The following is a 288,358-nucleotide window of genomic DNA, read 5'->3' as shown; positions in this document are numbered from 1 at the left end:
TCAGTACTGTGGGGTTGGGGGGGTTAATTTTAAGTTTTAAAATTAATAATATATATCTCTGTGCATCTTATCTTTAAGATCAATCATTTCAACTTATATAGAATTCATGTATTATTTCAAAGTTGCTTTCTTTTTCTTCTCTTCTAATAAACTATCTTCTACTTCTGTTTTTAATGAATTGCAAATCTGTCATTTTCCTTTGCAGAACCTTCTTTTCCCCTCTGAATCTCCATTAAATGCTTTAAGTTGTCTATGCTTATCTTAGTGATTTTGAAAGCTCTTATTTCTGATCTAATTACCATCCAAATACCTTCATTCAGATGTTTTGTTTTTCTTTTGAATCATTCTGGGGTTTCTCACTGTTGTTTTAGTATCTCTGTTGAATCATAATCTTCTCTATTCCATTGGAGGTCTTTGATTCATCTTCTTTTATGATATAAGACTTAAAATTTAGACTAGATCTCTTACCTTATGTCTATTAGCTTTACACACTAGTCATGCTTCACCTCAATATCTCATTAATTCATCTAGCCATCTGGGCATCTACTTCAGGTCATTTACCATCTGCCTGCAACATGGATAACTACTCATTTCTCACCCTAACCTCTTTCCACCTCTTTCCCTGGATATCACTTGCCTATAAATGTTATCTTTCTTTGTAAGAATATAAAGCAGGAACTGTCTCCCTTTTCATATATGTTTACAGGACTAAGCAAAATGTGTGACACATAGTAAGTCCTTCCTAAATACTTTTGCATTCATCCATTCATTCTTTCCTTCATACCTTTTTAATATTTCTTTCTTCCTTTTTGTGGGGCAATTGGGGTTAAGTGACTTGCCCAGGGTCACACAGCTAGTAAGTGTTAAGTGTCTGAGGTCAGATTTGAATTCAGGTCTTCTTGAATCCAGGGTCAGTGCTCTATCCACTGCACCACCTAGCTGCCCCTCCTTCATACCTTTCTGACCTTGTTCAACTTATGCAATTATGTTCATCTGAGTCTTGCTCCTGGCTTCTCCTATTTTGACCTATTACCTTATTGCCAGTTTTAACTTATCATTGATGCCATAAGGTACTATATGTCTCATTGAGAGTCCTTAATTCTATAGATGATGTAGTGCTTGCCAAAAGATAGCAAAGCAATTGCATGGCATATTTTAGATGATGTTTTATTGCATATACACCAGAATAAAAATCATCTGAAAGTGTCATGTAAGAAGTCAAAAACTTACAAGCATATTAACAACTTATGTTAATTTCCCAGATGAAAGAGAAGCACAGAAATGGTTCTTATTAGAAGACTTGATAGTGTAGAAATATAACAGTATGAAATGTGTAATGTTTTAGACATATTCCCCAAAATGTAAATATCACAGTACAGTGTGTTAGGCATCTATAAGCCACCAGTTAGTCAGGATCTTTCCCCTTCAACTTTGGATATACTTTATGTATTATAATTATTTAGTCTATTCCACTTCTAGAAAGTTCAAATTATCAAGAAGCATCTCTGCTTTCACCCAACACATCAAGATTAAATTTTCCTCTTCATTAATCACTTACTATGTACTAGGCACTATGCTAAGGGTAGGAAATATCAAAAGAAATGCAAAACCAAAACAAATCCTAGTCCTTGTTCTCAAGGATCTTCTAAATGAAGTGCACAGGTATGTATTATTGCATTACCCTCTAGGTTTGTACACCTTCAAACCTTCTCTGTTGTTCCCACCATAGGAATCATTTATATAGGAAGAATTATACTGATATAGACTAGGGATTCTTAAATGCATAAAACACATAGGATCACAAAGGAAACCAACTATATTGAAAATACAGTTAATAAGTATTCTTTAAATCAAGTTCATGGGCCCCAGTTTAAGAACTGATTTATACACTGGAGTCACTGGACAAAATAGACCCTTCACATAGTTTCTTCAAGGCAACTTTGACTTCCTTGTTTCTCAGGCTGTAGATGATGGGATTTAACATGGGGGTAACAACACAGAAGAGGACAGAGACCAAAATGTCCCAATCTAGGGAGTAGCCTGAGCTGGGCTGGTCATAGTTGATGTTGGCAGTTCCGAAGAAGATGACCACCACAGTGAGGTGAGAGGCACAGGTGGAGAAGGCTTTGCCCCGCCCTTGAGCAGACTGGATCTTCAAGATGGCAGAGATAATGAGGACATAGGACACAGCAGTGAAGAGGCAGGGGCTCAGACCAATGGTGGCACTGGACACATAGAGCATGAACTCATTGACTGAAGTGTCTGAGCAGGAGAGCTTCAGGAGTAGGGGGATGTCACAGAGAAAATGGCTGATCTCATTGGAACTACACAGAGTGAGGGCTGTCGTGAGCACAGTGTGTATCAGAGAATTCACTAACCCACACAACCAGGACCCAGCTGCTAGGTATGCACAGACCCTCTTGCTCATGAGAACTGGGTAGCGTAATGGATGGCAGATGGCTATAAACCTGTCATAAGCCATAGCGGCCAACAGGACACCTTCAGTACCAGCACAGGTAACAAGGAAGAAGAGCTGGGACAGGCAGCCTTCATAGGTAATGGTCTTCTTCTCTCTAAAAAAGTTCTCCAGCATGATGGGGACAGTGGTGGAGGTGTAGCAGATGTCCAGGAAGGACAAGTTGCTGAGGAAATAATACATAGGAGTATGAAGAGCAGGATTGATTCTGATGGCTGTTAATATGAGAAGGTTACCCAGAAGGGTTACCAGGTATACAACCAAAAATATCAGGAAGAACAATCCCTGCAGTTCAGGGTGGTTGGAAAACCCCAGGAAGAGGAATTCAGTGACAACTGTCTGGTTTCTCTTTTCTTCAATGTCCTTCATAGCTGAAAAAAACATAGAAGATATCATTGTTTGGGGGAAAAGAGAGTTAACCCCTTCCTCTACTTCACCCCACTTTACTACACTATTGACTACAGGCATCAACGAGAAACCAGAAAAGAGTGAGCACAGGAAGGACAAAGATGGACAACCACATGCTTATATAAATGGTTATTGTCCTTAGGATCAAAATGACTTTACCATGTTAGTCAAGTTATAGTATGTCTGACTGTGGCTGATGAGACCAATATGAGTTCGGAATTTTCAACCACCGGTTGGCCACAAATAGTTCATGTGAATGTTAGGGGTGGGTTCTCTAAATTTGGGGCATCTTGTGTTTCTTTTGAGCTGCTGCAATTCTGTTTTGTTCATAGAGCACATCGATTTCTTTGCTGAGGGCACACTGTCTGGGGCAGTTCTTTGCTAAGGTCTTCTATGTCATACAATGGATTCCAAAGTTGTTCAGAGAGACCTTGAGAGTGGGAGAGTCATATGAAAATCCAAGTACAGCCATTCAGGGAAGGAACCTTGCTTTGAACTGGAATCCTTATCTCATGGATGTAGAGTTCTCTCATTCTACTGCTCCACCACTATTTACTGACCCCTCTGTACTGAGCTAAGTGATGGACTGATTGCTATTTTATACAAAGACTCTGTGGGTGTGGCATTCAGTCAGTCAGTCAAGAAACACTTATTAAGTGCCTACTATGTGCCAGGCACTGTGCTAAGTATTAAGGATATAAATACTGAAAAAGAAACACAGTCCAATCCTCCTCCTTTCTTTCTTGACCCCTTTCTGTGACCCCATGGTCAGAGAGATAATAAGTATATGAATTTAAATTTGAGGTAGACTCAGTTCTACCTGAGTTCAGGCTCAGGCCACATTAGGCCACATAGCTGCCTCAGACAGGTCACAATCTCCCAGGGTCCAATTGCTGGGACTGTCATAGTGGGGCTCTTTTTTTTTTCTGTATGGCTTGTACAAGGCAGTCACCGAGGTCCCTTCTAACTCAAATTCTGCAATTCTGCCTCCTTCTTCACTAAGATTGAGGACATCAGACATCAACTCATCCTTCAGCCAAGAGTCCTCTCCCTTTCCTTACCACTTCTCAACATCTTCACTCATTGTTTTCTACTTCCCTCTTCTCTCAGAATAAGAGGCACCTCTTCTCCTAACAAAGTCTAATTCTTCTCCCTGTGCCTTTGAACCCATTATCCACCCCCTCCTTCAGGAACTTACTATAGTAATAACTCTTCATGCACCATCAATCTTTCCTTCCTCTCTGTGTGTAGACATTTCAGGTCTTCCCAATTCTAAAACTTAAAAACAAGCAAAAACCCCCCCCAAAGTTGCTTAATCTAATCAAGCTGAACCTTTTCTCTTCCTATTGCTAAACTTCTTATAAAAGTCTCCCCCAAATCCTTCCACTTCCTCACAAACCCATCCTCTCCTTAATCCCTCATATCGGGCTTCTATCCCCATCACTCCATTGAGACCATCTCCTCAAGGATCACTGGGATCTATAGCTTTCAGATGATCTGGACTTTTGTTCTGTCCTCATCCTCTTTGATTTCCCCATGGCTATTAACTCCCTTCCTCCTACTGGATACCATTGGGTATACTTCTTTGGTTTTATGGGGCAGCTAGGTTGGACAGTGGATAAAGTACTGGTCCTGAAGATGGGAAGACCTGCTTTCAAATCTCATCTCAGACACTTACAAGCTGTGTGACTTTGGGCAAGTCACTTAACCCCAATCGCCTTAAACATCTAGGACTATCTCCAGTTGTCTTGATAAATATCTTCCACTGGACCCAGATGGCTCTGAAGGAGAGCGTGAGATTGGTGACCTTGCACAGCCCTCCCTCACTTGAATCCAATTCACTGCAAGTCATAACATCAACCTGATGTTATGGTTCAAAGAAAATTTGGCTTTATAGCCAAGGCAGCCAGGTGTCATGGTGGATAGTATGCCAATCCTGAAGTCAAGAAGACCTGGGTTCAAATCCAGCCTCAGACACTTATTAGCTGGGTGACCCTGGGCAAGTTGCTAACCCTTTGCTTGCCTCAGTTTCCTCAAGTGTAAAATGACTGTGAGGACAAAATGAGATAATAATTGTAAAGTGCTTAGAACAGTGCCTGGTGCCTAAGAGGTGCTATATAAATGTTAGCTATTATGATTATCTTGGCTATCACATTCCCTTAGTTCTCCTTCTTTTCTAACCATTCCTTCTGTATTCTTCAGAGACCTTGGAAGAAGGGTATTCTTGAAGTCCTGTTCTTGGTCCACTTCTCTGTCTCTTGAAAATATCATTCAGGGGGCAACTAGGTGGCACAGTGGATAAAGCACCGGCCCTGGATTCAGGAGGACCTGAGTTCAAATCTGGCCTCAGACACTTGACACTTGCTAGCTGTGTGACCCTGGGCAAGTCACTTAACCCTCATTACCCCACCAAAAAAAAAAAAAGAAAAGAAAAGAAAAAAGAAAATATCATTCAATCCTCTGGCTTGAATTATGCCTCTGCAAGTGACTCTGAAACCTTTATCTGCAAGGTAGCACCACACACAAAAACATGTTCACTAACAAATATATTGCTATAGTTTGTAGTTTAATGGAATTATTGGCTCAAGAGGTAGACAAATGGGGTAAATTTATTTGTTTAATCTTGTATCTCTCCCAGCTTGATTGGGAAAGAAATCCTGTCCATTCCCCTCTAAAACATCTCTCACCTATGTCCTTTGCCATTCTTCCTACTGTTCCCCACTGCTCCCATTGGCCATCATCACCAGCTTCCTGCCTGCACTTTTGTAGCAACCCCAAAGCAGGTCTTCCTTTGTCTGTTCTCTGCTCTCTCCAAAGCAGCCTTCATGGTGCCACAGCCTCATCTTTCTAATGCCCTGACCTGGTGATACCATCATTCTCCAGGCAAATAGGGTTAAGTGACTTGGCCACGGTTAAGCTAGTAAGTGTCTGAGGCCAGATTTGAACTCATTGAGATGAGTCTTTATGACTTCAGGCCTGGTGCTCTGTCCACAGCACTTATACACAGGTAGAGACTTATGTATGAGTTGTTCAGGAGGATCCTCGTCTCTGGTGTGAGGGCTTGCTGAGCCCTTTTCAGAGCTGCTTGGCCACATTTGATGTCACCCAATTCTTACCTCTGACTCCAAGAAGCTGTAATATTGGCAGGGGCTACATCCAGGCAAATTCACTCAGCTAACAGACTAAACGAAGTTGAGAGTAACCAACTGGCCTTAAACCCATTGGTGAGTTAGGAGGGTGTCTGCTCTAAGTATGTGAAGACTTCCCCTGGTAGAATGGGCCAATGAGAACAGTTTGTTCCACTGGCAATGAAAACAGCCGAAGCAGGCCCTGTGGAGCACTTAGAGCTTGGTCAGACACAGGAAATGCCAAAGTCATACACTTCATCCCAGGCCCTCTCCAGGCATCCTGATTTTTGTCTTGCCATTGGACATCAATGACTCTGGAAGAAAGAGTGAAAGTGATGATTTTGTGAAACTCTGCCTCACTTAAATTCAATTCACAGTAAGTCAAACCATCATCCATGATGTCATTGGGCCTCTTCAAAAATGAAATACAAATAACAAATAACAAAATCTATCATTCTGCTCCACCATTTATAATGGCTCCCAGGAGCAACTAGGTGGCATAGTGGATATAGCACTGCCCCTGGAGTCAGGAGGACCTGAGTTCAAATCTCACCTCAGACAATTATTATCTGTGTAACCTTGGGCAAGTCACTTAACCCCAATTGCCTTAAACATCCAGGGCTATCTGCAGCTGTCCTGATACATATCTCACAACTCTGGAGGAGAGAATGAGGTCGGTGACCTTGTACAGCCCTCCCTCACTTAAATCCAATTCATTGCAAGCCATGACATCACCCTGATGTCATAGTCCTCTTTGAGAACGAAGGACAAACAACAACTTTCTCATATCCATGGCTTTGCTCACATTGTTACCTATGCCTAAAGAGTTCTCTTTGCCTATTGCATTTCTACCTATGCTTTAAAGACAGCTAAAATTCCACCTCCTCCATGAAGCCACCCTGATCCCCCAGTTGGTATTCACCCCATTGGAGCTCACATACCTATTTTTTTGTGCTTTGATAATACACTTAACTATTACTGTATATTAAGTTACCTCTTGATGTTTCTTATCCCTCTATTAAATTATAAACTCCAAGTGGACAGGAGCCAATGTCTCACCTAATCTTTGTACCTCCCTGTCTCTGCTCACCTGCTACAGTGCTTTGCATACAGTAGGAACTTATAAATACCAGTTGAGTTGAATTGAAATGTATGCCACCCTCAGCTACTAGGGCAAGAAAACACTCCTCCCATAGAGACAAAAGAAAAATTCTCCTTTCTTGATGTCAGTATGTGGAAGATACATCTCTCAGGGCAACCTGTGACATGAAATTAGAAGAATGGGCTCTTTGTGTGACTGTAGCACCAACTTGTAGGAAATATCGTTTGAAAGCAAGATACACAAAGATGAAACTGTGGGTGATTCATGTTAACAAAAATCCAGTGAAGATTGAAGAACCAGTTATTTGGCTGACATCTTACCAAAGGTTAAAGATGACTGAATTTGTATATGGCTGAAATGACTGGGTTTTTTTCCAATTAAGTTGATCAGATGTTTTTACCTTGAATAAATTCTACTGAAAATAAATGTGATTGCCCTCTTTACTCCTGGGTTTCACCTGTAGTGAGAACATTCTTTTGGCCCACCGATTCCCTAGGATAAAGAATTAAATTATTTTAGGAAGCTCAGAAAACTTTAAGAAATGTCATATTAATTAAAGAAATATGACTTACCTCTTGCTTTGGAATTTTCTCCTTTAAAAAAAAAAGACCGTGTGACCCTGAGTAAGTCACTTAACCCTCATTGCCCTGCAAGAACAAAAAGCAAACAAACAAAAAAGGGAAAAGAAAAGAAAAGAAAATGGGTGAATGAGACTAGGTGTAAAACTCAAAGGAGAAGTTGTGGTTTCTTGAATGGGAAAAAACTTCATTTCATGAGCAAAACCCCAAAAGCTCCTGCTTTAGTCTTGAGAACAGAGGTGGAATTAGCCTCTGGCAGTGAGCTGCTGCCCCAGTGCCTGCAATGAGAGACTTGGGCTTCTCAGGTCCTCTGCTGGCTGCTCTAACTTCTTGCCTCACCTGGGGGTTACTAACACCTGTTGTGTGAGATGAGGGACATCAGTTTGAGGAGTTCCAAGTTATAAACCAGGTTATTTCCTCTTACCCTGGTCAATCCCCAGAGGCCAGAGCAGGCTTTAGTCTCTGAGGTTATTCTCTTGAGTCTCTGGCCTAGCTCATTTCTAGTGCCTCAAGCAATGAGGCTTTCCTTTTCCCCAGGGTCAGAGGCTCATAGAAGGATTCAGTGCAGAGGGACCCTGAGAATCATCTCTTTGAAGTCTTTCCAATTTTACTTCTTTATCAAGATTTCTGAGCACCACTTCCTGTACAATTCTGGTGTTTTATTTTGTTTTTCTAGGGTGTAGGGTATGTTCAGGGAAGACTAGTACATCTGGTATGAGGACTGCTGAGCCCTTTCCAGGGCTGCTTTTTACCTTTGGTGTCCCCCTGATTCATCCAACTCTCACCTATGGCTCCAGGAAGCTGTAGCATGCACAGGGTCGCACCTTGGCAAACTAATTTAGCAGACGGACTAAACAAAGATGAGGGTAACTAAGGCATCCCAAGCCCTTCAGTGAGTTGAAGAGTGTCTACCCCAAGAATGTGAAGACTTCCCTTGGTGAATGGGTCAATGATAACAATTTGTTCCAATAGCCAGGAAGGCAGCTGAAGCAGGCACTATGGAGTACTTAGAGCTTAGTTGGACATTGGAGATGCCAAGGTCATCCACTGTATCCCCAGCCATCATCAGTCATCTGGACTTTGATGACTGGAAGAGAGTGAGGCCAACAACTTTAGCAACTCTGCCTCCCTCAGATCCAATTTATATGCAAATCAAAAGACCTCACCCATACCATTTTACCATTTGTACCTATCTGAAAGTCCTGTGGCAACAGGCAAGTGATGATGCAGCAGAAGGTACAGACACACTGCAAGCTGCAGTCACAACTCTGCCCACAGGTGGCCCAGGCCACAGAGTTGTCTTCTCACTGGAAGCAACAGTGGGATTCAGCAGCCCTCTGGATATCTGAGCAGTCTTTTGGGGGGAGGGAGAGAGGATTCTACTTTATTTATTATATAATGTATATATTACTATACATACATATATGTATATATACATATATATTATACACACATAATTTTCTCCCTAATCACATGTTAAAAACAATTTTTAAACATTTGGGTTTTTTTTAAATTTTGAGTTCCAAATTGTATCGCTCCTTCCCACCTTCCTCCCTGAGACGGTAAGCAATCAGATATAGATTATACATGCACAATCATGTAAAACATTTCCATATAAGTCATTTTGTACAAAAAGACTTGAATAAAAGAAAAAGAATAAAAGAAAGTGAAAATAGCATATTTCAGCCTCTATTTAAACAATATCAGTTCTTTCTCTGGAGGCAGATAGTATGCTTCATCATTAGTCCTTTGGGATTGTCTTGGATCATTGTTTTGCTGAGAATGGCTAAGTCATTCACTGTTTTTCATCCTACAATATTGCTGTTACTATGTATAATGTTTCTGTTCACTTTGCATCAGTTCATGTAAGTCTTTCTAGGTTTTTCTGAAATCATCCTGCTTATCATTTCTTCTAGCATAATAATATTCCATTGCAATCATACACACAGCTTGTTTTGCCATTCCCCAATAGATGGGCATCCCTTTGCTTTTCCAATTCTTGGCCACCACAAAAAGAACTGCTATATATATTTTTGTACAAATAGGTACTTTTTTGATGTTTTAGGGATATAGAACTAGCATTGGTGTTGCTGGATCAAAGAATATGCAGTTTTATAACCCTTTGGGCATAGTTCCAAATTGCTCTCTGAACAGCCTTTTAAGGACTGCCCTGCTCACCTCCTGGCATGAAGAAGGATCTAGAAAAGGAGCCCTAAAATCATCTGCTTCACTCAACCCTGGACTGCCCACCATGGCAGTTGGGGATTCCATACTGCAGTGGAAATACACACAAAAACTTCTGCAAAGATAATTCTACTAATTATCAATACATAGAATATGCATACACTTATGGAGAATACAAAATCTAGTAAGGCTGAAAGATGAAGCTGGAGTAGGTTTTGCAATCAGAACTAATCTATTCAACAGGCTTGTATGCCTACCAAAAGGAGTGGATGACAGACTTGTGACAATGCAATTGCCATTGGCAGAAAAGTACCATGCCACCAGCATAAGTGCATATGTTCCCATCATGATAAACACTGATGAGGTAAAAAAAAATGTATGAAGACCTGGAGACCCTCATCATCAATGTGATGAAAGATGGCAAGTTTATAATTCTGGGTGACTTTAGTGCAAGAGTAGCTAGATTATCAAACATGGCAGGTAGTCCTTGGGAGGAATAGAGTCAGAAATGGCAACAGCAATGGTCAGTTACTATTGAAGTCTTGTTCATCTCATGACTTTCTTATCAACAACACTGTCTTCCATTTACCCAAAGGCAATAGAACTTTGTGGATTCACCCTCATAGCAAATATTGGCATTTGATAGACTATGTCATTGCAAGGAGAAAAGACAGATAGGATGTGAAAGTGATGATTATGAGGCACAAAGTGCTGGACTGATCATAGACTTATCCTCTCCAAGGAACTATTCTCATTCAAGAAAAGCAAGGGCCCTGAGGCAAGATGACTACCAAAAGAAGTAATGTCATCATATTAGTGGGCTTCTCTGAGGGTGAACAGTTCATTGCTGACTTGGAGTGAAAGCTGAGCCAACACATGATTGGCAACAGTACAGCAGAAAAGGAAAGGGCAGCATTCAGAGATTTGATATACAGCATTTCATTTGCTCATCTGAATCAGCACACTCTCAAACATCAAGATTGGTTTGACCAAAATGATGGGGAAATTTAGAAGCTACTAAATGGAAAATGAGAACTCCATGGAGTTTACCGTCAAGATAATTCATCCGTCTCTAAAAAGGTAGTGTTTAACTCCACCAAAAGCAAAGTGCAAGGGAAGCTTAGAGAGATGCAAGATTCTTGACTCAGTAAAAAGGCCAATGAAATTCAATTTTATGCTGACAATAACAATACAAAAATGCTTTTATGATGTCCTGAAGGCTATTTATGGGCTAAAGACCAATGGTGCATTTCAACTACTCATTACTGATGCAGCCTCATTGATTAGTGATAAGGACAGGTTCCTGGAGAGAAGGGCTTAACATTTTCATAGCATTCTCAACAGATTGTCATCAATCAATGCTGAAGATTTACCCTTTGCCTCAGGTTGAAGTCAATCCCTCTCTAGTTGAATTTCCAACTGAAGAAGAGGTTTTGAATGCCATTAGACTCCTCTCATGTGGCAAAACTCTTGGTGCTGATTTTATTCTAGCTGAGATTTAGAAGGCAGGAAGTATACTTCTCTTACAAAATCTAACTGAAATTTTCCAGGTTATAGGGCAAGAGGAGGTCTTCTCTCACAAGTTCAATGATACCTCCATTCTCCATATCTATAAAGGTATAGGAAATAGATTATCCAGTGATAATCTCCAAGGCTGGGGGTGGAGAAGTGTTTCTCTTAGTCATTACTGCCAAAATTCTTGCCACAATCCTCCTTAATAGTCTGATCCTTCACCTGGAAGATAGTCATCTACCTGCGAGCCAGTGTAGCTTCAGAAAGGGCCAAGGAACAGTCAATATTATATTTGCTGCCTGACAACTTCAGCAGAAATGCCAGGAGCAGAACAGATGTCTGTACACAACATCTGTCAATCTAACTAAAGCCTTTGATACTGTCATTCATGACAGCTGATGGAAAATTATGCCAAAATTTGGTTGGCTGGAATGGATGATCAATATTGTATGTCAATTTCATGACAGCATGGATGCTGCTCTTGTGCTTTCCCAGGTACCAATGGAGTGAAGCAGGGCTGTGTGCTTCCTTCCATGCTTTTCAGCATGATATTTTCAGCAATGTGTCAGATGGCTTCAATGAAGATGAAGACATCTACTACATTCATAGTAAATTATTTTACTCAAAAAGGCTACAAGCCAAGACTAAAGTGGAAAGAGAGTTGGGGTATGATTTTTTTGTTTACAGATAATTGTGCACTTAGTGCAATGAAGCTGAGATGCAACAAAGTATAGATCAATTCTTGGCTGCTTGTGTTCATTTTGACCTAACAATCAACACCAAGAAAACAAAGGTTCTCCAACAGCCAGTCCCATACCATCCATATGTGGAACCACTGGTTGTAGCAAATGGAAAAATTTTGAATACTGTGGAGAAGTTCACTTACCTTGGCAATATACTTTCCAGGAATAGCCACATCGATGATGAGGTAGCTCTTCAGCTAGCTCTGAAGGAAAGTGTGGGAAAGAAGAGATACTAGACTGCCTACCAAACTTGAAGGTTTATACTGACTTCATTGTTGTTTGCCTGTGAAACCTGGATAGTATACCAATGCCATGCCATGAAACTGAATCATTTCCATTCAAATTGTCTTAGGAAGATTCTGAAGATCACTTGGTAAGATGAGGTACCAGACACTGAGGTCCTTTCTCAAGCTGAACTGCCAAGCATTAAAACTCTACTGTGCCTGAGCGCAACTGATGGGCACATTGTTCAAATGCCAAATGTATATTTTCCTAAAACGCTGTTTTATAGAGAACTCACACAAAGCAGGCACTCACATGGAGGCCAGAAGAAGTGATACAGGGACACTCTGAAGTTGCTCTGAAGAACTTTGGAATCAATTGTGTGACATGGGAGACTCTGGCAAAGAACCACCCATCATGGTGTGCCAGCATCAAAGAAGGTACTATGCTCTGTGAATGAAGCATAAATGCAGTAACTAAAAAGAAATTTGAGATGCACAAATTTAGAGACACTTCTGCTCCAGATGTACACATAGACTATTTGTGCCTGGCCTGTGGTAGAACCTTCTGAGCTCATATTGGTCTGGTTAGCCACAGCGAGACACACCAACATAGTGACTCCAACATAGTGATGTCATTTTGGTCCTCTTCAAGAACAAATGAAAACAATAACCAACCACCCAACCAATTCTGGTGTTTTAAACTTCACTTCAATAAAGATCTATATCACACTGCACTGGGCATGGACAGAGGTCCCCGCCCTAACGAAGCTTACAATTTAGTCAAGACATGTAGTTGTAGCACCTGAGACTCTCCTCCTGTGATCATCCAGGACTGCTAACCCCAGGTTGAAGGTATATTGTGAGAGTGGGTCAACATCCACTCAGAATCAGAGTTCATGATCCTTTCTTGGTGTCTTTCTTTTACCAGTGAATCAAAGGAAACATTAGTTCAAAGCAAAGGATATGTCATTCAATAGCACAGCAAAATAAGTGACCAAAGAGTCTGCCCAGAGAGATCAGGGAACATTCTCCCACAGGTAACCAGATTATCAGTGGGAAAGAGGGCATACACAGGAGCAGGAATGGAGGGGCCTGTAGCTAAGGCACAGACATGGGCAGAGAAGACACATGGGGAGCATTCATGGGTGGAGCAGACAGGGCAAGGACACATGGTGCACCTGAGCCTGCTGTTTGCTCCTGGCATATGCCCCTGATGGCCTCTGATGGTGTCTCTGCTTTGTTCCCTGAGCTGGGGGCCTCAGCTGCTCAGTTTGAGGAGGTCTCTTCAGGGCCTCTGCTGCTCTCTCTTAGGGTCTTTTGGAGGGCCTGTGCTTCCTCTTCCTGCTTGGAGAGAGTTATTCCTTGGAGCCCTAGCCCCACAGGCTATGGAGTCCAAAGTCTATCCAGGAGCCAGCAGACCCCCTCAGGCTCAGGCTGTTGGTCTTTTAACTTCATTGTTTCTGCCTCAGGCTGCCTCTCTGTGGCTTCAGTCTGCTTTCTCACTTGGAATGAGAAAGTTCCTTTCAACTCCTTTCTACCCTCATGATGGTGCTTATTCTCCATGCATATCTCATGAGAGCAAACCTGAAAAGAGCCTGGCTGCAACTGGCTTTGCCCTATCTGTCCCCTTCCCATCGCCCCCCACTCACCCTGAGTAATTAAATCACCATACTCTCCACACACAGACTAATATAATACTGCGCAACAAATGTTAAGTGTATCAGAGAGGTGTAAAACAAAGTGCCATTTGAGGTCTAAGGAGAAAGGGTTATCAGTGACTAGGGAGATGAGGGGAGGCTTCCTAGAGCAGTTGGCATTAGAATTGAGTTTAAAGGTTGGGTAAGAATTGAAACAGGCAGAGATGGAGAAAAAGACAATCCAGCCATGGAGGACAATGTGAGCACATTTTGAGTGGCAAAGAATAGCCAGGACATTCAGAATAGTTCAATAGAAATGATAATAACAATTAGGGTTTATATAGCACTTTGAAGGTCTGCAAGGTGCTATGCAATTATCTCATTTTATCCTCAGAACAAGTCTGAGAGGTGGGTGTAATTACTATTCCCATTTTACAGATGAGGGCATTGAGGAAGACAAATGATAAATGACATGCTTGATCTCATGCCTTATTGAAGAGCTTGTGCTACCTCTTCTCTACAGGGAGAAAGCTAGGGAGTACTTGAGTCTGAATTTGAACTCAGGTCCTGTGCATTGTAGACTAGGCCACATACTTCCTTCAATGATAATAATAAATAGATCAAAAGAGAGTCCAATAGAGGGTCGGAGGGGAATAACTTTATTCCCTTTTGTCAGAGAAATTTCTTGGAATTGTATAGAAGAGTGAAGAATAGTTGGGGGGCAGGAAGAGTTGTGTATTAGGAACAAGTCTATTTCATATAGAGAGAGAGATCCAGCTGACAAAATGTCTCTTTGGTTAAGAGAATATGGGGTAGCTAGGTGGCATGGTGGATAAAGCACCAGCCTTGGATTCAGGAGGACCTGAGTTCAAATGTGACCTCAGACACTTGACACTAGCTATCAAGTCAACAAGCTCTTATCTAGACAACTTTATTGATATATAGCTATTTTTAACAGTAGTTATCATTGTGTGTTTCTATAACTTTTTCCATTGAAAGGTACCTCATATTCTCTCTCTCTCTCTCTCTCTCTCTCTCTCTCTCTCTCTTTGCAGGGCAATGAGGATTAAGTGATTTGCCCAGGGTCACACAGCTAGTGATTGTCAAGTGTTTGAGACCGAATTTGAACTCAGGTCTTCCTGAATCTAGGGCCAGTGCTTTATCCACTGCACTACCTAGCTTCCCCCCAGTCCAGTCACTTTAATGAAGACGTAGCACCGTCTTGATAAGAAGAAGCTTGCTTGCCTTTGCCTGTGTTGAGGTAGAGCTTGCAAATTTGGTTATTGCAATGTAGCAGTCTCTTAGGGATATAGGCAGATCTAAGATGTCATCTAGCACTGTTAATCCTGAAAGAGCTAAAAAGGTTTACTCATGATAGCTTCAAAGGATGTAAGCTTTAATGTTCCAGGAGATGTGTTTTCTCATATGTAATGCTACTCAAGCAAGTGCTTCAGGCCAACTAAGTCTTGTTTTTGCTCACACCTTGGCCACTCTACCTACCTACCTACCCACCTACCTACTTAGCTACCTACCAACCTACTTACCCCTATCCATCCATCCATCCATCCATCCATCCATCCATCCATCCATCCATCCATCCATCTATCATCTTGGTTGGTTCTCTCTACTTTGCCACTTCTCTATGATGATATGAGCTATGAAGCTTTTGGGGGATACCTGGAGTGGCACAAACCTTTTGGAGGATTTAACCTGTCACTATCTTTTTAAGCAAATCCAAAGCATGGGACGGCCCCACAAAGCAGATTCTTGGCCACAGTAACGACAATAATCTTTCTAGTATGGCAGTATTTCAAGCCACCCACCAAACATGCAGATCATAAGCAGTGCAAGTTTATATCCCTGAGATTAGGGCAGAGAAATAAAACAAAACTTTGGAGAAAGACCAAGTACCCTTGTGTATAAAGCAGGATTCCATGAGAATAGGGTTTTCAGGGTTATTTTGGTGGTAGATGTAAGAAGCAAAGCAGATTTTTGTTGTGAGTGAGAAGCCTAGGGAAAACCCAAAACTCCTTAAAGTTATTGAGCATACCCCACCTTTAGGGCATATTTCTGAGCATTCCCTCTTGGTATATCTCAAAACTGAGTGAGAAAAAAAAACTCCTAAAGAGGGAAGGGGTAAACAAGGTCATCAGATGACCATCAGAGCATTTTCAGATGATATCTCTGAGTGATGTACAGTGTCCTCCTTGGACAAAATCTTTTTCTCACCTTCATGCATGAGAGAGTCTAGAAAGGAGGAGAGAGTTGGCAAGGAGGTCAATTAAGAAGTCTGAACCAAAAAAAGATTAAAGCGTCAGAGGTAGTGGCAGCTTCCACTGAAGTATCAGCAGTCATGACCTCTTTGGCACCTATGGTATGGACTTTGTACCAAGTGATTGAAATGGCAGAAGACAAGAGAAGGGCAGCAAATAATTCATTTATCAGAGAACGATAGAAGAGAGACCTCCTTACAGATGTAAGAAACCCTTTGTGGCTCCAGGTTAAAGCGAATATGTTACAGATATCATAGTCATAATACCTGTCAGCATACACTGTGACAGATTGACCAGGGTACAAGCATGGTGAGCACAAAAAATTCTATTGCTGGGAATGCAATAAGAGTCAGATAATATATGGGGAACAAAAGCATAGACAGTGATCAGGTTCCCAAACAGGTCATGGTTGCAAGACTTGTTGATGAAAACTAATAACAAAAAAGGGCAGGGTTAGCAAGGGTGTTATCTATTAAACGAAAATATTGATATCTACAACGTCTGTCCTTATGAAAGTCAAATGACATAATTAAAGTGCTTTGCCAATCTTAAGGTGCTATATTAATGTTAAAATTATTGGCAAAAAAATTATTCTCTGTTGTATTTCCTTTCCGATGAAATAGTATTGGCTTTGCTTAGTTGTTTTACTTTGTTAAAAAAAAAGGAGACCTCTTACAGATTAGGAATAATCTGTAAATGTTTATAATATGAAACGAAAAAAACAATAACTTTTTTAAAAGAAGAAAAATCATTTTCATCTTGTTTAATGAAGTTCAGGTCTTGGGTGCGGGTTAACAACCAGCTCTCCAGGGGGGAAACATGTAAACAAATTTTAAATTTTTAATCTGCTTTATTAACATTTTCTCCATCACTTTATTAAGGTTAGATAGTCAACAAAACAATAAATCAAGATCTGATTTGTAGCATTTGCTGATTTCTGAGATGTAAGTACTCAGTGAAAATTTAATAATCAATTCTCATAAGTTATTACAAGTTGACTCCAGCACACTCCTGGTCCCAGGACTAGTCATTTTCCTGCTCTTATTGGTTTATATTTAAAGTTCTGTGGACTATTATGCAGGTGACCAAGTAAACGCATTTTGTAGTTGAATAAAACTATGTGGATTTAAGCTCATCTTCTATAAGGCCACTAAGAGTATTTTCCATATAATTCCAGTAGCAGATAGGATGATAGAGATGCTATGTATCTCATCCTCTTCCCATAGGAATTTGATTTATTCTAAGTTTCAGTATTTTAAAAGCTTTCCTGTCCACACAGCTGAGAGATTATGGGTATTTGGTATGGAGACATCAATTTAAAATGTTCTTAAGTTTTTATGGATCAACGTTATGACTGGGAAATTGTGGGCAACAGCTTGGTCTGTGATCAAATGGCCCAATTCTAGTACAGTTTATTGGTTGAGTTCTCCAGGGTATTTTGAGATCTGTATTTTTATATAAGGATTTGTCATCTGTCAGTCCTAGAAAGACAGAAAGCTTCTGATGTATAATTCTAGCTATCAGGCTATGTCTTGTTAGATATTCTGTGTTACTGTTCAGTCATTTTTCAGTTGTGTCTGACTCTTCATGGCCCCATTTGGGGTTTTCTTGGCAAAGATGCTGGAGTGGTTTGCCATTTCCTTTTCCAGATCATTTTACAGATGAGTAAACTGAGGCAAACAGAGTTAAGTGACTTGTCCAGTATCACACAGTGTTGCTGAGGCTGGATTTGAACTCAGGAAGAGGTGTCTTCATGACTGGAGATCCAGAATTCTATCCACTGTGTCACCTTGCTGCCCTTAGATATTCTGTGGATGCTAGTTTTTGTAGCCTGTAGTGATGTTAGATAGTTTTTATTTCTCTGCATAATATTCATTGACCAAAAGGCCTGTGCTTCATAAGGATGGCCATTCAATAATTTTGTGTGACAATAACCTAATCCCAAATTGATATTATGCACTCCTTATTTTCCACAAACAAATCTACATCAGCCATTTGTTCTGTACTTCTCTGTCTAAATGTCATTGACTGAATTTATGTAAATATTGCCCAAGGAGGGCAACTTATACTTCTAAGTTTTTAGCTGCAGATTTACAACTGTGAAATGAATTTTGATGATGCTAAACTAAAATTTAGGAAAGAATTATAAACATTTTGTATATGTCAGTCCTCTCTCTAAGGCCAAGTTCTCTTTTAATTACAAATAAATTAATGGATACACAACTAAAGCAAACAACTTCTACACAGTACAAAAAGAGGTCAGAGTTTCCTTCTCATAAACATTTTTTAAAATAAAATTATTTTATTATTTTCCAGTTACATGTAGAAATAATTTTCAACATTTGTTTATATAAAATTTCCAATTTCCAATTTTTCTCTCTCCCTCCCTTCCCCCCCTTCCCTAGACAGCAGGCGATCTGATATAAGTTATATATACATAATAACATTAAACATATTTCTGTATTAGTCATGTTATATGAGAAGGATCAGAGCACAAAGGAAAAATCTCAAATCAGAAAACCAACAGCACCAAAACCAAAAGAAATAGTGTGGTTCGATCAGCATCCATATTCCACAGTTCCTTTTTTTTTTCTAGATTTGGAGAGCCTTTTCCATCATGAGTCCTTTGGAACTTTCTTGTTCCGTTGGATTGGTGAGAAGAATCTAGTCTATCACCGTTGATCAACACATAATGTTGATGATACTGTGTATAATGTTCTTCTGGTTCTGCTCATCTCACTCATCATCAGTTCATTCAAGTCCTTCCAGGTTTTTCTGAACTCCACCTGCTCATCATTTCTTATAGCACAATAGAATTCCATTACATTTATATACCACAACTTGTTCAGCCATTCCCCAATTGATGGACATCCCCTCAATTTCCAATTCCTTGCCACCACAAAAAGAGCAGCTATAAATATTTTTGTACATGTGGGTCCTTTTCCCCTTTTTATGATCTCTTTGGGAAAAAGATCCAAGAGTGACATTGCTGGGTCAAAGGGTATGCACAGCTCTATAGCCCTTTGGGCATAATTCCAAATTGCTCTCCAGAATGGTTGGATCAGTTCACAGCTCCACCAACAATGCATTAGTGTTCCAATTTTTCCTCAGCTTCTCCAACATTTATTATTTTCCTTTTTTGTAATTTTAGCCAATCTGATAGGTGTCAGGTGGTATCTCAGAGTTGTTTTAATTTGTATCTCTCTAATCAATAGTGATTTAGAGCATTTTTTCATATGGCAATAAATAGCTTTGATTTCTTCATCAGAAAACTGCCTGTTCATATCCTTTGACCATTTCTCAATTGGGGAATGACTTGGATTCTTATAAATTTGATTTAGTTCCCCATATATTTTAGAAATGAGGCCTTTATCAGAGGTACTGGTCATAAAAATTGTTTCCCAGCTTTCTGCATCCCTTCTAATTTTGGATGCATTGCTTCTGTTTGTACAAAATCTTTTTAATTTAATGTAATCAAAGTCATCCATTTTGCATTTCATAATATTCTCTATCTCTTGTTTGGTCATAAAACTGCTCTCCTTTACTAAAATCTGAAAGGTAGACTATTCCTTTCTCTCCTAATTTACCTATGGTATCACCTCTTATGTCTACATCATGTACCCATCTTGACCTTATTTTATCATAAGGTGTCAGATGTTGGTCTATGCCTAATTTCTGCCATACTATCTTCCAGTTTTCCCAGCAGTTTTTGTCAAATACTGAATTCCTATCCCAGAAGCTGGGATCTTTGGGTTTACCAAACATTACATTACTAATGTCATTTACTACTGTGTCTCCTGTGCCTAGCCTATTCCATTGGTCCTCCACTCTATTTCTTAGCCAGTACCCCATAGTTTTGATGATTGCCACTTTATAGTAGAGCTCCAGATTTGGTATAGCTAACCCACCTTCCTGTGCATTTTTTTTCATTATTTCCCTTGATATTTTTGACTTTTTGTTTTTCCAGATGAATTTTGTTATTATTTTTTCTATCTCTATAAAATAATTTTTAGGTCGTCTGATTGGTGTGGCATTGAATAAGTACATTCATTTAGGTAGAATTGTCATTTTTATTATATTAGCTCAGCCTATCCATGAACAATTGACATCTTTCCAATTATTTAGATCTGATTTGATTTGTGTGAAGAGTGTTTGGTAGTTGTGTTCATAGAGTTCTTGGGTTTGTCTTGGCAAGTAGACTCCCAAGTATTTTATATTATCTACCATTACTTTAAATGGAATTTCTCTTTCTATCTCTTGCTGCTGGACTTTGTTGGTCATGTATAGAAATGCTGATGATTTATGTGGATTTATTTTATATCCTGCTACTTTGCTAAAGTTGTTAATTGTTTCAAGTAATTTTTGAGTTCATTTTCTAGGATCCTCTACATATACCATCATATCATCTGCAAAGATTGATAGTTTTGTTTCCTCCCTGCCTATTCTAATTCCTTTAATTCCCTTTTCTTCTCTGATTGCTATAGCTAACATTTCTAGTACAATATTAAATAATAGAGGTGATAATGGACATCCCTGTTTCACCCCTGATCTTATTGGGAAGGCTTCTAACTTATCTCCATTACATATAATGCTTGCTGATGGTTTTAGGTAGATACTGCTTATTATTTTAAGGAAAGCTCCACCTATTCCTAAACTCTCTAGTGTTTTTATTAGGAATGGGTGCTGCATTTTGTCAAAAGCTTTCTCTGCATCTATTGAGATAATCATATGATTTTGGTTAGTTTTCTTATTGATGTGGTTGATTATGTTAATAGTTTTCCTAATGTTGAACCATCCCTGCATTCCTGGTATAAATCCCACCTGGTCATAGTGTATTATGCTGTAATCTCCTTGCTAATATCTTATTTAAGATTTTAGCATCAATATTCATTAGGGAAATTGGTCTATAATTTTATTTCTCTGTTTTTTCTCTGCCTGGTTTTGGTATCACCACCATACTTGTGTCCCATAAACATTTTTTTTTAGTGAGGCAATTGGGGTTAAGTGACTTGCCTAGGGTCACACAGCTAGTAAGTGTTAAGTGTCTGAGGCCAGATTTGAACTCAGGTACTCCTGACTCCAGGGCCGGTGCTCTATCCACTGTGCCATCTAGCTGCCCCCCCATAAACATTTTTAAGAAAGGTAGTGTTGTCCCTGGCAGCCTATGCTGTTGGTGCAGTCAACGAATACCAGTTACCTTCAGTACGTCTATGCTTTCTATGCCCCTCCCTGTCTAGCCTTAGAGTTGATCCCTGCTTGGCACCCACTTTGAGCCTACATCTTCATTTTTTTCCATTTCAGGTCCCCATTCATAGTATGAGTCCTCCTATTGGACAATTGCCTGCCTACCCACTCTTCTTCCCCTTAGGTTCTCTTTTCCTCGGGTGCCTCCATTAGCTCTCTTTCCTTACTGATACTCTTTAGTAGTATATCTCTGTCTCACTGGCTAGGCTTGGCACAGACAATAAGCCTGCCTCAGCTGGAGATCTAGCAGCATTCCACCACCAGCCCTATGGGCAGTGGCTTTTATGTGGACTTGGATGAGAGTACAGATTTGGAAGAATAAATCAATTTCATTTTGTGACAAGATTGCTAAATTGATGGATAAGGGGAATGCTGTAGATAACATTTATCTAGATTACAGCCAAGCTTTTGATAAAGTATCTAGTGAACAAGATAGAAAGATATAGATTAAATAATACAAGTGAACTTAACCTCAAAAGCCCAGGAAGAGATAGTGAAGGGCCTTGAGTCCATGACATATGAGGATAGATGGGAGGAACTCAACATATTTGACCTGAAGAACAGAAGACTCATGGAGGACAAGACAGGTATCTTCAAATATTTTAAACTAGTTGTCACAAGGAGGAGGAATTCGATTTAACCTCTTTAGGCCTCTTTTCCTCATCTATGAAATGAAGTGTTTAGATTATATAGCCTCTAGCATCTCTTTCAGCTCTAAATCTATGATGGGTTTGGTTTTGGATGTGTTCAGTTTGGTGTGATGGTGGGGTATTCAGAAGAATAGGAATTTATGCCAAAATGTAGAAAAATGGTTTAAGAAATTGTCTAGAACAATGGAAAACAGTATCATGGGCATAATTAGAAAGTCTTAATTGTCTGGGTTGATTGTATAAAATAGCACTGAAGCACTGACCCTGGATTCAGGAAGACCTGAGTTCAAATCTGGTCTCAGACACTTGACACTTTACTAGCTATGTGACCCTGGGCGAGTCACTTAACCCTCATTGCCCCCACAAAAAAATAAAAGAAAAGAAAGAAAAGTAAAATAGCACTGTAAAAAGAAGACTATACAGACATAGATAATGGAGAGTGTGGGGTTTTTCAAAATTGTCCAGTTTTCAGGGGGAAAAAACCCACCGAGGCAGAGCTCTGAGCCAATGGCACTTTATTAAAGTGCTCATGTCCCCCTCCAGTGAAGTAGACCTTTGGTCTTCCTTATGATTCCTTATGATGCCCCCACCTTCCTCCAAGGTCTTAGTTTTACAGTGTCTGATAGCCAGACAACACAGATGGAGCAGACCAAAAATACAGTCCTCTCGGTGGATAGACCTTGCTCTTGACCCTCTAGGAGGGTATATACAAATTGCATTGGTTGATAAACAGACATCAGCAAACCTATCTTGACTTTTTTATTTTTGTTTTGGTTTTGTTTTGGTTTTGCAGGGCAATGAGGGTTAAGTGACTTGCCCAGGGTCACACAGCTAGTTAAGTGCCAAGTGTCTGAGGCTAGATTTGAACTCAGGTCCTCCTGAATCCAAGGCCAGTGCTCAATCTACTGCGCCACCCAGCTGCCCCGCCATCTTGACTTTTTGGGAGGTCCTACCAAGCTGATGAGCATACCAATTAAGGTGGTAGAAAGGCAGGCTACAGGCTGACAACCAGACCCATTCATTGGTTACGTCCTCATGGTCATCTCCCCATGTTGTACAACAGGGGTATGAGAAGGGATGGAGGGGCAACAAAAATAGCTGGGGGGATTTCCATGTAACTGACTCCCATGCACCACACTGGGCTTAGTCACCATAACAGAAAAATAAAGGCAGAGGTTCTCTAGTTAACTTCCTATGATTAAGCAAGTGAATTTACAATCTGTAGTTCACAGCTCTGAGGCCCAGTATCAGAACTTATAATCACTACCCCTATGGAATCATATCAAACTGGTTAATGCCAATTGGAATAAAATAGGGATCCAATTAATCATCTTTCACAAGAGTTATGGATAATGGTAATTTGGGGGCCTTGATAATTACCAAAATAGAAAACCCCTTTAATGGCATTTCATAGGCTAATCCCTGATCATACTCTCATGAAACAAACCTTTGAACCTAATTAGGGCTCTGAGGCTGTATCCTATTGGGGAAGAGGGATGTGTCCTGCTGGGCTGTGATGGTGCCATGACCAGACTGAGTCATTAAAGTAAATGCATCCATTCACTTCAGTAGCCAAATCCTCCAGTTGCTTCCTGGATCCTCCAATCATTGGTTAGTATATGACATTTGTACCAGAGTTTTAAGTTTGAACTGGAAATCATACAAGTTTTGCCACAGGAGAGGGAGACCAAAGTCTGGAAAATTGTCTAGGTAAGGCAATCTGGATACCAGAAAACTTGGGACTACCACCAAGGAGGAGGAGTGGGATCTTGCCAGAGAAAGGTAGTTCATATAAATTTATTATGAGACCCCAACTATTTCCTGGAAGCAAAGGGAAGCAGGGCACAGAGACCCCACACTGAATAGAAAGTTTAGAGTTAAAGATGAAAGTCAATTGTCAACAGTTTTAAAGCACTACTCTGTGCTAGGCACTGAAAACTGGAAAAAAACACTTCCTGCTCTGAAACTAATGAGAGAGATAACTTAAAAACAATTATGTACAAATAAGATATAGACATGAGCAATTGGATGTAATCGCCATAGGGAAGGCACTAGCATTAAGGGGGATTGGAAAAGGTTTCTTGCAGAAGCTGGGATTTTAGGATGAACTTGAAGGAAGCTGAGACATCCAGGAGATAGAGATGAGGAAAAAGACAATTCTAGACATTGACCGGCAACCAATAAAAATGTGTAGAGTTGGAAGATGGAGGGTCTTGTGAAAAGAATGGCAAGGAGACCAGCATAGCTGCATCATATGGTCCTTGGAGGTGAGTAAAGTGTAAGAAGGCTGGAAGTGTAGAAAGGAACATGGTAATAAAGGGATTTAAAAGTCAAACGGGCGGGCAGCTAGGTGGCACAGTAGATAAAGCATTGACCTTGGATTCAGGAGGACCTGAGTTCAAATCCAGCCTCAGACACTTGATACTAGCTGTGTGACCCTGGGCAAGCCACTTAACCCTCATTGCCCCGCAAAAACCAAAAACCAAAACAAAAGTCAAACAGAGGATTTTATATTTGATCCTAGAGGTTAACAAGGAGACACTAGAGTTGATTGAATGGGGGGATGATAGTGACACGGCCAGACCTGAACTTTGGGAAGATCAATTTGATAGCTGTAAATTGAGGGTGGACTCAAGTTGGGGGAGGCTTGAGGCAGGGAAACCAACCAGCAAGCTATTGAAATACTCCTATCATGAAGTGATGAGGGCCTGCAATTGGGTGGTCACAGTGTCAGAGAAGAGAAGGATGCACATACAGAAGATGTTACAAAAGCAGAATTGGCAGAACTTGACAACTGATTGGATATGGGAAGTGAGAATCAGTGAGGAGTTGAGGAGGAAGCTTGGGTCTCAAGGCTGGGTGACTAGGGAGATTGTAGTGCCCTCACCATTAATAGGGAAGTTGAGAGGAGGGAAAAATTTAGGGGAAAGACAATGAGACCAGCATAGCTGCATTATACAGTTCCTGGGAATGAGTAAGGCATTCTGTTTTATACATGTTGGATTTAAGACATCTATGGGACATCCAATTTATAGCTACCTAAATCTGACTAAATTGGTGACTATTACCAAGGAGAGGTGGGGATGCAAGTGAGGTCTTGCTGTTTAGAGATATGACTGGAAGTCAAGAAAGAGGTCAGAGCTGGATAAATCATTTTTGGGAACTCAGAACATGAAATGAACTGCCCAATCTTGTCAGGGAGTGGACACTATAGAATCAGAAGGGTCTTCAGAAGACACTTAGTCCAACCTGTTCCTGAATCACCTCAGGAAGAGAAAACCATTTAGGCAAAGAAGGAACTATCTCTCACTCTCGCTCTGTACAAGGTGCTAGCTAATTACACCACTGGAACACAGAAAGCTTCCTGTTTCTTGGAGCCCTTAAAGCAGAAGCAGGAAGACCACTTCTGGGTGCTATTGTGGAAAAAATTCTTGTTCAAGTTTGGATTGGGTTGAATTGATTGAATTAAGTTTAAAAAAAATTAAAACACTTAACACCTAAATAAACTCAATGAGAGTGTTGGCTTGAGTGCAGTCAACATTTTTTCCAGACTAGTTTGTGAGTAGACACTTGGTTAGCTACAGAAAGAAATATATCCAAGACTTTTCTAGAACTAATTCCAATTATCTGGTAAGACAATTTGCAGCGTGAACATTTACAACTCAGAAACCGGCAAACTACAAATCAAGGTTTGATGTATTGTTTTGTTGAGTAGAGTTAATAAAGTAGTGGAGAAAATGTTAATAATGTATATTAAACTTAAAAGTGTGTCCCAGGTACAATTTTTCTTCAGAGAATGGGTTGTTATATATTTACCCAGCACATCCCTTCAGTACACCTCTTGTATAGCTCTCACTCAAACCAGATCTTAGAGTCTTGTGGAACTTAAAGTATTTCAAATTCAGTTGAGCCTCTGTAATGAAGTTATCTGAAAAATAATTTTTAAAATAAATAAATAAATGTAAATTCAAACTGGAAAATCAACAGCCTAAAGGTCTTCAGAGAGACAAGAATAATTTGCATTAAGAAAATGGGAAATTTTTGTTGACTAACCTTAAGGGGTTTCCTTTCTCAAAGGCAATAACAAAATGGGAATAAATCAGTGTAATTGCTTTGACTGTGTAAACCCTTGGAGCATAGATGGAGAAAAATATCTCTTCCTATCTGATTTCAGTAAAGTAATTTCGCTAAGCAAAGTATCAAATTTGGACAAATTTTTAAACAGCATTTTCATCTTTCTACTTCAATGATTTATGCCTTTCCCCACCTGTCAGGTATATGGTGACACTATAACTTAGTACATAGGTTCTCAAACTTTTTGGTCTCTGGACCCCTTTAAAAATTATTGATGACCCTCCCCAAGAGCTTTTGGTTTTTGTACTGTGATATATCTATCAACATTTAATGTATTAAAAATTAGGATGTATTAGTATTATTATGAAAATAGTTTTGACCTCAGGAATCTCCTGAAAGAATCTTAAAACCGTCTAGTTCTGGACCACATTTTGAGAACCACTGATTTAGTAGGTTGTTTTAGAGAATTGCCTGAAGTTCATAAAGGCCAAGGGGCATGCCCATTGTCAGTCACTATGCTAGTTAAATATTGAAGGGGGAATTCAAATTCAGATCGTTTAACCCCAAGTCCAGTATTCTAACCATTATGAAGGTTTCCTAAGGAGTATTATGGGTTTTTTTAAACTTTAAGGATCCCTAAAACTAACACTGTAGGCAATTAGTCAAAAGAAAGTAACAAAAATAAAGAGTCACAGTGACCAAGTTAATTTACTATAATTACATAGGGAAGAAGGATTTTTGCTTTGACTCAGAATTCCCAATATAAATTTCTCAATAGTGTGGAAATATAAACCCGGATCAGGATTAAGAGTATATATGGAGAGACATACACTGAAAACATTTAATGAGTAGGAAAGAATTGGGAACAAAATAGATGCCCATTCACAGAAGAATTTGTGGCATATGGATGTAATGAAATATTATTGTGCTATAAGAAATAACAAATATGATAGATACAGAGAAACATATGAAGATTTGTATGAACTGATACAGAATGAAATAAGCAGAGCCAGGAGTATGTGATGACAATAATAAAATGAAGAAAAACAGCTTTGAAAGACTTCAAAAATCTCATCCAAGAGTAAACAAAAATAATCTAAAAAAACTAATGATCTACTCTTTTTTTTTTGTGGGGCAATGAGTGTTAAGTGACTTGCCCAGAGTCGCACAGCTAGTAAGTGGCAAGTGTCTGAGGCCAGATTTGAACTCAGGTCCTTCTGAACCCAGGGCCAGTGCTCTATCCACTGCATCCCCTAGCTGCCCCAATGACCTACTCTTGATGGAGAATTGATAGACTAGACATGCATTCTCTGACATGGTCATTTTTTCCCCCTCTCAAAACAAATTTCAACTCCAGCCTCACATATTTACTAGTTATGTGACCCGGAGGAAGTCACTTAACCTCTTTCTGCCTCACTTTCCTCAGTTGTAAAATAAGGATAATAATAGCACCTCCCTCCCTCCCTCCCAGGGTTGTTGTGAAATTTGTATTTGTATAGCATTTGCATACCTTAAAGCACCATATAAATGCTAGCCATTACTACTACTACTACTATACATATTAGTTACAAGAGAGGGCTTCTACTGGGTGGCGGTGGTTTTAGGTTCATCAGAAGTGATAAATTAACAAAAAAAAATAATAAAACATTTAAAACTTCACAGAACAAAACAAAAAGTAAAGAAGGAAGCAAAAAAAAAAAAGATTTTGTTACTACTTTGCTAAGTTTTATATATAACATATGTAGCTCCTAAAAACTACACAATAAAGTTTCAGTGTTTGGATACTTTCTTATTCTTTTTACACTTAAATGTTTATGTTTGTTTATGATTACCGAGTTTGTAACTTAATTTCTAAGAAATAGGATATATTCTGTGATCAGCACTTCAGGGTCTAGCTATGGATAAGTAAAGATCAAATTCCAAGGGATGTCCAATAATGAAGTTTGTCTATGGTCCCCGAGAGTACACCTTCTCTCACTGAGGGATTCATTTCTATATAAAGGCAGCAGGACAAAGCTCTATTACATTCATATATTTCATAGTTAAAAAAAAAAAAAAAGATGAGCAGAGGAGACTGAGGAGGGTTAGGGAAATCCAAAACAGCATCAGTGCGCTAGACTGCCCTTTTCTAACCAGTTGGAAATCCTTCAGCTGTTCTAATCATGTTACTCCCCCAGCTTAAAAGCCTTTGGTTCATCACTATGTTCTAGTTATTTGTATCTCTCTTGCACATATGGCAACAAAGAGGCACTGAGGATTCTGTATGTATCATTTTCTCTGCAGGACTATGGGCTCCTCATGAGTCGAGATTCAGTCTTTTATTTTTGCAGCCCCCTAAGTATCTAGCGTGGTGCCTCATACACAGTAGACACTCATAGATGCTTGTTAAGATGAATCAAAATGCTTAACAGATGCTTGAGTGTGGCTCTATAAATTCATCCCAGAAGAGCTCTTCCTGCCAACTCTTTATGCCTAATTGGCATCTCACCTACTGAATACACAATTCTATGTCTGCCACTGTTCTTTGGGTCTACAAAGACACAACTTAAGAACTAACAAGTTACAGGGGACATCAGACCTACAAAACAAAATTATTTATATTATCCTTCCCAATAATGTTACAGTGGGGTTCTGTGACTTTCTGAAGGGGTTTGGTTATCATGGGTTAAATCCTTATCATATATTTAAAATATTTTTGTGAAACAAAGTTTAAAGTATTTTTCTGTTTTATTTTTCAAGGCAGTCCTGAGGAGGGAAATCGAGGGCAGTTTTGGGACCCTGATAGGTGGCAAGCTCCTTGAGATTAGGGATTGTTTCATTTTTGTGCCTGGCAAATAATAAAATAATAACTAGCATTTATATACCACATTAAGTTTTTTTGTTTGTTTTGTTTTTTTGTTTTGTTTTGTGGGGCAATGAGGGTTAAGTGACTTGCCCAGGGTCACATAGCTAGTGTCAAGTGTCTGAGGCTGGATTTGAACTCAGGTCCTCCTGAATCCAAGGCCAGTGCTTTATCCGCTGCGCCACCTAGCTGCCCCTACATGAAGTTTTATAAAACACTTTACTTATATGATACTGATGACAACCCTGTGATGTTTAAAAATTTTGAAAGACATAATTTCTGGGTAATTTAGTAATTTTATTAATAAGGCTATTAATTAAGGTTTTATTAATAAAAAGAGGTCAGTGGCATTCTTGAATGTCAAAGATCTCCTGTGGTGGTGGGCTCACAGTTTATATGTCCTTGGAAGATCAGGTGTTCCTGAGGGTGGCAATCAACTCTTGGTTGATAAGTAATGAGAAAATGAATATTTTAATGAGATTTGGGCTCATTCTAATGAGAGTCTTGGGGGTAAGTGACTTGGATCACCCAAGCCTTGGTCAGAGATTTATCAATATACATATCACAGAGGGAATCTGCTTCTACCCCAGATTTGTCTGACCCAACACAATGAACAGGAATTCACCAATTCTCTCAGTCTGGTTGGTAAGTCTTTGCCCAAGATTTCCCATACTGGTTGATTTCTGGATGATGAAGTAGAAAAGGGAGAAAACCTTGGTCTTAATTCAATAATTAGTTATTAATACAAGAGCGAAATACCCATTTCTCTCAACCCTATAAAGTAGGTGCAACTATTACTGATAGCTAGCATTTATATAGTGCTTTAAGGTTTTCAAAACACCTTACCTCCTTATCCCATTTAATCTGCACAATATGCCACTCTATATGTGGCTATTATTACCCCCATTTTGCAAATGGAAAAATCGAGGCTAAGACATTAAGCAATTTCCATTTAGTGGGGAAGCTAGGTGGCACAGTGGATAGAGCACTGGCCCTGGACTCAGGAGGACCTGAGTTCAAATCCAGCCTCAGACACTTAACACTTACTGGCTGTGTGACCCTGGGCAAGTCACTTAACCCCAATTGCCTCACCAAAAGAAAAAACAAAAACAAAAAGCAAAGGACTAAAAAAAAAAAGTCACAGGTTAGTGTCTAAGGCAGGATTTTAACTCAGGTCTTTCTCATTTCAGAACTTCTAGGTGAAATAAAAGCTCAATGAAGAGTAGAAACTTTTTTTTTTTTTTTAGTGAGGCAATTGGGGCTAAGTGACTTGCCCAGGGTCACACAGCTAGTAAGTATTAAGTGTCTGAGGCCGGATTTGAACTCAGGTACTCCTGACTCCAAGGCCGATGCTCTATCCACTGTGCCACCTAGCTGCCCCCAGAAGAGCAGATACTTAATAAATACTTGCCAATAAATTGATTGAAAAGACATTTATTATATCATCATAGAAAGTCAATGATCGGGGGCAGCTAGGTGGCACCGTGGATAAAGCACTAGCCCTGGATTCAGGAGGACCTGAGTTCAAATCTGGCCTCAGACACTTGACACTTACTAGCTGTGTGACCCTGGGTAAGTCACTTAACCCTCATTGGCCTGCAAAAAAGAAGAAGAAGAAGAAGAAGAAGAAGAAGAAGAAGAAGAAGAAGAAAGTCAATGATCATCTTTGCATGAATCCTCGATTTGACAGGATGGTTGAGCCAGCTGCACGCCTGGCACATCCTGCTTTTAACTATGTTGGCAAAAGAGCTTGGAGCCTAAGATTAGGGATGGAGTTGGGTAGGGAACTCCAGAGACAGACAGCTATGGGCAGAAGCTAGAAGCAGAGAATCTCCACAGCCTAAGAATATCAGAGCACCATTTGAGAATCAGAAACTGTCCAGTGGGGAGGGGTGCAGGGAAGCAAAATCCAACTATACCAATTTGTCTGTATTTGCTGTCATCCTCATTAGCATGTAAGCTCCTTCAAGTAGGATGGTTTTCATTTGTTGTATTTGTATCCCCTACACCTAGCACAGCAGCTGGCACATAGTAGGTGTTAAATAAATATTGGTTGATTGGCTGAGATCAGTGGGAAAGAGACCTGGAAGGAGAAACACAATGATATCACAAGGAGACATCAGCAGTTTAGCAGTGCGGGAATGAGCATAAGTTTCCCCTCCACACATGCACTTTGGCTAGATATGTTCCCTAGCCATATTTGTTCCCTATTTGAGCGCACTTTCCCAGCTGGTAAATGGCAGAATCAGGGCAGGAATCTAAATCTCCTGATTCCTGGTCCAGTGAGTGCTCTTGTAATCACAACACACCTTCCATCCTGCCAAACTTTCCTTTCTGGATTAGAGGTTTTGTTTTTCTTCCATAATCATTTAGTAATGTGTACATGGACCCATAGCAATGTCTCACTGAAACTAAATAAGCATTTACCTAGAATCCATTGCCTCTCATTAGCCTAACATGTGAAACCTATGTTGAATTCTTATTTTTATTTCACTGAGAGATATAAATGTTATCACAGTCTTTTTTGAGATAGACTTCAAAAGGGGCAGCTAGGTGGCGCAGTGGATAAAGCACCAGCCCTGGATTCAGGAGGACCTGAGTTCAAATCCGGCCTCAGACACTTGCCACTTTACTAACTGTGTGACCCTGGGCAAGTCGCTTAACCCCCATTGCCCTGCCCCCCCCCAAAAAAAGAAATAGACTTCAAAAATTCAGAATCAACCACAATGAGGCAGTGGAGGAAGATCTGCATTCACAGGTCATGTGTCAGGCACTTTAAAAAAAATTAAACAGTCCCTGCTCTCAAGGAATTCATATTCTATTGGGCCACTGAAGGACATAAATAAATGTTGAATTGAAGAAGAAATCTAATCACGTCAACCCAGGTTCCCTGGCTGTCTCTGTGCCTAAAAGACCTAACAACCTTGAGTACAAACACAGAATCACAGAATTTCAGACTTGGAAGGGATTTCAGTAGTGGTGAAGTCCAACCTATAAGAGCATAGTGACATCATCTAGACTTGACTTGAAGATTCCTGTTGAGGGGAAAGCCATTCCTTTCTGAGGACATATATCACACTTATGGCGAATTGAAATCATTAGGAATATTATCTTTACATCAAAGCAGAATCTTCTCTAGAATTTCCACCTATTGCTCAAGTTTTATCAGAACAAGTCCTTCTTGACCCCCACCCCCACTCCAAGCCTTCTCTTTTCCTGACTAAGCATCTGCAATTCCCTCAACTGATCCTTATGATATGATCTCTAGGTCCTTCACTATGCCATATACAACTGATATTTACAAATTTAATGGTTCAGCGAGGTTATAGAATCATGGAGTCTCAGAACTACAAGAGCCTTAAAAGGTAGCCCAACCCATGTAAATTCAATTAAAAACCACTTATAACTAGCTACTCCTTTTACTAAATGAAGCTACTTCATCATCTCAAGTATGTGCCTCATCTAATTGAGAAATAAAGACTGTCGAGTGTACTGGATATAAAATATGACACATTCTAAGCCCCTGGCACTACATAGCATATTTCTGGACTTAGATGAATTTTACATAAAAAAGCAATAATAGTGATGACAAGTGTGACTTTTTCTAAGACACTGCATATAGTTGAACCTAATGTTTAGGCAGGATTTTCCTAAATTGCTAAATGCTTGAAATACCTACCACAGTGTATACACGGCTCTCTCTAGAGTATTAATATAGCCTTCCTTGACCTCCATGTCATAAGAACACTAGTACACTGTTGGTGGAACCATGAATTGATCCTTGACTCTGGAAAGTAATTTAAAACTGTGCCCAGGAAGTAACTAAACTGTACATACCCTTTGGCCCAGCTATACCACTATTATGTCTATTTCTCAAAGAAAGAAAAGGGAAAGGATCTCTATGTACAAAAATAGGCATAGTGGCTCTTTTGTAGTAGTCAAGAATTGGAAATTAAGGAGGTATCCTATTGGGGAATGGCTCAACAAATTGTTATCTATGAATGCTATAAGAAATGACAAAATGGACAGTTTTAGAGAAAACTGGGAAGACCTTTATTAACTGATACAGAGCTAAGGGAACAGAACCAGGAAACTAATTTATGCAATGATAACATTATAGAGAAAAAAACACTTTGAAATACTTCATCACTCTGAGTGAGTCAATGATAAACAATGAGTCCACAAGAATGGAGATGAAACACACCACTCCCTTCCTATCACAGAGGAGATGAACTTTAAATGAAGAAAGATATACATATTTTTGGACATGGATAATGTGGGAATTTGTTTTGCTAGACTTTGCAGTTATGGTTTAAAGGATTTGGTTTTTTAAAATTGTTCTGTTGGGAAGGTGGGTAATAAGGAGGACAAGTTAATTTCAAAATATATACTTGTTACCTTGAAAAACAAAAGTAATAAGCTATTTTTAACTGAAGGTTAAATAGTTTTTTCTGCTTTCCACTGTCACTATAGGGAGGAATGTGTGGGGACCAATTTTTAATTGGGGAGTGCTAGCTAAGTGGCTCGCCGCAATATTGGGGCAAGGAAGGAAACCGGTAGCCTCCCTCAAAACAGAACAAGATTCATTTTAACAAGAACAAACAAACAAAAAAAACCACAAACAGGATCAGTAGGATCAAGGGAAAGGAAATAAAAATGGGGAAAGGGAAATTATAATACCTGAAAAATACCACCACCCAGGAATCAGCTGAAAATATGCAGCAGAACGCCTGTCGCTTTCCAGCTTCCACCTCGAATGCCCAATTCTCCTCCCCCAAACCTAGAAACACCCCACACAGTCCCAGCCAATGGGATGGCCGCTCTGACAGTCACATGACTGCCCTCACTAGGCTTCCAATCATTATAATTTTGCCATGTAGGCATCTGCAAGTAGTGATGACATGAGGTGCCAGAGCCCCGGCAACAGCTACAACCAGTGGGTGGAGCACCGTGTGGTTTGCGGAGCCCCAGGCCAGTGCTTGCTGAGGCATAAAACCCTCAAATAACAATTAATTCTTTACAAATGTATGATCTATGGTGATATCCTGAAGCTGAATATCACTAGAATGTGAGCTCATTAAAGGCTGGTGACATGTTTTTGCCTTTTTTTTTTATCCCCAGCTCTTAGCGCAGTGCCTAACACATCTCAATTGTTTAATAAATGTTTGTTGACTGACTTCTAATACTGAGGGGGTAGACCCTGGCAATCAGTCACCTAGGGAGAACATATTAACTGTTCTCAGAGGGAGATAGTGTCTTTCAGTCTAATTCTACATGAACCATATTGTTCACTCTTTTTTCAGTCATGTTCTCTTCATGACCCCTTTTGGGGTTTTCTTTTTCTTTTTTCTTTTTTTTGGTGGGGCAATGAGGGTTAAGTGACTTGCCCAGGTTCACACAGCTAATAAGTGTCAAGTGTTTGAGGCCAGATTTGAACTCAGGTCCTCCTGAATCCAGGGCCGGTGCTTTATCCACTGCCCCACCTAGCTGCCCCTGGGGTTTTCTTGATAAAGATACTGGAGTGTGTTGCCATATCCTTCTCCATCTCACTTGACAGATGAGGAAACTGAGGCAAACAGGATTAAGTGCCTTACTCAGGGACATACAGCTAGTAAGTGTCTGAGGTCAGATTTGAACTCAGGAAGATGAGTCTTCCTGTCCTCAGGGTGGACACTCTATCCACTTCACCACCTAGCTGCTGAATGGAATCTTATGTTGTATTTTAAAAGGTAGTATTCTAGAATCACTGTGCTCTGCCTTGGAAAGACCACATTTGAAACAGCATCTAGTTCTTAGTGGCTCATTTTAGAAAGACCATAAATAAACTATAATATCCAGAGGATGACAACTTGGATGTTCTTAGGGACTCCAATTTATGCCACAGGAGGATGGGCTAAAGGAATTAGGGACATTCAGCTTAGAGAGTGAAGCCTGGAGGGACACAATATCTACTTTCAGGGGTATGAAGAGCTATCATGCCTAAAAGTATAGATTTGTTTTGTTTGGCACCAGAATACAAAATTGGAAGCAAAGGATATGAGGAAACAGGTATATTAATGAACTGTTGGTGGAACTGTGAACTGATCCAACTAATTTAGAAAGCAATTTGGAACTATACCCTAAAAATCGTATATACCATTTGAATTAGCTATACCACTCCTAAGCCTATACTCCAAAGGATTCAAAGAAAGAAGCAAAAATGCTTATAGTACCTCTTTTTGTGGCAGCAAAGAACCAGAATTGGGGGGGGGGAGTTATGCCAATAAATTGGAGAATGGTTGAAAAAGTGGCATATGAATGTGATGGAATACTATTATAGTATAAGAAAGGATAAAGGGGATGATTTCAGAGAAACACAGGAAGATTTGTATGAACTGATACAAAATGAAGTGAGCAGAACCAAGAGGACAGTTTATATAATAACAATAATATTATAAAGACAAACAACTTTGAAAGACATTAAAATATGATCAATATAATGACCAGCCATAATCTGAGAGGATTCACAATGACAGAATGACTAGGTCCTGATAATGAGGCGATGGACACAGAGTTCAGATTAAAACATGTATTTTTTCTTATTATTCCAATGCAGGAATTTGTTTTGCTTGACTATTCATGTTCATTGCAAGGTTTGTGTTTTTCTTTCTTTTGCAATGGAGGAGGAGGAGGAGGTAAGAAAAGGAGAAGGTAGATTTTTTGTAAATTAAAAAATTAATTAAAAAAAGGTATTTGGTAAATATTTAAAAACAAAAAAAGAATCAAGGGGTGTTTGTGACAGGTGGGAAGACTGAGGAATCGTATTAGGGAAAAGGTCCTAACAATTAGAACTATCCCAAAACGGAATGAGTAACCTTAGGAGGTAATGAACGAGTTCCACCCCTCTGGAGATCAATGAAAAGCTAAATGATAACTGGTCAGACACAATGTAGAGAAGATTCTTGTTGAAGTATGGATGGCCTCTAGGGAGACTCTAGGGTCTCTCCCAATTTTGTGATTTTCTTAGTCTGAATAGATGGATGGATGGATCCATGATCAACAAAAGACCTCAACAATGCAAGATCATTGTATCACCTAGCTGCCCCATAAGTGGATTATATCTATTGATATTTACTGTATTTGAAATTAAAATGTCAGTGTTATTGTGAAAATAGTTTTGACTCTTCAAATCCCACAATAGGGTCTCTGGGATGGCCAGGGGTCCCTGGACCACACTTTTAAAACCGTTGGACTATACAGTCTTTGATACAGTGAAGGATTGTACAATGACAGTGTCTTTGGAGTCGGGAAGCCTGTAGTAAAATCCTGCCTTCGATGCTTACTCTCTGTGAGATCTTTGGTAAGCCACCTAACCTCAGTTTCATCATCCATAAAATGAGAGCATTGAGCTAGATGGCCTCCAATATGCCTTCCAATTCTAGATCTACCATCCTATGGTTCTCCCCAGTCTAATAATCTACAAACCTACTTCTTTCAAACCAGTGCATGAAGCAGATGGCTCCTCCCCTAACATCCATAGTCATGCTCCAGTTGTACTGCTGTGTGGACCTGCCTGCCCATACTGGATCCTGATGCACTGGTTCCTAAGCTCTCTCCAGAAACTGCCCCCTGTTGTTCCCCTGTGTCTAGTACAAACCCTGTATTGCCAACTATTACCTACCTATGGACCACACTCCTGCTCAGAGTTCTGTACAAGTCTTGCAAAGACTTTTAATTTGGTCTGAGTACCCAGACTCTCATCTGAATTGACCTCCCAAATTTACAGTATGCCATATAGGACCTTCCATTTCCTCTTTACAAATCTATGTACCCTTTTTTTACATACTTGTTCTCTCCTACATTAGAACATAAGATCCTTGAAGGCAGAGACTGTTTTTGTCTTTCTCTGTATCTCTAGTGCCTGGCACGTAGTGACTACTTCATATATGCTTGCTGATTGATTCATGGATCAATGGTATCTGCATGTCACCACTTTCCATATTTAATGGACTCACTGTTTGTAACCTGCAAACTATTTTCTGCCTTGCCCTTCTTGCTCTCCCAGTTCCTGCTCCTGGACTCTCTTGCTTTGACCTGTCCACTGCTCTTTCTGCCCCTTGATAACCAAATGTCAATGTCATAGGATACTGGAGACAGTCCATAGATCTAGAGAGCAACTGTGCCTATCTCCCAAGTGGAAAGAAGACAAGTATGTGGCATGTTTCTGTGATATTTTATTGAGTCTAAACTGGGATAAAAATAATCTGAAAATGTCATATAAGGAGTCAAAATCTTGGAAGCCCATTAACAACTTATGTTAATTTAAGAGACTAAAGAAAAGTACAGAAATGGTGCTCATTAGAAGGCTTGGAACTGAAGGGCTAGAGGAGTGTGAAATGTGTGAGATTTTAGACACATTCATGTAAATTGTAATTATCACAGCAGACAAGAGTGGGTGAGACATTGTGTGCCTCCAGTTTGTGATAACCTTCCCTCCTGGGACCACAGGTAGCACTTTTCTTGTGCCTTTTTCATGAACCAAAAATGTATTGATGGATATTATACTAATTAGTGCATGGGTCTTATCAATCTCTACTCCCTAGCCCAAACTTTACTATAAATCTTATAAGAACTACAGGATTGGTGTCATCACATGGTTTGAGACCAGGAAGGGACCACAAAGGTCGTGTTAACACAACCCATGCCTGAATAGGAATCTCTCTATGACATCCCAAACAAATGGCTATCTGGCCTTCCCCTGAAACTCTCCTGTGACAGGGAGTTCATTACGACTGAGACAACCCCTTCCACTTTTAGTCAGTTCTGATAAGTTTTTCCCTACAGGCTTAAAGTGGACTCTCTATAACTTTTACCTCTTACTCCTGGCTCTGTGTGTTGGAACCAAATAGAATAAACCCAATCCTTCCACCACACCACAGCCTTGAAATATTTTGATTAATTATTTGTGTACACCAAGCCTCCTCTTCCACAAGCTAACTAGTCCCTGTTCCTTTGACCCATGTTCCCATGAATGCCCATGGTTTCCAGTGTTCTTACTATGTTGGCTGTCCTCCTTTGGACTTGCTCCAGTTTGTCAATGTCCTTCCTAAAATATGGGACAAAAGGGTGGAAAATAATATTTGGGCTGTCATGAAATCAATAGAACCATTACCTCTCTTGTTCTGGAAATCGGGCTTTTATTATTACAGCCTCAGATCGCTTTTGCTTTCCGTGGTTTTCCCCATCACACTGTGGGCTCATGTTGAGTTTGCAGTCAGCTCTTAGCTATCTCTTTCTGTGCTCTGTACAAAGTAGACTTTCGATAAATGTACTGCATTGAACTGAACTAAATCAACTGGCTTTCCCTTGAGGTTATTCTACATAATGTGACCAAAGAAACAATTCTTTTCAGTAAGTTCAGACAAATACTTGGCATTTCAGTGAATGAAATAACCTCTACATGTTACTGCTTCTACAGGAAGGCTCACTCCAACTTCTAGCTCAGGAATCGGTACTTCTCTGGGAATGGGATTTGTCTCCCACTCCTGGGCTAGTCACAAGAGTGGGAGTGGGATTTCTGAGATTATGGAAGCAGAGGGAGGAGAGTGGGAAGCGGGAAGTTATCTTGGCATAGTCAGCATTCTCCCGGAGGGTCCCAAATATCCCCCACAACTAAGGGAATGGCCAGGCATCCTAGCTATCCACAGAAACATCATGAAAAGGAGAGTGCAGTGATCAAGGGAGATAGGTAAACTACCAGTCAAATTGCTGTTCATATATATGGTATTCATAGGATAGATGGTTACCTATATTTAAGATACACCTGTACAGAAGACCACTAAAATTGTTAACAAGGACACCAGTGCATAGTGATTAGTAACTTGATTGTAAAAAAACAATTTTTAAAACTGTAGACAGAAAGTATAGTGAAACATACATGTATGTCTGTATTACATGTAACACACATGCCAATATTACATGTATTATTTCTGTCCTTTCTAATGACCTATTTTATAACTTCTCTTTTATTCCTACCATTGCGTCATCTCTACAGGATGAAACATGTTGACCTAAACACTTGAACTACTGGGTAACATATACCCTTCAAAAAGTTTCCTCAGAGTATCCTTGACTTCCTTGTTCCTCAAGCTGTAGATGATGGGATTTAACATGGGGGTAACAATACAGAAGAGGACAGAGGCCAGAATGTCCACATCCAGGGAGTAGCCTGAGCTGGGACGGTCATAGTTGAAGTTTATAGTTCCATAGTAGATGACCACCACAGTGAGGTGAGAGGCACAGGTGGAGAAGGCTTTGCCCCGTCCTTGAGCAGACTGGATCTTCAAGATGGCAGAGATAATGAGTATGTAGGACACAGCCATGAACAGGCAGGGGCTCAGACCAAAAGTGGCACTAGATACATAGAGTGCAACCTCATTGATTGAAGTATCTGAGCAGGAGAGCTTCAGGAGTAGAGGGATATCACAGAGAAAATGGCTGATCTGGTTGGGACCACACAAAGTGAGAGATGCTGTGAGCCCTGTGTGTGTCAGAGAATTCACTAACCCACACAACCAGGACCCGGCTGCTAAATATGTACAAACTCTCTTGCTCATGAGGACTGGGTAGCGCAATGGATGGCAAATGGCTACAAACCTATCATAAGCCATAACAGCCAATAGGAAACACTCACAGCCTGCACAGGTAACAAGGAAAAAGATCTGAGAGAGGCAACCTTCATAGGAAACGGTCTTCTTCTCTCGGAAGAAGTTCACCAGAATGATGGGGACAGTGGTGGAGGTGTAGCAGATGTCCAGGAAAGACAAGTTGCTGAGGAAATAATACATAGGGGTGTGAAGAACAGGATTGACTCTAATTGCAACTAATATGAAGGTGTTTCCCAGGATTGTTGTCAAATAAATAACTAAGAACAGCAGAAAAAACAATCCCTGAAGATCAGGGTGGTTTGAAAATCCCAGGAAGATGAATTCCATGACAACTGTTTGGTTTTCCCTTTCTTTGAATTCCTTAATGGCTGAAAAGAAAAGTAGGAGAGACAACAGTTGGACAATAGAAACTGAGACCAAACACAAGATGAAAACTACCCTGACTGTAGCCAAAGTAACAGCAGTTAGAATTGACATTGAGCCCCAGGACTGCACTCATACTTTCTCCTTTCCAGGGGCCCATCTAGACAAAGTCCACAGTGAATAATATGAGACTCTAAGTGCTACACTGGACCTCAGAAGGCATCTGTTCCCCTTATCTGACCAATAATACTGAAGATGCAAATGATTCAATTATAATGAAAAAGAAAAGTTGGAACCATCAAAAGAGAATGATGTGGATGGTTGCCAAGGCAATTCTTCAACCTATTGATATTTTTTAAATGTAGAAATAGACAACCGAAACAAAGGCAAATATATATGTATGTGTATGTGTATATATATATGAATGTCCAAAGAAATTGTGGTATACATGATGAATACAAAGAAGTATAGAAAGACTTACATGAACTGATGCTGAGTGAAGTAAGCACAGCCAAGAAAACAAGATACACAATGCCCACCATAGTGGCAATGAAAGAACAACCATAGTTGGTTGGTTGTTGTCCTTCATTCTTGAAGAAGACCAAAATGACATCACTATATTGGAGTCAAGGCACAGTGTGTCTGACTGTGACTGATCAGACCAATACAAGATCAGATACATGCCATACTTCCGGCATGAATAGTTCATACAAACATTTGGAGAGAAGATGTCTCTAAATTTGTGCATCTTACATTTCTTTTGAGCGACTACAATTCTATTTCACTCATGAAACACAGCACCTTCTTAAATGTAGTCACACTATGCTGGGTGACCATTTGCCAGTGTCTTCCCAGTCACACAATTTAAAAGTTCTTCAGAAAGACCATGCGAATGTCCTTGCCATCACTTCTTCTGACCACTATGTGAGCATTTGTGTTGTGTGAGTTCTCCATAGAATAGTTTTTTAGGCAAATATATATTTGGCATTTGAACACTGTGGCCGGGCCATAAGAGTTGCACTCTTTGCAGTATAGTTTGCATGCATAGTAGATTAGCTCAAGAAAGGACCTGCGTCTTAGTACCTTATCTTGCCAGGTGACCTTCAGAATCTTCCTCAGACAACTCAAATGGAAGTGATTCAATTTCCTGGCATTGTGAAATTGATCTACAATAGTGATAAACTTCTCTTGGGAACCAAATTTTGAGATAATTTTCCACAAACTTTCACAACAGACAATATCAGAGGCCTTGGTCAGATCAACAAACATTGCATACAGAGCTCTGTTCTATTGTTTGCATTTCTTCTGGAGTTGTTTGGCAGAAAACATCATATTGACCATTCCTTGGCCCTTCTGAAGTCACATTCCCTCTCAGGTAGATGACTATCTTCCAGGTGGGGAACCAGCCTATTAAGGAAGACTCTGGCAAGAATTTTGCCAACAATTACTGAGAGAGAGAAACACACGCACCCCTCCATGATTGTAATGGAACAGTCTCTTTCTTAACCTTTACAGCGATGTATCCTTGAACTTTGGGGTGATAACCTCCTCTTGTCACATAACCTGGAAAATTTCAGTCAGATTTTGTATGAACAGTGGACCCTCTCCCTTCTAAATCTCAGCTGGAATAGAATCAGCAGCAGGAACTTTGCCACATGAGAGGAACCTAATGGCATTCAAAACCTCTTATTTGGGGGCAGCTAGGTGGCACAGTGGATAAAGCACCGGCCCTGGATTCAGGAGTTCCTGAGTTCAAATCTGGCCTCAGACACTTGACACTTACTAGCTGTGTGACCTTGGGCAAGTCACTTAACCCCCACTGCCCCGCAAAAATGAACAAACAAAAAAACAAAAAAACCTCTTCTTCAGTTGGAAATACAGTTAGAGAGGGATTGATTTCAACCTGAGGTATACAATCTGTAGTTTCAGCATTGATTAATAATGGTCTTTTGAGAATGCGATAGAAGTGTTTAGCTATCTCTCCAGGATCATATCCTCATTACTAATCAAAGCGGTTCCATCAGCACTGAGTAGTTGAGATGTACCTTTGGTCTTTGGCCCATAAATAGTCTTCAGGGCATCATAAAAGCACTTTGGATTATTACTGTCAGTATAAAACTAAGTTTCATCTGCCTTCTTCCTCAGCCAAGAATCCTGAAACTCTCTGAGCTTCCCTTACACTTTACTTTTGATGAGGTTAAACACTGCTTTCTTAGAGATGGATGAAGTATCCTACTGGTAAACCCTGTAGAGCTCTCATTTTTCCATTTAGCAGTTGCTGAATTTCCCCATCATTTTTGTCAAAGCAATCTTGATGTTTGAGAATGTTCTGGACCATATGAGTAAATGTAGTACTGTACACCAAATCTCTTAAAGCTCTTTTTTCTGCTCCACCATGGCCACCCAATGGATTCATTCAACTTTTCTTCTAAGTCAGCAATGAACTTTTCCTGCTCAGAGAAGCCTTCTAATATATTGACATTAAATCTTTTGGTAGTCTTGCCTTTGAGCCTCTGCTTTTCTTGAATGAGAATATTTAGTTGGAGAGGATAAGTCTATGATCAGTCAAGCACTTTGCACTACACATCACCTTCGTAACTGTCATATCTTGTTTTTTCTCCTTACAATGACAAAGTCTATTAAATGCCAATGTTTGCTATGAGGACGAATTCATGAAGTTTTATTGTGTTTAAATAAATGAAAGAGTGTTGGTGATGAGAAGGTCATGAGACACAATTCTTCAGTAGTAACTAATCATTGCTGTTGCTGTTTCTGACTCCATTCCTCCCAAGAACTCCTTGCCATGTCTGATAGTCTGTGTATACTCTTTTTTTGTTTTGTTTTGTTTTGTTTATGGGGCAACAGGGGTTAAGTGACTTGCCCAGGGTCATGCAGCTAGTAAGTGTCAAGTGTCTGAGGCTGGATTTGAACTCAGGTCCTCCTGAATCCAGGGCCAGTGTTTTATCCACTGTGCCACCTAGCTGCCCCAACTAGATTAGTTTTCATTGCAAAACCTACTCCACCTTCATGGTGTTCCCCTTGACAATAGCCACTCCATAGAAACATGTATCCAGCTGCAACTTCACCAAGCTGGCCTTCATTTGTTTCACTCAGGGCTGCTATTTGGATCCAATACTTACTGAGTTCTCTTGTAGCAAGATCAGTTCTTCTTTCAGGTCTACTGGATTTTGTGTTCTCCATAAGTGGGTGCACATTCTATGTGTAGATGATGAGTAGAATCATCTGTACAGAAGTTTTTGTACATTTTTTACATGTGCAGGGTGGGATCCCCATCTGCCATGGTAAACAGGCCAGGTTTGGGTGAAGCAGAAAATTTTTAGGATACCTTTTCTGGCCCCTTCCTCACACCAGGAGGTTAGCAATGTGGTTCTTCCAAAAGGCTACCCAAACAACCAGGGGGCTGTGGGATCTCACGCTACTTCCGAAAAAGATGGCCCTATGGCTTGGGTTGCCTGGGGGCAGGGTTGTGACTAAAGGTCCCAATGTATCCACACCTGCTGTTTGGTCACTTGCTCGTTACCACAGGACTTTGAGGTAGGTAAAAAAAGGTAAAATGATATGGGTGGTATCTTTTCATTTGTGCATAAATTGGATTTGAGTGAGGCAGAGTTGCTGAAATTGTTGGCTTCATTCTCTCTTCCAATCATCAAAGTCCAATGGCAAGACAAAGTCAAGATGACTGATAATGGATTGGGATGCAGTAGATGACCATGGCATCTTCATTGTCTAACCAAGCTTTAGGCACTCCATGGCACCTGCTTCAGCTGCCTTCATGGCTATTGGAACAAATTGTTCTCAGCCTTCCATTCCACTGGGGGAAGTCTCCATATCCTTGGGGTAGGCACCCTCCCTCACTCTTTGAAAGGTTTAAGATGCCTTGTTTCCCTTCAGCCTGGCTTAGTCCATCTGCCCAAAGAGCTTACCAGGGTGTGGCCACTAGGTATGCTATAGCTTCTTGGGCCACAGATGAGAGTTGGGAGTTATAAGATGGATTCCAAAGATAGATGAGCAACCCTGAAAAGGGCATGACAGCCCTCACACAAGATGTACTAGTCTTCCCTAAGTATATCATACACCCAATAACAAAAAATTGAAATTGAATGCTATGAAATTATGACAACCAAACTTCACCCCCAAAATAGATATGAGAAATCAACTCCTTTGCAGAACTGGGAGTCCATGGACATGAAATAATGCACTGAATATCAGGGGTTTTCAGTTTATTAATTGGTTTGTTTGAATTTTTTCTCTACCTTTTTTAGAATTCTCTATTATAAGGAGTGTTATATACTATAAAAAGTGGCTATCTGGAAGGGGTTAAAGAGAGGGCTACATGAGGAAATAGTGATGTGAAAGCAAAAAATATCAATAGAATCTATTCTTTTTTGTTGGTTTTTGTTTTTGTTTTTTAGTGAGGCAATTGGGGTTAAGTGACTTGCCCAGGGTCACACAGCTAATATGTGTCAAGTGTCTGAGGCCGAATTTGAACTCAGGTCCTCCTGAATCCAGGGCCAGTGCTCTATCCACTGCGCCACCTAGCTGCCTCAATAGAACCTATTCTTTAAACAAGGTCAAGAATAAAGTATTCATAATGTGCTCAAACTGGTATGGAAAATTAAGGAAAATACATTTTTCAGGCTACCTTTGGGAAATGAGGGGCATCAGAGAAGAGATTCACAACTGTATGAAACAACTTTAAGAGATTGTAGAAAGAAAGAAGGCAGAGATACTGAGCTCCTTTTGCTTTTCTCTTTGCCAAGGAGAAAGATCTTTAGACTGGAAAGGATGGAATAAAAATGGTTAATAACAGCTGATTACTGCAACCCAAACTTCAGACAGATCTTTCAGAATTGTTAGAGAAGGCTAACCTGTGTCCATTGTTCAGATTAGATCATCCACTGCTGGGAACAAATTTGTCTTCATCCCATCTGGATCTGAAATGAGAGTCCAAGAGATCAAGAAAAGATGCTTAGGAAGGCACTGATGTCCTGCCTCATTCATGGAGCAGGACAGAAGCTGTGCTGTGAATATGGCATGGGAATAGAGAAATATGAGAACTGACACGTTAGGTATGATCCACGGTCTCCCACACACAGCACTCAGTTGCCAACAGAGTACTTAATGGTAATGCCACTGTAGAGCCTTTTTTGTCAACTGGGAGTTCAATTTTAGAGTTAGGCCTGCATGTTTTCCCTCACTTCTGCCCCATAGAATTCTCTTTCTTCAGGACCCAGTTCAAGAACCACCTTGTACATGAAGGCTCTCCTGATCACCCCCAACTCCTAACTGCTTTGAATTTAACTACTTTGCATTTATGCGTATTCATTATCTTTATATTTATCATACATACATATATATATATATATATATATATATATATATATATATATATATATATATATATATATATATATATATATATACACACACCCTAGCACAGTGCCTGACACTTAATAACTGTTTATTCATTGATTGCTTGGTTAACTAAATCTCAGCTACATCTGAGTATCAGAGGGGTAATAGTCCCTCTCTGCTCTGCCCTGGTGAGACATCCAATATATTTTGCTCAGTGCTGGGCCCCAGATTTTAGAAAGGATCACTGGAACATTGATTTGGACCTGGAAAGGACCTTAGAGATCAGCCAGTCTAATCCCCTCATTTTATCCATAAGGAAGTGAAGCCTAAAGCAGTGAAATGACAACAACAACAACAACAATAAGCATTTACACTGTGCTTTAATGTCTCATTTTATCCTCAAAATAGTGCCTTGAAATAGGTGCTATTATTATCTTTCCCATTTTATAGATAAGGAAACAGGCAAGCAGAGGTTAAGTGATTTGCCCAGTGTCACACAGCTAGTATATATTTGCCTAGGGTAGGATTGGAACTCAAGTCTTCCTGACTCCAAGTCTAAGATGCTCTGAGTGGCTCTACATAGATAACCTCTAGATATGATTTGACCAAGGTTACCCATTGGTGACAGAGACGAGATTCAAACCCAGACCCTGATTCAAGAGTCTGCTCTACCATGTTCCTTCTGAAGCTCATTCAAAGGAAAAGGACTAGTGAGGTCAATTTGAAATCTTGCCAAATGGGAACTGTGTGAAGGAACCAGACATCTTTAGCCCAAAGGAGGAAACATGGCATCTGTCTTCCAATAATGTATCTGAAGGGTTAGCATGCAGAAGACTTGTTCTTCTTGGCTCTGCAGAATGGATTTTATCATTTGGGTGAAACTTCCAGGAAGGCAGATTTCTGCTCAGTCAGGAAATCAAAAAGAAGGACTTCAAAGTACAACAGAATGCACTGGGGGACAGCCAGTTCCTTGGCACTAGAGATCTCCCAGCAGAGACAAGATGAACCCCCTTGGCAAGGATGGCAGAGACAGGATTCAGACTTTAGGTAGAGGGGGATGGGGGATCCCTTTCAATTCTATATTTCTATGACTCATCATTGATTGCAGCTTTTAGAAACTTAAAATATTTCATAAAGTACATCATTCAAACCTATTTACCCAACAGCTGGATTAAGTAGGATTGAAAGATCATAGACCCAGCTATCTGAGGACCAGGGTTTAATCAAATCCTACCCCTGACCCTTCCAACCTGTGTGACCTTGGACAATTCACTTACATTCCCTGGGATTCAGTTTCCTCATATGTAAAATAAGGGGTTTGAACCAGATGGCCTCTGAGGTTCCTTTCAGCTCAAGGCTATTATCCAATAATACTACCAACCAGGTATGCATTCTGTTGGGTGAGATCAACTTTCAGACAATCTACTTTCTGCTGTAGGAGTTCAGGGGCATCTATGTGATACAGCAGAGGGAGTGCTGGACTTAGAGTCAACAAGACTTGAATTTAAATCATGCTTCAGAGTCTCTGATGTGTGATCCTGGGCAAGTCACTTCACTTCTCCCTGCCTTGATTTTTCATCTGTAAAATTGGGACAATAATATCTGCCTCACAGGGTTGTCGTATGGAGCAAATGAGATGAAATTTGTAAAAAGATGTGCTATATAAATTTATTTAATTTATATATAAATTTAAGCTACATATAAATAGATAGCTTAAAGAGCTATATAATGCCAGCTATTATAGATTTAGTTTTTTTAGGAGCAAAGGATCCCAGACTAGCTCCTTCCAAAATTTTGTCAATCCCACTCCCCTCTAGATCCATTCCTACCTGGGTTATCTGAGTCCCCTGGAACTCAACTCCTTTGTCAACAAACTCTCCTACTTCTTCCCATTTTTCCAACCGAAATTCCTTCCCTCTCCTTTCTTTACCCAAAGCTTGGTTCTCATCTGAAGAGACTACATTCCTTATACTACTCTCCATTAGAGGCCATTCCCCCCTTCCAGACTCACATAGGTTTGCCTCTATTACTTTCATTCCATTCCTCTGCCTCAATCTTAGTGATTTTCCATCTATGTAAGTGCATGTGTCTAGGCAACGCTGGTACATGGTGGAAAAAGGAATGAACTGGAGGTAAGAGAGCTGGGTTTGAAGCCTACCTCTGACACTTAGTATTTGTATGGCCATGGGCATGGCACTTAATTTCAATGAACCTCCATTTTCTTGTTAAAAAAGGAGTATAATGAACCCCATAGCACCTAGCTCGCTGGATTTTTTTGTGATCCAGATCTGTGACTTCATCAGTTAAGAGAATTCCCAGTATGGGAACTACCTTCACCAATGAAACTGAGAAATTTATTTGTAATTTTCAGTCTTAAAGAGTCATCTGGGGGCAGCTAGGTGGTGCAGTGAATAGAGCACCGGCCCTGGAGTCAGGAGGACTTGAGTTTGGGTCTGGCCTCAGATACTTGGCAATTGCTAGCTGTGTGACCACGGGCAAGTCACTTAACCTCAATTGCCTCACCAAAAAAAAAAAAAGTCATCTGGAACAATGGGAGGTTAATTCACTTGCCCGTGGTCACAGCCCATATGTGTCAGGGACAAGACTGGAATCCAGGTCTTCCTGACTCTAAGGCACATCCTCCATCTCCTAGTATGAGCCAGGCTGCCTCTTACCTAGAGCTGTTATGAGGATCACATGAGATAAGCAAAGTACTTCATAATCTCTATATAAATAAATGGTTACCACACCACTCACTTCATGGTTGCTGACTTCTGTCAGTCTCCAGAACATCTCCTGATTTTTCTATGACTTAAATAACTGACTCATGGGCTTTGTCTCCATCTTCTCCCCTCCCACCATCCTGGGGGTTTCAGCATTCTTATCAATGATGCCTATGTGAAACTGACTTTAATTCCATACCCTCTCTTTAGGCACAGACCACTGGGGTCTCACACAAGTCATGCATTTTTATTGCATCTGCCACCTGTAGCTTTGAAATTCTACTCTATGCCTACTTTCTCCTACCTTTCCATCTCTGCCACTCCCATTTAACATGCTCTTCAGCCTTATGGTAATTACTAGTTCCCTGACCCAGCCTTATTTTCCCAGTCCATTCAATTCAAGAAACATTCATTGCAGGGGTGGCTAGGTGGCTAGGTGGCGCAGTGGATAAAGCACCAGCCCTGGATTCAGGAGTACCTGAGTTCAAATCCGGCCTCAGACACTTAACACTTACAAGCTGTGTGACCCTGGGCAAGTCACTTAACCCCAATTGCCTCACTAAAAAAACCAACCAAACAAAAAAAAGAAACATTCATTCAGTACTTACTATATGGTTATACCACTGTTCTAGGCACTGGGAATACAGAAGCAAAAACCAAACAGTCCTTCCTCTTGGAGAGCTTACTTCTACTTAGGTTCTTATATTTTACAGTTCATTTTATGACCTTTGGCTTTGTTTGCCTACACAACATATAATTATTGATTAGTTAATTAAATATAATAAGGAATAGCCCATTCTCACATTTGTGAGTTCTTTCAATAACCATTTTGAGGAAGGGTACAGATCAGTCATCCTTCATTCTCCTCATGGATTTTGGCTCCATTTTCCTCAGTGGGTATTTCCCCCTTTCCCTTTTCAGCTATGCTTTTATGGATTTTCTTCCTCCATTAGAATGTTAGTTTCTTGAGAGCAGGGAATGTAATTTTTTCCATTTATTTATTTATCTGTTTGTTTGTTTAGGTGAGGCAATTGGGGTTAAGTGACTTGCCCAGGGTCACACAGCTAGTAAGTGTTAAGTGTCTGAGGCCAGATTTGAACTCAGGTCCTCCTGACTTCAGGGCCAGTGCTTTATCCACTGCACCACCTAGCTGCCCCTTTTCCCTTTATTTATGTTGCTATTTTGTAGCACCGTGTATCACATAGTAAATGCTTAATAAATACTTGTTGACCATTGACTGACTGAATTGACTATACCAAACCTGTGAATCTTTATGCCTATGTGACCCTCCTTTCACCTACCTCAGTCCCCATTTGATTTGTCTGCTCTTTCTCCAGAGCCTCTGAGTATCAATGTAAACAAAATAATGAAACCCAACTAACTTCACTTCTTGTTGTACAACCTAATCTCAAAGAAGTATCACAAGGTAGATGGAGGGAAGAGCTTGGATTCCGGGACTCTGGATGGTTGTTTTTGCAAGCACAGAATAGAAACTACCATGCCTTGTTGTGGGGAGGGTCATGGATAGATCATTGGTGGGATAAAAGAAGGTGGGGTACCTCCCCAATGTCAGTTTGTTGGAGCTGCCTAACAGTATAAGACATTTCTTTATGTTTCCATAGAATTCTATAATTTAAAGTGGCCTCATCATCCTTGACCTCTTTGTTCCTTTTGACAACCAATCAAAAAACATTTATCAAGTGTTTTCTATGTGCCAGGCATTGTGCTAAGCAAAGGGGATAAAAATAAAGGAAAATGCAACCCCTGCCTTCAAAAAGTATACATTCTAATGAAGGAGACATTTATAAATAGGTTAAAATGAGATCTATGGAGGGTATAGAGGAAGGGAAGACATTAATAGCTAGGGGACAGGACCAAGAAAAGCCTCCTGTATAAAGTGGGATTTGAGCTGAGTCTTAAAGGAATCCAGGGAAACTAGGAGGCAGAGGTGAGGGGGCAGAGTATTCCAGACATGGAGATCAGTCAGCACCAAGGTATGGAGACTGGAGATGATGTGATGTGTCTGAGGAAGTGCAAGTCACTGAATCTTAGCACATGTGGAAGGGAGAAAAGGGTAAAGAGACTGGAAAGAGAGGAAGAGGCCAGATTATGAAGAATTTTAAATGCCAAGCAGAAAAATTTCTATTTGACCATAGTGGATCACTCCATTTGACTGGTTACTCTCTCCTCCATGCCACCATACTCTTCCTGGTCCTTCCATTTCTCTAATCACTTCTTTATCCTTTGAAGACTTCCAAGTTCTTCTTCCAGACTTCTCATTGTGAGTATTCCTTAAGTGTTAGTCTTTGGCCTAATTAACTTTCTCTATACTCTTTCCCTTAGCAGTATCTCCTCTGTGGTTTCAATTACAGTGTCCATATAGATGACTCCTACATCTCTACCTGCAGCCCTGACAACCTTTCTGAGCTCAAGATTCACATCGCCATCTGTGTCTAAGATACTGCACTGGTACCTCAAATACAGCACACTCAAAAATAAGCATATCCTGAGCCACAGAGAGGAGATGTGAGAAGGCAGCTCCCACCATGTATTTCCAGAGATTGGAGACTATTTGGTATGGAACATTGAACATATCTGTCTTTCTTAATATATATATTTGTTAGTTTTGCCAAACTGATTCCCCTTCTCTTTCGTTATTCTTAGTTATAAGATATTGCCCTCAGGGGTAGAGGGAATGGGAAATGTGGGTTATGGAGTAAAAACAAAAGTGATCAATAAATTTTTTAAATCACCTTATTGTCTTTCTCCCTAAACTTATTCTCCCTTTTTCTTTTAATATTTCTGCCTGTGACATCAATGTATAAATTCATACTTGTTACATTCAGAAAGGGGAAAGTACTTGTCAAAGATGGCTTTTAGCTGTCTGTAGTAATTTATTTGTGTCTTCACCTATGCACCTATATTATAAAGGAGTCATAGATTCCAAACCATATAGGACCTCAGAGATCATTTAGTCTAACCCCATCCTATTAGAGATGAGAAAACCCCAGGCTGGAGAGGATGAATACGTTGTCTAAACCCACACATCACTGCTCTTTTCATTGAACTATGCTTCCCTCCCTAAAGTATCATTAGCTCTACTTTGAAGATGAGGACTTGGAGGCTCAAGAAAGTCATATGATTTGGCCATGATCCCATACCTACTCATCAAGGCAAGACTCACACTTGGATTTATATTCACTGTGCCACAATGTTTCTCTGGTAATCAGTGGAGGAGCAACAGTTGAGTTATCATCTTCATGAAGGTGACTCCCATATCTCTATATTCAGCCCTATGCTCTGCTGAGCCCTAGTCTCACATCACCAAATACCTTTTGCTGATCTTCAACTGGATGTCCTGAAGTCATCTCAAACTCAATATACCCCCCAAAGGAGCTCATCTTTCCTTCTAGATCCATCCCACTTTCAAACTTACCTATTTCTAATGCCTTCACATATCCATCCCCTTCTCACCACAACATTCCATCTCTTGTCTCCCTGTCTTGGCCAAGGTCTAGAATGTATTCCCTCCTCACTTCTGGCTCTCAGAATCCCTAAACTTCATTCTAAACTCAGTTCAGCCCCGCCCTCCCCTCCCTCGCCCCGGTACTGGAAGGATGATGAAGTTAGGAAGATGAATAGAGTTGTGGGGAAAAGAAGGAAACAAGCATTCATTAAGTACCTGCTTAATTAAGTACCTACTTAGCACTGTGTGAAGTGATACCCCTTTGAGTAAGGTTCTGTTATTATCATCCCTGTTTTATGGATGAGAATATCTTCCTGGCTCCAAGTTTGGCATTCTGTCTATTAGGTGCCATCCATCTGCCTCAACCTAGCTGTTTTAGGATGACTGAGGAAGCTGATTCAGATTCTAGCTCCTGTTCTGCCATTCATTAACATGGGATCTCAAGCAAATCATCTTCACCCCTTGGAGCTATTTCCTCATTTAGGAAATGAGGAAGAAATTGACATATGGATGATTTCTAAGGCTCCTTCAAGGTCTAATAGTTCTGATTCTTTGATGTGTTTTTTCTAGGTCAAGTTCTCTTTCTGAAAGGTCATCCCTGGGCTCTACATTGTCTTCTAGGGACATAAATTGCCACCTTTTCTTTTCAGGAGGTCAGGGAAGCAGTGGGGTGTCTCCATTAACATCCTTGTCCATGAGGGACCAGAATGAGAGAGAGATGGTTTCATGCTCAGCTCTCAGTGAGAGTCGATTTATGGAAGCAGACTATGGGACATGGAATAAGCATCCTCCATATTTAAACATCTTGCCAGAGCTGCTAGTTTAATGGCAGAATTTTCTCTTCTAAGAGTCAGATTAAAGGGAATAATGGCCAGAAGTAGGATTTCTGTAGCTTTGTTCTCCCACAAAATCCTGTCAATACCCCCTTGGAAATCTCTCATATCCATCCCTTTCTCTCTTCCCACTGCCACTGCTCTGAAATGGGCTTCATGCTGTAGTATTCATAGACAGTACATGCAGTGCTCACATTACACAAAATTCTAACCAAATCTTGGGGCAGCTCAGTGGCTCCATAGTGCATAAGGTGCCTCCCCTGGAATCAGGAGGACCTGGTTTCAAATATAGCCTTAGACACTTGCTAGTTCTGTGATGGGCAAGACACTTCCCCCTGTTTGCCTCATCTTCCTCATCTGCAAAAGGAGCTGGAGAAGGAAATGGCAAACCACTCCAGTATCTTTGCCAAGAAAACCCCAAAGAGGATCACAGAGAATCAGACACAACTCAACAACTAATAAATCTTGCTTCCTCTGCTCTCTCCTCCTGCCAATTCAGACTTCATATGTGACTGATATTCCTTAAGTATAGGTTTGGCCATATCACCCTTCAACTCAAAATTCTTTAATGCGTTTACTGCCTAATGAATAAAAATTAAAGTCCTTTGTGTTGTGTTTGAAGCCCTACACAGTCTGGTGGCATGATATTTTTTTTCACTCTTCTCCTATTATTCCTTTCTAAGTGCCTCACACTGCTACCAAACTGGACTCTTCTGTTGCCCAAACATGTCCTACACTTAAATGCATCCATAGATTTCTGCACAGTGTTATCTATGCCTGTTACTTCTCTGCCTATTTCATTTCTTCATATGGTGAAATCCCAATTAAAATGCTACCTCCTCCAAGAAGCTTTCCTGATCCCCCAGGTGGTATTGACCTTGTGCCTAGGACCACAGCTAGCTATTTGTTTTGTATATCTCCAATGCAGACATTCATTACTGCATATTAAATGATCAAAAATGTGTCTTATCCCTCTAGTAGATTTTCAGTACTGAGGTGGGACAGGGACTGATGTCTTATCTAAGCTTTGCACCTATCTCCCTGTCTCTGTTCACCTAACACAAGGCTCTGTACATAGTAGGTGCTTATAAATAGTTGAATTAAAGCATATGCTGGGGCAGCTAGGTGGCACAGTGGATAGAGCACGGGCTCTGGAGTCAGTAATACCTGAGTTCAAATCCGGCCTCAGACACTTAACACTTAACTAGTTGTGTGACCCTGGGCAAGTCACTTAACCCCAATTGCCTCACTAAAAAAAAAAAAAAAAAAGCATATGCCACCCCCAGGCCCTGGGACATGAAAATGCTGTTCCTAGAGAAACAAAAGAAAAAGTCCTCCCACCTCCATGACAATGCATAGAAACACTTCTCCAACAGCAACCTCTGGTATAAGTTCAAAGAAAAGGGCTGATTGTGTGACTCTGTGGCTCCAACAAGGATGAGACTTTTTAAAGTAAAGGAAAATGATGAAAATTTAAGGACCAAGGCTGTGGCTCGTGTTGCTGAAAATTTAGTGAAGACTGAAAAGCTCAAGTCAGTCACTGACTGTTGGGCCAACCCTCAACCAAATTATTAGCTTAACTGACTTTTTAAAAAATTTAATTGATCAAATGTTTTGACTTTCCATAGACTCTTCTATAAAAACAAAAACAAAAAAACTATTACCCTGGTCATTCCTAAGTTTCACCTGTGATGAGAACATCCTTTCAACCATATAATCCTTAGGATAAAGAATTAAATGACTTTAGAAAACTCAGAAAAAAAAATTAAGAAATTTCATATCAATTGACAAATTTCACTTACCTCCTTCTTTGTATTCTTTTCTTTAAAAAAAATAGAGCGAATGAAAATGAATGTAAAGCACAGTGGAGGGGTTGTGGTTTCTTGGGTGGAAAGGAAATTAATTTCACGAGCAAAAGTAAAAAGCTCCTGCCTTAGTGTGAGGCCAGGAGGGGAGCCAGGCTCTGACAAGTCCTGGCCCTGCACCGAGAATGGGGTGACTCAGGTTTTCAGTCATTCCTCCTCTGCCTGCTCTAACTTCTCATCTCATATGAGGGGCTATAATTCTGTGAGATGAGGGACACCAGCCTAGAGACTTCCAAGTTATAAACCAGGCTATTTCCTGTTGATTGGGTTAAACCTTAGAGGCCTAAACAGGCTTTATTCCCTATAGAATCATTCCTTCTTGGGCCTCTGGATTAGCTCATCTTTAGGACCTCACATAATGAGGCTTTAAACTTTCCCTTAGGCACATAGGATGTTTCCACTGGCACACAACATAGGAATCAGCTCTTTGAAGCTCAATCTCAGAATCAACTAATATTTCTGGGCTTCACTTACTATATTATTTAACTTTTATTCATTAAAAATGTAGTAAGGGGGTAGTTAGGTGGCACAGTGGATAGAGCACCGGCCCTGGATTCAGAAGGACCTGAGTTCAAATCCGGACTCAGACCCTTGACACTTACTAGCTGTGTGACCCTGGGCAAGTCACTTAACCCCAATTGCCTCCCCGTCCCCTAAATGTAGCAAGTACCTACTCTGTGTACCATACCTTCAGGGAGCTTACAGGCTATCAATTAATCATCAATAAACATATATTAAGTGAGGTGGTAATTAAATTCATGGGAACTGCTGAAATCACCAAGTGAAGAAGTATAGAGGGGCAAGAGAAGATGGCCTAGGACCAAACCCTCAGAGACACCTATGGGTAGAGGGTGTGATCTGATGGACAATCCAGCCAGAGAAAAAGAGATGAAGCAGTCAGACAGGTAGAAGAAGAACCAGGAGAGAGGGTGTCTTGAAAACCTAGAGGAAAGAGAGTAGCAGGGAGAAGAGAGTGATCCAAGGTGCCAAAGACCACAGGGAGATCAAGGAGAAAGAGGACTGAGAAAAGAGCATTGTATTGGCAACTAAGAGATCACTGGTAACTTTGGAGAGGGTAGTTTCAGTGGAATGATTAGGTTGGAAGCCAGATAAAGACAAGAATGAAAAGAAGCAGCAGACACATTTATTGTAGATGACCTTTCCAAGGAGTTTAGCTATGAAGGACAGAATAGTTACAGTTCCATAGTAGGGATGGAAGGATCCAGTGAGAGTTTTTTCAGGATAGGGGAGAGATGGGCATGATTGCTGGCAGTAAAAAAAAATCAGCCAATTGGGAAGAAGAGATAAAAAGTAAGTTAAAGATTTAGGACCAAAGTAGTTATAGAGAGCATTATGAAATTTGAAATAGATAATTTTGATTATATAAAAATTTTTAAAAAAAACTTTTCCACAAACAAAACCAATGCAACCAAGAATATAAGGAAAGCAGAAAACAGAAAGAATTTTTGAAACAAGTATCTCTGATAAAAGCCTCATTTCTCAATTATATAGAGAACTGAGTGACATTTATAAAAATAGGTGTCATTCCTCAAGTGATAAATGGTCCAAGGATATGAACAGGCAGTTCTATAATCAGGCTATCTATAATAATATGAAAAAATGCTCTAGGTTACTATTGATCAGAGAAATGGAAATTAAAACAGTTCTGAATTATCACTGCACACCAATTAGAGTGGCAAATATACAAAAAAAAAGGAAAACATTGGACTTTGGAGGGGATGTGGGAAAACTGGTACACAAATCCACTGTTGGTGGAGTTGTGAATGGATCTAATCATTCAGGAGAGCAATTTGGAACTATGCTGAAAGGGCTATTGAACTGTATATACTTCTCATCCAGAAATACCATTGCTAGGTTTATATCCCAAAGACATCCCCAAAAGTACAAAAAGACCAATTTGTACAAAAATATTAATAGCAGCTCTTTTTGTAATGGCTAAAATTTGGAAATCAAAGGAATGCCCATCAATTGGGGAATGACTAAACAAGTTGTGGTATATGATTGTGATGGAATATTATTTGCTATAAGAAATGACAAACAGGATGATTTCAGAAAGGCCTGAAAAGACATACATGCAATGATTTATAGTGAAGTGAGCAGAGCCAGGAGACTTGTGTACTATGACACCACTACTGTTCAATGAAGAACTTTAAATAATTTAACTATTCTCAGCAATACAATGATCCAAGACAATCTCAAAGTACTAATGATGAAATATACTATCCACCTCCAAAGAAAGAACTGAAATTGATTGAACACAGACTGAAACATGCTATTTTTCATTTTCCTTCATTTTTTCTTTTATTCAAGTTTTCTTATACAAAATTACTAATGTGTTAATGTTTTACATAATTGCACATATATAACCTATATCTGATCACTTATGACCTAAGGGAGAAGAAAAGGGAGGGAAGGAAGGATAGAATTTGGAATTTAAAACATTAAATAAAAATGTTTATTATTATTTTAGAAAAAAGAAAATAAGTAAAAGAGTGGGAATAACAGAGGGGGCAATATGTTGGAGGAGATGGATGAAACAGGCAGAAGTAAGGAGTAACACCACTTTATCACATGAGACAAGGGTGAAGGAGGAGAAAGGGACAGAAGGTACCTACCTGAGTGATGGGAGATGAAGAAGAGGGTATTTGTAGGATAGATGGTTACCTATATTTAAAATAAGTAACCTGCTCTTGTAGAAAATATGGCAGACCTGGGAAGAAAACGGAAATTCTTTTTTTTTTTTGGACCACTAAAATTCTTAATAAGGATAACAGTGCATAGTGTTTAGTGACTTGATTGTAAAGAACAATTTTAAAAACTGTAGACAGAAAGTATAGTGAAATATACATGTATGTCCGTATTACATGTAACACATGTGGCAATATTACATGTATTGTTTCTGTCCTTTCTAATGACCTACTTTATATCTTCTCATTTATTCCCACCATTGGGCCATCTCTACAGGATGAAACATGTTGACCTAAACACTTGAACTACTGTGTAACATATACCCTTTAAACAGTTTTCTCAGAGTATCCTTGACTTCCTTGTTCCTCAAGCTGTAGATGATGGGATTTAACATGGGGGTAACAATACAGAAGAGGACAGAGGCCAGAATGTCCACATCCAGGGAGTAGCCTGAGCTGGGACGGTCATAGTTGAAGTTTATAGTTCCATAGTAGATGACCACCACAGTGAGGTGAGAGGCACATGTGGAGAAGGCTTTGTGCCGCCCTTGAGCAGATTGGATCTTCAAGATGGCAGAGATAATGAGGATGTAAGACACAGCAGTAAACAGGCAGGGGCTCAGACCAAAGGTGGCACTAGAAACATAGAGTGCAACCTCATTGATTGAAGTATCTGAGCAGGAGAGCTTCAGGAGTAGAGGGATATCACAGAGAAAATGGCTGATCTGGTTGGGACCACACAAAGTGAGAGATGCTGTGAGCCCTGTGTGTGTCAGAGAATTCACCAACCCACACAACCAGGACCCGGCTGCTAGGTATGCACAGACTCTCTTGCTCATGAGGACTGGGTAGCGCAATGGATGGCAAATGGCTACAAACCTATCATAAGCCATAACAGACAACAGGACACACTCACAGCCTGCAAAGGTAACAAGGAAGAAGAGCTGGGACAGGCAACCTTCATAGGTAATGGTCTTCTTCTCTTGGAAGAAGTTCACCAGAATGATGGGGACAGTGGTGGAGGTGTAGCAGATGTCCAGGAAAGACAAATTGCTGAGGAAATAATACATAGGGGTGTGAAGAACAGGACTGACTCTTATTGCAAATAATATAAAGGTGTTTCCAAGGATTGTTATCAAATAAATAACTAAAAACAGCAGAAAAAACAGTCCCTGTAGGTCAGGGTGGTTTGAAAATCCCAGGAAGATGAATTCCATGACAACTGTTTGGTTTTCCCTTTCTTTGAATTCCTTAATAGCTGAAAAGAAAAGTAGGAGAGACAATAGTTGGATAATAGAAATTGAGACCAAATACAAGAAGAATCCCCAAGATGAAAAATGCCCCCACCCTAGCCAAAGTAACAGCAGTTAGTAGAACTGACCTTGGGCCCCAGCACTACATTCATACATTCTCCTTTCTAGGGACCCATCAGGACAAAATCCACAGTGAAGAATCTGAGGCTCTAAATACTACACTAGACTACAGAGGGCATCTGTTCTCCTTATCTGACCAATAATACTGAAGATGCAAATCATTCAATTTTAATGAAAAAGAAAAGTGGGTGCCATCAAAAGACAATTACAATGGATGGGTGCAAATGCATTTTTTCAACCTATTCATATTTTTTAAATGTAGTAATAGAATATTCAATTGAAACAAAGGCAAACAATGGAATATATATATGTCTATGAATTGAGGAATGTCAAAATAAATTGAGGTATACATGATGAATACAAAGAATTATGGAAAGACTTACATGAACTGATGCTGAGTGAAGTAAACACAGCTAAGAAAACAAGATACACAATTCCTACCATAGTAGCAATGGAAAGAACAACCACTGTTAGTTTGTTGTTGTCCTTCATTCTTGAAGAAGACCAAAATGACATTACTATGTTGAAGTCAAGGTACAGTGTATCCAACTGTGGCTGATCAGACCAATACTAGCTTGGAAGGCTCCACCACAGGTTGGGTATGAATAGTTCATACAAACATTTGGAGTGAAGATGTCTCTAAATTTGTGTATCTCCCATTTCTTTTGAGCAACTGCAATTCTACTTCACTCATAAAATACAAGAGCTTCTTTGATGCAGACACACTATCCTGGATGATCCTTTGCCAGTGTATTCCCAGTCACACAATCAATTCCAAAGTTCTTCAGAAAGATCATGGGAATATCCTTGCCATCACTTCTTCTGACCACCATGTGAGCATTTGTGTTCTGTTAGTTCTCCACAGAATAGTCTTTTAGGCAAATGTACATTTGGCATTTGAACATTGTGGCCTAGCCATCAGAGTTGCACTCTCTGAAGTATAGATTTAATACTTGGTAGTTCAGCTCAAGAAAGTACCTGTGTCTTAGTACCTTATCTTGCCAGGTGATCTTCAGAATCTTTCTAAGACAATTCAAATGAAAGCAATTCACTTTCTTGACATGGTGATGGTATACAGTCCAGGTTTCCCAAGCATTCAACAATGAGGTTAGCACAATGGCTCTGGAGATCTTCAGTTTGGTTGGCAGCATAATACCTTTTCTCTCTCACACTTATTCTTGGAGCTTCCCAAACACTGAGCTAGCTCTAGCAATGCATGAATTAACCTCATCATCTCTGTATGCATCCCTGCAAAGAATACTACCAAGGTAAGTGAACTTATCCATAGCATTCAAAATTTCTCCTTTTGCTGTAACTGATGGTTCCATATGAATGGTGTGGTCCTGGCTGCTGGAGAACCTCTATTTTCTTGGTTTTAATAAGCCAAAATTAGTGCAAGCAACCAAGGATTGATCCATACTCTGTTGCATCTCAGCCTCAGAGATTGCATTGAGTGCACAATCATCTTAGAACATAAATTCTGTTTCTACTTTAGTCTTGGCTTGTAGTTTTTTCAAGTTAAATACTTTACCACCAATGCAGTAGCTGACCTTGATACCATTTTCATCCTCATTGAAGGCATCGACAACATTACTGAAAAAATTATGGTAAAAAGCATGGGGGGAAACACATAGCCTTGTTTCACTCCTCTAGTGCCTGGGAAAGGGCAAGAGCATTGTCCATCATCCAGAACCCAGGCAAGCATGCCATCATGAAATTGGTGTACAATAGTGATGAACTTCTCTAAGGAACCAAATTTTGACATAATTTTCCACAAACCTTCACAACTGATAGGATCAAAAGCCTTGGTCAGATCAACAAAAATTGCATACAGAGCTCTGTTCTGCTGTTTGCATTTCTCCTGGAATTGTCAGGCAGCAAACATCATATTGACCATTACTTGGCACTTTCTGAAGCCACATTGGTTCTCAGTAGATAACCATCTTCCAGGTGAATAATCAGCCTTTTAAGGAAGACTCTGGCAAAAATGTTGCCAGCAATAACTAACAGAGAGACACCTCCCACGCCATGATTATCATGGGACAATCTATTTCTTTTACCTTTATAGTGATAGACAATGGAGGTATCCTTGAACTCCTGGGGGATAACCTCCTTTTGCCACATAACCTGGAAAATATCAGTCAGATTTTGTATGAGCATTGGAGTCCCTGCCTTCTAAATCTCAGCTGGAATAAAATCAGAAGCAGGAGCTTTGCCACATAAGAGGAGCCTCACAGCATTCAAAACCTCTGCTTCAGTAGGAAATTCAGCTAGAGAGGGATTGACTTCAATGTGAAGTTTCAGCATTGATTAATGATGATCTGTTGGGAGTGTTCTGTTGGGAGTACTATGGAAGCATTCAGCCCATCTCTCCAGGATCATATCCTCCTCACTAATCAAAGTGGTTTCATCAGCACTGAGTAGTTGAGAAGCACCATTGGTCTTTGGCCCATAAGTAGCCTTCAGGGTATCATAAAAGCACTTTGGATTATTAACATCAGCATAAAACTAAATTTCATCTGCCTTTTTACTGAGCCAAGCATCCTGAATCTCTCTAAGTTTCCCTTGCACTTTACTTTTTATGAGTTTAAACACTGCTTTCTTAGAGATGGATGGACTATTCTTCTGGTAAACCCTGTAGAGCTCTTGTTTTTCCATTTAGAGTTTCTGAATTTCTCTATCATTTTTGTCAAATCAATCTTGATGTTTGAGGGTGTTCTGACCCAAATGAGTAAATGCAGTGCTGTACACTAAGTCTCTAAAAATTTCCTTTTCTGTTCCACTGCTGCCAACCACCTGTTGGCTCAGCTTTTCCTGCAAGTCAGCAATGAACTGTTCCTACTCAGAGAAGCCTTCTAATATATTGACATTAAGTCTTTCGGTAGTCTTCTTGATTTTGGCAAGCTGCCCTTCATTTGCCAGCCTTGCAGTAAGAGTGGTTCATATTTTAGGCGAATTGGATTTTGTGTTCTCCATAAGCAGGTGCACATTCTGTGTCAATGATGAGCAGAATCATCTGTACAGAAGTTTTTATATATATTTTCTGCATGTTTCCACTTCAGGGTGGATTGCCCACATGCCATGGCAAACAGGTTAGGGTTGGGTGAAGCAGAAATTTTTTAGGATATCTTTTCCAACCCCTTCCCCACACCAGGAGGTGAGAAATGTGGTTCTTCAAAAAGACTGCCCAGACAGCCAAGGGGCTATAGAATTCCACTGCTACTTCCAAGAAAGACGACCCTGTGGCCTGGACTGCCTGTGTGCAGGGTTGTGACTATAGGTCCCTGTGTATCCGCACCTGCTGTTTTGTCACTTGTCTGTTACCACAGGACTTTGAGGTAGGTAAAAATGGTAAAATAGTATGAGTAAAGTCTTTTTATTTATGCATAGATTCGATTTGAGTAAGGCAGAGTTGCTAAATTTGTCGGCCTCACTTTCTCTTCCAGGCATCAAAGTTTAACGGCAAGACAAAGTCAAGATGACTGGTGATGGCTTGGAATACACTGGATGACCTTGGCATCTTCAAAATCTAACCAAGCTCTAAGCACTCCATAACAACACCTGCTTCAGTTGCCTTAATGGTTGTTGAACCAAATTGTTCTCATCCTCCCATTACACTGGGGGAACTCTTCACATCTTTGGAGTAGACACCCTCCTTAACTCACTGAAGGGTTTGATACCCCTAGTTTCCCTTTAACCTGGTTTAGCCCATCTACCCAGAGTTTACCAGGGTGTGGCCATTAGGTGTGCTATAGCTTCTTGGAGCCACAGATGCCTATTGGGTATTATCAGGTGGACATCAAAGATAGATGACCAACCCTGAAAAGGGCATGACTGCCCTCGCATCAGATGTATTAGTCTTCCCTAAATATATCATATATCCCATAATAAAACAATTGAAATTGAATGTTATGAAATTGTGATAACCAAACTTGGCCCCAAAGAATAGATATGAGAAATCAACTCCTGTGCAGAACTGGGAGCCCATGGACATGAAATAATGCACTGAATGTCAGGAATTTTCAGTTTATTAATTGATTTGGTTGAATTTTTCTCTACCTTTTTTAGAATTTTCTGTTATAAGGGGTGTTGCATACTATAAAGACTGGCTATCTGGAAGGGGTTAAAGAGAGGGCTACATAAGGAAATAGTGATGTGAAAGCAAATGATATCAATAGGATCTTTTCTTTAAAAAAGGTCAAGAATAAAGTATTCATAATGTACTCAAGCTAGTATGGAAAATTAAGGAAAATACTTTTTTTTCAGGCTACCTTTGGGAAATGAGAGGCATCAGAAAAGAGATCCAGTGATTATAACTGTGTGGAACAACTTTAAGTGAGTACGGAAAGAAAGAGGGCAGAGATACTGAGCTCCTTTTGCTTTTCTCTTTGCCAAGGAGAATAATCTTTGGACTAGAAAGTATGGAATAAAAACGATTAATAACAGTTTATTACTGCAAACCAAACTTTAGACTGATCTTTCAGAATTGTTAGAGAAGGCTGACCTGTGTCCATTGTTCAGATTAGATCATCCACTGCTGAGAACATCTTCATCCCATCTGGATCTGAAATGAGAGTCCAAGGGATCAAAAAAAGATGCTTAGCACACACCCAGTTGGGTGGAGTAATCTATTTAAGATAGGCAGTAAATGAGCCTAACGCTCATCAGAATTGGTTCTAAGACCTTAATCTCATCAGAATTGGCTCAAGGAGGGAATAACATACACACTTAATTGGGTGGAGGTAGCACAGTGTGTCACATAGTAAATGCTTAATAAATACTTGTTGACCTTTGACTGACTGAATCAAGGCTATGACTAGACTTGATCACATGGTCTCCAATTTTAATGTTTCACTATTTACTATTTTCCATTCTTATACTCCCTTGACTTTGACTATGCCAAACCTGTGAATCTTTATGCCTATGTGACCCTCCTTCCACCCCTCCAACCTACATTTGATTTCTCTGCTTCTTCTTCAAGGCCTCTGAGTATCAATGAAAATAAGATCATGATACCCAACTAACTTCACTTCTCTTTTTTTTCTAGTGGGGTTAAGTGACTTGCCCATGGTTACACAGCTAGTAAGTGTCAAGTGTCTGAGGCTGGATTTGAACTCAGGTCCTCCTGAATCCAGGGTCAGTGCTTTATCCACTGCACCACCTAGCTGCCCCTCCACTTCACTTCTTGTTGCACAACCTAATCCCAAAGAAGAATCCCGTGGTATATGGAGGTCAGACCTTGGATTCAGGGACTCTGGGTGGTTATTTTTGCAAGCACAGAATAAAAACCATTATGCCTCATTGTTGGGAGGGTCATGGATAGATCAGTGGTGGGATAAAAGAAGGTAGAGGTACCTCCCCATTGTGAGTTTCTTGGAGCTGTCTAACAGTAGAAAACATTTCTTTACGTTTCCATAGAATTCATTGTCCTTGACCTCTTTGCTCCTTTGGACAGCCAATCAATAAGCATTTATCAGGTGTTTACTATGTGCCAGGCATTGTGCTAAGCACAGGGGATAAAAATAAGGAAAATGCAACCTTTGTCTTCAGAGAGTATACATTCTAACGGAGGAGACATTCATAAATAGGTTAAAACAACATCTACAGTGGGTATAGAGGAAAGAGAAGTTATTAACAGCTGGGGGGACAGGACCAAGAAAAGTCTCCTGTATAAAGTGGGATTTGAGCTGAGCCTTAAAGGAATCCAGGGGGCAGCTAGGTGGCACAGTGGATAGAGCACCGGCCCTGGATTCAGAAGGACCTGAGTTCAAATCCGGCCTTAGACACTTGACACTTACTAGCTGTGTGACCATGGGCAAGTCACTTAACCCTCATTGCCCTGAAAAAAAAAAAAAAAGAAAGGAGTCCAGGGAAACCAGGAGGCAGAGGTGAGGGGGCAGAGTATTCCAGACATGAGGATCAGTCAGCACTAAGATATGGAGACTGGAGATGATGTGATGTGTTCATGGAAGTGCAAGGCACTGAATCATAGCATTGTAGAAGGGAGAAAAGGGTAAGGAGACTTGAAAGAGAGGAAGGGGCCAGAGTATGAAGAGTTTTAAACACCAAGCAGAGATATTTCTATTTGACCTCAAGTGATCACTACATCTGACGTCTCTCCTCTATGCCACCATGTTCTTCCTGGTCCTTCCATTTCTCTAATCACTTCTTTGTCCTTCAAAGACTTCCAAGTTCTTCTCCCAGAATTCTCAATGTGGCACCTAGCCACATCCTTAAAGGTTAGTCCTTGGGGCAGCTAGGTGCCACAGTGGGTAAAGCACCGGCCCTGGATTCAGAAGTACCTGAATTCAAATCTGGCCTCAGACACTTGACACTTACTAGTTGTGTGACCCTGGGCAAGTCACTTAACCCTCATTGCCCCGCGCAAAAAAAAAAAAAAAAAAAAGGTTAGTCCTTGGCCTGATTCATTCTATCTACACACTTTCCCTTTCACAATATCATTCTCCCTCCTGGTTTCAATTACAGTGACCTTAGAGATAACTCCTAAATCTCTATCTGTAGCCTTGACATCCTTTCTGATTCACATCACCATCAGTGTCTAAGGCAGATACGGCACAGGTATCTCCAACTCAGCACACTTAAAAATAAGTGTATTTTTTTTTGTAGGGCAATGGGGGTTAAGTGACTTGTCCAGGGTCACACAGCTAGTAAGTGTCAAGTGTCTGAGCCCAGATTTGAACTCAGGTCCTCCTGAATCCATAACCGGTGCTTTATCCACTGCACCACCTAGCTGTCCCCCCAAAATTATTATTCTTAACAACAGAGAGGAGATAGGAGAAGGCAGATCCCACCATTTATTTCCAGAGTTTGGAGACTATTGGTATGGAACACATCAGACTTTTTTGAAATATTGGTTAGTCTTGCCAAACTGATTTTCTCTCTCTCTCTCTCTTTTTTATTCTTCATTATAAGATATTGTTATTGTCCTCTGGGGGTGGTGGAATTGGGAAATGTAGGTGAAAAAGTAAATACAAAAGCTATCAATAATTCTGTAAAAAAATCAAATTCTTGTCTTTCTCCCTAAACTTATTTTCCCCTTTTCCTTCAATATTTCTGCCTGTGACATCAGTGTATAAACACATATTTGTTATATTCAGAAAGGGGAAAGTACTTGTCAGAGATGGCTTTCAGCTGGCTATAGTAATTGATTTGAATCCCTACCTAACCACCTATATTATAAAGGAGTCACAGATTCCAAGCCATACAGGACTTCAGAGATCATTTAGCCCAACCCCCTCCCATTAGAGATGAGAAAACTCCAGGCTGGAGAGAATGAATACATTGTCTAAACTCACACAGGTAGTGAAGAACAGAGCTGGGATTTGAACCCAAGGTCTCCAACTCCAATCTCACTGCTCTTTTCATTGAACCATGCTCCCTCACTAAAATATCATTAGCTCCACTTTGCAGGTGAGGACATGGATGCTCAGAAAAGTCATATGATTTAGCTATGATCCCATACCTAGTCGTCAAGGCAAGACTTACACTAGGATCTCCATTCACTGTGCCACACTGTTTCTCTGGTAATCAGTGGAAAAGAAGGGTTGAATTATCATCTTCATGAAGGTGACTCCCATATCCATATATCCAGCCCTAGCCTCTGCTGAGCCCTAGTCCCACATTGCTAACTACCTTTGAGTTCATCTTCAATTAGATGGCCTGTAGTCATCTCAAACCCAAGACATCCTCAGAAGGAGCTCATTTTTCCTTCCAGATCCATCCCACTTTTAAACTTACCCTTTTCTATCCCCTTCACATACCATATGGGGCCTTCTCAATGCAACATTCCATCTCTTGTCTCCCTGTCTTGGCCAAGGTCTGGAATGCATTTCGTCTTCACTTCTACCCCTTCAGAATCACTAGGCTTCCTTCTAGACTCAGTTCAGCCTCCCCCTGGTATCATCATCCTGGAAGGATGATGAAGTTAGGAAGATGAATAGAGTTGTGGGAAAAAGAAGGAAACAAGTCTTTATTAAGTATCTGCTTAATTAAGATCCTACTTATCACTGTGTGAAGTGATACCCCTTTGAGTTAGGTTTTGTTATTATCATCTCTATTTTACAGATGAGAATACTGGTCCAGGCTACACAGTTAAGTAAATTATCTAAGGCAGGATTTGAATTCAGATCTTCCTGGCTCTAAGTTTGGCATTCAGTCTATTAGGTGCCATCCATTCTGCCATTCATTAACCATGGGATCTCAAGCAAGTCATCTTCACCGCTTGGAGCTATTTCCTCATTTAGGAAATGAGGAAGAAATTGACATATGGATGATTTCTAAGGCTCCTTCAAGGTCTAATAGTTTTCTGGTTCTTTGATGGGGTTTTTTTCTAGGTCAAGTTCTCTTTCTGAAAGGTTATCTCTGGGCCCCACATTGTCTTCTAGGGACAGACAATTGCTACCTTTTCTTTTCAAGAGGTCAGGGAATCATCCTTGTCCATGAGGGTCCAGGCTGAGAGAGAGATGGTTTCATGCTCAGCTCTCAGTGAGAGTTGATTTATGGAAATAGACAGGGAATAAGCGTCTTCCATAACAAATCTTGCTTCCTCTGCTCTCTCCTTCTGCTAATTTAGACTTCACATGTGACTGATATTCCTTATGTATAGGTCTGGTCATTTCACCCTTGGACTCAAAATTCTTTAGTGCCTTTACTGCCTACTGAATAAAATTTAAAGTCCTTTGTATTGTGTTTGAAGCCCTACACAGTCTGGTGGCATGATATTTTTTTTCACCCTTCCTTCTCCTGTTATTCCTTTCTAAGTGCCTCACACTCCCACCAAACTGGACTCTTCTGTTGCCCAAACATGTCCTGCACTTAAATGCATCCATAGATTTCTGCACAGTGTTATCTATGCCTGTTACTTCTCTGCCTGTTTCATTACTTCCTAGGCTTTAAATCCCAATTAAAATGCTACCTCCTCCAAGAAGCTTTCCTGATCCCCCAGGTGGTATTGACCTTCCTGCCTAGGACCTCAGCTAGCTATTTGTTTTGTTTGTCTCCAATGAAGACATCCATTACTGCATATTAAATGATCAAAAATGTGTCTTATCCCTCAAGTAGATTTTCAGTACTGAGGTGGGGCAGGGACTGATGTCTTATCTAAGCTTTACACCTTTACACCTATCTCCCTGTCTCTGTTTACCTAAAACAATGCTCTGCACATAGTAGGTGCTTATAAATATTTGTTGAGTTGAATTAAAGCATATTCCACCCCCGGGCACTGGGGAATGAAAATGCTGTTCCTAGAGAAACAAAAGAAAAAGTCCTCCCACCTCCATGACAACGCATAGAAACACTTCTCCAACAGCAACCTCTGGCATAAGTTTAAAGAAATGGGCTGATTGTGTGACTCTGTAGCTCCAACAAGGATGAGAGTTTTTAAAGTAAAGGAAAATGATGAAAATTTAAGGACCAAGGCTGTGGCTCGTGTTGCTGAAAATTTAGTGAAGACTGGAAAACTCAAGCCAGTCACTCACTGTTGGGCCAACCCTCAACCAAATTATTAGCTTCACTGATTTTTAAAAAAATTTAATTGACCTAATGTTTTGACTTTCCATAGACTCTGCTATAAAGAAACTATTACCCTGGTCATTCCTAAGTTTCACCTGTGAATGAGAACAGCCTTTCACCCATATAATCCTGAGGATGAATAATTAAATGACTTTAGAAAATTCAGATAAAAATTATGAAATTTCATATCAATTAAACAAATTTCACTTACCTCCTCCTTTGTAATTTTTTCTTTAAAAAAACAAAACAAAAGAGAGTGAATGAAAATGAATGTAAAGCACGTTGGAAGAGCTGTGGTTCCTTGGGTAGAAAGAAAATGAATTTCATGAGCAAAAGCAAAAAGCAAAAAGCTCCTGCCTTAGTGTGAGGCCAGGAGGGGAGCCAGCCTCTAACAGGTCCTGTCCCTCTGCCTAAAATGGGGTGACTCAAGCTTTTCAATCATCCCCCCTCTGCCTGCTCTAACTTCTCATCTCATATGAGGGGCTATAATTCTGTGAGATGAGGGACACCAGCCTAGAGACTTCCACGTTATAAACCAAGCTAGTTCCTGTTAATTTAGTTAAACCTTAGAGGCCTAAGCAGGCTTTATTCCCTATAGAATCATTCCTTCTTGGGCCTCTGGATTAGCTCATCTTTAGGACCTCACATAATGAGGTGGTTTTTTTTGTTTTGTTTTGTTTTGTTTTTTTTAGTGAGGCAATTGGGGTTAAGTGACTTGCCCACAGTCACACAGCTAGTAAGTGTCAAGCGTCTGAGGTCGCATTTGAACTCAGGTCCTCCTGACTCCAGGGCTGGTGCTCTATCCACTGTGCCACCTAGCTGCCCCACATAATGAGGTTTTAAACTTTCTCTTAGGCACATAGGATGTTTCCACTGGCACTCATCATAGGAATCATCTCTTTGGAGCTCAGTCTCAGAATCAGTAAGGTTTCTGGGACTCACTTACCATATTATTTAACTTTTATTCATTAAAAATGTAGTAAATACCTACTGTGTGTACCATACCTTCATAGAGCTTACAGGCTATCAATTAATCTTCAGTAAACATATATTAAGTGAGGTGGTAATGAAATCCATGGGAGCTGATGAGATCACCAGTGAAGAAATATAGAGAGGTTGGAATCCAGATTAGGAAAGGAATGAAAAGGAAAAGTGGAGGCACCTATTATAGATGACCTTTCCAAGGAGTTTAGCTATAAAATAGGTAGTAAAGAATCAGCCATTTGAGAGGAAGAGATTGAAAATAAGTTAACAATTTAGCACCAAAGAAGGTATAGAGAGCAGTGTAAAATAGACAATTTTGATTATATAAAATTAAAAGCGGTAGCTAGGTGGCACAGTGGATAGAGCACTCGTCCTGGATTCAGGAGGACCTGAGTTCAAATCTGGCCTCAGACACTTGACACTTACTAACTGTGTGACCTTGGGCAAGTCACTTAACCCCAATTGCTTCACACACACACAAAAACATTTTAACTTTTGCACAAACAAAACCAATGCAACCAGGATTATAAGGAAAGCAGAAAACAGAAAGAATTTTTGAAACAAGTATCTCTGATAAAGGCCTCATTTCTCAATTATATAGAAAACAGAGTGACATTTATAAAAATACAAGTCATCCCCCAAGTGATAAATAGTTCAAGAATATGAACAGGTAGTTTACTGACAAAGAAATCAAAGCCATCTGTAATCATATGAAAAAAAAAATATGTTCTAGATTACTATTGATCAGAGAAATGGAAATTAAAACATCTCTGAGATATCACCTCATACCTATCAGAGTGGCAAATATAACAAAAAAGGAAACTATTAAACTTTGGAGGGGATGTGGGAAAACTCGTACACCAATCCACAGTTGGTGGAGTTGTGAATGGATCTAATCATTCTGGAGAGTAATTTGGAGCTATGTTGAAAGGGCTATCAAACTGTGCATACCCTTTCATCCAGCAATACCGTTGCTAGCTTTACATCCCAGAGAAAAAGACTTATTTGTACAAAAATATTTATGGTAGCTCTTTTTGTAGTGGCTTAAAATTGGAAATCAAAGGAATGCCCATCGACTGAGGAATGGCCACACAAGCTGAGGTATATGATTGTGATGGAAAATTAATGTGCTATAAGGAATGACAAACAGGTTGATTTCAGAAAGTCCTGTAAAGACATACATGAAATGATGTATAGTGAAGTGAGCAGAACCAGGAGAATGTTGTGTACTGTGACCGCACTACTGTTCATTGAAGAAATGTGAATGACTTAACTATTCTCAGTAATACAATGATCCAAGACAATCCCAAAGGACTACTGATGAAGCATGCTATTCACTTACAAAGAAAGAACTGATATTGACTGAACACAGACTGAAACATGCTATCTTTCACGTTCTTTCATTTTTTTTCTTTTATTCAGGTTTTCTTATACAAACTTACTAATATAGCAATGTTTTACTTAATTGCACAGGAATAACCTATATCTGATTGCTTACCACCTGAGAAAGGGGAGGGAGGGAAGGAGAAATAGAATTTAAATTTAAAATGTTTATTATTATTTTAAAAAAGAAAATAAGTTAAAGAGTGGGAATGACAGAGTGGGCAATCTGTTGGAGGAGATGGGATGGAATAAGATCTCTTGAACAGGCAGAGGTAGGGAGTAACACCACTTCATCATGTGAGACAAGGGTGAAGGAAGAGAAGGGGGCAGAAGACACCTGAGTGATGGGAGAAGATGAAGAGGGTATTTGTAGGATAGATGGTTACCTATACTTAAAATAAGCAACCTGCTCTTGTAGAGATTATGGTTGACCTGGGAAGAAAACTAAAATTGTTAATAAGGACACCAATGCATAGTGTTTAGTGACTTGATCGTAAAGAACAATTTTAAAAACTGTAGACAGAAAGTATAGTGAAATATACATGTATGTCCATATTACATGTAACACATGTGGCAATATTACATGTATTGTTTCTGTCCTTTCTAATGACCTACTTTATATCTTCTCATTTATTCCCACCATTGGGTCATCTCTACAGGATGAAACATGTTGACCTAAACACTTGAACTACTGTGTAACATATACCCTTTAAACAGTTTTCTCAGAGTATCCTTGACTTCCTTGTTCCTCAAGCTGTAGATGATGGGATTTAACATGGGGGTAACAATACAGAAGAGGACAGAGGCCAGAATGTCCACATCCAGGGAGTAGCCTGAGCTGGGACGGTCATAGTTGAAGTTTATAGTTCCATAGTAGATGACCACCACAGTGAGGTGAGAGGCACATGTGGAGAAGGCTTTGTGCCGCCCTTGAGCAGATTGGATCTTCAAGATGGCAGAGATAATGAGGATGTAAGACACAGCAGTAAACAGGCAGGGGCTCAGACCAAAGGCAGCACTAGAAACATAGAGTGCAACCTCATTGATTGAAGTATCTGAGCAGGAGAGCTTCAGGAGTACGGGGATATCACAGAGAAAATGGCTGATCTGGTTGGGACCACACAAAGTGAGAGATGCTGTGAGCCCTGAATGGATCAGAGAATCCACAACACTGTACAACCAGGTCCCAGCTGCTAAATACGCACAAACTCTCTTGCTCATGAGGACTGGGTAGCGCAATGGATGGCAAATGGCTACAAACCTATCGTAAGCCATAACAGACAACAGGACACACTCACAACCTGCAAAGGTAACAAGGAAAAAGATCTGAGAGATGCAACCTTCATAGGAAATGGTCTTCTTCTCTCGGAAGAAGTTCACCAGAATGATGGGAACAGTGGTGGAGGTGTAGCAGATGTCCAGGAAAGACAAATTGCTGAGGAAATAATACATAGGGGTGTGAAGAACAGGATTAACTTTGATTGCAGCTAATATGAGAGTATTTCCCAGGATGGTTATCAAATAAGTAACAAAAAACAGCAGAAAAAACAATCCCTGAAGGTCAGGGTGGTTTGAAAATCCCAGGAAGATGAATTCCATGACAACTGTTTGGTTTTTCCTTTCTTTGAATTCCTTAATGGCTGGAAAGAAGAGCAGGAGAAATAACAGTTAGACAATAAAAAGAAACTGAGAACTGTCCCCATCCTAGCCATCATAACAGCAGTTAGTAGAATTGGGCCCCAGCACTACATTCATACTTTCTCCTTTCCAGGGGCCCATCAGGACAAAGTCCACAGTGAAGAATCTGAGACTCTAAGTGTTACACTGGAACCTCAGAGGGCATCTGTTCCCTTTATCTGACCAATAATACTGAGATGCTAATCATTCAATTATAATGAAAAAGAAAAGTGGGAGCCATCAAAAGAGAATGATGTGGATGGATGCCAAGGCAATTCTTCAACTTATTCATATTTTTAAAATTTTTTAAAGAGATGATTGAAACAAATGCAAACAAAGAAGAATAAATGTATAAAATAAATGTATAAAAAGATGCCTATGAATTGAGGAATGTCCAAAAAATTGTGGTACATATGATGAATACAAAGAAGTATGAAAAGACCTCTCTGCCTTGGACTGATGCTGAGTGAAGTAAACATAGCAAAGAAAATAATATATACAATGCCTACAGTAGCAGCAATGGAAAAAACAACCATGATTGGTTGTTGTCCTTTGTTCTCAAAGAGGATCAAAATGACATCACTATGTTGGAGCCAAAGTACAGTTTGTCTAACTGTGGCTGATCAGACCAATAAAAGCTTGGAAGTCTTTACCACAGGTTGGACACCAATATAGTTCATATAAACATTTGGAGTGGAGATGTCTATAAATTGGTGCACATCACTTTTTTTTTTTTAAGATACTGCAATTCTGCTTTGCTCATAGAGCACAGCACCTTCTATAATTCGGGCATATCATGCTGGCTAGTCCTTTGACAGTGATTCCCATGTCCTACAGTTGATTCTAAAGTTCTTCAGACAGACCTTGAAAGTGTCTTTGTATCGCTTCTTCTGACCACCATGTGATGAGTGCCTGCCTTGCGTGAATTCTCTGGAAAATAGTCTTTTAGGCAAATGTACTTTTGACATCCAAACTACATGGCCAGGCCAACAGAGTTGCACTCTCTACTGTAGAGTTTGAACGCTTGGCAGTTTGGCTCCAGAAAGGACACCAGGGTCCCGTCCCTTACCTTGCGATCTTCAGAATCTTCTGAAGACAATTCAAATATAAGTGACTCTGTTTCCTGGCATGGCACTAGTAGTGTCCAGGTTTTTCAGACATACAACAATGAGGTCAGCACAAGGGCTCTGTAGACCTTCAGTTTGGAAGTCAGTCTAATATCTCTTCTTTCCAACATTTTGCTTCAGAGCCTTCCAAAGACTGAGCTAATTCTGGCAATACTTGTATCAGTATTAGCATCTATGTGTATATCCCTGGAAAGAATACTTACAAGGTAAGTGAACTTATCCCTAGCATTCAAAATGTTTCCATTTGCTATAACCAATGGTTCCACATATGGATGGTGTGGTGCTGACTGATAGAGAACCTCTATTTTCTTGGTGTTAATTGTTAGGCCAAAATTACCATAAACAGCAGAGAATTGATTCTTACTCTGTTGCATCTCAGCTTCAGAGGTTACATTAAGAACACAATCATGTGGAAACAAAAAATTAGGCACCAACTTTCTCTCCACTTTAGTATTGGCTTATTGTCTTTTCAAGTTAAATAATTTACCATCAGTGCAGTGGTAGACCTTGATACAGTTTTCATCCTTGTTGAAGGCATCTGACAACATTGCTGAAGACATCATGAAAAAGCATGGGAGCAAATGCATAGCCTTGCTTCACTCCATTTTTGCATGAGAAAGTGTGAGAGCATTACACATTGTCCAGAACCCGTGCAAGCACACCATCATGAAACTGACATACAATGCTGATGAACTTCTTTGGGCAGCCAAATTTTCCCATGATCTTACACAAACCCTCATGACTGACAGTATCAAAGGCCTTGTTCAGATCAACAAATGTCGTGTACAGACCTCTGTTCTACTCCTGGCATTTGTTATGCAGCAAATACCATATTGACCATTCTGTGGCCCTTTCTGAAGCCACACTGACTCCTGTGACATTCTTCCAGTGAAGGATCAGCCTACTAAGGAGGACTCTGGCAAGTATCTTCTCAGCAATGACTAAGCGAGAGAGCACTCCCTCCTCTCCACCCCACCCCCTATGATTGTCACAGGACAATCACTTTCCTTCACCTTTATAGAGACGGACGATGGAGACATCCTGAGGCACAACTTCCTCTTTCCATATAACCTGGAAAATTTTGGTCAGCTATTGTATGTAGACCCCCTGCCTTGTAAATCTCAGGTGGAATGGAATCATTACCAGGAGCTTTGCCACATGAGAGGAGTCTAATGGCATTCAAAACCTCTTCTTCAGTTGGAAATTCAGTTACAGAGAGATTGACTTCCACCTGAGGTATATAGTCAATGACTTCAACATTGATTGATGATGATCTATTGAGAACACTATGGCCCATCTGTCCAGGATCCTTAATGTAAATCCATCACCACTGAGTAGTTGAGATGCACCATAGGTCTTTGGCCAATAAATATGCTGCAGAGAATCTAAAAAGCACTTTACTATCAGCATAAAACTGAATTTCATCTGCCTTCTTACTGAGCCAGAATCCTGCATCTCTCTAAGCTTCACTTGTACCGTATTTTTGATGGAATTAAACACTGCCTTCTTAGAGACAAATGAACTATCCTGCAGCTAAACCCTGTGGTGTTCTTGTTTTTGATTTAGAAGCTTCTGAATTTCCCCATCATTTTTGTCAAACCAATCTTGATGTTTGAGGGTGTTCTGACTCAGATGAGTAAATGCAGTGCTGTACCCCAAATCTCTGAAAATTGCCCACTCCTTTTCTGTTCCACTGTTGCCAACCATGTGTTGGCTCAACTTTCCCTCCAAATTAGCATCAAACTGTTATTGTCCAGAGAAATGCTCTAATCTGTGGACGTTGTCTTCTGGTAATAATTTTGGCTTGGGGCTGCTGCTTCTGTTGAATGTGAATGTTTAGCTTGGAAAGGATAAGTCTATAATCAGTCCAGCATTCTGTGCCACACATTGCCTCCATCACTCTCACACCTTGTGTGTTTCTTCTCCTTAAAATAACATAGTCTGTTAAGTGCCAATGTTTTCTGTGAGGGTGCATCCACAAAGTTTCATTGCATTTAGGTAAATGGAAAATGGTGTTGGTGATGAGAAGGTCATGAGATACACAGGTCTTCCATAGAAAGTTACTGTTGCTGTTTCCAACTCTATTCCTCCAAAGGACTCTTTGCCATATGAAACTCTTTACCTACTCTTGCATTAAAGTCAACCAGAGTTATAAACTTCTCTTCCTTCAGCACCTTGATGATAATGGTCTCCAGATCTTCATAAAATTTTTCACGGTTGTTGGAACAAATTGTTCTCATCCACCCATTGCATGAGGGGAAGCCTTCACATGCTTAGGGTAGATACCCCCCCCCACTCACTGAAGGGTTTGAAACCCATTGGTTACACTCAAACTTGATTAGCCCATCTGTTGAAATGATTTGCTGGGGCATGATCACTGTGTATGCTACAGATTCTTGGAGGCATGGGTGAGAGCTCTGTGTTATCAATTGGACACCAAAGGTAGATAAGCAGCCCTGAAAAGGGCTTGCTTGGTATCCCTCACACCAGAGGTACTACTCTTCCCTCAATACATTTTATGCTCCATAACAAAACAACTGAATTTCAATGTTATGAAATGATAATAACCAAACTTGACCCTAATGAATAGATGTGAGAAATCAACTCCTTTGCAGAACTGGGAATCCATGGATATGAAATGATGCACTGAGTGCCAGGCTTCTTCATTTTATTGAATGATTTGGTTGGATTTTTTTTCTCTTCCTTTTTTTTAGAATTCTCTATTATAAGGGGTGTTGTGTACTACAAGGAGTGGCCATCTGGGAAGGCTGAAAGAAAGGGCTACATGAGGAAATGTCAGTGATGTAAAAGCAAAAGCTATCAATAGAATCTATTCTGAGCTCATAATGTGCTCAAGCTGGTATGGAAAGCTGAGGAAAATACATTTTTCAGGCTACCTTTGGAAAAGGAGGAGCATCAGAGAAGAGATTCACAACTTTGTGGAACAACTTTAAGTGAGTTCAGAAAGAAAGAAGGCAGAGGTACTGAGCTCTTTTTTCTTTTCTCTTTGCCAAGGAGAATGATCTTTAGACTGGAAAGGATGGAATAAAATGGTTAATAACAGCTGATTACTGCAACCCAAACTTCAGACAGATCTACCAGAATCGTTAGAGAAGGCTTACCTGTGTCCATTGTTCAGATTAGGTCATCCACTGAAGGGAGCAAATTTGTCTTCATCCCATCTGGATCTGAAATGAGAGTCCAAGGGATCAAGAAAAGATGCTTTAAGAAGGCATTGATGTCCTGCCTCAATGACAAAGCAGGACAGAAGCTGTTCTGTGAATATAAAGGTGGTTCTCAAACTTTTAAAAATTGTAACCTCAGGGCAGCTAGATGGAGCAGTGGATAAAGCACCTGCCCTGGATTCAGGAGGGCCTGAGTTCAAAGCTGGCCTCAAATACTTGATTTGTCCAAGGTCACACAGGCTGGAAGTAAATATTTTGCCTAGGGTGGGATTGGAACTCAAGTCTTCCTGACTCCAAGTCTAAGATGCTCTGAGTGGCTCTACATAGATAACCTCTAGATATGATTTGACCAAGGTTACCCATTGGTGACAGAGACGAGATTCAAACCCAGACCCTGATTCAAGAGTCTGCTCTACCATGTTCCTTCTGAAGCTCATTCAAAGGAAAAGGACTAGTGAGGTCAATTTGAAATTTTGCCAAATGGGAACTGTGTGAAGGAACCAGACATCTTTAGCCCGAAGGAAGAAACATGGCATCTGTCTTCCAATAATGTATCTGAGGGTTAGCATGCAGAAGACTTGTTCTTCTTGGCTCTGCAGAATGGATTTTATCATTGGGTGAAACTTCCAGGAAGGCAGATTTCTGCTCAGTCAGGAAATCAAAAAGAAGGACTTCAAAGTACAACAGAATGCACTGGGGGACAGCCAGTTCCTTGGCACTAGAGATCTCCCAGCAGAGACGAGATGAACCCCCTTGGCAAGGATGGCAGAGACAGGATTCAGACTTTAGGTAGAGGGGGATGGGGGATCCCTTTCAATTCTATATTTCTATGACTCATCATTGATTGCAGCTTTTAGAAACTTAAAATATTTCATAAAGTACATCATTCAAACCTATTTACCCAACAGCTGGATTAAGTAGGATTGAAAGATCATAGACCCAGCTATCTGAGGACCAGGGTTTAATCAAATCCTACCCCTGACCCTTCCAACCTGTGTGACCTTGGACAATTCACTTACATTCCCTGGGATTCAGTTTCCTCATATGTAAAATAAGAGGTTTGAATCACATGGCCTCTGAGGTTCCTTTCAGCTCAAGGCTATTATCCAAAAATACTACCAACCAGGTATGCATTCTGTTGGGTGAGATCAACTTTCAAACTACCTTCTGCTGCAGGAGTTCAGGGGCAGCTAAGTGACACAGTGGATCAAGTGCTGGACTCAGAGTCAGCAAGACTTGAATTTAAATCGTGCTTCAGAGCCTTCAATGTATGATCCTGGGAAGTCAATTCACTTCTCTCAACCTCATGGACAAAATGGGGATAAGCATATCTGCCTCATAGGGTTGTTGTATGGAGCACGAGTTAGTGTATGTCAACAGATGTACAAACTTTAAAGAGCTATATAATGCTAGCTATTACTAATGGCTCCCAGCTAAGGATATCTAGACAGCATTTTTGGAGTAAAGAACCCCAGACTACCTCCTTCCAAAATTTCATCAGTCCATTCCCTTCTAGGTCCATTCCTACCTGAGTCATCTGAGAACCCTGGAATGCAACTCCTTTGTCAACAAGCTCCCCTACTTCTTACATCTTTCCAACCAATATTCCTTCCCTCTCCTCCCTTTCCCCAAAGCTTGGTTCTTATCTAAAGGGACCGCATCCCTTATACTACTCTCCACAGAGGTCATTCCCCATCTCCCCTCTTCCAGACTCACATAGGCTTGCCCCTATTCAATTTCATTCCTCTGCCTCAATCTCTCAGTAATCTTCCATCTATATAAATCCATGTGTCTAGGCAGTGCTGGTATATGGTAGAAAAGGGGCTGAATTGAAGGTAAGAGAACTGGGTTAGAATCCTACCTCTAACACTTGCTATCTGGATGACCACGGGCATGGCACTTAATTTCAGTGAACCTCCATTTTCTTGTTTAAAAAGGAGGATAATGAGTACCATAGCACCTATCTCACTGGGCTCTTTTTGTGGTCCAGATCCATGACTTCATCAGTTTAGAGAATTCCCAGTGTGGAAACTACCTGAGAACTGAGAAATTTATTTATGATTTTCAGTCTTAGAGAGTTGTCGAGTTGTCTGGAATAATGGGGGTGGGGAGGGCGGTAATTAACTTGCTTATGGTCAGAGCCGGTATCTGTCAGAGACAAGGCTTGAATCCAGGTCTTCCTGACTCTAAGGCAGGTCCTCTGTCTCCTAGTATGATCCAGGCTGCCTCTTACCCAGAGCTGCTGTGAGGATCACATGAGATGAATATAAGCAACGTGCTTCATAATCTCTGTACCTAAATGATAATGAATTATGGTTACCACACCTCTCACTTCATGGTTGCTGACTTCTGTCAGTCTCCAGATCACTCTCCCGATTTTGCTATGACTTACATTTTTTCCCTTCCCATAATCCTGGGGCTTCAATACTCTTATCAATGACACCTATATTAAACTGACTTCAATTCCATAACCTCTTTTCAGGCACAGATCACTGGGGTCTCACACAAGTCATACACTTTATTGCATCTGCCACCTGTGGCTTTGAAATTCTGCTTTATGACTACTTTCTTCTACCTTTCCATCTCTGCCATTCCTATTTATATTAAACCTGCTCTTCAGCCTTATGGTAATTATCAGCCCCCTGCACTCAGCCCTATTCTACCAGTCCATTCAACTCAACAAACATTTCTTGAGTAACTAGTATGTGTTTATACCACTGTTCTAGGCACTGGGAATACAAAAGCAAAAACCAAGCAGTCCCTGCCTTTGGAGAGCTTCTTTCTACTTAGGACCTTATATTTTACAATCCATTTTATCACCTTTGACCTTGCCTGCCTCCACAACATATAATTATTGATTAGTCAATTAAATATAATAAGGAATGGCCCATTCTCCCATTGGTGAGTTCTTTCCATAACCACCATTTTGAGGAAGGGTCCAAATCAGCCATCCTTCATTCTCCTTATACATTTTGGCTCCATAACCCTCAGTAGGTACTTCCCCACTTCCTTTTCAGCTATGTTTTTATGGATTTTCTTCCTCCATTAGAATATTAGTGTCTTAAAAGCAGGGACTGTCATTTTTTCTTTTACTTATGTATGTCACATAATAAATGCTTAATAAATATTTGTTGAGGGGGCAGCTAGGTGGCACAGTGGATAAAGCACCAGCCCTGAATTCAGGAGGACCTGAGTTCAAATCCAGCCTCAGACACTTGACACTGGCTGTGTGACCCAGGGCAAGTCACTTAACCTTCATTGCCCCACAAAAAAAAAATTGTTGGTCATTGACTGACTGAATCAAGACTATGACTAGCCTTGATCAAATGGTCTTCTATTTTAATGTTTCATTATTTACTATTTTCCATTCCTATACTCCCTTGAATTTGACTATGCCAAACCTGCAAATCTTTTTTTGTTTGTTTGGTGGGTTGTTTTGGGGGTTTTTTGTGTGGGGCAATGAGGGTTAAGTGACTTGCGCAGGGTCACACAGTAAGTGTCAAGCAAGTGTCTGAGGCTGGATTTGAGCTCAGGTACTCCTGTATCCAAGGTCAGTGCTTTATCCACTGCACCACTTAGCTACCCCCCAAACCTGCAAATCTTTATGCCTATGTGACCCTCCTTCCACCAACCCCACCCCACCCCACATTTGATTTCTATGCTCCTCCAGGGCCTCTGAGTATCAATGAAAAAAAAAATCACAAAATCCAACTAACTTCATTTCTTGCTACACAACCTAATCCCAAAAAAGTATCATATTGTAGATGGAGGGCAGACCTTGGATTGGGGGACTCTAGGTATATATATGTTCTAATGGTTATTTTTGCATGCATAGAATAGAATCTATTATATATTATGTATTGTGCCTTGTTGGGGGAGGGTCACGGATAGATCAATTGTGGGATAAATGATGGTGGGGGTACCTACCTATTGTGAGTTTGTTGGAGCTGCCTAATAGTCTCAGACATTTCTTTAAGTTTCCATAGAATGGGGCAGCTAGGTGGCACAGTAGATAGAGCACCGGCCCTGAAGTCAGGAGGACCTGAGTTCAAATGCGGCCTCAGACACTTAACACTTACTAGCTGTGTGACCCTGGGCAAGTCACTTAACCCCAATTGCCTCACCAAAATAAAGTTTCCATAGAATTCATAATTCAAAGTGGATAAATCATAATACATTTAAATTGGAGGGGAGGTGGATAAAGCAAATAAGCCCCTGTCCCACAGCCCATTGGTATGGAATTCTCTCCTTATTGATGATGAGGAGGAGAGGGGAGGTAGAGCTGGTGAGAGACATTCTAGGCCAGTCCCCTTTTGGGATTCTTCGAGCACCAGTGCCCTTTGGGATTCATCAAGCTTCCAGTTGAGTCACTCAGGGCACTTCTGGCTTCCAGCTTTGAGAAAGAAGGATGGACGAGGCCAACTTCAGGTTGCTGAAGGAAAAGACTCTGGGAAGACATGAGAGAAGCTGACAATCTCCATCACGTTGCTATTCTTAGCTCCCAACTTTGAAGACTGGGGAGTTTCCCCTTGGTTGAGATATCAGGTCCTTTCTCTTGCTTGAGCTGAATTATCTTGCTCCCAATGAGAGAGTTACCTTCACTTTCCATTGTCTACATGTTCTCACCCTCTCTGATATCTGCCTTACTACAATTTGGATAAATGGGCTTTTTTTTTTGGCTATTCTCTATGTAGGTTCATCGTGGAACTGATATTTTGTAGGAAAGGCATCAAACGGTGGATATAGCGCTTAGGGTCCTCCCCACACATATAGTTTACAAAGAGATCAGAAGTTAGATGCAACCCAATCATAGCCCCCTGGATGGGCAACCTTTAAAGAAACAGATTGATATACTTCTATCCTAGAACTCCTTCTTTCTGAAGACAGCAGAGTGGCCTCCAGTCCCAACTTCCTTTTTCCCCTTTTGGAAGGAGTGAATGTGTCCCTTAGAGAAGGGTAGGGGAAGAAAATGCTGGAAATGTCTATCCATCTCCCTTTGAGTCACTCATAAGCCCTTTTGGCACACAGGACTCCATTTCATTACACTAACGAGACCTGCTTCTTACCCTTTCTAGTGGCAGGTAAATAAGTTTGCAGCAGCAAAGGGAATTTCTTTACTGAGAGATGATGATGATGACGAAGACAACAACAATGATGACTAGCATTTATATAATGGTTTAAGGTTTTCAAAGCTTACATATATTATGTCATTGATCCCTATAAAAACCAGGCAAGGCAAGTGCTACTATTATTAACCCCATTTTATAGATGAGGACACTGAGACTGAGAGAGGTTAGTTGACTTGCCCAAGGTCACACAGCTAGTAAGCAGCTGAGGTAGGATCCCTGTCTTTAAATCTAGCACTCTAACCACTGTGTAACCTAGTCGCCCACCTAGCACAAATCACACATCCAGATCACTCTTCTATACCCCCTCAAAAGCTTTCAGATGGGCATTCATTGTTATTGAGGATCTATCTGCTCTTCCCCCTTTGAATCTTCATGTAATACTCAAGAATGTCAACTCCAAACCTTTTCTCTTCTTTTCCCAATAAACCCACAGTCCACTATCATTGATAGGAAATGAACTCACTTCTTAATTTACTGAGAATACTGAGCTCCCTCAGCCTCACTCTCCCTTAATTTCTCAGCAGCAGTATCTTCTTGTTTTGTTTTGTTTTGTTTTTGCAGGGCAATGAGGGTTAAGTGACTTGCCCAGGGTCACACAGCTAGTAAGTGCCAAGTATCTGAGGCCGGGTTTGAACTCAGGTCCTCCTGAATCCAGGGCTGGTACTTTATCCACTGCACCACCTAGCTGCCCCAGCAGTATCTTCTTTCTCCTACATTTATTTCACTGGTCTAAGAAGAAGCATTTCCATTCCTTTTTTTTTTTTTTGTGAGGCAATTGGGGTTAAGTGACTTGCCTAGGGTCACACAGCTAGTAAGTGTTAAGTGTCTGAGGCCAGATTTGAACTCAAGTCCTCCTGACTCCAGGGCCGGTGCTCTATCTACTGCACCACCTAGATGCCCCTTTCTAAGGTTAGTCCTTTTAGAGGAGCTAGGTGGCACAGGGGATAGAGTACTGATCCTGAAGTCAGGAGGACCTGAGTTTAAATCTGGCTTCACACACTTGACACTTACTAGCTGTGTGACACTAGGCAAGTCACTTAACCCGGATTGCCTCAAACATCCAGGGCCACCCTCCAGTTGTCCTGATAACATATCCTGCCACTGGACCCAGATGGCTCTGGAGGAAAAAGTGAGGCTGGTGACTTTTCACAGCCCTCCCTCACTTAAATCCAATTCAGTGCAAGTCATGACATTTGCCATGGTCCTCTTTGGGAATGAAGGACAAACAACAACAACATTCTGTCTCTCCTTCACTGCTTAACCTTTTGAAAAATTTGTCTCCTGAGGAGGAACTGGATGAATCTGAGTACTGTGAGTTTGAGAGAAATATATTCTCAAAAGACAAAGTAATCTTAGAGACCAAAGAAGACCAAAAGGATTATGGAAATAGAGACCCTCAGAATGTATGTTATTCCCTTCCTTATTGGCAACAAGAAGATAAGCCTAATTCTTTCTCTCTCTTTGAAGGAGGCCTCCTCCATCTTAGAAATTTACTGCCAATACAGACTGTTCTGATAAGACTACCCACCAAGACATGCATTTTCCTGTAGGAAGAAACCTGACTTTTAACAACTCCTGTGACCCCAAGGCTCACAAACTCCCCCCATTTCCATTTTGCCCAAAATGCCTCTCAGTAGCTTTGTAATCTAAGTGGGCCCTAAAAAGCTACAAAAGCCCAATCTGTATCCTAAGAAACCATGTTTTCTATTCATGAGCATTGCTCCATGGTGCTTTGATAAATTTATTTTCATTTCAGTCAAGCCACTCACTTTTTGGACTCCCAGTCTTACAGACTTTCTGGTAAATGAGAATCTCCCTGAGATCTCATAAAACCCCAGCTGAGAAGTTCCTACACCACCACCCAATACTACTTTTCCTCACAATATGCCCCCTCCTCAAACCCTTGCTATCAGGGATCTGTCCCACCTCTCTGCTGAAACCATTCTCAAAAAGGTTAACAACAACCTACTTATTTGCCAGATATATTGACATGTTTCCAAGTCTCATCCTCCTTGACCTCTTTGCTGCTTTTGAGAGCTGATCAACAAGCATTTGCCAAGTGTTTGCTACCTGCCAGGCATTGTGCTAAGCAAAGAGGATAAAAATAAGGGGAAAAAAATCGAAATCCTTGTCTTCATCGAGTATGCATTCTAATGGAGGAGACAACATTTAAATAACTAGGTACCTACAAGGTCTGTAGAAGGTATAGAAGAAGGGAAGACATTAACAGCTGGGGAAAGGGGAGGAGATAACCAAGAATGGCCTCCTGTGTAAAGTGGGATTTGGGCTGAGTCTTAAAGGAATCCAGGGAAACTGGGAGGCAGAGGTGAGGGGGCAGAGTATTCCAGACATGGAGATCAGCTAGCACTAAGGTATGGAGACTAGAGATGATGCGATGTGTTCAAGGAAGTGCAAGTCACAGAATCATAGCATGTGTTGAAGAGAGAAAAAGGTAAGGAGACTAGAAAGAGAGGAAGGGGCCGGATTATGAAGAATTTATATGCCAAGCAGAGATATTTCTATTTGACCACAATGGATCTCTCCATTTGATTGAATACTCTCTCCTCCATACCACCATGTTCTTCCTGGTCCTTCCATTTCTCTAATCACTTCTTTATCCTTCAAAGACTACCAAGTTATTCTCCCAGACTTCTCATTGTGAGCATTCCTTAAATGTTAGTCTTTGGCCTTATTGACTCTCTCTACACTCTTTCCCTTAGCAGTATCTCCCTTGTGGTTTCAATTACAGTGTCCACAGAGATGACTCCTAAATCTCTACCTGCAGCCCTAACATCCCTTCTGAGCCCAAGATTCACATCACCATCTGTTTCTAAGGCAGATATAGGATTGGTACCTCAAACACAGCACACTTAAAAAATAAGCATATTCTTAGCTATGGAGAGGAGATATGAGAAGGCAGCTCCCACCATTTATTTCCAGATTGGAGACTATTGGTATGGAACATTGAACATGTCTAACTGTTGTTTTGATATATTGGTTAGTTTTGCCAAACTGGTTTTTCTCCCTCTTTTTAAAAATTCTTAGTTATAAAATATTGCCCTCTGGGGGTAGAAGGAATGGTAGATGTGCGTGAAAGAGTAAAAACAAGAGCTATCAATAATTTTTAAAAATCGGCCTATTGTCTTTCTCCCTAAACATATTCTCCCTTTTTCCTTCAATATTTCTGCCTGTGGCATCAGTGTAGAAACACACACCTGTTACATTTAGAAAAGGAAAAGTCTTTGTCAGGGATGTCTTTCAGCTATCTGGAGTTATTGATTTGTGTCACCACCTATATTATAAAGGAGTTACAGATTCCAAGCCATACAGGACCTCAGAGATAATTGAGTCCAACCCCCTCCCATTAGAGAGGAGAAAATCAAAGATTAAAGAGGACGAATACTTTGTCTAAGTTCACACAGGTAGTAAAGAACAGAGCTGGGATTTGAACCCAAGGTCTCCAACTCTAATCTCACCACTATGAGAAAACAATGGGATGTGGCAGATACTCAAAGGCCCACCTGGAGATTAATCTAAACTGAATTAAGTGAGAGTGATTGACTTTGCTGATTAGCCTACTTAAAGTTAATTAGATTGTAACCTCACCTGGCTAGCACTTAAGAAGGTATTGTTCTCAGAAGCTAAGGACTTTGAACTCAACATAAGACCACCTTCAAGTCCAGTGAACCAATGCATTTGGATGACGCTAACCAATCAGCTTGAAGCAGTGTGTAAGGACCACCTCTGCTCCAGACCTATAAAAAGCTTCCACACTCAGTTTTCTGGGCAGTTTGTGGTTGAAGCAGGCTCGAGGTGGAGGACTTGAGGAAGAACCAGATCAGGCTAGAACTCTAGGCTAGATAGGCCTTTTCTTAACTTTCTGAATTCCACATGATTTCCTTTTTTACTAATATCTAGTATGCTTTAATAACTGCTTAATGCCCAAAGACTGGTGCTAAAGCTTCTAATTTAAGGTGACCACACATTTAGATTTTAAACATCACACCACTCTTTTCATTGAACCATGCTTACTTCCCTAAAATGTCATTAGCTCCACTTTGCAGATGAGAACATGGAGGCTCAGGAAAGTCATGTGATTTGGCCATGATCCCATACCTAGTCATCAAGGCAAGATTCACACTTGGATCTCCATTCACTGTGCCACACTGTTTCTCTGGTAATTAGTGGAAAAGAAGGGTTGAATTATCTTCACAAAGGTGATTCCCATATCTATATATCCAGCCCTAGCCTCTGCTAAGCCCTAGTCCCATATAGCCAACTACCTTTGTGGTTCATCTTCAACTAGATGGCCTGTAGTCATCTTAAACCCAACATATCCCCCAAAGAAGTTCATCTTACCTTCCAGTTCCAGCCCACTTTTAAACCCTTCTAGTTCTGTCAAAGGTACCACAAACTTTGTGATCATCTGGTTTGAAACCATGACATCATCCTCAGCTTTTCATTCTCACCTACCCTCCATACACACTCAGCTTTCAGATTTTGCCATTTCTACCACCACATCTTTTAAATGTTCCCTTCTCTACATCCACATAACTACCACCCCAGTTCAGGTACTCATTGCTTCTCGCCTGTGCTATTGAAAATCCCACCAATTGATCTCCCTTCTGCACATCTCTCCTCTCTCCAATTCATCCTCCACTAAGCTACAAAAGCAATTTCTCCAAAACACAATCCTGACCAGTTCACTTCTCTGCTCCATAAAGCCCAGTAGCTCCCTAGTACCTCCTAAGTAGGGGTTCTTAACCTTTTTTGTACCATGGCAATCTGGCGAAGACTCAGAATAATGCTTTATTAAATGCATATAATATGATACATACATAAAGTATAATAAATCAAATATATTACAAAAGAAACCAATTATATTGAAATGCAGCTATCTAAATTTATAAACAAGTACATGAAGCCCAGGTGGCATTTTAAGGCTTTCAGAGCTGGATTCCAATCTAACTCCTTTTTAGCCTGTATCACACATTACTCCCCCTCAAATACCATATGGGGATCTTCTCACCACAACATTTCATCTCCTGTCTCCCTGTCTTGACAAAGGTCTGGAATGCATTTCCTCCTCATTTCTGCCCCTCAGAATCACTAGGTTTCCTTCTAGACTGAAGTCAGCCTCCCCCTGGTATCATTATCCTTGGAAGAATGATGAAGTTAGGAAGATGAATGGAGTTGAGGGGAAAGGAAGGAAACAAGCATTTATTAAGTACCTGTTTAATTAAGTACCTACTTAGCATTGTGTGAAGTGATATCCTTTTAAGGTAGATGCTGTTACTATCATCCCTGTTTTCTAGATGAAAATACTGGTCCAGGCTACACAGCTAAGTAAAGTGTCTCAGGCAAGATTTGATTCCTGTCTCCAAATCTGGCCTTCTATTAGGTGCCATCCATCTGCCTCAATCTAGCTACCTCAACCTAGGATGACTGAGGAAGCCGATTCAGTTTCTAGCTGCTGTTCTGCCATTCATTAACATGGGATCTCAAGGAAGTCATCTTCACCCCTTGGAGCTATTTCCTCATTTAGGAAATGAGGAAGAAATTGACATATGGATGATTTCTAAGGCTCCTTCAAGGTCTAATAGTTCTCTGATTCTTTGATGTGTGTTTTTTTTCTAGATCAAATTCTCTTTCTGAAAGGTCATCCCTGGGCTCTACATTGTCTTCTAGGGACAAACAATTGCCACCTTTTCCTTTCAAGAGGTCAGGGAAACAGTGGGGTGTTCCCATTAACATCCTTGTCCATGTGGGTCCAGAATGAGAGAGAGATGGTTTCATGCTCAGCTCTCAGTGAGAGTTGATTTATGGAAGTAGACTAAGGGACAGGGAATAAGCATCCTCCATATTTAAACATCTTGCCAGAGCTGCTGCTTTCATGGGAGGATATTCTTTTCTAAGAGACAGATTAAAGGGAATAGCAACCAGGAGTAGGATTTGTGTAGCTTTGTTCTCCCACAAAACCCTGTCAATGCCCCCTTGGAAATCTCTCACATCTATTCCTTTCTCTTTTCCCACTGTCACTGTTCTGAAATGGGCTTCATGCTGTAGTATTCATACACAGCATGTGCAGTGCTCACATTACAGAAGCCTTTAAACAGATCTCAGGGTGGGGAGGTGGTGTAGTGTGTAGAGTGCCCACCCTGGAGTCAAGAGAACTTGAGTTCAAATCCAACCTTAGACACCAGCTGTGTGACCCTGGGCAAGTCACTTACTCCTGTTTGCCTCAGTTTCCTCATCTGTAAAATGATCTGGAGAAGGAAATGGAAAACTACTCCAGTATCTTTGCCAAGACACAATTCAACAACAACTAACAAATTGTGCTTCCTCTGCTCTCTCCTCCTGACAATTCAGCCTTCATATGTGACTGATATTCCTTAATGTATAGGTCTGGTCATGTCACCATTCAACTCAAAATTCTTTAGTGACTCTTTACTGTCTGCTGAGTAAAATTTAATGTCCTTCGTCTTCCATTTAAAGCCCTCTGGTGGGCATGCTATTTTTTCAGCCTTACTTCTCCTATTATTACTTTCTAAGTGCCTTATACTCTCACCAAACTGGACTTTTTTACTACTGTAGCAAGGAGAAAGGTGAAAAATACTGCTCCTTGCAAGGTTTTTATTCAGCACAAAGGATTTGGCTGGAGGAAAGTCTAGAACTTTAACCTCCCCAAACCAGATGAAGGACAACACTTTTATAGCGGGTAGATGGTGTGACCACCTGAAAATGGAAATTTCTCTTTTAGGGTGGGGTAGCAAAAGTCAATACTTCTCATATTCCTGAGAGTCGAGGGGGATTTTTTTTTTAAATGATCGTCCTGACCTCTGCAGTTATCTCTGTCTCCTAGCTCTGGTCAGGTAACAGCCATGCCTAATTGACTTTCCTGCTATAGAATTTTATCTCCCCTTACTTTTTAGGTATGTCTGTCCTGAAATCTAGTTGGTCATCCTAAACTTTAATAGTCCCTTGATTTCTTTCTTTCTTTCTTTCTTTCTTTCTTTCTTTCTTTCTTTCTTTCTTTCTTTCTTTCTTTTTTCTTTTGGTGAGGCAATTGGCGTTAAGTGACTTGCCCAGGGTCACACAGCTAGTAAGTGTCAAGTGTCTAAGGCTGGATTTGAATTCAGGTTCTCCTGACTCCAGGGCTGGTGCTCTACCTACTGCGCCACCTAGCTGCCCCTCTTGATTTATCAATATGTCTGTCCTATTATCTGGTCATCTTTGGTTTTGCTACTCACAGGAGAAATTTCTGATTTATCCTAAGTCCCATGTCAGTACCTCTGTCCTGCACTTAATGCATCCTTTGATTTGCTCACAGTATTACCTAAGCCTAGATTTGCCTGTTGCTTCTCTGCCTGTTTCATTTCTTCCTAGGCTTTAAAACCCACCTAAAATGCTACCTCCTCCAAGAAGCTTTCCTGATCCTCCAGGTAGTATTGACCTGTGTGACATTTAAAAAGTTCAAGATATAATTTTTGGGTAATTAATAATTGTATTAACAATTATTATCTTATTGATAATATATTATATTAATAATATTATATATAATAATAATCTAATTATCTTATTAATAAAAGAGTCAGTGACACTCTCAAATACCAAATACCCTCATGGTGGAAGATTCACAACTGATGTGCCCTTGGAAAAGTGGATATGCCTGAGGATGGCAATTAATTCTAATTGGATGACAATTAATGAGAAAAGGAATATTATAATGAGATATGGACTAATTCTAATGAGGGTCTTGGGGGTATGTGACTTGGATCACCAAAGTCTTGGCAAAAGACACTTATCAATATATATCAAAGAGGGAATCCCACTTCTACCCCAGACCAGTCTGAACAAACACAATGAACAGGAATTCATCAATTCTTTCAGTGTGGTTGGGTAAGTTTTTCCCAAGTGTCCTACCATAGTTGATTTTTGGATAAGGAAGAGGAAAACCACTTAATCATAATTCAATAATTAGTTATTAATATGAGAAAGAAATAATAATTTCTCATCTTTTTCCCTAGGCCCCCTCGAAGCTATTTGTTTTGTATATCTCCAATGCATTCATTTATTACTGTACATTAAATTATCAAAAATGTGTCTTTTATCTCTACTAAATTGTAAGCACCAGAGTGGGACAGGGATTTATCTAAGCTTTGTTCCTGCCTGTCTCTGTTCTCCTAATATGGTACTCTGCATACAGTAGGTGCTTATAAATATTTGCGGAGTTGAATTGAAGCCAATGCCTCCTCCAGCCACTGGAGCGAGAAAATTCTGTTCCTAGAGAAATAAAAGAAAAAATCTCCCACCTCTATGCCAATGCATAGAAAACATTTCTCCAAGGGCAACCTTTGACATAAATTCAGAGAAATGAGCTGACTGTGTGACTCTGTGGCTCCAACAAGGAGGAGACATCTTTTTAAAGTAAATAGAAATCATGACAATTTAAGTACCAAGGCTGTGGCTCAATGTGTGAAAAATCCCAATGAAGGGTGAAGAACTCAAGTCAACCACTGACTGTTCAGCCAACCCCCAACCAAATAATTGGTTTAACTGATTTTTTCTAAAAATTAAACTGACCTGATGTTTTGATCTTACATAGACTCTGCTACAAAGAAATATTATGCTAATCATTCCTAAGTTTCACCTGTGACGAGGGCATCATTTTTGTCCATGTAATGCTTAAGATAAAGAATTAAATGATTTTAGAAAACTCAGGAAAAAATTAAGAAATTTCTTATCAAATAAACAAATTTCACTTACCTCCTTCTTTGTAATTTTTTCTTTAAAAAACAAAAACAAAAGAGAGTGAATGAAAATAAATGTAGGGGCTGTGGTTTCTTGGGTGGAAAGGAAGTGAATTTCACAAGCAAAAGCAAAAAGCTCCTGCCTTAGTGTGAGGTCAGGAGGGGAGCCAGCCTCTAACTGGTCCTGTCCCTGTGCCTAGAATGGGGTGACCCAGGTTTTCAGTCATCCCTGCCTCTGCCTGCTCCAACTTCTCACCTCATCTGAGGGATTACATCTGTGTGAGATGAGGGACACCAGCCCAGAGACTTCCAAGTTATAAACCAGGCTATTTCCTGTTGATTGGGTTAAACCTTAGAGGACTAAACAGGCTTTATTCCCAATAGAATTATTCCCTCTTGGGCCTCTGGATTAGCTCATCTTTAGGACCTCACATAATGAGGCTTTAAACTTTCCCTTAGGCACATAGGATGTTTCCACTGGCACACAACATAGGAATCAGCTCTTTGAAGCTCAGTCTCAGCATCAGTAACATTTCTGGGCCTCACCATATTACTTAACTTTTATTCATTAAAAATCTAGTAAATACCCACAGTGTGTACCAGGCCTTCAAGGAGCTTACAGGCTATCAATTAATCATTAATAAACATATATTAAGTGAGGTGGTAATTAAATTCATGGGAACTGATGAAATCACCAAGTGAAGAAGTATAGAGGGGCAAGAGAAGATGGCCTAGGACCAAACCCTCAGAGACACCTATGGGTAGAGGGTGTGATCTGGTGGACAATCCAGCCAAAGAAGGAGAGATGAAGCAGTCAGACAGGTAGAAGAAGAACCAGGAGAGAGGGTGTCTTGAAAACCTAGAGGAAAGAGAGTAGCAGGGAGAAGAGAGTGATCCAAGGTGCCAAAGACCACAGGGAGATCAAGGAGAAAGAGGACTGAGAAAAGAGCATTGTATTTGGCAACTAAGAGATCACTTTGGAGAGGGCAGTTTCAGTGGAATGATTAGGTTGGAAGCCAGATAAAGACAAGAATGAAAAGAAGCAGCAGACACATTTATTGTAGATGACCTTTCTAAGGAGTTTAGCTACAAAGGGCAGAACAGATAGAGGACCATAGTGGGGATGGAAGGATCCAGTGAGAGCTTTTTCAGGATAGGGGAGACAGGGGCATGTTTGTAGGCAGTAAAGAATCAGCCGATGGAGAGGAAGAGATTGAAAGTAAGTTAAAGGGCAGCTAGGTGGCGCAGTGGATAGAGCACGGCCCTGGAGTCAGGAGGACCTGAGTTCAAATCCGGCCTCAGACACTTAACACTTACTAGCTGTGTGACCCTGGGCAAGTCACTTAACCCCAATTGCCTCACTTAAAAAAAAAAAAAGAAAGTAAGTTAAAGTGTGGGGATGACAGAGGGGGCGATCTGTTGGAGGAGATGGGATGGAATGGGATGTAGAGGTAAGGAGTAAGGCCATTTCATCATGTGAGACAAGGGTGTAGGAGGAGAAAGGGGCAGGAGGCACCTGAGTAGTGGGAGATGGAGAAGAGGGATAGGGAGTTGATAAGGGAGGTATGGTAGGATCGCTGGGCAGCAGTGAGGGCCCAGTTGAGATGATAAAACATAATTTTGTGGTGGATCAGTCAGATTCAGCAGCACATATGTAAGCTCAACAAGTGGCGGGAGTGACCCAAGCCTGAGGCTCAGTTGGGTGTCATTGGAGATGTGATAAGAGGTCTAGGAATTCAAGAGAGGAGAATAGTGGAGAGCTGGAATCAAGATAGAAAGAAGAGAGAGTGACGAGTGAAGGGAAGATGGCCCGGGAGGTCAAAGATCAAAGGATTGGAGGTCAAAGATCAAAGGATTGGAGGTCAAAATATGGATGATGAGTAGGGTTTTGTAAGGAAAGTCAGAGGGAGAGGTGAAAAGCCAATAGATTATGACCAGATAAAGGGATTTCAGAATTCTTGAACATAGAGGTGACACATCTGTGGGTGATGGAAAGATCAAGGGTATGACAATCTTTGTGTATGGCTGAGGTTGGAGGAAGTGGTTCATGGGAGGTGAATGGGTTGAGGAACTGGGTGGTTAGGGTATTTGAGGGAGAATCAAGAGGTATGTTGAAGTCCCCCAGAAAGAGGATAGGATTGAGGAGGAAAGAAAAATTGTGAGCCAAGTATGGAATTCATTAAGAAAGAAAGGGAGGGGCAGCCAGGTGGCACAGTGGATGGAGTACCGGTCTTGGAGTCAGGAGTACCTGAGTTCAAATCCGGTCTCAGACACTTAACACTTACTAGCTTACTACCTGGGCAAGTCACTTAACCCCAATTGCCTCACTAAAAAAACGAAAGGAAGGAAGGAAGGAAGGAAGGAAGGAAGGAAGGAAGGAAGGAAGGAAGGAAGGAAGGAAGGAAGGAAGGAAGGAAGGAAGGAAGGAAGAAAGGAAGGAAGGAAGGAAGGAAGGAAGGAAGGAAGAAAGGAAGAAAGGAAGAAAGGAAGAAAGGAAGAAAGGAAGAAAGGAAGAAAGGAAGAAAGGAAGAAAGGAAGAAAGGAAGAAAGAAAGAAAGAAAGAAAGAAAGAAAGAAAGAAAGAAAGAAAGAAAGAAAGAAAGAAAGAAAGAAAGAAAGAAAGAAAGAAAGAGAAGTGACCTGGGGAGTCACAGTTACCAGGATTTTGATTGGGTGATAGCTTTGAATAACATGAACATCAAAGGAAGAAATGTTCCTTAGTGATGGAGGAAGGGGAAAAACCTGGAAGTGGCAATGAGAAGCAAAGAGTATTTCAACTCCCCTGCCTCAACCGGAGAACCAAGGGGAATGAGTGAAAGTACAGCTAGTACTGGAAAGGGTAGTCAGGGAGGCATCAGGTTTCAGTGAGAGCTGGTCAGTGGAAGGAGTGGGAGAGGAAAAGATTTAAGATGAAGGAAAGTTTGTTGCCTATGGAACAGGCATTCCAGAGGGCACAGTAAAAGGGCTAGATGGAGATAGGGTGAAACTTAGGGGTGGGAGAGTTGAAAGGAAGAGGAAGGAAGAATCTGGAATGGAGTTTGGATGATGATCTATAGGAGTACAGAGTCACTGGGATGTGACAGGTATGACCAGGTAAGAGACTGCTCATTACTGAGCGGAGGGTACGTCTTCTCTACCCTCCCGGGGAGACACAGAAGGATATGGGATGCTTGAAGTCAAAGGGAGGGCTATTCTTCCTTGTACCAGAGGTTCCCAGTTGGGAGATTGGGCTGGCAGCAGGAGGTATTAGTTGTCCTGTTCTGGTACAGATGGAAGTAGTTGCTTAGGAGCAAATGAAATGTCTGACTGAGCTTCTAGTAGTCTTTCCTTAGGAGACACTGAACTAAGCAGGAGGTGCAATTCAATTCAATTCAATAAACATTTATTAGACACCTACTATGTACAAGGCACAGTGCTAAGGCTTTCTATGAGGTGGCAACAGGAAATCATAGACTCTCTATACAGATGGAAGACACCCAGTCTGGCTCCTAACAGCCTTTCCTTAGGGAACACACTGCACCCAGAAGGAGATGGAAAACCCAAGGTCCTAATGCACCCTAGTAAGATATATAACATATACAAATATAGCACCTGAGGTTCTCTCCTCCTGTTTGAATGATACCTATGGTTCAAAGCAAATTGTGAGGTTTAGTCAACATATACTCAAAATTCATAGTTCATGTGCCCCTATTGTTGTGTTCTTTCACCAACCAACCAGATGACACATTTCAAAACAAAAGAAATGTAATTATACAGCATAACAAAATAAGTTAAAGAAAGAATTTCCCCATACCCTCCAACAAGTTACCAGAACCAGTAAGAAAGACACACCCAATGAACAGACAGGTAGGAAATATATATATATATATATATATATATATATATATATATATATATGGCCAGGGAACCCACATGAAAGAAATACATTTGGCCAAGAAAGTTCATGCTTTTGCTATTATTTATTTCCCTGAAGGGGGCAGCTAGGTGGCACAGAAGATAGTGAGGTAGGACTGGAGTCAGGAAGATCTGAATTCAAATCTGGCCTCGGACACTTACTTAGCTGTGTGACCCTGGGCAAGTCACTTAACCTTGTTTGCCTTAGTTTCCTCATCTGTAAAATGGGCTGGAGAGAGAAATGGCAAACCAAGAAAACCCCCAAAAAAGGGTCATGAAGATTTGGACATGATTGAACAACAACCACGACTCAAAGAGTGATCAGAGTCCTCTGATGATTCACCGTCTTGGGGTTCTCTGATGCCCTGTTCTATGTGAGTCATTTGGGGGTTCTACTGGTTGTTTCCTGAATTGCACCTTCTATTTTACCTCTTTCCAGCAAACGTAGGGTTCTATACTTATAGATAGAGATAACCCTAGGGGCTAGTGCCACCTACAGATAACCAGGTAGCTAGCAAAAGCTAGCCCCAAACCCTCTGATTAAGACTGAACCAGTTAAGAAAAATTTCATCTGATTAAGATTGAATGAACCTCAGTGTTCCCCAGGATACTGGTCTGTGAGTTTTCTTTTAAATTCCTATGGGAGGGGCAGCTAGGTGGTGCAGTGGATAAAGGACTGGCCCTGGATTCAGGAGGAGCTGAATTCAAATCTGGCCTCAGACACTTGATACTTACTAGCTGTGTGACCCTGGACAACTCACTTAACCCTCATTGACCTGCAAAAAAATAAAAACAAACCAAAAAAACAAAAAAAAAGTGCTATATAAATGTTCTTCTGCCCCCCTCCAATTCTAGCAGCTTCTTTAAAAAAATAGTTATTTATTTTAATATTTTTTCTTTTAAAACTTTGAGTTCCAAATTGTCTCCACCCCTCCCCCACTCACCAATAAAGCAAGCAATAGGATATCAATTATATATGTGAAATCATGCAAAACATATTTTGTGTTACCCATATTCTTTAAAAAAGCAAGAAAAATGTTAAAGTGAGAAAATTATACTTCAATCTGAACTCAGAGCTCATCAGTTCTCTCTCTCTAGAGATGGATAGCATTTTTTCCATCATGAGTCCTTTGGAATTGTCTTGGATTGTTGAATTGATCAAAGTAGCCAAGTCTTTCAATTACTCATCATTACAGCATTGCTGTTACTGTACACAATGGTCTCCTGGATAGGTCTTGCCATTATTTTTCTAAGATCACCCCTCTTGTCACTTCTCATAACACAATAGTATTCCCTCACAATCATGTGCCACACCTTGTTCAGCCATTCCCCAATCGATGGGCATCCCCTCAAACTTCAATTCTTTGCCACCACAAAAAGAACAATTAGCTCCTTTCCAATCCCATGATGCCAATTTTGTTTCATGTGAATGACCTAGGGAGCAAAATTGAGAGGGGCTGAGCAGAGATAGTGAAGCTAGCTTTGCCTTCCTTCCACTCCCTGTCCCCCGTCAACCAAATGATTGTACTCATTATACCAAGGTAAGTATAATTTAGCAAATGAAAGCGGCGAAAAACTCAGTGTGATGTGAAGTTCAAGGAGGAAAGATGATTACCTATTGGGGGAAACACAAGTCTTCATGCAGGATGTGACATTTCAGTTAGGTTTTAAATGCCAGATAGGAATTGAATTGGCAGAAAGGCAGAAGTAAGACAGTCCAGGCAAAGGGAACAATGTGAGTGAAGTTTAGAAAGAAGGGGATAGGCAGGACATATTATTAATCATGATCTAATAGACAGATTCTAAAGAGTCCTATGAAACAACTCCATTCCTTTGCAGGGTCAGCATTTGTCCTCTTGTTACTGCCTCGGCTCTGCCCTTGGCTCACTGAGCTATCGTTGACAAGGTCTGTACAAGTGTTTATTCCATTTGCTCTACCAACTGGGGGCAGGAATGGGGAAAGAAGCAGGGGAAGTCCATTGTGCCATATTTATGTGACACCAGTGGGTAGCCAGCCATTCCACAAGTGATTTCACTTAGGAGTCCCTGAGTCAATTTTCTTCCCTCTTCCCAGTAAGTGTGGGCTATGAGAAAACTATGCTGTGTCCCTCCTCCAGAAAGGGTGATAATCCAGAGAACCCTTTCTATACAGTCAACACTGATGAACAGAAGTCTGACATAGTAAAAGAGAGCAGGTATAGAGAATAAACAACAATCCTGGAGAAACAATTAAGAGCTCTGGCTTCTATTCCCAGCTTTCCTATTCACTGGCTGTGTGACTTTGGAAAAGTTACTTCACCTTCTTTCGAGTCCTCACTTTCTTCCTTTGTAAAATACGGAGCTTGCTATACTCACTGGAAAACTCTTTGAAAAGCTGATGCCGGGGGCAGCTAGGTGGTTTAGTGGATAGAGCACCAGTCCTGGATTCAGGAGGACCTGAGTTCAAATCCAGACACTCAACACTTACTAGCTGTGTGACCCTGGGCAAGTCACTTAACCCTCATTACCCTGCCAAAAAAAAAAAAAAAGCTGAAGCCAATATATCATATTGCCCTTTTTTTATACAATTGTGTCTTTGACTCCTGTTATGCAGGGCAGAATACCTATGTATTTGGTAGAATGTAAGCTCCTTCAGGCATAGGACAATCTCATTTTAAAATTTTTAAATGATTTTTTTTGGAGGGGTGAGGCAATTGGGGTTAAGTGACTTGCCCAGGGTCACACGGCTAGTGTAAAGTGTCTGAGGCCAGATTTGAACTCAGGTCCTCCTGACTCCAGGGCCAGCGCTCTATCCACTGTGCCACCTAGCTGCTCTCTCATTTTAAAATTTTTATTCCTACCTCTTAGCATAGCTCCTGCCATCCAGGAAGTGCTTAATAAATAATAATTAAAACAGCACTTTAAGGTTTGCAAAGCACTTAACTTATGTTATCTCATCTGATCCTCACGACACCCTTGTTGTGCTATTATCTTCATTTTACAAATTTGGAAACTGAGGCTGGAAGAAATTAATAACTTGTCCAGAGTCACATAGGCAGTAAATATTTAATTCAGGATTTGAACTCAGGTCTTTCCCATTCCAAATCCAGGGTTCTATCATTATACTAATTAGCTGACTGGATGCTTGACGGATTGATTAATCAACAAATAAAAAAAAATATCTTAACCTACATCCCCTTGTGTGAAATTTATTCTAGTGCAGGAGTTCCATATCAGGCAGCCACATGAAGTTATGGCATGGCTGGATTTACTTGTGGGCAGTGAAAGAAGTACACACAGATGAACATTTTGTCAGATACTTGGACTCCACTGCTCACCCAGACTCAATTTAAACCCAGTTTGACTAGATAACAGAACACTTTGTAAAGCATTGGTGATCTCTCACCCAAGCTGGGTGATCTCTCAAATTGAGCCAAGAATGTGGAAGGATGGAAGAAGAGACAGCACTGAGCTCATCTATTCACTGTTGAGCTCTTCAGAGCCACTTGAAAATTGTTGTGATTGACTATACATAATAGCACTATAACCCATTGGTGCTGTGAAGGGAGCCGTCCAAGGGAGACTGATTACCTTCCTTTTACTCTCCATGGCCACAGATCCACTCTATTCTGCAATAGCCAGACCACATCTCTTGTGTCCCATTTTGAGTACACTGTAAAAGGCATGCTGATGAACTGGAAGAGCAAATAGAGTATAGAATTCAAAGAGCTGGAAAGAGCCTAACACACCAGCTCTTCGAAACCCCTCGTTTTTATAGATATCTATACATCAATAGATGTAGATTTTATAGGTTTTTATAGCCTCCCAGAGATGTTGCCTTTGACCAGAAGTCAAAGGAGAGTGGCCGAAATGGTGAATGGCCTAAAAGCTAAGTCTATTTAGTAAGGGCTAAAGCGACTGAGCGTGTTTGGTATGGAGAAAAGAACACTAAGCAGAAAGATGAGAGATGTTTGCAAACATATGAAATCTTGTCAGTCATCTCATTCAATCAACATAGATATGTGTGTACATATATATGGAGAGAGAAACAGAAACAAAAGAGAGAGAGAAAGAGATGGAGACAGACAGAAAGAGACAGAGAACAGGAGAAAGGGAGGAGGGACAAGAAGAGGAAGAAAAGGGAGAAAGTTAAGGGAGAGAGGGAGTAGGAGAGGGGGAGAGAAAGAGCAGAGAGGAAGAAGAGGGAAAGAAAGAGGAAGGAGGAAGAAGAGAGGAATAAGGAAAGAGGGGGAGGAGAAGGAGAGAGGTGCAGTGGTAGATACAAACACACACACAAAGATACTCTTGCCCTCACACAGATTATAATCTAGTAAGAGAGAAAATATACTCAGTAAATATTATATAAAATAACATGGTAATTGGCACAAGTGCTATAGAAAATAAATTAAAGATCAGGATAATCTTCATAGACTGGGTGGCATTTGAACTGGGCTTTCAAGGAGGTCTAAAACCACAATGTCTAAACTAAATAATTTGGTACAAAAATTTCCTCTAAAAGTCTGTTTCTAGTCCCTTGGTTTAAATGAATTATATTACAGGATATTGAAAGAAGTGGTAGATATGAATCCTGAGCCACTGGGTGATTTTGGAACCACTCTAGGAAAAATGGAAGAGGTGCTGCAGGACTTGGGAAGGGCAAATGTCCTGGGGTTTTTTTTTTTTTTAAGAAGGAGAATAGATTCTGCCAACTATAGACCACTGAATTAAATCATTTTACATCCCCTAAATCCACACTTCATTGAAAATTCAGTATTTCTACTAAGGGCAACTTCTAGTCACAGTATCTCAAAATCACAGAATTTTAGACTTGAAAGAAATTCTTGCAGTCAGCTGATCCACTTCCTTCCCAAAAAGAGATCCCTACTACAACATACCAGACAAATGGTCGCCTAGCCTCTACTTGAAAAGTTTTTCATACTATCTCATGTGGTAGAACATATTTCATTCTTAAATAGCTCTATTAGGAGTTTGTCCTGATATCCATTCTAAATTTGCTTCTTTGCCTTCTCTACCCATTCCTCAAGATTTTGCCTTCTGGGGCAAACACAGTAGGTCTAAACCCTCTTCCAAAGGACAGTCTTTCAGATTCTTATAGATAATTATACCTCTCTCCAAACCTTCTCTTCTCCAGGCTGAATATCCCATATTCCTTAGTCATATCCTCATATGATGTGATCTCAAGGCCCTTCACTATCGTGGTCAAATACCTCTGGATGTTCTCCAGTTTGCCATTTTCCTTCAGCAGCTGTGGCATTCAGAATTGATTGTGATCTTCCAAATATACAGGGTATAACAAGATGATGACTTCATTATTCCTGGTAGTTATGCCTCTCTTAGCAGCTAAGTGCACAGTGGATAGAGTGCCAGGCCTAGAATCAGAAAGACTCATTTTCCTGAGTTCAAATCTGGCCTCAGATTTCACCTTGGGCAAGTCACTTAACCCTGTTTGCCTCAGTTTCCTCATCTATAAAATGAACTGGAAAAGGAAATAGCAAACCACTCCAGTATCTTTGTCAAGAAAACTCCAAAAGGGGTCACAAAGAGTTGAACATGATTGAAACAATTGAACAACAACATGACTCTCTTTATTAAGCCAAAGACTACATTAGATATTTTGGCAGCCATATTATACTTCTGACTCATATTGAGCCTGCAATCTACCAAAACCTCAAAAAAAAAAAAAAACATGCTTACTCCATTTAATCATGCTTACTCCATTTTGTACTTCTGAAGTTGATTTTTCAAGCCAAAATATAGGACTTTACATTTATGCCTATAAAATTGTATGTTATTAAATTCAAATTTATACTCTACCCTGTCAAGATTTTTGGCTCCTGGGTCTGCCATCAAGTATTTTGGTCATCCCACCCAATTTTTTTTTGTTGTTGTTATTTGCAAATTGAAAAATCCTTTATCCAAATGTAAGGTAGTATCTTATCTACCCTTTCAGATGAAGAGTTTGAATGCTAAAAGGGACCAAAAAAAAGAACGTTTGCATAAATAAAAATAATCAACTCTGCTAAAGGATGTAAGGTATTGTTTCTTTTATAAGAACAGTTTGATGCCTAGAAGAAATTCAAAAAAGAACTTGGGTTGAATAAAAACTACTAAAATCAGTGTGTAAAAATGTTTTCATGTAGGCTATGAACAGTTAACTTACAGAAAGGAACAGAAATTAATTTTGGCATAAATACAAAAGCTTGTAAAATGTGTAAATCCTGCTTCCTTTCCTAAATGTTCATTAATCATCTCTTTAATGATCTATTCTATAATTTCCCAAGTTAGAGAAGTCAGTTCAGTGGCCCATAGTTGGCAGAATCTATTCTCTAACTTGAAAAAAGAAATAAGGACATTTGCCCTTTCCTAGTCCTGCAGTATCTCTTCCATTTTTCATACAGTGGTTCCAGTATTATACAGTGATTCAGGAATACCATGTGCCATTTCTTTCAATATGCTGTAATGTAATTCATCTAAGCCAAGGGACTAGAAACAGACTTTTAGAGGAAATTTTTGTACCCAATTTTCTTATTCTACCATTTTATTAAATTCTCCTTTCTAAAAGTTAATTGAGGGCAGCTAGGTGGCATAGTAGATAAAGCACTGGACCTGGATTCAGGAGTACCTGAGTTCAAATCTGACCTCAGACACTTGACACTTACTAGCTGTGTGACCCTGGTCAAGTCACTTAACCCTCATTGCCCTGGAAAAAAAAAGTTAATTGAATCTGGCTAAGTGTGTTATCTAACAATCATGCTAGGAAACATACTGGTGGGGGCTCTTGTGCTATATAGCATTAGAAATGCAACCCTAAACCCTATAATCCTGTAGGGGAGATGGAATGGTTCCATTCTGGGCACTTGACTCACCTTCTTGGGGCTACGCTTGATCCCTTCAGTCATTGCTGCTCTCTCTCTCTCCTCAAATTTTATTTTATTTACTTATCTGTTTACAGTAGAGTGTAAACTCTCAAGATAAGGATTGTTTTATTTAGTATCACCAGTACTAAGGACAGAACCTAGTACATAATTGTGTATTAGCAACAATCAAGGTGCTAATTGTGGGAAAGAGAGGTAGCCAGACTCTGTTTCTTTTTTTGCCAATTAGTGCCAAAAGCTTCCAAAATGGGTGGTTTTGTGATGTCAGTAGTCATATCGGACAAAATCAAAGTCAATACACATAACTGATGTCCCCCAAGAGGTTTATTGAGAACTAAAGCATGGCTGGCTGGGAACAATAATGATACAGAAAGGAATATGGCAAACAACTGCTTTCTTTTTTTTTTAATGGCATTTAATTTTATTTTTCCAGTTACATGTAAAGATAGTTTTCAGCACTCATTTTTGTAAATTTGAGTTGCAAATTTTTCTCCCTCCCTCCATTCCCTTCCCCCTCCCAAAGCCAGCAAGCAATCTGATATGTTATACAGTACAATCATATTGAACATATTTCCAAATTAGTCATGTTGTGAGAAAAGAATCAGAACAAAAGGGGAAAACCACAAGAAAGAAGAAACAAACAAAAAATAGCAATAACAAAAATGAAAATAGTATGCTTTGATCTGCATTCAGACTCCATAGTTCTTTTTCTGGATGTGGAGAGATTTTCCATCATGAGTCTTTTGGAATTATCTTGGATCATTGTATTGCTGAGAAGAGCTAATCTTATCACAGTTGATCATCACACAATATTGCTATTACTAAGTACAATGTTCTCCTGGTTCTGCTCACTTCATTCAGCATCAGTTCATGTAAGTCTTTCCAGGTTTTTCTGAAATCTGCCTGCTCATTATTTCTTCTAGCACAATAGTATTCCATTACATTCATAAACCACAACTTGTTCAACCATCCTCCAATTGATGTGCATCCCCTCAATTTCTAGTTCTTTGCCACCACAAAAAGAGCTGCTATAAATATTTTTCTACATGTGGGTCCTTTTCCCCTTTTTTGTAATCTCTTTGGGATACAGACCTTGTAGTGGTATTGTTGGGTCAAAGGGTATGCACATTTTTATAGCCTTTTGGGAATAGTTCTAAATTGTTCTACAGAATGGTTGGATCAGTTCACAACTCCACCAACAATGCATTAGTGTTCCAGTTTTCCCACATCTTCTCCAACATTTATCATTTTCCTTTGTTGTCATATTAGCCAATCTGATAGATATGAGGTGGTACCTTAGAGTAGTTTTAATTTGCATTTCTCTAATCAATAATGCCACAACTGCTTCTAATGAGACTCAGAGGCCTGTGACAAATCTTTACATCTACACCTCAGGAATGACCTCCAGGGTGAGTCAGGGTACTCAGCATGTTTGATGGTCCAGGTTCTGGTCTTTTAAAACTTAGCATACCTGATTTCTGAAGTAGCAATCTATTTCCTAGCTTTTAAAAATCTTGCTTTGGACTTTAGAGCATTTTAATTGGTGAGTATATATGGTGTTACCTATTGTCTCTATGCTTTAGAATCTTTGTACATTCCAGATGGTTGAAGGTTGAAGAAGAGTTAAAAATATATTATTTTTAAAAGGAAAGGGTATTCACTTATTAACATGCCCATAATTCTTGGTAATAGGACCTTGTTAGGAGGGCTCTTACAAGTAAGGAATGCAAGCAATAAGTAGATAGCCAAAAAGACCTAGGTGCCATTAGGTCTGTCCATGGCCCAAGAACACAATTTAATTCTTATCTTTCCCAAGCCAGCCTCCAAATTTTAAAGAATTTGTTACAAATACAATAAAGACATTAACATTCACTTAGGGTTTTTGTTCAGTATTTCGGGGATTTGCATTTATAGGATGGGCCCAAACAGGCTCTAGACAGGAATCCAGAGGAAATCCATAGAAAATTGGCTTCCTCTTATCTGTTGTTGTCTTCCCCCCTTAGAAAGCAAGCGACATCAGGCCTGGGGTTGTCTCTCTTTTTTCTCGTATGTATTCCCAGCTCTTCGCATGGTGCCTGGCATACTTAATGAATGCTTGCTGACTTGCTTGTTGAATTTGTTGTTAAATTATTGTTAGAGGAAAATATAGACATTGCCACTTACATGGGAAGATTTCCTATATCACCCCTCTTCTTGCTGTAGGGAGTAGTTGCAAAAGGGAATGAATAATTAGAACCCCCTGATGTAAATAGGCAGCGGTCTTCAGTTTGTGGCTTTGGGATGGCTGAAAGACAGCCTAGGTATTTCAACTTTAGTAGGGAGGGGAGGTAGCATTGACTGTGTGTGTATTTTTTTGTTGTTGTCAGAGGAGGTAATGGCTGTGGCAAAGTGCTAGCTTTGAGAGCCTGTGTTACAGAAAGTGTTTGTGACCCAGTTGCTGGTATTTCTCCTACAGGATAACCATCAGTAGGGTGCAAACCAATAATGAGAGCTGTGAGATGTTGTTCAACATGTCTGAAATATGAGTGGCTGCAATTTCCTTTGGATTTTCAGGCAAAGTTTCTGCTGAGCAACTTAACAGGTCTACCAAGAATGTCATGGAGGTGGTCTCCTGTTGCCATCTTGGACAATTTAGTCGGATGATGGAGAGCTCAAAGAAATAGTTTCAGAAGCTTCAGGACTTTTGCAGATAAGAATGAGGTTTAACAAGATCATCTGGTAAAAATAACATTTACTGCTCTTTGGGACTAAGGGATTATATCCTCTTGACACTAGCCCTCAGCCCCCATTCTTCAGAGAATCAGAAGAAGACCATCTTAGCCTTTCTGGTGTTTTGTTAACTTGTCTTTAGGTGTGACACTTGATGGAAGAGGAAGGCACAATACTAGGGAACAATTAGAGCTCTGAGATGTAGTTTCATTAATGTTTTATTACCCATGGATAACAAATGAAGTTGCAGGTATAAGGCTGAGAACTGGGATGAGGGAGAGACTGTCTTAATGACATAAACAACATAAATGCATCTCACTAGTTCAGAACCAGAGCGACAGTATAGCATAATGGATATTGTGCTAGACTTGTAATCAAGAAGGACTGGATTAAAATCCCCCACCTCTCACACTTCTGATGCTGCAGGATTGCTAATGCCTTGCTGTGATGCTATCACTCAACTCCAGTTGATCTCCACTAAATATAAGATCTCTGCCCTGTGGGGCTTGGCTGTATCCCACTCCATTGGACATGTAGTCCCTATATAGTTGGAGAGCTTCTCTCTCCAGCTTCTGGATCAACTGAAATTGTTGGCTATCTCTTTTTTTTATACAAGTATTTTATTATTTTCCAGTTACATGTAGAGATAGTTATCAACATTTGTTTTTATAAGATTTCTAGTTTCAAATTTTTCTCCCTCCCCAAGACAGGAAGCAATCTGATATAGGTTATATATGTACAATCACATTAAACATATTTCTGCATTAGTCATGCTGTGAAAGAAGAATCAGAGTAAAAAGAAAAAACCTCAAAAAAGAAAAACAAACAAACAAAAAATAGAAATAGTATGGTTCAATCTGCATCTAGATTTCACAGTTCTTTTTTTTTCTGGATTTAGAGAGCATTTTCCATCATGAGTCCTTTGGAGCTATCTTGGACCATTGTATTTCTGAGAAGAGTCGAGTCTATCACAGTTGATCAACACACAATGTTGTTAATACTGTGTACAATGTTCTCCTGGTTCTGCTCATCTCATTCAGCATCAGTTCATGTAAGTCCTTCCAGGTTTCTCTGAAATCTGCCTGCTCGTCTTTTCTTACAGCACAATAGTATTCCATTACATTCATATACTACAACTTGTTCATTGGCTATCTCTTTCTGATGAGAAGAGGAGGTTCAAGAGAATCAACCATAGTGTAGTGGATAATGTACTAGCCTTGGCTCAAGCCCCACTTCCTATATATGCTGGTTGTGTGACCCCAGGCAATTCATTGAACCTCTCTCATCTCAGGTCATTCTCTGTAAGACTATAGGTTGTAATTCGGCAGCTGGATGGCATAGTAGATAGAGCACCAGCCCTGGAGTCAGAAGAACCTGCATTTAAATCTAGCCTCAGACACTTTTTGGCTGTATGACTATAAATAAGTCACTTAACCCTGATTGCCTCCAACCCGACCCCCCCCCCCGACAAAACACAACTATAAGTTGTATAAGACTATAAGTCCATAAGAATATCAGTGGTGGGAGTTCTTTACATGGATGCAATCACTGATCTAATTTATTTTTAAACAACAACAGGAGACTCAGCATTTTTTTTTCAGTTCAAAAGCCAGAGGCTGTTCCCTCTAGAAAAGCAAACTCCCCAATCAGAATGTGCACATCCTCACCTCAATGGGGAAGAAAGGGGAGATGAGAACTGGAACTCTCTTGACTTCTTTTTTTCCTTTACCAAATTGCTTGTCTGTCCCTTTCCAGTCTTTTTTTCCCCCTTTTCTTTCTTTTTTCTTTTTTTCTTTTCTTTTTTTTTTTTTTTGTGAGGCAATTGGGGTTAAGGGACTTGGCCAGGGTCACAGAGCTAGTATCAAGTATCTGAGGTCAGATTTGAACCTAGGTCCTCCTTGATTACAGGGCTGGTGCTCTATCCACTGTGCCACTTAGTTGCCCCTCCATAGAGTCTTGACCAGAAGGCATTTATGTTCAATACATTCTTTGCACAGATCAGAGTTCTTCCAATTAATAAATGCCCTTAGGTTTGATGTTGGGGGTTTTTTTGGTGGGGGGAGGGAACCTTAAATTTCTTGGTCTCTAGGTAGGTGTCTCCATAGGCAACCTCACCCTGGTTCACTGTAAGCATTCCATATACCTCCTGATTTTGATCTCTGAAGGTCACATCATAAGTCATACAAGGGATCTTTGTAGAATAACCAAGTTCTCTAGTTCCAAACTTCTTCCGTTCTCCCATGTAGATGTGTGGTCAAGGGAAAGGCCCTGAGAGAACTCTAAGACCAGGGCGAGGTTATTGTCTTTCCTCTCAGTCACCATCTTGGCGTTTCACATGCAGAGATACAGCCAGTAAAATATGCATATTGTGCATATATTGCCACAAAGATTTTTTTTTTAACCAACTAAGTCTTTCTCATTCAGTGACAAAGAATTTTTTTCAAACCAGTTAACTCTTTTTCTTCCAGTGTCATAGTGGGATAAAATGCTATACTCAGGAAGACCTGAGTTCAAATCTGAAATTCTTCATTCTAAGTCCAGAATTCTATCTTGTATCACACTGCCTTCACATCTGTATGTACTAGTTGTGTGACTCTGGGCAAATCTCTTAATTTCTCTCAGCCTCAGTTTCTTCATCTGTAAAATGAAGAAAATAATGGTACCCACTTCACAGGATGGATGTGAGGATCAAATGAGATGATGGTGTAAAGTGCTTTACAAACCTGAAGACACTATATAAATGTTAAGTGTTCGTTCTAGCTGCATTGATGCTGTTTCTGTAGAAGCTTTTCCATTTTATTATGTGTTCTTCCCATGGCAGCATAACATCTATACAACAAACTGTGCATAAATTTGTGTTTGACACAACCTCTAAAAGTTAATCAACTGAAGGGGCAGCTAGGTGGTGCAGAGGATAGAGCACCAGCCCTGGAGTCAGGAGGAGCTGAGTTCAAATGTGACTTTAGACACTTGACATTTACTAGCTGTGTGACCCTGGCCAAGTCACTTAACCCCAATTACCTCATAGTGGTGGGGAAAAAGTTGATCAACTGAAAAGATTCCATTTGGTGTCCAAGTATAGAATACATCAAAGCTTTTCTAAATCAGACCCAACCTTCTAGAATCTTCTTTCTTTCTTCTCTATTTCACCTGTTGGCCACTTACTTTTCTCCCTCCTCAAATGAGTCCTACTATATTTCTGCAATCATATACTTAGATTCCCTGCTTCTTCCTCAGTTTTTCCCTTTTAAATTTAAAAAGACTTGTGCCAAACTCCTTCTCCAATGGTTTGTTGTCACATGGAGGTGACCCCGGATTTTCAAAGGCTAGGCCAAAAGAGTGTCCTATTCCATCAAGCTGGAAAAACTGGGTATGAATGTAATGATGCTCTACATTATCTGTTGTCTGTCTTTTAAATTATTGTGCTAAACTGTGTTTTCTAAATTAATTGCTACTTATATATTAATGGCTATTGCACCTGTTTTGGCAGTAAGCATTTATCATTAATTAATATCACATATACTAGTAAAGAATTGACTGTATGTCTCCCTAACTTCAGGCCTACATACCTACACACACCCAGAGACAGAATTCTGAGCCAAGGGAGCAGATCCAAGAAGCCAAGAGAGCCAAAAAAGCACACCAAGATGGTGTGTAACCCTCATTGCCCCACGAAAGAAAGAAAGAAAGAAAGAAAGAAAGAAAGAAAGAAAGAAAGAAAGAAAGAAAGGAAGGAAGGAAGGAAGGAAGGAAGGAAGGAAGGAAGGAAGAAAGAAAGAAAGAAAGAAAGAAAGAAAGAAAGAAAGAAAGAAAGAAAGAAAGAAAGAAAGAAAGAAAGAAAGAAAGAAAGAAAGAAAGAAAGAAAAATGTATCCAGATTCCACAATTCTTCTCTCTGGATGTAGAAAGCATTTTCCATCATGAATCCTTTAGAATTATCTTGGATCATTGTATTGCTAAGAAGAGTTAAGTCTATCATAGTTGATCATCACACATTGTTGTTGGTACTGTGTACAATGTTCTCCTGGTTCTGCTCATTTCACCCAGCATCAGTTCATATAAGTCCAGGTTTTTCTGAAATCTGCCTGTTCATCATTTCTTACAGCACAATAATACTTATTCCATTACATTCATATACCACAACTTGTTCAGCCATTCCCCAATTGATGGGCACCCCCTCAATTTGCAATTCTTTGCTACCACAAAAAGAGCAGCTATAATTTTTGTACATGTGGGTCCTTTTCCATGAAGAGGGAATTCTTGCTCAGGTATGAGTTGGATTAGATTACCTCTGATGCTTCTTCCATCTCTCACAATATGTGATCCATTGAGGATACCTGGGTTTTATTATTTCTATTCTTTCTTTTCTACCCCATTTACATTCCCCATAATTCCACTGATTGTAGCCTGTTATAAACCATAAACTCATAAAAATGATATACAAATATTGCAAATATTTAATTTAAATACAAATATGTATGATATACAAATATTGTCAGTTCTTACCAATCCAGCTGAGATTTCCAGGTCAGTAGAAGCCCTGAGATAAATGACGGGTAAGGCAGTGGGGCTAACAAGACTCAGGCAAAAGGAAGCTAAGTATTTTTCTAATCCCAGATATTGAATTATGCTTCTGTGAAAAACTTGAATATTATTTGCTTTCTTAATTTGCTTTACCGTCTGCTACTAGTCATCTAAAAGAAGACAGAACCAAACAACTCAATCTATTAATGGGGCTTGTCTCAAAAAACAAAAATCCAAATCATAATGGAATTTTAAAGCTTAAGAGAAGACAAAGTGTAGGGCAGGGCAGAGAGTTGGGGGAGATTACAAAAGATACAAAAATTCTATTTTTCACTTGATCTCCATTTGAGATCTATGTGATTCTTTGTAGAATGGAGCCCTGTCCCCTGGTAGCTTGCCTCTGGATGCCAAATGCTAATCAATGGCAATTAAAAGTTTCATGGGGCACTATTAAAACTTTCAAAGTCAATGAGTAGGAGTCGCTGAGGCAAATGAGTGGCAATGGGGATTGTTAAGGCCTCACTCTTTGCAAGATACCTCCGCGGCAGCAGTGTGCAAATTAAATGATTTCTCCAGTGACAGCAAGTCACCGAGAAACTCATTTAATCACATCCCTACATAATTAGAAGCTCCGAGTCTTCATTAAGGACCAAAAATAAGTGCTTGTACCATGTGCAGGTAAATGACAGCAGGGACAAGAAAAGTTGTTTGCCAGTTCTGACTCTCAGAGAATGTGTCATTTTTTTTTTTTATTGGGTGCAAAAAAAAAAAAATCCTTGGAATCATCTTGTGATTACACTCTAGTTATTGGCCACAGGAGAGCCTAGGAGGCCCAGAACTCTCATAAAGCATCTTGTTATTTCAGTCTCTTCCATAACAGCTTTATGGTAAAAACCAACATAATGATGCTTGGTACAATTTAGTCCTTTTGCCTGGGGACCCTCGGTGACTTTGTAGACATTAGGCTAATGTCCCTTTGTTGAAGTCCTACTTCAATGTCTGCTCATGGTGAAAGTGACCCTGGAGCTCTTCAAGTGGAGCGCAAGCTCAGGAAATTCATACTAAGCTGGAAAGGTTATGAGTGTGGTCAAAGGCCAGCTGAGGTCATTTAATTCAATTCAAAACATGTTTATTAAGCACTTACTATGTCAGAGAAATTGTTCTAGGGTAGAACATCTTGGTGGTGCAGTGGATAGAGTGCTGGGTCTAGAGTCAGGAAAACTCATCTTCCAGACTTCAAATCCAGCCTCAGGCACTTACTAGCTGTGTGGCCCTAGACAAGTCACTTAACCCTGTTTGCCTCAGTTTTCTCATCTGTAAAATGGGCTGGAGAAGGAAATGGCAAACCACTCCAGTATCTCTGCCAAGAAAACCCCAAAAGGGGTCACAAAGAGTTGGACGTGAGTGAATCAACAACAAAACTGAAACAACGGAACAAAAATGGAAATGCAAAAAAAAAAAAAAAACCCAGAAACAAGCAGAATTTGCCATCAGGTTGCTTACATTCTACTAAGGAAATATGACATGTACACAAGCAAATATAAGATGTATACCAAGGAGTAGAAAATAACTTCAAGAAGGAGAGTGCTAATAACTTCAAGAAGGAGAGTGCTAATAACTAGAAAGACCAGGAAAGGTCTTTTGTAGGCTATAGTACCTGAGCCTCACTTTGGGGAAAACTAGGAATTCTATGAAATAGAGAGAAAGAGGAAGAACATTCCAGACAGAGAGCGAGGCAGGAGATGGAATGTCATATGTGGGAAACACTTAGAAGGCCAGTTTGGCTGGAACAAAGTGTACACCAAGGGAAATGAAATGACTACAAAGAGAAAAGGGAAGTGAAAAAAAGAAATGAAATTAAAAGACTAATAAATGAACAACTAATTATGATGGGATTGTAATTATAAACTGAGGGATTTCTATTTTATCTTAGAGGATGTAGGGAAGCTATTATAAGATTTTTCTTTTAGTGAAAGGGGGTGATTAAATTCAGAGAAATGATTTACCAGGTAATGAATTTTTTCATGAAACTCTACACTAAGACAGGATATCATCTACATCACTGGAGGTAGTGCCCACACAGAGGGTAGTCTTAAAGAGGATTAAGAAAGATTTCTTATAGAAGGTGGAATTTTATTGGAGATTCAAAGGGAGCCAAGGAAGCCAGAAGGCAGATGAGGAGGGAGAAAATTCCAGGCATGAGGGACAGTCACTGAAAATGCTGTGAATGCAAAGATCGATTATTCTGTTTGAGAAACAGCAAGGAATGGGGTAGCTAGGTGGCACAGTGGATAGAGCACCGACCATGGATTCAGGAGGACATGAGTTCAAATTCGGCCTCAGACACTTGACACTTACTAGCTGTGTGACCCTGGGCAAGTCACTTAACCCCAATTGCCTTACCAAAAAAAAAAAAAAGAAAGAAAGAAAGAAAAGAAAAGAATGAAATGGCAAGGAAACCAGTGTCACAGGATCAAAGAATATGTGACAGGAAGCAAGATGTAAAGAGAGTTACAAAGGGCCTCGAATGCCAAACAAGGATTTTATATTTGATCCTAGAGGTGGTAGGGAACCAAAGAAATGTATTGAGTAGGGAGATGATATGGTCAGACCTTTGCTTTAGGAAGGTCACCTTGACAGTTGAGTGGAGGATGGACTATAGTGGGGAGAAGTTTATGGCAGGCAGAGCAACCCTGGTGTCCTGGTGTGAGGTGATAGAAGCTTGTACCAACATGGCAGCAATGTCAAAGGAGAGGAGGCAAAAACCTAGAAATTCCCTCAGCAGGATGGCTCTTGAAGAGATTCCCCCACACGGCCCCTAACACTGGAAGGACTAAAGCCACATATAGGGGACAAAAGACCTGGTTGTTCACACAGGCTATGCCCCCTAACCATGGATGTCCCCCAAGTCTTTATCCAAGAAAGGTTTTCTTCTCTTCTCCCTCTCTAATATTTTGTTTGATGATCATGGATTCCATTATCATTTCTATAAAGATGATTCTCAGAACTATTTTTTGGGGGTGGGGCAATGAGGGTTAAGTGACTTGCCCAGGGTCACACAGCTAGTAAGTGTCAAGTGTCTGAAGCCGGATTTAAACTCAGGTACTCCTGAGTCCAGGGTCGGTGCTTTATCCACTGTGCCACCTAGCTGTCCTTCTTCTCATAACTATTTGTCCAGCCCTAACCTGCAGGCTTGCATCTCTAACTGAATGTCCCATAGACATCTTTAACCCATTGTATCCAAAACTGAATTGATTGTCTTTCTCCCTGAAATCTCCCATCTTCCTAATTCCCCTATTACTCTGCAGGTTACCACCACCTTCCAGACACCCTTATTTGTAATCTAGATTTCATTGTCTGATCCTCATTGCAATAATTAGTCTTCCTACCTCAAGTCGCTCCCTACTACAATCCATCCTCCATTCAGTTGTCAAATGAATCTTCCTACAGTGCAAATCTGACCATGTCACCTCCCTATCAATCAATAAATTGCTCCCTTTTACTTCCAGGATCAAATGTAATATTCTCTCTCTAACATTTATAAAGTTGTCCCTTCCCACCTTTCTGGTTTTGTTACACTTCACTCTCCATGATCTGGTGATGATGATGTTTAAAAACTTTTAGAGACATAATTTCTGAGTAATTAATCATCTTGTCAATAATGCTAGCATGTTATTAATAAAAGAGGTCAGTGACACTTTCAAATACCCAAGACTCCTCATGGCAGTGGGCTCATATTGTATATGTACTTGGAAGCACGAGTGTTCCATATGGTGGCAATCCACTATGATTGGTTAACTATTAATGAGAATGAATATTACAATGAGGAATGGGCTCATTCCAGTGAGGGACCAAGAGAATGACATCATGTCATTCTTGAACAAAGAAACTATCTCTACACCCAGACCACCACCAAACTCCAGAGCTTCTTAAACTTTTTCCACCTGTGACACTTTTTTGCCTGAAAAATTTTTACTTGACCCGGATATATAGGTATGTAAAATAGGTGTATATAACCTCTTATTGCTTCCTAATTCTTTTCAACCCCCACATTCAATTACCTGACCCCATATGGGGTCCCGACCCATAGTTTAAGAAGCTTTGATCTAGACAAAGGATCTACCTCCACCCAAACTTGTTTTTTCACTGGCTGTTCCAAATGCCTAGAACTCCTTCCCTTACCTCCACCTCATGACTTTCATGATTTCCTTCAAGTTTCAGCTAAAATTCCACCTTCCGCAAGAGCCCTCTCCCAATCTTCCACAGTCTTAATGCCTTCCTTCGGAGGTTATCTACAAATTATCATCTATCTCTATCTCAATCTACCTCTCTCTATCTCTATTTCTATCTCCCTCTATCTCCATTTTTATCTATCTCTATCTCTATCCCTAGCCCTCTCTTTCTATCTCTCTCTATCCCTATCTCTCTATCTCTATCTGATTTCTATCTCCCTCTACCTCTATCTCTGTCTCTATCTCTATATCTATCTCTTTCCCTATCCCTATTTCGATCTTGATCTCTCTCTCTCTACCTCTATCTCTAGCCCTAGCCCTTTCTCTCTTTCTATCTCCCTCTATCTCTATCTGATTTCTATCTACCTCTACCTCTATCTCTATCTCCATCTCCATCTCTATTCCTATCCCTATCTCTCTCTATCTCTACCTCTATCTCTATCTCTAGCCCTCTCTTTTCCTATCTCTCTATCCCTATCTATCTCTATCTGATTTCTATCTCTACCTCTGTCTCCCTCTCTATCTCCATCTTTATCTATCTCTATCTCTCTATCTCTACCCCTATCTCTATCCCTAGCCCTCTCTCTTTCTCTCTCTGATCTCTATCTACCTCTACCTCTATTTCTGTCTCCATCTCTATCTCTATTCCTATTCCTATCCCTATCCCTATCTCTATCTCTACCCCTAGCCCTCTCTCTTTCAATCTCTCTCTATCTGATTTCCATCTGCCTCTACCTCTATCTCTGTCTCTATCTCTGTCTCCAACTCTGTCTCTATCCCCGTCTCTATCCCTATCCCTATATATGTTATATATTCAGTCATTTTCATGTTGTCTCTTTCATCAGACCGTGAGCTCCTGGAGATCAAGGATTGCCCCAGCTTTCCTTTTTATCCTCAGTGCTTAGTACAGCAGCTGGTTGCTGTTCAGTCCTTTCAGTCACATCCAACCCTTCATGACCCCTTTCCGTGGTTTTCTTGGCAAAGATGCTGGAGAGGTTTTGCCATTTCCTTCCCCAACTAATTTTACAGATGAAGAAACTGAAGCAAACAGGGTTTGGTGACTTGCCCATGGTCACATGGCCAGTAAGCTAGTGTCTGAGGCATTTGTTTGTGAGGTTTCTATATAGCAATATGATGGTCAATTCTGATACAGGTGCCACACACAATTGAGAATATGTATTTTTAAAAATTCTCATTTAATAATCACCATAGACTTGTGATGTCTAGCCTTTCTAAAATTCTATTCAAATCCTTAACTTCTTTAATTTGTTGTTACATCTATATAAAGATAAAAGGGGTACAATAAGATGCCCCACTCTTATAGTTTAACTATCTATTTCTTCTTGTAACAGGCCTTCCTGACACTAGGCCCAGTGCTCTATCTACTGCACCACCCAGCTGCCTGGCATATATACAAGGTGGGCCAAAAATCATAAGGGTTTCAATATTTAATAACTCCTTTGTTTTTTGTTTTTAATTTAGAATACCATATCATTATATACAATGTCTGTAGGAAATGAATTTATATTACACGTGAAAAATCAAATCTCATAAATGGAAAAAATAAAGAAAAAATAATTTCCAAAAAGTTTTTAACACATTGTGACTTTTGGCCCACCTTGTAGTAAGTGCTTAATAAATGCTTGTTGGCTTGACTTGACTTTGTTCTCAGCTATTTTGTTTGTTTGTTTGTTTGTTTTTGGCAGGGAAATGGGGGTTAAGTGACTTGCCCAAGGTCACACAGCTAGTAAGTGTCAAGTGTCTGAGGCCGGATTTGAACTCGGGTACTCCTGAATCCAAGGCCGGTGTTTTATCCACTGCGCCATCTAGCTGCCCCTATTTTTTTTAATTTTTATTTTCAACATTCATTTTTATAAGATTTAGAATTCCAAATTTCTCTCCCTCCCTCCCTCCCTTTCCTCCCCACTCCACAAGACAGCAACCAATCTGATATAGGTTATATATGTACAATCCACAAGTACTCTTTTTTTTTGGTCTGTGTTCTATCAATATCAGTTCTTTCTCTAGAGATGGATAGTATGCTTCATCTTTAGCCCTTTGGGATTGTCTTGGATCAATGTATTGCTGAGAGTAGTTAAGTCATTCACAATTGCTCATATAACAATACTGCTGTCACTGTGCACAATGTCCTCCTGGTTCTGGTCACTTCACTATACATCAGTTCATATGAGTCTTTCCAGGTTTTTCTGAAATCATCCTGCTTGTCATTTCTTATAGCACAATAATATTCCATTACAATCACATACCATAGCTTCTTCAGTCAATCCCCAATTGATGGACATTCCTTTCATGTCCAATTCTTAGCTACCACAAAGAGTTGCTGTCTCTCTCTCTCTCCTTTCCCTCTCCTCTCCCTCTTCTCCTCCCTCCCTCTCTCTCTCTCTCTCTCCTTTCTCTCCTCTCTCTCTCCTCTCTCTCTCCTCTCTCTCTCTCTCTCTCTCCTCTCTCTCTCCTCTCTCTCCCCTCTCTCTCCCCTTTCTCTCCCCTCTCTCTCCCCTCTCTCTCCCCTCTCTCCCTCCTCTCTCCCCTCTCTCCCTCCTCTCTCCCTCCTCTCCCCCACCCTCCTCTCTCATCTAGCAATAAAAAAGATTCTTGCTTTTAACATCATCTTCAAGCCTTTATGGTCTTTCAAATAGACATCTGAAGCCTCTCTGAGGCGGAAGTATCGGCAGAATAGCTCACGACAACTGGCGTTAGTGGCAGAACCCATCCCAGCTTCAGAATAGCTACTTTCCAGAGTCAAACCACGTGGTTCTTACTGTTGCACAGCCTGGGATGGATCCTGGGTAACTACTGTGCAGTTACTGTCAGATTTGGTAAGCCACATTTTCCATCACTTTCAAAGATCGTGCCTTTAATGCCAAGCATCAGGCTCTCTGGGCTCCCATGTGGCCGAGCAGCCTCGTGTGTAGTCCCCAGGTCCTCTGTAGACTGAGCACATGAGAAAACTGTTGTTGGAGGGGCTGCTGGGGATGAGGAAATGCTCAATAGGCCCCCCACCCTCACCCCTCTCCATGCAGGCAATGTTTACAGTAAGATGCCCAGTTGCTCAGTTCTCTGAGATATAAATTCATTCTGCCTGGGCTTTCGGTCTTGTTTTTGCTTCATTTACTCCATCCTATGAGCTGGAATGCTAGCAGTTTGAGAAGGAGATGGGGAGGGAGAAAGGGGAATGGTGAGAAGAACAAGGAGTGCTGGGAACCTCCCAATTATTTCCAGTTGCAAGGGAAGAAGAAAGGGAATTCTAAGAGTTTGAGATAAATGGAGTTGTGTGCTCTGGAGAGGGCTAATTTAGAAAGAGCAAAGATTTCTAGAGCTACAAGGAACCTTAGTGATTACCAAGTGTGACCCTCCCATTTTATAGATGAATAAACTAAGGCCAGAGGAATCTTGTAGCCTTTCCAGCTCTGATTCTATGATCTTGTGACTGATAGATTGAGCCTTTAAAGTTTCCTTTAGTTATTCTATCCTACTGATTACATACCCCCTCTAGGGCACTGTAGTAAACCTTCTAAAATATGGAGAAGGGTGATTTTGGGGGTAGGGGAGAACAAAACCTGTGGAAAGCAGTTGTGTCCCTTCCCATGGCCAGCTTATAATGAGGCCCCTAAGAATTCTACAAATGTAGTCGCTTTTAGTGAAGAGGGCACCGAATTTGGAGTCAAGAAGACCTGGGTTCATATCCTACCCGAGACGTTGAATGAATCACCCTATTTCTTAAATGAAGGAGTTGGATTAGGTCATTTCTAAAGTCCCCTCCAGTTCTAAATCTATGATCCTATAAAATCAAGGACAGGGAGTAGCAATTTTTAGGATGGATAATTTTCAGTGGATAGAGCACCAGGCCTGGAAATCAAGAACACTTAAGTTCAAATCTGGCCCCAGACACTTCCTAGCTGTGTGACCCTGGGCAAGTCACTTCACCCGGTTTGCCTCAGTTTCCTCATCTGTCAAATGAGCTAGAAAAAGAAATGCCAAACCAGTCCAGTATCTGTGCCAAGAAAACCCCAAATGGGGTCATGAAGATCGGACATAACTGGAACAACTCAGCAATAACAACAATAGAAAGTGACGATTCTTAACCTGAAGTGGCCTGGGTTTGCAGGTACATAAACATTGGATTTATGGGATATATCATGGAGCATGTGGTCACTTCTTGGGGAGCCTGTTACTGTCTCCAGCCCTGTCCCTGGTCCACAAGAAACCTTTATTCAAAAGGATTGAACCATGTTTTCCCCAGTGCTCTTCCCTAAATTTACAGACAAATACTGCATTTTCCTGGTCTTTGCATGTGATTAGCTTTTAGCGCTTAGCCAGCATTTGCTCTCTCTGTTTGTTACACTGTGGTGTCATGAGTATTATATTAGTGGTATAAGTCTGGCTGTCTTCCAGCGCTTCATTAAGTTCCATCAAGTTAACAAGCAGAAAGTATTTATTAAGCACCAACTGTATGACAGGTACTGTTCAGAACCCTAGGATATAAATAAAGACAAAAACGCACCCCTGGACTCAAGAAACTGTCTAATGGGAGAAAAAACAAACAGACCACTATGCACAAACAAGGTACAGACAGTATAGACTGGAGATCATCTCAGAGGGAAGGCACTAGCTAAGGCAGGAAGTGGAAGGGCTTCTTGCAGAAGGTGGGATTTTAGGTGTCATGTGAAAGAGGTCAAGGTGAGGAAGGAGAACATTCTAGGCATGGCAGCAGCCAGGGAAAATGCATGGAATTCTGACACCTGGGATGAAGGATTTGGGGTGGGAAGTGTGTTGAAGGTTTGGTCACTGTTCTTGGTTAGATCGAGGTTGTTTTTGTTGTTTGTCCTTTGTTCTCAAAGAGAATCATGACATCTGGAGGCGATGTCATGACTTGCAGTGAATTGGATTTAAGTGAGGGAGGGCTGTGCAAAGGCACCAGCCTCACACTCTCTTCCAGAGTCATCTGGGTCCAGTGGCAATAGATACATCAGGATGACTTTGTAGGTGGTAGACAAGAGATAAAGGTCATGGGAGGTAAGGAGGTTGAGGAAGGCAGCAGCTACTGCTTAACAAGAACATTAGTTCAACCCTTGGGTCTATCTGATCTGGGTAATATCACTTCTAGTGGGGAGTGGGGTGCAGAAGAATTGCTGATATGGGCCCAGTCCTTAGAGCATGTTCAATGAACCCGTGGGGGCTTGGTGTGACTCCTTCTGGAAATGTATGGTGGAGGGGTCCTTCCCCTCCCTGCGGGAGGGCGCACACAGCCATCTTGTTTTTTGTCTGCTTGGTGACAAAAAAAAAAACATTTTAACTGGCTCTTGTATGCCATATTTCCAGTCACAAACAAGACCTCACTAAGTCTCCATGGTACCCATGAGCTCATAACTACCCTCTTATTTTAAAATTTCAAGTTCACTTTGCTTACCACCCATACTCCCTAACTGGGTATTGAAACATGTGAGGCCATAAATATTATTCCTGACATCCTCTGTGATTTCTTCTTTTGGATTACTGGACATCATATCCACTGCTGTTCTTTTTTTTTTTTTTTTTGGTGAGGCAATTGGGGTTAAGTGACTTGCCCAGGGTCACACAGCTAGTAAGTGGTAAGTGTCTGAGGTCAGATTTGAACTCAAGTCCTCCTGACTCCAGGGCCAGTGCTCTATCCACTGTGCCACCTAGCTGCCCCTGTTCTTTTTTTCTAATGTCATGCCTAATAACTGCAATACCTTCCAGTTCTGCATTTTCTGCTGGAGTTTTCCGCTCTTCCCCACTACTGTCAATTTAAATTTCTTGCTTTGTGCCCCTCAAGAATGTGGTTACCAGCATAGAGTAGTTTCTAATGGCTAGCTAAACGGATTTGTGATGTTGCCTTTAACTATTTCTTCCAGATAAATATGAAAAAGCATCAAATTTAAAACTGATGTTGCCCATTAATCCACAATTAAGTATTTACAAGGGGCAGCTAGGTGGCTCAATGGATAGAGCACCAGTCCTGGAGTCAGGAGTACCTGAGTTCAAATCCTGCCTCAGACACTTAACACTTACTAGCTGTGTGACCCCAATTGCCTCATTTAAAAAAAAAAAGTATTTACAGACACCCTAGCTTGTATTCAGTGATACAACTCAGTTTCAGTGAAAACTCTCCAGTTTATCAATATCTTTCATAAGATGTGATTCCCAGAATTCAACACAGTCAATACTCCAGATGTGACAGGAGCAGAACAACATATAATATCACTTCCCTAGTCTTAATGCAACTAGGTGGTGCAGTGGGTAGAGCTCTGAACCTAGGAAGACCTGAGTTCAAATCTTGAATCAGACACTTAGCAGCTGTGTGACCCTGGGCAAGTGACTACACCTCTGCCTGCCTCAGTTTTTTTCATTTGTAAAATGGGGATTATAATAGTACTTACCTCCTATGGTTATTGTGAAGATTAAATGAAGTGCTATTCGTAAAGTGTTTTTCAAACCTCAAAGTACTACTATATAAGTAGTAGCTGTTACTATTGTTATTAATGTAAATTAAAATTGCATTAACTTTTTTTTTTTTGGCCAGGCAATTGGGGTTAAGTGACTTGCCCAGGGTCACACAGCTAGTAATTGTTAAGTGTCTGAGGTCGGATTTGAACTCAGGTCCTCCTGAATCCAGGGCCGGTGCTCTAACCACTGTACCACCCAGCTGCCCCTCTACATTAACTTTTTGACTCCTATATTACACTATTAACTTACAGTAAGCTTGATGTCCACTAAAACCCTCAGATCTTTTTATTTGTTTATTTATTGTTTTTCTTTGTTTGCGGGGCAATGAGGGTTAAGTGACTTGCCCAGGATCACACAACTAGAAAGTGTCAAGGATTTGAGGCCACATTTGAACTCAGGTCCTCCTGAATTCAGGGCTGGTGCTTTATCCACTGCGCCACCTGGCTGCCCCCATCCTCAGATCTTTTTTAGGCAAATCAGCACCAGCAGAGGTTACCTCCAACTAAGGGATATTCCTATTGATCACACAAGGGATAAATATTGACGAGATGTTTTAAAGAATACAAGTGTTAAAAGGGACTCATTATTTACAGCTGACAGAGTGAAATGATAGTTTCTTTTCTTTTCTTCCTTTAAATACTCTTGTTCAGCCTGTGACGCCTACACAGAAAACAATACTGAGAAGACAGAGACCAAGAGTATTTTCTGTTCTCAAAGTGTAATTGTTTGCTCATCAGGCTGGTAATGCTCAAGTCAGGCCAGATGGTAAAGTATAAATGTCTTGTTCAGTGGCAGGAGATGGAAGTCACTTGAATTTCATTACCCACCATGATAAGTAGTCGGTAACCTCCAAGTAGAGAGTAAACAGTCTTCGACGCTGGTTTTTATTCAGAATTCCTTGGTGCCATTTTTAACCCACTCCAACATTAACTTCTCTTCCAAGTCAGAGTCCATTTGCCCCTTCAGCAACGGTTAGTCACTGAGACTGATGTATGTATATCGTTATCTGCGTGTCATCTTCCCATTATGAAAGCAAGAACCATATTTTTGCCTTTTTCTTTTATCCCCAGCCATTGGTACAATGCCTGGAACACAGTAAGTACTTAATAAATGCTTGATTGATTGACTGACTGATGGAATTCTCTCACAATTTGCCACACTCAGTTTTCTATGAATATGTACTTGCTGTTATGTCTGTGTTCATAAGGCTAGTCTGCCTTTCTATTTCCCTCAAGCAAACCAGGTTGGCCACATGCTGGCAGCATTACGCTAAAACATTATGCTGACTCTAAACACTATTTAGGTAATGGTGGGTTATTTGAATAAAGGCAAACTTCAAGCAGAAAGAAATATGGGAAATGAGCACAGGTGAAAGGCTAGAACTGACCATGGAGAAGTGACTCATGTTCCAAAAGCCCCTTCTACAAAAGCTATATTATTACTATTTCTTTAAGAAGGAGAGAAGGGATCAGTGTAGAGAGTTGGAGCAGGATCTATTATGCTTCAGCTGGAGCAAGGAAAGCAGGATAGCAATTACAATTTCAGAAAGAACAGAGGCAAAAATAGATATAGTTGGGGGAGATGGGGAGGGAAACTATATTTTGCTGAAGGGCACCATGGACAATGAAGTCATATCAATACTTAACATGTATATGCCAAATGGTATAGCAATCTGGGTTTTGGAAGAAGTTGAATGAGTTGAAAAATCTCTAGGACCAGATGGATTCACAAGTGAATTTCTACCAAACTTTTAAAGAACAATGAATCCCAATACTATATAAATTATTTGAAAAAAATAAGAGCTTCAAAAAAGCTTGGAAATACATGTATGAAATGTTGTATTGGGAAGTGAGCAGAACCAAGAGAATACTCTACACAGAGACAGCAATGTTGTTTGATGACGAACTGTGAATGACTTGACTATTATCAGCAATGCAATGATCCAAGTCAATCCCCAAGGAATATTGATGAAACATACTATTCACCTTCAGGGAAAGAACTGATATTGATGGAACAGATTGGGGCATGCTATTTTTCACATTTTTTCATTAAGTGACAAATATGTTGATGTTTTCCATGATCATATATGTATAAGTCATATCAGATTATTTACAGCCTCAGGGAGGGGGTAGGGGAGGGGGCAAGGGAGGAATAGAGATTGGAATAGAAAAATAGAAATAAAAATGTTTGATCTGGAAAGGTGGGGAAGGGATGTACTGGGAAGAGTATAGGAGATATGTATGTATTTATACACACACACATATATGTTGTACATTTATGAGTTATTTAGGTATTATTTATATAGTAATTACATTTAAAGAAATTTGTCTTATAAATTATTTATATAAATTGATATATATTTGTTATTTAAGGAATTAAAATACTAAGTTATATGTATGAAATATAAGTAGGTAAATCTAAATGTAATAATGTAGAAAATTTACATTATATATGTCATATGTGTCTGTGTATATTATATCTATGTTTGATATATGTCTAAAATATAATTATATATCACAAATAAAATTAAAATAAAAAATAAAAGGAGGAGAGAAGCCAAGAAAACTACAGTTGTAACTGTTATTTTATAGTGTGCTTCTTCCTATGGAGGCAAGGAAACTGTGAATTTAACTTTACAAGGATCTATAAGATAAAGTGGAAAAGAGGAAGGAAGGAAGGAAGGAAGGAAGGAAGGAAGGAAGGAAGGAAGGAAGGAAGGAGAGGAGAGGAGAGGAGAGGAGAGGAGAGGAGAGGAGAGGAGAGGAGGAAGAGAAGTTTCTACTTACTAGAAACTTCTTATTAAAACTGTCTAATTTGATCTTTTATGAAGAAACATTATATAGAAAATTGTATGAGGACTGAGTCTGAAAGACTTCTGAGGCTAAAGAGATTATTTTCCTATCATAGCTGAGATAAGCCAGAGGACATAGAGGGGAAAAATGATGGACCCATATTATTTCTTTATGGAACTGTGATGTTTAAAATCTAAATTGTGTAGGCGCCTTAAATTAGAAGCTTTAGCACCAGTCTTTGGGCATTAAGCATTTATTAAAGCATACCAGGTATTCACGTGGAGTTCAGAAAGTTAAGAAAAGGCCTATCTAGCCTAGAGTTCCAGCCTGGTTGGGTTCTTCCTCAAGTCCTCCACCATAAGCCTGCTTCAATCACAAACTGCCTCAAACTGAATGTGGAAGCTTTTTATAGGTCTGGAGCAGAGGCGGTCCTTACACACTGTTTCAAGCTGATTGGTAGGCGTCATCCAGATCCATTGGTTCACTGGACTTGAAGGTAGTCTCGAGTTCAGTTCAAAGTCTTTAGTTTCTGAGAACACTACCTTCTTAAAGGCTAGCCAGGTGTGCTTACAATCTAGTTAACTTGAAATAGACTAATCAGCAGTCAATCACTCTCACTTAATTCAATCAGTTTAGATTAATCTCCAGGTGGGCCTTTGAGTATCTGCTAAATCCCATTATTTTATCACAGAACCATTATAACCTTTATCTTCCAAAAAGGATGAAGAGGATTCATGCAGAGATTTGACTTGTTATTCCAAGTGAACTTAATGGTGTGAAACTATGTTCTCAGAAATGAAGAGAGGTCTTTTGAGGTCCAGTGAGGATTTGGGGTGATTCTGGCTGTTATCTTCCTCATAGTAAAATATTATAAATGAATATCTATTTTTAATTGATTTCACTGCAAATACATTATAAATGTGTATCTAATACAAGGAAATTAATGGATTCAATATGATGAGGAGATATGAATAAAGTAGAAATCATGAGAAAATCCAGTTTTGTCCCTTATACAAAGGCGTCATGCTTCTTAATCACAAATGCTTTCTTTAAAAAAAAAAAAAAAAGAATTGGTAGGTGCTGGATATGGTAAGCACCAAATAACACCACTAAGAATAAAACTGACAACATTTTAACAGATAGGAAAAGACTTATTGATCTAAAACTTCTTCCTGAGTCAGCTGGCTGTATGTTGTCAGATCACTGACTCATCAGAGCAAAGAACTGAATGTGTAAAAAAAGCCAAGAAGAAAGAATATGACTAGACAAAGAAATGGTATGCAACTAAAAAGATTTAACCTTGGCATATTTAACAAATTATTGAAAATAAAAAATGAAAATGGACAATAGAAGTAATATCAATAATTATATTTGAAAATTAAACCAATCTAGGTGAATTGCCACAATAAGGAAACTCAAAGAGCCCAGGTGACTCCATAGTTAAAAAATATCTGACTTGGAGGCAGCTAGGTGGCACAGTGGATAAAGCACCAGCCCTGGATTCAGAAGTACCTGAGTTCAAATCTGACCTCAGACACTTGACACTTACTAGCTGTGTGACCCTGGGCAAGTCACTTAACCCCCCATTGCCCTGCAAAAAAAAATCTGACCTATTTGCCAAATGGAGGGAAATGGCTGTCAAAGGCACACTGGGTTAGAATATGAATTCATCTGTAAAATCTTATGAAGAAAGCTGATTATCTATTATAGATTAGATGCCATCCATTATGGATTATCTATCAGCTTTTTTCATAAGATTTTATGAATGAATTAAAATGAGTTAATGAACAGTGTTATAGAACAGGGAGAAGCAGTGGAAGGTAAAACCAGAGAAAGCTTGGCAAGATAAGCAACTAAGCCAAGTCATCCCAAAGATAAAAATGGAAGGAGGCCTATAAACAGAAGGAAGATGGAAACAGCTTTCAAAATCCTTTTTATGAAGTGTTTTCTCCATCAAAGAGAGTCCGTTTGTACCCTAATATCACAGTCCCTGAGGCATTTATAGAAGAGGGAGAAATAGCAGTATGGAGAACAAAGATGAAGAAATCAGACAAATTGGACCAAATATATATAAAGAAGCTCCATTCTGGGAATAATAAAATTGTGAGGGGGCAGCTAGGTGGCGCAGTGGATAAAGCACCAGCCCTGGATTCAGGAGTAACTGAGTTCAAATCCAGCCTCAGACACTTGACACTTACTAGCTGTGTGACCCTGGGCAAGTCACTTAACTCCCATTGCCCCGCAAAAAAAAAGAAAAAGAAAAAGAAAAAGAAATTGTGAGGGCATTAGGAGACCCGCATACCAAGTATCTACAATAAGAGATAACATCACAGACATGGAAAAATTCTCAGACCATAATAATATTGGGAAAAAGTAACTAGGAGAATATGAATAAATATTGACCTCCATGACTACTCTCTCGTCTATATAAAATCTTTATGAGAGTCACTTATACATGACTTAAGGAAACTCTCACTGAGGTCATTAGTAGAGAAGAAGCAGGCTTTTGCAATTAATATTCAACAATGAAACAAATCTTTGCCCTCTCTGCAGTAGAATTTGAATGCTTGTCAGTTCAGCTTGAGAAAGGATCTCAGTACCTCATCTTGCAAATTGATCTTCAGAATCTTCCTAAGACAATTCAAATGGAAGTGATTCCATTTCCTGCATATAGCACTGCATGTCCAGAGTTCACAGGTATACAACAAAAGGGCTCTGTAGACCTTCAGGTTGGTAAGCAGCCTAATACCTCTTCTCTCCCCTATCTTCCTTCAGAGCCTCTCAAACATTAAGCTAGCTCTGACCATGCATATGTCAACCTTATCATCTATGTGGAAGCATACTTCCAAGGTAAATTAACTTGTCCACAGCATTCAAAATTTTTCCATTTGCTGTAACTAATGGTTCCATATATAAATGGTGTGGTGCTGGCTAGTGGAGACATTCTATTTTCTTAGTGTTAATAGGCCAAAATTAGAACAAGCAGCTGAGAAATGATCCATACTCTGTTGCATCTAGCCTCAGGTTGTACTGAGTACACAATCATCTGTGAATGAGTCATGCACCGACTCTTCCTCTACTTTAGTATTGGCTTGTAGCCTTTTCAAGTTAAATAATTTACTATTAGGTAGGTAACCTTGATGCCATTTTCATCTTTGTCTAAGGTATCTAACAATATCACTGAAAACATCATGCTAAAAAGCATAGGGGGAAAAAGCATGGGAGGAAGAACACACCCTGTGTGACCCTTTGCTGGTGACTGGCAAAGTGTAAGAGCATTGTCAATTAACCAAAACCTATGGAAATATGACATAGTGGAACTAATATTTGGGACACCACTACCTCCAAGGAAGTAAAGGTGAAAATCACACCAAGGGCAATGAAGATGAATTGGGTGAATATGAATAGGTTGTAATATGCAAATAATCAATGAGGAATGCTAAAGAATATCCAGGAATTGTGTAACCAAAAGGCAAGATGGGCTGATCATGTGGGAAGAGCAATCAGTGCATGGCTAGAAGGTTGAACCTTTATGATGTTAAAAGAAAGCAAAGGGGGAAGCTAGGTGGTACAGTGGATAAAGCACTGTCCCTGGATTCAGGAGGACCTGAGTTCAAATCCAGCTTCAGACATTTGACACTTACTAGCTGTGTGACCCTGGCAAGTCACTTAACCCTCATTGCCCTGTGAGAGAGAGAGAGAGAGAGAGAGGGAGGGAGGGAGAGGAAGGCAGGAAGGCAGGAAGGCAGGAAGACAGAAAGACAGAAAGACAGAAAGAAAAGGAGGCTTTTGGCATATTCAGGGACCTCCTCCAGGGCAGACTTTTGAGAGAACATGGTCAAGAATCATGCAGGATGGCTAGCCATGGAGGAGTTTTAATTAGCATCATTAGTCAAAACTCATGAATTAAGGAGATGATAAATATATTTGAGAATGAGTAACTGCTATTGGGAAAGGAAGTTTCTCTAGTTTACTAAATAAATAACATTTTACAAACTGTGGTGGGGACTCTAGGTTTAGTTAGCAATAACACCACCACCACCACCACCACTACTACTACTACTACTACTACTACTAATAATAATAATAATAATAATAGTTAGCATTTATATAGCACTTTAAAGTTTGCAAAGCACTTTACAAATATCATCTCATTTGATCCACACAACAATTGTGGGAGGTAAATGCCATTATTATCCCCATTTTACAGATGAAGAAACTGAGAAAAAAGTTTAAGTGATTGACCATGGATTACACAGCCAGTAAGTATCCAAGTCCAGATTTGAACTCAGGTCTTTTTGACTCCATTTCCAGTGTTCTATCAATTGTACCACCTAGTTGCCACAGTTAATTGAGAGAGATGTTTAAAAAATGTGATAAGGTATAAGCCAAGTAACAGACTGAAAGATGACTTCTAAGTTGACCCTGGACTCCATGTAAGATTTGGAAGTTGACTAAGTAGAAATAGAAGTAATAGTTGAAGCCAAGGAAATGAGAGAGGAAGGGAGGAAAGGGGAGGGGAGGCGAGAGGAGGGGAGGGAAGAGTTTAGACAGTAAGTAGTTGGAGCAGGAGAATCAGATGAAGGGTTTTTTGTTTTGTTTTTGTTTTTTAAAGGTTAAGGAATTGAAGCAGTCTCAGCAGCAGCTTACATTTCAGGGGTTCGCAAAATACCTTGCATAATATTTTAGGCATAATAGATGTTTGATAAATACTTATGAAATAAATGAATAAATGAAATCCATTTCCACTTTATATTCTAGTTGATTCAAGAAACAAGCTCTTGATGATCTGCATTCTAATTGGCTATTTAAGCCTAAATGCTTACCAGCATCAACCTGTTGCATCCAACTGTGCTGGCACTAGATAGCATTAGCTCAGCCTGCCAGAAGGTGCAAAATGAGGCACCCCAGGAAGAAGATGTGCAGAGTTTATCTTGATTTGCTTTTTTGGGTGGGAGACCTGACTGCTGAAATTGCTGCTAGGAATATTCTCACTTTAAGAAATGGTATTAGCATTAAGTCTCCTGCTGCTAACAGGGGAAATCATGCCTTACATTTTTCCTGGTGTATGTGAGAGAGAGTATGTGTGTGTCTGATGTGATAGGGGAGGAGGAAGTGTGTGCATGCATGAGAGGTGAGGGAAGGGGAGGGGAGTAAAGGAGAGGAGAGGAGAGGAGAGGGGAGGGGAGAGGATGGGAGGAGAGGAAGGGGGAGACAGAGAGAGAAGGGGGAGAAAGAGGGGGGAGAGAGAGACAGAGACAGAAAGAGTCAGAAAGAAACAGAGACAAAGAGGAGAGAGGCCAAGAGAAAATGACAAACAAAATCCAAAAAAGAATGCAATTCAACCCAGTAAACAAGTGGTTACTATGTGCAAAATAGGGAGCTAGGTGGCAAAGTGGATAGAGTGCTGGACCTGGAGTCAGGAAGACTCATCTTCCTTATTCAGACTTCTGGGAGCCAAGATGTAGGAGTAAGCAGTAAATCACCAAGACTCTCCCATATTTACTTCCAAATAACCATAAAATATCACCCCAAACGAATCCTAGAACAACAGAACCAGTAAAAAGTTGGGGTGAAAGAATAGCCCAAGAAATTTGGAAGATCTGAAGGAAAGGTGTCTGTCTCTCTGTCTGTCTCTCTGTCTGTCTCTCTGTCTGTCTCTCTCTCTCTCTCTCGATTAAAAGGGGAGCCTATCCCACAATAGGAAATATCTTGGCAAACCAGCAGTAAGCCCCATCTCAGCAAACCAGCAGGAAATGCTGAGACCCAGTGTAGTGGAGCAGACAAATGCTAACACCAAGACTCCACCATGTGACTCAGCATAGCCAGGGGTTGGGCAGACTCTAGCTCTGAGCACTGCCACATACTTCAGTATAGCCCTGGGCAAACAGTCAGCCTCCAGTGGCCAGATCATCGTGTATTTCAGTTTAGCCCCAGGAAAACACAGAAACACCCCACCAGCCTCAGCACATGCCAGACACCAGCACTAAGACCATGGTTCACCACTAGGTAAGCCGCCAGACACCTACAGCCTCCAGCAATGTCAGCTATCCCCCACCCCCTCAGCACCAGACATGAGGGTCCCCCACAGGCCTCAGGGCAACATCAGTGTAACACCAGGTAAACAGCCAGTGCCTGAAACCCTTGGAACAAGAAGCCTGAACAACAGTTCCACTACCACCCTGGAAGCGCAGTTCAAATTTAAGAGAAAGGGGGGAAAAGGCCAAAAAAGATTAGCAACAAACAACAAAAAAATTGACCACAAAAGGTTATTATGATGACAGGGAAGAGCAATTCACAAACACAGAAGAGGACAACAATATCAAAACACCTATGGACATATCTTTTCCCCAAAATTGGAGATGGTCTCAAGTTCAGAAAGAATATATGAAAGCTCAAAAAGGAGCTTAAAAAACACTTAAGAGAGGTAGAAGAAAAATTGGGAAAAGAAATGAGAATGATGCAAGAGAATTATGAAAAAAGAATCAACAGCTTGGAAAAAGAAAACAATTGCTTAAAAAGTAGAATTAGCCAAATAGAAAAGAAAGTATAAAAACTGAGGAAAACAACTTGTTGAAAGTTAGAATTGGGCAAGTGGAAGCTAAGGACTCTATGAGACATTGAGAATCAATCAAACAAATTCAAAAGAATTAAAAAATAGAAGAAAATGTAAAATACCTTATTGTAAAAACAACTGACCTGAAAAATAGATCCAGGAAAGACAATGTAGGAACCATTGGACTACCTGAAAGCCATAATCAGAAGAAGGACATGGGCAGCATCTTTCAAGAAATTATCCAGGAAAACTTCCCTGATATCCTGGGGCCACAAGCAGGATTACACAGGACTTAGACACTGCAATATTAAAGAATCACAGGTCACGGAACATGATATTCCTGAAGGCAAAGGGGCTAGGACTACAACTAAGAATCACCTACCTGGGAAAATGGTCATTCATTGAAAGAGAAGGATTTCAAGCATTCATAAGGAGAAGACCAGAATTGAGCAAAAATTTTGAACCACAATATCAAGACCCAAGAGAAGTCTAAAAAGGGAAAAAAGGAAAAGAAAACATAAGGGATTCAGTGAAGCTCAACTGTTTACATTACTACATGAGGAGATGATACTTGTAATTATTTTCCCTTTTTTTTTTTTTGGTGGGGCAATGAGGGTTAAGTGACTTGCCCAAGGTCAACTAGTAAGTGTCAAGTGTCTGAAGCCAGATTTGAACTCAGGTCCTCCTGAATCCAGGGCCAGTGCTTTATCCACTGTGCCACCTGGCTGCCCCCAATTGTAATTCTTAAAAATTGTGCCACTAATAGTACAGCTAGAAGGAATATAGAGAGAGAGATAGGGGTAGGGGTATAAGGTGAATTTGGAGGAATGACATAAAAAATTAAGGAGTGAGAAAGAGGAGTACACTGGGTGCAGAAGAAAGGAAGAGGCAGAATGGGGTAAATTATTTCACAGGAAGAGGTGCAAGAAACTTATTACAGTGGAAGGAAAGATAGAAGGGTGGGCAAGGACATTGCTTGAACCTTACTCCCATCAATATTGGTTCAAAGAAGGAATAAAATATAGAACCAGTTGAATATAGAAATCTACCTCACCTGACAGGAAAGTAGGAGGGGAGAAGATTAAATAAAGGGGTGGGGGGGGAAAGAATGGACAAGAGAGGGCAGACTGGGGGAGGTGGTAGATAGAAGCAAAACACTGTCAAGGAGGCAAAGGGTAAAAGGAGAGAGAAAGCAAACAAGAGGAAAAATATAATGGAGGAATACACAGTTAGTAATCATAGCTGTGAGTGTGAATGGGATGAACTCTTCTATAAAATGGAAGTGGATAGCAGAAAAAAAACAGAATCCTACAATATGTTGTTTACAAGAAACTTACTTGAAGTAGAGGGACACACAGAGTAAAGGTAAGGGGCTATAGCAAAATCTATTATGCTTCACTTCAAGTGAAAAAAAAAAACAACGGTAGCAATCCTGATCTCAGACAAAAGAAAGGGAAAAATAGATCTAATTAAAAGAGACAAGGAAGGAAACTATCTTGCTAAAAGGCACCATAAACAATGAAGTAATATCAATACTAAACATATAAGCACTAAGTGGTATAGCATCCAAATTCTTAGAGAAGTCAAGTGAATTTACTAGAAGAAATAGAGAGCAAAAATATAATAGTAAATATAAATCCAGGGGCAGCTAGGTGGCACAGTGGATAAAGTGCCAGCCCTCAATTCAGGAGGACCTGAGTTCAAATCTGGCCTCAGACACTTAATACTTACTAGCTGTGTGACCCTGGGCAAATCACTCAACCCCAATTACCTTACCAAAAAAAAAAAAAAAAGAACTTTATAACTCCAACAAGAAAGAAATTAAGGAGGTGAATAGAATATTAGGAAAGTTAAATATGACAGACCTTTGGAGAAAACTGAATGGGAACAGAAAAAAATATACCTTTTTCTCAGCAGTATATAGCACCTACACAAAAAATTTAGCATGTATTGGGGTATAAAATCCTCAAAATCAAATGTAGGCACAAAACAGTACATTGTTCTTTTCAGATAATAATGCAATAAAAATTATATTCAGCAAAGGGCAGTGCAAAGATAGATTTAAAATTAATTGGAAACCAAATAATCTAATCCTAAAGAATAAGTGGGTCAAAGAACAAATCATAGAACTGATCAATAATTTCATTAAAGATAATGAAACAACATCCCAGAATTTATGGGAAGTAGCCAAAGCAGTACTTAGAGTAAATTTTATTTTTCTAAATGCTTACATCAACAAAATAGAGAAAGAGGAGTCAATGAATTGGGTATGCAACTAAAACAAACTAAATAAAGAACAAATTTTCAATCCCCAATTGTGCACTAAATTGGAAATCCTGAAAATAAAAGGTGAGATTAATAAAAATGAAAGTAAAAAAAACACTATTAATCTAATAAATAAAATTAGGACCTGGTTTTACAGAAAAAAAGATAATAAGCCATTGGTTAATTTGATTTTTTTAAAAAAGAGAGAAGAAAACCAAATATCCAGTATCAAAAATGAAAGGGTGAACTCACCAATTAAGAAGAAATTGAAGCGGGGCAGCTAGATGGCAGAGTGGATAAGCACCAGCCCTGGATTCAGGAGTACCTGAGTTCAAATCCAGCCTTAGACACTTACTAGCTGTGTGGGCAAGTCACTTAACCCCAATTGCCTCACCAAAAAAAAAAAAAAAAGAAGAAGAAGAAATTGAAGCAATCATTAGGTAATACTTTGCCCAATTATCTGCCAATAAATCTGACTATCTGAGCAAAATTTATGAAAATTTATGAAAACATAAATTACCTAGCTTAATAGATCAGAAAATAGAATGCTTAAATAACCCCATCTTAGAAAAAAGAAATTCAACAAGTCATTAATGAACTCCTAAGAAAAAATCCACAGGGCCAGATGTGTTTCACAAGTGAATTCTACCAAACATTTAAAGAACAAAATTCCAATACTATAGGAACTATTTGGAAAAATAGGCAAAGAATGAATCCTACCAAACTCCTTTTTGACACAAATATGATGCTGATACATAAACCAGGAAGAGCTAAAACAAAGAAAGAGAATTACAGACTAATTTCCTTAGTGAATATTGATAAAAAATTTTGAACAAAATACTAGCAAGGCAATTTCAGCAATATATAATAAGGATTATACACTATGATCAGGTAGGATTTGCACCAGGAATGCAGGGTTGTGTCAGTATTAGAAAAGCTATCAGGGCTGCTAGATGGTGGAAACAGTGCCCTACTTTAAGGAGATAAAAGTCTAATAAAAGAAAGGCAAGATGAGCCGACAGAGAAAGGTGAGGACCATAGAAAGTTTCTTCAGTAACAAGGAAGACCAAAGGGCACCCTCAGAGAAAGATGTCAACATCAGGACCCCTATATCTAAAGCTTCCAAGAAAAATATGAATTGGTCTCAGGCCATAGAGATGCTCAAAAAGGACTTTGAAGATAAAGTTAGAGAGGTAGAGGAAAAAATGGAAAGAGAAATGAGGGTGATGCAGGAAAGACATGAGAAAAAAGTCAACTGCTTAAAAAGTCATTGGAAAAGGAGGTACAAAAGCTCTCTGATGAAAATAATTGCCTAAGAATTAGGATTGAACAAATGGAAGCCAGTGACTTTATGAGAAACCAAGACACAATAAAGCAAATCCAAATGAATAAAAAAATAGAGGGCAATGTGAAATATCTTCTGGGAAAAACTGCTGACCTGGAAAATAGGTCCAGGAGAGATCATTTGAAAATTATTGGTCTACCTGAAAACCATGATCAAGGAAAGAACTTAGACGTCATCATCCAAGATATTCTCAGGGAAAATTGCCCTGAAATTCTAGAAGAAGAAGCTAAAATAGAAATTGAAAGAATCCACCGATCACCTCCAGAAAGAGATCCCCAAAAGAAAACTCCTAGGAATATTATAGCCAAATTCCAGAGCTCTCAGGTCAAGGGGAAAATATTGCAAGCTGCCAAAAATAAAGAATTCAAGTACTTTGGAGCCCCAGTCAAGATAGCACAAGATCTAGCAGCTTCTACATTAAAGGACCAGAGGGCATGGAATATGATATTCCAAGAGGCAAAGGAAATTGGATTACAACCAGGAATCACCTACCCAGCAAAACTCAGCATTATCTTTCAGCGGAAAAAAATGGGACTTTAATGAAAAAGAAGACTTTCAGATATTTGTGATGAAAAGAACTGAAATGAATGGCAAATTTGACTTTCAAATACAAGACCCTAGAGAACCATAAAAAAATTGGAGCTGGGGGACATACCTGGGGTCATACAGTGGGTGACTGTCTTGTGTCTGAGGCCGGGTTTTGGCTGGGACCCCCCTGGGTCCAGGGGTGATGATTTGTCCACCGTGTCACTTAGCTAGGTGATGACATCTTTATGGTTAAATTGAGGGGTGAAGGGAATTCACTGGGGGAGGGGGAAGGGAAGAAGTGAAATCCTACATGAAAGTAACAGGAAAAGGCTTATAGAATGGGGGAAGAGATGGCAGGGCAGTAAATGAATTTTACACTCATAAGAAAAGGCTCAAAGACCTTAAACTCATCAGAGCTGCCTCAAGGAGGGACTAACAGACACACCCAACTGGGTGGAGTAATCTATTTAATCTGGGCAGTAAACGAGCCTAACACTCATCAAAATTGGCTCAAAGACCTCAATCTCATTAGAATTGGCTCCAGGAAGGAACAATGTACACACTCAATTGAGTGGAGTAATCTCTCTAACCCTGCAGGAAAATAGGAGGGGAAGGGGATAAAGAGAGAAGGGCAAAAGAAGGAAGGGCAGAGTAGGGGAGGGGACAGATAGAAGCAAATCCCTTTTGAAGAGTGATAGGATGAAAGAAGATGGATAATAGAATAAATATCATGGGGAAGGGAATAGGATGGAAGGGAAACAGTTAACAATAGTAATCATGAAAAATAGAAAAGGGGGAAAAATTGTACAAAAAATATTTATAGTAACTCTTGGTGGAGGCTAAGAATTGAGAATCAAGGGAATGTCCATCAATTGAGGAATGATGGAAAAAGCTGTGTTATACGATTGTAGTGGAATGGTCTTGTGCTACAGGAAATGACAAACAGGATGATCCCCAAAAAACCTTGAAAGACTAATGAACATCAATTTATAGTGAAATGAGCAGAGCTGAGAGGACATAGTGACAGCAGTATTGTTCAATGAGCAATTGTGAATGACTTAACTACTCTCAGCAGTGCAATGATCCAAGACAATCCCAAGGAACTAATGAGAAAGCTTACTATGCACCCCTATAGAAAGAACTGATAAAAAGAACACTTGTGGATTGCACATATATAACCTGATTGCAATCTTGTGGAGGGGGGAGGAAAGGGAGGGAGGGAGGGAGAAAAATTTGGAACTCTAAATCTTATGAAAATGAATGTTGAAAACTACCCTTACATGTAAATGGAAAATAAAATAAATGTTTGTTGCTAAACAAACAAACAAAAAGAAACAACAACTTTAGCAAAGTTGCAGGATGCAAAATAAACCCACATAAATCATCAGTTTTTCTTTATATGACCAACAAAGCCTAGCACTAAGAAATAGAAAGAGAAATTCCATTTAAAATAATTGTAAACAATATAAAATATTTGGAAGTCTACCTGCCAAGACACACCAGGGGACTATATGAACACAATTACAAAAAAACACTTTACATAAATAAAGTCAGATCTAAACAATTGGAAAAATGTTAATTGCTTATGAATAGGCCAAGAAAATATAATAACAATGAGTCTACCTAATTCTACCTGTTAATCTACTTATTCTGTGCCATAACAAACTACCAAAAAAATATTTTATAGAAGGGGCAGCTAGATGGCGCAGTGGTTAAAGCACTGGCCCTGGATTCAGGAGTACCTGAGTTCAAATCCAGCCTCAGACACTTGACACTTACTAGCTGTGTGACCTTGGGCAAGTCACTTAACCCCTATTGCCCCGCAAAAAATATATATATTATATATTTTATAGAGCTAGAAAAAATTAACAAAATTCCTCTGAAAGAACAAAATGTCAAGAATATCAAGGGAATGGAAAAAAATGACAAAGCAAAGTAGCCTAGCAGTACCAGATCTCAACCTATATTATAAATAAATAATCATCAAAACTATATGATACTGGCTAAGAAACAGAGTGGTAGGTCAGTGGAATAGATTAGGTATACAAGACACAGTCATAAATTACCATAGTAACATACTGTTTGATAAACCCAAAGACCCCCAGCCTTTGAACTCACTATTTGACAAAAACTTCTAGGAAAACTGGAAAAAATAGGTCACAAGCTAGATATAGATCAACATCTCACACCATATACCAAGATAAGATTAAAATGGGTACATGAAAAAAAATTAATTTAAAAAATTGGTACATGATTTAAACATAAAGGGTGACACCATAAGCAAATTAGAAGAGCAAGAAATAGTCTACCTGTCAGATCTATGGAAAAGAGAAGAATTCATGGCTAAAAAAGAGATAAAGAACATTACAAAATATAAAATATATAATTATGTTTAAATTAAAAGACTTTTGCACAAACAAAATCAATGCAAGCAAGATTAGAAGGAAAGCAGAAAGCTGAGAAAAAACCTTTACAAGTGTCTCTGATAAAGGCCTCATTTCTCAAATACAGAGAAAGCTGAGTCAAATTCATAAGAATACAAGTCATTCACCAATTTATTAATGGTCAGAGGATATGAATAGGCAGTTTTCAGAGGGTTCTTTGTGGTTATTTTGTGGAACAACCTCAAAGCCTTCTAGAAAGAAATATGCACCGCTAGAGGATGCTGCTGCTTTAAAGGATTAAGATAACCCAAGCCATGACCCCCACTTACCAGGAGATCCATATTCATGACTTGTACAGGCAGCACTGGTCCAGAGTGAATGGGAAATATATGTGGAGCATTCTTAAAAGGCTGTCTTTCCCTCTTGGGAGAGTATAAGTATCATAGAGTTCTACTTCATGTTCTTGTTGTTGTTGTTGTTGTTGTTGCAGGGCAATGAGGGTTAAGTGACTTGCTCAGGGTCACAGAACTAGTAAGTGTCAAGTGTCTGAGGCTGGATTTGAACTCAGGTCCTCCTGAGTCCAGGGCTGGTGCCTTAACCACTGTGCCACCTAGCTCCCCCTTACTTCATGTTTTAAGTGTTTTTCAATGCATGCTTATGAGTCTTTTGTGTTTTGGGCATTTCTTTTGTACTGGAAGAACTAAATAGCTGTCCCATATCTGACATTTGTACAGTGAGTGCCTTCTAGAAGGGACTCTGTTAATCCAGGGCAGATACTAGACATGAGACATACACAAGCTTTGGTTGAGAGATTTTCCCCAGAGTCCTGGTTTGAGGATTAACAAGCCAGATAGAAAGGAAAAAGAAAAAAGAAAAAATGCTAGTCTCTAGAGTCTGTTTCCCCCAAGATTGAATTTAATCTTTGTGAACTGGTACCTTTTGTGGGAAGAAGCCCCCTTGCCCACAGGTGACAAAGGAACCAGTTTGTTCAATTAAACTTTTTTTTAAAAAATTAGAAAAATCAAATCCTATTAAAGTTGTAAAATACATTAGAGATTACTGAGAAGAAATAGAGTACCAGAGTATTGAAATTACATCCTTAAGATCACAGAGCTAGAGAGTGGTTCCCCAAAAGGCAAGTACCTCCTCTTCCAAACTACCATGCATTGAACTACTCAGGTATCTCTTCACTATGCTACCTGCATTCCAGCCATCATCCTTATCTTTTCTCACCTGCCCAACTGCAACCTTGTATCCTTCCCTCTGTGTCCACTAGCTCTGATAGGTGAGCTTTTGCCTTCTCTGGTTAGAACTAGATCTCCGTGATTCTCCATAGCCATCTCCATGCCATGTTGCTTCAGGGGCATCTTCTCACTCACTTTCCAGTTCTTACTTATGTATCATTTTCTTCCATTCAAATGGAAGCTCTTGAGGGACAAGACTGTCCCGCTTTCTTGAATTTGTATCTCCTGGCATTTAGCGCAATGCCTGGCACATAGTAAGCACTTAAAAATGTTTTCTCTATCTGCTCACATTTTTCTTTTGGTTTTATGTTTTGTTTTTAAAGAATGATCCAAATACCTCTATTTTACTGAATATCCATCATTTTTCATTGATGATTAGACTCAGGTTTGTAGGACATGTCATTTTGCATCACTCAGGCCCTTCTGTTTTTTGTAGTATAATATACCATTCCCTTCTGTGTTTTTAATGGCTACAAAATAGTCTTGCATTATTCCTCTATAGTTGAAAATCTTTCACCTGGCTGCTTGCAGAATTTACCGTTTATTAGAATTGTTCGATTTAACCACTGGATTGATCACTGGAGTTTAAAGTATAAAGTTGTTTGTTTTTTGGAAGCAATCTGTGGATTATTTGATTGGTGCTTTGTTTTCTATATTTAGAAATTCTAGACAATTGGCTTGCATTATTATCTGTATAGTTGTGTTCATGTTTTTTTCATTTTGTCATATTCTGATATTCCTGTGATTCTTGAGTTGTCTCTATACATCCCATCTTTGAGATCAATGACTTTTGTTTGCATATAGAAAATTTGTTCTCCTATTATAGTCTTTTGTTTCTCTTCTTCCAGGTAGTCCTGCATTTCACTATATTTGTATTCCCAATCTGTTATTCTCCTTTTCACTTCTTTAGAGAGAGTCAATAGAATCAAGTTTTTCCATTCTTCTAATGATCTCTGCTAGATAGGCTACAAAGTCTGACATTTTGTTTCCTTCAAATATCTTCTCTTACAGTGATCATTTCTCATTGAGGGGATGCCCATCAATTGGAGAATGGCTGAACATGTTGTGTTATATAGTTAATGGAATACTGTTGTGCTATAAGGAATGATAAGCAGACAGATTTTAGAAAAACCTGGAAAGACTTACCTGAACTGATGCTAAGTGAAATGAGCAGAATCAGGAAAACATTATATACAATAACAGCAACATTGTGTTATGATCAACTATGATGGACTTAGATCTTCTTAGCAATACAATGATCCTAGACAATTCCAAAAGACTCATAATGGAAAAATGTTCTCCACATCCAGAAAAAGAAGTGTTGGAGTTTGAATATAGATCAAAGTATATGATTTTTACTTTGTGTGTGTGTGTGTGTGTGTTTTCCTTTTGCTCTGTTTCTCCTTTGACAACATGACTAATTTAGAAATATATTTAACATGATTGCAAATGTATAACCTATATTAGATTGCTTGCTGTCCTGGGAAGAAGGTTAGGAAGGGAGGGAGAAAAAATTTGGAACTCAAAATTTTATTAAAATGAATGTTGAAAATTGCCTTTACATGTAATTGGAAAAAATAAAATACTATTTCAAAAAAAAGATGAGTGTTCTCACACCATAATTCAGAAAGCTTGCTGCTCTGTTTGATTTCTTTCTCCTGTGCATTCACCTAAAATTGTTGTGTCTCTAGGCCAAAGTTACATTTTGGGGTTTCTTTGGGGAAGGAGTGGGGACTGGAGAAAATGTCTCCTTTTCAATTTCATTGGTAATATGTTCTGGAAGTCTTTTATCTATGTAATTCAAGTTTCTAGCCAAGCCTGAAACATTTTTCATAAGACTCTCCTATTTGGTGGAGAGAATAATGACATTATACCATGGGAAAGAGACATTCTTCATTCCTGCTTGAGAGAGGATCCAGGTGGTTTTGATTTCCTTCAGGATATCCAACTCCAGAGAAGAGAGAGAAAAAAAAAATTTCATAAGCAGGAAATAAGTAGAGGGAGTCAGCTACTAAAAATGTCCCTGATTTCTAGATTACTCCAAGGAATTTCCTTTTGGTTGCAGTGAGGTTCTTTTCTTGGTTGTGTGAGATTCCACTCCCATGTAAAGAACGCATTTGCTCTTGTATATTTTCTGGCATATTCTAATCTTTAGAACTTCTATGATTTCTGTTTCTCTACTTGAATAAATGGGTTTGCTCATTAGTCACTATCTGTGATGGGCTTTTGTATAACTAGCATTTGGTTTGGAAAGAGTCAAGTCTGTAGGTATCAGTTTGGGTTACCCTCCTCTTTCAGTGATAGAGGTGAAAGAAACAACTTGAAACTAAAAATTGTGCCCCTAGACAAATAATATTTAGTGGAAGAAAAGATATATAATTATAATATGGCATTCCCTTCTCTCAGAGGAGAACAGAGCAGCCAACCTCATAGCCCCTTTTTTGTCTTCCCTTAAGACAGGAATCAGTCTCAAATCTGTGCCCTTATAAATCACCCATCTCTACATTTAGATACTCAGTGTGGATATACACATCTTCCATGGGCAACACACAATCCCAATACCTGTGTACTATATAGATTTTTATCTATGCTGTATACCTTTGCATATGTAGTTGTTCTTTCCCCTATGTAAGCCTCTTAGAAGTAGGGATTGTTTCATTAAATCTACTTATGTTCCTAGTGCCTAGTACAGTACCTTGCCCATAGTAGGCACTTAACAAATGCTTGTTGGAGTGATGGACAGACAGGAGTAAAACTCAGAGCTCTTTCTACTATACCATTCTGCTAGTGTGTGTGTGTGGGTGTGTGTGTGTGGGTGTGTGTGGGTGTGTATTAGGGAAGAATGGAGTTGGGGAAAGGGAATATTTGGAACTCTGTCCAACTGGTTGCTTAACTAAATTTCCTGGTCAAATTGGCTTGTTGATTCAGTCAAAATGGCCACTATAGCAGCCCCAGGTAAACCCAGCCAAAGAAAATCACAGGAAGAGAATGGCTGCCCCTCTTTCTTTGATGTTCACTAGATTGTCAGCCATTATGGGAGAGGCTGTCTCTTTTTATTGCCCTTATAAATATGCACCGAGGTTCCCAAATAATGGACAGAGTCAATAAACATAATGAATAGATTAATAATAAAACCAAATCAGGAAAAGAAAAAAAAAAGCAAATGCCTGGTAGGCACTGTTGTCAGATCACATTCACTCAAGTGAGAACAGTCTGTGGGATTCCATTGCAAAGGCTTGCCATTCATTTAAAAAACAGCTGCCTTTCGGGAGTTGATTTTCTGCTCATAAAAATGATGAATATGTATGTGTGCATGGGAATGGCCATGTTTAGGAGGGGAAGAAAAGCAAACCCAGGATAACTCAATTGATTCCTTTCAGAATTGCCCATCTTAGCAGTGAATCATCCTCACGATGCTGTACATTTACACTGCATGCCTGTGGTTAGATATAAGTACGGTGGAAAGAGTGCCAGCCTTGGAGTCAGAAGGGCTGAATTGGAATCTCAGCTCTGTTATTTATTAACTGTGTAACTTCCAATCAGTCAAATGGTATTTATTAATCAACTAGGGTGTGCCAGGTACCGCAGAGTGGTGGTACTTATACTTTGGAAACTCTAGAACACTACAGAAATAAAGTCTGTTGTTAGGTTTCTTTTCTTTTTCTTTCTTTTTTTTTTTTTGGTGGGGCAATGAGGGTTAAGTGACTTGCCCAGGGTCACACAGCTGGTAAGCGACAAGTGTCTGAGGCCGCATTTGAACTCAGCTTCTCCTGAATCCAGGGCAGGTGCTCTATTCACTGGACCACCTAGCTGCCCCCTAGGTTTCTAATTATAATAGCTAGCATTTAAATCATACTTTTGAAGGTTTTTCAAGGTGTTTCACAAATATGACCTCACTTGAGCTTTACAGCAACCCTGGGAGATAGGTACTATTATTATCCCCATTTTACAGATGAAGAAACTGAGGCAAATAGAAGTTAAGTGACTTGCCCAAGGTCACACAGCTAGTAAATGGTAAGTATCTGAGGCCTGATTTGAACTCAGGTCCTCCTGAATCCAGGGCCGGTGCTTTATCCACTGCACCACCTAGCTGCCTCCTCTGGGGCTAGATTTGAACCCAGGTTTTCGTGACTTCAGGTCCAGCATTCTATCTACTGCACCACATCATTGATTCATATCTGGTATGATACTAGCTAATCCAAACCAATAATTTTCTTTTTTATGTCTAAGTATTTGTTGTTGTTCGGTTGTTTCAGGTGTGTCTGACCCTTCATGAGCCCTTTCTGGGTTTTCTTGGCAGAGATACTGGAATGATTTGCCATTTCCTTCTCCAGCTCATTTTGCAGAAGAAGAAACTGAGGCAAATAGGGTGTAGGGACTTGCCCAGAGTTACACAGCTAGTGTCTGAGGGCAGATTTGACCTCAGGTCTTCCTAATTCCAGGCCCAGTGCTCTATCCATTGTGCCACCTAGATACCATCATTTTATTTTTCCTGTATGAGAGATAGAATTATATAGCTGACCGACAACTCAGGGGTTGGACATTTTGATCTTACCTCTGTCCCTCCCTTGCTCTAGTCTTATTTCTTGTTAGAAACAGATAAACTGAGGCATGACTCCCAGTCTGGTGCAAAGAAGGAAGGCCATTTTATTATGATATTGTACTTTGCCACAGCAAAACTTCCATTTTTATCCTAGATCTAACGAAAAGTCCAGGTTCACATTCTTCATGACACTTCTAAACATGTAGACAACCCCACCCCAGAGGTGGCACCACTGCTGCCCCCACCCCCTGGGACAACCAGACCCTGAGATTTTATGATTCTTTGTTATCTAACTTCAGAAAACCTGTTAACTCAGCCGGGAAAGGAAGGAAAATTTGGGGGGAGTGGGGAGAAGAAGCCCTCGGGACTTGAATAATGTAGTTTGTTCTTATCTGAGAGGAGCAGAGGAGCATCCTCTACTGGTTAACTGTTAACTCAGCAGGAAAAAGGAAGGAATGGTGGAGATGTGGGGGTGAGGGGGAGAAGCCCACAGGACTTGAATAATGTAACCTGCCTACTGAGGAGGACACATTATTCCTCTCATTTCTGAATGTAAGCATTACCTCTAGAGTCCAGTACCCCCAGGCTCTAGGCTTACAGTGACTGAGTTCATTTCGGGGATTCACTCCAAAAATCACATCTCTTTGATTAATATTTTCCCTACTTACAATCACCTTTGGGAAGTTTCAGAATAAAACTCAAATACAGCTAATGATGAGGTCTCCACAGATGTGGGGGGAAGGATTCCCAGATGCTAATCAAGGAAATCATGAATAGATCAGGTATAGAACAGTAGTGACTTCATCCCATGTATACTTTAAAACAATTACATTTCACATTCAATTAACTGACAAGCACTTATTAAGTGCTTCCTATGTACCTGGTACAGAAGATAAAAATAAAACAAGACAAGGATATTCCCTCAAGGACTTTACATTCTAATGTGAAAGATATGTACCAAAAAAAAGGTATATATTTGTTGTTTGTATTTGATCTTAGAGCCATTAGAGTTTATTGATTAGAAGAGAGGAAATAACATGGTTAAATCTAGGAAAACCATTTTGGTCACTGAATGAAAGATGAATGGGAGTAGGAACAGAATCCAGGCAACATAATCTTACTAGGGGTGGTAACTGTATCATTTTGTATTGTTACTAATAAATTATTTTTATTCATTTATTTGTAAGGTGTTGCCCCTTTCTATGTGGTTACTTTATTTACTGAAAAGAGCAACAAAAGAATATTTGTGTAAAAAAAAAAACTAGTAAAATAGCTCAAGGAGAAATACAATCATGAAAGCACCTTAGAGAAAAACATCTCCTCAGATGAGAGTGTATGAAAAGAGGCAGAAGTTCCAAATGGACCTGAGTCAAGGTAGCTCTTCCAAAGTACTGACAGAAGATGGTTACAATGCATTATATGCAGCTAACTTGCATATGACTGCCTTTAGGACTTTGAAGCTTTTATCTGGGAAACCCTATATCAAAGAACTGTTTAAGAGCTATAGGACAATTATATTGTCTATTTTTGTTATATTTGTCAGAAATGGGGATTTGGTGTTTCTTAATCACTACACACCAATAAACTCTGATTTGAAGAGAAAGGGACAGAGTGGGTGCTGGGGTGTGTGTGTGTGTTTCTTTTCTCTCTTTTTTTTAAACAGTACCAAATGTTTTGATGGGCACTGCTTTATGATATACTTTGAAATCCAGAAGTACTATTTTCACTTCATCCCTACTTTTTTTCATTATTTCTTTTGATGTTCCAGAACTCTCATTTTTCCAAATTAACTTTTTACTATTTTTTAAAGTTCTATAAAGCATTTAACAATTTGACTGAAAACTAACTTTGGTAATATTGTAATTTTTTATATTGTCTTTGCACAGCCAAGAGCATTGACTATGCTTACAATTATTTAAGTTCCTTTTTTTAAAGAATACTTTGTAATTGAATCTATTTAGTATTTCATGTTCTTTAATTAATTGGTCCCAAAGCATTTTATGTATTTTGTAGTTATGTTGAATGGTATATTCCTTTTCTATTATTGCCTCTTGAATTCTATTACTATATGTAAGTAATGTTGATTTTTGCAGATCTATTTTGTAGCCAGCAACTTTGCTATTGTCTTAATTAGCATGTTTACTGATTACCTAGGATTTTCTAAGTAAATCATCATGTCAGCAAATAGAGATAGTTTTATCTTTTCTTTACCCATCTTTATGCCTTAAATTTATTTCTCTTGTCTTATTGCTATTGCTAGCATTCTAAAACTATATCAAGTAATAATGGGGTGATTAGGCAAACTTACTTTACTCCTGTATTACTCCTGTATTTATTAAGGATATCTGATGTATCCTTATTGCATATTATTTAAGCTTGTCTTTGGTCTTAGGCAGATACTTTTTATGATATTTTTAAAAAGTAGTTTCTTTGCCTATATTTTTGTAGGATTTTTTAGTATAAATGGGTGTTGTACTTTGTCAAAAAGTTTTCTTCCATCTATTGATATAATCATGTGTTTGGGGATTTTTTTGTTTTTTAATATCATTTATTCTGTTTATGGTATTTCTATATTGAAACATCTGTAGGTACCTTGAATAAATCCAACTTGGACATAACAATAATTTTATTGCAACAGGATTTTATTTAAAATTTGTGAATCAATATTCATTGATGACATTTCTAATGGCGCAAATAGCTGGTGGAGGTCCTTAGCTATTCCTCTTTAAAGAATTACACTCTCTGAGGGGAAAGGGAGAGATAGAATGGGGTAAAATCTCACACAAAAGAAGCAGGAAAGAGTTTATGGAGTGGGTGGGGGGAGATGGGGGAGGAGTGGAGAAGTGAAGGAGCCTTACACTCATCAGAATTAGCCCAAAGACCTTAATCTCATCAGAGTTGGCTCAAGGAGGGAATAACATACACACTCAGGTGGGTGGAGTCATCTATCCAACCCTGCAGGAAAGTAGGAGGGGAAGAGGATAAGGAGGGGAGGGTGAAAGAAGGGAGGGCAGAGTGGGGGAGGGGACAGTGAAAAGCAAAACACTTTTGAGGATCGATTGGGTAAAAGAAGATGGAAAATAGAGTAAAGATCATGGGAAGGGAATAGGGTGGAGGGAAGCAGTTAACAATAGTAATTGTGAAAATTTTTTGAAGCAGAGGCAAGAGCAATGTAAAATGATGAGGATGATGGATTGATGGATGAGAATTAATTGATGAGAAGGAGGATTGGTTGACAATGATGAGGATTGACTGAGAATAATGATGAGGATTGATGGGTGATGTTTGATTAATGATTGACGGATGATGATGGCAAAATGTATAGTACTTATTTTGCTGAGCTATTGTGAAGAAAATTCATTGTCAAGTCCTCTATTACTGTGTTGCAATAATCAGCCTTATGGGTTCATTGTAAGGAAATCTCTCTTTAAAGTACTATATGAATGTAGTTTACTACAAAAAATGATGAGCAAGAATTACACCCTCTCACACACAATCCAATTAGAATAAAATAGTCTTTTATTTGGATGCTAAAGAAAAAGACCAAGAAAGAAGTCAAAGACTTCTCTCAAGGGGAGGAAATGGCTTATCCATGACATGATTCTCTGAAGCACATTTCTCCTCAAACAGAAGAAAGGCAAAGACTTTTTTTTTTTTTGGTGAGGCAATTGGGGTTAAGTGACTTGCCCAGGGTCACACAGCTAGTAAGTGTGTAAAGTGTCTGAGGCTGGATTTGAACTCAGGTCCTCCTGAATCCAGGGCCGGTGCTCTATCCACTGTGCCACCTAGCTGCCCCAAGGCAAAGACTTTTATAGACCATAGATGGGGTGACCACCACCTGACTTTGGGGGTGGGGAAAGCTTGAGTGAGGTGGTGGTCCTGACTTCTGGAATTATCTCTGTCCCTTGGTGCAGATCAGGCAGCAGCCACACCTAATGGGTTCATCTCCCTTACTTCTCAAGGTATATCTGTCCTTCAGTTTAGCTGGCCAGTTTAAACTTTAATAGCCCCAAATTCCTTGATACATCCCAACCCCATATCAATATTGATCTATAGTTCTTCTGTGTTTTATCCTTCCTGTTTTAAGAAAGGATAAGACTATATTTATCTAATTAGAGGAGTCTGTTAGAGTGCTTTCTTTATCAATTTTTGAGAACAATTTTTGAAATAGTAGTATTAATTACTCTTTAAAAGGCTGATGGAATTCTGTGAATCCATTAGGACCAGGAAGTCCTTCCCTCCCTCCCCCCTCCCCCATGCCCTTGGTAGTTATATAGTTATAGCTGGTTTTATTTCTTTTTCTGAGAATTAATTATTTAAGATCTCTATTTGGTCCTCTGTAAATACAGATATTTTATATTTTTTTCCTCTATGCTGTTTTGGTAGCATATAACTGGGCAAAAGTAGATTCTAATAATTCTTTTTGTCTTGGTTTTGCTGTAATTTCAAATTATTCATTTGCTATTGTGTTGATTTAATTTTCTGCCCCCTTTTAAAACCAAGTTGGCTAAAACCTAATAAATTTTATTAGTCTTTTCAAAGAACCAGCTTTTGGGTTTGTTTTTTCTAATTTTCATAGTCTTTTTTTCAGTTTATTTCTCCCCTAACCTAAGAGAAATGATTATTAATAGCCAATTACTAATATGGAGGGAAGGGGATCCAGATTTTTTTCCACTCTACTTCTTTTTTTTTAATAAAGTATTTTATTTTTTTCCAGGCACATGTAAAGATAGTTCCCAACCTCTGCCCATACAAGCCTTCCAATTTCAGATCCCTCTCCCACTCTACTTCTTCATTTAAAGAATAGGTCAAGGGAGCTTGTGAAAGACAGGGCTGATGATGAGATTGGGTTGACATTTTCCTCAATCTTGTGCAGGACCCAACTGGTAGGGCTTATTTCTAATTAAAATGGAAACAATCTCTTCCAGGTGAATTCTAGCCCATTACTGAACTACATGAGTGGTCTAGATGGAGGTGGAGCACTTTGTCTAGATCAAAGCATCTTAAACTGTTGGTCTTGACCACATATGGGGTCATGTAATAATGTGAGGGTCATGAAAATCTGGCAACAGTTGAAGATTATGTATACCTATTTCATATACCTCTATACCTGGGGTCCTGTAAAAATTTCTCTGGCTAAAACAACGGAAAAAAGTTTAAGAAGCCCTGGTCTAGATTGCCTGAGGTAGGTGTGGGTTGAATGGACTTAATGGACTTGATCAGTCTCCCCAGTGGCCATGAATGTGGCTGAAGCAGGTGTTGTGGAGCACTTTATATCTATAAAAGATGCCAAGGTCATCCACTACATGCTGAGCCATTATTAGTCACCTTAATTAACCTTTGTCTTGCTGCTGGACTTCAATGATTCTAAAGAGAGTGAGGGCCTTCAACTTGGCCTTTGAGCAACTCTGCCTCACTTAAATCCTCTTTATGGGTGAGTTGGAAGACATTACCCGTATGATTTTACCATTTTTAGCTACTTCAAAGTCCTGTAGTGGCAGGCAAGTGACAAAGCAGCGGGTGTAGATACAATGGAAGCTGTAGTCACAATCCTGCACACAGGTGGCTCAGTATGTAGGGTCGTCTCCTCAAAAGACTGAAGCAGCAATGAGATTTGGCAGCCCCCATCCCACCCCAAGCGTCTGAGCAACCTTTTTTAAGGGCCATGCTACTCATCTCCTGACATGTGGAGGGAGCTGGAAAAGGTGCCCTAAAAATTTCCTGCTTCGCCAAACCTAACCTTGGCCTGCTTGCCTCAGCAGGTAGGGATCCCACTCTGAAGTTGGAACATGCGCACACACAAAAATGTACAAAATGAAGATGATTCCACTCACCACTGGTACATGGCAAATGTGCATGCTTATGGACAACATAAGATCTAGCAGACCTGAAAGATTAACAGCTCTTGTTTCAAGAGAACTCAGCAGATATTATATCCAAATAGCAGCCCTTAGTGCAACAAGACTAGCAAATGAAGGCCAGGTTACCAGAGTAGAAGCTGGATACATATTTTTCTAAAGTAGCCACAGTGAGGGGAAGCACCATGAAACTAGTATAGGTTTTGCAATCAAAACTAATCTAAGGGGGGCAGCTAGGTGTCGCAGTGGATAAAGCACCAACCCTGGATTCAGGAGGACCTGAGTTCAAATCCGGCCTCAGACACTTGACACTTACTAGCTGTGTGACCCCTGGGCAAGTCACTCAACCCTCATTGCCCCACAAAACAAACAAACAAAAAATTAACCTAAGTCAACAAGTTTATGACAATGCAATTGCCACTTGCAGGTAAGTCCCACCATCATCAGTGCCTATGCTCCCATCATAACAAACCATGATGAGGTCAAAGAAAAATTTTATCAAGACCCGAAGATCCTCATCAACAGTGTGCCAAAAGAAGATAAGCTTAGAATTCTAGGTGACTTTAATGCAAGAGTAGGTACAGACTATTAGACATGACAGGGAGTCCTTGGGAGGAATGGAGTCAGAAACAGCAATAGCAATGGTAACTTACTACTAAAGATTTGTGCATCTCATAAACTTCTCATAACCAACACTGTCTTTCATTTTCCTAACTACAATAAAACTTCACGGATGCACCCTTACAGCAAACACTGAAATTTAATAGATTATGTCATTGTAAGGAGAAGAGAAAAAGGATATGAGAGTGACAGGCAATGTGTGGTACAGAGTGCTGGACTGATCATAGACTTATCCTTCCAAGCTATACATTTGCATTCCAAAAAAGCAGTGGCCCCAAGGCAAGACAACTACTAGAAGAGTTAGTCAACAGATTAGAGGGCTTTTTTGAGCATGAACAGTTCATTGCTAACTTAGAGGAAAAGCTAAGCACACACAGTTGGCAACAGTGGAGCAGAAAAGGAGTGGGCAACTTTCAGATATTTGGTGTACAGCACTGTGGGTGTTTCTTTTTTTACTCATCTGGGCCAGATCACTCTCAGACATAATGACTGGCTTGACAGAAAATGATGGGGAAAATCAGAAGCTGCTAAATGAAAAACGAGAACTCCACAGAGTTTACCAGGAGGATAGTTTTGAACTACATCAAAAGTAAGGTATAAGTGAAGCTTAGAGAGACACAGGATTCTTGGCTCAGTAAGAAGGCAGGTGAAATTCAGTTTTATGCTGATAGTAACAATCTAAAGTGCTTTTATGATGTCCTGCAGGCTATTTATGGGCCAAAGACCTATGGTACATCTCAACTACTAAGTCCTGATGGATTTACACTGATGATCCTGCAGAAATGGGCTGAACACATCCATAGCATTCTCAACAGAATATCATTAATCAATGCTGAAGCCATTGACTATATATCTCAGGTTGAAGTCAATCCCTCTCTAGCCAAACTTCCAACTGAAGAGGTTTTCAATGCCATTAGGCTCCTCTTATGTGGCATAGCACCTGGTGCTGATTCTATTCCAGCTGAGATTTACAATGCAGAGGGTCTACATTACTACAGAGTAATGAACTCATTTTTGCATGCCTGTGAAACCTAGACATTTTATCAGCACCATACCAGGAAACTGAATCACTTCCATTTGAATTGCCTTAGGAAGATTCTGAAGATCACCTGGCAAGGTAAGGTAGCAGACATTGAAGTCCTTTCTCAAGCTGAAGTGCCAAGCATTCAAACTCTACTGCAGAAAGCACAACAGTGATGGGCTCACCACATTGTTTGAATGCCAAACATATATTTGCCTAAAAGACTATTTTATGGAGAATTTACACAAGGCAAGTGCTCACATGGAGGTCAGAAGAAGTGATACAAGGACACTCTCAAGGTCTCTCTGAAGGACTTTGGAATCAATTGTGAGATATGGGAAACACTGGCACAGGACTACCCAGCATGATGTGACCATATCAAAGAAGACTCTTTGCTCTCTGAGTGAAGCAGAATTGCAGTAGCTCAAAAGAAACATGAGAGTGCAAATCTAGAGAGATCTCCACTCCAGATGTTCATGTGGACTGTTTGTGTCCAACCTATAGTAAAACCTTCTAAGCTTATACTGGCCTGATCAGTCACAGTCAGACACACTGTACCTTGGCCCCAAAATGGTGATGTCATTTTGTCCTCTTTGAGAATGAAGGACAATAACCAACCAACTTCACATATAGTTATTTTTCCTTAATCTGCTTTAAGGCAAACCTATTCCCATTGGCTCTCTTCCCCTCTCCCTCAAGTGCCCTTCTCCTCCAGTTTATCATTCTTTTCTCTAGTTTTGGAGTTTTGCTTGACTTATCAGCTCTCTTTTTCTTCCTTTTATGTAATTATCAAATTCTTCCCCCCTTTTTTCTATCAGTTAAACAGATAATTAAATCCCCCTTCCTCTCTCCCCTTTACTTTGTTTATTTCATTTTCTTTAATATTTTCCTTCTTAAAAAAATTATTTCCCTCATTATCTTCATTAGTTCTCTTTCTGTTGATTCTATACTGTTATTCTTTGACTCATGGCTCTTGCATTTATTTATGCTTTCTTTTGTTTCTGTAGTCCTCATGGAATTAAAGTTTCTATTTTGAATTCCCTCTTCTAAACACTTTCCATATTATTGTTTTATGGATTTTGCCCTGTCAACCAGGCTTTTTCCAGAACTGGTCCCATGTATGGCAGCACAAAATAGGCCAGAGACAGGTGTCAGGAATTAGAGAGTTTATTTTCCAAGTGAGGAAAAAGGTTTGCAAGCAAGGTGAAACTATAAGGTATACCCTTTCTTTCCTTCTTTCTTTCTTTCTTTCTTTCTTTCTTTCTTTCTTTCTTTCTTTCTTTCTTTCTTTCTTTCTTTCTTTCTTTCTTTCTTTCTTTCTTTCTTTCTTTCTTTCTTTCTTTCTTTCTTTCCTTCCTTCCTTCCTTCCTTCCTTCCTTCCTTCCTTCCTTCCTTCCTTCCTTCCTTCCTTCCTTCTTTCTTTCTTTCTTTCTTTCTTTCTTTCTTTCTTTCTTTCTTTCTTTCTTTCTTTCTTTCTTTCTTTCTTTCTTTCAAGTAATGAGGGTTAAGTGACTTTCCCAAGGTCACACAGTACTAAGTGTCAAGTGTCTGAGGCTGGATTTGAATTCAGGTCCTCCTGAATCCAGGGCTGATGCTTTATCCACTTCATCACCTAGTTGCCCCCTAAGGTGCTAGGCCCCACCCCTACTGGAGGGGGGGGGACCCAAGGTAGGGTAGGGAGATCTCAATACTTATACTTGTGACTAATCAGAGAATTATAGCCCTAACTATGAGAGAGCAGCAAGCATGGGACAAGTTTGATTCACTGCAAGATGTTCTGACTTTGTCCAGTGTTTGTCTTTGACCAGGGAACAAACACCTGTTGAATGATGTGACTAGCCCAGAGTGTGAGATCATCCAGAGGGTGATCAGAAAGGATTAATGCCGTGGTGAGCTTAGGGTACAGCTTGCTTGCTGGGCCTTAGCTCTGAAAACAGGGAATCTAAATTTTACTTTGTCATCCCTCTCCTCCCTTTTTTCTGTTGTTCTCTTAGAGATATCAACTCCTGGAAAAAGTTGAGGTGATAGAAGTACTGTCCCACTATAAAAATATTCCTCTGCCCTTGATTCATTACTACCCTCTGCCTTCCCAGTGACCCCATTTACAATAAAATCTTTTCTCTGGGTCTATCCCCCTTCCCCTTCTTGAGGTCGCTGCCCCAGGAGTTGATTCCTCTTCTCCTGAAGTAGATGTCCATCAAGGAAAAATGCTCTCTTAGAGATAGCAGTCACTTTAAGCATCCGATCCCTTTACCAAATGTAAAGGCCCTATCTCCCATTATAGAATCCTTCTCTCCCACCATGGGAGCATCCTTCAGCAAGACCACTTCCTTCCACTGAATTAAAACTTCCCCAATGCCGTTCTCTCCCCTTGCCTCCTCACCCATTCTGCTGTAGTCTTTCTTCTTCCTGAGAGACTACAGGAGCTGTTTTCCCTTCATTATTTACCATTGACTTGATTAGGTCACATCATACATTTCCTTTAAGGATTCATGTTAGGTGATGTCTACTTTCTTATCCTCTGTTTACAAATGTTAAGATGGAATGCTGAATTTCAACCATGGTCCCCATAATTTTTGCTTCAGCAGCTACTCCTTCCTTGTTCAGAATCAAGTCTAGATGTTTCCTTGTCACTGCTTCTACTTTTGAAGAATATCATTAAGGTAGATTAAAAAAACAATCATCTACTTTTTTTGGCAGAGTGAACTTTAATAGATGTCCATATTGGTCAAGTCTTCCATAACTATAATATCGTATTTGCATGACAGGCTTATGATCTGTCCCAAACTCTTGACTTAATTTCTCCTTCTGTCCAAGTGGGCTCTGGTATGACTGTACAATGGTGCTGGGGTAGGAGAATGGAATTTTCAACAAACATTCAAGGAAAAGCAATTAGGCCATTTTTATTGGGATGTAGTGTATGTGAATGGGAGTCTTATGATATACATCTGGAAAGGAGAGTTGGAGTAAGATTGTGGTAGGCTTTAAATATCAGGTAGTATATTTTGTCCCAGAGGTAGTAGGGAGCCACTGAAAGTTTTTTTGTTGTTTTGCGGGGGTTTGGGGGTGCAGGGCAATGAGGGTTAAGTGACTTGCCCAGGGTCACACAGCTAGTAAGTGTCAAGTGTCTGCGGCCGGATTTGAACTCAGGTCCTCCTGAATCCAGGGCTAATGCTTTATCCACTGAACCACCTAGCTGCCCCCTGCTGAAAGTTTTTGAGCAGAAAAGTGATATAGTCAAACCTGTGTTTTAGAAATAATTAATTCAGCAGATGTGGGGAAGATGAACTGGAGAGGGGAGAAAGTAGAAGTAGGGAGACTGATTTTAGTATAGTGCAGACAAGAGTTCTGGACTAGGATAGTGGCTAGGCAGGTGGTAACAAGGAGATGGATTCATAGGTGAAATTAGCATCTATAAGACTAGAAAATGGATGAAATATGGAAATGGGGGTGAGGCCAATAGAAGCATCAAGAATGTCACTGCAGGGGCAGCTAGGTGGCGCAGTGGATAGAGCACCGGCCCTGGAGTCAGGAGTACCTGAGTTCAAATCCGGCTTCAGACACTTAACACTTACTAGCTGTGTGACCCTGGGCAAGTCACTTAACCCCAATTGCCTCACTAAAAAATAATAATAATAATAATGTCACTGCAGTTGGGAAACAGGTTGACCAGAAAGATGAAATAATGAAGTGGGAAGGAGAACAGTTCTACTTTGACTTTGTTCATTTTTTTAAATAAACCTCGGAATTGTGGGTTTTGTGGCTGTTTCTCTTTTTGAGTGTTGTCTTCTGTGAATCACTTCCCTTCTTCAGTTGATATGCCTCAGACCATTAGAATCATTTAACTAGAGGCAGTTGCTGACATTTCCCAGAGTACTCTGTAACAAACTAGAAACTATGAGGATCAGTCAGTGTCATTCACCACATATCTAGACATTGCACTTAATCACTTGAAATCTAGTTGTTGTTGTTCAGTTGTTTCAGCCACCTCTGACTCTCATGAACCTATTTGCAGTTTTCTAGAATGGTTTGCATTTGACAAATGATAACGCTGAGGTAAACTGGGTTAGGTTACTTGCCCAGGGTCACATAGTTAGTAAGGGTCTGAGGCTGAATTTGAACTCAGGTCTTCCTAACTCCAGGGCACTCTACACACTGTGCCACCTAGCTATGTACATATCTTTTTTTTTTTTATTTTAGGCAACGGGGGTTAAGTGACTTGCCCAGGGTCACACAGCTAGTAAATGTCAAGTGTCTGAGGCCGGATTTGAACTCAGGTACTCCTGAGTCCAGGGCCGGTGCTTTAACCACTGTGCCATCTAGCTGCCCTATGTACATATCTTTTGCTGTAAAGTGAAGAAATTTTCTTATAGCACAGCTTGTTTAGCCATGCTGGCTCACCTTTATAAACCAAGAAGATGAGTCCTCCCAGAAGAGTCCTTCCAACCAAGAGAGTGAGTCAACTCTTCCACACTAAAGGCAGCACCAGTCACTGAAACCTACCCGCTATGAGGCACCCCAGAACACCTCCAAACCAGTCAATTTGTCTTTGGGCAGCCTCAGTCACTGAAGGCATAATCAGGGGTTGTCTTTTGTTCTCTTAATGAGTTGCCAATGGTAATATCCATATACTCTAATATGGAGAGAAGTACGGATAGCCAAAGGTTCCAAACAAAGGCTCTTGCCAAATTGATCAGGGAATTTCCCTGTCAAGCCCTTACAAAGCAAGCGGAAATAAAGACAATGCTTTAAATTTTAAAATGTGAATACAAATGAAGAAAAATCATCAGTTGTCTGGTCGTGATGTTTTCTAAACTTCTTGAAAAAACATTACTCAAGTTCCCACTAGAACATCGAGATAGAGCCTCTCCTCACAGCTGCTCAAAGCCCTGTGGAGATGTTAATTATCCCAATTACCCTCACAGATGAGGGCTGCTTGTAATTGACTCCAGGGCACAACACCTCCAGAGGTTGTTCCTCTGCTTTTGAAGAGGACCAATGACATCATGAGGTGATGTCTTGACTTGCATGTGAACTGGATTGAAGTGAGGCAGGTTTGGGTGAAGTTGTCAGCCTCACTCTCTCTTCCAGAGTCATCCAAGTCCAGTGGCAGGACAAAAGCCAAGCCGACTGGTGACAGCCCAGGATGCTGCCACGCTCTGTGTCTTCCACAAGAGCCTGCTTCAGCCACCTTCACAGCCACTGGGGAAAAATATTCTCATCCACTCACTATGAGTTTGAAGCAAGAATCATCACCCCTTCTTTAATAGGAAACCAAGGGGGGCAGCTAGGTGGCATAGTGGATAAGGCACCGGCCCTGGATTCAGGAGGACCTGAGTTCAAATCTGCCCTCAGACACTTGACACTTACTAGCTGTGTGACCCTGGGCAAGTCAACCCTCGTTGCCCTCCCCCCCCAAATAGGAAACCAAGCTCCAAAAAGAAGAGGGGGAGATACTTCTTTAATACAAATAATAATATATGCCTGACACATAAGTTTACAAAGGGTTTTTACATGTGTTAGACTTAAGTATTATTGCTTCCATTTTACAGATGAGAAAACTAAAGTTCAGAGAGATGACTTTATTTGAAGTGACCTCAGAAGCCATGTAGCCTAGTCCAATCAGCACATTTTACAGATGAGGGAACTGAGGCCTGGGTAATAAGCATCAAAGATAGGATTTGAATGCTAGACCTCTGACTCCAGTGTCAGTCAGGATGCTTTAAATCGCACCACAATATTTCAAGGTTCAACTTTGAATGAATAGTAGGTGGTGAAGCTGGAACTGGGTCTCTGGAGTCTTTTTTTTTTTGTTTTGTGGGGCAATGAGGGTTAAGTGACTTGCCCAGGGCCACACAGCTAGTAAGTGTCAAGTGTCTGAGGCTGGATTTGAACTCAGGTCCTCCTGAATCCAGGGCTGGGTGCTTTATCCACTGCACCACCTAGCTGTCCCCTCTCTTGAGTCTCAACATCTCATTCCTTTCATTGTATCATCCCATCCCACCGTGCCCCAGAGCCAGGGTGGCAGATCTAGCAAACATTTGTGTTTGGTCTATTCTACATAAGGACAACGTCACATTGTTCATTGTTGTCATAATATTTGACTTGGCATCATTTTTCCCCCGCTACAAATTTATTTTTTCCTACATTCAGCTACAGAGATAATACTAATGATTACCAGTGATCATGGTGAAAGCTACACTTAATCATCATAATTGACAATTAAGTTGGGTAACAACATAGAGACAGGTGATTTCACACAAGGCTAATGAAAATGGGCTATTAAAATTCACCCGCATTTGGCAGCATTTCTAGCTCTTGCAGCCTTGAGCGTGCTTCCTGAGCGGCTGCCTACCACAGAGGCAACCCTGAGCAGGGGACAGAATGGAAGGGCAGGAGGAAGAGGAATCAGCCTTAGGCCTTGCATTTATTCCATTTATTTCCTGGACTAGACCTCAGGCAATGAGTCAACAAGCACCAGCTAAATCCCGGGTTCAGTGCTAAATGGGGTGATACAAAGAAAAGAAAAAGGCAGCTCTTGCCCTCAAGGTGCTTACAGTCTAATAGGGGAATAACCATATGTAAACAAGTTCTATATAAGACCCACAGAGGGAAGGCACTAGCCTCAGGGGGATACCAGGAAAGGCTTCTGGCAGGCAGAAGGCAGTATTTTAGCTGAGATTCAAAGGACGCCAAGAAAGTCGGGAGCCAGAGATGAGGAGGGAGAACATTCCAGGCAAGGGGTCTCCCTGATAGTGTATCTCATCCTAGGAATAGCAAGGAGAATTGCAGAGTACAAGGGGAGAAGTGTAACGAGTAAGAATCCTGGAATGGTAGGAAGGGGGAAGACGATGATGGGCTTTAAAAGCCAAACAGAGGGGGCAGCTAGATGGTGCAGTGGATAAAGCACCGGCCCTGGATTCAGGAGGACCTGAGTTCAAATTCAGCCTCAGAAACTTAACACTTACTAGCTGTGTGACCCTGGGCAAGTCACTTAACCCTCATTGCCCCACCAAAAAAAAAAAAAAAAAAGCCAAACAGAGAACTTTGTATTGGATCCTGGAGGCAATGGGGAGCCCAGGAGATTCAGTGAATTGAAGGGTTAGCAGTGAGGTGGGTGGCGCACAATCAGGCTTGTACTTTAGAAAAATCACCTTGGTGGCTAAAAGGAGTGGGTAGACTGGAAACAGGGCACGGGCTCTTGCAATAAATAGTCCAGGTATGAGACAATAAAGACCTGCACTGGGGTGATCAAAGTGTCAGAATAGGAGGAATGTTACAAAGGTACAATCAACAGGCCTTTCAACAGACTGAATATGGCTGGGGCAGGGGAAGGGGGGAGACAGGGAGAACGGTGAGGGTGAGGACTCGATGATGACCTTGGGTTGTGAGCCTGAGTGACTGGAAGGTGGGTGGTGCATTCCACGATGTTAGTGAATGACTTTAGTTATAGACTGAGTTTAAGCTATGTACACGACATCCAATAGGTAGCTGCAGATTCGTGACTGGAGGCCAGGAGAAAGTAGTGCTAGACAGAAAAATCCGAGAATCATCTGCATGGAAATGATGGCGGAAACCATGAGAACTGAGCTGACAATCAAGTGAAATAGTATAGAGGGAGAAAAGAACAGGGCCCAGGGAAGAGCCTTGGGAAACAACCACGGTTAATGGGTGTGGTCTGGATGAAGCACTTTCACACTTGTAGAGGGCAATGACATTGGGGTGATGTCATGACTTGCACTGAATTGGATTTAAGTGAGGGAGGGCTATGCAAGGTCACCAACCTCACTCTCTCCTCCAGAGCCATCTGTGTCCAGTGGCAAGATATACATCAGAACGACTGGAGATGGCCCCAGATGTTTAAGGCAATTGGGGTTAAGTGACTAGAGCGGTGTAACAAAAACTTAGAAAGGAGAGCAGGGTGACTGACAGGGTCAAATGCTCCATAGAGGTCAGGGATGAGGAATGAGAAAAGGTCATTAGAACGGGTGATTAGGGGACAGCTAGGTGGCTCAGTGGATAAAGCACCGGCACTGGATTCGGGAGGACCTGAGTTCAAATTCGACCTCAGACACCTGCTAGCTGTGTGACCTTGGGCAAGTCACTTAACCCCAATTGCCTCACTAAAAAAAAAAAAAAAATCCCATCCTCACAAGCATGGCTAAATGTGTGTGAGAAGTGATTTGAGTTCCTTGAAAATAAAGAACGTAGTCCAGCAGAAGAAGGCTTGAGAAGAGAGGAAAAGGTTTGGGACAATGCTTATGGAAAACCAGCTAGGGAGTGGGTAAGAACAAAGGATTATCAAGCAGCACAGAGGACACAGCCGAGGGGACCCAGCAAAAATTCCTAATTGGGTGAAATCAGCAGGATTTTGTGGTTTTTCAGAAGAATCAGATGGTGGAGGTTATCTTGGGTTAAGGACGATCAGCCCAGGAATAACCGGCTGTCCTGGTAATGAGGGATTCTGGGAGAGTGGCTAATGAATCCTTTAAGTGGCAGACAACGGAAGCAGGCAAAGCTGGAATAGGACAGATGGACTGGGAGGATAGGTTCCAGAGGTTATGAGAGCAAAAGGCAGATTTTCTGAGTGAAAGAGAAGAGAGGTGGCAGGATCAGAGATGGTGGCCACTGGGGAATTTCAAAGGATCCTGGAGCCTGGGCAGTTTTGTGAGGCGGTGTGGTCCATTTTATGACCATGGCGACGTACGTCTGAAAGGGGATAGAAAAGGTTGTCGGCTTTGAGACACTGTGTGTTTAAAATATTAGAGATAATCTACATGAAATTGAAGACCCCGAGGTTAACATTGGGGGATGTGGCACAAAGGAGGAATGTGACTTAGGAATGGACAACATCTGTGGGCCACAGCAGCAAGGATGGGGAGAGGATGAGAGACTTCAAAAGGGAACATATTATCAAGGAATAGAAATAGAATGGTCTGCAAGCATCAGTGGGGAGCAAGGACAATGCCCACCCCTCCTCCTGACCCTGAGTTGGGAGTGAGGTGAATGAAAGGAATAACCCCTGGGCCATCTTCCCTCTCAAAACTCTTCTCTCTGGGACTCTTTTGAGTAACATTATTGGCTCCCATTTTCATCAGTTCTTAAGGATGTGACCAGACAGTTCTCCCTCTTCTCTCAAGAGAGCTCATCTCAAGTCTATGATGTGGCTTAGGTGCTACATGCAACAGAGCTATGCGACTAGGACTCAAGCTCATTATCCAGCACAGTCTCTACCAAAATACCAGGAGGGAAGGATCAAGCACTTATTAAGCACCTACTATGTGCCAGGCACTGTCTAAGCCCTTTACATATATTACATCATTGGAGATAAAGGGGAAATGCCTTCCTCCTCTCCACACAGAGACATTATCTCCCTCCCACATTGAGGAAGGGACATGCTCCCTGAACAGTTCTCACTTCAAAGGCCGTCTTCTGCCTGCACCCCTATGCCTGGCTGCATCTTCTTGCCTCACTGTTTTTCCCTCTGCCTCCTGTTTCTCCACAGAGCTGCTAGCAGGCTCCTTCTTCCTGGATGAGTTGCTACCATCTGCAGGACCCAGCTCTGGCTGCTGGTTTCTTCCATAAAGGGCATTTTACTGTTCTTTTATGAGACTTATTGCCAACATGCCTAGGGCTAATCAATATATTTCCAGTTCCTTTGCTTGTCAGGCCCACAACTGAGCTGGGCCAGCACACACACAAACACACACAGCAAAGAGATCCCTTAGGTCAGACCTTTTATTTACCAACACTCACTACCATACCCTCCTCACTCCCCTCCACCAGTACCACCATCTCTGCTGCTGACATTCCCCCAGGAAATCCCTCAATATTTAGGATGGGATACATATATTCCTTTATGTTGCTATCATCCCTCTGGAGGCTAAGGCTGTGTAAAATTCTCTAGACCTTTGGCAAGCCTCAAGGAGGCCCTTAGGAACACTGGAGGGCAAAGGGCAGAGTTAGCCAATCTCATCTTGTATTCTTACCTCTTTGTCTATGTTGCTGCCTCCCTGGCACAACCTCTTTCCTCAGACTTTGAGTTTTTTGCAGAATCTCAGATTGGGAAAGAACCCCAGACACCACTGAGTCCAACCTGTACCTAAATAGGAATCCCTCTACATCTTTTAGAATTGGTTAAGGAGGGGCAGCTAGGTGGCGCAGTGGATAGAGCACTGGCCCTGGATTCAGGAAGACCTGAGTTCAATTCCGGCCTCAGACACTTGACACTTACTAGCTGTGGGACCCTGGGCAAGTCACTTAATCCCAACTACCCTGCAAAAAAAAAAAAATTGGTTAAGGAGCCTCTGCTTAAAGATCTCCAGTAGAGGCAAATTTCATGATTTCCTGGGACAGAAGATTCGTTTTGGAAAGGTCTGTTTTACATCAAGCTTCATCTGTTTTTTCTGTGACTTCCAAAAACTGCCCCCTCGTTTTGTCCTCTAGGGCCAAGCCAATCAAGTCTGAAGCTTCTTCTCCATAACAGACATCATCTCCCCTTTCTCTAAATGATCCACTTCCAAGATGGCCTCCAGTGGTCTTACCCACCTGGTCTCGAGCCTCTTCTAGCTTGTTAAGGTCTTTCTTAAAGTGCAGAGCCAAGCACAGGGCATGAGACTCCAGATACGGCCTGACCAAGACAGGGCACAGCAGGAGCATCACCTTCCTTGGTCTGTCTGCCTCTTGGCACAACTCAGGCTCACGTTAGTCTTTGTGGCCATCTCATCATTGAGCCCAGGACTTCTTAAATTTTTTCCCTTTTCACCCCTTTTCACCCAAGAAATTTTTACGTGTCCATGGGTATATAGGTATATAAAATAGGTATACTGTTGCCAAATTTTTCACAATCCCCGCATTCAGTTACATACAGTTTAAGAAGCTTTGGTTTAAAAAATCAAACAGTGAATGTGGACCACATGGGATTATCAGATACCTGATCATACTGGGGATATCTGGTGACTGTGCGAAAGTCACAATGCCCTAGGCAGAAGCCATGAAAATAGTGCTCTAAATGTCCCTCCCCTCTCCTACAACTTCTTCTACCTTTGTCTCTCTGAGAAAATTACAGCGATGCATGGGAAAACAGCCAGACACGGGGGAGAAAAAAACGAGGGTGACTCTAAAGTAGCCAAATTATTATTTTATGTAGATGAAGTCTTGGATGTGGGCTCCCCTAACAGGTTGTGCACTTTTATGTTACAAAAACAAAGAATGAAAACAATTTAGAATTTGCAAAATAGAATATCTCAGCAGTCCAACTAATTTTGATTTCTTCTGGAAAAGATTCTTCAGCAGCTCCAGACAGGTCCTGGCTTGTCTTACTGTTCTTTTCAGAAAGAGACCTCAGGGCTCGGGCGGTCATCATGGCACCTTGGGCCTTATGGACGATGCAGATGGTTGCGAGTAAGTGGAGAGGGCTTTATTCCTGGGAAAGTAATAGCTGATGATAAAGGTCATCAAGGAAGAAATGCTGCAAAATGTAACATGAGGCTAGAACAAAACCAACCAGTGTTTGAGGTATGAGATTCGGGAACCCTCTCTAAATGGATGACTCCTCTTCACTGTCCTTTTCATCTAATTTACCATCATTATTATGTATTAAATCGCATTCTGATGCCTCATTGTGGCGTGCTAGTGACCAAGGGTTCTTGTACCCTTTGCTAAGACAGTACAAGTTCCAACAAGTGTCACCAAGCTGGAGAGGAGTAGAAGACAGGTTGTCCACTTACAGACCGTACATCTGTTACCTGAGGACGAGCCTAAATTTGGAAAAGCTCATCATGAGGCTGGCTGTAGGACATAGAAAAGCTGCGTTCTCTCATGAAGAAAGTACTCAGATCTCTGAAGTACACCTGGTGCGCTGAAATCATTTTGTTAAGTTTAAAATGTGCCACGAATCTCTTTGCTAAGTTTTCTTTTCTTTTTTTTTTTGCAGGGCAATAAGGGTTAAGTGACTTGCCCAACATCAGTGTCAAGTGTCTGAGAACGGACCTGAACTCAGGTCCTCCTGAATCCAGGGCCAGTACCCTATCCACTGTGCTACCCAGCTGCCCCCTTTACTAAGTTTTCTAGTGGTTTAACTTCCCTGGGTAAAAGGATGTGTACCCTGAATCTATGTAGTAGTTGGATAAAATCTCACTTCTATCTATACCATAGTAGTCAGAGAGAACTCCCTGCTCCTTCTGGATTGAGGAAACAAAATATGGCCCACCAACCAAATGTGTGACCCTGGGCAAGTCACTTCACCAAGTTTGTCTCAGTTTCCTCATCTGGAGAAGGAAATGGCAAAGCACTCCAATATCTCTGCCAAGAAAGCCCGATACGAGGTCACGAATAGTCAGACACAAACGACTCAACAACAACAACTTAGGAGACATGAATACCATCTGTCCTAACTCCTTTCATTTTTAAACAGAATAAGGTAATTCTGATTTTTCCCCCCAACACAAAACTTGCTCTGCCATTTTTACATTTGGTAAACATAGCATCAATATGTGTCCAAAGCACTGAAGTCTGAGAGGGACCAAATGACAATGGTTGGTTTAGGTCCCATCCAATAAACACCATGCCTCCCCCATCCTTACCCATCCTGTCTTTGGTTTATTTGTTTATGCCCAAGGGGCATCAACCTCCACCTCCATATTTCCAAGTCAGAAGATCCTTTCTGGCTTCTCTCTCTGAAGAATGAGGAGAAGATAATTCTGACATAACCGGAGCATCTTCAAATGCAGAATTCTTCTCCCTTGACACCAGTGCAATTTCTGAGTGACCAGCTCAGCTGCTGGGAATCACAGAAAGACTCGGCAGCAATGAGGCCTATAGATGGGCCACAAATGGCCCATTCTGTAGAGTACTTAAAATTCAATTTTCATTTGTAGGACATTGTTGAGATACCAACACGATCTGTAATTTTCGCTAGCTGACTTTTTAACAAACATGCCTGCTGTATCGTCTCCCTCAATAGACATGATTTGCATGATGTTTGTCAATCGGCTGATGCTTTTTTTTTGTCCTTGAAGAACAAGCATGGATAATGACAAAGTTAAAGGATACACATAAGTTGAGACACCTTTCGCTGCTAAATGCTTCCGTATGAGGCGCTCTGTCCCATACCAGTTAAAGCCTTTGGTGGCGTGTCCGATGCGTGGAAGATGGACACTCGCTAGAAAAGAACGAATAAATCTGAATAAACCAATTCCTTTGAAGTTGCCCAGCAGACATGCGGCCTAAGCTGGAGGTGAGACAAAAACCACACTGTAAAGAGTCGCTTTCTGCTCTCCTGTGGACACACATTCACAATATCACAGTGCTCCTCATTCAGGCCCATGAGGGGCTGACCCTGCTGATATAGGTACCTCCTCTAACATTCTGAGAGGGAATTTAATGGGGGAAATCGTACTGTTTTACTGAATCCAACATGGACTCTGAACCTGAAAAGAAGTCTATATGCGCTGGAAACCCAACATGCTACCAGTAATAAAGTTGGAGATGTTAACTGAGATATGCAGTGATTTCCTTATGAGTCAATCAACTCAACCAACTGTGAGAGATACATCCACACAAGCCAGATTTAATTAGTTCAAGAGTTTGCTTCAAAGATTTGCCTGTCAGGCTTAATATCTACATTACTGCCTTTCCATCATATTCTTTTTCCTGGGGTCAAAATAATACTAAGATGAGTCTAATGCTCCCAGTACCTGCAAAAGAGCTACAGAAAACTTGTCCCACCATCCCACTTAGTGCTTCATTTCATGAAATGGGGGCAGGATGGCTTAAGGGTTCCAGATTTTTTTGAACATGGAAAAATTACTTTAAGAGGTGGCAAGGGTCTGCAAATGGAGGGGGAAAAAATAGGCTAAAATCAGGAGCCTCGGATTTTAATTCTGGCTTTGCCACTAACTTGATGTGTGACCCAAGGCAGACACTTAATCTCTGTGCCTCAGTCTTCTCCTCTCTGAGATGGGGATAAAAGTATTTTGAAGGGCTGATCTGAGAGGCTTAAGTGAGATAATAAACATTAAATCGCTTTGGCATTATGTCAGGTATGTTTGCTTCTGCTTGTCCCCCGGCCCCAGGGTTCTACTCTACCATGAATGATGAGGGGGACTTATTATACATAGGTGCACTAATAAGCTTGTCTTACACAGAGAACAGAAATACTGATATTCTTAAAACACCAACGTAAACACACTTACCCTGCTTCTTTCTTGCAGCTAAAGAGATCTTTTTCAAACCTTCCTCTAGTGCAGCCATCTTGATGCCAGACAAGGTATTGGAGCGATCCCGGTGCTGAGCCACGATCAACGCCAACTAGATAGAAAAGCCCACAGACCGCACTGCTGAGGGAGTGGAGACCCAGCACCTGATTCCTGGGAACTGGCTGCCCATCGTTTTGGTTTTGGCTCTTCTGTCTTCTGGCTCTGTCTTAGAGCCTCTCTCCTCTTTTCACTGTATACTACTTCTCTTGGTGACCCAGCAGGTTCAATGATCATCTCTATGCAGGTAATTCCCATATCTATATGGGAATGCGTTGGTCTCTCCCACACCACCAACTAACTGCCTTTTGGCCATCTCAGACTGGTTGTCCCATAGGCATCTCTAAGAGAACTAATTTTCTTTCTCCCCCAAACTCTCCCTCTTCTGAACTTCCCTAATGCTGCTAGGGCACCCCCATCCTCCCAGTCACTCCAACCTGCAACCTCAGTTTCTCCCATTGGAATGTAGGGTCCTTGAGGACAAGGACCATATTTGTCTCCCCATGCTTAGCATAGTACCTGGTGCAAAGTAAGCACTTAATAAATGCTTACTGACCAAAGGACTGCTCTGAGAAAATAAAAACTAGTTTAAGAGTGAGTGAGGGGGGCAGCTAGGTGGTGCAGTGGATAAAGCGCTGGCCCTGGATTCAGAAGGACCTGAGTTCAAATACAGCCTTAAACACTTGACACTTACTAGCTGTGTGACCTTGGGCAAGTCACTTAATCCTCATTGCCCCTCACACACACACACACACAAACAAAAAACAAATGAACTAACAAACAAACAAACAAAAAGAGTGAGTGAGCCTGTACCTGAAGGTTTTAGAGTGAGATTAATAGATGATTAAAAATACATCAAAAGGCCTACAAGTGATGGGTGAGAGGGAAATACTCATTGAAGGCTCAGAGGTCAGAATCTCGGTGTGTAGCAAGGGAAGTAATGGGCGAGTTTTCCCCACTTTTGTTTCTAGGAGTATGAATCACCCACAGTTCCCCTGAGACAAAGAGGAGATTCTGATCGGCGTCCATTACTCTGGTTGGAAAATAACGTCTCAATAGCATTTTTTATTTTAGTCCTTTAAACCCAACCCAAGCTCTGACAATATATTTTATGAGAGTCTTCCAAGTCTCCCAGATGCTAAATTAAATAATAAGAGATGACAGGATACTCACCAAGTCCTGTCCTTTGTTTCTAGACTCCTTGTCATCGATAGGGAATAAAAGGACTCCCCCTAGACTCAGATCTGTGATCAAAGCAGAGTAAGACACAAATCATGAAGCATTAAAATCACTGAATTAGCCACTGGAACAGGAAATGGTTCTGCACATAAAGTCCCACAACATGTGATTCTCCCTTCAATCTTTCCCCCTCACATCCAGTAAGTGCCTGAGTCTGCCCAAGTCTTCTTTCAGAATGTCTCCTACATTCCATAGCTCCTTGGTGCCACTGTCCCCACTCCAGTCCAGGCACACGTCACCTCGCTCCTAAGATTGCTGCCACCCTCTCTAAGGTGGTCTCCCTTTCACTAGTCTTTCCACCAACAATCCATGATGCATAAATGGTTTAAAGCAGGTGTCAAACTCACCCCCAAACTCCCAGAATAACCTGCACCAGATTAAAATGTAAATGGGAAATGTCTAGCAAAACAAATAAAAATACAATACCGCACAGATCACGTTCATTTGTGGTTTGCCTTACTGAGTTGGACACCACGTTTTTTTTGGTTGCTTGTTTTGGGTTTTTTGGGTTTTGGGTTTTTTTGTGGGGCAATGCGGGTTAAGTGACTTGCCCAGGGTCACACAGCTAGTAAGGGTCAAGTGTCTGACGTCAAATTTGAACTCAGGTCCTCCTGAATCCAGGGCTGGTGCTTTATCCACTGAGTCATCTAGCTGCCCCCATTACCACTGTTTTTAAAGCACCATTTTCATGTCAGTCCTTTGCTCTGAGTACCACGGTGGCTACTCATTTACTACAGGACAAAATTCACAGCCCTCCCATTGGCACTGAAGGCCCTGCACCCAGCTGGAGTCAAACTTACCTCTCCACAGTTATTTCCCACTGCCCCACAATGGGCTTCCTTTTGAACCAGTCAGACTGCTCTGCTCTCTCATTTCTCTGCTTTGGCTTACACCATTCCACCACCTAGAACATCTCCCACCTTCACTGACCATCCCAAAGGCACAGTCTTCCCTAACCACTCTGGCCTAAAGTGAGTGATGTCTCCTCCCCTAGGATAAAGGAATCCATTCTCCTGGTGCTCGTTGGAATAACATCTTTTGGGGTAATTTAGCTTTTCTGTTTGCATGTCTTGGCTCCTGAACTGGCCTAGCTCCCTGGGCAATCATGCTTTTCTGTATCCCCAACAGTGCTCTGCACCAAGGTGGTCCAGGGTTCCTTTTCTCAGTATTTTCATGCAGGTATTCCCAAGGGTTCAATGTGACTCCTTCCCCCTCTCAAAGGTGTCCACACTTTTGATATCTCCCCTGCTCCCCCCTCAGCATTTCTCATCTCTGCATAGATGCCTCCCAGATCCTTATATCCAGAACTAAACTCTCTGGACCCACAGCTTCAACCACCAGCCGGACGTTTCTACCTGGATTTCTTGCCAGTGACTCAAAACTCAGCCTGTCCCAAACTGAACTTATCCTCTTTTCCCCCAAAATCTGCTTCTCCTTTTAACCACCCTATTTGCATCACTGCCAGCACCATTCGTTCACCCTTTGCCATAACCTGGAGACCCTGGTGTTATTTTTGACTGGTTCATCCTGCCATATTCATTCAATTGCCAAGACCCATCCAACCATCTGCCTGAAACTACTGCAGCAGAATCCTGACTCCAGTCTCCATCACTCCTCCCTCCAAATCGCTGCCAGGTTCATCTTTCTTTTACACAGGTGCACACATATATATCTTCTGAACAAAATGCCTGCCAATGATTATAGCCCAAACTCCCTAGCCCAGTACTGCTCTGTCTCTACATTTATACACTTCTCAAAGCATTTTCAAGTCCACTCTGATCCAAGATGCCATGAGAGCTTTGTGAAGTAGGTAGACCAGGCATGATTATCCCCATTGTCCAGATGAAGACACAGTGATAAAGAAGTCCAAGGTCACACAGCGAGTAGAGAGTGGAACTAGGACTAGAACTGAGAGAGTTCTTGATTACCCAACGCCATTTTGGTGTTCTTTCCACCAGTAGGGCCAGCTGCCTCCTGGGAGTCCCCTTCTGCTTGACTGTGTTCTGGTTCTTTTCTCTGTATTTCTTACCCTTCATCTTCCCTGCCAATTCATATATTTTCCTTGGTTCAGCTGATCGAACTTCTAAGGCCGTGAACAAACCGCCTCTGCCCCAGCGTCCAGAATCATCTGGTAGAGAAAATAATGGAACATTTAGTCAAATCCATTCCCAAACATAACTTCATTTCTAATGGGCTCACAGTAAGAAGGCCCTTCCCTTCCAAAGAGAGGCCTGCTCTCCTATGGATGTTGGGGTGCTTTCCAACCCAACATTTAGACTTGGACTCTTGCCAGAAGTGCCTAGAAACCAGGACTTCAAAATCTCCCTGTGAAAGAAGTGACTTTGGGAAAGACTATAATAGCATCTTTCAAGGGCTTTTACTTCCCTGTGTCCTCCATGATCAAGAAAAGGTACGGTTACCTATAAATCAATCAGGAATGCATGGTTAGAATATTAATATTTGCCTTCAACCGGGAGGCTTCCTGATTGGCTGAGAGTGAATCTAGGATTATAGAATAAACCAACGATTTCTGTCTAGAAGGTCAAGTTGGGTCAATTCCAAATCAGAAAGTGGTACTCCAATCTTGTATTCTTATTTAATCATTATTTAAATAGGCACCCCCTTTCCCAGTTATGAGAGGCTGGGAGTAGGTAGCAGAATAATCAGGAAAAGACTCTGTAATAATTCAACCTGACAATCAGTCCATTCCCAAAGTTCACAAAAAATGCTCAATTTTTTCACCCACTCAATAAATGTAATAATTCCTCAAGCAGGGATTTTTTTTTCTTTCAATTTTTTGCCCTACTTGGTAGAGGGCAAATATCAAATAACAGGAGTATGATGCAATCTCCAAGAGACAAACTGAGCCAATAGCTTCGGTAGAGACCTTGGCACCCTTTCTCTTGGATCAGGGTTCTACCCATAATTACTTGATCTCATTCTTTCACTAGTGCTATGTATGATAAACAGGTGGTGGGATCCTCCCCTGCAACCCCAACACACACACCCCTCCTTTTTCTTACCTACACAGTGAACAATGATGGCATCCTCTGCTCCTGCCTGGGGGTGGGTGACATCCCCACTAACATAATTGATCGACATCAGGTCTTGGTCTTCATAACCAAATTCAATGTCGCTCTCATCATTTCCTTCCTCAACTTCATCTGTTTCACTGTCTTCGGAGGGCAGGCAGGATGACTGGTAATTGTTTGACTCCCACCATGCCATCCTAAAACAAATCCATGAAAGAAAAGAGCAAATTAAATCCCTGACATGTTTTTCCCTCTGGGCCTGTTTCCCACTTCTTTCACTAATAATAAATGCCAAACACAAATGCAGGCTGACAATCTTAGAAACCCGTACAGATAAAGGATACTCCTTATTGCCTGCCTGCAAGTAAGTAAAAGAAGAAAGAATAAGGAGATGTCTAATAGCTGAATGATTCATCTTTAGATGGTGCCTACCATCTCTATTTCTCATTGGTTTTTAAAAACACACCTGAAGAAAAGGCTGTTTATATATATATATATATATATATATATATATATATATATATATATTTCTTCACTTCTTTTTGTCAGGAAATTACAACACAGTCTTGAAATCTGTCTGTTTCAGCAGGATGCGCAGAGCATCCCCCAAGTACTCTGGCCATTTTGCTGAAGCAGACTAGATTTTGAGAGTTATTTTTGGCTCAACCTTTAAGAAATCACTTATCCTACTACCAATGGGGCCCTAAAGCATCATAGACATTTCCTGCACCTTTGAAATTGGAACAAATAGCACTGTTATCTACTCTTGGCTGAATACAATAGAATCCAATCCCGTGGCCAATTCCTCTACCACCCAAGGCCCTCAGCTAAATGGGGTGTTCCTGCCTTTGTGTCTTTTAATGCAGTTATTTCAATTTCTCTTCCTCAAGTAGGACAGTGGCTAAAATTATCAGCCTGCTTTGTCCTCTACTACTCATTCTCAGCATCACGGCACTCCCTTCTTCTAAGATCAGAGACCAGCAGGTTTGACTCTGAGTCTATGGAGGGACACCTGCATACTTTTTCTTATGTTGAGCCTCTTGCTTTTTTTTCTTCTTCTCTTCTATCAACCTTGCTCTTTTAGCTGCTGCCTCTTGTCTTTTCTTCCGTCTCTCCTCTAGTTCTTCCTGGCTCAAGATGCGCTTTCTTTTTGTAGGCCCTTCCAAAAGTCCTGGGATGAGAACCTAAACAGGAGGATGAAAACAGACCACTGGTTACTTACCACAGTGGAAGCCTGAGAACTGCTCATGTGCCCCAGGAACCTATCTTATCTTCCAGTGGCTTTGACTCAGAAACAATGAGGCAAACACTTCAGAGAGCACACAGTAGGTCTACACTAGTTTATGACAGGAAGTGAGGAATAGAGATCTTAGATGATATTAACTATAAATATATATGGCAAATGGGTACCATAATTAGGGCCAAAAGGATGTCTAGTTGTTGCCAGGTTGTTGTGGTAGGATTTTGGCAGGGAGGTAGTAGGAAGGAAGGAATGGAGGGCAAATGGACCAAGGGGATTCTCTCTATCCAAAATAGTAAATTCAGCCAAAACACCAGCAAAGATAGTATAGCAATACCTCATTGATCTCGCATCACTGAGTAATGAGGCATTTAATATAAGGGGATTTTCTAGATGACCAAAGCTTCCCCTTTAACATCCCAAACCTTTTAATTTTAACTATTTTTATTGGAAAATTTCTACAACATATTATGTCATTCCTTGACTTTTTATGGTTACTGAATACAATTTAACCTTTTATTGATGAATCAATAGTATCACTCTGCTCATCAGTTATAATAAAAGGAATATCTTTCCTTAGAAACTACTGGGGTTCAGTGGACTGTTTGTGCCTGTGCACCAAAATATAGTACTTTTAATTTTTGCATCTATTCTTCGAAATATCTTCTATCTAGTTATCAGCTGCTACTTTTCAAAGCTATTAGAGTTTGATTTCAACCATTATTTCCTTCTAATATACTGCTTCTAATCTGTCTTAGGCTGGAAAATTTAATAGCCACGCTGGTTAGAACTGTATGTAAAGTTTTTTTGTTGTTTTTTGGTTTTTTGGTTTTTGGTGAGGCAATTGGGGTTAAGTGACTTGCCCAGGGTCACACAGCTAGTGTTACGTGTCTGAGGTCGGATTTGAACTCAGGTACTCCTGACTCCAGGGCCGGTGCTCTATCCACTGTGCCACCTAGCTGCCCCCAGAACTGTATGTAAAGTAAAAGCAGAAAGTATCTGAGTGAGGGTTGAGAGCCTAGCTAGTAGAGTAAAGTTCATGGATTGGGGGCCAAGGGTTTTTATGACAGTGATTTGAGTGCTCAGAGGGGTTTTTGCACAGATTTGATTTTTTACTATGTTCTGGAGCATTATGATTGTGGAAACTCTGACCTTCTAGTAAAATGAGGTGCTCCTGTACTTGAGTCATGTAAATAAAGACAAAGAAGATTTTCCCCTTTACCAAAGCTGAGGGAACTCACGCCGCCTTTCTTTCGGAGTGCCCTCCCCTCTTGACTGATCTCATCCAAAAGGCTTTTCTGCAGATCCACAAGTTGCTCAAATGATTTCCTGTCTTCTTTACTCGGCTCTTTAGAATAATCTTTCCCTTCATATAAATACATATGACCTTGTAAAAAGCAAACGAAAACCATAAATGGAGAAAGGCTAGAAACAAAAGAAAAACAACTTCATTTCAGTAAGAGATAAGAGAGAGGGAAACATGAGAACCCAGCTGCACCTACAGAGATAAGCAAAGAATCTGGTCTCCTGATGTAGCCTGCCTGGGTAGTAGGAGCAGGGTGTTTCAACCTTGGCCCATAACTCTCACTTACTAGAGCATATGTTTTATGATAATTACCCCTTGGCGGCACTTTCCAACGGAAAGAGTAGTTGACAGCCCAGAGGCCCCAGATTAGAATTCACATTAGGATTCACAGGGTCTGACTCACGGGTGACTCTGGATGGATCACTGGCCTCCTCTGAGGCTCAGAGGACCAGCCATATAACAAATAACAGCTCAAATCTCAGGTTATTAAGATCCCTGATCTTACATGCCATGTTTAAAGCTCACCAGACAGCCAAAATATGACCTTTTATTGCTTGTATATGGACTAGAATATAACTGTCTAAAGGGGGTGTCCTTCCTGTAAAATTAGAGGAGTAAGAGATGAGTCTTAAGAAAAAAATAGGAGATCACCAGACAAAATGCAGAGAGAGACCAAGAAATAATAATGATGATGATGATGATGCTAAAAGTGATAATGGCAATGCTTCATATTTGTAGAGCTCTTTACAAATTTTCATACAACAATAACTAGCATCCGTATAACAATTTTGGCCAGCTAGGTGGCACCATAGTGTATAGAGTGCTGGGCCTGGAATCAAGGAGACTCATCTTCCCAAGTTCCAATCTGGCCTCAGACGCTTACTGGCTATGGGACCCTGGGCAAGTCATTTAACCTTGTTTGCCTCAATTTCCTCATCTGGCAAATGAGCTGGAGAAGGAAATGGCAAACCACTCTAATATTTCTGCCAAGAAAATCCCCAGATGGGATCATGAAGAGTTGGACATGACTGAAAAACAAGTGAACAATAAAACACAGCAATTTAAGGCTTCCAAAGCACTTATTTTATTATTATACTTTTTTTTTTTTTGCAGGGCAGTGAGGGTTAAGTGACTTGCCCAGGGTCACACAGCTAGTGTCAAGTGTCTGAGGCTGTATTGGAACTCAGGTCCTCCTGAATCTAAGGCCAGTGCTTTATGCACTGTGCCACCTAGCTGCCCCCAAAGCACTTTTCAAATATTATCTCATTTGATCCTCCCAACAACCCTGGGGGGGGGGAGGGTTAGGAGCTATTATTATCCTCATTTCACAGAGGAGGAAACTGAGGCAGACAGAGGTGAAGTGACTTGCCCAGGGTCATACAGCTAGCTAAATATTTGAGGCCAAATTTGAACTCAGGTCTTCCTGACTCTAGGCCTAGGACTCTATCCACTGCACCACCTAGCTGTATTTGATTCTAACAATAATCCTATGAGATTACATATCAGAACACATAGACATTTTAGGAGGAAGGCAACTGAGGCCCAGGGAAGTTAGATGACTTGCCCAAGATCACACATTAAGTTTGTGAAAGAAGTGAGATTAGAACACAAATCTTCTGACTCCTAATTCTATGGACTTTATTTTTAAAAACAAGTCTTTAACGATGATTTTTTAAAACTCTGTATAGCTTCCCAGAGATTGCCCCATGCAGTAGAAGCCTCTCTTATAACCCCAAAGTACAGGTAAGCAAAACAATGCAACACAATCGTGGCTGACAGTTGTAGACATCAGTCCACACCAACAACCCAAGTGTGAGGAGAGGCAAGGGTCCTGTGCACTTTCCAAGTGAGAATGAGGCTGAGAGATGACTCTAGAGCAGACAATGTTTAATAGTACAATTTACCAAGCAAATGCTACATTTAACCCATAGCCACACTAAAAATCAGCTATAAGTCTGTTTTCTCCAAGGACTAAGAAAGCAAAACATTTTCATCCCCAAGGGAGGAACTGCTTCACACTTGTAACCAAGCCCAACTAGCTGGAATTCTAATTGGCAGCCTCTAATTAAATCAGCACAGAAACCATCAATAAAGCTCCCCGTCAACAAGTGAAAATTTGAAGGGCAGGGAAGCACCAAACATGATGAACATGGAGTTCAAATGATGCAGACAGTTCCCAACTTGCAAATTTGTTTTTCCTAAAGCAAGATAAATGGAAAAATATGGCTTATTAAATTTAATTGTTTTTCTCTTTTATGTAATTACTTATATTGCAACTTTTTTTTTTTTGATATTGGGTCTCCCTACCTCTCCCAGGCTAGAAGTGCCAAGGCTGCTCACCGGACCAACCCCACCACTGATGGGCATGGAAGCTCTGACCTTCTCCGTCTCTGATTTGAGAAAGTTTCCCCTCCCTATTCCCTGAGACTCATCGTGGACACCTAATTATCTCAGCTCAACTGCATTCTCGAACTTACACCATCCACCAGTCTCAACCTCCCCACTGGTGGTAGTTATAGGCACCTGTCACCATGTTTGGCACGACCGTATCGCTTGCACACTTCCTGCTGCAAAGGTACAGCAGTTTGGCTATGTGACGGATTAGCCCTGGGCTGTGTAGGGATAGAATTTTGAGCCTGAGGGTCAGGAAGACTTGACTTGGTTTCAAAACCTTGTCTCTGATACTAGTTGACCAGTGACGAGGGATGGGTCATTCAGCTGCCAAAGAGTCTCAGGTGGCTCCCCACAACCAAGTTGTAGAAGTGGCTCGATACAATATGTGCTGGTGGAAAGAGTTCCTGTGTCAACAAAATCAAATTCCTGACCTGTTAATATAGGGGTCAACTCTAGAGGCTAACCACCATTTGCTTCTCAATTTTCAAAGAGCCAATTTGAAAATGAACTTGTAGAAGACATACACTGACTTGTTGTAGTTTGTAACAAATATTCAACAGCCTTTTGGCTGGGAGAATGTATAGGGAGACATACCACATGTCAAGGAAAATAAAAGATGCTATTTAGTGTCATGCTCAAATCTCCCAGAGAGGGGGGAACCTTTTTAAAAGGACACCCATCCGCATGAATCCCTCATAAAATATTCCAACCAAAGGTCTTCCTTGCATTTGCTTGAACACCTTCAAGTTATGGTGAACTCACTACCTCTGAAGAAGGCTCATGTCATTTTTTTGTTTTGTTTTGTTTTGTTTCTTTTGGTGGGGCAATTGGGGTTAAGTGACTTGCCCAGGGTCACACGGCTAGTAAGTGTCAAGTGTCTGACTCAGGTCATTCTGACTCCAGGGCCAGTGCTCTTTTCACTGTTCCACCTAGCTGCCCCGCTCATGTCATTTTCAGACAGCCCTGATTGCTAGGAAATTCTTCCTCATGTTGAGTCAAAATCTTCCTCTCTATAACTTAAGGGCAGCTAAGTCACATAATGTATAGAATGCCAGGCCTGGAGTCAGGATGACCTGAATTCAAATCTGACCTCAGATACTTACTAGCTGTGTGATCCTGAGCAAGTCACTTAATTAACCCTGTTTGCCTCCATTTCCTCATCTGTAAAATGAGATGGAGAAGGAAATGGCAAATCACTCCAGTATCTTTAACAAGAAAATCCCAAATGGAGCCAGGAAGAGCTAGACACAACTGAAAAATGAATGAACAACAATAAACAACAGTAACTTGTACACATTATGTCCTCTGGAGCTACAAACAACAATTCTAATCCCTCTTCCACACAACAGCTCTTTAAACATCTGGAGCCAGACATCATGGCTCCCTGTTTTGCAGAGTAATCACCAGTAAATCACTTAATCATCCCTCCTATAATGCACCTTCCAGGACTGGACCCAATACACTGAAGATATTCTAATCAAAGCAGGATATATTAGGATCATTACCCACCACCTCCTCTGGACAACATCCTTCTATTTTTTTCTTTGCTTTTCCTTTTTTGGGGGGTTGGGGCAATGAGGGTTAAGTGACTTGCCCAGGGTCACACAGCTAGTGTCAAGTGTTTGAGGCCGGATTTGAACTCAGGTCCTCCTGAATCCAGGGCCGGTGTCCTATCCACTGCACCACCTCGCTGCCCCTAGCAGGCATTTTTTTTTTTTTAGTGAGGCAATTGGGGTTAAGTGACTTGCCCAGGGTCACACAGCTAGTAAGTGTTAAGTGTCTGAGGCCAGATTTGAACTCAGGTACTCCTGACTCCAGGGCCCGTGCTCTATCTACTGCGCCACCTAGCTACCCCTAGAAGGCATTTTAAACAAAGGTAGTAGACACACCAAACTTTAGAGCCTAGAGCCAGTAAGTCACACCCAAAGGTATTAAATGTTCTAGAGCTGCCCTCAAGCAATAACAGGGAACGTCCCATCTTGCTGTTCCCTTGGGAGTCACCTCTACTTTGCACACATAACCCTGAAGTGGAGCCCTGGGCTCCAGGGTTGAGAGTCTGACGGTTTGCCCTGCCATACTCCAGGACTTACTTTCAGACTCTTCTTGGCTTTCCTCTTCTGAGGCAGGGATGGCGTCTGCGGTCCACTTGCCGTCCTTGCTTTCACCCAGGATGGACTCCAGGTCAACTTCCTCCATGGTGCCTCCCTCAGAAGAGAGCAGTTTGTCCAAGCCAAATTTGAGGATCTCGCTCAGCTTTGAAGGAGAAAGCAGACAAGACCAAGTGGTTGTCTCTGTAACCAGGTACACAGAAAGGTGGCGGTGGTTGGCCGGGAGGCACACTGGATATCTCCACCCCAGCCCCAAAGTCTGTGCACCAACAGCAAAGCATGGTGGAAACGCGCCCCACCCAAGTCATGGCCCTTGGTGGACAGCTTGGGCTCTGTCACGACAGAACCCTTGGGCATGTCCAAACCTCTCTGAGTCTCAACTTCTTCATCTGCAAAACAGCAGTGACACTTTGGCATTCATACTTTGGATCATGGTTGTTGAAGATAGTAGAGCTGTGGAATGGAGGAACTAAAAGACCCTGAGAGAGATCACTAGTCTGAACGTGTCGAATATGCAGCTCATGGGCTGCATATGGCCCACAACACTCCCCAGTGCAGGCTGAGCCAGGCTAAAATGTACCTGGGGAATATCTGACCAAATAAACAAAAATACAAAAAAACAGAGATAATATTAATATTGAGATGGTTAAGTGGCACAGAGGATAGAGTGTGGGTCCTAGAGTCAGGAAGACTCATCTTCACGAGTTCAGGAGTTCAATTTACTAGCTATGTGTGTGACTCTGGGCAAGTCACTTAACCCTGTCTGCCTCAGTTTCTCATCTGCAAAAGGAGATGGAGAAGGAAATAGCTAGTACGTGTTAAGTGTCTGAGGCCGGATTTGAACTCAGGTCCTCCTGAATCCAGGGCCAATGCTCTATCCACTGTGCCACCTAGCTGCCCCTGTAATCCCCTTATTTTAAAAAGGAAACAGCTGAGCCCCGGAATAATGAAATTGTTTGTAAAGGGGAAATGAAGATAGCTGGTAAAGGAGCAACATGTGGTGCAGTAGAAATAATACCATCTAATCCCCACTACAATTAAAACTCCATGAAGATAAAATCCACATCTTACACATCTCTGTATCCTATACAATGCTCAGGCATTACACGAATACAACTTGTGTTCAACATAAATATTTGCTGAATCAAATGCCCTTTTACATAGAGACACCAAGGCACTGCCCAAAGCCCAACAATGTAACAGTGCAGTTTAACAGAGAACCCACATTTTAGCACTTTGACCCACAGCTGGCAACCTTTTACTTAGAGGAGAAACCAGATCAGCATTGGCAAGCTGGCCTGGCAGCAGGGACGTCCTGGTTCTAGTGTGATGGGTCTATGCTCAGTCACTGGTTCTATCCCAAATCTCTTTTATTTTTAGTGAGGCAATTGGGGTTAAGTGACTTGCCCAGGGTCACACAGCTAGTAAGTTCCATCCCAAATCTCATGGTGCTGTGTCTAATCTGCCAGTCACTGCCCTTGAATCTCTATATGACCTTGGACAGGGTTTCAGGTTCTTCATCCATAACATGTGATGTTGATATTCCTGCTCCTCGTGAGCTCAGCGCTAGGATGCAGAAGCCTGGCCTGACCTGAGAAGGTAGAGGTGCCATCACTCTGCCAATTCTCTATCTGCTTGCCTAAATTTTAAACCATGATCTTTGTCCTCTTCCCCATCTCTCTAGAGAAAGCCATCCTAAAATTCTTCATTGGTTTCTTAGTCCCAAGAGTTTTGAATTTTTTTTGGATTCCTTCTTTCTTTCTTTCAGTGAGGCAATTGGGGTTAAGTGACTTGCCCAGGGTCACACAGCTAGTGTCAAGTGTCTGAGGCCAGATTTGAACTCAGGTATTCCTGACTCCAAGGGCTGGTGCTCTATCCACTGCACCACCTAGCTGCCCCTGGATTCCTTATTTCTTACATGGTATCTTGAACACTTCTCATCCTTCAACACAATACTCAGGTGATGTTTTATCCAACTGAACAGGATGAAATAAAATGTTGGCTACATGCTAAAACAGAGCTTCTTAACCTTTTTTTTTGTCATGAAGCTTCCTGACAGTCTGATGAAGTCTATGGACCCCTTTCCAGAATAAGTAAAATACATCGGATACCAAAGGAAACCAACATATATTGAAATACAGTTATAAAAATATTAAAAAAACAAATTCCCAGATTCCAGGCTAAGAATCCCTGTGCTAAAATGAGAGTCTTTCTGTGTTCATAGTTTGAGAGGAGGGGTTGATTCTACACTGGCCTCTTCATTTGCACCCTCAGGCAAAGAGGAATGACCATCACTTAACATCCCCTTCTGATATGACACATGGCCAAGTATGTCCTACCTGCAGGTCAGAGGCTGCTGGAGACTTCTGGGCTCCCAGAGTCAAGTGGCCGCCCCCTATGATGGCGTTGGTGAGCCTCAGCTTGGACACGGCTTTTCTGTAGATGATTTCTTCCACCGTATCTCGGCCAATAAGCCGAATAATCTTCACAGACCTGTGTAAGGCATGCGTGAGAAGTGTTGACTGTGAAAAGTCTATAAGCAAAAGCAAGAAGCAGCATTTAAGTCTAACATTTCTTTTTTTTTTTTTTTAAGTGAGGCAATTGGGGTTAAGTGACTTGCCCAGGGTCACACAGCTAGTAAGTGTTAAGTGTCTGAGGCCAGATTTGAACTCAGGTATTTCTGACTCCAGGGCCAGTGCTCTATCCACTGTGCCACCTAGCTGCCCCTCTAACATTTCTTAAAGGAAATAAAAAAGTCTGTCTGGAGCCCAGTGAATGCTGGGAATGTTTCACTGGGCTTGAACTCTTGTTAGAAAATGGTCTCAGCTTTTCTGTACACATTTGGCACCAATGTTTTCTACCTCGAATTTATTTTACTTGAGCGTTTCTTTCATGCAGACCCGGGGAGGCCATGGAGGTTCATCTGCTTTGGAGTTCCCTCTCCTCTGTCACCCAGGAAAACCTTCGCTACGGAAGTTCACCAAATGGCAAGAACTATTTTTAATAGCCTGTACCATCACAGAACCTGGGAATGGATAGTTCTAGAGGTTCCTAAACACATAAGTCTATCATTTCATTCCCTCTTTTTTCTTTCTTTTTTTTTTTCAGGGCAATGAGGGTTAAGTGACTTGCCCGGGGTCACACAGCTACTAAGTGTCAAGTGTCTGAGGCTGCATTTGAACTCAGGTCCTCCTGAATCCAGGACCAGTGCTTTATCCACTGTGCTACCTAGCTGCCCCTTCATTTCCTCTTTTAACAGAAATCTGGATTAATTAAACAACTCATGGGGTCAACAGAAAAGTTGGGGCTTGGTTCCCAGGAATGCCTTTCCCCACCTCATCCTCACTCCTCATGCCTCCCCAAACAGAACAACAGATGAGTCACCAGCTAGAGAACCCAACACTAAGGGAAGGGGAAAGGACTTTAGGAACACTGCCCCTGCTCCGATTCCTCACTTTTTCTGACCAATCCGGTGTGCCCTGGCGATCGCTTGCAAGTCATTTTGGGGGTTAAAGTCACTGTCAACAAAAATCACTGTATCTGCGGCAGTCAGATTCATGCCCACTCCACCTGAAAAGAAGAAGAGCATGCGTGGGATCAGGGGCAGGAAGGTGAGGGATGAGGCAGCGGCGAGGCAGACTAATAAAGTGAATGCAGCCAGAGCCGCCGGTCCATCTCTCACATGAAAACCACTATCCCCACTCCAGGGCTTGGGAGGTCCTAAAATGCTGGCTGAGCTCCTGAACTGTCTCCCCTGCGCTGAGATGGAGGGGAAGGAGGGAAGGGGCAGAAGTGCCCAATATATCCTGGGCCAGCGTCTTGAAATCACTTGAAATAAAACTCATTTAAGTTTTGTTGAAACCATGGTAGAGGAGGAAATTTCACAATGAAGGCAGTACTACTGGGGGTTGCTAAGAAAAGTATTGTTTTATTTAAATTTCACACTAAACACAAGTAGTAAGTAGTTCCCAGCCAGATTTGGGGGTGGGGGGGGTCAGGTGGGAGAGGAGTGTTACCCAAGAAGAAAGCAGAAAATTACTTTTCTCTGTATTAGAAAGAACCTCCTGAGAAGAGTTTAAGCCCTTAACACACAGAATGGCCCCTCCTGCCTCCCAAGCAGCCCAGAGCTAGGCACTGAGGATCAGACAAAAGCAAGAAAGGATTCCTCACTCAAGGCACTTCTCCTGAGGTTATAAGTATTCAGAGAGAAGTCAATTCAGGGCACATCCAAAATAAATGCAGGAATTTGTTTAAAAGGTGGAGGGATGGAAATCAGGAAAGGGCTCTTGGAGGTGAAGTCTGGAGCTGAACTTTGAAGGAAGCCAAGGGTGAGAAGGGAAGGCACTCTAGGTATAGGAGACTGAGGTACTGAGGTGGGAAATGAAAGGCAGCGTACAGGAAACAGCAATAGGCCACCTTGGCTGGAAAGTAGAGTATATGAGTAGGGGTAAAGTATAATCAGCCTGGAAATACAAACAGAATCCAGACCGTGAAGGCCTTTAGATGCTTGAGAAAGGAGTCTGTATTTGATTCTAGAGTCAACGGGGCACCTCTGAAGTTTTCTGAGTACAGAATGACATGGTCAGTTTGGCAGTTGTTTGGAAGATGGATTAGAGAGTGGAGAAACTGGATGCAAGAAGACCAGTCAAGAGGTTACTGCAATGGCCTTGAACTACGGTGGTAGCCAAATGAATGGAAAGAAGGGGGTAGATTTGAGAGATGTATGGTGAAAGAATGAACAAGACTGACTGATATGACTGGTGGGAAGGGACAGTGAAGGAAAGAATTAAGGTTGACTCATACATAGCTTGTAAACCTGATTGACACAGTACACTTGGAATCAAAAATAGGGAAAGGGTATGAGATGAGGAGGAAGAGGTGAGGAAAAGACGAGATCTGTTTTGGACATGCTGATGTCCACAGAAGACTATACGATAGCCAGGTATAGTTCTTTACCTACCAGGCAGATGGAAATGCCTACTAGATATCAGGAGAGAGACGAGTGCTAGATATGAAGATTTGGGAACAATTAGCATAGAGAAGATGGTTAAATCCATGGGGATTGATAAATCTAAATGATGGAAAGAGAGAGTATAGAAAGAAGAGAGTCCAGCACACTGCAAAGGGGACCAAGAAGGATCTGTTGCAGAATACTGTCATGAAAACCCCAAAAAGAGAGAATAACCAGGAGAAGGAGGAAACCAACCAGGCCAAACACTGCAATGAGGTCAAGAAGGATGAAGAATGAGAATAGATGACTGGATGGAGCAATAAAGAGATCACTAGTGACCTTGGAGAGAGAGTCTTCCAGTCAAGTGATGGGGATGGATCCCATAATATAAGAGGATAAAAGTGAGAAAGTAAAAACAATGAGTAGACAGCTTTTTTCCAATAGTTTCTTCCCATAGTTAGTCTAGTAGTTTCGAATACTTTCTTGTGATAGGGATATATAGGACAGTAACTTGAGGGAACAGTAGAGTCTAGTGAAGGTTTGTTTAAAGGATGGAACACGCAGCCTTGTAATTATGTGCCAGGGAGTTACTACCTTTAAAAAAAACTCTCTCTTCTCTTTTTTATGTTACCATGGACTACATGGACCATATAATATAACCAAATTTCAAGAAAAGTACCCAAGTCTTTTAAATACTGAATCTGCCAGTTAAAAAGTGATGGCAAATCAATGCTTAGGAATGGCTTTGACTGACTGATAGGATGGCTCCAGCTCTCGGCCCTATCGATTCTCTCCCTCTGGGGATCTGGTCCCTCTAGGACGATATTCTCACCTATACCCTGTACGGATGCAGTCAGAAAGACCTTCTTTCCAGACCTAATTTCAGTCATTAGAAACATGATGTCATAACAAATAAATCCATAAGCATTTATTAAGCACCTACTGTGTACCAGGCACTGTTCTGGGTGCTGGAGGTACAAAGACAAAAGGGAAACAGTCTGCCCTCAAAGAACTTAGAGTCTATTGAATGTAAAGACAGTGTTGACCCAACATCAGTAGAAGATGGATGTTTTTCTAGTTGTGGTGATGGATTAAGATTGACGTATTCACACTTACTCACAGGGTTTCCCTTATGACCAATCATACATCCATGAGACCACTGGGTGGGCTTGGGGTATAGTCTATGGCCAGGGAGCAAGGAAGCTAAGTGGCAATAACTGGACATCAGTTCCTCTGTGCTTTACCTGCCTTGGTGCTCAGGAGGAAAACAAATATGGGCTGCTGTCCAAAGTTCTTAATTGCAAGGTGTCTTTCTTCTCCTCTCACTGACCCGTCCAGACGCTCATAGCTGTAGCCTTTCCACAAAGAAAGAAAGAAAATAGAAGGAAAAATACCTTCCCAAGAACTCTTGGGGAAATAGCAAAAAAAAATAAGTTGGTCTCAAAACTTCCTCCTTCCACTTAGTTACAAAGGTCTATCCCAACTTTAATCAAACCCAACAGGAAAATCCAGATAAAAAAAAAAAGGCCATGATTCACTTTGTAAAAGGATACAAAGGGACTGACCCTAGAAAACTCTGATTCATGCACAACTTTTTTGTTTTTGTTTTTTGTTTCGTTTTGTTTTTAGTGAGGCAATTGGGGTTAAGTGACTTGCCCAGGGTCACACAGCTAGTAAGTGTTAAGTGTCTGAGGCCGGATTTGAACTCAGGTCCTCCTGACTCCAGGGCTGGTGCTCTATCCACTGCGCCACCTAGCTGCCCCTCATGCACAACTTTTTTTTTTTTTTTTTTTTGCAGGGCAATTGGGGTTAAGTGACTTGCCCAGGGTCACACAGCTAGTAAGTGTCAAGTGTCTGAGGCTGGATTTGAACTCAGGTCCTCCTGAATCCAGGGCTGGTGCTCTATCCACTGCGCCACCTAGCTGCCCCTCATGCACAACTTTTAAGGTCACAACTACTACATAGTTGTGACCTCTCTGTACTGCATCGATTGTTCTCCTGTGGTTTACACGATGTGCTAGGCTGAGGCCCAAAAGTACCTTCCCCACAGGGAACATTTAGTTTGCTGAATGTTGAATGAACGACTCCAAGTATACTGTTAACTCAGGAAATTAAGGAATGGCCAGGGTTAATGAGCTAATGATAATAGCTAACATGTATACAACATGTTAAAGTGTAGAAGGGACTTTACGAATATTATCTCATCCTTTTCTCCCAACTACCTTGGGAGGCAGGTGTTATTCTTATCCCCATTTTACAGATGATGAAGCGAGGCAGGCAGAGGTTATGTGATTGGCCCAGGGTCACAAAGCTTGTCAGAACCCGAGGCAAGATTTTAACTCAGACCTCCTGATTCCAAGCCTATCATGCCACACACTATACAACCTTGCTATACCTTTCCCTATCACCCGGACCCCTGAGCTCTTTCATCAACACTGTCCCTAATAATGAAGAGTTCCCCCCCCCCTCCCCACCCTTTCTTGGCAGAGTCAGACACAAGGATTCTGACTACATGTTTTTTATCCACAAACAGAAAAGAAAAGGGCTGGTGGGTATAAATGCTAACTGAGCAGCCTTAATGCGTCCTTGCTCACAAAGTCCCTACTTACAAATAATAGTGTTGTTGGATTTTTTTTTTTTAACAATTAACATTCTGGGGATCTACTCTAAGTATCTGCTCTGGAACAGTGGTGAAATGCCCCTGCCCAATCCCTGAGAGGGTGAGACAGCTGCCAGCTGGTCTAACTTTGGTTCTGGTCATTACTGCAACCCTGGATCCACCAAAACGGGGACAGTCCCACCCTTGTGTGGTAAAGGGGGAAGGGCATGCAGTCACTACTAGATCTCTGATCTGTCCATTACCTTCACTTGGCCAAGAGTAGGGAAGTGGGAGTATAGCCGAAGTAGACAGCAAATTATTCTGGGTAAAGGAGCCAGGTGTCATCACTGTGCTAAGTGCATTCAGGAGGCACAAGCACAAAGTACTTTCCCAGGTTAGGAGGCTGAAGAGAAGGTACCTGAAGAGGACTGAGCTGGGGGCTGGAGGGGGAAATCCTGGCCTGAGCCACAAGTGAGGGCTGGAGAAGCTGATTCAGGAAGGCTAAAGAAGGGGAGCTCTGGTCAACCAATCCCTCACGTGGGAAACAGAAATGAGTTGACATTAGGGCTAAATCAGAGCAGGAAAACGTGAGGTGGGGTAGCCCCCGCCCAAGTTGAATGTTCTGGATTTGGTGCCGAGGACCAGAATTAATGAGAAGATCATTTGTATATGTTACTAGGACCCTCAGGGAGCCTTTCCTCCTGCCCCTGTGGCCACTGTATGCACTCCTCCCCCACACATGGGATCCTTCCATCCTGCTAACTTCCACTTGGGGTGGCCCAGGTGGGACACGTCTCTTCCGAATTCCCAGGGAAGCCTCCTGGGAGCACAGCAAACTCTGTATCATCACAAAAGACACTGATATGCCATGACTGGGGAACAGGAAAGCAGGTGGGAGTGGAAGAAACCCCTGTCATTTTGCCTGGTAGGTGTCCTGAAATTCAGGGGGCCCAGGTGAACTAGGGGAGCAGCAACAGCTGATAACCTGAAAGAGACATGAGGGGGCAGCTAGGTGGCACAGTGGATGAAGCACTGGATTCAGGAGGACCTGAGTTCAAATTTGATCTCAAACACTTGACACTTACAGCTGGGTGACCCTGGGCAAGTCACTTAACCCTCATTGCCCAGCCAAAAAACAAAACAAAACACAAAAAAGAGAAGAAAGAGACATGAATGACCAGGGAGCTGGGATGCTGATGGGGAAAAGGAGCAGGGCCCTGGGCCTGATTTCTGCCCACTCTTCCAAAGCTTGGTCACTACTGCTTTCTCTTTAATCACTACCTTCCTTTGGTTTTAAGCTACCTTTTTCATCCAATCATTCATTCATTAAATAACAGCTCCCTAAGTGTCTCCTAGGGGCAAAGCCTCTTCTTGTCCTCAGCTGGTGTTCATTATTGCTTTTCTCCCCCCCACCCCACCCTTGCTTCCGTCCTTCGGAGAGCTTAACTGTGAGGTTGGATCAAGGCCTGGCCAGTGTGGGGGCCAAGAGAAATCACCTCTGTAATCCATGTAGTCCTGAAGAATATCCAGCATGTGGGTCATCTGGGAGAACAGCAGAACTCGGTGGTCTCTGCAAGAAGAGGGAAAAGGCAGTCCTGTTAATTCCCATGGCAGCGTTTCAGCACAACCCGGCTAGGCCGGCTTTCAAAAGTCCTCCCCTGACCCTCGCATCCCGCTCAGCACTGTCCCATCTCATCACTCTCCTCCCCTTTGCTGCTAAACATCTGACAAAGCTAAGCCCAATGCCTCCGCGTCCTCACCATGTCTTCTCACCCAACTCCCAGAAACCTGGTTTCTGTCCCACTCAGTCAAAGCCCACTGAGGACGTCCCAAACCTGGGATCCGAGGGCCTTTTCTTCAGTCCTTTTTAATGAAGTCTGGGCAGCGCCAGACACCATGGACCATCCCTCCCACCGGCCACGCCCCAATTCCTCTACTTCGGAGACATCACACCACGCTGCTCCTCCTTCTACAAACTCTCCCTGCTCTTCTTCTGTGGCTTTCACCTGGATCCTTTCTTAGGCAAAGACCTTTCTGTTTTACTCCTCCGACAAACAGTCTTCAGTGGTTTCCTTGCTGAACAAGTACAATTCGATGGCTCTGGATTGACCCTGAAGGTCCTCCGTGAGGTGACACCTCCATTTTCCTAGCTGTGTATCCTGTAATCCAGCCAAACCGGGTTCTCCACCCTCCAACATGCCCTGAACTTTCCCACTGCCATACTTTTGCTTACACTGTTTCTCCTGCCTCTTCACCTATAGAATTCCAAGCCATTCTTTCCAGCCCAAGTCAAACACCACCTCCTACGTGACATGAAGTGTTCTTTTCTGGATCCACTAAACTCTGGAACCTTCTGCCCCTCTGAGGCGCCTATCCAATATTGTCTATTATAACTATCTGGGTTGGGGTTAATACACTCACTTATCTAAATGTTCTACTTCCTCTAGCATCTAGCATGACACTCTTCAAAGAGCAAAATAGTCAAAAGTGTTTATTAAGTGAGTGACTAAAAATATGAGACAGAAACGAACAGCATTCTAGCTAAGGCTAACAGAGTCAGCGAATGGAATGGTGGAAGGAGGTGGAAGAGGTCTCAGAAGTCATTTAATGCACTCTCTTCCTCCTTTATTTCCAACAGGTGGTAACCACCCAACATTTGCTTGAAGACCTCCACTAGGCCACCTAGAGGTAGCTGGTGGCTCAGTAAATAGAGCCCTAGTCATGCAGTCAGGAAGACCAGAGTTCAAATCTGACCTCAGACACTTCCTAGCTGTGTGACCCTGGGCAAGTCACTTAACCTCTGTTTGCTTCATATTTTCTCATCAGTAAAATGGGAGTAATAATAGCACCCACCTTCCTAGGGTTGTTGTGAGGATCAAATGAGATAATATTTGCAAAGCACTTAGCACGGTGCCCAGCACACAGCAGACACTATACAAATGCTTATTCCCTTTGCCAGCGAGAAGCAATTCACTACCAACAGCAAGAAAGCATATTCCATTATAACCGAGTCCTAAAATCTAGCGAGGATTTTCACATATTGAGTCAAAATCTGCTTTGCTGTAACAGTATCTTTGCTGATACTGTTCTCTAGGGTCAAATAGAACAATGACAGTCACTTCCACGTGAGAGCCTTTCTGGTAACTGAAAACTGCTATTTTCCAGTCCCTGTCTTCTCTTTTCTTGGCTTTAAAAATCACCAATTGCTTTAAAAACCCCCTTGTGATTTTTTTCCCTGACATCACCTTACCATCCGGGTGGCCCTCCTGAAGCTCCTCAATGTCTTCCTTAAAGTGGAAATGGGGACTAACTGGAATAAATGGCCTCTGGATGCCCCCCTGGACCTTGGCCACCCTGCTTTTGTGGATGCACCCTCGATAACATTAGTTTTTCTGGTGAGTCACACAGGCGACTCAGCTTGGGTCTGCAATACATGAAAATTGCTAGTGATTTTCCTTCCACACAAACCACTTTGTCACCTCCATCTCCCTGTGATGTAATAGCTTTTGTTTTCATTCAAGCGAGGGGCTTTGCATTTATCCCTATTCAATCTCACCAGTGGCTAAAACCATTGTTCTAACCCATTAAAATCTAAGTGGTGCAATGGATAAAGCACTGGCCCTGGATTTAGGGGGAACCCAGTTCAAATGCGACCTCAGACACTTGACACTTACTAGCTGTGTGACCCTGGGCAAGTCACTTAACCCTCATTGTCCTGAAAATAAATAAATAAATAAATAAATAAATAAATCTATCTAGATATCGGGTCTGTCATCCAGCATATTAGTTATCCCTCTAAGGTTTATGAAATCCACAAATTTATTAAGAATGCTATTTATACTCTCACCAAAGTCCAAGATAAAGCTGGCCAAAGGTCTTGCTACTTTCCAGAGTTTTCCCCAGTATGACATCGCTTTATTAATCACCAGTCTTACTGGTTCGACCTTTTACAAATCCACCTGCCACACTGCCCACAAGGATGTCATGAAAGAATATGACAGATGCTGACCTTTTCTGACCCCCCCTCCAGCTGCCAGTGCTCTCCTTCCCTCTCAAACCATGTTGTATTTAATTACTTTGAATATATTTTATATTTAGCCACATTCTATTATTTTTCTCTTCATTCTTTCGATTTATGCTCTATGTTTATATACACACATACATGCATGTATATATGCATATACACGCTGTCTCCTTTAAATGTATGCTCATTGCAAGTAGGGATTGTTTCATTTTTTTGCACTTGTGCCTGGTATACAGTAGGGGCATAATAAATATATGTTGATGGATTGATTGCTACCCTTTCTCCTTAGCAGGAAAAGAGCAGCAAACTGAGTGCTGGGGTCATCTTTCCTGCCCAATGTCATTATCTTATCTCAGCTGGGCAGAGGTCCTCTATCTTCCACTGCTTCTCTCCTTGCCCTCACCACAGTTTAAGAGCTTTTTATTGTCCTTAGTACTGGGGGTACAATTCCATCCCTCCCGGATGAATGTACTTTTCTTACTCTAGGACTTTGTCCTGCTTTTATATCCACCCTCGGGTACCTGCTCTTTTGCTGCCATTTTTCTTTTTAAAATCTGAGTGTGAAGAAAGAAGAAAAGAAAAGAAAGGAAAAGGAAAGGAAAGGAAAGGAAAGAAAAGGAAAAGAAAAAGAAAAAGAAAAAGAAAGAAAGAAAGAAATCTGAGTGTGTTGACCCACTCCCTGAGTAGCCCCGTCAGTTCTTCTGCCTACGTTGACTGTTTCTTCCTCAGCAGACTCACTCACCACTATGGAATCAGAATCTCACTCTTTGTAGCCCCTCATTCCTGCACAGTCTTTGTCTAGCCTCAGTCCACAGGAATATGCTTCTCCTTCCTCTGAATTCTTGTAAGTTCACCTTCCCAAAGACTCAGGTGCACATAAGACACCCCATTCTCCCTGCCTCCCCATACCCAAGTCTATGATCGCAATACAGCATCCCAAAGGTTCCACCTTTTCCACACCAGGAACCAACTTCTCAAGGTACCATGTACTTGACTAACCCCAGGCTCCCAACCCCATGACTGATGACTAGAGATGGATTTTTTGTTTGTATTGGTTTGGTTTGTTTTTTTGGCGGGTCAATGAGGGTTAAATGACTTGCCCAGGATCACACAGCTAGTAAGTGTCAAGTGTCTGAGGCCGGATCTGAACTCAGGTCCTCCTGAATCCAGGGCTGGTGCTCTATCCACTGAGCCACCTAGCTGCCCCTAGATATGGATTTAAAAGAGCTGAGAGGTGGCCAACCTGACCAACCAAATCCATAGTAAGGGAATGAAAACTATTTTAATATTAAAGCCAAGAACAGGCAGAAGTTGGGCAGGAGGAAGCCCAAGAATAATGGACTGATTAACTCTTTGTGCCTGGTACCACTATTACCCTCTTCATCTCTTTGTCTTTTGATCTCAGCACCTGGCACAGTACCTGGCAGAGAGTCAGTGTTTAATAAAGACTTATTGATTAACAGATCCATATAAACTCTCACCTTCCTATCCAACTGGATGTTCCCCTAGGAGCACTGCAGTAAAACTCCTTTCAAAAGCACCATAAAAAGCCAAAGAAAAAGGTCCCATTATGTCAAAATATTCCTAACAATGTTTTTCATGGTAGCCAAAACAACAATTCTTTTTCCAGCTCATCTGACAGATGAGAAAACTGAGGCAAACTGGGTTAAGTAACTTGCCCAGGGTCACACAGCTAGTAAGTATCTGAGGCTGGAATTGAACTCCTGACTCCAGGCTTGGCACTCTATCAACTGCACCACCTACCTGCACCCTGGTCACCCACAATGACTACAACAATTCAAATGAAAACCAAACTAAAAGGCAACTGAATCCTGGTTCATGACAATGACCAACCTTGGCCCTGGAGAATAGACCACAAGGTACACTTCCTTCCACTTTGAGGGGGTGAAGGAATGAGCACAGAACGTTTTACACACTTTTAATTTTTTTTTTTTTTTGCAGGGCAATGGGGGTTATAAGTGACTTGCCCAGGGTCATGCAGCTTAGTAAGTGTCAAGTGTGTGAGGTTGGATTTGAACTCAGGTCCTCCTGAATCCAGGGTGGATGCTTTATCCACTGTGCCACCTAGCTGCCCCCATTTTACACACTTTTAAAAAGTTGCTTCATTGTTTAGCATTGCTTGGCTGATTTCAATGATTACAAGGAAGGATTTGATGGGGTGAGGATACTGGGAATAACATCAAGAAAAACCCAAAAGGTCTCAGTAAAAGATGAGAAAGGGCAAATTCTCCATGCAGCAACAAGGATTAGAGGGATTGGAGAGGGGAACAACAGACAAATACTTTGATAGTGTAAATACCTAAGAGGTTAGTTGTTGTTATTGGGGAGCAGGGTTATAACAATAATGATAACTAACATTTATATAGAGCCTACTATGTGCTGGGCACTGTACTAAACACTTTACGAGTATTATTTCATTTGATCTTCACAACAACTCTGCAAAGTAGATGCTATTATTACCCCCATTTTACAAAGGAGAAAACTGAGGCTGACAGAGGTTAAGTGACTTGCCCAGGGTCACACAGCTATAAAGTTGGGTTTGAACTCAGGTCTGCCTGACTCCAAGTCCAGGCACACTATCCACTGTGCCTCCGAGTTGCCTTCTGCCATCTTCAGGGGAAAACTGAGGGCTGGGAACCCCACCAACCCTGCAGAGTGGCAGTGCTCACTAAGCTCGGAAAAAGATGGTTGGTGTGAGACTATAAGAGAAGAGGCTACAGTGTGGGGGAGGGATTTCCAGGCACCACAGGATGTCTCCATCAGTGATCAAAGAGCCCTGAGGGTGCAAGGGCAAACAGTATAGGGAAGGGAAAGACCACTGCGGCAGGCCAGGGAAGGTCCCATGGGGGTGAACGGATACCTGGTATACAAGAACGACAGCAGTTTATCCAGCAGATGGAGTTTCCCACTGGCCTCAATGAGGTGGTCTCCAATTTCAAAAGGCTCTGGCTCAACACCTACAATGGAAAGTCACCAAGATGGTCATCACGGCCCGGAAGTGGGTAGATGTTGTTCCTAAATGTCATCCTGCATCCTCTCCGTGGGGTGAACTAAAAACTGTCCTGAATCCCAAACCACCACCGGCCAGAATGGAGCCTTGTGCTGTTCCCAGCCACACTTCTAAAGGGGGAAATGAAGCCATTCCTGGCAAGAAGGGGATCGAGCCTAAATTACATCTTACTCTGTAGAATCTGAAAGCTTGCTCACCTTTCTAGGAAGTTTGTGCTTATTTGGTTTCGTTTGGGGGATGGAGTTGGGGGGGAGGGGTAGCGTGACTGAGGATTCCTAGTTTACCATAACCTATACCTAGGGGTTCTTGACCTAGGGTCCCTGGGTCCCTGATGAATCTATGTATTTTTACAGGATTTGTGAACTTGAATGGGGGAAAAAAAAACCCTTTATTTTCATTCCTTTTAAACTGAAACTTAGCATCTTCTCCACTTATAAATGTAAGCAGCAAGCATTATTCTGAGAAGGGGTTCACAGGTACCACCAGGCTGCCAGAGGGGTGCATTATATACAAAAAGGGCAGAAGCCCTGGCTCCAGAGGAACCCAAACCGCTGGGAAGCGTTCCTTATCTAAAAATAGCGCCTCCCAAGACCCCACGCACTAAAAGCCTGTCATTTGGAGACTTATCTGCATTAACAAGTGGCCTCTTTCAATAAGCAAATATCCCTCTGAGGATTAAAGGGGTCTTATCAGTCATACACACTTTAATGTGAACTAATTGAGAATTTTTTTCTTCTTGGTGATCCAGACTTGCTGAAGGAATCATGTGATGCTGAGAGGGAAGCAATTTAACAGATGTTTATTTGGGGCCAATGATGTACAAGGCACCATCCTAGGCTCAGAGGACAGACGTATAAAAAGAAGCAGCCCTGACCTGGGGGAGTTTACATTCTATTAAAGCTCATGGGGGGCAGCTAGGTGGCGCAGTGGATAAAGCACCGGCCCTGGATTCAGGAGTTCCTGAGTTCAAATCCAGCCTCAGACACTTGACACTTACTAGCTGTGTGACCTTGGGCAAGTCACTTAACCCCCACTGCCCCGCAAAAAAAAAAAAAAAAAAGCTCATGGGGTGGAGGGAGGGAGGTCAAACCTCAGGGTGGCCATGAGGGTCCAGGCCACTTGGGGCCCTGAAGAGAAAGTGGAAATGAAGAACTTGGAAGATGGAAGACTGATTGTTATCAGGCAACTATGACTCCTTGATTTTATTTGGCGGGAAATAAAGGCTTTTTTGCATCACGCACACGTGTGTGCGTGTGCGTGTGCGTGTGTATACACACATATAAACATACACACACATATGGGTGTAGAGCTAGATATAGATTCACTTAAATGAAGGCATTTTTTTTTTTAGTGAGGCAATTGAGGTTAAGTGACTTGCCCAGGGTCACACAGCTAGTAAGTGTTAAGTGTCTGAGGCCGGATTTGAACTCAGGTCCTTCTGAATCCAGGGCCGGTGCTCTATCCACTGTGCCACCTAGCTGCCCCAAATGAAGGCATTTTAAAGGTAATTTTAAAGCAAGGATGACTGTGATAGGAGGGAAGGTACCAGGTTCCTGGAAGAGAGGAGTCAGGTGACAAAGAAAACATTGATTAGGTCCCACTTGGGACTGGCTTTGACTCTTCCCCTTTACCAGACGTTTCCTCAGGTAAGAGGACCTAAGAAGACAAAGCCCCAGCCCCACGTTCCAGTCCTGGTGGAGGGACCAAGAGCCCTTCCTAAACTCTGGTACCCAGAAGGAGCAGAATGCATGAAAACGATCCCTCTTTCTTTCCAGATGCTCTATGTCTCTTAAGGAGGCCTAAAATTGCGTCGCCCCTTTTGGCCGCCATGTTGCTGGCATGATTCCTCTTCATTCTAACATCCCCTTCACAAGTGGTTGGACGAGAGCTCACCCACCTCTGCTCTAGAACCAAGGCTGGATGTGAGGCTCTGAGATGAAGTCTAAGAGGAGGCCCACGTGACTTTGGAGCACCTCTCTCAACACAAACCTGCTAACCGCTGGCCAACAGAAAATATCTCTTACCATCAAACAGGTAAGGGTGGCCCACGCACTTCCTGAGCTGTGATAAGATATTCTGAAGCTTCACCTTCTTGGCCATTTCGTTTTCAAACGCATCTGAAATATAAAGACACTAATGAATTGGAGCCCTCATTTATTAGCACATTATACTTCTATTTGAATATCTCTATGCTAAATGAACTACAGGAAAAAATGTCCAACTGGCAAGTTTTGTTGCCAAACATTTAGTTTCAAGATGGCAGACGAAACTTCCAATTGATCTTAAGGTGTCTGTTGGTGCCTTCTTCTAACATTCAAATTCAATCAAAATGAATGAACTCTTGTCAAAGCAATGGTGGAAGAATGAATTAGATGAATGCTGGAAAAGAGCCCCCACCATAGTCAGTTAATTAAACAGTGAACTCAATTAGATAAGGGTTTTTCTAGTCTATAAGACTTCTGATAGGCTACCACGGGTTGGGAAGTTACAAGAGGGAACATTTAAAGTCGTGACTTCCATCTTAGTGTTCCCAACATGGGACCAGAAGGTAATAAAGATGAGTGAAAGAAAAAATCCACCAAGAAGAATGATAATGACAATGAGGGTAGTGAAGAAAACCTCAGTTATGCCAAATGGACTACCTGAAAGTCAATCAGAACTCTAAGCACTTCATTTCATGCCCATTCTTCATAGAGGCATCTCTGGGGTATGGTAGATACCGCCCTGGGCCTGGAGTCAGAACGACCTGAGTTCAAATCCAACCTCAGTCACTTAGTGGCTGTGTGACCTTGGACAATGGGGATGATACTAGTACTTACCTCCCAGGGTTGTCATGGGGATCCAAGATTTTTTGTTTGTTTGTTTTTTGTTTTTTTTCCGGTGAGGCAATTGGGGTTAAGTGACCTGCCTAGGGTCACACAGCTAGTAAGTGTTGTGTCTGAGGCCAGATTTGAACTCAGGTCCTCCTGAATCCAGGGCCGGTGCTCTATCCACTGCACCACCTAGCTGCCCCGATCCAAGATATTTTTAAAGTGCTTAACAAACATGTAAAAACATGTACCTGGCATACAGAGTAGGTGCTATATAAATGCTTGCTGTTAGCTAGCATTATTATTAATTCTATCTCATAACTATATTTAATGATTATATAGAGAATTAACATGTAATATATGAATAGATTATGATCATTAATACTGTTGCCAGGATAAAATGAAATATGGGTTAAGGCTCTTTAAATCATTATATAAATGACGATGGTGGTGATCAACAGTATCAACATATTTTCTCCCCAAAAACCTACATCCGAGCTTTGCTCCTAAGCCAAGAGCTGTCTGTGGTTACCTAGGTCCTTCATCAAGATGGCCTTGTAGTACTTCTTCTGCAGGGCCGACATCCCGTGGTAGAGTACCACTTCTGTCTTCTTGGGGAGCTCTGTAGCCACTTCGGCCTTGACTCGCCGCAGCAGAAAGGGTTGCAGAAGCTGATGCAGTTCAGTCGCTGGGTGAGGAAAGGTCAAACAGGACTGAGCTGAGAATTTCAAGGCAATCTGCCCGGTGACCTCTGGGCCCGCTCCCCTGGGCCCCCGAGTCTGCTAACCACCATCCGGGTTAGCGCAGTCTCTGCGGCCCGCCCCCTTCCAAATGCCCACACACACACACACACACACACACACACACACACACATATGACTGTGATGGATTGGCCCCCTCTTATTTTCTAAGCACAGCCCTGGCAATTCGTCCCAGACAACGAGAAAGGCTGCCCAACTTCAGACCTTCCTCTCCCAGCCCTTCTTCTTGGCAGAGAACAGGCACGGAAAAACTTTTACCTGAACCAGTCATTTTTATTCGTTGTTAAAGGCTGATTAATGCTTAAAGAATAACTGACAATCTGAAGTAGTAATTCCTTTAACAATAAAAAAACAACACAAACCCTCAGACCAAGTCCATATTTTAGAGGAAAATGATTAGCTGACCACTAGGCACCTTTGTAGGCTTGACAAATAAGCCTATTATCTGAAATAACAAAACCCTTTTACATTTGTATGGCATTTGGTACTTAAAAAATGCTTTCGTACCAATTACCTGACTTTATTACAACCACCACCCAGTAGGGTATAGCAGTTTATTCTCCAGGTTCTCTGAATTTTAGGGGCCAATCCAGATAAAAAGTTGCCTCCCTGAGATCAGTGTAAATGCCCCAGGTTGGCCTGGATCTCGATCTTCCCCTGCCCCCCAAAGGGTATCTTAGCTTTGATTTACATTTTATCCATCCCTAACTGCTAAGCCAGGATGTCCCAGGGTTTCCCAGAGGGACCACCTAATTGTCAGAATGCTGAGTGGACAAACGGGGACGTGCAGTCGTTTGTCCAAGGGCACAAAGAGAAACGACAGCAGAATCAAGGTGAGGAGGTTGGTCTCCCGAGAGCTGTGGGCCTGAGCCCCAGACCACTGAGTGGTGGCGCCTCGGATCCATCAACCCATCTCTGTTCCAGGACAGAAGCAGCCCCAACAGAGCTCCAGCTCATGCCAGACTGAGTATGTAATGCCAGGCACGCCCTCTGGTGCTCAGTAAAGGGGGAACAAGCAGAGAGATGATAAAAGGCAAACGTTCTGTCTCAGCTGAATAAGCTGGGGAAGGGCCCTCTTGCAGGGGTCCCTGGCCTGGGCTCCATGAACAACTTCTTCTTGTAGCTTAAAAAATAATGTCCTGATAATGCATTTCCATATAACTGTATTCATCCTAAGTATTTTATGCATTTAAAAAAAATTCAAAGAAGGGGATCCGTGTGTGTCACCAGCCTGGCCAAGGGGTCCAGGGAACCAAGATTAAGGTCTAGTGCAATTCTATTGCTTTGTATTCAGCAATCACATCTGTCTCTCTGCCCATCTTCATCCATTTCTCTGCCCAGCTCTCTATACCTCTGCCCACCTCCCTGTCCCCTTGCCCACCTCCGCCCATATCTCCCTCTGCCCACCCCTGCCCATCTCTCCCTCTGCCCCTCTGCTTGTCTCTTCTAATAACCAGCCTCCTTAAGGACATGGCCTACTTTCCTTTGGTCTTTGGATCCACAGACCCCAGCCCAGAGCCTGGCACACGGCAGGTATTTAATATCAGGGCAGTCTCCAGGGGACAATTATGTGAGGGAACCTGTGGGCAGGGTGGGCAGAGGAGTGTTGCCATGGAAATTCACTGCACGGCTACTGCAGTAGATACACCAGAGTAATACAGACTTTTGTTTGGGAGAGGGGCATGGTGACCCATCTGCACCAGTGACTTCACGCACAGTACATATCTTGAATGAGTTGATTGGTGCATATGTGTTTTTCCCAGTAAAAAGAAAGCTCACTGAGAGCAGGGACTGTTGTGATTGTATGTCTAATCTCCAGCATCACGCAGGGCACACAACTACTTAATAAGCACTTGAATCGAGTCAAATACAGGGGGTAAGCATGCCTCTTCTCCCTCTGCATTCTACCCTACCCAGGTTTTAACAAAAAGGGAACACAGAGCATACCTGCAGCACTCAGAACCTCTCAAGGAAACCTACTTGGGTTTTGTAGACCCCTGCAAAACTGAGGCCCACAGCAGGGATTCTGGGGGGATCTGGTGCCAACTCATTTAGACAACCCGATTTTAAAGAGTGGGCATTTCCAACGTGACTGGGATCTATTGAAAGTAAGCTCTTTTAACCACTGCTCTGGACCGTACTATGTCAAACTCATAGAGATGGGCCACTAAACCATATGTAAGGATGAATCCTTGCAGGCCGCATGTTGAAAACCCCATGTATTATCTGTGTTTTATTGAATTTTTAGTTATTCTGTTAAATAATTTCCCCATTATGTTTCAATCCAGTTCAGGCCACATTTGGGAGTGTTTTGGGCTGTGTGTGGCCCATGGGCCGAGTCTTTGACACCTCTGATGTAAGGTTCTCTGCATTTGGGGGCCCTACCCAGATAAAAAGCAGGCCCTCTGAGAGCAGAATGGGTACCCTCGGTCTGTTTCAGTCCCAACCCCACCCCCCACCCCTAGGTATATTTCAGCTTGGACTGACATTTTATCTGTCCATAATTATTATGCAAGCACTTGTTCAATCTGTCAAAGCAGCAATTCTCATTCAAGTGGGGACCCCGAAGGTCCCTTCCAACTGTGAGACTCTGTGAATTATTAAGAAGTTCTTCCTGACATTGAACTAAAAACTGTACCCCGATAACACCTACCAACTGAATCTTAATTTTTCCCTCTAGGGTCAAGTGGAACGGGACCGGCTTCACTTCTACAAGGCAGCTTTGCTTCAAGTATGATAATAATAATAGCTCGTGACAATAAACTCCTTAAAGGCTGGCAAAGCACTTTACATCTATTACTTCACTGGAGTCACTGGGCCTCAGTTCCCTCATCTGAAAGATGAGGGGGTCAGAATACATGATCTCTTAGGTGATTTTCCAACTTTAAGCCTAAGATTCTATGAGTTCTGTGAGCAGGTGGGGTTATTTTCCTCATTTTGCATGAGGAGAGTGAGATGATTAAGTGACTTGTCCAGAGTCACTTAGTTTTTGAGTGTCTAAGGCAGGATTCAAACCCAGGCCAGGGCTTCCCGGCTCCAACCTCTCAGCCATCTGAAGAGAGCTATCAAGGACCCCCCTCTAAGCCTTCTCTTCTTAGGCTAACACCCCCAGCACCTTCAATAGCTTTAGGTGGCGGGAGGACAAGTATTTCCCATGATAGCATCTTGTTACTCTCCACTTGCCACTTCTGAAAAATCACAAAATAGTTGAGAGATTATGAGGAGGTCTTTAACCGACTCACCAGATGATCTACAAGCACAACTAAGTCTCGGGACTCCTCCTGGCTGCCTAATGGGCTGTCCCCTACAACATCACCTCTTTCTGTAGGGCCCGTTAGACTTTTTCAAATCCTGTGTGTGCACACATTACTTCTTCAGTTTGCCCCCAGAACAGCATCGTGATGGGGAAGGCAGGTGTTACAATGACACTTGGGCTCTCCAACTCTCAGTGGAGAAGTTTCCACTTGGCTAACAATTCTCTTCTCCTCCAATCAATCAATCAGCAATTACTTAGCACCTACCAGGTGCCAGGCTCTGTGCAAGGTGCTGAGGACCCAAAGCCCCAAATGAAACAGCCCCCGCCCCCAAGAAGCTGAAGTCCTCCCAGGAAAGACAGTGTGAACATGTGCAAGTAAACACAGAATAAATGCAGGATGGTTAGTGAGGGGGAAACGTGGCACTCTTGGAGGTGAAGTCACGTGGCTGATAAGCAGCGGGCTCCCCAGCCTCACCACCTGCATTCTCCCCCAGGAGGTAGGAAGAACAGCTTGGCTTGCTTCTAGCTAATGCTTTGGATTCTCCAAGTCAGGGTGGGGGGATTGGGGGAAGGAGGAGGAGTCTTTGCCCCTTTTTTTGAGTCGTGGACCCCTTTAGCAGTCTGGTGAAGCCTATGGGCCCCTTCTTAGAATTTTGTTTTTATACACAGAAAATTTTTAAAAAGGTGTAGGATTACAAAGGAAACCAATTATAGTGAAATAGAGCTATCAAAATACAACACACACACACACACACACACACACACACACACACACCCAAGTTCACAGAGCCCAGGATGAGAATCCCTAACAAGGGCCAGGCAGTGGTTTGGAGTGAGGAACATCTAAATTACTAAGGCCAACTGCTGGATTCAATGTTCATGCCTCACGGAAGTGGCTTTGGAGGGAACAGGGGCATAACTGACCCAAATCAGCTTCTTTTTCAACATCCTGGTAGCGCTGAGTAAAGTCTTCCAGCTGCTCCTTTGGGAAGAGACCAGGCTCCACAAAACACAGGAGAGAGTAGAGCTCCTGAAGGCTGTTTTGAATAGGGGTACCAGTCAACAGAAGGCTGAAGTCTACAGGGATCTGAGCAAGAAGAACCCAAAAAATGACTCAGCAGAGTTTGAAATCAATAAGCAGGCTGGATGCCATGAGCCGGCCTTATGCACTGGAGAGCCCTGGACATAAGTGGAGACTGAGGCAAGAGCTAGGAGAAGTGGTGACACGGGTGGCACCATTTGGGATTGATGCCCACGAAAAGCCACACTCCATGGACGGTGGGAATCTCCCTCTCAGAAACAAGCCAGCCTGCTGTAGACGGGATGATCTGGCAATGAGACTGATGAGATTAAGGGGTTTTCACCGCTGTAACCCAAAAGTCATCGATCCGAAATTGGATGGCATAGCGGAGAGAGCAGCAAACCTGGCATAAGGAAGACCAGACTTCAAATCTGGCCTCGGATATGTACTAGTGGTGTGACCCTGGGCAAGTCACTTCACCCTGTTTGCCTCAGTTTCCTCATCTGTCAAATGAGCTGGAGAAGTAAGGCGAACCCCTCCAGTATCTTTGCCAAGAAAACTCCCAAAGGGGCCACAAAGAGTTGGACACAACTGCAAACAACCAAACAAGAGTAACTTATACACAACTGATCGTCCATCCCCTGCTATCCCTAAGGGTCTAAAGCCCACAAAAATCAGGTGATTTTCCTGGATTCTGGACTCAAACTCAGGTCTTCTCACTCTGTCAGGGATGAGGTGATCATCCCACAGTCTCAGAATAGAGCTGGAAAGCAGAATTGGCAGCATCTCTGTAGTCCTGTAGAGGAGAGAACGTATCCTACTTCTCAACAATCAGTCCTAGTTATTTGGACAGTAACCTCCCTGGGGTAAAGGAGGAGGATTAATCAGGTTAACATCACCCAGAAAATAGAAAGCCTTCCAGGACATCTAACTCATTCACTGACTCGACATTTACACAAGAAGTTTCTGTCCTATAATTTGGTGTCCTGCGTGGATCTATGCTCTGGGAAGACCATGGAGCAGATGGCCAGTCCCCAAATATATAAATCAATAAATTGGCACTAGAATTCACAAATGGGTTTCTTGTTTGTTTGCTTAGTGCATCTCAATTTACTAACCCCATCCATCACCCCGGGTGAAGTAACCACATTGAGTTTTTAGACCGCAAAGCTGAAGACCAGATTCAGGAGCAGAGGTGCCCATAACGTTAGGCTGAACAAAAAGTCATTTAGTCATCCTATGTTGCAACCGAGTAAACAAAATTACAGAGGCTATGTTTAACCTGCTAAACAATACATTGCCTTGAATGATTTTGGCATTTAAGTTGTTTGCAAGAAACTGCAGGATCTTCATTATAAAGTCTTATCTGTCCCTTAAAGTCAGCCCAGGAGGGTCTCACGTTAAGAACACTGTTAGCCATTCAAATGATCAGGCTTTAATTGTTTGGTTATCATCAGTCAATCGGACTTTTTGGTGACTCAGACTGTGCCCCAGGTATTCCTCATAAATAGAAAAGGTCAGAAATTACCGGATGCTATCGTTGCATTAATTAGGTGGCCAGCAAGTACCCTGACAGTCTAGTACCAACAGTGATGGGTTAGAGGACCAAAGCCAGTGCCCCCAAATCAGCCTCACGACAGAAGGCCTCGGAGGTGAGGATTCGTCCAGGACCAATAAGAATGGGCCTGCGGCAAGAGGATGCTGTCTCTGTCCAAGGTGGCTAGAGGATATCCAAGGATGGAAACAGGATAAGACATGAGAAACAGAACAGAAAGTGTGGGGAACATCCCAAGGCATAGTGAAATTGGCAGAAAACAGAAATTAAAAACAAGGAAGGAGGGGCAAGCCGGAATAAGGACACGAGAATACACGGCATAGCTGGTGTGAGGTGGCAGGCTGGGTACTGGCACAGAAAAATGGGCACAGGAGCTCACCTGGGCAGCCACTTGGAGCGGAGAATTGAGGCCCAACAGAAGACTATGTGAACTACTTTATCTGTGGGGTCCCAAGTAGGCCCTGGAAGGCCTGCAGGGAGTCAAAACTCAATAAAAGTCAACTCAACAATCTGTTTATCAAAGCACTGCCTAATTTGAACACTGTGGCCCTGCATGTTTCACTTGCCCCAGACCCGAGAGAACTACACCTTCACAGAATATGGGTAATGTAAGTCATTTACAGGCTACTTACAACAAGAATGAAAATCTGGGGAGCAGGAGTTAAGTGGCCGATATGGTATACAGCAGAATTAAAAATCATTTCAAGTGGGGGTGGCTAGGTGGCACAGTGGATAAAGCACCGGCCCTGGATTCAGGAGTACCCGAGTTCAAATCCAGCCTCAGACACTTGACTTACTAGCTGTGTGACCCTGGGCAAGTCACTTAACCCCCATTGCCCGGCAAAAAGAAAAATCATTTCAAGTGCCACCAAATCGTAGAAGCTCAAAATTGAAAAGTACATCCGAGGCCAGTCAATCAAACCAACGTCTGAACAAATAGCCCTTCTACAACACAGCCGATGAGTGGTCATTCAGTCTCTGCTTGAAGCTCTCCAGTGAGGAGAATAAGCTTCTCCACTGAACCCAAGGAAGCCATCTCCATTTGGGGATAATTTTCACTATCAACCAGCAAAGGCTTGATGAAGGACAATCACATCATTGCCATTATGACACTGGAGCAAAGGGGAAAGCGTGGGAAGAGGGGACTCTCCCTCCCCATCATGGAATCCTACTCTGAAAACTGACCCAGGTCCTTGAGAGATCCCCAAATTCAGGAGAAATGAGTTCCCTCCTAGAAAACCCACATCCCTGAAATCTTTCTGGCCAAAGGACCTCTGAACTGGGGGCCAAGATATACTCCTCTTGGGAGAAAGCTTTGGGTAAAGTCCCCAGAAGTACCAGCGCCTGGCACCCAACTCTGATTCTGTTACATAAATCTGTGCCTTTGGAGCCTTCCCTGATAATCTGATCCTCCTTATTTCCAATTGGGAGTACAGCCCATTTTCTCTGAGGGTTATGGTAGGGGGCAGGCTTGACGTGCTCAGTCACCTGAAAGACTGAGCACCCGGGCATTTACTGAACTGTTTCCTCTACTAAGGAGTCAAGACAAGCCATGTCATACCCAGATAACCCTCCTGCCCCTTGGTGACTGCTGACCTGGTCCTGCAGAAATCAGACAAAACAAATGATCTGGTCCTTTTTCCGACACGACCCATGTGGAAATCAGCTAAAATGGAAGGACTAAGAAAGACCATCCTGTGTTTACCTCTGAAAGCGTTCTGTGCAGCAGCGAGCTCTGGTTTTTCAATCTGTGGGCTTCATCCACAACCAGAACACTCCAAGAGAAACTGTGAGAGGAAAATTAATGTTACATCTCTGTTTAATCCAAATACACATCACCATCTGGTGTGTTTTTGCTAATTAACTGATTTCCCAGCCACATAAACGCAGCTGAAAGACTAACAGTGGGCCACTTCTAACAGAAATGGACCAAATACAGGTTGATTACTTCATTCATTCATTCATATTCATTCATTCATTCATTCATTCATTCATTCATTCATTCCTTTATTCAACAAGCACTCCTTGATACCTCTGTTTGTTGTAAAGTGGGAGGCCCTGAGGGATACAAAAAAGACTTAAATCCTTGTAGGGGAAATAAGACATACACATAAACTGGTTAAGTAACAATGCAGAGCACTCTGTGTTTAGGCCTAAAACAAGTGATTTAAACAACATTTTAGGGAAACAGGCATAGGAGCTGCCACAATGACTCGGATTTTATGCGTCAACTCAACAATCTGTTTATCAAAAAAACAGTGCCATGTGAAGCCTCTTCCTTTAAGACTAAAGGTCCCAAAACCCCAAAACAAAACAAAAACAAAACAAAAAAACCCTTATTGGGGCAGCTAGGTGGCACAGTGGATAGAGCACCAGCCCTGGAGTCAGGAGGACCTGAGTTCAAATCCAGCCTCAGACACTTAACACGTACTAGCTGTGTGACCCTGGGCAAGTCACTTAACCCCAATTGCCTCACTACAAAAAAAAAAAAAAGACTAAAAGTAAGATGGGTCTGGGAACAAAAAAAGATGAAGGTAAAAGGTAGTTCATAATAAATAGGAAAATAAAAGTTCTCAATAAAGTGGAAGTTGAAGTCACTAGCTGAGGAGGAAAGTTGAGTGAGAGGGAAGAAAGAGAAAAAACTAAGGAGTCCCCACTGCTTGAAGGAGACTAATGAAGCCACATGAAGGATGACAGAGAAGGATTAAGAAAAGGCCATGAGATCTGGCGAACAGTAATGTGGACACAGAAGCCAGACTGCAGAGGGTTTAAAAGTATGTGAGAGGTGAGGAAGTGGAGGCAGCTGGGTAATGTAGTGGGTAAAGGGCTGGGTCTAGAGTCAGTAAGTCCTGAGTTCAAAACCAGCTTCAGATAATTATTAGTTATATGACTGAGCAACTCACCCTGTCAGCCTCAGTTTTCTCATCTGTAAAGAGGGGATAATAACAGGACTTACTTTGTTGTAAGGATAAAATGATATATTTGTAAAGAATTTTGTGAGTCTTTAAGGCACTTTTCAAATGCTAATTATTATTATCATTGCTTTTATTGTTATTATCTTGTTTTCTCAAAGAAATTAGGATGATGACAATACGGCTTTCTCAAGGAGTGATGACCATGATGATAAGAACAATGCTGACGTGGCTTTCTCAAGGAGTTTCGCCAAGGGGATGAGAGATTAGATGATAGTGAACAGGGATGACAGACTCAAGTAAGGGGTTATTTTGAAGATGGGGAAGACATGGACATGCTTATAGACATCAGAAAAGGGACCAGTAGAAAGGAAGAGTAGAAAGCCTGGGGACCACAGGAGTGGCAATCTGCTGAAGATGGGAGGGGAGGGGATCCAGAGTGTGTCAAGGGGTTTGGGTAAAGAGAAGGGCCTGTTCTTTATTGGATAAAGATGTAAATGAGAATCTAGTGGAGGAAGCTGCTTGAGTAACATGAAGCGAGGGAGAAGTGAGCACACTCATCACCTGGCCTCAATTTTTTCAAGGAAGAAGGAAGCAGGGTCCTTGGCCAAAAGGCTCAGGGGAGGCATGAAGAGGAATGCAAAGGGTTGGAAAAGCTGCCTTGGTGGGGGGGGGGGGACAAAATGATTGAAGTATAAAAGGCTTGCCTTGCCCAGTGAGGGCCCAGTTGATATGATGTAGCATAAATCTGTAGCGTACCCAATCAGCGTGATTTCCTGATTTTCTCCAGCTCTATTCAGCAGAAGGTCAATAAGACCAATGGAAGCAGGTGGTGGTGGTGGTTAATCCAGGACTAAGCTTTGGCAACTCACATTTATACAGCACTTTAAGGTTTGCAATTGCAACAACCCTAAGAAATAGATAATGCTATTATCCCACTTTACAGATCAGGAAACTGAGGCTCAGAGGGGGTTAAATGATTTCTAGTGTTCTACCCACGGAGCCACCATTGCCTCTCAAGAGCTCTGATCACTGCATTCTTAGGGGCTGATGGGCCTGAAGGCAAACCATTCTAATTTAATCCCTATCTTCCAAAAACAGAACAGAGTGGCTTGCTAGTGGGGTATGAGTCATGAATAGGTTTAAAGTGTTCACTTCCTGAATCCTTCTGTCCTTCTGACAGATTCTCTTTGCTCTTTCTCAAGCACTCAACCTGAAAAAGTATCCATCCCAAGGGTTACTTGTGGGCAAGGCCCTGTATCCAGGGAAAAGATGCAAACTAAAATCACAAGGAATATACAGAATACTTAACATGGACTTTGGGGGCATTGCTATTACTCACGTTTTTAGAAATGCTGCATCTTTCAGGCAAATCTGAAAAATTTAACAATGTATGTTACACAAAGCCTGTACAGAAATAGCTCAGGAAACTCTCAAGAAACTTTCTTAATAACATACAGCAGAGGTGTCAAACTTGGAGCCCTGCTCTGCACAACTCCCCAGGAATAATCAGATTAAAATATAATTAAGGGGCAGCTAGGTGGTGAAGTAGATAGAGCACCGGCCCTGGATTCAGGAGTACCTGAGTTCAAATCCGGCCTCAGACACTTGACACTTACTAGCTGTGTGACCCTGGGCAAGTCACTTAACCCCAATTGCCTCACCAAAAAAAATATATGTATATAATTAAATATAACTGGAAAGTATTTAACAAAATAAAAATACAATATAACACAAATAATGTTAATTTGTGGTTTTTGAAGTCGATAGGTAGCCTGTTTCCATTTGCGTTTGACACCACTGAGTCATGTACTGGTTAATTCACTCAGCAATTATAGACAAGTTCTGTCCAGGGCAGTAATAAAGACTTCCTGCCAGGGAGCTGTAACGAGGCCAGCTGTAAAAACAAGCAATAGAATCTAGGCAGACATCAGGTCAGAGGCTTGCCCACAGTAACCTGGCAAATGAGGGAAGGATTCAATGGCCACGTCCACTAATCGATCAATCTAATCTTCAGCATCCCACGGACCCACCTGCCAAGATGACAAACTGGATCAACAGAAAACTTGCCTATGCAGTAGATTTACTGAACAGTGGAGTCACAGAATTTGAGGGTCAGAAGGGACCTCACTAGCCATGTAGTTCTACCCATATGTGAAAGAAACCTCCCCAAATTCTAGGCAAAAAGTTAATCAGATCCTTTGCTTTTTCCACACCAGTCATATTTCTCTGTAACTGGTAGAAAATGCAAGTCATGTTTTTCCAAAGCAAGCTCCCCGACACAAATAGAGCTCCCTTGGACACAGCTGGAGGGGTCCGCAGAGGTCATCCAACCTGACCCCTTCACTGCACAAATGAGGAAACTGAGGCCCAGGGCAATCTAATGACTTGCCCAATGTCAGAGGATCTGAACCCAGGCCTGCCAAGTCTAGAGCCAGTTCTTCTACTCTCCCACACGATCTCCTTCACCCCAATTTCAGGAAGGGGTGCTATGTCTGAAGAGGAGAGATGTGCTAGGAGGGTCCATCCCCAGAGGTCTCATCTTCCAGCTGCACCTCGCACTCTCCACCTCTCTGATGCAGTGCTGCATAAACAGCAGCCCATCAGTAACTCAGTGTCCAGGAGTGGCCCGAGGTGTCCTGTACCTACTGAGATCATCTAACAGCTACCCAGGGTGTAGAAAGGGAAAGTATTACCATAGTGAAATACACCAGGGGGGAAGCTTATTTTCTAAGCTTTAACAGCAAGGGGATGGGTTCTCTCGCCTAACCTGCCTTCGCTGGTCATTCCTTTCATGGAAGATGCTTCTCACTTCAGCCAGAACCCCCAATGTCTTCAGAAGTATGTTCTCAAGGTATCGGAAGCACATTGGCCCAGCAGTACGTAAAAACCCAAATTTATGATCCCAGATTTATAAACATGGAAGGACATCCCAAGGGCAAATCAGAGAAGGGCAGAAATAGATGCATAAATATGTAGAAACAGAGGGCACGACGGAGAGAGCACCGGGCCTGGAGGCAGGAAGGCCTGAATTCAGATCTAGCCTCAGACACTTACAAGATGGGTGACCCTAGGCAAGTCACTTAACCTGTCTGCCTCAGTTTCTTCAAGCATAAACCGGGGAGAATAACAGCACTTAGCTCACAGGGCTTTTGTGAGGATCGAAGGAGATAAGATTTGCAAAGCACTTAGTGCCTGGCGTGTAACAGGCACTTCATCAATGCTTGTTCCCTTCTCCTTCCTTCAGCCATAAAAATGGCTCACTTGAGCGGTCAATAGGAACTAAGCAATACTGGTGCCTAAAGCACACCCATCCCTCCTCTGCGTATGGGGGAAAAGTCAACACAGGCACAATCCAGGATTGGTCAGACAGAAAATTCTATGCAAGGGGCAGGGGAAGCCATCCCTCCCCAGCAATGCCTGGGCCACAGTGATTAGATGGAGTCTGGGCTCATACAATTAAACAGGAGAGAGAGGAACACAGTGAAAAGAGAGGGCCAGAGGGGGCCCATAGGGCATCCTCCCAGCTTATGCACCTCAGGGACCCCACACATCTCAGCAGGCTGAGCTGGGCGGGCTTCTGGAGGACTGCTGTACAGGTTTTCTGCTAGTTAACTGAGAACCAATCCAGGACACTAGACTACCTAGCTTAAGAACCCATCCCTCCTCCCTGAGCCCCTCTCCCCCTCCTCCCTGGATCCCTCCTTCCTGAGCCCCTCCAGCCCTCCTCCCTAAGCCCCTCTTCCCCTCTTCCCCTCCTCCCTGGACCCTACTCCCCCTCCTCCCTAAGCCCCTCTCCCCCTCCTCCCTGAGCCCCTCTTCCTCGCCTCCCTGGGCCCTTCCAGCCACCCGGCAGAAAAAAACACCAGCTGAGGGTGGAGAACAGATGAATACCTCATAGGTGCTCAGGAGCACGTGAAAAGACAAGTCCTCTTTTAGATCCTGCTGCAGGTAAGCTCTCTCCTCCTTGTCACCTGCATATACTTTGCAGGAAAGGCCAGGAGCAAATCTAAATCCAAGAAAGGGACCCAACAAGGAAAGAGAAAGATCAGGATTTAGGCGCCAAGGGTGGGCTGTGCTCAGTTGTACCTCTTGGGGTCCAAACCCAAAGATGCGAAAACCCTTCAGGCTGCTCTGCTCTTTTATGACAATACAGATGCACCCGCTGATGCTTCTCAACCAGAACACCTGTGAAACCTTCTAACATCCTTCACAGGTATGAGGGTTGCTGCCTTCTTAAAGGAAAGGACTTGAGATTCAGGGCAAGCCTATGAATGGCTCAGAGGCCGACCTGCATATCCAGGAGGGCCATGGGTCAGCCCCAGACACTGACAGCCACCTCCCTTTGCTGGCTTCCCCGTGGTCCCACCACAAGACCCACCAGTCTCTGGTTTCAGCAAAACGGCCAAGTGCTAAAAGTAATGGCCATTTCTTAACCCCCAACAATGTGCCCCACACTCCACCTTTCTCCTCTCTCCCCACACTGTCTTCCTAGGCATTAGTACACTATGATAAAATCATTTTAATCCATAATTTTTGCCTTCTGCAGAATTTTAATACCTGCCTATCACCCAGGAAAAAGCCTCAACGTAAGACATTTTGTTTGGGGGTTTTTTTGTTTTATTTTATGGGGCAATGAGGGTTAAGTGACTTGCCCAGAGTCACACAGTTAGTAAGTGTCAAGTGTCTGAGGCCACATTTGAACTCAGGTCCTCCTGAATCTAGGGCCAGTGTTTTTTCCACTGCGCCACCCAGCTGCCCCCAAAGGTAAGACATTTTAAAACATCAAAAGGTCACTGTCACTTCTGCAATAGAGTCAAAGCAAAATGGGATTTCGACAGCACGCACCTCTTCATCTCTTCCTTCCAATTGCTCAGAACAGACAAGGGACAAAGAATCAGAAACGGTCCTTTCTTCTTCAAACTTCCAGTGAAGTAAATGAGAAGAGCGATAGTCTGAGAGAGGAAAAACAAAAAGAGGATACAGCTTGATTCCCCCCGCCCCATCCATGCAGAACCACCACCATGCTCCCAGGACCAAGACCCAGTTGTGTTCTCTCATGGAAGAGCTGCGCTGGGCCACACTCCAGGCTTCCTGAGCAAGCACACTGGGCACAGTCAGAGGACACGTGGACTCTCCCAGCCTGATGAGACCAGGGGGCTTTTAGAATCAGAGTGGCAACCACGGGATGCATGCCATTGGCCAAGTGATCCTGCCCAGGCTGCCATCTCCTAGCAACAGAGCAATCTCTGGCACTCCAGAGTGACGGGCTCAACTTGCTCCAATTTTTTAGGCTCTGTTGTAGCTGCCTCCACCTCTATTCAGATGGCAGGGACATTGTGGGAAATGCACAGTATCACCCATTTTCCCTGTCCCTTCCTAGGATAATGTGAAAGCACTGCTGATACTGATTTGAAGACCAAGAGAAAGGAAAGCCAGTGGAAAAAAAAGACACAGGGTGTCCACAAAGTCTTAGGTCACTAAACCAGGATTCTGCAGTATTCTCATTGCAAGCTGCACTAAGATTTTTGGGACATCCTGTATTTCGGGAAGAGCTACCAACACAAGAGCTTACAAGGGGCATATTTGGGAATATAGATTCTCTCCTCTCCCCCCCCCCAATAACTTTTTTGGGTAAAGACATTTTTTCAGGGAATGATTAATAATCATAAAAATAATGTGGGGAAAATAGAAAATGATTTAGAGAAGACACTACTGAGCTATAAAAGTTCAGTTCATTCTGCCCCCAGTGAAATAACAGTGTAGACTAGAGATTCTCTCACTTTTTTCTTTCTCTGCCATGGACCCCTTTAACACAGTCTAGTGAAGCCTGTGGACCCCATCTCAGAATAATGTTATTAACTGCTTAAAATACCTAAGATTGCCAAGGAAACTCATTCTGTTGAAACAAGTCCATCCAATTAATTTAAAAAGCAACATCACAGACCCCAGATTAAGAAGCACTGAGATACAGGGAAGGAAGGATAACACAGCATCCAATACCAGGGAGAGGTCAACAGGGACCGACTGTTAGATCCTAAGAGAAGTTAGGAGAACAGAAGGAGCTGAGCCTTTGGAAATAAGGAAAGAAGGTTCTGAAGCTGAGGCAGAGATGGGCTCTGAAATTAGCAGGAAATCCCCAGGAAAAGATCTCATTTAATTCTATTTGTTTTTAATTGGCTTTCACTCAGTCTTGGCTGGTCAGACCGCAGTGCTTAAGGAAGCTCGATGATCAGGATTTATAATCAGGCAGAGGACTGGGGAAAGAAAAAACCCTGTCCTGTACCATAGGCTAAAACCCTAAGTCTGCATCAGGATCTCACAATGAGCCACTGGTCATAAGACAGTAGAAAATCATCTCCTTGACCAGGCGAACAACCCAAATCTCACCTTGGCCTCTGTATATAGAACCACATAAATCTCTGTATATAGAATCACAGTGTATCAAAATAGAAGGGGCCTTAGACGCATCAATTCCAACTCCCTCAATATATGGATGATGGAATGAGGCTAATGAGATTAAATAACTTGCCCAAGGTCACTAAGTAACAGAGAAAGTAGCTCTTGTTCATTCAGTCGAATGCCAATAACGTCCATAGGGTTTTCTTGGCAAGGATACTGGAGAGGTTTTGCCATTTCCTTCTCCTGTAGATTACAGCAGAGATTAAAAGACTTGTCCAGAGTCACGCAGCTAGTAAATGTCTGAGGACAGATTTAAACTTAGGTCCTCCTGACTGCAGGCCCAGTGCTTTATGCACTGAGGTACCCATCTGCCTCCAGTCCTCCCACTCCAAAAGGTTCCTTATAGCTCTAAAACTCTAGGCTTCCACCATCATTCCTCTGGTATGGGATTAGCTATGCTAGTACAGACCCCACCGAGTCTCTTGTTCCTTTGTAAGTGTGGATTCTCAAGCTCTAAAAACAGAGGCATCTCATGGGTTGGGCACAGGTGCTTACCTGGCACGTCTTCCCCAGGCCCATCTCATCGCCAAGAATGCAGCCATGCTGAAGTTGAAAGCGCTGAACCAGCCAGTTGACTCCGGCCAGCTGATAGGAGCGCAAATGGATCCCTAGAAATAGAGGTCCAAGATGAACAACTACCTTTATTGAATCTTCCTGAGCCAGGACAGCAGAGAACTTCAGAACCAAGTCCCAAACCCCAGCTTCCCAATTCACCGGACAAGCAGTCCTGCCATGTGTTGGGAAACGCTTACTGTTTAAGCTTTTCATTGTCAAAGTGCCAAAACCTCAGTTTTTCTCATCTATAAAATTAAGAGGTTAGACCACTCGACCTCCCAAGTCCCATCCTGCCCTAAATCCTAGGCCATCGAAAGAGGATTTTATTCATCTTTTCAGCCAACAGCACGTCAATATCACCACATTCATTTACACGGGGGAAGCCAGGCTGTCTCTCAAGCTAATGTGGATTCATTCTTCCACTAATTAAACATCAGCTGTGTACAAAGCGCAGAGCTAGAAAGATAATAAAACAGCCTCTGAAGCAATATTCAAAGAAAAATTGGAAAAAAAAAAGGGTTACTAGCTGTGTGACCCTGGGCAAGTCACTTAACTCTCATTGCTCAGCAAAAAAAAAAAAAAAAAGAAAGAAAGAAAGAAAAGAAAGGGGGAAAAAAAAACACCTGAATACTATGTACATAATGACCAAACTTTCTTCCAAAGAGGATCCAAGGAAATACAGCTGCCCCGTCTCGGCAAAAGTAGGGAACTATTAAAGTATAATGTTGCATACACTATCAGATAGGACTAAAATGTTGGGGGGTTTTGAGTGGCTTTTTTTACTCTTTCTTTTAAAAAATCTTTGTTATAAGGGTTGATTCCCTGGGTGGGAGATGGGGAAGGGATACATTCAAAAATGAAGTAATATAAAAACAGAAGATATTTAAAAATAAGATTTTTAAAAGGGAGGAAAAGATACAGTTCCTGCCTTCCTAAAATCTTGTAGGAGGGAAGATTTTTTATAAACACAATGGCCATGGCAGCCTTCTTGCTTAAAAGCAGCCATCTAAATGAGATCTGGACCCACTGACCTGAAAAAAAAAAAATTATGCCAGATCTTGAAGAAAAATCTTCCCAGAAAGTTTGTTTTTAATGAGATAGAAATTACGGTATAGGCTGTACTCAATTCTCTGTGGTAATGGGAAAGAAAATATAAATAAGCGAACCACAAATCCCCAGCACTACCACCACTCGCCAAACCTAATTTGAAGCAGTTCTTAAAATCAATATCCTTTTGATTAAAAAAAAAAATCAAAAATAGCTTTATTGACACAACCTGCAAAAAAACCCCAACTCACTGGTTTGAAATTTCTTCTTTTATTTCCCTCCCAACCCCCTAACTGGAATATATGCTAGGGAGCTATGTAACAGGGCATAATAGGAGGAAACAGGGGTATATTCAAGAAGTGCCTACCCTATTCAAGACACCGTGCTAGGCTATAGATTACACACCTTGCCACACATACTTAGATATAGGCACAAATAGATGAGTCAACAGCATATACTCATATAGCAAAAACAATGAAACAGCTATAGATACATATACACACAAGTAGATGCCTATAGATTTAAACTTGAATTTCCTCTATTCATCCCCTTTTAAGGTGTATTTACTTTTAGAAGAAAATGAGAACTGTTCTTGTTGGGGGTTTTTTGTTTGTTTGTTTGTTTGTTTTTTGGTGAAGCAATTGGGGTTAAGTGACTTGCCCAGAGTCACACAGCTAGTGTCAAGTGTCTATGGTCAAATTTGAACTCAGGTCCTCCTGACTCCAGGGCTGGTGCTCTATCCACTGCACCACCTAGCTGTCCCTAGAGAGCCATTCTTATAAGAGAATTTTTTTTTAAAAAAAGAAAATTCAGCAAAACAGCCCACCCTTCTCTTTGTCTATCTATGCACAGAGTATAGGGGGTGGAGGTGGGGGTTACTTTCTTGTAACTCCTCTTTGGTGGAAGCTTAATTCTTTGTAACTGCCATATTAATTTCCTATTTTGTGTTTTTCATGTACTGTTATTGTGTATCTTGTTTTCCTTATTCTGCTTACTTCACTTTGCCTTTTTTTTTTGGTCGGGGCAGTGGGAGTTAAGTGACTTGCCCAGGGTCACACAGCTAGTAAGTGTCTGAGGCTGGATTTGAACTCAGGTCCTTCTGAATTCAGGTTCGGGGCTCTATCCACTGCGCCACCTAGCTGCCCCCTTCACTTTGCTTTATTCATGCTTCTGGATTGCATTCACTGTTTCTCACATGGTAATATTTCATTACATTCATGTACCATGATTTATTTAGCCATTCTCAGGATGGGAATCTCTTTGGTTTCCATTTCTTTACTACCACTAAAGAGTGCGGCTAAAAATAATTTTGAGTGTATGGGGCCTTTCTTTTTGTTAGTGACCTCCTTGGGATAGGTACCTAGCATCTAAAACTCTCCAGGTCAAAGTATATGGACATTTTAACCATTTCATTTTTATAATTGGAAAATTCTTTCCAGAATGGTTGTGCTAATTCACAGCTCCTCCAGCTGTGAGTTCAAATGTGACCTCAGACACTTGACACTTACTAGCTGTGTGACCCTGGGCAAGTCACTTAACCCCAATTGCCTCACCAAAAGAAAAGGAAAGAAAAGAAAGAATGGCTCCCTAGGAAAGGTCAAGTTGGAGGGGAAAGTGGGATACAGGGGGAATCTAGGCGATGTAAAAACAAAAGATGTCAACAAAAGTCTATTACAATAAGATGCACTGATAAAGAAAAAATCATCTAACTCTTGTGAGGTAGATGAGATCTTATCTTCGTTTTGAAAAATTGATGGATCAAGTCTTTATTTAAAGACCTTTAGGTCCCAGGCATTATGCTAATCCTGGGGATACAAAGTCTCTGCTCTCAAAAAGTTTATGTTCTATTTGATCAAGTCAACAGGGATATACACAGGGTGAGCCGAAAGTCACAAAGGGGTCTGATGTTTTAATAACTTTGTGAAAATTATTTTTTTTCTTTTTCACCATTTATGAGATTTAATTTTTCACACGTAATGTAATTCATTTCGTAAATATACTACATATAATGCTATGGTATTGTAAATTTAAAACAAAAAATAAAAATAAAATATTCGTGACTTTTGGCCTACCCTGTATAAGTATATATAAGATAAATACCAAGTAGTTTAACATAAAATAGTGAGGAAGGAATGACTTTAGGTATCCGTCCACGAGCTTCTCACTTGGCTAAAGCAACAGCAGAGCTCACCCTTCAGCCCACCTGTATTCCTCCCTGGTATGTGGCAAGGACTGCCGGTTTTGTCTCTGGCTAATGCTTTGGACTCTTGCGAGTAAGGACCGGAGTTACACAGTAATGACGACATGTGACAAAAAGAATAAACATTTGTGGAAAACTCCTAAGAATAGTTAAGAACTGTGTTTGCACCCCAAATGTAACACGCACTGTGCATTAACTCTGCCCCGTTTTCATTCAAGAGAAGAAACGAAAATCCTACTTAAAGAGAACTTGAGTCATTGAACAAGCCTAGGAGAGGAGGGTACTTTTCCACCTACTCAAGGAAGGGCTCATTCTTAAGATGACTTTTCGTAATTCTACTTCAAAGTCTCCTTCTCACCACAAGCCTTTCCCGGGTTTGGGGGACGTGGGGTAGACATTTCCCTTTAATTCCCTAATCTCCCTCCTTCAAACTTCCCAGGCCATGAGGGCTGACGTCCAGCAGGCTTAGAATGGACATTCAGCTCCAACACTGGGTTTATTTCCTTCCCCCCAAAATCGCTACGTGCACACTCCAAAAGGTCGGGGTCTCTCTCTGATACAACTGCACGGTGCTTGCCAATTTCAAGAAGAGCACTCGGATGCTGAGCCCGGGAAGGCAGGAGGGACATTGATCAGTTACAGATAACGCGAGACTTCCATGCGGAAGGAAAACTGACTACAAGTTGGCGGCTTACAGGAGCCACGTGAGCCCGGGCCCCACTGACCTGTCAAACCCCATTTCCTCAAATCCTCCTCCTCAACTCGGGTCCCCGCTGCTGCCTTGGGTCGGGGCACATTCTGCAGGGCTTGTAAGAACGTAGACATTTCGTCCTCGGGCTTCCCTGGAAACTTTCCAACCAAGAAGAAGTGGCGAGAGTGCCAAAGCGAGGCCCCTAGTTGGAGGCTTTCGGAGAACGCGCGGTCATTGGCTGCCTGGGCCGTGATGCGGCTCTCCATTGGTTGTTTCTAACGAGTTTTCCCTCCCTCTGCCCTGCCCTGGCCCCGCCTCTCTGCTGACTTAAGTTCCCCTCCCAACAGGAGAAGTTACTGCGGCTTCTGATTGGCTGGTAGCTAGCAGCAGCTGATTGGTGCCTGTTCAGCTTCAGGAAGGAATACGAATCCTGAGCGAATCTTAAAACAGGTACACGGTGGGGGATGCTTTAAGCGTTCCGAGACGAGCAGCTGACGCTGCCGTGCGCTGGGGGCTGTGTCTCGCTTGCTGCGGAGGCTTCTGGATGGTCTTTGCTTTTAGCGCGTGCTAATAGGGCCTGCTGATTGCTACATAGGTAGCTGCGGTTTGCGAACCTGCTCTGTGTTTAGCATCAAAGTTACCCACTTCAATCTTTACTGAAACAGATCTGAACTAAGTTTAGTGCATCACCTGAAGCAGGAGAGTTCCGTCGCTGTGGCTCAGGAGCTTTGGGAGAAATAAAACCGAGGTGGCATCGAAGAAAGATTTCTTGTAGAGAGCTTTCGGGCAAAATAGGCATTATTCCATTTTGTGACGCCTTTCTCCCCTCCACCCAGCCTCCCGGAAAGCACCTTAAAAAAAAAGTCTTGGGACATTCTGGTTGATGAAATCCTTGCAATGAGTCGGTCAGTTAGGCTAGAGAGATTGTTGCCATCATGAGACTCTATATAGACACATGTAACCCCTATAAACAAAAGTTCGAAGGAGGGGGAGGAAGTTCTCTATTTTAAGGGTGTATTGGAGTCCTGAGACCAAAAGGCTTGAGAACTACTGGTGTACTAGAAAAAGAATTGGAAATAGGACAGGTGAGTGAATTCTAGTTTTGGCCCCACCAGTGTGTTAACTTTGGGTGAATCATTTTACCCTCTGCAACTTAGTTTGTGTGTGTGTGTGTGTGTGTGTGTGTGTGTGTGTGTGTGTGTGTGTGTGTGTGTGTGTAAAAGGAGGAGGAACCCCCCCCCACCACCACCACCAGAGGACGGAGTTTGAGCCAACATAGAACAAAAAACACCATAGGTCTTTTTTAAAAAACAAGAGTAATTTATTTTCATGTGTTTGGTTTTTGTTCTATGGACAGAAGATTCTAGATCTCAAAACAAGGTAAAAAGGGCCCAGAGGTCAAATGGACTGATAATTTATGTGAAGAGCTTTGTTAGTCTTACAACTCTATGATGTTTTCCCCCCTAATAATTTTTTTAAATAAATTTATATTGATATCTTATTTTTAACATCATCAACATTTCCCAGTATCCCTCTCTTCCAAGAACCATCCCTTACAACAAAGATTTTTTTTAAATGGGAAAATAAACAGTTCATCAAAAACCAACATATTGGAGGGCAGCTATGGATAAAGCACCAGTCTTGGATTCAGGAGGGCTTGAGTTGAAATCTGGCCTTAAACACTTGACACTTACTAGTTGTGTGACCCTGGGCAAGTCACTTAGCCGAGAGAGAGAGAGAGAGAGAGAGAGAGAGAGAGAGAGAGAGAGAGAGAGAGAGAGAGAGAGAGAGAGAGAGAGAGAGAGAGAGAGAGAGAGAGAGAGAGAGAGAGAGAGAATAGAGAAAAAAACTCATCAGTTTGGGGCAGCTAGGTGGTGCAGTGGATAAAGCACCAGCCCTGGATTCAGGAGGACCTGAGTTCAAATCCGATGTCAGACACTTAACACTTACTAGCTGTGTGACCTCACTTAACTGTCATTGCCCCGCCCCCCAAATGACATATTGAAAAAAGTCTGACATTATATGCAGTGTTTCACCCCCACCTCTGCAAAGTAGAGCCGGTCCTTGAAACTATCAGTACAGGGTTTCAATTGTTTGGTCATTGTTGCCCTCCCCAATTGCATTATTGTAGTCATGTATATTATTTTACTGATTCAGCCCACTTCACTTGGTGTCAGTTCATATAAGTAATTTCATGCTTCTCTGCATTCATAATCTTCATTGTTTCTTACAACAAATATTCCACTATATTCATATAGCACAACTTTAGCCATTCCTAATCAAAGGACAACTACTTTGTTTCCAGTTTCTTGCTACAAAAAGTGCTGCTTTTAAATGTTTTGGTATACATCAGGCTTTTAAAAAAAAAATCCCTGTGGGGCAGATCACTTCCCCATTCAGCATTGACCTCCGTAGAGTAGAAGCCTAATGGAATCTCTAGCTCAAAGATATGGGCATTTTAGACACTTTCTTTGCCTAATTTCACATTGTTTTCCAGAATGGCTGTACTAATTCATCGATCCACTAACAATGCATCAGTGTATGTGTCTTTAGACAACCCTTCCAGCATTGGCTACTCCCATCTTTTGACATCTTTGTCTATTGGTTGGATTCAATGTGAAACCTCAGAGTTGTTTTGATTTGCATTTCTCTTAAAATTCTTTGTTATGATTTGTTTGGGGGAGCAGGACAATGAGGGTTAAGTGATTTAGCCACAGTAACACAGCTAGTAAGTGTTAAGTGTTTGAGGCTGGATTTTCAGGAGGCCCTCCTGAATCCAGGGCTGGCGCTTTATCTACTGCGCCACCTAGCTGCCCCTCATATGATTGATTAGCAATTCATATCCTTTGACCACTTATCAGTTGAGGAATGGGGCAGCTAGGTGGTGCAGTGGATAGAGCACTGGCCCTGAAGTTATAAGGACCTGAGTTTAAATCTTATCTCAGACACCTACTAGCTGTGTGGCCCTGGGTGAGTCACTTGACCCCAATTGCCTTAAACACCCAGAGCCAACTCCAGTCATCCTGATGTATATCTTGCCACTGGACCCAGATAGCTCTGGAGGAGAGAGGTTGGTGACCTTGCACAACCCTCCCTCACTTAAATCCAATTCAGTGCAAGTCATGCATGGTCCTCTTCAAGAACAAGAATTAGGGAATGGCTTTTCGTTACTTAGTGTGTATTTCAGAGAGCAGAACCTTAGAGAAACATTTGATACATAGTTTCCCAACTGATGACTTTCCTTCTTATCCCAATTGTACTGATTTTGTCCATACAAAGCTTTTAAATTTCTTTCATCAAAATCATCAGTTTTGTTTCTTGTAATTGCCTCTAGCTCTTCTTTGGTTAAGAACCCACTCCCTAGTCATAGCTGTGAAAGGTGCCTGATCTTGTTCTCTTCTAAGTTTTTATGATGTGATATTTCATATTCAGGTCACATCCATTTTTGTTGTTCCATAGTGTGTTCAGCTGAGATTATTTTTACTACAAAGGCATGTTTCATGATCTAGACAAGTGATCTTTTTAAAAAATATTTTAACATTCTTTTTAAAAAATTTTAATTCCAAATTCTCCTCTTCCCTCCTCCCCTTCCCCTCCCCATTGAGAAGACAAGCAATATATCAGTTATACATGTGGCATCATGCAAAATATATTAGCCGTGTTGTTTAAAAAACCCCACAAAATGCAAGAAGCATAAAGAAAGTGAAAAAAGTCTGCTTCAATCTGTACTCAGAGTTCATCAGTTCTCTTTCTGGAAGTAGATAGCATTTTTCATCATAGGTCCTTTGGATTTAGGCTAGTAATCTTCAAAGTGAGGGCAATACCCTGACCCCAAGGAGTGTGTGATGAACCAATGAGAAGGCTGGAAAGTGGCCCTTCCCACAGTAGTAGATTATGAGGTTTATCTACAACAGTCACCTCTGCCCTTAGGCCTGAACACTTCTTTCCTATCTTATTTGCCCAGCCCCGACTAAGCAGGCTGCCATTTGGCTCAGCATCCTGGTAGTGATAAATCAAATGCTAACAGGAATCAATGGCAATGACCATTTGGCTCCATTGGGGGGAAAAAAACAATTACCTGCTATCCCCTCTCCAGAATATCTAATCCCTGTGGGGCAGATCACTTCCCCATTCAGCAGACTCCCCTCAGAACAGGTTGTACTTTGTTGTTTGTTTCAGTTTTGTCTGACTCTGAGTGACCCCATTTGGGGTCACCCCACTTTTCTTGGCTGATATACTGGAGTGGTTTGCCATGTCCTTCTCCAGTTTGTTTTACAGATGAGGAAACTGGTCTGTTTATCCTGGAAGGAAAGAAATGAGATAAGATAGAGGTGAGGGTATGCCAGGGAAGGGGGAGTGGTGTGTCAGCATCTCTCATCCCCCATTTCTACTTGCAGGCCAGCCCTTGTGGTCGTCACCCAGCAAAGCAGTCCAGGTAAAGAAGGAGCTAATCAGCTACTACACCCAGAGGACTGGAAAGCCAGCTTAGCTGAAGTGGGAGCACATACATACACACACACACACACACACACATACCCCTAAGGGAGACACAGGAGGTAGCATGTGCCAGGCAAGTCAAACCACTTCCACCACTTTGACGGCCATCTCCCCTCAGACCCTGAAGGGCACAGCCCAAGAGCCTTGGGAACATTTCCAGGCCAGTGCCCTCAGACATCCTGCTGGGAGGCAACTCCTGGGGAGATGTAGCCTGGCAACTGCTCTTGGGTGTCATTGCCACAGCTCAGTGGAAGAAATTCTTGCCGCCAAAGTCCCGTCAAACTCTTTGACATCAGAAGCTGATGTAGTTTCATCAGTGGAAATGACATGAAGAAACAGCGTCCCCATCAGCTTTGACATCACACTCTGAGGACCATGGGACTTTTCCATTTGACTTGCAGTGGAATCCTTCCATTTCTTATCTCCCCCATTAGAAGATGAGATGTTTGAGAGCAAGGACTGTCTTCCTTTTTCTATTTGTATCCCCAGGATATTGTGCTTTGTACACAATAAGTGCTTAATAAATGCTTGATTCATTCATTCCTAGGCCCAAGCAGTAGATTGTTCCCTGCAGATGCAGATTTCTAGGGAGACTTGACAGGACTGAAGACCACTGGTGGATTTGTTTTCCTAAAATCCTAGGTATTGGTTATGCAAGATTATCTATAAATTATTTTGTCCCTTTCCTAAATCTGTGATCTCATCAATTGTGGGTACTACTTCCCACCATGTCAACTCTAACCCATCCATAACTGTCCATCCGATGGGACTTTCATTTGTGTCTTCTCATAGAGTACTGCAGTATGTAATTTTAATGACAACAAATGCTTATAGGTTTGACATGTAGATGGACCTTTGACTTCAGTGATGTAGATGTGCTCACTCCACTGATGCAGATAGCAACCAACCCATGCCCCCTCCCTCTGTGTGACTCTTGTTCCTACCATCTCAGAAGGACCCCAGAGGGAATCTCCCCAGCGTGCTGGGTGACACTGTCATGTAGTTCTCCTAACATTTCATGGATACCAGAAGAGTGCTCAGATTGCTGTCTGTCTCTCTAAACCCACACACACAGAGTCCCAAAAGTCTTAGTGCACCCACACTAAGATTTTTGGGACACCCTGTGTGTACAAATAAATGTGTACACGTGTATATATACACATATATGTGCTATAACCACACATATGTGTGATACATATGTCTTTGCATAGCCTAGTGCATATATCTCTTATTATTAAATATGAATTGTGGTAATTCATTCAACAAGTATTTTTGAGTTCCTGTTGCAGGCATAATTAGGCTGGGCACTGAAGGTGGTCCAGAAGAAATGTAAAACATGGTCTCTTCCTTTTAGAATCTTATAATGGAGATTGAGAGAGAAGACATAGATGCATGAGTTAAAATAATAATAACAATAATAGCTGACATTTCTATAATACCTACTATGCGCCAAAGATGGTGCTAAGCACTTGACAAATATTATTTGATCCTCACAACAACCCTAGAACCCCATTTTAAAGATGAAGAAACTGAGGCAGAGGTTAAGTGACTTGCCCAAGGTCACACAGACAACATATAATAATTGTCATGGGAGTTCAAAGAAAGGAGAGAGGGGGCAGCTAGGTGACGCAGTGGATAAAGCACTGGCCCTGGATTCAGGAGGACCTGAGTTCAATTCTGGCCTTAGACACTTGACACTTACTAGCTGGGTGGCCCTGGGCAAGTCACTTAACCCTCATTGCCCTACAAAAAAAAAAAAAAGGAGAGAGGATTATGAGTCAGATCGATCAGGTAAGGGCATCCATCCTAAAGGAGACATTATTTGATTATTTGAGCTGGGTCTTGAAGGAGGAAGTAGGTTTTAGATGGTCATCAAGGGGACAGAAGTACACCAAATGCATACGTGCCCAGGTTTAGAAAAGGGAATAGGTGCAACGTGCTCTGAGAACAGGGAGGGCAGCTTGGCTGGAGCAGATTATTTATATTTTGAAATACTAGAAAGCAAAAATCAATAAGGAGGATAGAACCAACATGTGAAGGATTTTGAGTGCCACACTGGGGATTGGGGGCATTTTCTGGCATGTAGTTAGAGCCCCTGGGGGTTTCACATCAGGCAGGTAACATGAAAAAGGTATTTGGCAACAATGTTTACAATAGGTAAGCCAAAGATTACTAATGTAGCCCTTGACTATCTTGCCTGAGGCAGAGAGTCCAAAGAGGTGGCTGTCCTGCTGTGCTTTGCCCTGGTTAGATTATATCCAAAGTCTTGTGTTTAGTTCCAGGGGTCCCATTTTAGGAAATTCACTAACAAGCCAAAAAATGGACAGCTAGGTGGCACAGTGGATAAAGCACAGGCCTTGGATTCAGGAGGACCTGAGTTCAAATCTGGCCTCAGACACTTGACAATTACTAGCTGTGTGACCCTGGGCACATCACCCCCTGCCTCACCAAAAACTTTTTTTTAAATGCCAAAAAACATTTGGAAGACTTGGAGGGAAGGAGCATGATAATGGTACTCAAGTATTTAAAGAATTGTTCTTCAGAACAAGGATTCTACTTGTTCCTTTTGGTTAGGATTCAACTTGCTCCTTTTAAATAGGATTAGATTTGTTGCTTTTGATTGACATAATCATTTGGACCAAGTTCAATGGGCATAGTTGATCAACCAGATTTCAGTTTGAATTAAGTGAAAACTTCCAAACAAATATTAACTTAGGGTAACTAAGGTTGAACTTTAAAAGAAAAAAAGTCTTCATAGCTGTGTTGTTCATTCATTTCTCTCATGTCTGACTCTTCCTGACCCATTTGAGCTTTTTTTTTTCCTTTGGCAAAGATAGTAGAATGGTTTGCCAATTTTCTTCTCCAGCTCTGTATTTCAATATAATTTGTTGCCTTTGTAATTTTATGTATTTCATTTTATGTATTTAAAAACATTATTATGAGAAGGGGTGTATAGGTTTCATTAGACTATCAAAGGGGTCTGTGATACAAAAAAAAAAAAGTTATAGTTAATGCCTATCCAAAATTGAAATGAGCTATGAGAAGTAGTGAGTTAACCTTTCTCTATTTGGGTGAAGGCTGGATAACCACTTGTCAGGGATGTCATAGTGGAAATTATTTTAATCAAAGTAGATTGGGGGCAACTAGGTGGCACAGTGGATAAAGCACCAGCCCTGGATTCAGGAGGACCTAAGTTCAAATCCGGTCTCAGACACTTGCCACTTACTAGCTGTGTGACCTTGGGCAAGTCACTTGACCCTCATTGCCCTGTGCGTGCACGTGTGTGCACATGCACTCACACACAAAACAATCAGAATAGATGGAGTAGATTGTCTCCATGACCATTTCAAGTCTGTGGTTCTATAATAACTTGCCAGGGGGAAAGGCTAATCAATGAGAAGGCATGAGATAATGCTAGGGTATTGATAGTAGTGTGAGAAAATAGAGATTTAAATGATTTTTAATAGAATATAATAATTAAAGGAAAGGTAAAAGCAGACCAGTTTTATAAAGAAAATATCCAATACACTTAGTATGCAAATCCTGCAAATATATATATATATATATATATATATATATAAAGCAAAGAAAACATCACTGAATTGGGAAAGAAACAACTCTCAATTTAGTGGCTGAGGGAACCCCTTATTCACAGCCTTTGAGTCCCGATCGGGAGGGTCCTGGGTGGCGCGTCCACCCCACGGGTGAGGTTCCCAAAAGAAACAGAAAATAAAAACATCACCAAGTCAGGAGAGCACCAACATCTGGATTTTTTCTAGCTGGGGAGTCCCAGGTCATAGTCTCCAGAGTCCTGACTGGGAAGGTCCCGGGCAACAAGCCACGATGTCTGCCCCAAAGGTGAGAATCAACTACACTGGAGGAGGGCCAAGCTTAAAAAATCTGAGAACAAAGAAGGCTCACTGCCAAGAATATTGGAATAATATTAATCCTTACTTAAAGTCCCAGGAGGGGACCAACCCTGCAAGGACCCCAGAAGAATTGATGCTGATTCCCAGGAATGGATAGTTCCAGGAATTCAAGGGCAGTTTAATCAGGTGCAGCCTTTAGGGCCTGGCCAGGGTTCATCAAGGTTGTTATCCTTCTCCTTCTCAAGCTACTTCTGACATAAACATACACTGTGGATGACAGTCGAGTCACACTAAAGATAATTTGGAGGTTATGAAATTCCAGTCACATAAGGGTGAACTGGAGGTTACTTCAACCAGGCCTATACCTGGATAATCTCACACTAATTCATATATGAATGTTTCATAGGGACAACCCCTTTTTCAAGGATATTTAAGCATTCTGTTCACCCCTAAAGAAACCAGACCTCCATTTGATTATTTGCTAGACATAAATAACAAAATGATTATAAATTACCCATAAACTGTGTGTCTTGGACTTTTCATTTGTCGCAACCAATTCTATGCAAAGCACTGTGTGAGGTATCAGGAATGCTTTAATGCTTCACAAATTCTTATTTCTTTGGCTTGGGAGAGTGAATACTCTTTCCATCAATACAGATTGGGCAGCTAGGTGGCGCAGTGGATAAAACACCCAGCCCTGGATTCAGAAAGACCTGAGTTCAAATCTTACCTCAGACACTCACTAGCTGTGTGACCCTTGTAAGGGGGAAAAATCCTAGCCATACTGTCTAAAATATCTAATGAGTGGTCGCCAATAAATTATAAGCTTTAGCAAGAGTATTTAAGTGTTTAAGTATTTATTACAGAGCATTAGGATCAGAGAGAAAGGTAAAAATCTAACTATTTCTAAGAGACCCTATCATCCAACCCACCATGGCAAGGTCAGGAACCAAAAGAGCCAGAACCCCTTCACCCGTGTTCACTTCCTACTTCGTGTCCTCCTCCCAGAAATGGGAGGCTCCTCAAGTTGATTGGCTGGTAGCCTTGATAGATAGTACCCACGAGCAAATGTCACTTCCTGATGCTAAGAACCTTGACCGCATGGCTTGCCCTTAGAAGCCTTCTCCTCATGGCGGAGCTTTTCTACAGTAAGTCTCCAGCAGGTGGCATCATTCCAATCATTACAGTGTGCTTCTTATATGATTAACCATAGAACTGAGTTTGAGTCTTTTAGAATAAATGACTCTCTGTTTGAAGAATATGTTGACGAATTGAAGAAACTATCTTTCAATAAACCCTTAAAAACCTAAACTCATTTATCAGTGATTTTAGTCAGTTTCCCCCAAAACTGGGGGGACAGATTAGAACCTACATTTAGAAATTTAAATTACATACCCTGGCCAGGTCATTTAATCCCAATTGCCTTAAAATATCTGGGGCCATCTCCAATCATCCTGATATATATCTTGTCACTGAACTCAGATGGCTCTAGAGGAGAGAGTGAGGCTGATGACTTCACACAGCCCTCCCTCACTTAAATACAATTCACTGTAAGTCATGACATCACTTCCCGATGTCATGGTCCTCTTAGAGAACAAAAGACAAACAACAACATGGCTGGACCAGTGCTCCAAAGCATTTCCAGCTGCATAAAGTTTGCCAGAACTTGTGCTCTGTTGGTATAGTTAAGGAATTGAGGGTCCACTCCACATTATCATGTGATATATATCGGAGAAGACTGAAGTGTAGGGCATGAAAAGATGAATTAAACTGTCCCTGCCCTCAAGAAGCTTACATTCTAATTAGGTGGTAGGAAGGTGGATAAGATGTGTAGCCAAATAATTGCAGGTCTTCTAGAGGAGGTAGGATTTGAACTGAAATGGGATTACTTACCTATAAGAAATCTTCCACAAAGTCATCTACTCTGCAATCAATCAGTAAGCATTTATTAAATACTTAACTAGTTGCCAAGCACTGTGCTAGGCAGTTGAGTTACAAATATAAAGATTGAAATGATGCTTCCTCATGAGAAGCTTACACTCTAATGGAGATGCTAAGTGCATATTATATATTACACATACATAATAAATACATATATACATAGAATAAGTATAAAGTAAATAGAATTATCTATTTAGAGCTGAAATACATACAAACAAATAGAACATAATAAAATACAACCTAATTCAGGAAGTAGGGCACCAGTACCTGGGAAAATGAGGAAAGGCTTCATACATTAAGTGTGTCTTGAAGAAAGAAATGGTCTCTTTAAGGTAGAGATGAGGAAAGAGTTCATTCCAAGCATAAGGAACAGCCAGGGCAAAAGTAGAATAATGGGAGATCGGGGTGCTGTGTATGAGAACAGAGAGAAGACCAGTTTGGCTGGTTTGCAAGTGGCAGAAGGGGTGATTTGAAAGCATGTGACTGATCAAATTAATGGGCCTCCTTAGATAATACTTGAAGACATAAACCTAATATAAAATCAATATAAAAATAAGCTTTTAAAATAATAATAATAATAATAATAATAATAAAAAACATTTGATTTAAAAGTTTTGAGTTCCAAATTCTATCTATCCCTCCTTGCCTCTCCCTCCCCTGAGGTGGTAAGCAATCAGATATAGGTTATACATGTGCAATTACATAAAACATTACCATATTAGACATTTTGTATAAGAAAACTTGAATAAAGGAAAGAAATGAAAGTGAAAAACAGCCTGCTTCCGTCTGTGTTCCATCTTTATCCGTTCTTTCTTTGGAAGTGGATAGTATACTTGTCCTTTCCTATCCAAACATCTTTCTCTTTGGCAAAGAAAAGAGATACTGAGAAGCTCTTCTTTCTTTCTATCATCAGTTGCTATCCCATATACCTGAGCAGCATTCATATCCCTTCCCAAGCCTCATCTTCTCCCCATATAACTTTTGTTTTTGGAGAGGCAATTGGAGTTAAGTGACTTGCCCAGGCTCATACAGCTAGTAAGTGTCAGGTGTCTGAGGCTGGATTTGAACTCAGGTCCTCCTGACTCCAGGGCTGGTGCTTTATCCACTTCATCACCTAGCTGCTCTCCAGATAGATTTCGACAGGTTAGAACAATCTACTGTGCTTGGCACTGCATAAACAATAAAAATTTGCCTGCCTTCAAAAAGGTTACGTTCTACAAGAGGAAAGCAACATGCACACACATAACTAAAATTAAAATAAATACAAAGTAATTTGGCAGGGGAACACTAACAGCTGAGGGGATAAAAAAAAAAGCCTGATGTAACTGGTGCAACCTGAACCAAGACTTGAAGGGAGGGAGGGAATTCAATGTTACAAGGCTGAGGAGGAAAAGCAGCTCATTCTCAGAATTGGGGACAGCCTGGGCAAAGGCATGGAGCGGGGAGGTGTTGGTCAGTTATGGAGCTGCGAGGTGAGATATCATCTGTGAGAGACCGGTCCAGGAAAGCTAGATTGTAGAACTCTCAAAGGAAATTATTTGCAATCAAATGAGATAATATAGGTGAAGCACTTTACAAACCTTAAAGTGCTATTTAAATAAATGTTGTTTGTCCTTCCTTCCAAAGAAGACCATGGCGTCAGGATGATGTCATGACTTGCACTGAATTGGATTTCAGTGAGGAAAGGGTTGTGCATGATCACCAACCTCACTTCCTCCTCCATACACATCTGAGTCCAGTGGCAAGATATATACATCAGGATGACTTGAGATGGCCGGGGATGTTTAAGGCAATTGGTGTTAAGTGACCTGCTCAGGGTCACACAGCTAGTAAGTGTCTGAGGTGAGATTTGAATTTGGGTCCTCTTGGCTCCAGGGCCAGTGCTCTCTCCACTGTGCCACCTACCTGTCCCTAAATGTTGTTGCTATGATTATTCTGGATAATAATAATAATAATATATTTTTTTTAAAAAACGGAAAGATAGACTAGAACTAGATTGCAAAGAGCTTTAAATGCTAAGCAGAAGAATTTGTATTTTATTATAGAGGCAATAGTCAGACCTGTGTTTCAGGAATATTAATTTGACAGCTGTGTAGGTGTGGAAATTTATTTTGATTTGAGGACCCTACCTTTAGGCTGAGATTAGAAAGCCTTAGGACCTCAGGGTCTCTTCCCCTCCTCCTCAGCTTCAGCTGAGTCAAAAAGCCCCGTGGGCTGTACAGGACGCTGGGTCAGACAGCTGGGGGGGGAAAAAAGCCCCCAGCTCCCTCCAACCTGAGCAGAGCTATCTGAAAGATCCCGGATAGCCTGTGCTGAGGCACGGGATGCTTGAGCATGCCCCCAGCCCCAGCCGCAGCCCTGGCTGGCAGATTAGCTTGGTCTGTGGGGGCGCAAGAAGCCCCGAGATTTGAGTGGAGAGAAGAAAAGGTATATATAGACCTGGGAATTAGACTCAGGGAGGAGGCTGAGGAGATATGGGGGACTGACAAGGTACGGGGGCTGATGAGATTAGAAAGGCAGAGGACGGACTAGATAGAGAGACAAGATTGAAGTGGGGTTCGGTTGGATGTGGGGCAGACGAGAGGCTGAGAAGAGGTTCGAACAAGGAAGGGGGGCGGGGGGGGGGACGAGATGAACAGCAATGCATGACTAGGAGCAAAGGCGGCAGAAGACAGACTGAACAGGAGGCAGCGGAGAGCACAGAAGTGGTCAGCACAGGGTATAGGTTGGAGAAAGTGAAGATTAGGGGGCGGCTAGGTGGCGCAGTGGATTAAGCACCGGCCCTGGATTCAGGAGGACCTGAGTTCAAATGTGGCCTCAGACACTTGGCACTTACTAGCTGTGTGACCCTGGGCAAGTCACTTAACCCCCATTGCCAAAAAAAAGAGAGAAAGTGAAGATTAAGAGGAGTTAGAATAAAGTACCTGAGTGCCCTGAGGTGGCTGAGGCCTTTATTGTATTAAAAAAAGTTTGAGGCCCAGCAGGTGGGAAAGAGACTGCAGGAAAGCAGTCAGGGTGTACATTTTATTTCCCTGTATTCTTAATTTGAAATAGTATCTCATAAATAAACTCTGCTTTTATTATTTAGTTAAGAGGCTTCTTAATCTTTAGTTTATCAATTTGGGAGTGGAGCACTGTGGTGGAACTTTATAAATGGCCCATATTAAATTAACAGCAGTCAGATAGCCAAAATAGTCAACAAGTCCCAAATTAGTACCCCAGTCAGATTAGCCCCCCAAATCAGGCCCAATCATCAAAAGTATTTTTACATTTGAATGGCGACCGCAGCAGGATTTATGGTCCAATTATAATTTCTCTAAACCTATAATTTTTATATACTTATAATTTTTCATAAATCCAAAATTATATAATTTTCCAGACTTGATTAGCTTATTAATAATTAATTTTTTACAGTAGGACAATGATGTCAAGCTCAAATAGAAACTAGAAAACTAGAAATGAAGATTATCCTTGTTGTATTGAATTTTTGTTTATCTTGTGAAACATCTTCCAATTGCGTTTTAATCTGGTCCAGGCAGCACAGAACTTTGAAATTTTTGTGAGTGACAATATGCTCCCACAGCTGCTGGTTTAATACCTACAGTAGAAAATGGAATGAAGAGGGAGGCAAGTGGAGGTGAGAGGTAAACAGAGTCTAAATTGGGGTGTTAGAAGAGTGGGGAGAAGGGAGGTCAGAGATGTTGTGGTGGAGAATTGACAAAATTTGACAACTAGATCTGGAGTATGAGAGAGAAAGAAGAGCTGCTGTTGTTAGTATCTGTCAAGAACCCAAACTCATACAGGGGAATAGTCTTCCTGACATTTTTCTTAAGGGGTTTTGTATAGTGGCTCTGGAGGTCCTACTTGTGTGACCTTAAGCAAATCATATAACATCTCTGGACCTCAGTCTCCTCATCTATAAAATGGGTAGGCTGGTCATTCATCTAGTTCTCAAAACACCTAATTATATTACCATCTAGCCACATCTTTCCATCCTACTCACAAGGATAACATGAGACACTTTGTCAGATGCTTTGTCAGATGCCCTCGGAGGTCTCTTACAGCTCCAGACCCCTTCACTTCCATCTCTGGTACATGCCATTCTAAAATTTGAGTTCAAGATGGAGTCTGAATGCAGATTGAATCATACCTTTTTTTTTTTTTTACTTGATTATTCTTGGTTTGCTTTGGGTTTGTTTGTTTAGGCCTGCATTTTCTTTTGCAACAAGGCTAACATGGAAATGTTTTGCATAACTGAACATGTATAATCTACATCAAATTACTTTCTCAAGAAGGGAGGATAAAAGAGGGGGAGGGAGAGAATATGGAACACAAAATGTTTTAAAGCAAATATTAATAATTAGTGTTTATATGTAATTAAGAAAAATAAGAATTAAATTTAAAATAATCTGAGTTCATGGATGAATTAATTCCCTATGTGACTAGGTCAACTTCATTAGGCTCCTCCCCTTTTTCTCACTGCCTATCATACTCAATTGCATCTGTGTAGTCAGTTACCCTCTCAAGAACCTCCCATCCCTCTTTCACTGACTACTTTTTTAAAGTCCCATGCCATAAACTCATAACTATCTATAAATTCTCTGAGCTCTGAAATTTGAACTCCCCAAACCAGAATTTCATGTTCAGATTGTGCAAACATTCCCTTCCTTATCTTTTGGAAGCTCTAAGATATTATATATTGCTTCTCAAGTTTTACTTCTCTTCTAGAACCTGATTAGCAATACCCCATAATATTTCTTTCGCCTTCTGGAGGATTAATTGATCATTGAGTAAAGGTAAGTGTTTTTAACTGCCCTGACTTTAGCTGATGTTTTAGAATAACAGCACATGGAACAGCTCTTCTTTTCTGCTTAGTTGGGGTTTTTTTTGTTTGTTTGTTTGTGTTTTGATTTTTTTTTTACTCTCTTTTGCTTCCCTTTACAATCATATCAAATTAGCATTCCTTATTGGTATGAAGATAGACCTTTCTGCCATGTCAAACTGTTTCAGCTAGCTCTAAAAACATGAATCAAATCAACTTTACCATTTCTGAAAAGGATAGGTCAGTCAGTTGCCTTATGACTCCAATTCCCATTCCCTCTGACATCCTTGGCCACCGAATTCTTCTGTATATTGGCTTCCCCTATTAGAATGAATGGAAGTTACTTGAGATCAGGGACTGTCTTACTTATTTCCATTTGTATCTCTATCTACCTGGCATGTAGTAAATACTTAGTAGAAACTTTTTTTTTCATTCATTCATTGTGGTCCACTAAAATCTTCAGATCCTTTAGTCATACCCCACCAATTTTGTACCATGAAGTTAATTATTGAATCCAAATTTAGAACTCTGCCTTTATTCTCATATTAGATTCTGCCTAGGATTCTAGCCTGTCCAGATGAATCCTGACATTATTACTCTTCTTAACTATCTCTCCTAGCTTTGTTTTGTCTGCAGATTTGTTGAGTGCCCCATCCATACCTAAATACCTTTCACTAGCTAGGGTACAAAGCTAAAGACAGATCTCTGGGGCACTATACTAGAGTTCCCCCAAGCTGACCTCAATCCATTAATAACTGACTTCTCTTGGGGTCTGGTCATGTCTGAAATCTAGACAAATTTTTGTATATGGTGCTTACCTTTGCTACCAGTCTGGCAATCTTGTCAGAATAGGAAATTAGGTTAGTCTGGTGTAATTTGTTCATGATGCTTGTCTCTTATAATCATGTTTTGTTTGATGGTTCATATTTCCTTTAATAATATATTCTAGAATTTTGCCAGGAACTGAAGTCAAGATTGGCTAATAGTTTCCATTTGCTTTCATTTTTGAAAGCTTTGACAATTGTCCTTCTCAACGCTTTCTGTTCTCCATGATTTTTTTTGGGGGGGGGGGGTAGGACAATGAGGGTTAAGTGACTTTCCCAGGGTTACACATCTAGTAACTGTCAAGTGCCTGAGGTCGGATTTGAACTCAGGTCCTCCTGAATCCAGGGCTGGTGCTCTATCCACTACACCACCTAGCTGCCCCTCCCTCTATCATCTTTTAAAGATTCCTGACACCCTCAGCAATCATAGCTGATGTTCTTTTCAGTTTCCTTGAACATAGGGTAGCTACGTGCTCTCTCACTGTCTCCTTACTTCTTCTATTTTTCAACTTCCTATTTTGCTACTTTTTGCTCTTTCTATTCCAATCCAAAGAATTCTTTTTGATAGGAAAAACAGAAGCTAATGAGAATTTAGTAATTCTGCCTTCTGTCATCATCCCATCTACCTCAAGAAGTGATGGCTAAAAAGAGTTGAGTGGGGCAGCTAGGTGGCGCAGTGGATAGAGCACCGGCCCTGGAGTCAGGAGTACCTGAGTTCAAATCCGGCCTCAGACACTTAACACTTACTAGCTGTGTGACCCTGGGCAAGTCACTTAACCCCAATTGCCTCACTAAAAAAAAAAAAGAGTTGAGTAGTTCTGCCTTCCCTCATCATCATATCTACTTCAAAGCAGTGTGCTCTCCCTTTTGATCAATAACACTTTTAAAAGCCTCTACTCTTCCATTTTTTTTTGTCCTTAGAATTCATTGCCATTCATTTTACAGGATCCATATCTCTCTTTTGTATTCTTCTTCCTTCACCTGCCCCTGCTGCCAGCTCCTATATATGCGCTTTACAATCTAAATTGGTTAATGAACCCTTTTTCTTTACATTTTATCTTCATTTGCATCCCTGTAATTTTGTGTCAGCTTGGGGGAACTCTAGTATAGTGCCCCAGAGATCTGTCTTTAGCTTTGTACCCTAGCTAGTGAAAGGTATTTAGGTATGGATGGGGCACTCATCAAATCTGCAGACAAAACAAAGCTAGGAGAGATAGTTAAGAAGAGTAATAATGTCAGGATTCATCTGGACAGGCTAGAATCCTAGGTTCATCTGGTTCTCCATTTTTCTTCTCATGGGAATTTTTTTTCCTGTTTTTATCTCAAATTTCTAAAGAACTACCTGTCCTTCCTTGGCCAACTTCCTCTGTAGAATCTTACTTTAGAAACCTACTCCCTCGCCTCAGCCCTTTGAATCTGGCACCTCACATCATCACCACTTGCTGACGCCTACATGGGCCTGGCAAAATTATAATGATTGGAAGCCTAGTGAGGGCAGTCATATGACTGTCAGAGTGGCCATCCCATTGGCTGGGGCTGTGTGGGGAGTTTCTAGGTTTGGAGGAAGAGAATTGGGCATTCTAGGTGGAAGCTGGAAAGCGACAGGCGTTCTGCTGCGTATTTTCAGCTGATTCCTGGGCGGTGGTATTTTTCAGGTATTATAATTTCCCTTTCCCCATTTTATTTCCTTTCCCTTGATCCTACTGATCCTGTTTGTGGGTCTTTTTTTTTTAAGTTCGTTCTTGCTAAAATAAATCTTGTTCTGTTTTGAGGGAGGCTGCCGGTCTCCTTCCTTGCCCCAATATTGCGGTGAGCTGCTTAGCTAGCACTCCCCAATTAAAAATTGGTCCCCACAGTTTTTGGTGAGCCACCCAGGATTTGATTAACCTAGTGAATTTCTTTAACCCACCTCCCCTCCCCCTTATTTGGCCAAGAGGCAACTAACCTGGGGGACCTTCTTGCCCCTCCCCCACTGTCCCCTTAGGCAACCTCCCTTGCTCTTAAAAAAACCTTAGCGTTTATCTTGCTGGTCAGAGAAAAGCTGGTTCATTTTGAACTGCACCATGATTGAATATTTGGCTCCCCCCTTGTATATTCTAATTGGCATATTTTGGGACAGCATATTGTCCCGACTTAAACTGTTGGCCTGCTCAATACTTATTCATGGCATTGCTGGTTTCCTCCTCACAAACACAGTAAAAAATCTTTGGAACAATGGTATGGGAGAGTTTATCTTTCCCACTGAGCACATATACAATATTACTGGAAGCATTACAACTAAATTAGAACTTTACAGCAACAAAATGTTTTCATCCTTATTTCCTTGTACCAGAAGTGTGGACCAGTCCTGGTTTAAAAGGTTATTCCAGAACAGAAGGCACTTAACAGAGTTTGAAGAAACAAGTTGATGGTTTTAGTTGAACTAGTTACCAACAGCACTGCAGATTCTGTTTCTGGCCACAACTGGAAGTTCCCCTACATGAAGACTGATCTCACAAGGAACCAAGGAAGTTACTTGTCACAATGAATTGGCCACAAGGGACTAGTTGGAATAATTTTTTGCCTTCCACACTTGAGGGAATGTCTATGACCTCACTAATTGGCAAGTCAAAGTCCCTCTTATCTGACCTTGCTAAAAACCAACTCAGATCTGGGACCTTCTTCCTAAGGACAGCAGGTCATATGCTATGAATGCAAAGATCTTTCTAAGTCATTTATATATATGGAAATACCAATGCAAGTCATGAAGCTAATACCACAGGTTTTTTTAAATAAACACACCACTCCTTTGAAATACACATTACAGGGTATAAATTGAAAGGTCTATTCTGATGTAGCAGAACACCATGTTGAATTTAAATTCCTCTACATTTGTTAATCTTATCAAGTTTGTAGGGATTTTTTTGTGTGTGAAATATAGTCTCATATAAAAAAGATTAGGGGCAGCTAGGTGGCAAAGTGGATAAAGCATGGGCCCTGAATTCAGGAGGACCTGAGTTCAAATCTGACCTTAGACACTTGACACTTACTATCTGTGTGACCCTGGTCAAGCCACTTCACCTCTCTTTGCTTCAGTTTCTTTAGCTGTGAAATGGGGATAACAGTGGCACCTGCTTTGCCAGTTTTTTTGAGAGGATTAGATGAACATTTAAACATTTGTTTAAAAAAATACTTAGTGCAATGCCTGGCACATAATGGGTTCTCTATGAATGCTTAGTCCTTTCCCTTCCCTTCCCTCCCATGAGCAAGGACAATAGAAAATTCACTTTGTGTGTATTTACATGTGTTTTAGCTCATATGCAAAGGTTGGCCTGTCTGTGAATTTAAAAGGCAAAGCTCTTCAGGGGAAGAATATTAATTCAGAACTTTAAAGCAAGCCAGTTTCCATTATCTGTAGACTTCCATATTGCTCTCCAATCTTTCTCAGTGGCATTAGGCTCCTGGCTTCTTCTCTACTCCATCCTCTGCCATCATCTTTAGGTACTTTGGTATATATACTTGTTGATATCACCTCTGGTAGCCTGATCATTTGTTAGGGTGCAGACCACCTAGAGGGATGGTCTCCCCATAATGAGAAGGTACCAAGACATCAAAGAAAGAAGCAGGCCATGCCAGCATGATGATATAGATAGATATAGATATGGGTTTATTAGGGGAGTTTACTCACAAGGCCAGCCCTGGGTGGTGACAGGACAGTGGTTGATCTCCATGGTACATTTAGGCCAGGCCAGATATTATACAGAAACAGAACAAAGAAGGTTTAGTGCCAAGAGATACAGCTACATTTTTCCATAGGAGTGAGTTCACTGTTTACAATAACCCTGATGCCCTAGGTCATGCCTTCAGACTCTTGCTCCCACCATACACTCCACCCCTGTTCATATATTCTTTCCAATAGAATCTTTGGTAAGTTTCCCTGAGCAGCACATGGGCAACTTCATTAGTATGGAGGAAGCAGAGGAGCCCAACAGTGAACTCCATTGGGGGCCCAGTCCACAAGAGCAGTACAAGCACAGGCAAGAAAAGAATATAACTTAGAGGAAAATCACCACAATTGTTACAGTTGTCTTCCATCCCACCCTTAGGGAGGTGAAGAAGGAATCCCTCATAGCTAGCTGGTGGCTGTTTAAGGGCAGAAACTTGGGTCAGCATATGTTTTGGTTATTTGGTGACTCATCAGAGGTAGAGGCACAGCAAGAAGTTTGTGTTACAGCACGGGTTCCACCTTGGGTGGTGAGTGTCACTTGGAGGTGGCCACACTGTCAGGACAAGTTCTTGGATCCCTGCTACCCAACCTGTAGGCAGCTGATAGGGCACCTGACCCATAGGCCGCCATTTTGGTGTTGGGATAGAGAAGTGTTATAACAAAGGGAGGAGATGTGGGCATGTTTTTGCTCCCAGCATAAGGGTGCCATCTGTGCCAAGTGACCGAACCCTGTGACCTACATGATTGTGTTCCAGATTTGTACAAGGCCAGAAACACTTTGGGTGTGGTTTCAGGTCCTCACATCCCTTTTTCACAATTCCATGCTTACATTTGGAGAGAAGGAACAACAGGGCCCCAGGCTGGTGGAACTGATCAGCCATTCCATTTCTTGGCTGGTGATTCTAGATATCCTTGTCTTCTAGACATTCCAGTCCTTTACTTGTAAAGAGGACACACACCAGGAAAGGCCAGATGTACTAGACACAGAAAGTTGATCATATACCCAGCAGTTCACTCAGTTTTGCTGCTCAGCCAGAGAAGGGGTCTATTGCAGGAACATACTGCAGGTCCCACTGGAGATCAACCAAAGAAGGAATAGGAAAAAGCTAGAGTCTAAAATACAATTGCTTAGTATGTATAAGGAGGGGAAGATTGCCACCTTCTTTCATTATAATACTGATTGCCTCATTTGATGTTGAGAGTAGTTTGGCTGGTGTGTAGCCTAGAGAGGACAGGTCAAGGGCACTCTACAACATCTATTACTTTTTTCTCTCTTAGTGGTCCTGGCTCCTTGCCATGAATAGCGTGTCAGGGCTTTGCTTTAAGAGTAACAAATGGTCTTGAGCAAAAGCTGAAAGGTCCTTCACTGAGTGGAATACACCAGCCTCTCCACACAGGGCAATCTGACTGTGTTGGAACGTTCCCATTGCAACACATGAATTCCTGGGTCCATGTTCCAGGGTGTCTTCAACATCAGTGTTGTCTTATATGGCAGCGGAGGTTAGGAATGTCACCATAACAGTCCTGGGGATATCAGGTTGTAAGTCTGGAAGGTCACACGGGACTGGAGACCCAAAGGGGGCTTCCATGATAGTTCTAAAGGCATGAGGCAGCACTTTTTCCCAGGCTCCCATCACCTGCTAGTGCCTTTATTTGTGCCTTGAAAGCCCCATTTTTACATTCTCCCAACCCAGCTGTTGTTATGAAGGAGGTGGTACCACCACTTCCCATTATGCTCACCAGCCCATTATACATCATGACCCATAAAATGAGACTCCCCATCATCGTCTATTCGAGTTGGGTGCCTATACATAGGAAGCAGTTTGTCTACTTCTCATATAATTGTTTGGTGGGTGGTCCACTTACTGGAGTATGATACCTGTTAGTGTATCTACACATACCAGGGCATACCTGGAATGCTCACTCATGGGCAGGGTCCAATATAATGTATGTACCTGCCGTGTCTTTACTGGTTCAGAGCTGGTCTGGTGGAGACATCCAAGGGCATAAGGTACCCATTGCAGCTAGTGGTGGGCACACACCAGACATCGGCCAACTCTTTCTTTTATGTCCCTTTCTGTGAGAGGAAACCCAGCAGTTTGTGCTATTCTCCAGCCTCCTCTAGCTCCCTTGTGACCACTTTATGAAGGTTTCAGTGGAGACTATCAGTTACTGCTCCAGGCGCCACTGAGCATACCCTAGTTAAGATGGCTGCCTCTGTGTTCTCAGGCTGTGTCTGGGCAGTGTTTCAGGAACATGAAATACTGTTTATTAGGCTTTGAGATCACTTAGTTGCACCCACATATCTTACCCCATGTCACTGCCCCACAAAGTTTTGCCCAGTATGGACCAGTCATCTTTATGCCATTGACCCATGCATATAATTAACACTCTCAGAACATCTGTGAACATTACCAAAGGTCATGCTTCATACGCTGCCAACACTCAAACTGTCCACAGTTCTGCCCATCCGCTGCCTCACCCCATACCTGTCTCTAGCCAAATGTTGTCCGTGGCAGGTTAAATCCCTACCACTGACCAGGTGGAGGTGTTGCCTTTCCTTGAGCCATCTGTAAAACACGCTTTAGGGGCTGTGGCCACCATACCTTCTTTAACTTGCAGGAGGTTAGGGACTGGGTCAAAAGTTGTCATTTCTAGTGGAGAATCAATGTATGTAATAGGGCTTTAAATAGCTTCTCATTCAGAGGACGAGGGGCTATCCGATAAATAGCCTTTTTGCTGAAAGGTAGGCACATCATTTACTGAAGCTCTGCTACAGCCAATTATGGTTTCATGAATATTCACCCTATCTACCCCATTGATGGGATAAGTGGTACTCAGAGTGACTCACAAGTGCACCATCTTAGAGGGGTTCCACTTCCTGTAAAGAAAGGTATGCTGTCAAAATCATTTTTCATTAGGGGGTGTATCTGCTTTCTGCCCCTTGCCATAATCAAGACCAAAACCCTAAATGCACACCTTCAGGTGTGACTGTGCCATCTAGACCAAAAGGATCTCCTTTTCATGTAAGTCCTGAAGGGGCAGCTAGATGGTGCAGTAGATAAAGCACCAGCCCTAGATTCAGGAGGACCTGAGTTCAAATCTGACCTCAGACACTTGACACTTACTAGCTATGTGACCCTGGGCAAGTCACTTAACCTTCATTGCCCCACCAAAAAAAAAAAAAAAGAAAGAAAGAAAAAAAAAAAGGGAATCGTGTAAGTCCTGAAGTTTTCACCTGTTGTACGAATATCTTAGCCTCTTAAAAAATTTCTTAGGGGGCAGCTAGATGGCGCAGTGGTTAAAGCGCTGGCCCTGGATTCAGGAGTACCTGAGTTCAGGTCCAGCCTCAGACACTTAACACTTACTAGCTGTGTGACCCTGGGCAAGTCACTTAACCCCCATTGCCCCGCAAAAAAAAAAAAAAAAAAAAAAAAAAAATTTCTTGTTCCTTTCCTCATTCCCATCTGGCAGCTCTCTTGATTAGCCTGGGCAGGGGCAGCAAGCATTGAGCCGTGTGGGACATAAATGCTCTCCAGTACCCTAATCATCCCACAAACACCTGGGCTACCTGTACTGTATGGGGAGGGGGTAGGCCTGAATTTCATCCATGACAGCTGCTGGTGCTACTCTTGTCTTATCCGATCATACAACTGTGAGGAACTTTACAGATGTGCCAGGTCCTTGGATTTGGGCCAGATTCCCCTTTTTTGAAGGTGTTCTATCAAGGCATGCAGTAAGTCCTGAGAGAAAGAAGCAGTCTCACAAGTTAACATTATGTCATCAATGTAATGTGTACTTTGGATGTCTTCGTGGAATGGCACAAGCTGAACTCCCAGGCTACTGTGTGGTGACAGACAATTGGGTTATGTCAATAGCCCTGAGACAGGACCTGAAAGGTCCTCTGTTGACTTTCCCCTGTGAAGACAATTGGTCTCAGGCTTCTGGGCCGGAGATATGTTGAAAAAGGCATTCATTAGCCAAGGCAGGAACTGCATGATGTGCACCTAGGTGGTTTGCTAGGTAGCCCCAAGATGTCTATAATGTTTGCTGCAGCAGTGTGAATGGGGGGGGGGGTCCTCCTTTGTTAAGCTCTCTACAATCTGCAGTCATCCTCCATGACCCACCTGGCTTTTGGATTGGCCACACAGGACTGTTGAAGGTACTCTGGGTACACCCATTGTACACAACTCCTGTATGATCTCACCTGTCTTCTTATATACACCAGGGCGGCTGAATTACCGGGTTGTAACCACCAGCTTGTAGAGAAACCAGTTTGCATCTGGCTTCACCTTGCAAGACAGTTTTTACCACTACAACCTGGAGCCTGAATTCACTCACAGTCTTCTGTAGAGTCAAACCCTGTAGACGGAAGTCCTCAAGATGTATTCTGGAATGGGGGAGATAAAAACCCAATACTGGCTGAGAGGGAGCCCGGCTACTTGCATAATCTGCCCCGCCCTCTCTCGCCCTTCTCCCTGTCCTCCCCCTCCCCTTGCCCTTTGAGATAATTGCTGATGCCTAGGAATCAGTTGCGGTTCCCATATTTGACAGTGCTCTCAGCACCAGTATCTACCAATGTTACAACTCTCTGTTTATTGCAGGACACCAGTGAATAGTTAAGAAGAGATAAGGCTTTGGGCTGCTGTCCACTGCCCTACTTGGGGTGACTTTGACCTCACCCCTAGTGCCTGGGGAGGGTGGCATCCACCCTGTATGCTCTGTGCCAGCACCATGCTTTGTCGCAGAGCAAGGGCAGCAGAATTCTTGTGTAGGCTTAAGTTTTTCCCACAGCCCCACAAGCTTTTGGCTCTCTGTCAATCTAGCCCACTGCTAGCAGCAGGTCTACCCACAGATGCTTTCTGGTTACCTTGATAAGGCCTTTGTCTTTGCAGGCAGCACACCTCTGCCTTTCTCCGCTGTTCATACCTTTTTCTTCCCTTCTCTACCTCACTGAGGCCAGAAGCAGCCTGTCCCACCAAGGCACCCAACATGGGGACTAAAGCACCATACCAGGCTGCAGGAGCCACTTTGCCAGATTGTTCCCTTCATTCCTGCAGTGCCTTCTGGATTATTTTTTGGGGGGAGAGAACAATTTTTATCATTTTTTTGATGGGGCACTGAGGGTTAAGTGCCTTGCCTTGGGTCACACAGCTAGCAAATGTCAAGTGTCTGAGGCAGGATTTGAACTCAGGTCCTCCTGAATCTAGGGCCGGTGCTTTATCCACTACGCCACCCAGCTGCCCCCGGGGGACAATCTTGACTATGTATACTAGATAGTTTTCTCTTCCTCTTCTACAGCCTCAACCTCATCTTCCCAGGGGTCCCAAGCCTTAGCATCACCTTTTACCCTGACCTGAGGCCAGGCCAACTTTTTCCCTCCCAGCTCAGCAAACCACAGGCAACAATCTCTAACTTCCTACTCTGCTCCTCCACTTTCTCCATCAGCCTGTTGGTCAGTAGGGCCATGGAGGAACACCCATCTCCTTCTTGTTGGAGATTTTCCTCTAGCCTCCTCACTTTCCTCTCAGCTTCTAGTTAGGCTTCAGTAGCTCAGCACACAGATCATAGTAGTGGTCAGCTGACAGCAGAGCACCCCTCCCCGTTACTGAAATGAGGAACTTTCATCCAAAAAGCTACATAATCTCCCCAGAGTTTGGGGGGGTCCTCCCACTTGTGCAGGCATCCAACGCATAGGCCACTCCTACTCCACCCCCACATAGATGTGGATGGACAACTTGGGATTTCCCAGGGGGCCTCTCTCCCCAAGCTCATTCATCCAGTACCCCACCGATGACTACAATTGTCTAGAGACAGTCCCACCTCAACAAGAGGATACTGAGATATTGAAGAAACAGTCCATGCCAAAGTAGTGTCTATGTTTGTGTATGTATGTGTGTATATGTGTGTATATGTACATATACATACACATATGTATATGTATGTATATTTACTCTATGTGAATGGAATGGATCTGAGAGAAGGGTCTGAGTAGGCTGAGGCTATGTAGTTACTTGTTTCAGCCCCCATCATTAATGCTTTTCCCCTCTAGTTCTTGAATCATCTCACATGAATAGATCCTCTGATTATGTGATGCTATTCTGTCTCCTGGCTCCTTTTACCCATCTTTCCCTTTTAAATAAGGTATCCCCAACTATAGCAATATTCTAGTCCTGGGTCCCTTCCTATAAAATCTCAATGATGCCAGTGATGATATCTCCTCCAGAGGGAGTTGAAATAGTACTAAAAGTTGTGAAACATCTAAAGACCTTAGGGGCACAAGTGACAGTTTATCACTGCTGCTTATTGGGTAAGGGCAGATTTTGGGAGTGAACTGGAGATTAAGAAGATGGTATGTGGAAACAAGTTTATAGCCATTTGGCCCATAGCTTAAAATATAGGCTCCTGGTATTTGTTGGAGTATACACAACAAAGATGGATAAGAATGTATCTTATCGGAGCCTTGCAAATATCATGGAAAAGGATTAAAATGCAAAAGAAAGGGAAGGAAAAAATTGCCCCATGTAATGGCCAAGCTGAACAGATATCCTAAAAACATCAAAGAATCAAAATCCAAGAAAGGAGATAACTCTGGAACATTTGTAAAAATGCGCCAAGAATGAGCAAAATGAACTGGATACCCTAATGCAAGGAGGCAAATTTGACTTTATCTAATAATCTAGTTTTACAAGTTTTGGATCATTGTCTTTCTTGGTTCTCCTCATCTCTCTCCAGGACTCTTGCAACTGATCTCTGCCTAATCTCTCCCTGCTCCAATGCATCTTTCACTTAGCTGCCATGGGGACCTTTCTAAAGCATAGATCAAACCATGGCAATACTCTTCTCAAGGAGTGCCAGTGGCTCCCTTATATCTCCAAGACTAATCATAAATCCCCCTGTTTGGCATGTAAAGCTCATCATGATCTGGTCAAAAATGTAAAGGAAGGAGGCTTAGCAGTACCAGATCTTAAACTACATTATGAGGCAATAGTAATTGAAACTATCTAGTGCTGGTTAAGAAATAGAAAGGTAAAGGGCAGCTAGGTGGTGCAGTGGATAGAGCACCAGCCTTAGAGTCAGGAGGACCTGAGTTCAAATCTGGCCTCAGACATTTGACACTTATGAGCAGTGTGACCTTGGGCAAGTCACTTAACCCCAATTGCCTCACTAAAAAGAAAAGAAAGAAAGAAAGAGAAAGGTAGCTCAATGAAACAGAGTTATACATAAAACTTACAGCAGCAAATAAATATAATAATCTTGTATTTGGCAAGTGGAAAGACAAGATTTTGAGATGAGTTTATTATTTGGTGAAAATTGTTGGGAAAACTGGAAAGCAGCATGGCAGAAACTGGGTATAGACCAATATCTCACACTATTTACCAAGATAAGGTCAAAATGGATACATGACCTGAATCTAAAGAGAGCCATTACAAGAAAATTAAAAGAACATGGAGGGGGCAGCTAGGTGGCTCAGTGGATAAAGCACCAGCCCTGGATTCAGGAGGATCTGAGTTCAAATCTGGCCTCAGACACTTGACACTTAACTAGCTGTGTGACCCTGGACAAGTCACTTAACCCTCATTGCCCCACCAAAAAAAAAAAAAAAAGAACATGGAACATACTACTCTCCAGTCTTTTTTTTTTTGAGGCAATTGGGGTTAAGTGACTTGCCCAGGGTCACACAGCTAGTAAGTATTAAGTGTCTGAGGCCGGATTTGAACTCAGGTACTCCTGACTCCAGGGCTGGTGCTCTATCCACTGTGCCACCCAGCTGCCCCATCTCCAGTCTTTTTACACCTTATGCACTCTATGATCCAGCTCTGTTGGCCATTTCTGGAATGTGACACTATCTCCTATCTCTCTGTCTTTCCACTGACTGTCCCCCATATCTGGAATGCCACGCCCCCTCACCTTCACCCTTTAGTTTCCTTAAATTCCTTCAAGACTCAATTCAAACTCCCCCTCCTGAAGAAGGCCTTTCCTAGTCTCCTACCCCCTGCTCATGTCTTCCATCTGAGATTGCCTTCCATTTACATTGTATATACAAAACCACTACATAAGGGAATATCCAGGCCATCCATACTCTCTTCTCTTCTATCTCTACACAGGCTTCCCGTATGATGCCTCTATCCCTAGGACCCCTTCCTCCAATTCCTGTCCGGACCACCTTTTAAGGGAGTATCGATGTCCCCTATGATTACTTCTTTTCTTTCTTTCTTTTTTGTTTGTTTGTTTGTTTGTTTTTTATTGAGGCAATTGGGGTTAAGTGACTTGCCCAGGGTCACACAGCTAGTAAGTGTTAAGTGTTTGAGGCCGGATTTGAACTCAGGTACTCCTGACTCCAGGGCCAGTGCTCTATCCACTGTGCCACCTAGCTTCCCCGCTTACTTCTTTTCTCATACATCTCCAGAATTTTTCACTTTTCCCTTCCTCACACTGTCCAACTCCCATTTTTATATATTTTTGTCTTCCCCCAATAGAATATAAAGTCCTTAAAGATAGCAATTGTATTTTAGGCTTATATTTGTATTCCTGGCACTTAGCACAATGCTTGGCACACAGTGAACACTTCATAGATGTTTTATATTCAGGGTATCCCAAAAGTCTTAGTGCAGTCTCAAGCTTTAATAGCTTAAAGCTATTTTTAAGAGCCTAAAACTGAACTAGGACTCTTTTGGGACCCCTCTGTGTATCTATCTTGTAGGCACCTAATTATTTGCATGTTGTTTCCTCCATTAAAATGGATGTTTCTCTAGAGCAGGGGCTGGTATTTTGCCTTTATTTGTAGCCCTAGCATTCAGCACACTGCTTAAACACAATAAGTACTTTATAAATTCTTGTTGACTGACCATCTGATTTACTCTTGTTACCTCAGTCTCCATGCAGGTGACTCTCCAAAGCTATATCTGCAGTCCTAGGCTCTTCTGGTCTCCAGACATACATGTCCAGCCCCCCGCAGGACATCTCTGCCTAGATGTCCAATTGACATCTCAACACATCCTGTCCCTGAGTTTATTCTTTCCTCTACAAAATTTGTGCTTCCTTTTGACTCCATTGCTTCCATCTGTGATGCCTTTACCTAATCTCCCTTCTTCAAAACCTTTTTCTACTCTTCCCTTTCCCTCACTTTGAATATACCATGAATTATCAAACCCTGTCCATTTGACATCTGCAACATCTTTCCAGTCCACTCATACTCTCCTTTCACTCTCCACCACCCTCACACATGGTCTCATTATTATCTGTATAGACTATTTTTTTTGGTTGAGGCAACTGGGGATAAGTGACTTGCCCAGGGTCACACAGTTAGTAAGTGTCAAGTGTCTGAATCTGGATTTGAACTCAGGTCCTCCTGACTCCAGGGCCGGTGCTCTATCCACTGAGCCACCTAGTGCCCCATCTGTATAGACTATTGCAGGTCTTTCTCCTTTATTTTCCCTTCAAATCCATCCATCAATCCATCCTTAGAATGTTTCCAGGTTAATCTTCCTTATGCATCAATTTCACTGTGCCATTCATCCATTCAAAAATCCACCTCCTTTGTCTTATTCCTTAAACTCAGTGATTCAATGGAAAGTGGGCTGTTCTCTGTCATCCAAAAACACTATGACATTTCCAACTCTGTGCCTTTGCTGATGCTGTCCTCCGTGTCTGGGATGACCCCCTTGTCCCTTTTGCAAGTTGAATTTTGATTTATCATAACACTCACTTTAAACCCTAGCTCCTCCAGGGTTTCCAAGGTTTCTACATTGGTCTCACCTTAGCCTTTAAAATGTGTGCCACTTGAAGCATGACCCACTCCATACTAGGACTTTCTCTGGATATCAACCAGATTTCCTATTTCTCTTTGTCAGGATCTTAGGGCCCTGGGTGCCAGTCACTCCTTAGCTCTACTCCCTCATGAGTAATTCCCAGGTCTATGTCTCTTTTTTAGTGGTATAAATTTGCTCTTTCAATCAAATCACCCAGTTCATTGCCCCAATCCATTCAGAAACTACGAGCCTTGTGTCCCATTTATTCAGCTTTCATAAGAGTATTAATTACAAAGCATTTTATCAGGCTAGCTATGTGTATGAGCAAGGTCAGGAGTCCTCTAATGCCAAAATAAGGACAACTAACCAGCTACAATTCCAACAAAACTCACAGATGTAGTCACTCTATATCCCCTAGGTTTTGGGGGGATGGGACCAGCAGCCCCAATATGCTTACTCTTAGGTTAAAATGGTTGATTTCCACAAACTGATGGCTTTTCAGCTTTTTCTCACAGGTTTATTAAAAAAAGGAAACAAATATGGGATGTGATTAATCTTGGATTCAATACCAATAAATTATATAACTGTCTCTAATTGGATCCAGACCCTATCCAGCCAATTTCTTTGGGAAACAGCAAATAAACCAGTCTTCTTTGGGAAATAACAAATAAACCACCTCCATGATGGGTTCTGGCTTCTCCTTTCTCCATGCCATTCCATACATCTAGATCAAGACACTCATGATAGTCACCCGGTTTCTTTCATAACAGCTTAAATGCAAAGAAATGAGAGTAAGTCAGTTGCAATGGTAGGAAACCGCAAAGGGACAAAACAAGTATTTCTCTTTTCCGTGCTTCTCCCTGGATAAAAAGGAAGTGACTAATTGGCAAATGGGAAAAGCAGCTTTCTCACAGTGGAGATGGAAGGGGGAATTAAAAATTCTACAGACTGGGCTGGTACTTCTCATTGAAGCCCAGGATCCACTGGCCACTGCCTCTACTTCTCCCAGGTCATGCCTACTCAGTTAACATGATTTTGGCTCATCCCTGGTCATCAGTTTGCAATCATGACCACCTCATTTCCTCCCTGCCCCACACATCCTGCTACACAGTGATGAGCCCTGGTGCAAGCACTATTCTTTACCTCACTCTCTGTCTCTCAACCAGACTACTTGGGCTTCTCAGCCACCCTTGGCTCTGCTCTGCCAGCCTGCCAAGGTCAAATTCAAGGGCATTTAGGAAACCCGGAGGAATGCCTGCTCACCAGTGGCCAAACATTTCTGGTTCTTCATGTTTCCATGGTAACAACTCTAAGGGTAGGGAGAGCTCAGGTTACAGAGTAAAGATAAAAGCAGGCACATTAATTACGCTTACAAAACACAGACTTGGAGTACATTCCATTTAATCCCTAGACTCATTCCCTACCAAAGACCAAAAGCCCTTCTGACCTAAACCCTGTGCACCTAGCGCCCCCCCCCCAACCCCACGCAGCCCCTACCAAGGTCTGGGTCATGAAATCACAGGGATCGGCATCCTTTCACAACCATCTCTGTTCCCAGTAGAATTGAAGCTGGGTATATTCAGCTAACTTGAAGCTCATCTGAACAGTGGTGTCAAACACACATAGAAAGGGGCAGCCACTAAACCATGCATAAGGATCTCTGGGGGGTTGTATATTGATTTAGCTTTTAAATGTAATAAACATTGGCTATGTTTTATTGTACTTTTTTTATTAAATATTTCCTGATTATATCTGTAACAATTGGAGTGATGCCACCTGCTGGAGGGTTACTATAGGAAAGCTCCGCCATGAGGAGAAGGTGTCTGAGGGCATGGGGCTTTTCCTTGGTGTCAGGAGTGATGTTTGCTTGTGGGTACTGTCTATCAAAGCTACCAGGCAATTAGCTTGGAGCTGTGTGTGTGTGTGGATGGGATGTTCCCAGTTTCACAGGAGGCTTCTGGGAGGAAGAAGGAAGTGCTGCTCCTTCTGGTTCCTGACCTCGCCAGGGCAGGTCGGATGATGGGGACTCTTAGAAATAGTTAGATTTTTGTTTTTGTTTTTGTTTTTTGCAGGCAATGGGGGTTAAGTGACTTGCCCAGGGTCACACAGCTAGTAAGTGTCAAGTGTCTGAAGCCGGATTTGAACTCAGGTACTCCTGAATTCAGGGCCGGTGCTTTAACCACTGTGCCATCTAGCTGCCCCTAAATAGTTAGATTTTTACCTTTCTCTCTGATCCTAATGCTCTTTAATAAATACTTAAACACTTAAATACTCTTACTAAAGCTTATGATTTATTGGCGACCGCTCGTTAGATATTTTAGACAGACTAGCTAGAATTTTAGCCCCTTATACATCTTAATCTGGTTTAGGGGGGCAGCTAGGTGGCACAGTGGATAGAGCACTGGCCCTGGAGTCAGGAGGACCTGAGTTCAAATCCAGCCTCAGACACTTGACACTTACTAGTTGTGTGACCCTGGGCAAGTCACTTAACCCCCCTTGCCTGCAAAAAACAAACAAACAAAAAAAAACATCTATTATGTACCAGGTACTGTGATAAGCTATCTGGATTTAAAGACAGAAATGAAACAGCTCCTACCCTCCAGGAGCTTATATTCTAACAGGAGAGACATGTGCTTTTATATATATATATAGTATATACAAGATAATGGGGGTTGGGGCAGGGGACTTGGAAGAAAGTTTTCATGTAAAGAGTGGCATTGAAAATGAGTGTTGGGGCAGCTAGGTGGTGCAGTGGATAGAGCACCGGCCCTGGAGTCAGGAGTACCTGAGTTCAAATCCAGCCTCTGACACTTAATACTTACTAGCTGTGTGACCCTGGGCAAGTCACTTAACCCCAACTGCCTCACTAAAAACAAACAAAAAAAAAAGAAAATGAGGGTTGAAGGAAGCAAAGGATTCTATAGGGCAGAGATGAGGAAGAAATACAGGCCTAGGTAGCAATCAATGCAAAGGCATGGAGGTAGGAGATGAGGTATCAGTTATGAGGTAAAGGAGGGCCAGTTTGGTTAAAATGTAGAGTACAGGAAGGAGAGTCATGTGCATAACATTTATTAGAGATAACAATGTATCTGTTATGTGAAACTGTGTTTATAATTAATATGGAATTGATAAGCCCCCAAATGATTCTAAGGGACTGAAAATTTTTGGCTATGAAAAGAAATGTTCTTTTAGCCTCTCACACAAAGATTACTGTTACTAAGAGTCAGGTGGAATGTTGTGGAGAGGGTAATTTGTAGCTACTGGGCAACTGTCTTTCTAAGTGGTGCTTCTTCCTGTGAAGTCAGAGAGAGGAAGGGTACGTTAACTTTGATCTGGGAGGAATCCATGGGGAATCGGTTATATGAAAATATACAGGCATACTCCTGGATTACGGTAGAGTTTGGGATAATAAGATTAAATATGAGAACAAGTCGGTGATGATGGCTGTCCCCCATACCTGTAACTCTCTCTCTCTCTCTCTCTCTCTCTCTCTCTCTCTCTCCAATTGGCCTAATGACTTTCCTGACTTCCTTTAAGTTCCAACTAAAACTCCACCTGTTACACAAGGCCCTTCCCAACACATTTTAATTGTAGTGCCTTCCTTCCACTAATGATTTCCTATTTATCCTGTATGTAGCTTGCTTTATATGTATTTGGTTTTGTGTTTTCTCCCCCATTCGATTTGTAAGCTCCTTGAGGGCAGGGATTGTCTTTTGCCTCTTTTTGTATCCTGGTGTTTAGCACAGTGCCTGACACATAGTAAGTCCTTCATAAATGTTTATTAATTTTTGAGTAAGGTTGGCAGACTGTACATGTATGTTTAAGTCTAGAAAAGTAGGTTGGGGGCAAGTTATAAGGGGCTTTAAATGTCAAGCAGAGTTTATATTTGATCCTAGAGTTAATAGGGAGCCACTGGAGTTTATTGAATAGTGGGGTGACATAATCAAACATGAATTTTGGGACAATCATTTTGACCTCTGTGTGGAAAGTTTTTGGAGAAGGAAGAAACTTGAGGCAGAGAGACCAATAGAGGCAGCTGGTAGAACAACAGCTGGAGCACTGGGCTTAGAGTCAGAAAGACATGAGTTTAAATCCAATCCCAGACACTTACTATCTGTGTGACCCTGGGCAAGTCACTTAACTTCTGTCAGTCTTAGTTTCCTTATTGTAAAATAGGGGAGATAATAGCACCTACCCTGCAGAATTATTGTGAGGATCAAGTGAGATAATGTTCATTTGAAAGCACTTAGTATATAATAACACTTACTAGCTGTGTGACCCTGGGCAAGTCACTTAACCCCAATTGCCTCACTAAAAAAAATTAAATAAATAAAATAAAATAAAATAAAAGCATTTAGTATAGTGCCTGGCACATAGTATGTGCTATATAAAGGCCTAATTCCTTCCTCATTAGGATTGAAGTGATCCAAGTGAGAGGTGATGAGGGTACAGAGTAGAGTTGTAGCCATGTGAGTAAAAAGGAACAAGTATAAGATGTCTTGGCAAGATTCACCAATAAATGGTATATGGGGGTGGGAGGGAAGAGAATTAGAGGGTCAAGGATAATTCCAAGTTTTCAAAGGTATGTGACCAGAAGGATGATCCTACCTTCAACTGAAAAAGGGAAGTTTAAAAGAAGAATGGGATTTGGTGGGGGGAAGGGAAGAAGTTTAGTAGCTATTTTGTAATAGTGTGTATAGAATTGTATTTCTGGTCCAAATTGGATTATGTGTTATGATTTTTACTCCACATCTCCCTTCTTTCCAAATTCCCAGTCAAAATTTCTATGGAAGATCTGAGAGGGACAAGGGATCTGAGAGAGGCAGAGGACCAAAGGGATTTAAGTCCTGTCTTTGTATTGGGGTGTTTTTCTTTAAGGGGAAGGAGTCTCTCTTGGTACTTTCTCTCTACTGAACCTCTTTTCCCGGATTCAAGGGTAGCTTTAATAAACAACATGACATTTCTGTTCTCCAATCTAAACATACCCATTCCCTTCAGTCAATCTTCATGTGTCATGGAATCACTCAAGGCATTTCACCATCCTGGATGCCCTTTCTAAAATGTTGAAGGCAAAATTGGAACATAGTACCCTAGATGTGGTTTCACCAGGACAGAGGATAAGGATACTAAGAGTCAATAAGCTTGAGACTTTGCCCAAAGCTATATTCACTCTAAGTGGTAGACATCCCTCAATGTAGGTCTTTTGACTTTGATTCTGAGTGTCCTTTCTCTCATGGTATCACTCACCAAATATTTATTGAATAGCTACCACAAGTTCAGCAGTATGCTATGTATTTGAGGAAACGTTCCACCCCCCACACACACACACGCAAAAAAGATATTTACAGTGTATTTGGGAAGACAAAATAACATGGTGATTATCCAACAATTCAGAGTAAAACTGTGTCTGACTGTAAATATAATAAGTGTTCAGAGAGAAAAGATCAATATTGGTTGGAAATTGGCAGGGAAATTTTGAAAGGAATGGGACTTCTGTTGGGGGTTAAAGTGGGAAGAATTAGATGAGCAGATAGGCATTTCATATGGGGTTGTCCACATGAACAAAGACATGGAATCAGGAATAAAGGCAAGAAACATTGAGGAAATCTGCCTGACTGGAATAAAGATTGTATGTTGGAGTTTTATTTGATCCTCCCGACTCAGAACTCTGTGATGTAGGGAGCACAAGTAATATTATTATCATCCCTACAAAGCAGATGGGGAAACTGAAGCCAAAAGCAAACAAAAAGTCAAGTGTTTGTCCTCAGTAACACAAGGTGCATTTTTTCATTAATTCTAGCAGTTTCTTGGTTTGTCTTTCATAATCTAGCTTGATTAGAGGCACAACCATGCCCAAGGCTTGTAAATAGCTAGTAAGTGACTGAATCAAAGCCCTCTAGTGGTAGAGATGAAAAACAGACCCAAATCTGTGCTTGGAGTCAGTCTTTCCAAAATACCCAACTACTTCCCTGCTTTCCATGGTGGATAATAAAACTTATAAAATTGTATATGTGTTACCTGAAAGCAAGTTTATGAAGAAGCCTACTTAAGTAATTTACAGTAAGTAGGTTGCCAGATTGTTAGGATAAGTGATAAATGCACAGTCAGAGGCATCCTTACATGCAATTCAGGCAGCTGCCTAAGGGGTGGGATTCCGTGTGGATTTGGGGAAAGTCTTGTTGTCCCCTCCCCTCCAAGTGCAGCTCTTCCTTACTACCTGAAATTCTACTACTATCATTCCTGTAGTTTAGACATATTCCTAATAAAGGTAAAATACACTTGGGAGCAATGTTATTTAAAGTCTTATCATTAAACATTTCCATTTTGTTGTGAATTAGTCCTGGTCCTTTCCCAATACAGCATTGTTAAAGGGGATGGTGCCCCTCGGCCTTCTACTGCCTTGTTGCCCAAGTTAGTTTCCCTTGTTTAAGCACACCACCATTCTGAGAGGTAATTCCCTTTATGTTTTTGGTTAACTCAACTCCCAAAGATGACCCTTTTGGCAGAACATTTCATGGTTAGATTCGTGTGTCTTCTCTGAGGGATGTTTTCCTCCTCATTCACTTCCTTCCATCTGTATTCCTAAGAAACATCACCCTGACTAGAATAGCAATTACCAGTATCTACCACTGTGGATAAAGCTAGGTGGTATGGTAGGTAGAGCCCTGGGCTTGGAATCAGGAAGGCTCATCTTCCTGACTTCAAATCTGACCTCAGGTGCTTACTAGCTGTGTGACCCTGGATGAGTCAGTTAACCCTATTGGCCTCAGTTTCCTCATCTGTAAAATGGGGATAATAATAACCCCTACCTCCCAGGATTGTTCTGAGGACCAAATGAGATCATTACTGTAAAGTATGTAGCATAGTGTCTGGCACATTAGTAAAGACTATATAAATGTTAGCTATCATTATTATCATTACCATCCCTGTTCTTAAGGAGCTCACATTATACCTGGGGGGGGGGGGCGGTAACCACTGCTGCAAGGTTGATGGAAAAGCCCAGTAGTCCTCAAGGTGCAGCAGCTGGACAGAGGTAAAACCCAGCAATCCAAAGAGCGAGTAATCCTGTTTGACTAGACCGTAGAAGGAAAATGAAGGTGTCTTCTGTGTCTTGGGTAACTTGCAGCGTACTAAAGCTGGAAAGACTTTGGGGACAGCCCACGTGGGTAAGATGTCCCCCCTACTAGGATGTAAATTTCCTCAGGGCAGTTTTGTCTTTGTCTTCCCAGCACTTAGCATAGCCCAGCCTATGCTAAGTTTTATGAAAGTATTATTAAGTATTATTTTATTAAAGTATCATTAAGTATTATTAAATGTTTGATTGATTGAGGGTGGGTGTCAGAACATTTCTAAGTCCGACGAGGAACAGAAACAACAAAGTCTCCAAGCCATACAAAATAGGTTTATTGAGAGAAAGCCTCACAATAAAGCTGGTCATTTATGGGTTGGACCTGAAAGACACTGAGTTACAAAATCAATGGGTTTTTATACCGCTATAGAGCTTGAATGCTTCTATACCATACTAATTAAAAGTATCTAAAATTAAAGCATCTTCTTAAGAAATAGAGAAACTAAGGGGCAGCTAGGTGGCACAGTGGATAGAGCACCGGCCCTGGAGTCAGGAGGACCTGAGTTCAAATTCGGCCTCAAACACTTGACACTTACTAGCTGTGTGACCCTGGGCAAGTCACTTAACCCCAATTGCCTCACCAAAAAAAAAAAAAAAAGAAATAGAGAAACTGCCTATGTGACAAATGTCATCATTTTCCAATATTCTTATCAGTCTTCTTGTGGCAATAGGGTCATATTTATGCTGCATGACTTCTTCTAGTAGTCAAGTATATCACTAATAAGCTGCATGACCCCCTTTAGTCAAGCATAACACTCATGGTTTCTAAAATATAGTATTGCTGACTATTGTATCTTCTGATATTACTTAATGCTTGACAATGGAAAGTATCATCTGACATTATTAAGTAGTAAGAAGAGAGACTTAATCTACTAATACAATTAAAATAAGATATCTAAATATAATAAATCACAAAATTTTAGTTAATATGCTGATTATAATCATAATTAAATCATTTTAAACTATATTAAATCTCTTATAACTAAGGGGTGGGGAATATCTCACAAGGGTCATAGTAATGAAAAAAACACACATTGACGACTACAGACATTGTTTCCATTTATGAAAGGGTGTGGCTCAGATTCATTGACAGATTGTGATATTTTGACTACTCCTGATCTTGCTTGCTATTGAGGGAATGTTATGATTCTCTGCTGCTCTTGCTTTCTATTGAGAAAATGACATGATCATTCTTGCTTTTCCCTTTTACCGAGTAAACATTATGATTATTTCTGATTTTGCCTTCTATTGAATAAATGTCATGATTATTCTTGTTTGTTTGTTTGTTTTTGGTTTTGTTTTTGTTTTTGCAGGGCAATGGGGGTTAAGTGACTTGCCCAGGGTCACACAGCTAGTACGTGTCAAGTGTCTGAGGCCGATTTGAACTCAGGTACTCCTGAATCCAGGGCTGGTGCTTTATCCACTGCGCCACCTAGCGGCCCCCATGATTATTCTTTTAAAAAAAAACAACACATGCTCAGTCCTTTGGCAATGAATACAAAGGCCTTTGTGGGTAAGGATTTTCTTTTTTCAGCACTGCCAGAGGTACTGGATTGAACTCTGTCTAAGAGGTTGTTACCTTGGACTTTAGCAGCAAGAGTAGACTGGAGTCAGGGCCAGTTGGCCGATGGGCACTGCTAGGCCCATGTCTTTGACGAGCAGGATCCTCTACTGGGGCCAGATGGGAAATGGTGATAGTTCACCTTACTCTCTGGGTGCTTTGCCTCTTCTGATCACATGATGCTCACTAGATCCCTCGACGATGCTGTCATTTCACTCTTGGTCACAAAACCCTTGGCTGGATGAATCCCAGGCATTCCTACATTCCCTGTTCCTCCTTTTGGCACTTGGAGCCCTTCATACTCAGTTTCCCTTTCTGAGCCTATGTCACTATCCTCCCTTTGCCACCATGTCTGTTTCCACCAAATTTGTCTACTTACTATTCCCCAAATTTGACCTTCCATCTCCTTCCTCTGGGCCCTTTTCACCAATGGTCTCCCAAGCATGGAAAGAGGCATTTCCTACTATTTAACCCCCCTGCCCCCACACTGCTTAGAATCTGTGGCTCCCTTCATCTGCTCTTCTGGCTCTTTCCAGAAGCCTTTCCTGATGCCCCTAGTTGTTAAAACTCTTCAAATAACCATACTCGTACTTATTCATTTACTTGTTGTATCCTGTCAGATACAATACAGACTATAAGCTCTCAGAAGGCAGGAGCTACTTGTTTTTTGGTTTGTTTTTGTGTCCCTGTCACAGTACCTTGCATATTGTAGGTTCTTCATAAGTGACTGTTGAATTAAATTGGAGTTGTTTGCAGAGCAAATACCATTTTTATAGGTAACTGAATAACATAACCTTTGAATGAGTGCTATTTCTCCAGGGAGATAATCAGATGATGCTGGGTAAAGATTATTGGAAGCCAAAGGGCATTCAGGGCTGTGTTTTAAACTTACTCAGTTGGTAAATTGAATCCAGAAAGGTACCAAGAGACTGCAGAGCAGGGGTAAGTGTAAGCCTTTACCCACAGGGCCTCAAGAGGGGTTCAGCAATGCCTATGGGTGCCATTGGCAGGCCAAAGGCATAATAAGCAAAAGGAAAGAAATGGAAAGAAGAAGAAGAGAGAGATATGCAGAAGAAAAGGAAGCAAGAAAGAGGGGGACAAGGAAAGACAGTCAGATTTCAGATATGCAAACTTGGATACTAAGGTCAAACCTGATCAATCACAGAATGTTAACATTGGAAGGGACCTGGGTAACCATCCAGTTCAGGGATTTCCAAACTCCCTGTGGGGGCATTACACTTCACTTTGCTTCACCAGCAAACTTTTAGGAAAACAGCTACAATCAAATCTTTTTTTAAAATAGCTATTTTAAATGCAGGTTGTTCATCTTACCAAATAATAATAAGCTGAATTGTTCAAATTTCCAGACAAATATCTCAGACAAATTAAATTTATGCCTAATCACACAATAGTTTTATTTGATAAGAAGAATGTGATTGCTTCTGATCAATAAGGATTTTGGCTGTTGGGAACAACAGCAGAGATGATAGCTCACCTCATGAGGTACTTCAGAAGGTTCTGCTTACACAATGAAGAGGAAATGGTGCAAGCCAGCATTCTGACACTCTGTTCAGTTCAGAACACTATTTTTTTTTTAAATCAAAGAGCTTTACTTGTAAATGTCTTTGCAATTTTGTCAGAATATGGAACTGGTCTTTTTTTTAAATTTGGTAATGTGCCCCAAATGCCCATCACAACCACTAAAAGAACTGCTTTAAAGCAATGGCCACAAGGATGATTCTTCCATATTGGGTATTTGGTACTAGAACCTATGGATGTGTCTCTTTCATCTCCCAACTATGACAATCATCCATAATAGACACTAGCACAGAAAACTGTATATATGCCTAAATCCCTAGTGTTATCATAGAGATGACTCTGGCTTCCACATGCTATTCCGGCCAAGCTCTATGTTCCTCCAAGATGGAAAAGCTTCCAGCAGGGCTTTAGGACTACATCATCCCAGAACCATCCCAGAACCATCCCAGCCAAGCTCCAGGAGATTATCAATAGCCAGAAGAACCGAGACATGCTGAACTTGGGGGAAACAATAACTCTCAAAGACCATCAATCACATTGTAGAAATATTGCTTTCTGTGTGGGTAAAGGAAATCCCTCTATCAACAGAGTCACAGGTCATTGAAGAAAGTTTGGGGTTCTTTTGGAGAGGGAATGAGTTGTTTAATTTGTGAGAAACTCTTTTTTTTGGCAGGGCAATGAGGATTAAGTGACTTGCCCAGGGTCACACAGCTGGTCAGTGTCAAGTGTCTGAGGTTAGATTTGAACTCAACTCCTCCTGAATCCAGGGCTGGTGCTTTGTCCATTGCACCACCTAACTGCCTCTTGTGAGAAACTCTTGATTGGAAACTCCTTCACAGATCCATCTATAATTTTTAAGTATTAAGGGCATTGAGTGATTTGTCCCTGGAAGGACTTGGTCTCAGAGCTTCCTAGTGCCAAGGCTGGTGCTCAATTGATCAATCAGAAATCATTTATTAAGTACTTACTATTGGGGCAGCTAGGAGGTGCAGTGGATAAAGCACCAGGCCTGGAGTCAGAAAGACCTGAGTTCAGATCCAGCCTCCAGATACTTACTAGCTCTGTGATCCTGGGCAAATCCCCTAACTCCTATTTGCCTCCATTCCTCATCTGTAAAAGGGGGGCACACTGGAGAAGGACATGGCAAACCACTCCATTATCTTTGCCAAGAAAACTCCATGGACTTTGTCCATGAGGTCACATAGAGCAGGCACCACTAAACAACAACAATAATGATGTACTAAGCACTGGAACTACAAAGAAAAAGGGAAAACGGGTCTGCCTACCCTACCTTGAAGGAGTATACTCTTCTAATGAAGACAACAACATGTACATATAAGGTATATGCAGGATACATATGAAGTAGCTCCAAAGTAAACCTAGAGGGGAGGGCATCCGCACCTGGGTGGACCCAGAAAGGCCTCCTGCAAAAAGGGTCTTAGGAGCCGAGTCTTGGAGGAAGCCAGAGATTCTAAGAGGCAGGAGGAGGGAGAGCATTCTAGGCATGGGGAGTGGCCAGTGCTAAGGAACAGAGACAGCAGATGGAGGATCATGTGTGAGGAACAGTGGGTAGCTCAGTGTGGCTAGATCACAGAGGGCACACGCAGGAGTCCTGTATAAGGATAACAGTAAAGATGGGAAGGGGCCAGGGAGTGAATCACTTTAAAGGCCAAATCTCCAGGCAACTGAGAGCCCCTGACATTTGTAGATTCAAAGAAATCACTTTGGCATTTACTAGAGCGGGGAGAGGCTTGAGGCAGGGAGACCAACTAAAAAACTGTTAAAATAGTCCAAGGTGAGAGGCAATGAAGGCCTGAACTCCATGGTGGCTATTCGAGTGGAGAGACATTGTGAGAGGCAGAAACCACAAGTTAGCATCTCTTTGGATATCCAAAACACCCAACTGCCTCCCAACTCGAGAGGCAACATGGTCTGGCAAATGGAGTACTGGACTTAGGATTAGGAAGCTCTGGCTTTGAATGAGCCCCAGTATGCCCCAGACCCATGTGAGCTTGGCAAGGATCTGAGCCTGAGTTCTCTCATCTACAAAAATCCATAGTATTTATGTCACAAAGTTGTCTGTAAAAATCAAATGAGATAATGTATTTAAGAAGTTTTTCAGTCCTTCAAAGGTCTCTATACAAAATTCTCTCTCTCCCTCTCTCTTTCTCTCTCTCTCTCTCTCTCTCTCTCTCTCTCTCTGTCTCTCTCTGTCTCTCTGTCTCTCTCTTTCTCTCTCTTTCTCTCTGTCTCTCTCTCCCTCTCTCTCTGTCTCTCTCTGTCTCTCTGTCTCTCTGTCTCTCTCTCTCTCTGTCTCTCTGTCTCTCTGTCTCTCTCTGTCTCTCTCCCTCTCTCTTTCTCTCTCTCTCTCTCTCTCTCTCTCTCTCTCTCTCTCTCTCTCTCTCTCTCTCTCTCTCTCTCTCTCTCATAATCTAACATTGTTACAAGAGGACCCAAATTATTTAACAGGCAGCCTGCTGAACCACACTGACAGTCAGCTGGTTGGCCATACCATGTAAGGACCAATTGAAGGAACCACAGATGTTTATCTTGAAGAAGAGAACACTCAGGAGTAATTGAGAGCTGTCTCCAGGCATCAGAAAGGTTGTCATTTGGGTGAGGAAGTATACTTGTTCTATTTAGGCTCAGGGAATGAAGCCACGAGCAAGGGCTAGAAGTCTCAAGGAGGCAAATTTAGACCTCTGTGTGTGTGTGTGTGTGTGTGTGTGTGTGTGTGTGTGTGTGTGTGTGTGTAACGGAACTATCTGTGAAAATTTATTTCGATTTGTGGACCCTACCTTTAGGCTGAGATTAGAAAGCCTTAGGCCCTCAGGGTCTCTTCTGTATGAGAGGTGCTGGTGCCCCTCACCCTCTGCTTCAGCTGAGCCAAAAAGTCCCATGGGCTATACAAGACCCCAGGTCAGACAGCTGGGGGAAAAAAGCCCCCAGCTCCCTCTGACCTGAGTGGAGCTATCCAAGAGATCCCAGACTTGTCCAGGCCAGGCTCTGGCATAGCCTGGCCCCGGAGTTGAGAGGACCTGAGTTCAAATCTCACCTAAAATACTTACTAGCTGTATGACCCAGGACAAGTCACTTAACCCCAATTGCCCTAAAACATTCAGGGCGATCTCCAGTTGTCCTGATATAGATATTGCCACTGGATCCTCAATCACTTCAATTCAGTGCAAATCATCACATTACCCAGTTGTCATGGTCCTCATTTAAGGACAACATTAGGCACTCCCAACACAAACAACAGTCGATTTTAGTATTCATCTGCCATGACTACTTTTACCGTTTGAGAAACACTGATCTAATCCAACCCCTTTATTTTACAGATGAGGAAACAGCTGAGAGGATTAAGTGATTTCACTAACTGGCTTTTGCCTAAATTGTATAATTTCAAAGGCCCCAAGAAGGCTCCCTTGCCATTTCCCTGCTTACCGGCTAATATCTGAAATCCCCTTAAATAGAGATAAAGCTTTTTTTCTCCATAATTGGGGGGGGGGGGAAGGGTTAAATGCAAATACTCCTAGAGCAGCTGCCAAACTTGCCACAGGAAGGTGTGAAAAACAACAATTTTCATTTTTTTTTCCTTGAAGGAAGATGCATAAGAGAGGAAGGAGGGGCTGTGGCAAGGACATTGAGTGCCTAAAAGGGAAAGGAGAGGACAAGAGGCAGAGAGAACAAAAGATACAGAAAAGTGAAGCTAAGGGAGAAGTGGGGCGCAGTAAAAGTTGTGCAGAATTTGGAGACAGAGGTTCTGGGTTCAAATTACAGTTCTGCTTCTGTCTGTGAGACTTTGGACAGTTCCCTTACCCTTAGCCTCTCTGGGCCTCATTTGTAAAATAAGGGGGTCCAACTAGATAGCCTCCAAGATCCCTTCCAGTTCCATATCTATAATCCTATGGCTCTTCTCTTCCTCAGACTTTTGCTTAAGACCACCCTGGGAGAGGACCCTTCTGTGTGTTCACTGACAAATTTAGAGGGGCTGGGATTCTCTTCAGATTCAACATCTGCAATATATCTAGAACCTTCTCCCCTTTGGCAGTGTGCCCACCCCTACTACCCTGGCATCAGCCCTCATCATCATCACTCACTTGACTCACTACCGCAGCCTCCTAACAAGGCTTCCTGGCCTAGTCCTGTAGCTATCCTTTCCGTTACGAACGGGTCTGATCAGTTCAATGCCCTCTGATGCCTGCTTATTGAATGAATCCAAGGGGGCAGCTAAGTGGCACAATGGATAGAGCACCAGCCATGGAGTCAGGAGGATCTGAGTTCAAATCTGACCGTAGACACTTGACACTTACTAGCTGTGTGACCCTGGGCAAGTCACTTAACCACAATTGGCTGGGGGGGGGGGAGACTAAACAGAATTGGTCTACAGAATGGGGGCAGACAAATAGAGGAGAAAACTTCTCTAATTGAATGAATCCAAGGCTGTCCAGATAATCAAGCCTCTCTAAACCCTTCTACCTGCCTACCTCTCCAGCCTTTCCTCACCTTCTCTTGCAGAATCCTGAGATGCAGCAGGTTCCACATCCACAGGAATCACTTCCCTTCCTTCTTTGCCTTTGTCCACATTTGCTTCTCCCTATGCTTCAGATTGTCCTCCCACTCCCTACCCCTTACCAACTTGGCAGGCTGGCATGTGAACAGAGCCACTCTCCGAGTGGGGAATACTTGGGTGAAGTCATGCCTCTACACATACCCACCAGCTTGATGACTGGGCACGGGCAAGTCACCAAAGGGCTCAGCACTCAGAGCATTCTCAAGAGCAGACACAGAGGCAGTTTCCTCCCCAGATGTTCCTTCCACCACTGTAATCATAGGTCCAAAGCCAAACCAAAAACATGTTTTTCACTGTTTCGGACTTTTTTTCCCCTCTAGCAGCAAACATTTTGTCCTCAGCCTGGACTGAAGAAGTGGGAGGTGCAATAGGGAGGTGGGGCAGAACAGCTCCTCCCCAGCCTTTTTCTAGTGTTGGCAGTGGGGCTGTGTCCTTTCTTGTCAACACCAGAAAGTACAAGAGGAGGAGAACACAGCCCAGACACCAGAAGAGGACAGGTCTAGAAAGGAGGTGGGTTCAGGGACTTTCTGGGCCCCACAATCCAGCTGCTGTCATCTGCAGCAGAAAAGACCTGCAGACTAAAGAGGGCCTCTCAGATCTGCTGCCCTGCTCAGCATCTCATAGTGGGTAAACAGGGAGAGTGCAGCATCTGACCAGCTGCTGAGCAGGCTCTGAGAGTTTTTGTGCACCAGGTAGGTGGGGGGTCGGGGTTCTAGATAGACTGCCTCCCGCTCTGAGATGTTCTGACTCTGCCCGGTGGGTCCCCTCACACAGCCGGTCCCATGGGGTCAGGGATTCATTCCTCCCCTTCTGATCTCTCTGACAGGTGGAATTCCCTTTCCCCAGCCAATCTCTCCAGAGAAAATGACCAAGAAGAGAATTGCCGTGATTGGAGCAGGTGTGAGTGGGCTCAGCTCGATCAAATGTTGCCTGGAAGAAGGTCTAGAACCAGTCTGCTTCGAGAGGACTGATGACATTGGAGGGCTCTGGAGGTTTCAGGTAAACTGTCCCGTTTCCCTTTATCTGGGCACTGTGACTTAGAGAATCATTTTGCCCAGAGCAAATTGCCTAATTCCCAGCCATGAACTCAGATGGATGGGCAGAGGAGATCCCTTGATAGAAGCTCTTCCCAAAACATTTCAAGGCCCTTTGATGGGTGCAGGAACGCATGGGTTCAGTTGACCACAGCTTGACTCAGCTAGTTAGTTGACTCAGCTTGCACTCCATGCTTAGGAGACAATGGCAGTGATTAGGCAGCTGGAGAAGCTACCCCATGTCTCTAGGGGTCCTGCCTCAGTTTTTCTCGGGTGAAATAATTAAGAGCACATTTGTAGGCTTAATAAATGCTTGCTGGCTGGATGACTGACTGACAGATAGACAGGCTCTGGGAAATCTGCCTCTTTTTGAAGAGCACATTTGTAAAGCTTGAGGTTTCCAGCTGAAGAGTGTCCTGAGGCAAAAATTTCCCACCCCAGGAGAAAAGAAAGTCTGTGGTGGTTATTCTTTCCTCCTGATGATCTGCTTGAAGGAGAAACAGACCTCACTTGTATTCATCCACATGGAGGCCTCTGGCTGGAGGGCTCTGTTTTTCTTTTCCATTCTACCCTTATTTGAACCTTCATCCTCTCAGATGTTTGCATCTCTTTCATATACTGACTTTACTTACTCTGTCTCCCTTTGCTCTCTTCTCTCTTGACTTTCTGTCCACAGGTGGGATCCCCATGCCTCTGTCTAAAATGTCATTATGGTCCTGGCTGTAGGTTCACCAGTAGAGCAGTTAGGTGATGCAGTGGATGGAGCACCAAGCCTGGAGTCAGGAAAATCTGAGTTGAAATCCAACTTCAGACACTTACTAGCTGTGTGACCCTGGGCAAGTCACTCAACCCCCATTTGCCTCGGTTCCTTATCTGTAAAATGGGGACACACTGGGAGAACAAAACAGCAAACCATTCCAGAATCTTTGCCAAGAAAAACTCGCATGGACGAAGTCCATGGTATCAGTAGAGCTGGACGTGACTGAACAATAATAACAAAGATAAGAGATTGTTAAACCCAGTAGCAGTAACCCCTTTTCTGCCTCAGGCCTCTGACTTGATGGCATCTCACCCCCAAACTCTCATGTAAAGTACTTGGCCAGCAGCACAGAGTTAAACATCATTTAGGAGTGAATAAGATATTTGAAATGACTTATTATTTGAAACTTATTATCTGAAATGGGATCTTAGTACATCACAGGTGATGTTTTGTACCCATTTACAAGAAAGTAGCTGTCTCATCCATATTGTATGGTGACTAGTCCAATGGGTCTGATAGTGGCCCTAAAGGAAATATGAAAGGACATGACTATTGTCCTACACGTGGTCCTCCAACCATACAGATGTGGGCTGGCACAAAGCCTGAGAAGTTTTTTTTTTTGTTTTTTATTATTTTTGTGGGGCAATGAGGGTTAAGTGACTTTCCCAGGGTCACACAGCTAGTAAGTGTCAAGTGTCTGAGGCTGCATTTGAACTCAGGCCTTCCTGAATCCAGGGCTGGGGCTTTATCCACTGCGCCACCTAGCTGCCCCCAAAGCCTGAGAAATTTTTAACAGACAGTCCTAATTCTGTAGCCTGACTCTGAGCCTAAAAGATTGTGTGGTGGCTACACTTTACATAATAAAGGCAACATTGTCTGTTCCTTGAGAGGGGAGGTCTTTCACCTTGTAGTTAATGTTTGACCCTCTTCTTGCTTGGATTTGTGTAACCAATCCAGAGAACCCTCTTTGAATCTTGGTTTTGGCATTGCTCCTGGTTGGGGTTCTTTTGTAGAGCCCTTTGAAATGGATTTTAGGGACCCAGAGTCCCCAAGTGGGAATGATAAGCACTCCCTAACCTAACGGAAATCTATCTTACTTGCCTGAGGAAGTGGGGTCAAATATTAAAAAATGGGTCTGTGGCCACAGTTGTTGGCGTGTTTCTTCCAAAGATGAAACTCATAAGCACAAAATCACAGAATTGGGGAAAGGATTACAATGGCCATCCAGCCCAACCTGCAGAGGACTGGGATCTCCACTCTAACATAACTGATAAGTTGTCATTCAGTCTCTGCTTTAGGGATTTTTGATCTGGCATCTATGAACTTTTTTTTTAAATACTTTTAATAACTGCCTTTTAATAAATTGGTTTCCCTTGTAATCCTAGGTATTCTATTGTATACATTTAAAAACATTATTCTGCGAAGGGGTCCATAGTCTTCAGTAAACTGCCAAAGGAGTGCAGAAAAGATTAAGAACTTCAGATTTGATTGAAGACTTTGGTTTTGGGTTTTGTGGGTCAGTAAGGGTTAAGTGACTTGCCCAGGGTCACACAGGTAGTAATCAAGTGTCTGAGGCTGAATCTGAACTCAGGTCCTCCTGAATCCAGGGCTGGTGCGATGGTCCACTGCATCACCTAGCTTTCCATGATTGAAGACTTCTAAGGAAAAGGAACCCACTACCACCCAGGGCAAACTAGTCCTTTTGGAGAGCTCTAATTGTTTAAAAATTCTTCCTAACATCAAGCCTAAATTGGCCCCTTTCCAACTTCTACCCATGCTCATGGTTCTGTCCTCTAGAACCAAAAAGGGCAAGTCTAATCCTTCTAACTCATCCAGGCCTGCCCTTCCTGTGTGACACTCATGTCCTTGCACTTCCCGACCAATGTGCTGGAGGCTTCCTCTCTTCCTCTTGATACTACAAGGATGTAACCATTGGCTATCCCTGGCAGTCCCTACGTGACTGGCCCTTCTTCCTTTTTGATTCCATATTTCTTGGATGACATCTTTTACCCCAGTCCTACTTCATGGGTCCTTATCTGTTATGTTACAGCTCTCTCATACCCATGATATGCGTTTCCATTGCCTTCCGAGTGAATACCTGCAGGCTCTGATCCCTAGAACTGATTGGTCTTTGTTTTAAAATGAAGCCCCAGGGACTGAGATTCTGGGAGATGACAAGCCTTCTTGGCCTTACAGAGAGAGTGTGACACTTTGCCCTAGGGTGATGATAGGGTTATTCTCTCAAATAGCTCAAGCATAGCCTTTGGTTGGTAAGATTAGAGAAATGGGAGCTCCCTCTCCTACCAGGAAGAAAAGGTAGGAATCTAGCTGAAGCCCAGTAGAAGGCAGCAGAGAGACAAAGAATCAACAAAGACATGGTGGGCATGACCCTCACAGCCCTGCAGTGCTGGAGGCATCCATGGGCCTGACCACACATGCTCCCTCCATGGGCACTCCTCTCCTGTGATCCCTAGGTGTACACGTGGTGAACCTTATAACTGCGCTTCTTCATGTCTCCTCTCGTGTCTTCCTTTCATCTCTGTAGACTCCTATCTCTTTAATCCACAAATATTTATAGAAGATGACAAAAATATTTAAAGCTCTCTAGTCAAGGAGAAATTTAGCTTGATACCACTGGTTGGTTCAACAATAACATTACCTTCACCAAGTCAGTTTGAAGATGCTTACAGATTTAAACTTTAACTCAGAGTTCCATTGTTCAACTTTGACCATGCAAATGAAAAGTTCCTTGATTCTTTGAGGTTGAGCAGAACCTCACTGTACACTGTGGTCTCTCTCCCCTGACAATCTCTTGACACAGGAAGCTGGCTCAAACCCATAGCACTCAAGAGGAAAGGTTGGTATTACAAGCCAGATTTCTGCACCAGGACCGAGTCAACTTGGATTCACCAACCCCTTCAATTTCTTTACCTTTCCCCCATCCCACCTCTTGAATGAAGATTCAAAATGTTTCCTTGCTCTTTTCCTCAGGGAAATCTTCATATCTTTTCTCCTGCTCTATATAAAAGATTCTTCCTACATGTCTCAGGGTAAAGAAAATGTCTATTATCCTACACTTTAAAGTTTTCATTAGTGTCCATAAACATTTCTTAAGCAACTGCTGTTTGCCAGACTCTGTGCTAAGTGCCAGGGATGCAGAGCAAGGCATGAGATGGTTCCTGCCCTAAAGGAGCTTACAGTCTAATGGGAGAGAAAACATAAAAGGGGAAGGTAGGGCATGAGGAGGTAAGAGTTTCAGAGTCAATTTCATCTTTCAGAATGATGAGTTTCTGGAGATTACAAAGTCCAGGAAAACAGGAAGATGGGAAATGATGAGATGAATTCCCAGAGAGCCCTCCCTCTCTGGTGGAGGATCAGGGAGGAGCTTTCTACTGTCCACCCTCCACCCTCTCCAATCAGAGGGAGGGAGGGGCCCTAAGGAAAGGGGTGGTGATGGCATGTGAGTTTCAGAGTTTATTTTATCTTACAGAATGACAAATTTATGGAGATCATGAAGTCTAGGAAAGCAGCCAGGTGGGAAATGATAGAAGACCATTTACTAATGATCTAGCTTTTTCTGGAACATACCAGATCCATCTGCTTGACAGACACAATTATAGCAGCTAGGTCCTCCAGCATTATCTAAACCCAACTCTCCAGCTGTATAATTCCTCTATAGCAAAGCTTCTTAAATTGTGGGTCGGGACCCCATATGGGATCGTGTAACTGAATATGGGGGTGATGAAAAATTTGGCAACAGTAAAAGGTTATGTATATCTACTTTATATATCTATATACCCAAGGTCATGTAAAAATTTCTCGAACAAAAAGGGGTAGGGTCTAAAGAGGAAAAAATTTAAGAAGCCCTGCTCTATAGTATTATTTGTGCCTGACCTGTGGTAGAGCCTTCTGAGCTAATATTGGTCGGACACACCATACTATGGCCCCAAGATAGTGAGGTCATTTGGGTTATCTTCAAGAACAAAGGACAACAGCCAACCAAACAAGTAGAACTAGGAGAAGAAGGAAGAGAAAGAGGAAGGAGTAAGAGGAGGAAAAAAAATCTAACCCTTTATGATTTGCAAAGAACTTTACATATGATAACTCATTTGACTTTCACAGAAACCCTGTGAGATTAGTGCTATTGTATCCCCTTTACAGAAAAGGAAACTGAGGCCAAGAAAGGCTAAGAGATTTGTGTAGGGTCACAGCACTAGTAAGTGTCTGAAACAAGATTTTAACTCAGGTCTTCCTGACTCCAGGTCCTGCACTCTCTACTGGGCTATCTAGCTTCCCCAGTGCTATAACTTTTTCATCTGGAAAACAACTTCAGGTAAAAAAATATTGCCCCTGACCAAGTAAACACCTAGCTTCCTTTTCCTGGTCACCCTCCCTCTCTCCCCTCCCCGAAGCATCCATATATGCACAGGAGATACTTCTCAGCTTCCTTTTCTTCACTTGCAGAGATTCCTTAGAGAGGGACACCAAGAGCACACTGCTGGCCCATGCCTCTCTCTCCTGATTAGCTACAACTTCCTACAAATACCTGAGTTTCCTAGAGGGGAAACTCTTTTAACAACTAATAGAAACAAACAAGCTTGAGGGATTGGCAGGAGAGAGCATACTCTGAGGGCAGGTATCACAGATAAAGAAAAAGGGGGAATAGTGGAGGAAACAGGATGAGCAGGCAATCCCAGCATAGTGCTCTTATCTGGGACTCTGGAGAGGGTGGGAAAGGCAAGAGCTTTTCAAAACTTATGTTAGTAATATCAGCAACTTAGGAACTGTTTTATGAGGGTGTGGATGCACATTTCTGTATAAGCTCAGAATGGAGTCTTTTATGCAGTCCTTGTGGGCACAATGGAAAGATGTGGGTTAAATGATAGTATTGGGAGGGGGCAGCTAGATGGCGCAGTGGATAGAGCACCAGCCCTGGAGTCAGGAGGACCTGAGTTCAAATCTGGCCTCAGACACTTGACACTTACTAGCTGTGTGACCCTGGGCAAGTCACTTAACCCCAATTGCCTCACCAAATAAATGAATGAATGAATGATAGTACAGTTGGGTAGATTGAGAACTCTGAATGACTGGACCAAAAACACAATCATTGGTGGATTGATCTCTTCTTGGAGTGAAGTATCTATTATAAAGTCCCCAGAAGCTACCCTTGACCCTGTGCTGTTCAAAACTGTTTGTTAGAGGCAGAGACAGCCTAGAGACTATGCCATCATCCAGTTTAAAGCTGAGAAATAAAACTAATGTTTTTGGACGGCAAAGTCAGGATACAGAAAAATAGACTAGATTGATGGGGTGAATCATGTAAGATGATGTTTAGAAGAGAAAAATGTACAATCCTCCCATGAGGTTCAAAAAATCAGCCTCACAAATAAAAGGAGGGAGCCACGAGCAAGCAGAAATTTGTGTAAAAAAAGATTGGGGAAGAGTCAGGGTTTAATGAACTTTGAGGTCAATCAGAGTCATTAGTGTGACCTGGAAGCTAAAAAAACCAATTCAGTTTTAGGTTGGCATCGAGAGACGTGGTAGTCAAAATAAGGGAGGCGATAGTACTTTATCTCGATTGGACCATATTGTGTTCAATTCTACAGTGATTTGATTTCAACTTGTCATCCATTAATAGAGAATATGCAGTAAAGTAAATGTTTGAATGAATAAGCAAATAAATAAGTAGACAGGATAAGACAAGGAGTAAGAAAGAGTGATAAACTTGAAGTCTGGAAACCTGGTTTTGATTCCTTTCTTAGAAACTTTCCACCTGTATACCCATGGATAAACCACAGCCTCTCAGAAGCTCCCAGTTTCCTCATCTGCAAAAATGGGGATAATAATTTCACTATCTTCACTATCACTACCTTTCAGAGTCATGGAGAAAGTATCTTCAAATCTTTTTTTAAAATTTTTGTGGGGCAATGAGGGTTAAGTGACTTGCCCAGGGTCACACAGCTGGTAAGTGTCAAGTGTCTTAGGCCAGATTTAAACTCAGGTCCTCCTGAATCCAGGGCTGGTGCTTTATCCACTGCGCCACCTAGCTGCCCCAAGTATCTTCAAATCTTAAGGAATAATATGAATGTCGGTTACTACAGTGGCTCTCTGAACTCATGTATGCAGCAATCCATCCATGTCTGCGTATCTCATACAAATCTCATCCAAGTCCTCCCATAAATCCCAATATGCCAGAGGCTTTCCTCATCATCTTGGCGTTGCATGCTTACCAGTGAAAAATATGAGCTCTCCATATGTTATCCCTTACTCCCATTACATCAGTGACTTGGTCCATTATTCTTTCCAATCCTACATTTTTCTGATTGCATACTTTATAAAACTTCATAATTATTTATCTGTTATGTGTTGTTTCCTGCTCATCTCCACTGTGCAAACCTGCATTGCCTTTGTAGTTTTCAACTTCAGATCCCAGGTGTTGTGAATGAGATTTTCCCTATCCCTTAGTTATAAGAGATTCACCATAGTTATAAGTGATTGGATTAAGAAAATAATCAATATATTAACTAAAAATTGTCATTTATTATATTTAGATTAAACAAGGTCAAAAGGTTAAGTCTTTTCTCATATTTCCTAATTTTCCAATGTCAAGCATTAGGTAATATCACAAGATCTAGTAGTCAGCAATGCTATATTTTAATAATCACAAGTGACATACTTTTCTATAAATAATTCATGTTGCTGACCAGTGTCCTAACAATGATCCACCCTATTGTTATCATGATGCTGTCATTTATAGTCATTTAGGTAGTTCCTCATATTTCCTAAGAATATGTTTTAATTTTAGAAGCACAACTAATGACATAATGCTGTACAAGTGTAAATTTTGGAAGGGTATATAAACCCATGGATTGTGTAATTCTGGGTCTTTCAGGCCCAATGCCTGGATGACCGGCTTTATAGGGAGACTAAACTCTCTCAATAAACCTATTGGCTTTGTTGGGGAACTAACCCTCTCTCAATAAACCTATTTGCTTCAGCCTGGAAACTTTGTTGGTTTTGTTCTTCCATCGGACTTAAAAATTTTCCCGACAGTGTCTCTAGTTTTCTATGACTCTCAGCTAGAGAAAATATTGGTGTTTAAAGGGAATGGCTTGAAGTCAAAAAAATTATGCAATTTCCCAAAGGCAATCTATACTACTTCTCTCTGCCTATTCTATTCTGAGCCCAGCTCATTATGCTTTTGCAATACCTATCTAAAATATGGATACTGAGTGACAATTCTGTGAGTTGTCCATCCAACTGCATATCACAGTCAGGACAATATTCATTTTTCATCCACTTGGCTTTTCCTGTGTAGAGAGTTAAGCCAGATTGTATAACAAATTACCATATGAGGAAGAGGATACTTTTTACTGGCAAATCTTAATTGTTAAGCTTCATAGTCAAGGTGATATTTGCACTGGCCTTTAAAAGATGGGAAGGAATTCAACAGTTATAGAGAGGAAGGAAGACATTCCATACATAGGGAACAGTGTGAGCAAAGGCATGAGTCAGGAAAGCATAGGACATCTTCAGGGTACAGAGCAGTTAAATTTGACTGAAGTGTGGAGTACACAGAGGAAAATATAAATTGGGGCTTTAAAGGTTGGGTGAGTTCAGATTGTAGAGAATCTATACCCTTCCTTCCCAAAGTACTGTGTATATGACTCATATACCTGTAGGTGCATATGTTATCTCCACCCCCCCCCCCAACCCCATAGAATGTAAACTCCTTGAAGGCAGGGTCTATTCTTTTTTTGTCACTGTATTCCCAGTACAACCCAGAATATATGGTACAGGAGGAAGTCACTGAGGGAAAAGAAGTATAAAGAAAGAAGAGCCTGAAGGCTAGAGAGAAACCTTCTTCGTTTTTCCCAAGACCACCCGAGCACAATACCTTTATCCTGTCAAGCCACATTAGCTCACCATTGGTAATGGCAGCATTGCAAGTTGACCAACTTTTCCCTATTCTTCTTACTATTCCCAGCCAGAAAATGTGCAGGACACCAGTCATTTTGATGCTGACATAACATCTGTTTCTCAAGAAGTTCAATTTAGTTTGTAGGTATCATCTCATTAACCTTTATCAAATGCCTCATATGATGGAGAGAATCATTCCTTTCTTCTTTCTGCCCCTTCCTTCTCTTAGCCTACATTTAAATGTAACATCTGGTGAAACTGGAGAATAAACAGGTCACTTACCTACAGTCACCCAGCCATGGATCTCAAAGTCTGATCTTTCTATTCCCCAATGTGAGTGGCTATCTAGGAAAATCAGCGTCCCCACTAACTGTAGAGGAAAGTTTCCTCCATGCCATAAATTCTTTTTTTTCTTTTTCTTTCTTTCTTTCTTTCTTTCTTTCTTTCTTTCTTTCTTTCTTTCTTTCTTTCTTTCTTTCTTTCTTTCTTTCTTTTTTTTTTCAGAGCAATGGGGGTTAAGTGACTTGCCCAGGGTCACACAGCTAGTAAGTGTCAATTGTCTGAGGCTAGATTTGAACTCAGATCCTCCTGAATCCAGGGCCAATGCTTTATCCACTGCATTACCTAGCTGCCCCCCATGACATGAACTTTGAGGATTTTGTGTGTGTTTCATCTTTACTGCAGGAGAATCCAGAAGAAGGAAGGGCCAGTATTTACAAATCAGTGATCATCAACACCTCCAAGGAAATGATGTGTTTCAGTGACTATCTCATCCCCGCTGACTTTCCTAACTTCATGCACAACTCTCAACTCATGGAGTACTACAGGATGTATGCCAAAGAATTCAACCTTTTAAAGTATATTCGTTTCAAGGTAGGAGGTGTTATGCCTGTCTGCTTGTGACTGAAAGTAACATAATATGTGCAGGTGTTTGTGTGGGATAGATACAACTGCCAAGGACATTCTTCTGATCCTCTTACCAGAATGTTCTTGCCGTATTCATCCCTCAGGACTTGACACTAGCAGGAAGAGGGAGGGAAAAAGGTCTTCTCTCCAGAAGTGGGAGAAGAATTTGTTATATGGGAATGTAGTCTTAAGGCTACTTGGCAAATACCAAAGTAATGCTGCCTTGTCTTTATATAATGCAGTATTTGTAAGCACGTTCACCTCTTATTATTTCATTTGATCCTCACAATAGAGCTGTGAGGTAGATAGATTGGGAGTTAATTTCTGCGTCTGTAAAATAGATTCTGAGACATAGGGAGGTTAAATAAGTTGCCCAAGATCACGCAGCAATCCTGGTGTAATTGTGAATAAAACCCTGTTCTTATGATTCCTGACCTTGTGCTCTTTCCTCTGCCCCATGCTGCTTCTTAGTGTGGAGCAGTAATAATAGTTTCTGGTAAGTTTCCAGATTAAGCCATTTACATTCCCTCTGATTCTTTCCTCATGTCTTCTACTGTTCCATTTTGGTCTAATGTCTCTAGGAGAACCCTTATGTGTCCTAGCCATCAGGGTCCTACCAGAATACTAAAAGCACAATGTGACTGGGCTCTTAGATGTTTCCTGAGTCTGGCTGTTGTAACCCTTTCTCCTAATGAAACATCAACTTGACTTGAAGAGTTGGTGATATATAAAAACAATCTTAAAATATGGATGAGGTGAGGTGGTCTCTTTCTCATAGACATAGGCCTTAACCAAATAAAACATTATCCTCTGAATTTCTCTCCCCATTTTGAAAGGAAACTCCTACCCACTAGTGATACATCCCAAAATCTATGAATTGAGTATTGGGCAGGATATCAGAAGGACCTCTGATTATGTAAGAGAGATGTGACAAGTAGGATGCCACAAAATAAGAGGACACACACTTATTTTCATTAACCAGTGACCAATAAGATAAAGGGTTGCAAAGAGAGCTAACTAGCCCCTCAGGACACTCAGCTATATTTTCAGTGGCCCATGGGTGTCATTGGGAAGAGGAATCAGTATATTTAGGAAAGTTGGAGGGGGGATGTCAAAAATTAGTTATCATGGTCAGGTTGGATTTCTACCAGAATCTCAAGATGATTCAACATTAGGAAAACTATTAGCATGATTTTAAAAATAATAATAATAATAATAATAAATCCATAGATTAATTTTTTTAACTGCATTATAGGCCAAAAGCTAGAGTCTCTTTCTTTACTCTAATAAATGTCTTTCTTCTCTAAAGTCAAAGTGAGTCAGAAATATATAAGGAATTAATATAAATATATAAGACCAAGCATTATTCCCCAATAGATGAATGGTCAAGCAATATGAATAGTTTTCAAAAGGATTGCTAACTTTCAGAAATTTTGTGAAAATATGCTCCAAAAGCATAATAATAAGATAAATACAAGTGAAAACAACTCTTAGGTTTTATCCTGCACCAACACCAACCCCCCACCAATTTGCAATTTGACAAAAATAACCAAAAAATAGAAATAGTTCATTTAGAAGGACTGAAGGAGGTCAGACACACAGGGGCATTGTTGTTGAAGCTTTGAATTGGCCCAGCTATTCTGGGAAACAACTTGGAATTATGCAGAAAAAGTGATGAAATTGTTCATACCCTTTCATCTAGAGATATTCCACAGAGAGATAAAAAAAAAAGTCCTATATATGCCAAAATCTACATGGTAACAGTTTCACAATAACAAAAAAGTAGAAACAAAGCAGATCCCCATCACCTGGAGAATGGATAAATTAATTAATCATGGTAGATAGATATAATTGACTTGGAATCATGAATGCTGTCAGACATGAGCTCTATTAATTGATTTTTCTTACCTTTTTCTTTTTAATAAGGAAAAATAATTATTGATAAGTACAGGCTGGGTATATCTGGAAATGACAGTGATGAAAAAACAAAACCAAATCATCAAATGCTTTTAAAATATTCATTTAAATTTTTTCCCAAAAAGCAGGTGGGAAAGGAGGGAACAAGGAACAAGACTTGCCTGTTCTTCCTAGAAACTCAGTCTAGTGGGTTAGTACTATCAGAATCGACACAACTTCCTTTGTGGAAATTATCCCACTTTGACTGAAATTATCTCACTTTGAAGAAAAACATTCATCCGAGTAAAGAATGAATGAGCCTCTAGCTCTTGGCCTGTGATACAGTCCTCTCTGGGAAATAGTTCTCATTGGCAGTCTTTGAAAAGTCATTCTCTCCCTTCAAAGCTCCCTATTACACTGGAGATAGCTTTGCTCTCCGCAACAAGGAGTTTAACATTGTGATTGGATATTCATCCTCCTGGGGTGGAAATCCAACCACCAGTTTACAGCATCTATCCCATTTCTTTCCAGACTGTTGTATGCAGTGTGAAGAAGCGACCTGATTTTTCCAAGTCTGGCCAGTGGGACATAGTCACTGAATGTAATGGGAAGCGGGAAGTGGACGTCTTTGATGGAGTCATGGTCTGCACTGGCCATCACACCAATGCTCACATGCCCCTGGAGAGCTTCCCTGGTAAGTCATCCAAGAAGAAAGGACCCAGAGCTTTCCATGGATGTTCTCTGAGCCTCCCAGATATGGACCTGGGTGGATTGGGGCCCAGATTCCACCAAACAGTACATATTTCCTTGCCAGAATTAAGGCAAGGGGGCTGCAAATTTACCCTGGTTTTCTGTATTTTACCTTAGAGAGGTGGCTAGACCATTGCCTTTGTCAAGTACTTAGCTCTCAAGTCAACAACGAGGAAGATTAGTAGTTGACCTGTATTATCTCACTATTACCTTACCTTTCTTGAGGGACAAAAAGTAGTGGAAAAATAAGAGTTGCCTTTCCAGCTGAGATACTGGGGCCTTAAGATATCATAGGATAAAAAAAAAAAAGGACAGCTAGGTGGTGCAGTGGATAAATCACAGGCCCTAGATTCAGGAGGACCTGAGTTCAAATCTGGCCTCAGACACTTGACACTTACTAGCTGTGTGACCTTGGGCAAGTCACTTAACCCTCATTGCCCTGGAAAAAAAAGATTTGGAACTAGAAGGAATCATAGAGATCACTGGGTCCAATAAGATACCCAAGGTCACATAAACAGTATGTGCCAGAGCAAGAGATTTGAACCTAGATCTTCTGACTTGCAATCCAACTCTCTTTACAACAATAACAAATCTTTATGAACATATATGGCCACAAGTGTATATTTGTAGGAATGTAAAGGAAATGTGGAATTTGTCAGCTATGAAGGAAAAAAAAAGTTTCTATGCCAGAAGAAAATATTGATTGATCCTTTTCTGGCCTCAGGCAAGATGTTTCAGAAGATCTACAGGGAAAGGAATTAAAAAAGGCAAAAGGGATATAGGGGGTAAAGTGAAAGAGACAAAGGAAGTGGGTTTCCCACAGAAAATAAATGATAGTTTAAGCAATGTATTTATGACACAAAAGCTACAGAGCTCTGGGCTGAGGCTGATGGAAAGCAGTGGTAGAAGGAACATGCAAAAAGCCTATAAAGTAACTGGAAGGGAAGAAAGAAGATGGTGTATCATTGGCCAATTTTCTTACATGTAAGAGAACTGATAATGAACAAGCCTCAGTGGTCTTTGCCCTCCTCCATGGAATCATTCTGCCTTTGGTTCTCAGGGATAGAGAAGTTCAAAGGTCAATACTTCCACAGCCGGGACTATAAGGATGCACAGGGATTTGCTGAAAAACGAGTCATTGTGATTGGCATTGGGAATTCTGGAGGAGATCTTGCTGTGGAGATCAGCCACACAGCCAAACAGGTTTGAGTTTGTGAATTATTTACTTTGTTTACCTCCCCTGCAACCCATCATCACACAAAAAGGGGAAAAACCTGTGTCGTTTAGTAGCCTAAACTGGGTTTAGTCACCTGTGAATGGAGACAAAATCTGGGATCCACATGACATCAAGTCAGTTTTATAGCAGAGGAAATCCTGAAAAATTATGCAGATCAATGTTTTTAAATGTCAATGCGAGTCAGTGACCAAAGAACATTTAATCATATTGTCAAAATATTTCAAAAGCAGGGAAAAAACATCATTGCAGAAACTATAAGCATTGCCTCTTCAAGCCTCATAATGAGGGCACATAGCAAAGTGAATGTTGTAGGTAAATAATATTTTTGAAAAAATGAATATTCATTCTAGATATTGGCTTTCCATCATAAAAATCATACTTTTAAATAATATGCTGGAAATTCTTTTTTATCCTATGGTATATAATGCTTTTATAAAAAAGAAAAATCTTTTAAAAAAGTAATAGGCATCTTCTAATTTCTATGTTTTCTAAACCCAGATTTTCATGTATTAAGTTGGATTAAAGTAAAGTGTACCAACATAGGTTTTTACAAATGGCAGACTGAAGTGAGAAATTAAGTCAAACATTTATTGACACTTTCCAGCTGAGATATTGGGGCCTTAAGATATCATAGGATAAAAAAAAAGGACAGCTAGGTGGTGCAGTGGATAAATCACAGGCCCTAGATTCAGGAGGACCTAAGTTCAAATCTGACATTCGACACTTGACACTTACTAGCCTACCATGTGTCAGATACTGTGCTTAGCCTGGATCAGGGATACAAAAAAAGACAAAATACAGTCCCTCCTCTCAAGAAGTTCACCTTCCAATGAGGGAAATGGCATGCAGATAACTATGTTCAAACAAGACATATATGGGATAAATTAGAGATGACCATCAGACAGACGGTACTAACATTAGAAGAGGTCCTATAGAAGGTAGAATTATATGTTGAAGGACTTGAAGGAATCCAGGAGGTAGAAGTGTGAGGAGGGGGAAGATTCCAGGCATGGGGGACAACCAATGAAAATACATGGAATTGGGGCAGCTAGGTGGTGCAGTGGATAAAGCACTGGCTCTGGATTCAGGACAACCTGAGTCCAAATCCAGCCTCAGACACTTGACACTTACGAGCTGTGTGACCTTGGGCAAGTCACTTAACCCTAATTGCCTCATGCACAAAAAAAGAAAGAAAGAAAGAAAATACATGAATGGAGTCAGGAGATGGAGTGTCATACATGAGGATGAACAAGGGGGCCAGTGTCGCTGCACCACAGAGGATATCAAGAAGAAGCAGATGGCTGACTGAAAGGCTACAGAGAGGTCAGCAAGGATGAGGATTAAGAGAAGGCCGTTAAAAAATAAAACAAAATAAATTATTAAAAATGTAAAAAGAGAAGGCCATTAGATCTGGTGATGAAGAGATCCTTGGTAACTTTTGAAAGAGTGGTTTCAGATGAATAATAAGGGCAGAAGACAGACTGCTGAGAGTTAAGAAGAGAATGAGAAGAAAGAAGATGGAGGCACCAATGATAGATGCCCTTCTTGAGAAGTCTAGCCACAAAAGGAAGGAGAGTTTTTTTGAGCGTGGGAGAGACATAGGCATGTTTGTGAGCAGCAGGGAAGCAGCCAGTTAACACAGAAGCTTTGAAGAGAAGTGAAAGAGGTGAAATGCTAGGGGAATCAAACCTCTGGAGAATGTGGGATCGCTTGTGCATGCAGAGAGAGGTTTTTCTTGACGAAGAGAAAGACCATCTCTTCCTGTAAGACAGGAGTGAAAGAGCATCTGAATGTTGTGAGGTGAAGACGGGAGAAGAGGAAGTTCTTGACAAACAGTTTCAATTTTTTTTTTCAGCGAAGTATGAGACAAGGTTCTCAGATAAGGTCTTGGGTGAGGGAAAGGGAAGCAATGAGAAGTTGGAGGAGGACCACCATGATGAATAGAATGATGAATGGATGAGGGAATTCTAAAAGGATTGCCATGCCATGAGAGCTCAGTGGAGATGACATAGAAGATCCGTAGTGGGCTTGGTCAGCATGGTTTTGTGGTTTTCTCCAACTTCTCTCAGCAGCATGTGATGAAGAGCAAAATGGATGGTTGAAGTAATCTGAGACTGGATGTTAGCAGAGCATGTTTTTGTCCTTTGTATTCGAAGAGGACCATGGCATCAAGGTGATGTCATGACTTGTACCGAATTGGATTTAAGTGAGGGAGGGCTGTGCAAGGTCACCAACCTCACTCTCTCCTCCAGAGCCATCTGGGTCCAGTGGCAAGATATATATCAGGATGACTAGAGATGGCCCTGGATGTTTAAGGCAATTGTGGTTAAGTGACTTGCCCAGGGTCACATAGCTAGTAAGTGTCTGAGGTGAGATTTGAATACAGGTCTTCTTGACTCCAGGGCCAGTGGTCTACCCACTGAGCCACCTAGCTACCTTTGTTAGCAGGGCAAGATTAGTGATAAGTGAAAGGAGCAAGGGACTGGAGAACAAAGGGGAGATCCACTCAATGTAACCTGGGGAGATCTGAGCAGGGAGAGAAAACATTCAAGGAGGGAAGAGGGAGCATGAAAAGCTTTGTGGAGAACATGGCATCCAAGCCAAGTTGGGAAGGAAATTAATTTCAGTAGGCAGAGATGAGGAAGGGAGGGCAGGCATCACAGGAGTGAAAGTGCCTATGGAGTGCCCAAAAAAGTTTGGAGTATGGTCGGTCACCCAGCTTGGCCAGAATGAGAAGTACAGGAATGGGAGGAGTGGTAGAGCCATATTATACAGCACCAGTCTGAAGAGGCTTTGTTTGATGGGAAAGGCAATGGGGAGCCATGGAAGGTTTTTAAACAAGGGAGTCAATGTTCAGAACTGAGTGTTAGGAAGATTATTTTGGCAGCTGTAATGAAGGATGTAGAGGGAGGGAGACCACTGGAAGGTAAAAAGGACTGACTTAGGGTAGAAGTAATAAGAATGAAAGTGACAGAGGCAGGTGAGAGATAACAGAGGCAGAATGACAATGGGCACATAACACCTAACTGATTTCCTGAAGTCCTACTAGGAATTTGGTTTTTCCATCAAACAATCAATCAACCAGTATTGCTTGGTATCTACTTTGCACAAGACACTGTGCAAGGCTCTGTGGAGAACACGAAGTCCAAGACATAGTCTCTGCTCCTAAGGGAAAATAAAATATGAATACACTTGTACAAACGATAATCATTCAAGACAGATTATGCCACAATGAAACGCATCATTGATTCTCAGGTGAGTGATAAAGAAAAGAAATGCTTTGGAAGTCATTTGGAAGGAGAAGTCATTGTGGGCTACAGTGGTCTGGGAAGACATCATGGAGGTTCACCTCCATGTTGAGTTGGCTCTCACTGGGGTTTACATAGGCAGAGAGAGGCAAGGAAAAGATTCTAAGCAGGAGAGATAGGATAAGGAAAATCAAGGAGGTAGAGTTTGTGATGGGAAAAAAGAACACTGAGTTGACCTCTATGGCTGAAGTCTGGAAAGATAAGTAGCTAAAAATGAAGACTGAGGAATAAGTTGGAGGTGGAACATCAAATGAAGGAGTCTGTTTTTTATCCAATAGGCAGTTGGGAATCATTGAATATCATGGAACAGGGACTTGACAAAACTGGTGTTCTCTTCTTCCTAGGTCTTCCTCAGCACGAGGAGAGGTGCATGGGTCCTAAATCGTGTGGGAGATAATGGATATCCTTTTGATGTTGTCTTCTATTCCCGGGTTAAAAACTTCATCTCAAAGTTCTTAAGCCTATCTGCAAAGAGTTCATTTATGGAAAAAAAGATGAATGCAAGGTTTGACCATGCAATGTATGGCCTGAAACCTATGCACAGGTAAGCTCTTAGCGTGTCAAGTACGAGGTAGAAGCTGAGTGGATGGAATAAAAAGGTGTTCCCAGCAGTCCAGAAGTAGAATGATCAGACTATCTGTGCTGTCCAGTTAGTAAGTAAATGGAGACCAACTTGTCAATAGCCTCTTCCACTGAGGTAGAACACAGTACCCCAGATGTGGTGGTATAGAGTCCCTTGGCCCTATCACCTCCTTATTTATGGACACTCTGTTTCAGTTCACGAAGCCCAAAATCTTCACATTTGTGTGTGTGTGTGTGTGTGTGTGTGTTTTGGTAGCTCAGTTGACTCACATTACTACGATCCATGAAAACCCCCAGGATTTTTCCACAGTAAGCTGCTTTCTCGTCACATCTTCCCAACATTTCATTTTGTACAATTGATTTTTTTTTTTTGAGACTGTGTCAAATAATATCAGCCTACCTTCCAGGGAGATTGCATAAACATTCTCCAATAATAACCACTCACCCTTATATAATGTTTAAAAGTTTGCAAATCACTTTCCTAACATTGACCCTGTAGGAGAAGTAATGCAAGTATTGTTATCCCCATTTGTAGATAAGAGAATTACGAGATTAAGTTATTTGCCCTACTCACATAGCTGAGGAGTGTCTGAGGTGACATCCAAACCCTGGTTAGTCATGCACTCTATTGCTGGCTCTTAAATAAGACTATTTCTTTTCCAGTCTTCCTCTTCCTTTCCCCATTTTGTCTTCAGGTTCTGGCTCCAGTAAATTCATCTTTTCTACCATGAAGCCCTAATTTATGTCATGCTGGTATATGCTTACTGAACAGCCCAGCACATACCAGAATAACACACACTGTTTCCATATCCCTTGAGAAGCACTACAATGTTATCAAAACCCCCTCAAATCAAACAAAATCTCATCAACCTGGTACTAAATAATCCTTCTCTCTCATGTTCTTTCTCTTTTTCTTCTTTTTTCTCCTTCCTTTCTCTTTTTTCCCTCTCCTTGTCACCTCCACACAGAGCTCTGAGCCAGCATCCAACAGTCAATGACGACCTGCCCAACAGAATTATTTCAGGCCGGGTGCGAATCAAGGGAAATGTAAAGGAATTCACAGAGACAGCCGCCATCTTTGAAGATGGCACAAAAGAGGATAACATTGATGCCGTTATCTTTGCTACGGGATATAGCTTTGACTTCCCCTTCCTTGAAGACTCTGTCAAAGTGGTCAAGAATAAGATTTCCCTGTACAGAAAGGTATTTCCTCCTAACCTGGAGAAACCAACCCTTGCTATTATTGGCTTGATCCAGCCACTTGGAGCCATCATGCCCATTTCAGAACTCCAAGGTCGCTGGGCCACACAGGTATTTAAGGGTAAGTGATAACAGGCTTGTTATTATAGTGATTTGGGGTACAATAACTTGGAAAAACATCAAGAAATTGTTTGAATTTAATTCTATTTCAGACTCTGCCCATAAGCAGCTAGAAGCTATATGATTATTTACTACTTAGGTCAGGAATTCTTAACCTTTTTTTGTGTCATGAACCCCTTGCCTTCTCAGAATAATGTTTTTAAATGCATATAATAAAATGCATGAGATTACAAAGGAAAGAAATTATAATTAAATACTGTTATAAAAAAAATGTTTTAAGCTTATCAACTTCAGGATAATAGTGACCTGTTTTAGATAGTTATATCTCGCAACATTCTTGCAAAGCAAATTTAACCAAGGTTACAAGTATATAGAGGCAAAGTAGAGACTTGCTACAAATACATGGTGAAACCTGGTTGAGACAGAAACAAAACTTCAAAGAATTTAGATCTCTTGTCTTTCATTTTTCCTCTATCACTTCTCTTTTGTTACTATTTTGTTGTTGTTGTTCAGTCATTTCAATCATGGCTGACTTTTCTTGACGCCATTTGGGGTTTTCTTGTCAAAAATACCGAAGTGCTTCACCATTTCCTTCTCCAGCTCACTTTATAAAAGAAGAAACGGAGGCAAACAAGGTTAAGTGACTTACCCAGGGTTACACAGCTAGTAAGTATCTGAGGTTAGATTTGAATTCATGAAGATGCATCTTCCTGACTCCAGGCACTCTATCCACTGCACTACCTAGCTGCACATTTGTTATTCTTGGTATCATCACAATGATCATTATCATTGTATTAGCCATGTTTCCTTAAGTCATTTATTAAGATAATGATTTTTGTATCCTTTCTTAAAAATAGGTGATAGCAAAGTGTTATTAGCACAAAGATCATATCTCATCAAGGCATGAAAGTACACCTGGGTTCACAAAGGCTTTGCTAGAAAGAGCCTAAAATGGGGTAGGGTCTATGATGCTAAAAATTCCTTCTGTATGGGCCTGGAAACTGCCGGGTTTCTAAGGATCAAAGTAAAGAGCTCACAAAGGCTCTTTACTTACAGATTCCCTATGAGGTGTTGAATTCTTCCAACACAGTGACCCCCTAATTGGGGTTGGAACAGGTCTTGGCTGGAATGTTTAAGAAAAGCCTTCTCCTCCTCCTCCTCCTCCTCCTCCCATCCCCCCATGAAGTTGTTCATGGTAGCACACAGAAAAGAAATAGCAAATGGTAGGGAAGGAATTGGGACATTTCCCAAATTCCAGTTATTCCCCTAAATTTGCCAGCACCAGAATCATATGATTGATTATTTCCCCACTAATAGCATGGACCTGGAAGCCAGTTTCCTGTTGAACAGTCTACTTCTTCAAGTGGGTTGATATAAGAGGAGAGCATTGTGCTGGACTAGGGGGCCTTAACCTGCGTTTCACAGACTGCAGTTAGATTTCAAGGTGGGGAGAGTCTGTGAACTTGAGCAGGGGAGAAATCGTATCATTATTTTCACTAACCTCTGACTAAAATTTAGCATTTCCTTCAACGGTTTAAAAATGTTACTCTGAAAAGAGAGAGGTCTGGCTTTACCAGACTATGAAAGGCAAAAACAGGTTAAGAATACCAGGGTTAAGGGGGTAGCTAGGTGGCACAGTGGATAAAGCACCGGCCCTGGATTCAGGAGTTCCTGAGTTCAAATCTGGCCTCAGACACTTGACACTTACTGGCTGTGTGACCCTGGGCAAGTCACTTAACCCCCATTGCCCTGCAAAAAAAACCAAAAAACAAAAAACAAAAAAAAAGAATACCAGGGTTAGAACAATCTCAATTTCAGATAGATCGTTAGTTTGATTGTCTAGAACCTTACCTCTGAGATAAACCAAATTTTTGATAGGAATTGGGAAACTGTCTAAATATACGAAGGGGCCCACACTTGAGACTCTGATAGTAGAAAATAGACCAAGGGAATATGGCCTCAAAATGCCAGTGAGCCTCTGAGTAAGTGTAGCTCTCTCCTGCATTCTAAAAGGAAGTTTTCATCTGAGTGCCTCCCACAGAGTTTTAGCCTTATGCAGTGGTCAGCCATGCAGAAGGGAATGCAGCCACCTTGGGAGGGTGGGGAAGCTGGTTAGTGACCACCCCACATGGCAATTTGTGAAACAAAAATAAAAGGGAAAGGACTAGTCAGAGAGAAAAAGCCTCTGGCTCTGGGAAGCTGCGTGGCTCAGTCCAAGGATCAGACTGAAAATTCTTCTGCCAAGATGGTGAATTCTGACTGTGCCCCTAGCTTGTGACCGCTATCCACAAGCACCCTGGCCCTGACATTAACTGACTGAGTGACCTTGGGTGGGACATGAATTCTTTGACCTCAGTTTCCTCACTTACAAAACAGGAACATGATTTTACTGCCTCTTTGATAGGATAATTATAAGGAAAGTACTTGGGAAAGTGCAAAACACTGTAAATGTGACCTGGTATTCCTGCTTGACTAAGGGCCCAGGGCCATCCCTGTTTAACCAAAGTACAAATACTATAGTACTTATAATTTATTGCTTTGAATCTGCTTGCTTAAAATGTTTAATTTAAAATGTAATGGGGGCAGCTAGGTGGCGCAGTGGATGGAGCACCGGCCCTGGAGTCAGGAGTACCTGAGTTCAAATCCGGCCTCAGACACTTGACACTTACTAGCTGTGTGACCCTGGGCAAGTCACTTAACCCTCATTGCCCCGCAAAAAAACAAAACAAAACAAAACAAAAATGTAATGGGGGGACAGCTAGGTGGCACAGTGGATGGAGCACCGGTCCTGGAGTCAGGAGTACCTGAGTTCAAATCCGGCCTCAGACACTTAACATTTACTAGCTGAGTGACCCTGGGCAAGTCACTTAACCCTCATTGCCTTACTAAAAAAGAAAAAAATGTAATGGGAAAACCTGTCAGATTCACATATATAATATATAGAGACACATATATGAATAGATGTATATGTGTATACATGTGTGCATATGTATACACACAGACATAGACATACATATTTGGTACCATTGACAATAAAAGGAAAGTTCAGATGAAGTGAATTTGGGGTTAGGATTGGGGGAGGGAGACTCAGGTTCCATTGCTAATAAATAAATAAACCCAAAATGAAGCATCTTCCAACTTCTGTGTTGTTTTCCTGGGTCAGAATGAACGCTCATTGGGAATCAGAATTGTTTCATTCCCAGTATTCCCAGAGGCTAGCTTGAGGCCTGGCACACAGCAGGCATTTAAGAAATTCTTGTTGATTGATAAACTAGCACTCCCATTCACTTACCATGAGAAAACACATAACCACACAGAGCAGAGTATTATGTGTCATAAATGTTCTCAAAAAGTAAACACCTAAGAGGTAAAATAGACATGGTAGATTACTGAGAAATATGGGTTTGAAGCCAAAATGCTATTCCCTTTAGGATCCTCTTGACCTTCTTATGGCCTCTGGCCCTTAGTCTCTGGGGCTTCCATCTCCAAAGGTCATGTCCTGTGAGGGGTCCTTCAGCCCTTCACCTGAAAGATATTTTAGAAGGTGAGGCTTATCATCTCCTTTGGATTTAAGTTTAGACCCAAGTTTTACATAACTGTGCTCCTTGTCTCACTGATGTAAAGCCCCATTGTTATCAGGTGAGCTGATTTTGGGTCTTTGCATTTCCTCTTGAAACCAAATATGGCATTTCACCTTTATAAAATATTTTATTTTATTTTATTGGGATTGGGGAAGTGACCAAGGTTAAGTGACTTGCCCAAGGTCACACAGCTAGTAAGCTGAGGTAAGATTTGAACACAGATCCTCCTGACTCCAGGGCCTGTGCTCTATCCGCTGAGGCAGCTAGCTGCCCCTATAGAGCATGTTAAGGGTGATGGAGTGCTCTGCTCATCACAGTCCTTTGAGGAAGGTAGTATAAAAGTGCTGTGTTATCTCCAGTCTATGTTACCTTTCCTAATTGAAAGTTCTGTGAAGGGGGAGTTTGCTTTGGTGGATCCAGCCAAGTGAGGAGGGGACAGGTAGGGAGAGAGTGTGGAAGCACGAATTTCTTTAGCAGATTTCTGCTCAATGTGAGAAAAAACTCAATCTATCCAAAAGTCAAGACCACTTGGCAGCCTTTAAGCAGAGGCTAGATGGACACTTATCCAAGTATGTCATAGAAAGGATTCCTGCTTAAGTATAGGTTTGTTCTAGGTGAAGAGGAAGCAAAGAAGGGGATAAGTATTTAGTGCTTGCTAGGTACCTTACAATTATTATCTCACTTGATCCTCACAGCAGCCCTGGGAAGTAAGTGCTAATACTAACTATCCCCATTTTATAGATGAGGAAATTGAGGCAAACAGAGGTTAAGTGACCACTGCATAAGGGTCATGCAGCTAGTAAGTGTCTGAGGCTGAATTTGAACTCAGGTCTCCCTGACTCCAGGCCCAGTACTCTATTCACTGTGCACCCTAGTTACAAAAGGGCAAGGTGACCTCTCTGGGTTCTTCTGTGGATCAACCCATTGAGTAAAGTATTATTATGGTACCTGAAAGACAAACTCTTGAGACACAGTCAACAGTGAACTCTGAGTACAACCTCAACCCAGTTCTCCTATATGAGCTTCTGTAATAGAGAAAAACAACAAAATTCAAAGGAAATGCTCATTTTACTAGAATACTAATAATTAGCTTTTATAGAGAGCTATAAGCTTTGCAGAACACTTTACAAATATCATCTGAGCCTCACAACAACTCTTGGAGGTGGGTGTTATTGTTATCTTCATTTTACAAATGAGGAAACTGAGCCTGGGGTGGGGTTTGGAGGAGGGTCACACATCTAATGTATCCAAGGCAGGTCTTCCTCACTTCCAACATTCCATGTAAACTGCCACCCGCCTTCCTAGATGCAGGAATGCCTAGAAGTACAGAAAACTAGATTCAAAGCTTTAAAAAAAATCCACTTAAAGGGGCGGCTAGGTGGCGCAGTGGATAAAGCACTGGCCCTGGATTCAGGAGTTCCTGAGTTCAAATCCGGCCTCAGACACTTGATACTTACTGGCTGTGTGACCCTGGGCAAGTCACTTAACCCCCATTGCCCTACAAAAAAAAAAAAGAAAAGAAAAAATCCACTTAAAAAAATATGTGATATGGGGTATAGACAATTAAAGCAAGATATACTACAAGCATTTAACTATGGAAATACCTATTCAGACAGAAAAGGTAGTTTTCCCCATTTAAACACTGTTATTCCTTATATGTAATGGGATAAATTAGAGGCATTCTCAATAAGATCAGGGGTGAAACAGGGATGTCCATTATCACCTCTATTAGTTAATATTGTTCTAGAAATGTTAGCTTTAGCAATAAGAGAATAAAAGGGAATTAAAGGAATTAGAATAGGCAAGAAGGGAACAAAACTTTCACTCTTTGCAGATGATATGATGGTATACTTAGAGAATCCTAAAGAATCCACTAAAAAACTACTTAAACACTGTTATTTTAGCTTTCATAGAAGCCCTGTCAAAATCAAAATCGAGTTACCTAGGTTCCAACTTGAACTATTATAGGATAAACTCTCTGAGATTGGGTACCATGGCTACTATCTTCTTGTATTGGGGGCAGCTCAGTGTGCTGTGGAGTAAATATTTGTTGACTGATTCATCTGGAATGAGAATTTGACCTTTTGGGGTCTGAGGATTTATTTGTTTATGATTTAGGAGTAAAGACTTTGCCTTCCTCGAGTGAAATGATGGAAGAGATCACTAAAACGAGAGAAGAAATGGCCAAAAGGTAAGAAATTTTAAAATCCCACCTTTGTCACCTCCCAGCTAGCAGACCTTGGGCAACTCATGATTTTTCTGGGTCTCACTTTCCTCGTCTTAAAATTAGGAGATTGGACAAAATAATCTCTAAGAACTCTTCCAGGGCTAACATTTTATGAGTCTATCAGAGATGCACTCATTTCATACCTCTGTAATTTAGATCTGAAAGGAACAATATTTAGTTGACCCCTGATGACCTCGTAGACCAGAATGTTGCCCCTATCAACCTAGTTGGCATTTTAATATATAGACAAAATAATAGGTTGCAGCACAAAGAAAAGTCTGATTTAATTACCAGCAAACTGAGTAGGGATAAAGGAAGACAGGTAGGAGGAATTTCTCAAATCCTATGCATGTGATCCATGAACACAGGCAAGAGTGAGGGGAAGAAATGAAGCATTTAATTGTGGTTATGTTTTGCCTGAGTAATATTGCCCTGGAGTAATATTGTTCTGTTCAGATAGAAACATCTAAGGCAGTGAGAAGGGTGGCACTAGAAGGCGATAAAAGGGAGAATAGAAAGGTGAATCTCCAGATCTCTTCATCAATATCAATGGCACTGGTCTTTCCTGTGGGCAAGGAAGGTCCTCCTGTGATTTACAGGTATTTTCATCTAGCCCAAGGGAGAATTAATGTCAAGTCCTCCTAAACTGCCTGTTGGAATCTCAGATTGCATGTCCTTTAGTTATCTTAAACTCAACATGTCCCAAACTAAACTCATTGCCTTTCCCCCCAAACCCTCTCCACTTCAAACTTCTCTATTACCAACTCCACCATCCTCCCAGTTCCCCAGGCTCACAACACAGGTGTCATCCTCAATCCCTCACTCTCTCTCACACACACACCCCCACCCTCCCCAAGTCCTGTCAATTTTACCTTTAAATTCTCTCTCTTATTTGTCCCCTTCTCTCCTCTGGCACAACTACACCTCTAGAGTAGGCCCCCATCACCTCATGCCTACTAGACTAGCCTGGAAGGGGGTGCCTTGAGTCTCTCCCCCACCACCACCCCCGTCCCATCCACTCTCCATTCAGGCACTATGGTGATTTTTCTGAAGCTATGGGGTGGCTCCCTATGGCCTGCAGGATCAAATATAAGATCCCCGTGGTGTTCAAAGCCCTTCACAACCCTGCTCCCCTTTCTAGTCTTCTTACATCTTCTACACCCTCATGTACTCTTTGGTCCAGTGACACTGGCCTCCTGGCTGTTCCCCGACTAAGACACACCAACTCTCAGCTTCAGGTATATTCACTGCCTGTCCCTCATACCTGGAATGGTTTCATTAGGAGAAAGAGTTGTAACAGCCAGCCTCAGGAAACATCTAAGAGCCTAGCCAGATTGTGCTTTTAGTATTCTGGTAGGACCCTGATGGCTAGGACACATAAATGTTCTCCTAGAGACATTAGACCAAAATGGAACAGTAGAAGACATGAGGGAATGTAAATGGCTTAATCTGGAAACTTACTAGAAACTCTTATTACTGCTCCACACCAAGAAGCAGCATGGGGCAGAGGAAAGAACAGCAGATCCCAGCTCAGGTCTTCCTGCCTCCAGACTCCCTACACCACTTAGCTGCCCCAGTGCTTACTGACTGATTGATATGAATGAGCAAACACCAATAACTAGTACGAGATAGACCATGAATACATGAGTGCTAAGACACAGACAAATGCATAGTTAGTTGAAAACAGAGAAATCACTTCTCTCTGAAACAAATCAGAAAACAGTTCATATGACAGACAGAATTTGAGCTGAGCCTTGAAAGATAACTGGCAGAGAAAAGTGAGAGTGGAGGGTAGCTATTCTAGTCTGAAGTTACAGCAGGAAATCCTGAGACATGGTTGAAGCCTTTCCCAACAATTCAAGCAAGCCTTCAGCCATCTCCTCTTCCTATAAAGCAGGGCTTCTTAAATTTTTTCCTTTTCACCTGAGAAATGTTTATGCAACCCCAGGTATATAGGTATATAAAATAGGTATACATAACCTTTTACCATTGCCAAATTTTTTGTAATCCCCACATTCAGTTACATGACCCCACAGTTTAAGAAGCTTTGCTCTAAGTTGCTATAGCACCATTCAGTATTAAATTATAAGCTGTCGGGGTACCATTGCCTGTTTTCTGTGTCTTATTTCTCTATCTTATCTCCCCAACAAGGATGGAAGCTTCTAGAGAATGTAAGCTCCCAGAGGGTATCCTCCCTACCTAAGCTCAGTGCTGAGCCCACAGTAGGCACCTGTTGATTGACTAGTTGGTTAACGAAGGGCTGATGTGTTTGTCTTCCTTTCCATAGATATGTGGAGAGCCCCCGCCACACCATCCAGACAGACTTCATGGAATACATGGAGGAACTTGCTGAGTTGGTGGGGGTGAGGCCCAACCTGCTGTCCCTGGCCTTCACCGATCCCAAATTGGCATTTCATATGTTCTTTGGACCGTGTACCCCGGTCCAGTATCGTTTGCAGGGCCCAGGGAAGTGGGACGGAGCCCGAAACGCCATCCTCACAGTGAATGACCGTATCCAGAAGCCAATGAAGACAAGAATGACAGGAGAAAGTAACCACAGCTCCTCTATGATGATGGTTGCCAAATGGATCCTGGCTGTGGCCTTCTTTTCCATTATCTTAGCTTATTTTTAGCACTTGAGCTCTTTAAAGCTACAGCTTTAGTGGGGTAGTGGGATCCAAAGATGCCTTCAAATGCCAAAAGAGAAACGTGTGGAGCTACTTTCCACTCTTCAACTCAGGGCTTTTCTTTTCAACCACGTCCATAACCTTCACCTCTCTATTCCCCATTTCCCCCATTTTCATTGGTTCAGTTCCCTTTTTCTTTTTGCTCACCCAATTCTAAGTTTGACCCAAAACTCCAGAGCAGGGGCCCTGTGTCCACTTCGGCTGAGATAGCACTGTCAGACATGATGCTGGTTGGAGCTCAAGCAAAGTGATTTGTCCATAATACAGTCAGTAACTGTCACGGAGGGCAGTGGTGGATAGAGCACCAGACCTGGAATCCGGAAGACTCATCTTCCTGAGTTTAAGTCTGGCTTCTCACACTTATTAGCTGCGTAACCCTGGGCAAGTCACTTAACCTTGTTTGCCTTGGTTCCTCATCTATAAAATGAGCTGGAGAAGGAAATGGCAAACCACTCTAATATCACTGCTAAGAAAACCCCAAGCAGGGTCACGAAAAATCAGACATGACTGAAAAATGACTGAAGAACAATAAACTGTCCAAGGTATCAAGTGTGACCATGAAATTGACAGGGACCATAGTGACTTGTCTCCTGGAATTCGTTGAAACCCAAATAAGAGATTCATCTAGAAATGCTGATGCCCCTGAGATTTTGCAATAATTTTTCTACATATCAGAACTTTTTCCCCTTTCTGATAGGGTTATGCCTTAAGAAAGAAGACTTCACTTGGGGGCACAGCTAGGTGGCACAGTGGATAAAGCACTGGTCCTGAATTCAGGAGGACCTGAGTTCAAATCCGGTCTCAGACACTTGACACTTACTAGCTGTATGACCCTGGGCAAGTCACTTAACCCTCATTGCCTCCCCCCCCACCAAAATGACTTCAACAAACTGTTGCTTGAGCCAGCTCAGGCTAATAACAGTTTCATTTAACCAGGATGAAAATGAAAGACATTCTGTGATTAAAATTAGCCAGTTAAGAGGAGAATTTAAGACCTCTCTTTACTTCTCTCCCATTCCGACTCAGATGTCCTACATGGTCTCAAGAAATAGAGAAGTGTGGATAAAGCACCAGCCCTGGATTCAGGAGGACCTGAGTTCAAATCCGGCCTCAGACACTTGACACTTACTAGCTGTGTGACCCTGGACAAGTCACTTAACCCTTACTGCCCCACAAAACAAACAAACAAAAAACCAAAAAAAAAAAAAAAGAAGAAATAGAGAAGTGAGGTATAAATGAGGGATCCAGATTTGATATAGTCACCATCACTAGGGAGAATTCTTATCAGTGAGCTGGGCTCTCTCTGCCTCACGTAGGAGGTAACTTTCAACGACACATGGGCCCCCTTTAAGAAAAGATTTTCTTCCACATCCCATCATGAGTTGATTTTTTTGTTTGCAACAACTCTTGTGCAATATTATGCAACATCTGGGATCATCGCCCATCACTGGACTGGGCAAACAAAAAATACTATTTGCAGATGCTGAAGAGGCAACTGTTCCGGATACTATTGAAAGGCAGAGTTACAACTTCCTCTTCCAAATCAGAGCTGGCCTGCCTTTTTAAGACTCTGCCTCTTCCTTGGTCCTTCCTAATCTCTTTAGAGCATTTCTCAGTTACCTTGGGTAATCTTCCAGAATGACCTTTAGTTTATTGGTTGATTTATATAATTGGGAAATCAATTGCACCTTAGCTTCGTTTACTGTTCTTCTCCATTTCAGGAACTATCTTTTAGGAAGGAAATTAGCCTGTTTAGCCTGAGGGACAGGATCCCATTCCTATTTTGAACACTATTAAGAGCTCCTGGTCTAAAGATTTTCTCCAAAGCAGCAGTTCTCAAAGTGTGAAAGTGTGATCTGGGCAATGCTAGACCCTTTCAGGGAGTCTATGACATCAAAGCTTTTCTCATAATAAAACTAAGACATTTTAATTTCTAATATGGTAAACACAGATTGTATTTGCATGTATATATATATATACATATATATGTATATACACATACATATATCTGTATGTATCTCTATTGTGGAGAGACAGACAAATGCAAAGAAAGAGCGAACAAGCAAGAGAGAGTTTGAATCTAGCCTTAAATGACACTTATTAGCTATGTGACCCTAGGCAGGTCACTTAATCCTGTTTGCCTCAATTTCCTCATCTGTAAAATGAGCTGGAAAAGGAAATGACAAACAACTTCAGTATCTTTGCCAAGAAAACCCCAAATGGGGTTAAGAGGAGTTGTATACAGGGCAGCTAGGTGTCACAGTGCTAGAGCACTGGCCCTGGATTCAGGAGAACCTGAGTTCAAATCCGACTTCAGACACTCAACACTTACTAGCTGTGTGACCCTGGGCAAGTCACTTAACCCCAATTGCCTCACACACACAAAAAAAAAGAGGAGTTGTATACACTGAAAACAATGGAACAACAAAACATATACACATATATGTATGTATATTATATATAATCTCAAATGTGTTTGTGTACATGTATGTATGTCTATATATTACTATTTACCACATTAGAAATTAAAAATATGTCATGTATGTTTATGTATACATGTATATGTACATATGTATTTGTATATATGTGTACATGTACATATATATCTCCCACATAAACAGAAGCTCTTGGGGAGGGGGGGGGGCAATCCTCCACAATTTTTTTAAGAGCATAAATGGGTCCTAAGACCAAAAAGTTTGAGAACCCCTGCTCTAAATGGAGAGAAGCTTCTTTTGGGGCCATTAGCTCATTCTCTTCTGAGAGTAAGGCACCACAGTCTTTCTAGAACTAACCCAACTCAAGCAACAAATAAAAATTAAGTAATGAGTGCTTATGATGTGGCAACAAAGGTATTTTAATCATCGATAGAACTTTAACAGTTTTGTAATGGCAGGACTAATAGGCATTAATATGATCACTCAGCAGATCAATATGGCTTACTTTAGTCATGTAGCGGCTTTGTTATTTACCCAGTTGTGTTACATTTGATTAAAGCTGAAAAGTGACTGTGTGGTTTTTGTGGTGGAATTGGCTTAGAGTCATGACACCTGCACAGTTTCCTCTGTGAATAAGATACATTAAACTTGATCTGTCGCTTTTTCCCCCCTTTAATCCAAACTGTATAAATAAATCATCATTCAATTTGTTTGGTACTTTTGATGTTTTCCCCTTGATGAATAACTCTAGATCACAAACCTCTTCCAACAGCTAGGTGGAACTGGGGAACTGAGGCAGACAGGTAGCATAAATGGAGAGGGCTCTGGTCCTGGAGTCAAAAAGACCTGAGTTCAAATTTGTCCTCACATACTTAAGCTGTGTGACTCTGGGGAAGTCACATAACCTATGTTTGCTTCCTCTTCCTCAACTATAAAATGGGGATAATAACAGCACCAACTTCACAAGGTTATTGTGACTATCAAATAAGATGATAATTATAAAACATTAACACAGTGTTTGGCACATGGTGAGCACTATAGAAATGCTTGTTCTCTTCTCTTTCACTTCTTATCTATGAAATCCTATTCAACAAATATTTGTTAAGCACTTACCTATGGGTACAGAGCATAGTGCCAAACCTGGAAGAAAGTACAGTTTAAATTAAGATACGGTCACTGCCATTGTGGACCTCAGAGTCTAGTAGGGAACTATGACACATACACAGATAACAAAGGTTAGTACTGTGATAAGTGTGTTAGAGAGAGAAAAGCACTATCGCTGAATCTCAGATTTGGAAAGGACTTCATAGATGGCCCACACCTCAGAACCTAGCCCCTACCTGGACATACAACCCTACAATATCCCCTACAAGTGGTTATCCAGCCTCTTCCTTCTGTAAGACCTCTAGTGATAGGGAATCTGTTATTTCCATGGCAGCCCACTCTACCTGTGGATAGCTTTTTTTTTTTTTTTAGTGAGGCAATTGGGGTTAAGTGACTTGCCCAGGGTCACACAGCTAGTAAGTGTTAAATGTCTGAGGCCAGATTTGAACTCAGGTACTCCTGAATCCAGGGCCAGTGCTTTATCCACTGCGCCACCTAGCCACCCCTGGATAGCATTTTTTATCAGAATATGCTTCCTTAAGTCAAAATCTGTTTTTTATCAACCTCTTCCCACCACTCCTAGTTCTTCTGACCTCTAAGACTAAAATAGAACAAGTCAAAACCCTCTTCCATGGGGCAATCCTTCACAGATATAAACATAATTATGTCTCCTTTTGGGCAGTGGATAGAGCATCGAGCTCGGAATGAGGGAAACCCATCTTCATAAGTTCAAATCTGGCCTTGGACAATTACTAGCTGTGTGGCCATGGGCAAGTCATTTTACCCTGTTTGTCTTGGTTTCCTCATCTGTCAAATGAACTGGAGACAGAAATATCAAACCACTCCAGTATCTTTGCCAAGAAAACCCCAAAAGGGGTCA

General features: G+C 41.5%; 6 protein-coding genes across 10 annotated transcripts; 1 reads left to right on the top strand and 5 right to left on the bottom strand.

Moving 5' to 3' along the window:
* Window positions 1-1,882: 1,882 nt before the first annotated feature.
* Window positions 1,883-2,845, bottom strand: LOC122752940 (olfactory receptor 5V1-like). Its single transcript, XM_043999946.1, has one exon. The coding sequence runs from the start codon at window positions 2,843-2,845 to the stop codon at window positions 1,883-1,885; it is 963 nt and encodes a 320-aa protein (XP_043855881.1).
* Window positions 2,846-39,124: 36,279 nt separating this feature from the next.
* On the bottom strand, window positions 39,125-43,879 carry LOC122755233 (olfactory receptor 5V1-like). The gene is made up of 2 exons (XM_044003556.1): window positions 43,837-43,879; window positions 39,125-40,089 (listed from the first exon to the last, which is right to left on the bottom strand). The coding sequence occupies exons 1-2, from the start codon at window positions 43,877-43,879 to the stop codon at window positions 39,125-39,127; spliced, it is 1,008 nt and encodes a 335-aa protein (XP_043859491.1).
* Window positions 43,880-57,348: 13,469 nt separating this feature from the next.
* On the bottom strand, window positions 57,349-58,464 carry LOC122755232 (olfactory receptor 5V1-like). Its single transcript, XM_044003555.1, has 2 exons — window positions 58,437-58,464; window positions 57,349-58,313 (listed from the first exon to the last, which is right to left on the bottom strand). The coding sequence occupies exons 1-2, from the start codon at window positions 58,462-58,464 to the stop codon at window positions 57,349-57,351; spliced, it is 993 nt and encodes a 330-aa protein (XP_043859490.1).
* A 12,537-nt stretch (window positions 58,465-71,001) lies between these two features.
* Window positions 71,002-76,262, bottom strand: LOC122755231 (olfactory receptor 5V1-like). The gene is made up of 3 exons (XM_044003554.1): window positions 76,253-76,262; window positions 73,618-73,680; window positions 71,002-71,966 (listed from the first exon to the last, which is right to left on the bottom strand). The coding sequence occupies exons 1-3, from the start codon at window positions 76,260-76,262 to the stop codon at window positions 71,002-71,004; spliced, it is 1,038 nt and encodes a 345-aa protein (XP_043859489.1).
* An 82,916-nt stretch (window positions 76,263-159,178) lies between these two features.
* Window positions 159,179-211,724, bottom strand: CHD1L (chromodomain helicase DNA binding protein 1 like). The gene is made up of 23 exons (XM_043999305.1): window positions 211,553-211,724; window positions 207,521-207,633; window positions 205,412-205,518; window positions 204,458-204,572; window positions 201,906-201,937; window positions 199,357-199,438; window positions 196,000-196,162; window positions 191,591-191,746; window positions 190,273-190,365; window positions 188,099-188,195; window positions 182,690-182,763; window positions 179,839-179,949; window positions 177,099-177,213; window positions 175,983-176,136; window positions 173,626-173,788; window positions 169,077-169,222; window positions 167,616-167,779; window positions 166,587-166,792; window positions 165,593-165,691; window positions 163,498-163,568; window positions 162,265-162,379; window positions 161,123-161,231; window positions 159,179-159,509 (listed from the first exon to the last, which is right to left on the bottom strand). Exons 1-23 carry the CDS (start codon window positions 211,650-211,652, stop codon window positions 159,431-159,433), a joined length of 2,664 nt encoding a protein of 887 aa, XP_043855240.1. The 5' UTR covers window positions 211,653-211,724; the 3' UTR covers window positions 159,179-159,430.
* Window positions 211,725-211,948: 224 nt separating this feature from the next.
* FMO5 (flavin containing dimethylaniline monoxygenase 5) lies at window positions 211,949-285,876 on the top strand. Of its 5 annotated transcripts, none has more exons than XM_043962570.1 (9): window positions 211,949-211,968; window positions 256,558-256,730; window positions 266,130-266,318; window positions 268,779-268,941; window positions 270,058-270,200; window positions 273,887-274,086; window positions 275,093-275,445; window positions 281,144-281,216; window positions 283,540-285,876. In XM_043962570.1, exons 2-9 carry the CDS (start codon window positions 256,596-256,598, stop codon window positions 283,883-283,885), a joined length of 1,602 nt encoding a protein of 533 aa, XP_043818505.1. In that variant the 5' UTR covers window positions 211,949-211,968; window positions 256,558-256,595; the 3' UTR covers window positions 283,886-285,876. The 5 variants fall into 5 exon arrangements, with proteins under 5 accessions (XP_043818505.1, XP_043818506.1, XP_043818503.1 ...); XM_043962571.1 differs by lacking the exon at window positions 211,949-211,968 and adding an exon at window positions 256,118-256,241 and having other exon boundaries at window positions 256,578-256,730; XM_043962568.1 differs by lacking the exon at window positions 211,949-211,968 and adding an exon at window positions 256,137-256,241.
* Window positions 285,877-288,358: the final 2,482 nt, after the last annotated feature.

Source organism: Dromiciops gliroides, chromosome 4 (assembly GCF_019393635.1).
Source record: "Dromiciops gliroides isolate mDroGli1 chromosome 4, mDroGli1.pri, whole genome shotgun sequence".
Lineage (NCBI taxonomy): Eukaryota > Metazoa > Chordata > Mammalia > Microbiotheria > Microbiotheriidae > Dromiciops > Dromiciops gliroides.
This window is presented reverse-complemented; position numbering and strand designations above follow the sequence as displayed.

Coding starts and splice junctions, on each gene's coding strand:
- LOC122752940 (XM_043999946.1), bottom strand. CDS start 2,845: ATGAAGGACATTGAAGAAAAGAGAAACCAGACAGTTGTCACTGAATTC.
- LOC122755233 (XM_044003556.1), bottom strand. CDS start 43,879: ATGAAGGCAGCTGAAGCAGGTGCCATGGAGTGCCTAAAGCTTG. Junction 40,090..43,836: donor CATGGAGTGCCTAAAGCTTG/GTTAGACAATGA, acceptor TTTTCTTTTCAG/CCATTAAGGAATTCAAAGAA.
- LOC122755232 (XM_044003555.1), bottom strand. CDS start 58,464: ATGTATGAATGTAGTGCTGGGGCCCAAG. Junction 58,314..58,436: donor ATGTAGTGCTGGGGCCCAAG/GTCAGTTCTACT, acceptor TTTTCTTTTCAG/CTATTAAGGAATTCAAAGAA.
- LOC122755231 (XM_044003554.1), bottom strand. Junction 71,967..73,617: donor GGTCTACCACTGCACTGATG/GTAAATTATTTA, acceptor TCTTCTTTCCAG/CCATTAAGGAATTCAAAGAA.
- CHD1L (XM_043999305.1), bottom strand. CDS start 211,652: ATGTCTACGTTCTTACAAGCCCTGCAGAATGTGCCCCGACCCAAGGCA. Junction 199,439..201,905: donor GATGCAGCATTTCTAAAAAC/GTGAGTAATAGC, acceptor TTCCTCTCACAG/TTTCTCTTGGAGTGTTCTGG. Junction 196,163..199,356: donor TGCACAGAACGCTTTCAGAG/GTAAACACAGGA, acceptor CTTCTTGCTCAG/ATCCCTGTAGACTTCAGCCT.
- FMO5 (XM_043962570.1), top strand. CDS start 256,596: ATGACCAAGAAGAGAATTGCCGTGATTGGAGCAGGTGTGAGTGGGCTC. Junction 256,731..266,129: donor GAGGGCTCTGGAGGTTTCAG/GTAAACTGTCCC, acceptor TCTTTACTGCAG/GAGAATCCAGAAGAAGGAAG. Junction 266,319..268,778: donor TAAAGTATATTCGTTTCAAG/GTAGGAGGTGTT, acceptor ATTTCTTTCCAG/ACTGTTGTATGCAGTGTGAA.